Source organism: Amblyomma maculatum, chromosome 1, assembly GCF_055883805.1.
Source record: "Amblyomma maculatum isolate TAMU_Amacu chromosome 1, ASM5588380v1, whole genome shotgun sequence".
NCBI classification, from domain to species: domain Eukaryota; kingdom Metazoa; phylum Arthropoda; class Arachnida; order Ixodida; family Ixodidae; genus Amblyomma; species Amblyomma maculatum.
Window position 1 is genome coordinate 140,844,269 of NC_139344.1, and position 288,358 is coordinate 141,132,626.

At 44.4% G+C, this 288,358-nt stretch overlaps 6 protein-coding genes and 1 pseudogene across 18 annotated transcripts; 4 read left to right on the forward strand and 3 right to left on the reverse strand.

Annotated features, from left to right (window-relative positions):
- Positions 1-39,975: 39,975 nt before the first annotated feature.
- LOC146204171 (beta-catenin-like protein 1) lies at positions 39,976-86,925 on the forward strand. The gene is made up of 17 exons (XM_084589118.1): positions 39,976-40,236; positions 40,327-40,444; positions 40,523-40,599; positions 42,350-42,456; positions 43,648-43,787; positions 46,282-46,379; positions 50,565-50,658; positions 58,925-59,016; positions 59,114-59,186; positions 63,843-63,901; positions 70,663-70,811; positions 71,742-71,923; positions 72,547-72,644; positions 73,837-73,917; positions 81,429-81,566; positions 84,585-84,657; positions 86,768-86,925. The coding sequence occupies exons 1-17, from the start codon at positions 40,207-40,209 to the stop codon at positions 86,854-86,856; spliced, it is 1,698 nt and encodes a 565-aa protein (XP_084445244.1). The 5' UTR covers positions 39,976-40,206; the 3' UTR covers positions 86,857-86,925.
- A 1,475-nt stretch (positions 86,926-88,400) lies between these two features.
- LOC146204172 (uncharacterized) lies at positions 88,401-119,947 on the reverse strand. 4 transcript variants are annotated; one of them, XM_084589114.1, is made up of 8 exons: positions 119,700-119,947; positions 115,627-115,650; positions 112,267-113,934; positions 110,311-110,485; positions 104,557-104,719; positions 101,173-101,296; positions 95,017-95,194; positions 88,401-89,269 (listed from the first exon to the last, which is right to left on the reverse strand). In XM_084589114.1, exons 1-8 carry the CDS (start codon positions 119,750-119,752, stop codon positions 88,727-88,729), a joined length of 2,928 nt encoding a protein of 975 aa, XP_084445240.1. In that variant the 5' UTR covers positions 119,753-119,947; the 3' UTR covers positions 88,401-88,726. The 4 variants fall into 4 exon arrangements, with proteins under 4 accessions (XP_084445240.1, XP_084445243.1, XP_084445241.1 ...); XM_084589117.1 differs by lacking the exon at positions 119,700-119,947 and adding an exon at positions 118,845-119,069; XM_084589115.1 differs by lacking the exon at positions 115,627-115,650.
- Positions 119,948-120,339: 392 nt separating this feature from the next.
- On the forward strand, positions 120,340-140,499 carry Syx16 (syntaxin 16). The gene is made up of 9 exons (XM_084589119.1): positions 120,340-120,583; positions 120,738-120,823; positions 121,008-121,026; positions 121,127-121,160; positions 122,763-122,869; positions 125,624-125,789; positions 127,596-127,690; positions 135,142-135,288; positions 135,791-140,499. The coding sequence occupies exons 1-9, from the start codon at positions 120,503-120,505 to the stop codon at positions 135,971-135,973; spliced, it is 918 nt and encodes a 305-aa protein (XP_084445245.1). The 5' UTR covers positions 120,340-120,502; the 3' UTR covers positions 135,974-140,499.
- An 887-nt stretch (positions 140,500-141,386) lies between these two features.
- Positions 141,387-210,603, forward strand: LOC146204174 (snake venom 5'-nucleotidase). Of its 10 annotated transcripts, XR_014703953.1 has the most exons (16): positions 141,547-141,790; positions 145,187-145,427; positions 146,795-146,881; positions 154,962-155,101; positions 156,088-156,186; positions 156,433-156,558; positions 157,354-157,479; positions 160,526-160,691; positions 163,689-163,784; positions 165,728-165,895; positions 172,146-172,318; positions 177,377-177,454; positions 179,966-180,093; positions 181,091-181,277; positions 196,073-196,198; positions 208,328-210,603. XR_014703953.1 is itself a non-coding variant. In XM_084589126.1 (15 exons), the coding sequence occupies exons 2-15, from the start codon at positions 145,253-145,255 to the stop codon at positions 208,427-208,429; spliced, it is 1,854 nt and encodes a 617-aa protein (XP_084445252.1). In that variant the 5' UTR covers positions 141,387-141,540; positions 145,187-145,252; the 3' UTR covers positions 208,430-210,603. The 10 variants fall into 10 exon arrangements, 9 of the variants coding, with proteins under 9 accessions (XP_084445252.1, XP_084445247.1, XP_084445248.1 ...); XM_084589126.1 differs by lacking the exons at positions 141,547-141,790; positions 196,073-196,198 and adding an exon at positions 141,387-141,540 and having other exon boundaries at positions 208,325-210,603; XM_084589121.1 differs by lacking the exon at positions 196,073-196,198 and having other exon boundaries at positions 208,325-210,603.
- Positions 210,604-211,188: 585 nt separating this feature from the next.
- On the reverse strand, positions 211,189-213,734 carry Sys1 (Sys1 golgi trafficking protein). The gene is made up of 3 exons (XM_084589130.1): positions 213,290-213,734; positions 213,151-213,218; positions 211,189-211,531 (listed from the first exon to the last, which is right to left on the reverse strand). The coding sequence occupies exons 1-3, from the start codon at positions 213,449-213,451 to the stop codon at positions 211,291-211,293; spliced, it is 471 nt and encodes a 156-aa protein (XP_084445256.1). The 5' UTR covers positions 213,452-213,734; the 3' UTR covers positions 211,189-211,290.
- A 173-nt stretch (positions 213,735-213,907) lies between these two features.
- LOC146204176 (cytochrome c oxidase subunit 4 isoform 1, mitochondrial-like) lies at positions 213,908-228,903 on the forward strand. The gene is made up of 4 exons (XM_084589131.1): positions 213,908-214,056; positions 217,069-217,343; positions 217,598-217,729; positions 228,685-228,903. The coding sequence occupies exons 2-4, from the start codon at positions 217,070-217,072 to the stop codon at positions 228,816-228,818; spliced, it is 540 nt and encodes a 179-aa protein (XP_084445257.1). The 5' UTR covers positions 213,908-214,056; position 217,069; the 3' UTR covers positions 228,819-228,903.
- A 21,556-nt stretch (positions 228,904-250,459) lies between these two features.
- On the reverse strand, positions 250,460-253,294 carry LOC146204177 (uncharacterized; annotated as a pseudogene).
- Between the last annotated feature and the right edge of the window lie 35,064 nt (positions 253,295-288,358).

Below are 288,358 nucleotides of genomic sequence, written 5' to 3' on the forward strand. Positions count from 1 at the left end.
ACATATTACAAAGGCAGGGGAGCCGAGTTTAAGGCTGTTTTTTTACTTACAGCGTGTTTGCTGCGTTCCCGATTTTTCAGGTAAGCAACTCCAAACACTGTTATGTCACTTCCTCGTTCTTAATTTTTTTTCATTAAATGTTCCACGCCATCACAACGCAACGCGAATATATATTAACACAGTGCTCAGCTGTAATTTATGCGTGTGCATGGGCGTAAGCAGACCTTGCGAATAAATAAAATAAAACGAGTGCATAAGCTTGTATTGCAAAACGGTATCTTCTAGCTGAACTTTTGAAAGTGCAATAAATGACATGCACACATTAGTGTTTTTGAGTCAGTGAAGTAACACACCCCAAAATCATGCCTATGCGTTCAAAGCACGCGTCTCAATTTCAGGTGTTTTCTTTTTTTTCGCGCGTTTTCACGGGCCGGTTCTTGCTCTTGACCAAGAAGTGGAGGCGCAGGATAGAGTAAAACTTGACGACGCTGTTAGTGATCTCAGTCTTATGCTCCTCACAACCGATCATAGGCGGAGGTTTGAACTGCAGAAAAGAGGCGAAGTCTGCGAGACTTTCTCGCCTCAGTTCAGTGACTGTGAAGCAGTGACTGAAGGTCTCCTCGAGAGATGTCACGAGACTGTTCAAAGAATCAGATGGGAATAAGTTCCCCATGCTTACGTGGGCTGTGAGAGCGGCCACAGGCGGAAGGGGAGCTTCTGGCGATTCCAGCAAAACAGTGGCACAATCGGCACATTTAGTCTTTGAAAGAAACTTTCGCGCCACGTATCCTGCCAAATAGAAATTCAGCCGCGAATCACTTTTTCCTACCGCCAGGCTGCTGTGGTCGTTGTCAAGCTGGCAAGCGCTGAGCATTTCGTGTGCCGCCTGCACATTCTCTATGTCCAGTAAGTCGTCCACATACCTCTGCTGGGTTTCTGCTTTTGCTATGACATCATCGGTGTCAAGCAAGCTGCTTAGTAGACCGGGTGAAACATTCCCATGATCAGGTGACTTGACCAAGTTCATGAACTCCAGAGTGTTTATGGAGATCAAGAACTGAACGGGGGTTGGATGGTCGTTACTTCCTGTCATAATTGTCGCAAAACCCCAAACAGTTGCTCCAAGATGTCTTGGCTTAGTCTGGTGGTCATTAAGTGCCTGTAGCCTATTTTGGACGACAGGTAATCCAAGAGGGAAAGAGTGCTCGACAGCGTGACTCGGAGGTCTTCTGCAGTGCTCCCTGATAAGAATCCCTCCTTCTGAGCACAGCGTTGCCACTCATCAAGATAGGTGAGGAAGTCACGAAGTCGCCGAGCTTTCGCAGAGTTCGGGCGGAGGGCGGCAGCTGGAAATCTTGAAGTCATGATGCTGATGATCTCCTGCATCAATTTGACAAGTTCATCGGTCGCGTGAACTCAACCATGGTTGTGCTTAATCTGCTGTCTATACGTGAAAAGACCACGCCGGACATCATCAGAGAACAAGCTAAACGCATAATTTACGCGCATCTTCTCGAATGTGTCGGGCCTTACAACAGCTTTGTGCACCCTGGGCATTGCCTTCAAGCCGACATGGCTACGTTGATCTAGCTGCCATGGGGCATCAACGTGACTGATGGATGCCACGCCCTGAGAAGTTGTTAAAGGGTGCTGGAGCAAGCTGTTTCTTACATTCTTCACCAAATGGGGAAAATCGGAGACGAAGTGCAAGGAGCGGTTCACGTCCACAGGGTGCGGCGACTTGCAGACAATTCTTGTCCTGCTTTCCCAGAAATTCCAAAAATACGCCACATGGAACGATCCCAGCTAGCAGCGTCTGTTGTTATGAAATCCACAAAAAGTGAGGCGTTTTCTGCCATTATCACACCCTCCACCGTAATTTTTGCTAGCACGTCAGCTTTCACGTTTCCCTTCGAGGCGAAAACGCCAAGCACCTGGTGCCACTTTCCCGTGAATGGTTGGAAGAGAACAACTAGGGCGTGATCCGCCAATTCTGAGCTGGAGCTAGATGAAAATTTTTCGAGGTCCACCAAACCGTTCACTTTCCCGTAGTGACTGACCGTCAGATTCTCGGAAAGTTTAATTTCATCCATCATAATGCCGCCATGACGTTGCTGCTCCGTCATGCATATGCATTTTTCCTTCAAGGCAGCAAACACCCGTTTGTTGAAGCCGAATCCGCTTCGAAATCCGCGCAGGCACCGTTGGAGACACGTTCTGCCTGGCAGCAGCATGATCTTCTCCTTGCGCAGATGCTCATAAAGCCGTTTGCTCCTCATCCGCATTATCAAGCATTCGAGCAGCCACTCGCGCTGGTACTTAAAACCCTTCGTGCTTTTCCGCTTTGAAGCATTTAAACAGGCCATGACTTGACTGTTGTCTTACTGGCAAATTTTCTATTCTTGACATATGAGCGCGCAGCTTTTGAGTTCTTCCTCCTCATCTCTTCCAGTTTTGTCTCAAGAGTAAACATATTTCGCTTCAGTCTCTTGAACTTTGCGGTTAGAAGCTTTCTCTTCTTTTCGCGCTCCCTCGACCTCCGGTCCTTTGTTCTTTTGTACGACAGCTGATTTAGGAGCAACTTTTTTTGCGTATCGGCAATGCAAACTGGAGTCTCCTTGACTTGTGGCGATGCCGACGCATTTGGAGCTGAATGTTGTGCTTCCGTGGATTCTTATATTCTTGGATTTCGCGAGGACGGTGTCAAGTTGGTCATTTCATTTTATGCCCTGACATGGAATCATGGCATCCACGTCAGCTAAAAGGTCCCCAACCTGTTCACGAGTTTCCAAATCCAGCTTCTATGTTACGGCGCCTTGCACGGACACGGCCCAGACGGCCACTGACGTCCGACGGACAACCGAACTCGGCCGCAACTCGGCGGCCGATTTCGGACGTCCGCCGGAATTCCGGCGTACGTACGAAAGCGGATGGTCGAATCCGTTCGCCCAGCGGACAGCCGCCGTTCGTCCGCCACTGGATTTGGTTTTACACAGCTATGATATAGTTTGTAGTCGTCGTGCTCGTCTGAACTGCATATAAATCAGTAATGCCGTCAAGTCTGCATTATATGATGCCAGAGCGAATAGATGCGATAGAAAGCGTTTCCATTAAACAGTTGTTTTTTATTTTCCGCATGTTTCATCGTTGAATTCTTCCATCAAAACTTTTTTAATAAACGTTAAATGACCATTAAACATTTTTCTATCATGATGCTTCGGTGAAATTTTAATCAGTGGCTGAATAGACGCAGCAAGCAGCAAGCTCAAAAAGAACGAAACCGAACCTATCCTCAAAAATATCTGAAATGAGCCAATCCAATCCACCTGACAAGTTGAAGTTTAGTCATGGAAGATCGCTTCACGTTTCCGTGTTCTGCATTTTCTGCGCAGTTACAAATACCTACGGCTGTAATGCACTGCTAGCATTGTTTTTGCTGTGGCTTGGTGCGGCTGGCACACTTTGTTCACCCGCCGATTCCAAAGTAAGTATTTCACCGAACTTTTGTTTCTTTAGTGGAACTTTTCGATGCACCGATGGTGCTGAGCTTTTGGGTAAGGAAACAGCTCTGTACAGCAGCCGAACGGTCGAGTGTTTTAGGCGAGACTGACAGGATGGCTCCGCGCCGACTAACTAAAGTGCAGCCTCAAGTCTGAGGGCCATCTTTCTCGGCATTACTGGACGCTGCGCCAGTAAGCCGCGCAACTTCTCGTGTCTCTGATAAAGGAGTGCCTGCCTGAGCTTTAAAGGAGTTACTTTGTTAACCATGCGCTACGTGCTGAGTTGTAAAAACTATACGAGAAAACTTTTGCACTCGAGCCTATCGTGCGACATGCCTACACTTGTGAAAACGTCGCGAGCTTTTTTTTTTTTTTTTTTTTTTTTTTTTTTTTTTTTTTTTTTTTTTTGGACAGCCGCTGATCTTTCTCTCTTGAGCTTTACGGCAACTACAGTTTCTAGAGGGAACGGCTGTAGCTGCTAAACTAAAGGATTAGTACTCTCCTTCAGCTTTGACAAACCAGGACAGCACCTTGCGCATGTTGGTTATGCATGTGGGACCGAACCGCGCAGAACAACCGGACAAGGAGATGAGAGAAAAAAAAAAGTCAGCACTTGTCTTTTTCTTGCCCCTTTGTTCTGCGCTGTTCTGGCATGAATTTGACATACCGCCGCCGCGATACAGTTGGGCTGTGAGCTCTGGTGCCTGCAACGCCTTCTTTTATGCAAAACAGGCATACTGGGAGGCCATGCAAGCCGCGGGCTCTATTAAAAAAAAAATAGAAAAAAAAAAAAAAAACCCCGAGATGAGCAAAAGTGAGATGAAAACAAAATTGTTGTTGCCTTGTCCTTACAGATATTCAAAGGCTCCTCAGAACTTCACTGCATTATTGACAGCGAGATAATGCCAAAGCTACACTAGAGCCATGCAGCACCTTATAGTGCATGATACTGAGCTTGTCTCGCACTGAAAGCTCTTACCATGTTCTTAGATTATCATATTAAAGTAGCTTTAAACCCATGCTTGTTAATACAGTGATAGCCATAAATTGAATCTAGGGCATCATGCTCACATACAAGGCTTCTGATAACCGCTGGTCACATGATGTGGGCTATAGCAGAAACCTGTACCTGGTCATCTTACAAGCATTTGTGCAATTGATGCTTTTAATGTGTTGTAAAAGTTTTTGTGTTCTGTTTCTGTATGGGAATGCTTTCCTTATTCAAGGCTAACATTTGGCTTGCTACAGCAAAACCTGTACCTAGTCATCCTAAAAACAACACCGCAGTTGGTGCTTTTAGTGTGTTGTAAAAGTATTTGTGTTCTGCTTCTGTATGGCAATGCTTTTCTCGTTGAAGACTAGCATGAGGCTTCCAAAAATTTTTCAGATGCCATTTGCTGTAGCCGATTTCGTAGGCCAACAGGAAGCAGCACTTTGAGCATGGAAAACTGTCATCCACGGGGAAAAAACAGCAACATCTTTTTGCATTCTCATTTCTTTGGTATGGCTAAAAGTGAGTATTGTATCATTATCTATATTATTAATATTGAATCATGATTGTCAGTGTTGAAGTTGTTTGAGCGTGATGATTTTAAACACGCAGGACATCCCTTCGACATTAAGGTTTTAGCTTGTTTACATGTAGGATGTAGAACTGGTTTCAACAAACTTTATGCAGCAAATTCTTTTTACATTGTCCACCATGTTACTTTTTGTCATTGTCCATTGAAGTAAATAACCAGTATTTTACGTTTACACAGTCGTCCACTCTTAGCTTGAATGGGAATGTGTGGCATGCAGTTTGCAAAATAGCAATGCATCCGTCACAGCCATGCATCAAGGCTAAGTGGCTTGTGCGTAGAGGGACCAGCCGCTCCAGCTTCACGTCATCCGCCTCTTTGCTCCGGTGTGCAGACGTGCATTGAGGCAAAGTGGTTTATGTGTAGAGAAACCAGGAGCTTCTTTGTCACATCTGGCTGTTTGTTACGGTGTGCAGATGCGCATCGAGGCAAGGCTGATGTGTAGAGGGACCAGGAGCTGCTGCTTAACGTCCTTCGCCTCTTTACTACAGTGCACAGCCGTGCATTGATGCTAAGTGGCTTGTGCATGGAGGGCCCAGGAGCTGCAGCCTCACGTCTGCCTCTTCGCTCAGGTACGTAGGTGCGTATTGAGGCAAAATGGCTTATGCATAGAGGGACCAGGAGCAGCTGTGTGGCGTAGTGTGTATATTTGCTATGGTGCGTATCGAAGTACAATGGGGGGCTCATGTGTAAAGTACCATGAGCTGCTGCGTCATGTCGTCTGCCTCTTTACTATGGTGCGCAGGCATGCATCAAGGCAAAGTGGCTTATGCGTAGAAGGACCAGGAGCTGTTGCTTCACATCTGCTATGATGCGCAGCTGCGTAATGTGGGTGGTGGTGGAAAACATTTCCATCAGATACAAATACAGGAGGTTACTCACTAGCTGACCCTGAGGGGGCCTGTCCTGACAAAAACAAGGGGTCCCTAGTTTGGGACCCCAGGGGTGGTAGAGGGACTAGAGGCTGGTACTTCACGCTGTCTGCCTCTTCGCTACGGTGTGCGGCTGCGATGGATGCAGTGGCATCTCAAAAAGTGCATGCCACGCACTCGCATGTTCAGCCTGAGTGGACGACTGTGTACCTGCTATAGCTTTGTTATTCATAGAATAAACCTAGGCCAAGTTGGATAAATTATAGCTCACCTCATATGTGGTCAGCAAAGAAAAGCCACTCCAGAAAATCTGATGCATTTACTGTCATAGGATTCTTATTCATATACATGCTACTGACAAGTCAGATTCTTCACCCTCAGAAATGCCAGAAAAACAACCAAGGGTGCGTCTGTAATAGTCTAGCTTGCTCTTTCTCTGCAGACTTGAGTCAGATGTGTGTTCCATTGCTGTGGGTGGGACAGGTGTGAATCTGTGATTTTAAGCTTGCAACAAGTATGTTATTGTAGTTTAAAGGCAAAACGGTACTAATAATCGTAGCCCCCCGTGGCCTTTATCCCCTTTTAATAGTGTTGCTAGACACTGAATTATTAGTTTAACTAGACAGAAACAGTGCAGAGTAATGTGCGGAGATGTACATATATTTATATGACTTGGAGTTGTCGACTTTGCACTTAGAAACATTGTAGCGTTATCTGATGTGTTGCTTTCATTTCTTTAATGATTTCTGTAAGGGATCGGTGGGTATGCTAGGCACCATTATTAGTGTGCTCTTTTTGGGTCACCTGTTCAATGCCCAGCTGCGGCCGTCTCCCACTTGCCCTCGGACAGGAGGCGGAGAGACGCGCACAGAGAGGCAGCTACAGCAGCTACAGTGCTTAACGGAAACGTAGGCAGAGAGGGAAAGAAGTCCCCTCTTCCGAGGACTTTGCTGTCGCACTCGAAGACGCGGGGACAGGCAGTTTGTTCTCGTTGCTGTGTCATGTAGGGGGCTCATGTTTATTTAAGGAGCTTTACAAACAGTATACAACTAAGGGGTCCTTAGTACTAAGCGTACTAAGGGGTCCTTAGTACGCTGACTAGACCCATCACCCGCAGGCAGCACAGCTTTGAAACGAGTACCTCTTTTGGAAGAACTGCTTATTGTTCAAAGAAAAAACACTGTCAGGTTGAAGGGTGTAAAGGCCCTCTTCCTTGTTGGGGAGCCCATAAAAGTGACAATTATTCAGTGTAGGCGCGCTGAGTGGGGTCTCGTTGAGGATTCCAACCCTGGATGTCAACAATGGTGGGAGATGGCGGCGTTGAAAGAGGGCAAGTGTGTAACAGTGACGGTATGATGCGGAGCGGGAGGATGTGGGTTGGCTCTTCTGATGTGGTCCGCAATGGTGCTGACTCGGACGCCAATAATTGCAATAATTGCCCTGTAAAAGGAGCCGCCAAGGGTGCAAGCTTTGGGCAATGGTTGCGCACGTGGGACACCGTTTTGATGGGTTCTAATTTTTTTTTCTTTTTTTATTTCCTAGGGGAGAGAGTTTGGCATGTGACCTAGTGAGCCAATCATTTCGAGGTCCATTCTCTAAATTCCGTTTGTTGTGAAACGAATTTGTTGTCCCTTTTGCATTGCTTGTATTAGGGAGAGAGTGAAGAACCTTATGAAAGTGGAAAGACATGCCAAAATGTTTGTTAGCCAGTCATGTGTGAGTTCGTTGTCATTGGGGATAAGAAATGTGGGCGGAGTCCTGAAGTTAATGAAACAGCCCCGCGGCCTGGAGAACTCTCCGTGTGCAAGTTGTTGTGGCCAGATGCAGTAAATTCACTATTTTCATTTCTATATAACATGCCTTTCTGAAGATGGTGAGCTCTTTTGTCCAATCCTATAAGAAAGCAGCAAAGCGCTCCCAAATCTTCCACAAAACTGTGTGATATCTTTAATGCTAACTGCGGCTTGGTGTCACTCAAAGCATGTAGTTGAGGTAGATTTCTTCCCCCCCCCCCTCTTTTTGTTCGTTCAAATGAGGACCAGCGGACACTAACTCTTGCTTTTGTAATGCCCTAGGTCCCGCCTTAAGGCAGTACTCCAATGTCAATACCATTTTTATAGCTATGGCTGTCCAACAGCACTAATGTCTTTTATACACTTCTTTTACTAATCTCTTACCCAAGTGGTGGCTTATACTGCGGGGGTGAAAGTCTCTGGACAGTATGTGTAGATTTTGTACTAGAATCTCGATGTAAACGAATTGTGACCTTATTTCTCTTGCACACATGAAAGAACTAACGTTCAACTTTCACATCGACAAGTATGGTCCGAGTTTCCTGGTTGATGTGAAAGTTATGTGCTTTGATTGCAGTTTGTGTAGTCCACACACTTGTCCCCGATATTACATAGGGGCAAATTAGGCGCCTTTACAGGGGCAGTTTCTTTGGCGCCCACTACCTTCCCCATAAATAAGCTACAGTGTTTCTTGTGAACAGCTGGCTGCATTTATAAATACCATTTTTTTTTGTAATTTGTTGTGCGTAGTTGAGAAATCCATGACATACATGCACAGCTGGTTGCGAGAATTATGCAACCATATTTTAGTAACTAACATCCATGCTGCATGCTGCCGGTAATACATCAGGAGCTTGTGGTTGTCAGCTTTTTGTGTTTTGTGTAACTATAAGCCTTGCTATTGTAATGTCACATATCGCGCTGTGGGTAAACAAATAACTTTACTTTTAACTCTTGTAGAAGCATGAACACTGCGCAATCACTGCTGCGGGCTATGCTTCCACATTGGGCTTTAGCCACATGTCAAATGTCTATCTTTATTCTGGTGCAGCAGCTTGCATGTTATCAGATAAGTTACTTCGTCGCAGCTGCTCTAAGGAGACGCTTTCTAGACGCTTGTAGCCTAGATGTTGATGTCGATATACCCCTGACACGCCCAGGGAATGTCTTCGGTAGAGGGTACATGGAAACCAGCGAAATGTGCAGCTTACAGAACAAAAAGGTAACAATTTTAAATGATGTTATTGTTGATCACTTCTTTTCAGAGCAGGAACAATGACTTTAGAAATCTGCCTGTTAAACCGCTCAAAATGCAGGTTTCTGCCGCCAATGCGTACCTGTGTAATACTGCAATGCTCTGGCTGTGCTTTATACAGGGGTGTGAAACTCCCTATACCTCCCAGCGGCCACGAATTACAGACGCTAGCGCCAAACTCCCCATTATAGGATTATAGCGGGAGGGGGCGCGTAAAAAATGGACATGACGGGGGAGGCCGTATAGCGGACTGGTCCAAAAAAACGGTGCGCTGAAGGGGGTGTCGGTAGGTTGCTTCAAGCAGCGCGGATCGCGCGCTCGCGTGCGCCCGCTCCCGGGAAAACGCTCTGCCCGTGGATTTTCTACCGCATCATCGTTCTGCCTCGGCGCGACCGGCTCGTGGCAGGAACAGTGTGATGGAAAGAAAAACCACAAGCATAGCGCTCTCGAGGGCACAGGCGCTCGCGAGCAAGCGTACCCGACCGCAGCAAGAAATAGCACTTAGAACAGCAGATATTGTTTCTCTTTTTTATTAACTGCATGTGAAACAGAAAATGAAAAGATGCGACAAGGTATCCCTCACACACACGCACTTTACATAGCTAACAGTTTACAGTAGTGTTATGTGTTCTGCGCTAACATTGTAATCTTGTATGCTTGCTTTATCACTACAAAAGAACCCGGTTTGCCGGCACTGTTTCTGTCAGCATGTGTACAGTTGATATGAAATTAAATAAATGATGCAACATATTCATTCTACGCATTCCATACCATCAAAGCAATGTAGAAACATGAGCAAATAGCTGCTTTCTAGTTACCTAGTGGTTGGTATTTGATGCAAGTAATCACATGTCACTGTGCTATACATAACCAAAATGCATGATTAAAAATTTACACTACCCTTCCTGGAAGAACCGTCTTCTTCGATACGCACGTCTCTCCACAGTACATGAAGGTAACAAGTTCAACAACACGAAACACAGCAGATATCGCCGACTGTAATGGCCAGCACAATCAGCAGACGAGATGGGTCCACGCAACTGGAGGTGCACGCCGATAAGTCTCTCGTCTCACGAAGGGGCGAAGAGCCAGCAGGAATGAGATGCACAGAGTAAAAGAACCGCGACGAAAAATCGCGACTTTGGCCAACACACAGAGAATTCACAGCGCCAGGCTACGCAGACGACGGTTCTAATTCAAAACGAGCGGAGTAGTAACGGTTGCAGCGGTTCACGCGAGGACGAAGCCACGCAGCGCAGTCGGCGGCGCCGTCAGTGCGAGGGGAAAATTTAGGCGCGAGGGAGAAGTCCTCCTCCCAGCTTTTTCTTTCCTCCTTTCGCCCCCGCTTGGGAGAATTAGACGGGACGGAAGTGCCCCTGAGTTTCCGCGGCCTGCTTTATATTCATATACAGCATCCTTTATGCTTAGTTTCTTTGCATGTGCACTCCATGTCTTGGGCATTGCTGAGGGCGCATAGCAGCAAGCATAACATGCCATGTTTGGTCAGAGTGGCATGTTCAAAGAGACGACATAAAAACATTAAAATACTGAATGCCAGGTTCTGGTCAAACTACGTTTGTATCTTGTTAGTCTGTATGGGTTTTGCTGGAGTTATATGACCTTACTATATAGTATGTGACAGTTCTGAATGGAGATGCATGCATACAGTGCCATCTGGAAAAAGCAATTGAGAGAAACTGGCAGTTGCCCTTGGAGATGTGTAATCAAAGTTCAGCACAGATAACGTGAATTTCATTTTCCCTTCTATTGCAGGAGGAGCCCAACCTGCTCTTTCCATCTTAGGCCTGAAAGACCAGCAACAGCTGATCGAGCAAATGCACAGGATAGTAACTGCTCCTGGAATCCCGGCCTGCGGAGGCCGCCCACAGAGAACTCGATCATCTCCTCGCTAATTCCGAAATATTAGGTTTCAATAAATACCCTTTCCTCCACCACCTCCCCAAGAGAAGAGCTGTCACGGCCCAGGATAATTAAAAAAAATGATTCAAGTAGATTCTTAATACTCCAGTTAGCCTGCATTTTACCATGCCATTAACATTGATATTTTTTTAGTGTAGACTATTTATGCATGCAGTTTTTGCAATAAAGCCAAAAAAAAATGCTTTTTTTACAACCCCGTATGCTGGTATGCACTTCGCATGTTTTCAGGAATGATGCATTTGTGTAAAGCTCAGCTAGCATATGTGCCTCTTTGATGGAAGTTTTAATTGCACACTGCTGTTCAGTGCTTTGTGTGTGAAAGTAAAGCAGACAACAGGATACTTGAACCTGTTGCATATTGTCTGCTTTACTCTCACGACAAAGGCATTGAGCATTAGTATGTGACTGAAATTTCCATGGCACATGCTTGCTGAGCTTTACACAAATGTTATTGGCAAATTTTTACACCAATAGCGGGCCCTGCAAGCAAGTTCCGGGAAACGTCCGAATGTCCGCCTCCGGCTGTCCGTCGGCCGTCCGTGGGACGCGATCCGGATCCACGAACGATAGTCCGACGGACGTCCGCTGTACGTATATCGAACATAACCGGACTTCCGTCGGATGTCCGAAAACGGACGTCCGTCGGTCGACCGTCGGACGTCTATGGCCGTCTGGGGGTGGCTCGCAGTTTTGACGCACAGTGCTCCAGGAGTATTACTTTCACCAGAACAATGCTCTGTCCGCTTTTTCTGCAAGTCGAGAACGCAGAGGCGCCAGAATCTTCAATAGAGTGATGTGTACAGCCGCTGTGGGATACCGTGCAGGTAGTGAAGTCAATGTCAACCGGACGAGGTGACACTTCGGTTACAGACGTAGAGATACCTTCACTGGAGCTTGAAGGTACTGGATTGTCCGGCACTGTCTCAAGGTCGTGGCTGTCATTTCTGGCAGCCTTGGTTGGGCGGCAGCCTGTGGAATTCTTCGTCTTTCGTTTCGCGGTCACCTTTCTTGACAGGTAAGCAGGAGCATCGGGCAGGGCAGAAGGCACGGCATCTTTCGTCAATCGTGGGTGAGAACGTGGGAGGCTAACAACGTTGCCTTCTATCATATATTTGTAATCCCGTTCGATACACTCTTGGTCAAAATGCCGCTCACACACAACGGATTGTGGCTGCAACCTCTTGTCGTAACGATGAAGAGCAAGCTCCCACCTTTTGAACAGTTCGGGATCCCGCGGCGCCGAAAACAGCGAGACTTTCAGTCCTTTTCTCGATGACTTATAGCCGGATTTGCAGAAGGGTGCGAAACAAGTTGTGTCCTTTTTGGTCTTCATTGCGATCACTTCTCTAAAAAAGCGCAGCGCCTGCTCCGCTACGGCGCTTGCATGTGGACGATGACAGACAGTAAACAGACGAGAAAAGAGGTAGCTAGTGTCGTCTGTTTATTGTTTCAATGCCAGACCGCAAAAGTCTCAGTTTCAGCTACTATTTTGACTGATGACGCAAGTAATAAGCAATGTTTTTAAACAAAAATGAGGTTAACAAAACGCGCGATGCGATTGCGACAAGTAGCAGACGATCCGCCGGTGAGCACCGGGCGGAGAACAGCAGCGCCAGTTTTGTCGTCATGAAGCGGAGGCACGCGGAACTACGCTTTGTGCCCTGCCGGTCGGCACACCTACCCATCTAGCCACCGTACCATGCGTAGTGGAGGGCTACGGAATAATCCGCCTTTTGCGGGAGGATGTGGCGCCATCATGCGGGAGGCGGTGGGAAACACATTGGACGGCAGTGTAGCAGACGACGCAAGAGCACACCATGCGAAATGGCCACGTCAACGCAGGTTCTGCCTCCGCAGCGATTTCTGCGGAATCAACGACTGCATGGTGACGCATGCGCATCTCCTATACTCCATTTCATACATCAGGTGCAACGCAGCGAAAGCTACGCAAGTAGTCCGCAAGAAAAAAAAAATGTAGGCGTATCAATACACGCTCGTTTTGTGGTAGAGTGGTTCTTGCGGAAGCGGGCTGTATTCCGAGCATACAATTGTTTGCAATAACTTGCTTCACGTGCTCACACATCTTCGCAGTGCGGATCTTATAGAAAACATGCGCACCGAAGAACCATTTTCTCAAAAAGAAATGCGCAGCGCAGAGGGCACAGCCAGCGCCATCTTGTGGCACAGCTGGCAAGGTTGCGGGGCAGCGAAAACGCGACACGAACGCAAACGACATAAAAACATACCAATTCACCGAATCCGATCCTTTCTCCTTCAAAAAGGTGCTCTTTATGAGGTTGATGGCAAATGTAAGACTTATTAAGCTTGCAGACAAAATAACTATATGCTCTCGTCAACAGTAGGCACTATTTTTCATCGCGGATGCGGAGAGCGCAAACAAGAGCTGTTGCATTGGCAGTGTTGCACTTGATGTATGAAACGGAGCATGCACATCGGATGCGTATGTCGGTCAGGAACCAATTCGCTGTTCTACGTCCAGATCTAGAGCGCTCCACTCCGCAAGTTAAAGAGCAGGAACCCTCCAGGAGACTTACCCAGTCAAAAAAATTGAATGGGTCCAATTGGGAATTTCCCAATTGAAATGAATTGGTCCAAAACCAATTGTGTTTTCGCCACCCATTGGACCTGACCATTTGATATGAATTGGTGCTCCCAATTGGAAATAATTGGTCATCCATAAGACCAAATGGTTCACCAATTGAACTCAAATGGCATACCCATTGAGCCCAAATGGTTTGAACTCACATAGCTGAAAAAAAAAGAATGGAGATGCAATTTCAATGTTTTGTGTCCAGAAGTTATAGGGGAGCCAACTTTTATACAAGTGGAATAAAATTACATTTTTTTACAGAAATCATATATGAGAGACAAGCAAGCATTACACGCACGGAACTAACATAGATTCAATGTATATATCCACAGGTTGCAGACTCCATTCTTTGAACAGTGCTGCTGGGACCAGTGACACATCTTTGTTATTCAGAGTTAACTTATTTAATAATGCCTGCACTTACAGTTAACACGATATAATCAATTAATAAGATTAAGCGGCATTTACTCTTTATAAGAACTAAATTTTTCTCTGTTGTCTCTATATAGAGGTATGTATATCTGTGCACATCTCTGTCAAGGATATCACTGACGACTTTCCAAATTGGGAATAATTGCTTACGACCAATTAGAACCAATGTAAAGCCCAGTTGGAAGCCCAATTCGTTTCAAATGAGCGTCCCAATTGGGAGCGAAGGAATCCCAATTGTGATCGAAGTAACCCATTGGGCTTCCCATTAGCCCAATGGGTTTATTCAATCCCAATTGGGATGCCCCGTTGGTTTCTTCAGTCCCAATTGGGACGCCAAAATGGTTTCTTCATTCCCAATTGGGAGTCACGAAACCAACTGGGCTTCCCAATTGGAAGTGAAGAAACCAGTTGGGTTGGACAGTACCCATTGGACAAACCATTTGGGTTTGACAGAATCGATTCAATCTGGCTGGCCTTCCCAATTGGACTAATTGATTTTTTTTTACTGGGCATTTAATTGTGCCCGCCGGTTTTCGTGCCGTAGTAGACGTTTGGACGAAGACGACGACTTTCAAGCTCCCTAACAAAGTGCAGCTGATTTTTTTAGTAATTTACAATTTTATTCCTTTTTTCATTGCTTTCTATTACATCGCCTCAAAATTTCAAATTATTTCAGCAACACTAGCTCCTAATTATTAGGTTATCTATCATACAGTCAAATCGACATTATCAAAAATATTATGTCACCTACAACGAATTCTGGCCAATCCCCCACTGTGGGTATGTGCCATTACAACGAGGGAGAAGAAGAAGAAGCTGAATGCGTCATCGAAGGAACAAAATCCGAATGCTTTGGCGAGAACGAAGACGAGCTTGTATGGTAAAAAAAAAATAACACTGTGCGTCGTGCAAGAGTGTCAAGTGCGTCATATATGTGATCCGAGCGGCAAAAACACAGATACTATGTATGCATCTAAAGGAAATATGCATGATGAAAAGTACCTACTGGAGTTCGCACCCAGCTTGTAATGCACCAGTGATAGCTGCAATGAGGATTTGTTCAGTGCGTGTTTGCTTTATGTGCGACGAGGCCTGATGGCGATGTATTTTGTCGTAATTGTTTTCTTTATGTGCGAAAGGGCCAGATAGCGCAGATATCACAGGCGACTGTGTACGCTAAACCGTAATATTTAACATGTTTTATCGTGACTGCCGCCTCACTATCAAGAAAAAAAAATAAGGGTTCAGCGCTGCTGAACCAAATATTGAGCGAAAGCATCAGCTGCGGGGGACCGAACGTTCTTCTTCTCTTTTTCTTCTTCCTCAGCCCACATATAAAGCCCCGCATTAACCGAGCCATATGAACGCACCTTAGTGGCCTTATAGAGGTAACGGGAATGCCAGGGTCCTAGCAGGCTTATTCTGACTTGCATGGCTGACGGCGTGAGCCAGGGCCCGATTTATCTAACTGCTCCGTCTGTAGCGCTCCTCGCGGAAGGAGCGGAAGTTAGGTCGCCGTTGGTGTGCACCGCTTCGCATGGCTGATGGCGCGCGTTGGGCCCCCGGTTTTTGCGGCAGATGGCATGACGTCACACCAGGGGTGAAGCTAAAGGTCAATGGTATGTACCGCCTCGCTACGCTGAAGGCCTGAAAGTGCAAGTAGTATTGCTTTCGCAATAAAAATACTGTGTTTGTTGTGATGCACCGCCGTTCGCGAGCTTGACCAGCTCAACCAGATCGGCTTGCGAACGGCGGCGCATCATAACAAACGCCGTATTTTTTTTTCTTGATAGTCAGGCGGCAGTCGCGATAAAACATGCTAAATATTACGGTCTAGCGCACATGGCCGCCTTGCGCTGCCCGGCCCCTTCGCACATAAATAAAACAAACGACAAAATTCATCGCGATCAGACCCCGTCGCTCATAAACGAAACACGCACCTAAATCCTCATTGCGACTATCACTGTTGGGTTACAGGCTTGGTGCTAACTCCAGTAGGTACTTTTCATCATGCACATTTCCTTTGGATGCATACATACCTGTAAAGAAGTGTTTTTCGCACAGTCGAGAGTACGCAGTCGGTTGCTGAGGTCGCCCATTCACATATCTTGACGCTTGGTAGCCCTAATTCGAGCTTCACGTCGTTGGTGGTTGCGGCTCGCCGAAGGGAACCTGAAAAACCGCCTCTTGCACCACGGCACGCCTCGAGAGTGGCAACTGTACGCGGCAGATGTGGTTGGCATCGCTTTGCCAAGCCTGCGACAATCACCGTGCCGCCAGCCCCCGTGCACTGACTGTGACGAGAAACCGAGAAACGCCATCGACGCCGTCCAATGTTTCCATCAGTCGCCGCTGGGACAATTGGCGCATGCGCATAGAACTCGCGCAAAAGGCGGATTTTGACCACCTGGAGAGCGCACGTACAGATCCCCAGGTGGTCGAAATTACTCGGTAGCCCATTCACTACGCGACGGAGTAATTTCGTAGTGATTTGGGCTACGGAGTAATTTCGACCACCTGGGGATCTTTACGTGCGCTCTTTAGGTGGTCGAAATTACTCCGTAACCCTCTACTGTCTACGTGGACACCTAAACCGCGCCGTAAGGTATTTATTGATTTACGGGGGAAATGCGCGGTAACTGTCTCACTTGTTTTCTGTGGACACATCAACCATGCCGTAATGGGCGGGAGGAAGGTGAAAGTGAAAGTGGAAAGAGAGAAAGAGGATCCGTAATGGAGGGCTAGGGAGTAATTTCGACCACCTGGGGATTTTTAACGTGCGCTGACATCGCACAGCACACATGGACGCCTCTTCGTTTCGCCTCCATCGAAACGCAGCAGCCGAGGTCGGGTTCGAACCCGGGTACTCCGGCACAATAGTCGGGCATCTTACCACTGCACCACCCCGGTGTGGCGCGCCGTAAGGAAAGAGAGGATGGTGAGAGTGAAAGGGGAGAAAGAGGAGCCATAGTGGAGGGCTACGGAGTAATTTCGACCACCTGGAGAGCGCACGTAGATGGCTACGGAGTAATTTCGACCACCATGGGGATCTTTACGTGCGCTCTCCAGGTGGTCAAAAGTACTCCGTAGCCCTCCACTATGGCTCCTCTCTCTCCTTTCACTCTCACCATCCTCTCTTCCCTTACGGCGCGGTTCAGGTGTCCACAGAAACAAGTGTGACAGATACTGCGCCTTTCCTTTCTTGTGAACCAATTATTATTATTATTATTATTATTATTATTATTATTATTATTATTATTATTATTATTATTATTATTATTATTATTATTATTCGTCGCACGTACTGAGTGCCAGTGTTGCCACATTGGTCAGCTGGATTTTCCCAGGTGTCAACACAAATTAAATTTCCCTTTTTTCCCACGAAATATTTTTTCCGTGAAAGAATGACTATAGAGCTTATTCACGTGACGTCATTGCAGCTTTACTGGCAACCATGGTACGCACAACACAACATCGGAGAGGGGGGGAAAGAAATTAAGAGAGAGAGCCTAGGCGAATCATATGACACGGCGTACCCAAGCTCTGGTTGGACGGCGTTGGAAACGGCGTCTCAAGTGTGACAAATGAACGGCGCGCAGCAGGGAGAACGCCTGTAGACGGGTGCCAAACGCGTCGGAAACATTTCTTGCGTGCTTTTAGTTTCGAACCGCCCAACGTTATGGCGTCTCCACAATACGTAGGGTTGCCACAACTGTGGTCTGCTAAACCTGACAGTGAATAAGCACCTCCAAGCAAATTCATTGGAAAAGTAGCACAATAAAGTAAATGATAAATCCCACGAATAATGTTCTAGTTAATGTCGCCTTCCGGAAGCTATGTGCTGGCTGACACTAACCATAGAGTTTCCAAATATATACTACTTAGAAACTATACGACGCTAGCGGCCTGCGCTAACCCCCGCAGCCGGCCTGGACCGAGTCCAGATCGTGTCCACGCGTACATGACAAGTTGTTGGGAATGTATACGAATGCGTTCCGGATAGTACGGATACGTGAAAAGATACACACTTGACTAAGAGAAAATAAAGTCGACCTTCCTAAAAGGACCTGGAATGCCACACTCTGAGTGCAATATTGTGCTGTGTGCTCTGCGCTTTGCAACCAACGTAAGGCCAGGTAGTAATTAGTGGATGGTCCGAATTCTGCTCCCCAGAAAATGTCAACTCGGTGTTTTCACTTTGTCTCTACACATTTTCCCGAGGAAACGTATGTAACAGCTGCAGTTTCCAGCAACAGCAGAGATTTCCCACATTTTCAATGGGCTGAAAATAAATTTCCCTTTTTCCTTCAGTAGCTTGCATTTTCCATGAAATGAGAAATTTACCATGATTCGGCAACACCGCTGATCGGGCCGAGCACTTGTGCGATGTGCCATATGTGCTACACACGTCGAATGCCCGTCTGCTTCTTAATTGGGGTTCACAAAACCCTTGATGAGCTTAGCGAAGCTACTCGCACATCACAATGTCGAACGCCTCATCCACCACAACAGGAAGACATATTCTCTCGTCCTTAGGCCTCAACCCTAAGCTCCTTCTGTAGACCCATGCACTCAACCCCGAGAGAAATTCAATCTCTTTTAACAATTCATCCACTCCCGAAAAACGTCGGTCCATCACCTAGCTCGGTGAGAAGCCAGAGCCGCAGCGCTGCAAAAACAGTACTACGCTGATACCAGTGCAATCTATGTAGACGCCGCAGAATATGCTACTCACCAAAAGCCTATGCCTTGAGCATGGTTTCCAACACACTTCACCCTATAGTTTCTGGTTCGATTAAAGCTGCATCCTTGTTAGAGGAAGAAGCTTCCTAGACAACATACATACGTCCCAAGGACATCCCAGGGATTCCGATTATGGGAGATTCGGATGTCTTAGGGATGTCCGGAAAGTCCCACAAAAATCCCGAAAACATCCCAAATGAAAGAAGTGACTTCCTCAGGACGTCCCAAACAATACCGAGGGGGGACATGTTTGGGGTACTTTACAAGCTTATTGGGACATTGTTTAGGAGATTTTCCTCTGCTTGTTATTCTAGGCTCTGTCCTGCAGAGGCCTCGTAAGAAGCATGCAATTATATGAATCTCAGCTCATGTTGGGGTGTTATGAGCAGACTCAAGCTGCCATCTCTAATTTGTATTGGGACAGCTAGGGCAGGAATGATTTGGGAAGAATTGGAGGCAGAGGTGAATTTCAACGGGAAAGACCACTATGCTAGATGTGACCATTCCCAAATTTATTATAATTATTTTGTGTTGAACTAACGATTTAAAACATATACAATAATATTTGGCTAATAAAACATTTCACTTACTCGATGAACGACCACGTGCAAAGCAATATTCGGGGGCGTTGAACACTACATGCCCCAATCTGCACTATGCACGTTTTCTGCATTCGCCTATAGACCGTTTTCGCGGCGAGAAGGAAAATAGCCTCGAACCGGAACGCGCTGCGCGACTCCTCCTGTCTGGTATGTGGGGACGCGGGGATAGCAGCGGGGGCGGCAGGGCATTCTACGGAGAAAAGGCACACATTGCAGTCTTTTGCACGCAGAGTGTCTTGAATAGCCGCAAGGTATCTCAGCCGATTAGCTGATGTGAGCAATGTGCTTTCTTTCCCTGTTCTTTCTTCTTTCGCCCCTTTCTTTCCTTCACTTCCCTGATCGTTACATTTCCGCCGGCCGCAGTTTAGCTGCTAAGAGCTGCCGCGGTTAACGAAATCTTTTTTTTTGCTCAGTTGTTTGCATTAACAAAAAAATAACAACCAAAAGGAGATGATTAACAGAAGATAAAAAATTAACAGCGGTAGTATGCGCGTGTGTTGTTCTACACTGTTCCACTTGTAACTCACTCAATTGGGCGAAGACGAGCAGCTTCTGAATTTCAAGCCCCGACCGATATGTTTCGCTTTGGCAGCCTTTCGTGCGAGTTCCGAACACTGTGTTTGTAGAGTAGGGACCGGAAAAACTGAATACCCGTGCAACAACGGCAGACTTTGGGCAACAAGCGGATGATATTCCTTGGGGCAAATATTTACGAGATGCCGCCAGGTAAAGAAGAAATATTTCGATTCAGTCACCTGAGGTTAATGCAAGTATGAAAGAACCCGTCCCACTTGAAGACAACGATATACTAATAAATTGGTTGTCAACTTATTAAGTGAAACAGCGCTAAAAATGTTTTTTTTTTGAAAACACGCATCTCGTAAGATTTTGCTGCCGATAATAAATGGGAATGTGATCCTAGGAATAGCAGCGATTGCTTGCTGTAAGCAAACCTTGCGACGAAAAATGGACTATATAATTGTTGACAAAAGCAACTTTCGATGAGGTCATTATGGGACATAATTTAAGGTCCCTATTCCATAGGTATCATTTGTACATTTTATCTTGTATTTTAATGTCAGCATGACGGCAGCGTCAGACAAACGCAACTAACGTCCAGTCAGAGAAATTGCAGGATAGCAGCTTCCGCTGTTGACAAGTCATCGCCACTCCCCGCACATACCAGCAAACAGGTGGTTGAGTCATGTAGGCAATGCTGAAATCCGATTGCTTGCGTAGTGGACGCTTGAACACCCTGCCCGATTGTCACCCAACAAAGTAGCCAGGGTAGAGTAAATTGATCCGAAATGAATAGTGGATACTTAATTAAGAACAGAACGCCCAGTGGAAGAGTGGGAACTTCCGCAGTAGCCGCTCAAGCAGTAAGGAGTATATGAATGATCGGTTGACCCAACAAATCTAGCGCGATTAGCATTGCTCCTGAACGTGACATTAAAGGGGTCGTGAAACGAAAATGTAGCTGCCCAGTTGCAATTTTCCTTGCTTCAGTAAACATTAGGCATGCCGATTCCAAAATATCTCGTCGAAATATTGCTTCTGCATTTAATAATACCATTCTGAAAGCACAGCATTTTTGCGTTCCTGAAGCGACCATGCGACCCTGTAGGCCGGAATTAGAAGTACTCGCCTACGTCATATTTAGCCGTTTAGAAACTCAGATATAATCATCATTTCCCATAAAATAATAGGTTCCTGTTAAAGTTAGCAGATAAAAAAATAGTGTATCAATTATTCGCTCACGCAAACGCATTTCTTCAATCTGTACCAGGGCAATCCTGTCACGTGACGCGCGGTCGGCGGCGGCGGCGGCGGAGGAGGACGGGTGGTGTCTGCTTCTCGCTGCGCTCTGGAACAGAGCGAGAGGCGAGGCTCAAGTTGTTTTTTGGTAACGACGACTAACCTCGCTCCGCCGTGTACTCCAAATGACAATGGTTTCAATTTTTTTTTTTTTTTTTTTTTTTTTTTTTTTTTTTTTGTGAACATTCGTGATGGAGCAGAACGTCTTGAGCAGTTTCATACCACCGGTACAACTTGGTTGTGCGACCGCTGCTGTAAATTTTTTTTATTCTTGGCGTCATTATAGATACGATGTAAATACGGTTTCGGTCAAAGAAATCGACAAGTGTGTTCAATCCGAGTGGTGGCTGGAGTGTTTCAGGAGCGGACGCCGCGGCGCGTACTCGTATATTGCTCGCCTCCGCGCTGCATCGTTGAGAATAGCGTGTCGAGCTTCGCTTCCTTTATTTCGGCTGGATGACCTGAACTATGGCACTACACGGAAAGCCGGAAACAGAAAAAAAAAAAAAGGTTGGTATAATGTACTCGGGTGGCTCCTTCACCTAGCGCGTTGTCGCAGCTTTGCTCCCCCACCTTCCCGACGCCTCTTTCGTAACCTTTCTGAAAAAAAAAAAAAAAAGAGGAAGCATACTTCCTACAACGTCTACAGTGCTCAGACTTCGCCTCTTTTTCCTGACAACGTTAGGTTCTGGGTTTAGGCGTGTTGTGCGGGTTTGAGTGCTCGCTAAGCCAACCGTGTGCGTCGCGAGATTGCAGCACGGCTTCTCCGAGTGGAAGTAACGTTCGCTTTCACAAGTTTTGGCACACCGATTGGGTTGATGGGTTGATGTGTTCGTACTACTTGACTCGCAGAAGCCACCAGTTCTATTTGATTGTTTCCTGCCAGACTGCGCTCATAGCAGTAATATGCGCATTTTGGATTTTTTTAATTTTGAACGATACCGTGAGGACAGTACAACAGGTGCCCCTACCAGCATATCGTACCACCCAGAACAGGCCCCTTGGTTCCACTTTGATCACATTCTTTCCACAGCACTCATCTAGTCCCATAGAATCTGATGAAGAGGAGGATCATGTTGAGCAGGGCTCAGAATCCTTCACATCATTTAAATGACATTTCTAGGGTAAAAATGGTTCACCTCAAAAGCTCATATGCCTCATGTCCTTGCATTACGATGGTGTGATTACCAAATCAACCATCCAGGAGAAATGCATTCACGCAAGTGTTATCGATTGGAAAGGCGGATAGATGGGCTTAAAAGTTTAATATCTGACCTGCTACTCTGTGCAGGGAAAGAGAAAGAGAAGAACAAAGAGGGTCGTGACTTGATTAAAATATATACAGGAATAATAACTTGCACCACAGTCACGAGTCAAGTCCTGTGTCATGCAAGAAGCAGCAGAAAGCCTGCATTGCCTGTAGAGCTTTCCATTTCTGGCCAACCGGCCAATAAGTCCTCTGAGAGAGGCCTGTTGCCAAAACACTTCAAAGAAGTAACTCGAGTTATTGTTTTGCACGCATATACTGGGACACACCACTAGTACACGCTCCACAGTCTCCGTAATGTCACATGTGGAACATTCTGGGCAGTCCGCCTGGGCAGTTCGCCTGTCCAATTAAGTATAAATATTTGTGTGTGAAACCACATTTAGATGCAGTCTATGGAGAAAACATGCATAATGGCATATAATTGGCAAGTGGGTATGGATCCACTAAAGCACTACCTTGTGGCCTTGAGCACAAGTAGATATAAGGAACTCAGTGATATGTAGTGCCAAAGGCCAAAGGCTGGTAAGGGTGTGGTGTTGAAAACTTCCAAAAATTTGTAATGCAGGCTTTGAAACTGCGAATGAACACCACTTCTGAAGTGGTTTCCCACAGATGTGGAAGGCCTCTTACCAAGGGGCCACAAGCTCAGCAGCGGTTTGTGGAGAATTATGCCCTAAAAAAAAAAATGTCATGTTCTGAGCGGCATCACCACAGTTGTAGGTGACACTTGTGATGATACAGATCTATCTGTGTATACATGAATATAGTTCTAATATTCTCACCAGATGTATGTCAGATTAAGTTGCTTGAATCTACTAATTGGTACCATGGATTTCTTCAGTATCCCGAGAACATGCAAATGCACCAAAGGTTGGGTCATTACACACAAAGGTTGGGTGGGGTGGTATGGGAAGTCGTAGAGTGATAGCATTTGTGATTAATGGCAGCGGAGTGCACGTGAAAAACTGCTGTTCAGCTGCTCGTCATCATTGGGTGGCAACGGTGTTGTGCAAGTAGTCGTAAATACACACAAAGTGGTTCGTGTGACAATTATGTAGATATTGGGCAGGCATGTCACATTCTGAAGTAACAGCGCAAAACGTGGATGGGAGCACCAGACGAGAAGACGACATAATGTCTCGTCTTCTCGGCTTGTGCTCCCGTCCACATTTTGCGCTGTTACCTAAGGATGGAAAACCAACAAACCCAACCTGCTATTCTGGATAACATGCCATTGTTTGAGGTGCATTGCGGCCGCCAAGGTTTATCCCAAGCACCTGCACTTCTGTGTACATGTTAAAGAGTACTGGGAGTAGTGCTCATATGGGTGTGCACCATTTTCCTGGCTCGGGCGATCAGATTGCAAGCGGGCTAGCACACACAGCCCAAAGCACATGTAGCAGAAGTTTGGACTGTCGAACCGCAGTCTTTAGTTCAATTCCTTCCCTTATATTTTTCAATTTGTATGAGTATCATACAGTCTGTGCTTGTATGATTAAATTGCGAAGGCGTACATATCACCTGCTCTCCTGACCAAACTCACTCTGCATAAGTATTCACCAAGCAGTTTTCGTTCCATCAAAAGGCTTTCACAATATTCAGCAACAAGCAGCTACTCAGACAGCATCAGCGTAGCATTCTTGGAGCTTCGCAAATCTGTGGTTACATTGTTTACTAGCAAAACATGCACGGTATGTAGATATGTGCACTAGGACGCATAAGATGCAGTGACAATGTGGGCTGCCCTTACGTCTACAGCTGCCCTTTAATCCTGTTACATTCTAGCCTGCACTGAATTCAGCAGCACAAGATTTCACAATTAAATCATCCCAATTTTATATTTCCAGACTTGACCCCAGCACCGACGAAGTTCATTGTATTACCAGCATGTTGGTGGTATATTCAACCAGCAGGCCAATTAACTCGTCATGCAGGTTTTAGTGCAGATGTTTCCATGCAAACTATGAGTATGATCATAAACGAAGGAACCTTTACTGTACATACCTTTTCAGCACGCTGTTTTATGGCTGGTTAAAGTCTGGTACATTTCAAAGTATAAGGCACATATTATTGTATGCATGTCTACAGATTGCAGATTATGTTGGCTTGCTTCTGAATGAGACTGCGAAATGCTGCAAATAGTGGCCACCTTTCAAAGCAGCTTTTGCAAAAAACTGTTCGATTTTTCTACTCCCCATGAGCCACTATTTTTCGAGGCCATGTAAAGGTGAATGCGGCAACTCAAAAATCTAGGTCTGTCAATGCCACAAGGACCACCACTTTGTAGTACATTTGGGCATGCTCTAATGTTATCAAATGAGTGTTAAAGAGAGACATGTTGCTTTCAAAATAATTTATTGGTTGGCCGCATGTTCATCAGTGCATTCAAAATTTTCAGGCTAAAGGCAGTTGACCTAGAGCAAGACATCTTTTATTCATGCTTCTTCACTGTCTTCCTCTCTCCTAAATATACAAATCTGTATATACAGCTTCACAATCATGATGCGTTGAGGTCAGTGCTAAATAAAAAAAAATGCATCTGACAAAGGTATAGTCAGAGATTGAGTACACAAAATTCATTCTAAGTGAGCCTATATATGTCTTGTAGATTCCAAGGGAAGGCAAGCGTAGAAGGGGGCGGCAGAAACTCGGGCAGACAGATGAGATTAGGAAGTCTGTGGGGATCATATGGATGCAGCTGACAGAGGATCGGGTTATTTGAATGGATATGGGAGAGGCATCTATTATGATGCCTCCCCCATTATGATGTATTTGCGGTCAGTTCCATAAAAAGAAAAATTCTACCCGTCAAAGGTATAGGTGGGGAGTGAGTAGACAAAATTCATTCTAGGTGAGCCTATATATAAAAATACAAATAATTTTATTTAGCATCAACACTGATTATACAGTACTCGTGATGCTGCAGGGTGCTAGCAAAAAGCCTGCGATGGCTTGACAAAGGCTAGCACCCCGCTTACAGTGCAATACAGCAGCGGACAAAACACAACAAAACAAGAAAAAGCCATTATAAACATAACGACGGCTTTATATATTACAAAGTACATTTAGAGGATAGGACTATTATTGGGTGGTACAGAACTGCATGTGTTAACAGTATATTGATTTGAGGACATATACTGTTGTAGTATAGATTAGCTGGACTTGTTAACAGAGGAATTAAGAGCTTGTGGTAGCATGTACATCAACATTTGGCGGCCATAGTTGGTACGGGTATGGGGAATCTTCCAGACCTCACTGCTTCGTGTGCCATACGTTTTTTCAACTGGAGTCAGCGTTACAAGTGTTTCAAGGAAAGCGTCACTATTTATGCGATAAGTATGATAACGTTTTAGCAGAACTGCGTTGAACAGGCTAAATGTTCTATATATGTCTTGTAGATTCCAAGGAAAGGCAAGTGTAGCAGGGGGCGGCAGAAACTCGGGCAAGCAGATGAAATTAGGAAGTTTGCGAGAATCATGCACCTGGCACAGGATCGGGTTATTCGGATGGATATGGGAGAGGCATTTGCCCAGCAGTGGGTGCAGTCAGGCTAGTGATATCAACAAGACTAACAACTGGAAGAGTTGGCACTGATTCATCTTAAAACCAGCCAGAAGACGAAACATGTGAGAAGGGAGCACAAGACAAAGTTTGACTAACAACTGAAATGTTACTGAAGGAAAGAGGCAAAAGAAGATTCGCACAGAAATGCACGTGCACGAAAAACCCCAAAGCAGTGAAAGCGTGGAAAGCAGAAAGGGTCTAAAAAATCATCTCAAAAAAGCAAATTCCTTATGGTCAAGGACCACTCGTTACAAAAGGGAAGCCACAGATCCAAAGGCACACTATACTGCAAAGGCTAAGGACGTGTGTGTGGTTAAGAAGTCGGTCAACAGTCTTTTGGGGCCTTTTTTACATGTGCATTTCTGTGCAAGTCTTCTTTTCCCTCTATCCTTTAGTAAAATTCCAGTTATTAGTCCAGCTGTCCTGCAGTTCTCTCTTCTCATGTTTACTGGCTTGTTTCAGAATGAATAAGGTGATGACTCTACAAACCTTGTGCAAACTGGAAACCAGTGTAACTGTCAGATGGAAACCTTTCCCTTATATGGCTTGCATCACAAATAGGGAGGACTTTACTGTAATGTCTGCCGAGGCATCCCCAAAGCCAGTGCGCAAGCTGGCTGTAGCAGGTGTAGCGGTGCCTCCTGTTGACAAGAGAAAAAAACAATATTTACTTTTCAGCATAGCAAAATGAAAATGTGGTTTAGGTATTTTACAAACTTGAAAGTTATGCATGCATCTGTACAATTAATTCCCGTCTAACAGAAGCTGTACAGTGTAACTTTCACTGTCAATTTATTCTCCCTGGAAGTATGGCAAACTTTGAATTCTGCTGCAGGTGATTGAGAGAGAATGAGACCCACCCAATATTAGAACTCTAGTGCAATCATAATTTGCTACTGCAGCAAAATAATGCCTGAAGGCAATGCAGCTTTTGCCTGACAAAACCTGGTAGTCGTCTTACACCCTCTAAACTAGAGTTGAGGCGGGGTCCACGCTGATATCATCCGCATAGCACGAAGATGTTAAGTATGCGACTTATGCGTTAAGCAGCTCTGTGCATAGAGTCATTCTATTCGAAAGAGCCATAAACGACAAGTCCACTTCTGTCAACGGCTCTCAGTTGTTTTCCCACAACACGCCACGTACCAAACTTTCTGCAAGTGTCGCAAAACTGCTCTATAACTTCATTTGCTAACTGCAAAATTTCCAACACTTACTCAAGCTGTGGAAGTTTCGGTGTACTGGCCTTTGGAAGAATGTCGTTTTTTTTTTGGTTCTCACATATCAGCGCATGTAAGATGTCAGTGTCAAAGCATTTTGGAGAGGTTTACTGTGTGGAGGTATCAGTGAAGTCAGACAATTTTTTAAATTAAATTTTCACACTATGCAACACTCACCTAATGCAAGTGGGTAAAAAAAACAAAAAAACTAGCAAATAAAACTTTGAGTGCTGGTATGGTGATTGTTCTGGCAACAAGTGGGGACAGGCTATAACAAGAGTTGTCGGGCTAGTTAGTGATCGTCTGCAGAAGCCAGTCCTGCTCTGTGTGTTTTTCTCTTCTGTGTCGTTTTTTAGTGCATTTTTCCACGACTTCTGCAGGAGACAGGCTACTTCATTGCATGCAATTTCACTTAGCACAGAGTCCTCCGAAATGAGAATGCTTTTGTACTTATTTACTGCATTTCTTGTGGCATTCCTTACGTATTCATGTACTGAAGTGCTGCACTTGCTGAGGGTCATACCTGGCTAATAAAACAAGCAAATGTGTCCGGACAGTGATTTTTTTTTTTTTTTTTTTTTTTGCCGTTACTTCACATCAATGTGCATGCCCTTTCCATTTAGCAAGTTCACACTATCAGATGATGCGTGTTTTCTCATTTACTCGTGCATGGAATTAAGCAAACCAGTAATTCGCATGGTGAAACTTCATGCTCCCCCATGCGCACCTTCTACGAAAAACAAGAAAAATATGAAAACCAGCGATGTTGTGTTCGCGCTAACGTGGCGCAATATCGACACTGTAGACAGTGTAGATGACCGCGCAAGTAAGTAACGTTGAAGGGGAAGCTTTCTTTTATTAAAGGGGTCGTGAAACGAAAATGTAGCTGCCCAGTTGCAATTTTCCTTGCTTCAGTAAACATTAGGCATGCCGATTCCAAAATATCTCGTCGAAATATTGCTTCTGCATTTAATAATACCATTCTGAAAGCACAGCATTTTTGCGTTCCTGAAGCGACCATGCGACCCTGTAGGCCGGAATTAGAAGTACTCGCCTACGTCATATTTAGCCGTTTAGAAACTCAGATATAATCATCATTTCCCATAAAATAATAGGTTCCTGTTAAAGTTAGCAGATAAAAAAATAGTGTATCAATTATTCGCTCACGCAAACGCATTTCTTCAATCTGTACCAGGGCAATCCTGTCACGTGACGCGCGGTCGGCGGCGGCGGCGGCGGAGGAGGACGGGTGGTGTCTGCTTCTCGCTGCGCTCTGGAACAGAGCGAGAGGCGAGGCTCAAGTTGTTTTTTGGTAACGACGACTAACCTCGCTCCGCCGTGTACTCCAAATGACAATGGTTTCAATTTTTTTTTTTTTTTTTTTTTTTTTTTTTTTTTTTTTTTGTGAACATTCGTGATGGAGCAGAACGTCTTGAGCAGTTTCATACCACCGGTACAACTTGGTTGTGCGACCGCTGCTGTAAATTTTTTTTATTCTTGGCGTCATTATAGATACGATGTAAATACGGTTTCGGTCAAAGAAATCGACAAGTGTGTTCAATCCGAGTGGTGGCTGGAGTGTTTCAGGAGCGGACGCCGCGGCGCGTACTCGTATATTGCTCGCCTCCGCGCTGCATCGTTGAGAATAGCGTGTCGAGCTTCGCTTCCTTTATTTCGGCTGGATGACCTGAACTATGGCACTACACGGAAAGCCGGAAACAGAAAAAAAAAAAAAGGTTGGTATAATGTACTCGGGTGGCTCCTTCACCTAGCGCGTTGTCGCAGCTTTGCTCCCCCACCTTCCCGACGCCTCTTTCGTAACCTTTCTGAAAAAAAAAAAAAAAAGAGGAAGCATACTTCCTACAACGTCTACAGTGCTCAGACTTCGCCTCTTTTTCCTGACAACGTTAGGTTCTGGGTTTAGGCGTGTTGTGCGGGTTTGAGTGCTCGCTAAGCCAACCGTGTGCGTCGCGAGATTGCAGCACGGCTTCTCCGAGTGGAAGTAACGTTCGCTTTCACAAGTTTTGGCACACCGATTGGGTTGATGGGTTGATGTGTTCGTACTACTTGACTCGCAGAAGCCACCAGTTCTATTTGATTGTTTCCTGCCAGACTGCGCTCATAGCAGTAATATGCGCATTTTGGATTTTTTTAATTTTGAACGATACCGTGAGGACAGTACAACAGGTGCCCCTACCAGCATATCGTACCACCCAGAACAGGCCCCTTGGTTCCACTTTGATCACATTCTTTCCACAGCACTCATCTAGTCCCATAGAATCTGATGAAGAGGAGGATCATGTTGAGCAGGGCTCAGAATCCTTCACATCATTTAAATGACATTTCTAGGGTAAAAATGGTTCACCTCAAAAGCTCATATGCCTCATGTCCTTGCATTACGATGGTGTGATTACCAAATCAACCATCCAGGAGAAATGCATTCACGCAAGTGTTATCGATTGGAAAGGCGGATAGATGGGCTTAAAAGTTTAATATCTGACCTGCTACTCTGTGCAGGGAAAGAGAAAGAGAAGAACAAAGAGGGTCGTGACTTGATTAAAATATATACAGGAATAATAACTTGCACCACAGTCACGAGTCAAGTCCTGTGTCATGCAAGAAGCAGCAGAAAGCCTGCATTGCCTGTAGAGCTTTCCATTTCTGGCCAACCGGCCAATAAGTCCTCTGAGAGAGGCCTGTTGCCAAAACACTTCAAAGAAGTAACTCGAGTTATTGTTTTGCACGCATATACTGGGACACACCACTAGTACACGCTCCACAGTCTCCGTAATGTCACATGTGGAACATTCTGGGCAGTCCGCCTGGGCAGTTCGCCTGTCCAATTAAGTATAAATATTTGTGTGTGAAACCACATTTAGATGCAGTCTATGGAGAAAACATGCATAATGGCATATAATTGGCAAGTGGGTATGGATCCACTAAAGCACTACCTTGTGGCCTTGAGCACAAGTAGATATAAGGAACTCAGTGATATGTAGTGCCAAAGGCCAAAGGCTGGTAAGGGTGTGGTGTTGAAAACTTCCAAAAATTTGTAATGCAGGCTTTGAAACTGCGAATGAACACCACTTCTGAAGTGGTTTCCCACAGATGTGGAAGGCCTCTTACCAAGGGGCCACAAGCTCAGCAGCGGTTTGTGGAGAATTATGCCCTAAAAAAAAAAATGTCATGTTCTGAGCGGCATCACCACAGTTGTAGGTGACACTTGTGATGATACAGATCTATCTGTGTATACATGAATATAGTTCTAATATTCTCACCAGATGTATGTCAGATTAAGTTGCTTGAATCTACTAATTGGTACCATGGATTTCTTCAGTATCCCGAGAACATGCAAATGCACCAAAGGTTGGGTCATTACACACAAAGGTTGGGTGGGGTGGTATGGGAAGTCGTAGAGTGATAGCATTTGTGATTAATGGCAGCGGAGTGCACGTGAAAAACTGCTGTTCAGCTGCTCGTCATCATTGGGTGGCAACGGTGTTGTGCAAGTAGTCGTAAATACACACAAAGTGGTTCGTGTGACAATTATGTAGATATTGGGCAGGCATGTCACATTCTGAAGTAACAGCGCAAAACGTGGATGGGAGCACCAGACGAGAAGACGACATAATGTCTCGTCTTCTCGGCTTGTGCTCCCGTCCACATTTTGCGCTGTTACCTAAGGATGGAAAACCAACAAACCCAACCTGCTATTCTGGATAACATGCCATTGTTTGAGGTGCATTGCGGCCGCCAAGGTTTATCCCAAGCACCTGCACTTCTGTGTACATGTTAAAGAGTACTGGGAGTAGTGCTCATATGGGTGTGCACCATTTTCCTGGCTCGGGCGATCAGATTGCAAGCGGGCTAGCACACACAGCCCAAAGCACATGTAGCAGAAGTTTGGACTGTCGAACCGCAGTCTTTAGTTCAATTCCTTCCCTTATATTTTTCAATTTGTATGAGTATCATACAGTCTGTGCTTGTATGATTAAATTGCGAAGGCGTACATATCACCTGCTCTCCTGACCAAACTCACTCTGCATAAGTATTCACCAAGCAGTTTTCGTTCCATCAAAAGGCTTTCACAATATTCAGCAACAAGCAGCTACTCAGACAGCATCAGCGTAGCATTCTTGGAGCTTCGCAAATCTGTGGTTACATTGTTTACTAGCAAAACATGCACGGTATGTAGATATGTGCACTAGGACGCATAAGATGCAGTGACAATGTGGGCTGCCCTTACGTCTACAGCTGCCCTTTAATCCTGTTACATTCTAGCCTGCACTGAATTCAGCAGCACAAGATTTCACAATTAAATCATCCCAATTTTATATTTCCAGACTTGACCCCAGCACCGACGAAGTTCATTGTATTACCAGCATGTTGGTGGTATATTCAACCAGCAGGCCAATTAACTCGTCATGCAGGTTTTAGTGCAGATGTTTCCATGCAAACTATGAGTATGATCATAAACGAAGGAACCTTTACTGTACATACCTTTTCAGCACGCTGTTTTATGGCTGGTTAAAGTCTGGTACATTTCAAAGTATAAGGCACATATTATTGTATGCATGTCTACAGATTGCAGATTATGTTGGCTTGCTTCTGAATGAGACTGCGAAATGCTGCAAATAGTGGCCACCTTTCAAAGCAGCTTTTGCAAAAAACTGTTCGATTTTTCTACTCCCCATGAGCCACTATTTTTCGAGGCCATGTAAAGGTGAATGCGGCAACTCAAAAATCTAGGTCTGTCAATGCCACAAGGACCACCACTTTGTAGTACATTTGGGCATGCTCTAATGTTATCAAATGAGTGTTAAAGAGAGACATGTTGCTTTCAAAATAATTTATTGGTTGGCCGCATGTTCATCAGTGCATTCAAAATTTTCAGGCTAAAGGCAGTTGACCTAGAGCAAGACATCTTTTATTCATGCTTCTTCACTGTCTTCCTCTCTCCTAAATATACAAATCTGTATATACAGCTTCACAATCATGATGCGTTGAGGTCAGTGCTAAATAAAAAAAAATGCATCTGACAAAGGTATAGTCAGAGATTGAGTACACAAAATTCATTCTAAGTGAGCCTATATATGTCTTGTAGATTCCAAGGGAAGGCAAGCGTAGAAGGGGGCGGCAGAAACTCGGGCAGACAGATGAGATTAGGAAGTCTGTGGGGATCATATGGATGCAGCTGACAGAGGATCGGGTTATTTGAATGGATATGGGAGAGGCATCTATTATGATGCCTCCCCCATTATGATGTATTTGCGGTCAGTTCCATAAAAAGAAAAATTCTACCCGTCAAAGGTATAGGTGGGGAGTGAGTAGACAAAATTCATTCTAGGTGAGCCTATATATAAAAATACAAATAATTTTATTTAGCATCAACACTGATTATACAGTACTCGTGATGCTGCAGGGTGCTAGCAAAAAGCCTGCGATGGCTTGACAAAGGCTAGCACCCCGCTTACAGTGCAATACAGCAGCGGACAAAACACAACAAAACAAGAAAAAGCCATTATAAACATAACGACGGCTTTATATATTACAAAGTACATTTAGAGGATAGGACTATTATTGGGTGGTACAGAACTGCATGTGTTAACAGTATATTGATTTGAGGACATATACTGTTGTAGTATAGATTAGCTGGACTTGTTAACAGAGGAATTAAGAGCTTGTGGTAGCATGTACATCAACATTTGGCGGCCATAGTTGGTACGGGTATGGGGAATCTTCCAGACCTCACTGCTTCGTGTGCCATACGTTTTTTCAACTGGAGTCAGCGTTACAAGTGTTTCAAGGAAAGCGTCACTATTTATGCGATAAGTATGATAACGTTTTAGCAGAACTGCGTTGAACAGGCTAAATGTTCTATATATGTCTTGTAGATTCCAAGGAAAGGCAAGTGTAGCAGAGGGCGGCAGAAACTCGGGCAAGCAGATGAAATTAGGAAGTTTGCGAGAATCATGCACCTGGCACAGGATCGGGTTATTCGGATGGATATGGGAGAGGCATTTGCCCAGCAGTGGGTGCAGTCAGGCTAGTGATATCAACAAGACTAACAACTGGAAGAGTTGGCACTGATTCATCTTAAAACCAGCCAGAAGACGAAACATGTGAGAAGGGAGCACAAGACAAAGTTTGACTAACAACTGAAATGTTACTGAAGGAAAGAGGCAAAAGAAGATTCGCACAGAAATGCACGTGCACGAAAAACCCCAAAGCAGTGAAAGCGTGGAAAGCAGAAAGGGTCTAAAAAATCATCTCAAAAAAGCAAATTCCTTATGGTCAAGGACCACTCGTTACAAAAGGGAAGCCACAGATCCAAAGGCACACTATACTGCAAAGGCTAAGGACGTGTGTGTGGTTAAGAAGTCGGTCAACAGTCTTTTGGGGCCTTTTTTACATGTGCATTTCTGTGCAAGTCTTCTTTTCCCTCTATCCTTTAGTAAAATTCCAGTTATTAGTCCAGCTGTCCTGCAGTTCTCTCTTCTCATGTTTACTGGCTTGTTTCAGAATGAATAAGGTGATGACTCTACAAACCTTGTGCAAACTGGAAACCAGTGTAACTGTCAGATGGAAACCTTTCCCTTATATGGCTTGCATCACAAATAGGGAGGACTTTACTGTAATGTCTGCCGAGGCATCCCCAAAGCCAGTGCGCAAGCTGGCTGTAGCAGGTGTAGCGGTGCCTCCTGTTGACAAGAGAAAAAAACAATATTTACTTTTCAGCATAGCAAAATGAAAATGTGGTTTAGGTATTTTACAAACTTGAAAGTTATGCATGCATCTGTACAATTAATTCCCGTCTAACAGAAGCTGTACAGTGTAACTTTCACTGTCAATTTATTCTCCCTGGAAGTATGGCAAACTTTGAATTCTGCTGCAGGTGATTGAGAGAGAATGAGACCCACCCAATATTAGAACTCTAGTGCAATCATAATTTGCTACTGCAGCAAAATAATGCCTGAAGGCAATGCAGCTTTTGCCTGACAAAACCTGGTAGTCGTCTTACACCCTCTAAACTAGAGTTGAGGCGGGGTCCACGCTGATATCATCCGCATAGCACGAAGATGTTAAGTATGCGACTTATGCGTTAAGCAGCTCTGTGCATAGAGTCATTCTATTCGAAAGAGCCATAAACGACAAGTCCACTTCTGTCAACGGCTCTCAGTTGTTTTCCCACAACACGCCACGTACCAAACTTTCTGCAAGTGTCGCAAAACTGCTCTATAACTTCATTTGCTAACTGCAAAATTTCCAACACTTACTCAAGCTGTGGAAGTTTCGGTGTACTGGCCTTTGGAAGAATGTCGTTTTTTTTTTGGTTCTCACATATCAGCGCATGTAAGATGTCAGTGTCAAAGCATTTTGGAGAGGTTTACTGTGTGGAGGTATCAGTGAAGTCAGACAATTTTTTAAATTAAATTTTCACACTATGCAACACTCACCTAATGCAAGTGGGTAAAAAAAACAAAAAAACTAGCAAATAAAACTTTGAGTGCTGGTATGGTGATTGTTCTGGCAACAAGTGGGGACAGGCTATAACAAGAGTTGTCGGGCTAGTTAGTGATCGTCTGCAGAAGCCAGTCCTGCTCTGTGTGTTTTTCTCTTCTGTGTCGTTTTTTAGTGCATTTTTCCACGACTTCTGCAGGAGACAGGCTACTTCATTGCATGCAATTTCACTTAGCACAGAGTCCTCCGAAATGAGAATGCTTTTGTACTTATTTACTGCATTTCTTGTGGCATTCCTTACGTATTCATGTACTGAAGTGCTGCACTTGCTGAGGGTCATACCTGGCTAATAAAACAAGCAAATGTGTCCGGACAGTGATTTTTTTTTTTTTTTTTTTTTTTTGCCGTTACTTCACATCAATGTGCATGCCCTTTCCATTTAGCAAGTTCACACTATCAGATGATGCGTGTTTTCTCATTTACTCGTGCATGGAATTAAGCAAACCAGTAATTCGCATGGTGAAACTTCATGCTCCCCCATGCGCACCTTCTACGAAAAACAAGAAAAATATGAAAACCAGCGATGTTGTGTTCGCGCTAACGTGGCGCAATATCGACACTGTAGACAGTGTAGATGACCGCAAGTAAGTAACGTTGAAGGGGAAGCTTTCTTTTATTAACACTACCTTCCGCAATAGATTTCTTTACAGTATTTCTTGCTCGAGAAAATGAAAAACAGGTGGCCGCTTGTTCAAGTTATGTCGCCTTTCGCTCAAGGTTCTTACCTTGTGTTCTCGACTAGCAGTCCATGATCAAGAAGCATTTGGAGTAAATGCGGATGATCTGTAACACCCAGACGGCTGCTTCAACTACGTAGTCGCCGCCGGGATCTCGCCAGATGCTCTCAATAGCAGTAGGCATCGGCACGCACCGCCCGCAGCTGCACCTGTTCGAAAGCTTCGGTTAGCGATTGCGCACTCTCGCAACGGTCAAACCTAGGCTAGGCTGCAAGACTCGGACATACATACCAATCCGTAGTTCCGAAACGGCTGGGATCGGGAGGCTGACAGTCGGGGCTTCTGCAAGCCGGAGTTGTGCAGCGGTTACCGCGGCCTCTCGACACAAGTGTTACTGTACCGGTCGCAGGCTCCATCTTCGCCGACGTGGCACCCGAAAAGTTGCGTCGGCATAAGGCTCAAAGGCCACGATGTAACCACGTTCTAACAGTAGCGACTATGTTAACTATAGCAGCGAAGCTGGAATCCACGGAGGAACCTAGGCGTCGGCCATATTAAAAAACCCTGTGTGAGCGTAGAGTAGGGCACAATAGAACCTCTAAAATACACCGAGCTCAGTCAACTTTGGCTCAGCAGGCTCCGGAAACGGGAGCTTCTCATTGGCTTAGCGTTATGACGTCTCTGTTGAGTTGAGGAGGACGCGCGCTAGGAAACCGAAATTCTGTTTTTGTCGCTATTAAATCAACGCGGGCGGTGAAACGAATCGAGGTATATTATATGATGCAGGACAAGGATTACATTTAACCAAGCCGTGCAAAATTTCCGGAAAACGTTTCACGACCCCTTTAAACGGCTACATTTGCTTTCTTTCTTTCCTCAAATTGTTACGGTAAGCCGTCTCTAGAAATCATTTAAGAATAAAAAGTAGATCGAAAGCTAGCTGCCATCACTGCCAGTGGTGCGCCGCCGCCTCTGTGCCACATAGACCAGAACGGTTTCTTGGCGGGCTAGTTGGTTCATATCTAACTTGTATTGCAGCGCGAACCACAAGAAGGGACGACGACAGACAGAGTGAAAAGAGCGCTGACTTCCAACTATTTATTTCTCTAATATGCCACGCGCATTTATACACATTTGAAGCTTCAGCAGGAAAGAGCAGGAAAAGCAATCGGCATGAAAGGCATAGGCGATAGGACAAGGCCCTAATCACCATCGATCCAGAAACTTCAGCTCTTTCTTGGTTAGTGCGACTGATGGCATGCTTACACACCTTTCCTCTGTAAGAGCTATGTTTACCGCCTCAATTATCTCCCTGACACACTGATCATTGTGTCGAGCAACGATTGCGCTTTTTTGGAACGCAGTAACACAAGGTTTTCTGCGGCGACGTGTAGACTCATCGCCGCAATTACGACAGTGCGTGCTAAGATGGCCCTGGTCACCATCATTTACATTCTTGTTGTGTTCTTTCAATCTGGTATTATATACACCTGCCGGTATGTGATCGTTCTGAATGGATGGATGGAATATAGGAGCGTCCCCTTTGAAACGATGTGGTAGCATGTAGCTATCATGCTCATTTTTCTCTCTATATCTTAATTATTGATTTAGATTGGTTATCTAAACCATCATTCTATTTATTAAATTTTTGTTGCTACATTACTAACATTATGTCACTTCTCTGCTTTTGTCACCAATCTTACAGTCGTTTTTTTTGCTGGAGATGCATGCGTACAGCCATACAGTGCCATCTGGAAAAAGCAATTGAGGAAAACTGGCAGTTGCCCTTGGAGATGTGTAATCAAACTTCACCACAGATAACTTGAATTTCATTTTCCCTTCTATTGCAGGAGGAGCCCAACCTGCTCTTTCCAGCTTAGGCCTGCAAGACCAGCAACAGCTACCAGCAGGATAGTAGCGGCTCCTGGAATCCTGGCCTGCGGAGGCCGCCCACAGAGGACTCGATCATCTATTCGCTAATTCCCAAATATTAGGTTTCAAAAAATACCCTTTCCTCCTCCACCTACCCAAGGGAAGAGCTGTCACGGTCAAGGATAATTAAAAAATTGTTCACGTGGATTCTTAATACTCCAGTTGGCCTGCATTTTACCATGCCATTCCATCTAGTTTTGCATGCAGCTTTAATGTGAATATTTTTTACTGTACACTATTTATGAATCCAGTTTTTGCAATAAAGCCTAAAAAACGAAAATGCTGTTTTTGCAACCTCGCATGCTATTATACTTATGCGCATGTTTTCAGGAACGGTGCATTTGTGTAAAGCTCAGCTAACATGCGCCTCTTTGATGGAAGTTTTAATTACACACTGCTGTTCAGAGCTTTGTTGTGTGAAAGTAAAACAGGAAACTTCAACCTGTTGCATATTCTGTTGTCTGTTTTACTCTCACGACAAAGGCATTGAGCACTAGTATGCGATTGAAATTTCCATGGCACATGCTTGCTGAGCTTTACACGAATGTTTTTGGCACTAATAGCGGGTTTTTACACTAATAGCGGGACCTGCAAGCAAGTTCCGGGAAACGTCCGAATGTCCGCCTCCGGCTCTCCGTCGGACGTCCGTGGGACGCGATCCGGATCCGCGGACGATAGTCCGACGGACGTCCGCTGTACGTATATCGAACATAACCGGATTTCCGTCGGACGGACGTCCGTCGAACGTCTATCGCTGTCTGGGGTAGCAGGGACGGCGCCAATCTCCAGTTAGTGATGATGCCTTTTGTTTTTGATATTTCAAGCGATTTTGTGTGGTTCTTGTTCACTCGCTTTCGTGCGACAGGGTGCATGATCCCTTAAAACTACCCTGGAATGAATATTAGCATGGTCTTCTAAAAGGACAAGTAAATGGAACGTCCCACGGAGATCCTTCTTTTGAGGTTCGAACATAGCCCAGAAGGGAGCTCGCAGAGACGTCCTGCGGATTACCCTGTTAGGATGTGGGAGGTAGGCATTTAAACGGGACGTCCCTGGGAGTTGGTGTGTTGTCTGGGAAGCTGCAATTGCCTTGGCAATCTCCTCAACCACTGCTACACTAATCTTTAGTGACTCAACAGCAATCCGCAATTTCGCACGGCAGGATTCACACGCCTGCTTTCAAAATTCTATTCAACCCGGCCCTGACCAATCAGTTGAACAACCTGGCTCATGCGGGCAACCCTGCAGGAATGAAGCTGCCCACAACACAGCTCGAGCGCACGTCAACCGCGCAGGGCCAGCTACAGACCGAGGCAGTGCACGCGAACGCCTGGTTACCTGTAACGAAATTACTCTCCATTACAAGCAGCAGCGCCTCCAGTATCCGCTCCCACGTACACAATCACTATATATATATATATATATATATATATATATATATATATATATATATATATATATATATATATATATATATATATATATATATATATATATATATATATATATATATATATATATAAACTCGAGCAGGTCACCTGGCGCTAGCTCCTGGCCCGTACCTTCCTATCTCCAGCACACCTTGCCCATATCCACCCCGGCCTTTTCTCCCCTGAATGCACCCTCTGCGGGGCATCCAAAGCATTTCATCACATCCTCTACATGTGCTCTGAGCTCCAGCCACCCCGCAATTGGCTAGCTAACAGACATCGAGCGATTAGAGATCGCGGTGTCCAGCTCGGACCCAGCTGCACAAAAGGAGCTGGTGGGCTGGGCTCAAAGAGTCGCTGAGAGCCACAAGCTCCCGGCCACCCTACGCGATATCGAGCCGACCCACCAAAACAGACAATAAGGCTCAAGAGTCAATAAACGTTTTGTTGTTGTTGTGGCTCTATAGAAGAAGGAACAGAAAATGCACGGGCCTGCTACTGGCTCTGTAGCTGAGTCACCTCCGCTGCCTCGTGCAGACAGAAGAGAAAATAGAGAAGAAAAGGAAGAGGGAAAGAAAGACGTACGCGCGCAGCAACAGCCGTCATCCACCACTGAAGCGGCGGCGGGTGCAATGACGGCCTGCAACAGATACAAATTCGGTGGCAGGCCAGCCCCCGTAGCAAGCGGCGGCGACCCACCTACCCCAGCCCCATCAGGGGAGTACCATTCACCACCATCACCACCATCACCACCTTGCAACCAAGGTAAGGCCAGGTGGGAAAGTGAAAAGTGAAAACGGGCTGGAATTCTGCTGCCGATTGTCACGGATGAAACATATATATATATATATATATATATATATATATATATATATATACATATATATATATATATATATATATATATATATATATATATATATATATATATATATATATATAACAACAGTTTCCAGCAACAGCAGAAATTTCCCACATTTTCAATAGGTTGCAAATAAATTTCCCTTTTTTCCTCAACAGCTGCATCATGGTAGAGGAACATTTCCCACGATTCTGCGGGTCTGACATAACCCTAACAACGTTTTTAAAACAACGACTATTTGTGATCACTGTTAATTTTGTTGCAATCATTATTAAGGTGTACAGCTATTTATTTGTATTTTAACATTATAGTTCCTGCTATTTTGTTTTTGGTTTTAAGCACCTTGAGTCTTTCACGCGCGTGTCGCCTGTGTCGTCCAAGTATTTTTCGAAGATAGCAAAGAGCATCGAGCTATGATCGTAGAGGTTGTGTGATTCTCATGCAGTTGTTTAAACACCGCAGGTACGAGTGATCGTGATAATTAAAGATTTTGTGTCAGTTGAGGGTTGAATTGGAGACGTGGCTAATGTGAGTGGTTTCGTGATTTGTGCATCACGAAAGCTGTGGTTTGATATCTTCAGAAATGGACGTTGGAGAGCTGTTGAATTACAAGGTAAGCGTCTAATTATGCGTTTGATTTACCTATGTCGTTCATTGCGGCGTTCATAAAGCATTATATACGTTGTTTACCTCACGATACAAGCCTGCGAAGGAGCCAAAGCGTGGCTTGGACGATGATGAAGAAACGACAGACACGCGGCCGAGAAAGCGGCTGCAACACAATGCTCTTGCAGGTGGAACGATGCGAGTGTCGCGATTTGGTAAGCAAGTTTTTGGTTACATTAACCGATAATCCTTGCTTCTTTTTTTTTATGTGTCTGTTACTATTCTCAACGCAGCTCCTGTGCGCGAAGAGCTGGAGTCCGCCCAGACAGAGATGGTAGAAACCGCTGAGATACCGCAGCCTGACGCTGACGTATGTTCTGCTTTACCGTTCACTTATTAGTGGAGAGTTTGGGCGCCCTCTGGCCGTATTACTCAACGATCACATTACAAACCTGTCGCAGAGCTTTTACAAACCGACCAGTTAGCCCTGTGGGCATATCGACCAGTAGACGCGGGGCTAATTGACAGATTTGTGACCATTTTTTTTTTATTTTTGTGATGTGACCATGGTGTACGTGATCGTTAAGTAATTTTCCCCTGAACTGTATCACATTTGCAGCAGTGCAGCTGGGATCGCTTTTCTGTATTGAAAGTGGTATCCGATCTAATAGCCTAAAGTCGTTTATTCAAACCTGTCTGTCAGCCAGCAAATTGTGGTCGTCGTTTCTGCTTCGTTTCTGGTAAATAGCCGAGGACACCCGAGTTGTTGGTATCCCTGATTAACGCGAAACATTAAGGAGGTCGCGCCGCTGATAATCTGGCAGCCGTCAAAAGTAATGATTCCAGATTCTAAAATGAAGTTGCAACTCGTTGAGAGGGTCCATATGAAATCAGTCTTGGCGAGGAGGTTTTTGTAATGGCTATAGTTCAGTAAATATAATAAGTAAAGTGTTGCAATGCCCCGTGTTGCCGATTGAACCCAGGCTCATCGGGCTAAGTGTGTTAAGAGGAGGGCCTAGAGCAGGGGTCTCTAACTCATGGTTATGCGGGCTGCATTGGAAGAATTTTGTCCATCACGGGCCAGAAGCCTGAAAATAACAAGAAAAAAGATTAACACAAAAACCAACAAAAAGAAAACAAGGACTGCCCATAAAATAGATAAAAATCAGTCAAAGCATCTTTTCCCTAGATCACACCTTCCCATTCTTTGCTAAAAACAAAAGCGGCGCTTGCTCGATACTACCTAAATGCGGACAGTGGTAATTTCAGGATGGCTCAGAGAGACCTTCTGAAAATGTCTAATTGTTAAAAACTGCCACAGTCACTTATCACAAAAAGAAGAAACTGCAGATTTGGAGTGAAAAAGAGGACTTGTCCGTTGCCTTGTTATTAAAGGCAGCAGTTGTCCATCCAATTTTCCATCAAATTTAAGGGGTCAGTGCCTCTTTCAGTTTCATAAGAGTATGTTTGCCATCTGAAGACGAGACCTCTCAGTTAATTTTAGTTGCAAAACTATTTTGTTGGTAAAGCCAACTCGTGCAGGTTGCACATGCTTTTGTAACAAAGGCTGAAATTTTTGATGCCTGCGGGTCTCATCTTACACGTCTGTTTGAAACCACTGACCTAGAGAATTCATTGTGATTGAGTGCAGTGCTGAATTTAATAACCTAGTTGAAGGGAATCTTTCCATTGATAATATATTTTGTATAGGAAATTAGTAAGGATTGCCGGTGCACCTCTTTGCAACGGTTCGAACCCCTGGTTTGGGGCAGCCCTGTGGTTATGAAGGAAAGCTGTGTAGATTTTCCTTTGTAGCCTCATTGTTACATGCAGGTAGATGTTGACAGCGCTTATTTTCTTGGTGCAATATCTTTGGAATTGTCAGCCCTTTCTTGGCTACCAGTTTTGTGTTTACTTCTTTTAAATGCTTCCTAGTGTACATTAATTTTTGTTATAACCATCGCTGTAGTGCAATACACACAAGGACACAAGAAGAGGAGACAAACAAAGCACTCCTTTCGTTCTGTGTCCTTGTGTGTGTTGTGCTACAACGATGGTTACAAGCCTAAGCATCCGCATTCATTTGTTACTTTTCATTTGATTTATTCTTCTCTTTTTAGATTGACATTCTTGATGACACTAATCTCAAGAAGCTTATTCTCAATTTTGAGAAAAAGGTGCTTAAGAACCAAGAGCTTAGAATCAAGTACCCAGATCTTCCTGAAAAGTGAGTTTCTGCTGCTCCGTGTGTCTAGGAAGCAGTAGGTGCAATACATGCTTCATGGGCTGCCAATCTTAAGTGCCTAGCTCTGAATATGTAACTGCTATTGCTGCCTTACGGCTTGCCATTACAAAAAAAGTAATTGCATGATGAGTCTGATATTTATCAGTATTTAGTTTTTGAATAGGCAGTTAAATTAAATTTTTGATCAGGCTATTATTTTGTTGTATTAATGATGTCATGCTCAATGTTTAGCTTAAATTGTGTAATTGTCATTACTAGTCTTCTTCATTCACTATTACTTTGCTCCTGCTCCTGGTTGTGTTGATAATGACACTGGTTTAAAATGTAATGGTTTCAGGCAAACATCCGCCTTGAGGAAGCAAGTATGCTGAAGTGTTTCTTTTAATTTTTTGCTCATTATTTCTCCCAGTGATTTAAATATATAAAAATAACAACTATTTTTTTTCCTAGCTACTTTTCCAAATTGTGGAAACTTTATACTCATAGTACCTTATTTTATAAGCTGTTACATGTTTTGTTGAGCTCAAATTGCTATTCATACATTGTAGACATATGGGCAATATGAAAATGAGCTGATGCATTCACTTGCTTGGAACTTTACTGATGTTCTTTGAAAGTGTGAAATGAATGCAGTAATTGTCGTGTCACTGTTAACTGCTGTGAAGGCCGCACACTTTAAGAACAGCTTGTACTCGTGTGACTAAATCTATTTTATAAATGAGAAGTAAATTTATCTGTGAGACAGTTATAGTAAGCTTTTCCCACATTGAGCTGGCTAGACTAGAATTTAGTATAGTCAAAAAATGTGCTTTTGGCCCTGCCAGGTATAATACTGACTGTGGCTTATTATTTATAGTGTTATCGATTGCACCTCTCTCTTTTTATGTTTATTTTCACCTGAATTTAATCTCGGCCACTATGGCTTTAGTTCGATGGCAGCGAAACGAAAAAGGGCACCCCTTGTGTTGTGTAATGCTAATGAACATAAGAATGCCAGGTGTAAATTAACTTGGAGCCCTGCACTATGGTGTCCCTCATAGTACATGCGTCTCTTTGCAACGTTAAACCCCGCAGTTTACTATTTATAGTGTTTATAATTTCACTGCTGTTTTACTTCAGTGCTGTTTTGGCAGTGTATGTGAGAGTTCCTTTTTTCTTACGGTGTATTTCCAGGTTCATGGATTCTGAGGTAGAACTTAACGACATCCTGCAGGAGATGCATGTTGTGGCCACCCAGCCTGAACTCTATCCAATCTTGGTTGAATTGAATGCTGTCCAAAGCATTTTAGGCCTTTTATCCCATGAAAACACTGGTATGGTTCTTCTATTTGAATACATTTTGTCCCTTTGATTATCGACCTTTCTTGCTTGGTTTAGAAAGTGTAGTGTTTATGAATTATGCTAGTAATAAATAGTTAATTAGTGAATTATGCAAGAGAAGCACATTTAACTAGAGGAGGCTAATGAACCTTGAATGTTAATAAGTTGCATATTCCATAAACATATTTATGGGAATTATTTTGGAAACCATAAAAATTGTCTTCTTCTATGGCTTCATCATCAATTTCTTCCTTCATTTCTCTCTCTCTTTTTCTGTATGCCACTTTGTTAAAAATACTTCATGTCCATAAAGAAGATATTCGAGTGTATGGTCTTTACCAAACTGATGTTTGTGTTTGATAACTTATGTTATCGGAGGAAATGGGAGCCACATGCGTCTGACTAAGTACTATGTGGTGTAACACAGCTGCGCGAATGTATTGCGTTTGCGCACCGTGCGCGCTTTATTGTGCTCTCAATCCTGTTGTGGTGGCTTGTGTGAAGTGCTATGGAAGAATGTGACTAGAGATGCTGAATAGTGCAATGAACGGGGACTAAGGAGGTGGTAACCATTCCACGGTGCCAATTTTTATTCGCACGCACACTATAGAAATATGCCAAAGTAGCAACAGCCTTACTTCTATGTACCAACTAGCCTACATCTCCACTTTATTGTAGAATGCATTGTGCCAGATGCATCAATAGAGGCATGTAACTGGACTATGGGTACCATTTTCTGGGTGCTTTAATGCACTGATATCATGTTTATTAGATGCGCACCAACAGTGTGGGTACGTTGCTAACAACTGCTAAATGAGTTGAATAGGCAGGCAGAAAGGAGGCAGCACAGGATAAAATCTACGAGGAGCATCCAAAACATAATGCTCACTCTTTTTGTTTTTCTTAAACACTGTTTACAAAGAATATATGAAATTCACTAGTAGTACTGCTGATTATCTCTTGCACCTAATTAATTTTCAGTGCAATCTCAGTCTAATTGTTTTGGTTTGCTCCCCTGGGAAACAAGGGTGTACATTCCTTCTACATATCAGCATTTTCCCTCTTAGTGCATCCAGCCCAACCGCGGTGGCTCAGTGTTTAGGGGGCTCGACTGCTCTGTCCAAGAATGCGGGATTGAATCCCGGCCGCGGCGGCCGCTTTTTAATGGAGGCGAAAAGCAAGGCGCCCGTGTACTGTGCGATGTCGGTGTACGTTAAAGAACCCCAGGTGGTAAAAATTTCCGGAGCCCTCCACTGTGGCGTCCTTCATAGCCCAAGTTGCTTTAAACCCTAAAAGTCAGATCAAACATTTTGGTGCATCCGTGTCCTTGTGGTGTGAACGAAGGTCCCATTGTTCTGAAACGTAGATCCTTGAAGCGCAAAAATGAAAAATTCAGTGGTGCCTGTGTAAGGAGTGTGGAGAGACGCCGTGCAGTCAGATTTGGCCATCGCTTCTCTTGTTTCTTGTTTCTAATAGGAGGGAAGAGCTTCAGAGGCAAGCAGCAGCTTTGGGGATTGGTTTGGGATTTCTCTTAAATGTCTTGAAGAAGTGGTTTCGTGAAGTTTGGCGTGATGCTGGTACAAATGAAGACTGAGGCTTTTTAGGCTGTATGCTACTTTGTGTTTTATGGCGATTTCCACTGGTCAGTACGGAGCACGTTTTCTTGCTCCGGGACGACGATTTCGATTTCCACTGGTCGACCAAGATAGGTTGCGCGTATTCCGCTGGTCGTTTGGGGCAGCTCGGGACGCTCCAGCTCGATCCGCCGACCGAAGTCGGATCTCGCCGGAAGTCCTAGTCGCTGACGCGGTCACTTCCGGATGCTGCTGGATTCTTTTGGCTGTTTTTGACCGTTTCAGCGACATCGGCAGAGGACGCTGGATGTCACCGTATTTTGCGCGAATATGTCGAAGTGCGTCTATCGAAAAACGTCTGCAGCGTTAAAAAAATGAGAAAGCAAGTTGTTGAGGGCCGCGCTATCTATCAAGCGCAAACATTTTGGCGCTGGGATGCGGCTACAACTTTCGAAACCGGCTCAGCTTTACTTCCGCCGCGCGCTCTACATGTTCCGCTGGTCGACCAAGGCTGATTCGCTCTGTAGCGCTTTAGGTCGGCTCGGACGCCCAGCTCCGATCGACCAGTGGAAATCGCCATTAGTTTAGAAAGGCATTTGTATATTTCATGTGATAGTTATTTGCAGTTTCTTCGATTAAGAAACCTTGATGAGGTTGAGAAAATATGAAAAATTTTGAAAATTAGGAAAGGTAACCGTGTGTACAATTGCACTAGTTTCCATAGCGTAAATTCCTTCTTCTGGATGTTCATTTTGTGTCCCTTTCCTTTCTGGAGTCAGCTTTTGTGATTTTAACTGTTTTCCTTCTGTTGTGTAGTAGAATGCTCAGTTATGATTTAAGTCGGAAAAAGTGTGAGGATAACACAAGATGTTGTCACAGTAGCCTACATTAGACGAAATTCTCTTTCTTGCAGACATTTCTATAGCAGTTGTGGATCTTTTGCAAGAGCTGACTGATGTGGACTCTTTGCATGAAAGCCAAGAAGGAGCAGATATGCTTATTGATGCATTGGTAAGTGGTATCTCCATTTTTGCTGCAGTGAGAGGAAAATCACAACGAAGACGCACACAAGAAAAAGGACACCACGTGTGCTTACTACAACTGTTTAATGAGATGAAAGTGGTTGACGTAAGTCCTATATACATGAACTCGACAGAGTCAGGTCGAGGAAGCCTGTCGAGTAAAAAAATGACTTGTTGGGTCCAGCGATACGCAGTCAGGTCGAGTACAGTAGGAGGCAGAGCGGGTAGGCAGAGCACAATTCATGAAACGCTGGTCACGCCTCCTCTGATATCCGACCTTTTATCTTTCGCAAGTTATGCGACGGCTTAGCTGAGCAAGCTTCCAGGGGGCAGAGAATGCTACTGGGACATTAAACCAGTTTGCCGCTTTCTTCAAGCCATGAGTGACTTTGTGGATGTAAGGTACCACAACAGGGATCTCATTTCCCGGCATTTCATTCCTGCTTGCTCCAGCCTTCATCTTCTTCAGAAGCGTTCCACAGGCACCAATATCAACTCAGGGAGGCCGGCTTCCTTTGCAATTGATTATTAAAGCTAGCTTGTATCATGTATGCTCGACTTCTGGACCAAAGACTGCAATCAAGTGTGTGCATTCATTGCACTAAAACTCCCGTTATTATGTCTTAAAACTAACTAGCTCAGCAGTTCGGCAGTTAACTCTTTTTTTTTTTTTCTCCAGTAGCTTTAAAATAACTGATACTTTTGATATTGTTTAAATCAAGTATGCGTTTACTTCCTTCGGGACCATGCGTCAGCTAAGACTTTCACCTCTGTGTTATGCATATATCTTTGCGCAAAGTTTGAATAGAAACAGTTGTGCAAATAGTCATCTTGTACTATAAGATTCTATTTTTGTGACAACCTGCAGTGCCATTGAAGTTGTTTTACTAGGTGCATAAAAACTTGTGTCATCAGCTGCTTGGGACATTACAAATGTGAGGACATATTGTGAACGATTAGAGGCACTTGATTCGAGTGTAACATTGCTTGCCTAGCTTCTCTCGATATCGCTCGGCCAGCTGATGCACACCATGTGAGGTTTTGACAGAGCGTGGCAGCTCATGCCTATAGGCACCCTGCACCATCGGTTGTTGTGAAGCACTATTCTGTAGTGTTCACAGTGGGATTTGAAAAATTCCTCTTCTGCCACATTTTCCCCCTTTTCCCACCGCTTTTTGTACCCGGGTACTTCGAAAAGACATTGCTGAGCAAACTAGTCTTGATAACTCTGTCCGCCCCTCTTGTCATCTCCCGTGCTCGGTTGCTTGATCAGACAACACATCGCATGCTAGGCAGCGGAGTGGGGAATCGGCGGGACCCGCTGCAGTTTCGAGAGGCTTTCTGGAGCTCCAAAACGTTGATATTTTTCTTTCTTATTGTGTTGCAAACTTGAGAAGGCGACAGTTGCTGTTTGAAACGGTTTATCGCCAAAAAATGTATTCTGCAGAAAAGGAAAGCACACTGCCAATGATTAGTTGTCTTTGTACAACAGCACTGCTTAAGAAGCTACTTTTTTTTTTTTTCTTACCTAGTGTGCTCTTTGAGATGCAAGTGTAGCCATTTTAGATCCACGATAGCTGATGAATCAGTGCTGTTGTAGTTGCGAGTGCCGTGCTGGCATGGCTCTAACGTTCAATCACACTACGGTTGCATTCAAAACTACAGGTGTGGCGGACGTATAGGGGCAATTATATAGGGCGATAAAAAAAAAAAAAACAGACAAAGTGGTGCCTTTGTGCATGGTTTTTGTAGTGGTACTTTTACCTAGGTGGTAACAACAGGTAAAATCCTGACAACAAAAAATGCGAATGGAGCGTGTAGGCGTCGCGCTGCTCGAATTTATTTTTGTCGCAATAGTAACAGTTGCAAACGTTGAGCCTTCCATCTTGGCGCAAAGTAAATCCGATACTGCCACAGGTTTTGTGGCACACGATAAAATATTTTAGCCGTTCACATGTCTAAAGAGACTGTCAAGCGCGCAAGTTAAGTGCACTTACGGGAAGTGCACTTCTGGGACTTCGAGTGCTTCGAGTCACACTTTGGCATACGTGGTCCTAAATGGGAAAACAGAGTGCACTCGCAGTAAAAAAAAAAAAAAAAAGAGGTCGACAAACAAACAACTCGTTTTTTTAAAGATGTACATTAAAAAGAAAAAAAAATATTCCAAATTGATTGTTGTGCATTGAATTTAAATAAAAACAAACATAGCCTATTTTTGGTCAACTATCAAAACCATTTCAAGTCAAGACCGGCCAAGACGACTTCCTAGCCTACACAGACCAACTTGGCGATGTACCACGACGCAGCATCTTTCGATGGTCTAACGCCACTAAAACCAAATAATTGTATTAAATGCTGTTAAATAGCTGAAATGAACCCCTGTATCCTTTTTTTATGCATTACATTTTGTACCAATGAAAATCGCTGTCGACAGGGCTACGCACTCGGCCATAAAGTGCGTTCCCCACAACATACTTCAATCAAAGTGTACTTTGGGAGTGCACTCCACTTGCGGCGTCTAGCTCGGGCAAAGTGTACTTATAGTGAGTGACACTCTCCGTAAGTGCACTTAACTTGCGCACTTGACAGGGGTATAAGACCACCATTAGATCAGAAAGCAAGCTGCTCGTGATCGTTTACTGCCACTAATGCTCTCCATTGTTTTTCAATGCACGCAAAAGGGTTTATGTCAGTCGTGCTGATGTTTTGTGGGGACATCAAAAGTCCTGTGAGCAACACAATGCGAGCGAGAGATTGGTTCTTGTGATGAACCCAGGGGACTTACTTTGCGACGGACAGTTACAAGGCTGAGCGCATGTCTTCCGTTACTGAGTAAACTGTGTCCAATGCTTTCTTCAGATGTTGAATAACTTTATTACACTAAATGCAAAGAATCTAAATTCCATAGGACTGGCTTCAGCTAACTCGGTGCCGAGAGTTCAACCGACCACACCCAAGAACTACCATCCAACGTTCGATGTGCGGTCTCTAGCCACCACTGGCTCTAGTTGGCCGGTCCACACGGCTGCGGTCTGCTTAAAGCCCCGCGCTCTCAGTCACACACCAATCGTGGCCAGTTCCTGCCAAAACTTACTCCTAACAAACAATTCTCTCACCACAGACAATTCTCCCACCATTTTCTTCAGAATAAGACATTACCAAACACTAGCAAAGCTGCTTGCCGCTCTGGTTAACTAGTTGAAGAAATGAAGAGACACACGGTGTCAAATGCCCAAACAGTCCTGTCATTGCTTCGTGTTCGGAGCGACTGACTATGAAAAACAACACACTGCATGCTCAGCTGCTTGAGCTGAGAAACACAAAACTCGAGCCTCGGTGCCCTTTAAAGTTCTTTGAGGGCGAAGCCCCTGCTTCTCCAGTTTCTGCAATGTTTTGCATAGGCCATGTCCCTTTTGCCCCCCCCCCCCCCCCCCCCCATTTCCGTCGTATACCCTTGCTCTCCTTCAGAGGAACCCACTCTGGCTGTGTCATGACAGGACTAAGTTTATTTATTTATTTATTATATCCTAATGTGCATGGTATATTATAGAGGGGAGGGGCAAATAACAAGGCAAATTACAAGACTAAAATAAGACTAAAGTAAATATAAAAAGTGGCAATACAAAATTCAAAACAATAAAAAGGCAAACATAACAGAAATAATAATGTAAACTAGAAAATATTACTAATTGTCCCGATTTAAAAAAGTGCCTGGAAGGTTCCTGTACTGTATGTTGAACACCACAACACACCATCCTTTGTTATTTGAGTGCGGTTAATAATGACTGAGGCACACCAGAAAGCAGAAAGTTTGTTACAAGGCTGGCTACACTGAAAGCCATGGTGGGGTTGCCTGTGGGCAGCTCCACGGGACGCTCGCGCCGCCGCAGAGTTACATCTGCAGGGTGCCTATAAGTGCAGGCAAGTAGTGTAAAAAAGCACAACTGATATGACAAAAACTGCTTGCTCCTCTCACTGGGCTGTGTGTCATAGCACTGCAGTCAACATGGAAAACTACAGGGCCGGTCGCTTATAGGATTAAGATTTGTTTTCTGTGTTGAAAGCTGCATTGGCGTGGATTGAGCCCTAGTTGCAGATTGTTTGAGAAAAAGAAACGTTGAAAAAATATGCTTGCTCCTAGTGCAAATCTCAAGTGCTCTGTATTTTTTCATAGATTGATGGTCAGATTGTTGCCCAATTGGTGCAGAACCTAGACCGTCTAGATGAGACAATTAAGGAGGAAGCTGAAGGTGTTCATAATACACTCGGTGAGTTGTTCTTTCTTTTGCTGATATATGCCGATTTCAAGAAACAACGGTACGCAGGAAAGACTGGGTGCTGCAGAACCAGATTTTTTTACCTGAATCATATATGCTACTGAGCCCGTCGTACGTGATCTAAAGTAACAGCTGGCAAAGGTTTAGAGCATGCCTCGAAATTGGGGGGGGGGGGGGGGGGGGGGGGGGGGGGGGGGAAAGAAAAAAAGTTCACGAAGGTTTTCTAAATATGCGTGCTTATTTTGTGATTAGGTCGTCCCAAATGATTATCACCCGCCACTTCCAACGTGAAAATATCGTCACTGGTGGAATTGTGTGAAGGGAACTTCCTTAACGCAGCTGGAATCAGCTGTGCGTCAACTTGGAATATTTCATTTCACCTGAGCTAGATATGAATTAGCAACTGCATGCTTTCTCCATTTGCTGACTATTGTCTTTATATGTCCAACAAATCTGCCGATTAACATTTTCTATACCTGCATAACACACACAGATCTGGCTGGTTTGTGATCGAGATTTCATGTCTTGAATGAATAGTGCAGCACCTGCACCACATTCACATTATTTTAGTGCACTAGACTATACTTAAGACGGCCAAATCCAACGACGAATCTTGCGTGAAGCCCCTGCCGAGCACATGGAAAAAAGAAATGCCGTCTAAAATGAGCTGATTCGAATCCAGGCATTTCTTGTGGGAAGCAGGTACCAAATCTCATAGATATCGCTGAAGCCGATTACCCGTGCATAATGCAACCCACTCTCTTGTTGCACATAGTTTTTTTTTTTTTTTTCTTTACGTCGTCTTATATATGTCAACTTCCAGCTGTGCCGAAAAGCTTTTGACCATGCTACTCGATCAGTTTAATATGTTAAAATCATACTGTTTTGTTGTTCTTGCTGTCCTGCACTCAGCCTCAGAACATTAGGACTCGGGAATATTGTGGTGTCATCACAAAATCCTAGAACCCTCGTGCTATTAATATGCCAAAGCCTAAAACTACGACATCACGGCTTTTGAGGCCAGGTACGCGACGCAGCATAATTCCATTTTCTTAATCGGACCAACCCAGAGCTTCCCACTGAGCAGAGCCACAGTTTAGGTTGCGTTCCGAGGCAAGTTTTAGCCGAAATTACTGTTTAAAATGCTGACACACTACCATGCATAGGAATTTCGGGTACTGCACCATTGACACATTGAAATTATGCCGTGTCGCCATATGATAACTTAACTGACGCGTGCTATACGGCATTGGCCATGCAAAACACTCTAAAAGCAGATTTAATACAGATGTTTGCGGCTGGGCATTGATCATTGGAGGCGTGCAATTTGCTTTGTTTACAAAGGAGCCGGACATCGCCTCTTTTACTTCATATACGCGTCCTGCTTCAAGCAAGCGCGCCCCACTTTTAAATTGCCTCTGTAAAATAGCAGCACTGATAATTAAAACATCTAAGGCATAAATCGCTGCTGGAATAGCCATTTCGCCGCCCGCTTTCTTTTGCGATGCATTCGGTTCCACACTACGCTACCCAGCTGCAATGCTCTCCCTGCTGCTCGCAGGGGGGCGCTGGCTTGCTAGGCGATCGCAGCGACTCCTAGCAAATGCCCGTTGCTTATAGATCGAGCACTACAGTATCCAAGTAAAGAGGGTTTATAATTTTTATTTGGCAAGTCTCACCATGACTGGTGTCTCCCCTTGCGGCAAAATTCTATCACTGTAGCAACGCATGCGACCACATCTTGGGATAATGTCACTAGTTTTCACAAGCGCACAGTGTTCTCTATTCTCGGAAGTGGGCTCACATTTTATGATATTTTGCCAGCCTGCTTTCACATCGCCTATGATGTGCTTTTGGCGTGTGTCACTAGATGGCACCACAGTGTTTTGAATTGATGATGGGTACGTTCCTGTGCCGTAACACTCTTGGGTGTAGAAACTAAACTTGAGGCTACTGTGTACTAAAAAATATCTAATTACTGTCTGGCGGGTGAAATTATATTAGTTTTCGGTACATCACTTTTGCCGACGAGCGATGATGATCACAGTCACTACTCATGGTTTCCAGCATTGGACTACATAAAAAAACGGGCGAATGCTCTGATCTAAAAATTCTTGGTAAAATTTTTCTACTGCATTTCTGGCAAAACTGTTACGGCATTGACCACTCAAGACAGGAAGCTTTACATTGCAGCGAAAAAAACTGGAAGCTTAGAGTGCAGTGTTTTGTCTTTTAAGGCATCTAGTTTCCTGCGATTTCACGAAAAATAGCAGATTTAAGCATTTTTTTACTGAATTGTGTGTTAGCAGCTACGTTCCCTTCTGTGTTATTGTTATGCACATCAGTGGGAACGCCAGTGTGATGAAAAAAATAACTATTTTACCTTATTTGCACGAATATAGTGAGAGGGGAAGCTTGGGGATGTAGGACAAATTTAACTACAGTTAATTCAAACCCGGTTAATTTGGAATTATTTGAACCAGGAATGCAGTCTAGCCCACGGTGTTAGAAGTAGTTTAGGTGATACGACGACGCCTCCGGAGGTGGCAAACATTTGTACCAACTTCCGTCGTCCGCCCCGAGATGGCGCTAGCGTGAGTAGGGCCGCCCGTGCCGGTCGTCGAGCCTGCCTCTTGTCCTGCCCTATGAGTGATCATGTGAACTCTGACGATGCATTTACTCGCCTTAAGCGGATACCAATAATGTTACATGGCACTGTTAGCGCGAAACACCTTAGCGTGCATGCCAATCAAATATAGGCGGTTTTGAGCGCGAAATCGCCGTTGATCGCGATGTACCGAACTGCGGACGCAATGGTCAGGTGCTGTGGGGCGGCGCAGAGCTATTTAATATAATCTATGTTCACCATTTTAATATTTATTTTTCCCATACCTAATGCCACCCACTCGGTTCATGAGGCTAGGCAATATATATCTATACTTTTAATATCAAGCTAGTACTTGTGTGAAGCTGCAAACAAGCTGCAGATGCGATTCTGTAGCGCAGAGGAAATGAGGCAAGTAAATTGGCAGAGTCTGGGATACACATGATTTATTTTGACAAACGCCAGTGAAGCAGGCCAATAATCAGCAATGATAGCACTTGTTAAATAGGGACAAATACAGTAGTGACGATATTTTTAACAAAATATTTACATCAACAGCAGAAAAAAAAATACACGTCACATTGCAAAGCTGTACCTACTGTAAAAGTAATACACATCTTTAACCACACCTCACCAAAAAATGTGTATCTTTCGCTAAGATTTGCATGCAGGGTCATCATAATATAAGGATGATCAAGCAGGCCGAATGACATGTAACAGAAGGCAGAAGTTATTATTTTTTTTTTTTTGCAGTGAACACTTAGCTTTGTTTGTGACGTGAAAATAAGCATGTCTTGCTTTTCAATAAAATATTTTGATCCAAATGAGGGTTGTGAGGACTCTGTACTGGGAGTGGAAAAGCCGGACAGCCCAGCAACTTAAACGTTGACTGCAGGCGCTCAGCGCGCGTTAAGAAATTTTTCTTTCTCGGTTTTTAATAAATAGTTCGTATCGAACATCTCATGACCTTTTGCTTGCGTGCTGGCTGGTTTCCTAATAATGATACTTGGAGCATTCATCTTACGTTCAACTTTGATGAGGTTATCATCTCATGGGAGCCCATTACATTCAATAGAAAGTCGGACTACTGCTTATGCCAGCTTTGACAGTTTTCGAAGGTTTTGGCTTTTGTTCGGCTCATTTTTCTTGAGCTGTTTGCAGTACTAGCGCATTCGCAACTTGTGCCATTATATCGCTTTTATGTTCCGCACATGGAAAAGGTTTTCTAGCGCATAGTCTATGGCTATGTCATACACTTGTTTATCGTCAGCGTGCTTCTGAAATATTTCTTCTGTCTGCTTCATGAAGTAGAAGAGCGCAGAGTGAGGATGTTTAAGCCCTCCACGTGTTTTGCATAAAACGAGAGCTGCTTCAGGCTTTCTTGCCACATCATCTGTGGCTACTAACCCTAGTCTACACTTTGAACAACTAGTGGTTTTTGTAGCTTCCTCGTCAGAAAGCCTGTCACATAGTAAACAATGCAGTCTGTCACACTGGTTTCCACGGAGACATTCTCAAACACAGCCTCGCATTCAATTTCGCTCTCCACATAGCTATCAAGCCTTGCCTTAAGCTCTTCCAATCGAGACTTACTGGGCGCATCTTCTAAAAATGCGGCTGTCAGATCAGACAGACTTAGCAGACGTGGTTCTTCTTTAGCCTCCAACTGGCAATTTCCGTACTTAGGCGGTCTCATGAGACTGTAAATAGACAGCATATTGTAAAGCTGCAGAAAAGTTGGCAGGCAGGGGTGTTCATTTTGGCCACCTGCATGACGGATTACGCCAACAAAATTTTCCAGGGCATCCTGATTAAATTTTGCGGTCAAGACATACTTGAAGTCACATGTTTCCAGGAGGTGTGTAGAAAGCTGGATTGTTGAAAGAATTGTCACTCGCAGCCTTTAAGCAGTTGAGTCCGATAAAAAGCTACGGGGATCAATTTTTCCAGCCTTGACGTCTTTCTGCCACTCATTTAGCCACTGTAAAGAAGACTCCAGCACCTTAAGATCCTGACCACCCAACCTCAGGCCTTCGTTTGCATGTCTGCGATTTAGTGCGTCAAACAAATTATTCATTCTGATTGTGAACTCAACTGTACTTTCTACGTTTCTGAGTCCCTCGATCTCTCGCTTGGAATAAAACTGTAAGCCGTTCGCGACGCTCATACTAAATAGCTGAGTAGCTAGCTTTACTCCTATCTTTTCTGTGAAAGTTGGGTTCAAATGAGAAATGACAGAGTTTTGGACATGCCCTGAGTCTGCCTTCAAATTTTGTGTCCTCTACATACAGCTTGTCATAATGCGACCACAGCACTCGGCTCCCATTTATGCAAAACATTTTGTATTGTAACAGGTGATTGCGTACACATTTGATGAGGTGTGGTGCGTCCGAAAAAACAAAAACATTGCGGTTGTCGCATGCAGGGTTCAAGAAGCTATTTCTGGCGCCGTCTAGAGCTCCTGTTACACCGAAATGTTTCCACATTGACCGATTGGTTGCAGCACCGTCACATACAATTGCATCAACAAGTGCACCAGCATCTTCAAGTAGAAGGATAGCCTTTATTATAAGTTGTGCCGATATGGTCCCTTTTGTTGGCCCACGGCTTGCGAAGACTGCGATAGGTTGGAAATAATTTTCCCCAAAAAGCGAAACGCGAAGACTAGTTCGTGGTCTGCCAATTGGTTAGGCGCTTGTACCTCGTCTCCAAAGTCTGCGTGGCCAGTGTAAGTCATTGTTCTTGCAGCAAACAGGGACACCTTTTCAGAGCACGTCTTGTAACCGGAGTTACATCGAGGAACGAAGCACCTTCTCCCCATGCCGTCACTTTCCCATAACTTACTCAAACACTGCGAGACTGGACACAACGGTCGTTTAGAATTATCGCTTCTGCGTGTAACAATTCTCGTGAACAGGAGAGCGCCGACGACCGTCAAACACCACACAAAGGCTGGCTACCAAATGACACGACCCGCACGTGCGAACATTTCTATCTCCAGGCGCGGACGCTGCCGGCCCTTCCGGCCCGGCGGCCCGGCTCAGTGTGGCGCCACCTCTCGGCTTGCTGGGGAAGTTCGTCCCAATGTTCTCCGCGGCGGTTGCATGGCGGAGGCGCGCCGTCGTATCACCTAAAGTACTTCTAACACCGTGGTCTAGCCGATGTTCATGTGAGTCTATGGCGTTGGGCGCTTCTTAGTTCGAACATGGGCAGGATCACTCCAGTTAATTTGGACAGGTGATCACTTCAAGATACGACCCATGCAGCCATTTATCACTGAAATAGACCTCCATGAACTTTTGTTATGATTATAGGTCCGTTCGATTCACCTGCACTACGTGAACTGGTTCATGTGGTGCTGCACTTCGTTTCATTAATGCAACATGACACCCTCTGCACGACGCCGTTCGTTTCAAAAAGTGCAGATGTCGTGCTGGTCGAGTTCATGAAAAGTGCAGCAAAACTGTGCACCACTTCCGCGGTCAGTGCCGAACTGGTGCAGCTGCAGCCGCCGCATGAAAGCAGATGACAGCTTGCGCTACAATGGCTTGTGTGTTGTGATAAACAGTGAAGCGGCCCTAGTTATTCCACTTGTCAACGAGAATGGTATCCGTGTTCGCCAAAGAAACTTCGACGCTTATTTCAAACCGTGTCTCTAACAAATATGCATGCTGACTTCAATCGTGATCAGTAAAAGTTGTGTGCGCTTCGTGCCAGCTGCCGCATGGTGCACATGCATAGAGGCTGGTTCGTGTCAACGGTTCATTGCGATGTTCTGTTTGACAATTCATCTTATTCGGCACGGTGACGCCGGTTGATGTGAGTAGCAATATTCGCAGTTAGCCACGACCACATGAATGCGGTCGGCTTCTGTAATTACTTGTGCACCGAATTTATGAATGAATGAGTCCTATCGGCTGTGGCACTAATCATCCAAAACATGAAGATTTTTAAATAGCACATTGCAATAAGTATGTGTTGTGCAAGTGCATATACAGTTAAACCTAGTTATAACGAAACTGTAAAATGTCCGCAATTTTTCGCTACATCCAGGTTTTCGTTAAGGACAGTGTAGAACGAAAACCAGATTAAGAATTGATATAAGGGAAACAACCTTGAAAGTGTTTACAGTAAATCAGAATTATTTGAAGTCACAGAAGTGATGAAATCTTGCGCGATCGTGCTGATAGCGCGGCGCGACTGTAGTGGCAACCTCCACCTCCTCTGTGGCTCGCGCGACTTATCTACGAGGGAGGAGGAATCAGTCTTGGGGAGAGCGCGTGCGTTGGCACTGCCGCCGCACTCGCGCTTGCCCACCATCATTGCCCCAGGAAACTAACTCTGCCTCGCGTCACCGGCGCGCTCCGCTGTCCCCGCAACAGACGCGCTGCGCTCGGGCCCGCGAGCAACCGCGTGGCAGCGATGGGCGCGCGCTGCTCGGCCCGCGTCTTTGTTACTTTTGGCCGCTTTTAACCATCAGCTATTGTAGTGCCATGTTCTGACAGCAAAAGCAGCGGAGACTGCTGTGTCTGCCAAGGAGATGCGGCGTCGGCGCAGAATTACACGAAGCGCTGTATTAACTACGGTCGCTCGTTGCTATAGTAGATGTTCCTTTCACTTCAGTTCATGTTTTATTGTCCTGAAACTTGCGGGGCTGTGCCAAATTTCCAGTGACTTGGCACTAGCTAGGAGGCAGTCGGCGTCGCGAGTTCGTTATATCAAGGTCAACCACCGCGACATGTTCGTTACATGGAGTTTTCAAATACATGCACTTCAATCGGGGCAGTGTTGGGGAATTGAAAAACTTGTAATATTGAGGAATTCGCTACATGGAGGTTCGTTACATAGAGGTTTAACTGTATATACACCTTAATTTCGGCAGTGGGCGATTGAAACGCAGATAATCATGATTAATTAGCATGTGTCGTACACCGCATCTGTATGTTTACTTCTTGTGAGTACGCGCATCCGTTTCCTTGGCGAACTCGATCGTGTTGTTGTTGACAAGTGGAATAATTAACATCGGGTCTTTTCGTCGCTTATTACAACTCACAAGCCAAAAGCATTGCAGCTGGTTAATGACGAAACTTCGTCGTCATGTGCATTTTGTAAATTGATCAAGTTAACCGGGACATTGACGTCTGTTGGCACGAGCTGCTCACAGCCGATCGCAGCTTGTTGGCAACGTCAAGGCTATAGCTGACGACCCGGCCTGCACTCTGCCATTCGTTTAGGAAGCAGTCGGTGCCGACGGTGCACATGAACTGCTGGAATTGGTGCTGCACACTGTGGCGCTGGCGCAGAACTTTATGGCACTGGTGTAGAAAGTGCAGCTGAATCGAACGGACCTTATAATGCGATCTCAAACTGTCCAGGCTAACCACAGCTGATGGCTCACCAAGAAAGTGTGAACAGCATACTAAAGCACGGAAGGAGCATATAGGTTCACATTGTTTGAAGACTAATGCACATAGCCTCCCAGACACCGGCAGCTGCCTTAGTCCTGTGCACGTTTGCCATTCCTTCAAAATTCATCTGCAGTTCAAAATTTCAGTACCGGCTTACTCTAGTAGGTGTGGCAAATATCTATACTTGGAATGTTCTGAAGGCTCTTTTTAACTGTAGTGATTATGAATTCATTGGTTATTTCAGCTATTATTGAAAATTTGACAGAGTTCCGACCAGATTTGAGTGTTCAGGCAGCACAGCAAGGGCTTCTTGCCTGGATATTGAAACGACTCAAGGTTAGTGAATTGCAGAGTCTTGGCATTTGGGACCCATGTTTATTGTTGAGAGTGCTTATATGTTTCTTCTCTGCTTGTGCTTGATATTGACATTCAGGTCAAGATGCCATTTGATGCAAACAAGCTCTACTGCAGTGAAATTCTTTCAATCCTGCTTCAGAATCATGATGGTGAGCATTCAGTACCTTCCTTTTTTCCTATCTCACATCGATGTTTCAGTTGTGTGGACTTCATGTTGTTGAAAGTGTTGTTGTTTTTTTTAAGCTTTACCAGCCCTCTTGATCAAACGAGCCATCTGCCATTTTCATGGTACTAATCCCGAGCTGTTTGCCAGCAGCAGTGCAAAAATAGTGGGCGCATGTGGAGAGATGTGGCACTTCAAAGCATGCGTGTGAGTGCTTGTGGAGTTTCGGGTGTCCAGCATGCGAGTGGCGCATAGCAGCTGGGAGACTTGAATCTCCTTGCGGCTGGCAGACCACAACGAATGCATTGCTTCTTCCCTATGTTCTCCGCAGGCCGTGATACTTCTTTTGCGCACGGCAGTGTGTCCTCTACAGCCGCAACGCTGGGTTGACGTGTGATGTTTTGAAAAAACGTGCATTATTAGAGATTCCAGCATGCGAATGCTTGCATAACCATGGGAGTAACAAACATGCTAGCACTGTAGGGCGCAATGGGAAGAGGCTGCTGTGGCCATTGTGGTTGTGTTCATGCTTTTGTGTTATTACACCTAAGCAGTCTTACATGTATTTTTCTTTTGCTATTCTTGGTCGGTATAATATACTTTTACCATAAATTGAATAGCCAAATATGTAGTTTCGTTAGATTTAAAGGCTGGGTTAATTATGTGGGGCTGCCTGATTTTTGCCACTCCGAAGATGAGAATGTGTTTGTGCAACCTTTCCATGAGATAAGGCAATCTAGAATTGAGAAATAATGGCATTACCATATTATCTGATGCACCTTTGTATAAGATGCACCCCTCATATGTAGAGGCTTTCAACGAAAAGGTATGTAACTAAAACGCACCTCGATTTATCCAGTTAGGGCAATGCGACTTGATTACATGATGCTTGTGAGACAATTGCTCCGTGCCTGTGAGAACGCATCTTACGCGGCACCAAATGATCGAAAAGGAGAGGCAACACTCACACAAATCAAATTGGCAGTGGCTTAGCTCAGCTATGCCAGGGTATATGTAGCGAAAGCTAAGGCATAGTTTGGTTAACCTTGGTAATCTTGATTGCAAGTCCAGGTTAGTCTGGTTGCCTAGCTATGTTGTTGCATTAAAGATGAGACGTTGTTTTAGACAGACACTTTATTGCATTTTTTTCTTCTTCTTCTGGTTGCTTCTTGATTGCTATGAAAACAGCTTTATGATTTGAGAAGTAGCATGTGGCCATATTGATGGTTCCTACGGTGAATTATGAGGCCAGTGTTATCAGGCATGCGACACAGCTGGCGAAGCGAGCGGAGGCGAGCGCAACTACGAGGCACGCGGTATGACATCATACCAAATGGCGGCGCCGGTTTCGCGGTGAGTCGCACGATGTGACATAATACCAGAGGGCGTGGTGAGCACGCGGGGTCTGCCAGCTGTGGCGGCTGCTAGGCAACGGCTCACGACCGGCCTCTGTGCCTCCTCGGAGCACTGCCACAGCAAAATTGCAAGTTCGTGGCCAAAGTAGCTTTCGCTACAAAACAACTCGCACAGGCAGGTCAGCAACACTATTTTTACTTAGAGCATTCAAAAGGTTTATATTATGACACACGATCAAAAAGGTAGCTTATTTCTGGTAGCAATGCTGTAGACATCCTCTTTGCATTCTGAATCGCTGCTGTGATCGTCACCGTGCTCGGGTGCTCAGGCGTTAGCTGAACGCCCAGGCACGGTACTTGAAGTAATTGGAAAACACACATGGCTGTAGTTACCATGGACAGTCGTAACTGGCGACTGCAAAAGTGGTTCAGTTTGTCCTGGCTTATCTTGGCAGTGATGGTAAGTGAGGAGCGTAGATGCTGCGATCTTGTAACGTTTCAAATTACTAATGCTTTTGCCCTGTGAGGCGACCATAGGTTTCATAGTCGCATAAGTTGTTACTGCTGCAGTGTCACGACAAATATCACATTGGAACGTTGCACAAAAAAAAAAAAAAAATGCATATAAGACTCATTGTTGCGTAGGACGTAGCAGCAAAATTTTTGTTGGAAAAAAATGCGTCTTATACACCGAAAAATACGGCAGTTATATTTAGTGCACTGAATTCTAACTACGGAGCCATCTCAACTCACCCAATTCATTGTCCTCTGAAAATAGTAGTAGTAGTAGTAGTACTAGTAGTTTAAGACTTTTATTCAGCCAAAAATTACAGGCTGAGCATTTATGGCAGTATTATGTAAATAAAAATATAAGTTCTTCCTTGTTGCTTTTACTGCTATTTCTGCAATAAACATTATTTGTTAAACCACACGTTTTTTTTTCATTATGCTCATTTATAAAAAGTAGTGAGGAGTTCTAGAATATTTTTTGAAAATCTGGTACCCTTTTCAAAAGTTTAGTTGGAAAAGGTTATAGTATTCCTTCAGATTATAATGCAATGAATTATTTAATTAAGCTACAATAGACTCTTTTATTCTTAGTAGTATGTGAAAAAGGCTGTTCAACATTGCTTCATTAACCCTTTCGCTGTCGGGTGTTTCTGGCCGTGACGCACCGCCAGTGTCTGCTTGGTTTCACGGAACGAGCATATCAGGGAACAAGCATAACGATTTATTTTTGGTTATGATCACTATACAAATTATACAGTCAACGGAATATGCACATTTCAGTGTTCTACAGGTGTTGTTTATTAACATCATCATCATCATCATCAGCCTGACTATAAATGAGGATAAAAGAAAAAACACTGCTCGATACTTATTGAGAGTCCGAATCCGAGCTCGGGCTCGTATTCATAATCAGAAAAGCTATCGCTCCAGTCCGCAGTCGAAGGTCCCGCGGGGTCAGCCATCTGAAAGCAACCGCGCGCACGGAGGACGCACTTTTGGTGGCCTGCACAACAGAGAGAAATGGCACATTGTGAAATCAAGATGACAGAGGGAGATGGAAAGAGGCTAAAACAACCTCCTTTGCTGCTGCTAGCCGCAAGCAAGTGCGCAGCGAGAGAGAGAGAGCGAAAGCAGCGATCGAATCATGTGTCGACCTAACTTACTGGTATGTTCGTGACGGCGAAAGGATTAAATTCTTTTTACAGTGTTAACTAGGATATTCTGCACTCTTTTGGGACTTTAGCTGGTCTTATATGAGGGTGTTTCAGTGTTTCAAAACAACAGCTACTCAGTGGCCATACGGGTAAATTTAAGCGCTACTATGTTACTCCCCAGCTGAGTATGATGAATGTGCTGAAGCTACCCAGTAAAGCTTCATCGATGCATTCTTAACAAAATGCAAGGGGGGGGGGGGGGGGAAGTAGCATACATATTATCCAGGAAGACATGATCCAAACCACTTGATTTTTTGAAAATGTAACTATTGAGTGAGGTACAAATGCATTTACTGACATCTCCTAAAAATATAGGTTAGCATATCGTGGCCCAAATAAAGAACAGCTGCTTTTTTAGCTCTTGCATAATTGAGCCCGCATTTGCAATGTACTTAGTGCAGAAGCGGTTTAGCATCATACCCGGTAAATTGACAGAGTTGATGAGCCTGGATCACTTCCTGGTTGTTTCAAGATGCTTTGCCCTCTTACATTGTTCAGCAGTGGAGAAGCTGTAGCAATGGATGATTGTAGTCCCGTTCTTGCTCTTCGTAGCGCATTCACCAAACTCATGCTGCGCTCCCCAAACTGAGCCCATTTATATTTTTGTAGTTCTGAAATGCTCCTCCCCTATACCCCTAAGGCACTGCATAGAAGTCACAGTGTACTGCTCTCTTTCTTATGCTACCTCGTCTTGGATGCTTTGCCTCTTTGCACTAGGCATTACAGAGAAGCCACCATGGTGGGTGAATGCCACTACTCTCTAGCTCATGCCATTTGGCCTGCCTGTTTTGTAGAATGTGCTGTTTGTCACTAAACATAATATATGAGCATCTCTACTGCCCACAATTTGGACCGTATGAACCAGTAAATCCATAAGTGGGATCATGTTAGCATGGTTGTATAGCATTAGCATGAACTCAGATTGGTTGCTGAAATTTGGCTGGCTGTCCCCATGCTTATTGTGTGCGCGGTACACAGCAAACTTGAAAAGGGATGCCGAAGAGAACGTCATCTAACTTCTGTTTTTAGTAAAAATGGGTTCTTTAGCTCTTTGGGTATATTGATGTTTGACTGGCAACGAACGATGCATTCATTGCTCAGAAAATTACATTCAAATTTTTTTCCCGCCACTGGTTTCAAAATTGACACATACACAAAACAGGACTCTGTGATAACTATTTAGAAATAAATGGTAGGGTAACCTAGTCACGGGGATCTGCACCTAAAAATGTCAGTGCACTCAAGTTTTGTTCCACAATCAGCCAGTGATGGTGACACGTGTGTTTGGTTATGCAGCTTTTTTTGCTACTAAAAGCTTTGTTGTTAGTGAAAGTAGTTCATTTGCCATTAGGATGTAGTCATCTGTCGACGTTCACCAACTTTAATTTGTCCTGATTGTGCCTTCACGGACATAGTACCGTCCAACTTGGACCATGACGTATGGTGGTCATAGAAAAGCATGCTTTTCAACTAATGAACAGAACTGATTGTAGTAAATCATTCTTTCAATTTGCAATTGATGTTTGCTGCTATTACACATTGCCACTTTATTCCCATTTGCAGAAAACAAGAGGTTGCTTGGGGAGATCGATGGTATTGACACATTACTGCAGCAGTTATCTGTAAGTTTCTTCTTTCTAATCACCTGTATAAAAAGTTGTACAAGTCTAGTCTGTTTTAGCTGGGCTTATGGGGCTCATAAATTTTGCAACTACTTCAAAGAAACATAAATTTTTCAAATGTTTTTTTTTTTCAATTATTTGTGGTTGTTTGTGTGGAAGTACTGGTATTTTGTCATCTGGTTCGGTATGTGTTTGCATTTGGTATTGATTACTAATGGTGTGGAATTTATGGTTGGCGCATGTTGAGGGCAGAGAACTGACAGAAAAGCCTGCGCAAACAACAGTGTTTATGAGCAAATATTTTTTATTGACATTTTAAACCAGAGGTTTTTAACCCTTTAACCACCAATTTATTTTGCGAAAAAACGTACCAAAATCGCCATTTTTTTAAAGTGACTATAATTTTCTCCATGTAATTATGGTTCTGAAAATATATTACTTCGATGGTTTGTGGCTAAAATGAACACTAAAAGTAAAAAAAAAAAACTTCACGAGGGTGGCTTTCTCGCAGTGCATGCCATAGTAATGGGTAGAACGCACTGAACTACGGCGTATTTATTTTATTATCGCCAATTTTTTTAAGTGACCATAATTTTCTCCATGTATTTATGTTTCTGAAATTAGATGGTTTGTGGTTAAAATTAACACTAAAAGTTAAAAAAAAAAACTGTTTACGAAGGTGGCTTTTCCACAGTGCATACGCATTGTGAAATGACTCTTTTGAGCCTTCAATTAGGCGCCAAAGGCGCAAAATGCGTTTTTTATAGTTGACTAACTCCCTCTATACTCCGTTTCATACATCAAGTGCAACACTGCCAAAGCTACAGCTCTTGTTTGCTCCCTCCGCATCCGCGATGAAAAATAGTGCCTGCTCTTGACGAGAGCAAATAATAGTTAATTTGTCTGCAAGCCTAATACATCTTACATTTGCCATCAACTTCATAAAGAGCACCTTTTTTAGGGAGAAAGGATCAGAATTGGTGAATTTATATGTTTTTATGTCGTTTTCGTTCGTGTTGTGTTTTCGCTCCCCCGCAACTTTGCCAGCTGTGCCACTAGATGGCGCTGGCTGTGCCCTCAGCGCTGCGCATCTGTTTTTAAGAAAATGGTTGTTCGGTGCGCATTTTTTTCTAGAAGATCTACACTGCGAAGATGTCTAGGCACGTGAAGCAAGTTATTGCAAACGTTATGCTCGGAATAGAGCCCGTTTCCGCAAAAACCACTCGGCCACAAAACGAGCGTGTAGTAATACGCCTCCATTTTTTTTCTTGCGGACTACTTGTGTATCTTTCGCTGCGTTGCATGAAAAAATAGTAGGAGTATGAAACGGAGTATAGTGTTCAAAATCGCAACCAGTGCAGTTGACAACCATAACTCGTCTTTCGAGATGGCAGCACTGCAATATCGGGCCGGATGAGTGTAACTCCTCATTGGTGATTTTGGTACGATCTGCCATGACGAGTGCAGCTTGGGGTTGGCGGTTAAGGGGTTAAACAGGGTTGCATGGAACCCAGCAATTCCTTGAAGTGCTCTTTGGGGCTCCTGGAGCACCTAAACTTATACATGCCTCAACTCCCACTGTTCCTTTAATAATAATAATAATAATAATGATAATAATAATTGGTTCACAGGAAAGGAAAGGTGCAGTATCTGTCACACTTGTTCTGTGGACACCTCAACCATGCCTTAAGGGAAGGGAGGAAGGTGGGAGTGAAAGTGGAAAGACAGAAAGGGGAGCCGGTAGTGGAGGGCTACGAAGTAATTTCGATTACCTGGGGATCTTTATCGTGCACTGACATCGCACAGCACACGGACGCCTCTTCGTTTCGCCTCTATCGAAACGCAGACGCTGGCAGTCGGGATAGAACTCAAGAACTCCGGCACAGTAGCCGGGCTTCTTACCACTGTACAACCGCGGCGGGGTCACCGTCCCTTTGCCCATTTCATTTTGGACAAATAACGCTGTGCAGATGTGCAATTACATGCGCGCCGTAGAATGCTTCTCTCATCTGAAGAGCTGATCCTTACAGCTCAAATTTCGCACAAAAGTGGCATTTGGTTGTCAGTATTTTTTACACCAAATTTTGCGTACTTGCCAGAATATTCCAGAAGCAGTCGGATGTTTGCATCATCTGTAGCGGTGGCAAAGCAAAACAAACCACTGCCCTGGAGATGGCACCGGTGGTGCCACTTTGTTGCGTTCCGAACTCAAGATGATTTATTGTAATGCACAAATAAAACACTTCAAGTTTAATTCACTTTTGGCAAAACTAAGTTTCGCTGATTAGTATATTGCTAAATATCTACAAACCTTCTGCAAAACGATTCTGGCTGCCTACCTTCATTCACTGAAACTCTGTGGCAGTGTTGATTGATGTAAACAAAACGAGATGGTGTCACTAGTGTTATTGCTGGGACAGAGGCCTGTTTTGCTATGCCGCCACCACAAACGGTGCAAAAATCCAACTTATTCTGGTTGAATCAGGCAAGTACGCCTAACAAATACTGACGACCAAATGCCATTTCTTTGGAAATGTGAGCTGCAAGAACTCTGCGGTTTAGCTGGGAGAAGCATTCTACAGCATGAATGCTGAATACGCATAGCAGACTGTTTCACTGCACAGCCAGTCATTATTAATTGAATTCAAGCATTCCTTGACACGCCATGTGCCTGCTTGATCCTTTTTACACGTTGACAGGTTGGGACAAAAATCAAGATGCGCGAGGTTCCACAGTACCTTTTTAATTCCAGCTGTTGGATTTGTCCTGGGCTAAAAGATTGGCCAACAATTAAAATACTTGGTAATTCGAAATTTCAGTGCAGCTATTGAGTTATTTAACTACAGCTGAACCTTACTACAGTGAAATTGATTTGGCGCATGAAAAATTTCATTGAAGCAAAAATTTCGTTGTGACGAAATCAGCCCCAAAATTCTGGGAGGCACTTTGGACCACTAAAGTGCGATGAGGCGAAAGCGTCTGTTGCACGGTGGTCTGAAGCCTTTCATTACACCACCTCATTCTCTCTATTTTCACTCCCACCTTCCTCCTTCTCCTTATGGCTTGGTTAAGGTGTCCGCAGAAAATTGTGACAGATACTGTGCCTTTTCTTGTAAACCAATTTGAAATGCCGCTGATGCCTGCTGCACTGGGTCTGCTTCTGTATGCTGTGTGATGTGGCATTCGAGGAAGTGCCAAATGAAATGCACTGGACGGTAGCCTGGATCGGATGCTTGGTGGGGTGAGCTTCGTATATGCATGAATCGTCTGGTGATGTCATGACCAGTCGTGACGTCCTGACCTGATGTGACATCATCATGATGTCACAACTTGTCATGATGTCACCAAGTGATGATGTCATAATCAGTCATCTCTGTCATTTATCATCACTGTCACTATCACTAACTACCACTATCTAACATTGTCAGTCACTATCTACCACTAACTAGTGGCGGCGGTCTCCATGGCAACTGCGCTGGCATGACGCTAGACAAGAACAACTAAGATATGTTTGTCACGTGCCCGGCATGGCTAAGTTAGGATGATTGACAGCTATGTGACCGAATGACGCCAGTATAAGCCATTAAAGGCTTTCACCTTAAAACGCTGTCAGATTGTACTATACAGTTGAGAATGTGATTTATTTACAAAAGTGTCGGTCAGCTCCTTTTTGCTTTCTTTTTTTGCCATGAGCGCAGTGATACGATTTTTATGCTCTGAACAATTACGTCAGCTTGTCATTGTCGGGGGTACCACGAAACTGCAGATCACATCGATTGTTTCCATCACATTTAGTGAAGATAGTGGGTTTGCAAGATACAGATTGATTGCTGCTTTGGTTTGGAAGAAAACGGCTGCAGTTACACCTGCATATTGTCCCAAAGCAGCCAGTCTAAGCGTCGTCGCCATCAAGCAATGACGGCTTTCATGTGTCCCTGAATGAGTGGGTCATAGGGGCATACAGTCGTGCCCCGTTAATATGGACGACCCGAATTATGGACAGTTTTGCTGGGGACAAAACCTTTTTAATGTATTTATGCCTCGTTAATATGGAAACTCGCTGTCTGGACAATGGACAGCGAAGAATGCACATGGCCCACTTGGGCCCTTGGGCCCATGTATTTTTGTCTCGTTAATATGGACAGTGCTTGAAAAAAAGCAGAGGAGTCCGAACGTAGGTTAAAGAAGGGCGCGCTGCCCATGAACTTACGTGACAGCCGATACAGCGGGATGCCTGAACGAGCCCTGTGGGGTTGGAAAGAACCAAAGCGGGCGTGTCGCCGTTTTAACGGGGGGGGAGGGGAGCGCAAGAGCGGAGAGGAACGTACACAGCAAACCTTGGGTCAGCGTAAGAAAGACCCCGAAATGGGGAACCAGAAGATTTCTGGGTGCAGCGGAAGTGCCGCCGCAGTCGAGAAAACAGCAACATGTGGTTGCAGTGAATTCTGCTGAACGTGAACAGAGATGCCGGTAAAAGCGTAAGAAAGAAATGACAGGAAAAAAGACAAGTGCCTACAGTGACGGTGGGAACTGAAGTTTTCTTTCCCAAAGCACAATGTGTGTTCCATGAAGCCGTTAACGCTTTTTGGGGAGAGCTAAGACACACTCACAAAGTAGAGCGACGAAAGAAAGGCAACGTACGAACACGCAACCAGGACCGGCCGTCCTGTCCTGGACGCGCTTCCCCCTCATGCTGCTGGTTTTCGTCCCTGTTGTGATGCCGAACTGCTAGATTTTGCACACCAGGCGGTCCACATGTCGGCTTCGCTTTGAGTCAACGATGCGGCCTTGACAAGGTCTGAGCTCTTCGTAGTCGTCTAGCCGTCATTCTAAACTGTACTTCAGCTTGCAGTGCTTGTTTTATAAGAACACATAGAAACGGCACCAAGAAGATGGGATGTTTGATAGCCCTCTGCATAGCAGCTTGCCAACTTGACTCCCTTGTTTCCTTACGGAAACAGTACAAGGCAAAAAAAGAAAGAATCGGAAGAATGGAAAGGCAGAAAGGTTAACTATGCAAAAAAGTGCAAAGCATCAGGAGCCTGTAACCCTCAACTTAAACGCAAAAAAACAGCTGAACGCAGGCGCGAAGAAATCTGTGAATACAAGCGGCAAAAGCCAGCTCAGTCAATCCAAGCCGTGAGGGACTAGTATCGACAGCTCAGCTGTTTCCTCGCCTCAGGAGAATCTCAAGCAGCTACTTAGCGGCTACTTTGCTGAGTGACGAGACCATTTTGGAAGTGGCGGTGAGTAGAGAATCAGATGCTGATTCATCGGCCAGTGAGAAGTTTGTGCTCGAAAGTTCGACCAACACAAAGCCCTTAATCTCTTAATGTTACCCCTACTATTTTTCGTTCCATAGCCCTCTGCGTTGTCCTCAATTTAAGTAGAACCCTCTTGGTTAGCCTTCACATTTCAGCCCCATAGGTAAGGTGCAAGCAAAATTGCATCTTACCTGTACTCACCTATGGGGCTGAAACGTATAGGTTTCAGTTTTATCTAAATCTGTCATATTTTTGTGTATTATATTCATGGTAGTATATTGAACTGCTTTGAGGTCTCTTTGAATTCAGCATATCTAGGCTTGGCTGCAGTGTGGTAATGAACTTAGTGGATTGCTTTTTGTGGTATGTATTCCAGTATGTCTTGAAGGGTGAACGAGCAGCAGCCAAAACAGCGTGCTATCATGGCTAGACTTGCTTACATTAGGCACACTGATTCACAAGTGCTTTTAATCTAAAAAGCTACACACCTGCACCTTGATCCTGTGGCCTCCCATGAAGACTAAGTTCTCTTAGGGGCTAAACAGTTTGGAGACCCTTGTTTAGTTTCTTATTGATAGTGAAATCATTGATTCGGCCAGTTTAAGGGACCAGGAAAAATGTTCAAATTGTTAAATGCCTTTAAATACTGCCGAAAACCATTTGAATCACAGTATGAATCTGATGACCGTTTGAATTTGATGAATGCCTGGAATACGGCTGAAAACTAAAGAACAACAACAACATTTCAGTTTTTTTTAAGTGCTTTGCTTTGTGCATGCTGTCAAAAATTTCAGAGAATCAAATTTTGTATTCTTCTTCCTAGTTAGAAATTTCTTAAATTTGTGGACCTGCCATGGCTGCTCAGGGTTCTGACACTGAGGTCAAGGTCGCGGATGCAGGCCTTGGCCGCAGTGGCCACATTTCATTTCATTTCATTCTGCTGTGAAAATTGAGTAATGGTAAAAAAATTCACATGTCCGAAATTTTTCTGCAGCAGTCCACTACGGTGTTTCTCATAGCCCATGTCCGTCTTTGGCATGTTGAACCTCACATAGCATATAGTACTGTAATTTTAATGCATTTACTACTGTGTAAAAGCAAAATTAATAGCCGAGGTAACTGGTGCCGAGAGAGGACAAAATTGGACACAACACACTTAAGGCGCACTGACAACTGGTGGTTTATTTCCAGGAATGGAGATCATATATATATTTGCGGCCTAATAAACATGAAAGGTTCACATCATTCAGACCTCATGAGAACACGCACCGTTCATGCTCTGAAAAAATATAGAGAAGTAATGAGGCCAGAAGTATTCTTTTTTTTTTTTGTCACCATTATCTTAAAAAAATATGTTTTATTAACAAATGACCTTTAAAAAAATGTTCTAGTTTGAAGCTTGAATATGTATTAGACATAGTATTTAGTACCGTTATTGCTGTGTGGTTGATCTTTACATGAGATAGAGTCTGACATAGTCCAATCTCTGGTTTGCAGTACTTCAAGAGGCATGACCCAAATTCATCTGATGAAACAGAGATGATGGAAAACTTGTTTGGGGCCCTCTGTTCGAGCCTTATGTGTGCCCCCAATAGGGAGCGCTTCCTAAAGGGTGAAGGCTTACAGCTAATGAACCTAATGCTCAGGTATGTTTAATTTGATGTTCGAAAAAGGGCATAATTCGCATTGAAACCCATTTCAGCACAGTCATTTGAGTGCAGACGAAAGTTGTTAAGCGTCTTAAATATTCTTATTTAAAGAAAAGGTTTTTCTTCTTTAGGGCTTAAACTAAAGCCATATAATTGAGCTAAGCGGCTTCAGCGGTTAAACAGCCAAATTTATCAACAACCTGATGCAAAGATTTTGATATTCTAGTGTGTCTAAAAGGGCTGCCCCAAGATGGAATATATTTTTAACAAGGGACCAGTTACAGTTACCATCTATTTTGTTGAATCATATTTTAAAACTAAAGGCATAAAGAATTCAGTGCATTAGGTGCAACATTGTGCTGCAAAAACTGTACAGGAAATAGCCTGATGAGTTTTGGTGTTTGTAGCCCGCCTTTTGCATTTTCCTGTGCTACTACCACATGTAGTAGACAAAATTGAGATGCACATCATGCAGTTGTGCAGGTAAAAATACATGTTAGAGAAAACAGCAGACGAGGGCAACGCTAGTGTTGACTGAAAAAGGCACGTTTTGTGTGATACATGATAAAATAGCTTAAAATAAAAAAGTGAGGACAAAATTGAAGCACAAGCATGCACTAGTTATCTATTTGCTCCATGCAGGTACAATGGTGTGTTATTTGCACTCTTTGTTTTTCGCTGGGAGAAAAGGTGTTATCGACATCGTGTACAAAACACCAGCCTCTGTGGCATCTTAATGCTGGAAGTAGTGTCCACCTAATTCAGTTGACACAAGGTTAGCTGTTACTACAGAACAGCCACAACCATGCGATTGCTTCCATTTCTCTAAAACACCTTGTTTTTTTTGTTTTTTTCATCTCTGTTGCATATATCAAAGTTAAGGAAGCAGTTTCGTGTTTAAGCCATGTAACTTTTTCTTTTTGTCAGGGAAAAGAAGATGTCGCGTAGTGGTGCTTTGAAGGTACTCGACTTCGCGACATCTAATATGGAGGGTACTGACAACTGCAACAAATTCGTTGACATCTTGGGCCTTCGCACAGTATTTCCACTGTTCATGCAAACTCCACGAAAGTACAAGAAGAAGGTTGCATCTCCTGAAGAACACGAAGGTAACGTCACACAAAAATTTCATTTAGTAGTACTGAAGGTTGAGCTGCGGTTGCAGCAAAATCTGTACCACCGTTTTAGTAGAGCATGGCCTTTTTTTTTTTTTTTTTGTTACAACTTCCATTACCATTTTCCAGTGTAGTGTAATATATAGTCTGCATTGGTTCGAGAAGTCATTCTTGATATAATAATGTCATTGTGCAGTGCCACATAACCTGGAGGTGTGTTTTTGTGGCTGCAGCTGCCAAAGGACCAGGAAAACTGGAGTGTTGTGGGAAAGACCTTCGTCTTCAAGCGGGCATAGTCAGGTTAATTATGATGGCAGTGTTGATTTCTGGTTCCACGCATGCCAGCTGGAAAATTTTGGGAGATTTTGATGGGCGATTCAGTATTTCTGAGTACTTCAGCTTGTGCTACTTGTCCCTTGGTGGGCACAGTTTCAATGCTCCTTTAACTGCTTTAGGAATCTGGCAGTGCTGGCCAGGCTTGCATTTGTGATACTATTGACTGCCTTACTAAATGTTTTAATGTCATAAAATCTGTTTTCTCTCACTGTGCCTGCTATGAAAAACATTGATGGGAGTCAACACATTGCCTTAAAATTGTTTCTTTTGTTTTTGTACAGAACATGTGTGCTCAGTGATAGCATCTATGCTTAAGAATTGCAAGCCCACGCAACGACAGCGTCTTCTGAATAAATTTACAGAAAATGACCATGAAAAAGTGAGTAAAAAGTAATCTTGTGGCAAAGTGCTTAGTATGATTGGTGCTTCATAATATAAAATAGAACTCATTTGGGATGGATTTTTTGCCTGTATGTGGAGATGATTTTTTTTTTCGAGTGCCTTTTTTATTTAAGCTTCTGTGTTACATAACTGATGTAGTATAGTAGAATAACAATTTGTTTAGCCTAGACTTTACTCACTCTTTGCATTCATCCCACAGCGCCAGTTCTGCTTACCAAAAGTGGCCCACTTGGCACTCTCATCGCAGCGGGAGGCCTCAACCTAGAAGGCCTCCCGTACACCCATTGAAAGTTTGAGAATAGGTTGAGGACGTTTCGACCCCAATGCCTCTAATCATTCGCTTTACCAGGTGTGACTGCTCTCCCATCGAGCGCCAGCTATCCTGAGGGAAACTTCGGAGGGAACCAGCTACTAGATGGTTCGATTGGTCTTTCGCCCCTATACCCGGATCGGACGATCGATTTGCACGTCAGAATCGCTTCGGACCTCCACCAGAGTTTCCTCTGGCCTCGTCCTGCCCGGGCATAGTTCGCTTTTTTCAGAAAGCGGCCCTGACCTGGGGCTGCGCTCGACCTGCGAGAAGTGCGTGGCATGAGAAGAAATTTGGCAGACTGCTCGTCATTTCGGCGGCCGATCTTCGGGAGCTCCTGCTTGGCCAGCCCCAGCATAGCCTTGCTGAAGAGATCGGAGCCCAAGCGGGCCCAGCCGCCCCTTTCTGGAGAAGGTGCAGAGAACTCGACCGGCGACAAGGATGGCGAAAATAAATAAGAACTGACAGCCTCTCTCGCTTGATCTGAGGCGTTCTCAGCACCTCCCCGAGTAGATGGCGTCCAATTGTTGTCTAGGAGGAAAGGCTAGATCCAGGAATTTCTCTTCTCTAGTGTGCAAGTTGAACAGTATGCGTGTTGCTAACTACTTTCGTGACCCACATATCCTGCTTACCTTTCACTGAAAAAGCTGTAGAGTGTCTGCTTTGGGTAATATAGTATGTAGTTCACCATTCACTTTCCGGCCTTGCCATCCACAACTTGTGTGTCTCATTGTTTTGCACCAAACTTTCATTTTAAATGTGCGAACCAATTAGCTCAGAGGAATATGCTGACAGTGTTTTAGTATTATATTCACTTGAGCTTTTTGCAGAAGCTAAAAATTTGCTCAATATTTTCCAGGTTGATAGGCTCATGGAGCTTCACTTCAAATATTTGGAAAAAGTACACGCTATTGACAATTTGATTGAGCAAGAAAAGGAGGTGAGCACTTCTTTGGCATCCTATAATATGACATGCTCTCAGTTTCTATTTATTCAATTTATTGAGAACACGTAGAGTCATGTCAAGTTATTTTAGAGGTTCATGTGGGGGGCATGTTGCATCTTTGAAAGGAATTGCTCCTTGCTTGTGTCTTGCAATGCTGCATGTGCTTGGAAGCAGGCATTGTTCAGACGTTCTTGCATTGACAAGGTGCACTTTTGTAGTGTTCAGTCATCTTTTCATTCCCAAAGAGGGATACTGAGATGAAGTGCAATTCCTACCTTAGATGCATTTAACCCTTTCGTTACCACGCCTATTCAAATTGATCACCGATGATAGATGCTTTTAATCGCCGATTCCGACATGTTGGAATTGTTTGTCATGCACCTAGCGTCACTCAGTGTTAAGCCTTTCGCTGTTGCGGACGTACTGGTACGTTTTCGCGCTTTGCCCCCACAGTGTAACTGACATACCAATACGTTCTCTATCGTAACTTCACGCCTGAGCACAAAGCTGGCACGGTTGCACTGTCCGCACCATCTGTCGAATCTTTCTACAGTTCATATTTTTGCCCCACGCTGTGCTGGTACGTATACCGAAGAGTGTAGAACGACCACGACCCCCCCCCCCCCCCCCCCCCTTCTTTTTTGTCTGCTGGAGGGTGTAGTTGCTCTGCGTGCACTACTCTCTCGCGCTGAACAATCATGCGGTGTGCACTTGTGGTTACGGATTCAAGAGTTGTTCTGCCATCTGCCACAGGTTTACAGGTTCTTATTTTATTCTGTTGGCATGTCTGCTATGTGGCGTCAAGTTCAAAGGCACATGTTGTGGCCTCTTCAACAGACTGATGCCATGACTTGTGATCGTTGCTTTCACCCTCTCGCCACATCCTTGCTTGCGGGTAGCAGTCGAAAACGAGGTTGTTTTAGCCTCTTTCTCTTGTTGTCGAACTGGAATTTTTTCATGCTTGGTTCGGATTCGGGTTCATGCCTTTCGGATTCGGTTTCGGCTCCGGAGATGCATTCCGTTCCGGTTCGACCCTGCCTAAACCGGTTCAAACGGGTTCAGAAAAAAAAGCTTCTTGTGTGTTTTTTTACTCCACTTTTTTATTACTGAGTTTCTTTTCCTGTTCTAGTACATAATAAAATCTCAAATTTAGAAGTTGTCTGTCTGTTGTTTCTGCCGTGATGGGCTTCACTAAATGTAGACCTTGGCAAAATGTTTATAATGTGCGACCGACAATAAGAGCTGGATGGGGAAAAATCACGATTATTTTCATTGGCACATAACCAACTAAAGCGCCGCATGAAAAAAAAAGATTAAAAGAAAATATTGTTTTCTGGTATGCTTTTCAGATACCCAGAATTTCACATGAATTTTATTTTATAGTGAAACCCTGCATAAACAACGATGTTTCGTCCAGCTCCCAGTAAATGACTTCGAAATCAGATGAAGGTCGAACCAAGCACATCCCTCAAGACTAAAGATGTTTATACCTTAAGTGTGACTATATATCGTGCAGCACGCGGACACTTTTGCATTTCGCGTTTCTGTAAAGGAGAAACGCAAAGGCACCCGTGTGCTTTGGCCCGAAAGGCGCTGACAAAAGTCCCCTTCGCCACGTATTGGGATTGTAGACATTATCGTATGCACCCAAGAACGGGATTAATTGTCTCGCTCCTGTGACTGCAACACGATGTGACCACGTCTTGTTGCGCGTCATGGTTGCTTGCATAGGTGCACTATATACCTTCTTCTAGAACAACTTGGAGGCCAGACTGGTATGTTTATTCGCATAATTTACAACAAGTATGACATGATATCATGGCTGCTCGCATATATTTCATTATGGGCTCAGTAAATGCTGCCAACTTCGTTATTTACCAGCATAGAAAGACCGAAGGAAGAGGACAGTGTCGAGGGTTGTTGACGTTATTCGGGTTAGATGACAAGAGAGGATATGCTTTATTCCAGAAAATGCTGTCTCAACACTGACTTGTGTAGGTGGTGCAGCGAGCGGCATTGTACCTAGTGAATACAGTTCTGGATGCCACAACTTCTCTTTTCAAAATTTCAAAACACTCGAGTCTTTGCTTATTCTTAACATTTTTTCAGAGGCGTAGAGCAGGTTCTATACTTTTTCTATTTTGAGGGAATTGCCACTGGTCTCCGAGTTCTTGTAGGCAGTCTTCTCTTTCCATAAGAAACGATTCAAGTTCATATTCACCTTGTAAATTGATCGCCGCCGGTGATCCTATGAAGCCACTTCCATGTGGTGCTGTGATTCCATGTGGTGCAATGCTGTTTTACCCGGCACCTTTCCTGGCTCGTTAAATATTGTAATATCAAGTCTCAGGCTGCAGTTCTCTGATTTCACAATTATTACCATTCCGTCCTCTGTCTTTTTTTTTTTTTCTTTCCTTAGGGCCTAGTCGCAGGTTCCGTCACTTCGCTTGACCTCGTCCCTCTCCCTGCTTTTCAACATTTTTGTCTCAACCTTCCTCGTCGCCGTGTAGCCCATAGACGCAATCACATGACATGTGGGTCAGGTAGCCTGTACGTCACATACGCATATCTCGTAGTTTTTTTTTTTAGCTTTGAGAGAGGCGCGCTGCTCAGTCAAAAAAAGGAGCGATGCGTGGGAATGAAGAGTAAGTGCCGATTCTGTTCGTTCGCAATCTTTTGTTTTCGTTCTTTTTCTTCAGATGGTTTGGCGGGGTGGCTGATATTTGAAGTGATGCAGGGACTGAGTCTACTTCTTCGCAGCACTCTGCAGGGATTGTGCGTTTGTTTTCCTCATTGTAATGAAAGCATACAAGAGTGCTGACCATATAGGAACCGCAAATATATTGAGTGCCTATGCATGAGTTATTCGAACACACGCGCGCCCACACACAAGCAGTTTTATTGTGGTGGAAAAGAGATAACTGTCAAGACTAAGAGCACCATCTAAGAGTGCGTAAACTGATGTTTGGAATTAACTGTGCAATTATACAAGATGTTGCTTAGCTTATGGATAGACAATTTTTCGTCACTATTTGTTTCGCATAACGGGCGTGACTTAAGGTACAAAAGCAGCCAATGGGCCGCTTTTGTACCTTGTGCTCTATAATTCGCCGTGGACAGAAGCAGTCAGATCTTTAGCGCTTCTGCCGCTCAGGCCAAAGCAGGCCATACCTCACTGCTAGGAAAAAGGAAGGAAGCAAGCGTGCACACTGCTCTGTGCCTTGCTGAAGGCAACTCCAAGCTGTCACAGGTTTGAAACCATGCTGTCTACGTTGGCTAGCCTGCCCGCCCCTCCTGTCATCCTGTCCGCCCTGCTAAGAAAAAAAGATGAAATCATGCATGCTGCTGTGTGCTTTGCTCGCATGAAGGCTATATAGACGCTTCCCCTCCTCCAGCTCAAAGCCACGCTCCGACGGCCAAGCGCCTCCTTTCATCCTTCCCGCGTATTGGGGTTCAGACACATCTTGCAGCCACCCTCTCACTCTCTCCAGTAGAGTGAAAACAAAACAAAAAGACACCCACAGAATCGCAAGAGTGACGTAAACAGTATTGCAATTTCCGGGCACCTCGCCATGCACTGCAAAAAGTGTAAACATAACGATGATGATCCGGACAAAACCTGTTACCCACATTTCAATCGCTGCACAATTCTTGCTAGAGGACGGGATAGGATATCCAGGGAAATCGCAGAAGCGTTCGAAATCCACAGCGCAAATGAGCAATGTGTGAGTGCACCCTCCCTGTGCTTGTCGCAAAAAGAATTGGATTTTCTCAGAGGCAGGGTAAATGTTTAACTTTTTTCTTGAATGCCCCTCTCCGCTACTTTTGTTAGTCACCTTATGCCACGATTTTAGTCCAGTGTTTTTGTTTTTTTACCGCTATATTTTAATGCTTTTACTTGCCTTTTTGGCTATGTATGTATCTGTTTTACCGGTTTTACTTTCCGTCCCGGCCTCCTACACCGTGGTTTTTATCGCTTTTAGTCTTTTCGGCTTTTCACCTTTTTATCGTATTTTACTCTTGGACATGATTACACTGTTTCGGTGATTGTGCAGGATCGCATTTGGCCACACCCCTCTCTTTGTACCTTATATATGTGTCCTGCTTCGGAATAAAATTTTAGTTGTTAGTCAGCGCCTGTGTATTTGTCTCCCTTTCTTCGTGTTTCGTCCCATTCGTTGCGCTGTTTTATTTCAAAATTCACAGCAATTTTATTTTTTTGTTTTCCACCATGCTCGCACAAGCCAGAGGTACTATCTTTGACATGAAAATACAAAATGGGATGCTTTTTGTCTCTCAAAACTTCCCTCAATTGGGGGGTTTTGATTTTTCCTTGGGGGCTGATTGCATCCTTTGTTCGTGATATGATAGTTAAATCTGGATTTAACAAAACTCCAGATAGTAAAGGTGTGTGAATATTGAAATTTTCGAATACGAATAGAATATGAATACGGGCAAAAAATGCCTTCGAATATCGGAATCGAACATCTGATCAGAGAAAAAAAAAGGAGAATTATAAAATAGCAAACATTGTTCTTGTTTGCTGCAAAATTATCATGGTACGTATTTGCAAATAACATTGTGCTGAAGTGTACACCTTACCGAAAAATCCAATATGAAACTGGCTGGAGCTGTCGTATTGCTGCCGAATACAGCGACACTTATTAATTTGGCCTTCAAAGGACCGGAAGAAATGTGCTAATTAGCCAAAAGTTCTAATTATCGAATGGGTCTGCTTTTGTGATAAAACCGAAGTGAGAGCAGTTTTTTTTTTTTTTTTTTTTTTTTTTTTTTTTTTTTTTTTACGATTTCTTCAAATGCTTCGCTTTGTGCACGCTGTTGGGAAGACCTTCTTTCAAAGGGGAAGGTAGTCCCTCTTCACAAAAAGGCCCCTTCATGTTTCCAGGATGCTTCACTACACAGTCCGTGCAGTCGAGCATTGCGGTAAAACTGCGGCGAACTCGAACATTTTTGGTGTGTTTGGTAATTTCTGAAAATTCAAAACAAAAAAAATCTCGATATCAGCTTTCCGAACATAAATGCAAATTCGTATACAAAATTTTTAACATTCGCATGCCCATACCGAGTACCAAATTCCTAGTGTTACGAAGTTTTCCATTTTTCAAATTCCTCCCTCATTACGACGAATGTATCAGAGAACTTCGGTTGACCGTGATGTAATAAACTCTAGCACTGAGTTGCTGGATATCTGTCAAAACCATGCGAAAGTTTCACAACTATAAAACACTAATTTGAGAGGAATGCCTGCAGCCTTGGTTGACACAATGCGCCACACTCAAGCGCTATCGGCACATCTATGCAACAGTTGTCTCCATGGCTTATGCATTTGGAACATCACAGCACGTGGTACTACAAAAATCAATACTCAAAAGAAGCAAAAACGTAATAGAACGTAAAAAAAAATTGGTGACGGCTCAACTCTGCTAAGCCTGGATATGCGTATCAAAAGCAACCAAGCAGATTGTTCACAAAGTGTGACTTATATGTCCTCACCGCCGATGCACTGGCTGCTAACCGTATAGTGTGATCGGCGATTCGGCGCGTCTTCTCGGCGTCTTCCAAATCTTCTTGCTCCATATGGCCGGCTTCTTCTTCTCCCTCTTCTCTCTCTTCTCATCTTCTTGTTCTCCGTGGCGTCTTTCAAGTCTTGCACCATTTGACCGGCTTCTTCTCCTTCTTCTTTTTCCCTCTTCCCTTCTTCTGTGGGTCCGAGCAACTAGTTTCCATGGTTACGGCGCATGCGACTATTGACACTTACCCACACTTACCCAAAATATGCCGCTGACCAGCCTAATGTAGGTTTTGCTACAAAAAGACATGAGGTGAATAGTGCATGCCCATTGCTGCAATGCATTTTCTCGTGTGGTTCGGGCACTGATAGCTGTCGACTGTCAGGAGTGAGGATTGTGGAGATTGTCAGCGACGCGATGCGGTGGCTCCCTTAATTAGAACAATGGTGGTGGACAGACCGAGAGCAGGAACATGGCGCGTTCGAAGCTGGTGCAAAACCACGTGCTCTCTCCTCACTCGGCGCCCCTGCCTAGGTCCCAGACTCTGTCCTTGCACCACTCATACCTGTATTGTGCGAGCGCTGTCAAGGTGGTGGAAGCTACTGCTGCAGTCGCGCTCTCCGTGTTATCGCAAAACTTTTATCCGAGTGTATGACCTCAAGTAATGGAGGTTTGCTGTAAACATATATTTTCATCATTTTGTGTTAGTATCACCATTTTTTGTTGTCCTTTTGTGTCTTTGTGTGAAAACTGCACAACGGGAATTCGGACATAACAAAAAATTGCTGACCTTTTTCAGTTTCGTTATTTATTTATTTATTTATTACAGGTTCCTGCAGCGCCCGAAGGCATTATTGCAGGGGAGGAGATGACAAATAACCTTGCTAGAAACGCCAGTAGTACAATAAAAATACATAAAAATGAAGAAAATAACACGACACAAGTGATAATGCAGAATGAGAAACATGCATCTAAAGGGGGCAACTGCGCGATGAACAAAGTGATGAAAACACTCAAAAACAAAGTGATGAAGGAAACACACGCAAGAGAACTGCATGGGCGCTACGTCACACATTGATAAAAAAGCCCGAAATAAATTTTCCATGCAGCACTCAGTGATGCCTGCTGGCAGTCGGTTCCACTCATTGATCGTCAGTGGAAAGAACGAGGTTTTATATACATTTGTCTGGCATTTTATTTCTCGAATCTTTGTCTAGATAAAAAGTGAGGTTGAAGCAGGTACCGGTCTTTATCAATGCTGAGCTTTTCAAAATAATTGCGATAAATGATCTGCAATCTGAAATGTTTTCTGCGGTGAGCTAAAGATTCCCAACCAAGATGATGTTTAATAGACGTGACACTAGATGAAAAGTTGTAATTGTTAGACACAAATCTGGCAGCATTATTTTGGACGCGTTCGAGCATGTCAGATAAGTAAATAAACTGGGGATCTCATACAGGGCATGCATATTCAAGAATTGGCCTCATGTAAGTGAAATACAGGAGCTGCTTGACATTTGACTGTGCTTTCTTGAAATTATGCTTTAAAAAATTAAACATTCTGCAGGCTTTCGATGTAATATGCTCAACTGTCTCGTCCACGTAAGGTTAGATGTGAAATAACCAGGGTAAACTGTATATGGGGTTTAATGTCCCAAACCAACACTGACTATGATGAACACCATAGTGGAGGGCTCCAGATTAGTTGAGACCGGCTGGGATTCTTTGCACTTCTGTGCGCTGACGTTACACAGTGCACGGGTGCCTTGCATTTCGCCGAAATGCACTCAGTGTGGCCAGGATTGCAGCCGCTTCCTTGAGATCAAGCGTCCTAGCCACTGAGCCATCATGGTGGGGCCACACTTGTTACACACTTGACTACCAAGACTGCGGATTGAGGTGTCAGAATTCTCTGAGCAGTGCCCCACAGTGTTTATACTTAGCCTTGGTGTGATGGGTTTTCAATCTTTTCAGAATCCAAAGCTTGAAGACGAGGATGACCAGATGGATCAGGAGGAAAAGTTCTATCTTAGGCGACTTGATGCAGGCTTGTTCACTCTGCAGCTGGTGGATTACATCATGCTGGACATTTGCAGTTCAGGCCCACCATCTGTAAGTAATTTATTCTGCCAAGGTGCACATCCCTCTTTCTGAGAAAAGAAGTTGAGATTTCCAAAGAAGAAAAAGAAATTGAGGTGCTGTGGCTTTGACCTTAACAGCAGTGATAGCCTGTAACTGGTGACGTGAATTTTGACTCACTGTTATGCATCGGTGCCCCTTTTCTCAAGGAATTTAAATTCATTTTAACCTTTTGCCAGCCAGTCTCTTTTTCTGCAGTGAGTTGCGTTTACTATAGTGTAAAAAAAATTGAATTAACACCTTGCTTTTTCTGAAAGATTAAACTAACCTACTAAAATGAGCGAGGTCAAAAGTCTGCCATTGTTACACTGCTCAAAACTCGTGAAAAAGTTCTGTGACTTATGTTCACATTAATGCGAAGATACTAAATTAATAAGGTAATGCGATAAAGAGCTGTACTGACTTTGCAGTATGTGAGACGAGGATAGTTTTTTTGCAGTTTAATTCCTATTTATGCTCATCAAAAAGCACATTATTTCTATTGTTTTTGACGGAGTGAGCAAAAAACATGGAAGAGAAAAAAACAAGAAAAATGTGCAACACTGTAGTACGCGTTTTCTTTGTGGTGTTGAGTGGCGTGCAATTTCTAACGAAATATATCATATGAATTAAGTTGTTTCAGTGTCAATTATGAGGTACCGGAAGACATATCATATTCAGGGAGGGGGGGGGGGGGATGCAGTTATAATTTGTAAGAAATAGAAGCTCATTTAAAAGTCTGTTGCAAAATTAATGTGTTTGCTGCACAAGCTTTTTCTTTCTGAAGCCTCGGCTGTCATGTGTCGTGGCTAACAAGCGAGTTGTAAAACAGGTATTCGGCTCTGATATGTTCAGCGCCTGATGCTGAAGAGAACGACGACAACCATGTTCAACGCGTGATGGTCAGGAAAGAAAACGACGACGAAGCTCGCTTCGACGCTCATGCGTGTGCTGACACAAGTTCTACGACTCATTGCCGAACGTTCCATTCACTGTTGACAGCGTAGCGCCCTGTTCAAGGTCTTCTATAACAAGTGGTGGAGGTGCGGGGTGTTCCCCTCAACCTGGAGCTTCGCAGCCGAGCGTTGCCTACCACTTCTGCAATACCCAAGACCGCCAACCAACTGCCAACCCCATCGCCTGTCATCTGTCCCGGCGCAGCACGTCAGCGCAACTCAGCCATCTCCAGCGGCACCGATGACACGGATGTAGAAGACTGGTTGGCGTCTTATGAACGTGTAAGTGCATACAAGTGGGATGACACCGTGAAACTCACAAACGTCATTTTTTATTTGAGCGACGTTGCCAATCTGTGGTTTCGCAACCATGAAAGTGACATCTCCACCTGGATGACTCTCAAGACCAGCCTGACCGAAGTTTTTGGCCGTCCCGCTAAACGTAATCTTCGTGCCGAGCAATGCTCGCAATGTCGGGCACAACAAACCGACGAAAACTTCACCAGTTTCATCGTCGACCTCTGCAAGCGCGTAAACCCTACCATGAGCGACACCGATAATATCGGGCACATTATGCAAGGCATTAATGATGACGCCTTCCAGATGCTCGTCCCAAAAACCCCCAAACTGCATCCTATGTTATCAGCTTCTGCCAAAGCTTCGATGAGCTGTGCAAAAGGCGGCTTTCCACATGACGTGCTGGCCTTCAGCAGGACACCCTTTCCAACTTGGCTCTCTCTGGGGATGGTGCCCTGGACCAGCAGTCGCTCATTCAGCACATTCAACAGTTTGTTCGTGAAGAAGTCGCACGCCAGCGCCTGTGCCTGCGCTGCCGCTCACTCCCACTCTTCAGCGTGTCATACAAGAGCAGGTCGCTGAGGTTCTGCCACCTCCTCAGCAGCCCCTGGTGGTGGCTCCTCTTACGTACGCTGATGTTTTGATGCGGAAGAAAAAAAAGCTACATTACTTGTAGCTTTTTTTCCCTCAATTTGCAGGAAGATGATGCAAGTGCTTAGCATTTCTAATTCATATGAATCCCCTGATACCTGATGAGTAACTTGAGGCTCATACAGGCCCTTGAAATCCTTGATGTCTTGATTGTCAAGAAAGTTTTTTGAGGGCCCTTCAAACTTCTTAAATTTTTATGCACTCCTTTAATTGCTTGGAAAATTAGAGTGGTTATCTCTAAAAAACAAGGCTACATGGTGAATATGAGTACTGCTCAGATGGAACATTCGAGGGAGGAAAATGGGAAGATCCAAAAGTGACAGCGCAGCACACTACAACGTGCTCCTCCCATCCCTTTCCCTCATTTTTTGTGTCAATTCTCGTTACCTTAGACTGCTCTTTTCTTACGCAAGAAAACTACTGTGAATTCCTGCATGTGAACAGGAGGACGCAGTAGTAAGTCAGAAGACATGCCTGAAATGAAGGCGCTGAAGTTGTAGCTCGAGAACTTGCTTGGAAAAAAAAGGAAGTTGACAAAAAGTAAGCTACAATAGAAAATGCTCAAATTTCTTTGGCATTCAGCTGTTAGTTTCTTCGAGGATGCTGGCCATAAAAAGAAAACAGAGTAGATTGGCCTTGCTGTGAGAAATTGGAGCTGAGCAAGGGTCAAAAGATTTGTAACCCTTGTGATCCAAAAAAAGACCCCTTGCTCTCTAAATTGAAATCCTGAAATTATTGAATTTTAGGCCAGATATTCTGTGCGAACCCCGGAGTAACTATATATGCTGTGTAGTTGGTGCTAGCAAATCATGGACAAAATGTAGAAAGCTGTTTGTTTTAAAATGGTCTGGCAGTCACAAGCTTAATATTCCAGATAAATTCACTTCATGGGCTCTCATTGTTTTAAAAGGCTTGAATGTTCCAAGGCAACAAAGCTGAAATTGGCACCATGATCCACGAGCGCTTCACAACACAGTTAATGTGATAAACACTCCATTCATTCGCTCATTCCTAAAAGCTGTGAGTACCGCTTTTAGGCTTAACCCTGCGGGCATGCAGGATTTTTTTTTTTTTTTTAACCATGTGGCTTCATTGTTGTCTGTTTTAGATTAAGCAGAGGGTACTGCAGATATTGAACCTACGGGGAGGATCCATCAAAACAATTCGGAATATTATGAGAGGTATGTGGCTGCTATGTTTGTACTTCTGTAAGTAATCATATGTATTGTCTTTTTGAAACAGCGGCAGCAAGCCATTTTTGCTTGTGTGTGCAAAATCTTGTATTTGTGGTTGTCAGGCTAGGCACTGGGGCCCCTCGGAAATTTCATGTAAATATACCGTAGTCTTGTTTCCTTCTGTATTCAAAGGGTCTTGCTTCTTCATATAGCAGGAATGTTGGTTTTGACTACCTACGAGGGTCATCCCAAAATGAAGGTCTCCAATTCTTTTAGAAATCGAAAAGAAACAAAATATTTATTTTAAGCAATTTACAAATCATTTAAAAGGCAGACCATTCTTCTACTTTTTCACATAATCGCCGTTGTGGTCTATGCATTTTTGCAAATGCTGGGGCAGTTTTTGTATGCCCATGTCATACCAGCTCGCTGCCATGCTGTTGAGGAAGTGTTCGACCGCATCTTTCACTTCGTCATCGGTGAAGTGCCTTCCAGCGAGATGTTAGCTTTGTAAAAAAGTGATAGTCGCTTGGTTCCAAGTCCGGACTGTAGGGTGGGTGGCTGATGACGTCTCATCCAAACTGTTACAGGAGAGCGACGGTTTGGCAGGCAACGTGGGGGCGAGCGCTGTTGTGGAGAAGACTCATGCCCTTGCTCAGCATTCCTCTTCTGCGATTCTGAATCACCTGTCCGAGTTTTTTAAGGGTCTCACAATATCTGTCCGTGTTTACCATGTTGCCAGAAGCCATGAAGTCTACAAGCAGTACCCTTTTTCGATCCCAGAACACAGTTGCCATGACTTTGGCGGCAGACTGTGTTCGCTTGAATTTTTGCGGCTTGGGCAAAGAGGAATGCCGTCACTCACGTGATTTTTGTTTGGTCCTGGTTGTGAAGTGGAATGCCCAGGTTTCGTCACCCGTAACAGTGGATTTCAAAGAGGTCTCCTCTTTATCTCCATAACGCCGAAGAAATTCGCGGGAGGAGTCAACGCGTTGCTGTTGATGGTCATCTGCGAGCCTTCGTGGAAGCAATTTTGCAAACACCTTCCGATAGTTCAACTTTGGTGACAAAATCCTATGAAGTGTTTCTAGAAACGCCAGGAACTAAATGCAGAGTTCGTCGAGTGTCATCCTCCAGTCTTGCCGCACCATTTCTTCGACCTTCGCGATTGTCTCATCTGAAATTTACCGTCTCCCGCTTCTTTATTCGTCGCGAATTCCAGTGCCACCAGCTGCGAACACCCTACACCCTTTGGGGACGTTTTTAACATCCATGTACGATTCTCCGTGCACTTCCATCAACTGGCGATGAATTTCGATTGGTTGAACACCTTTTGTGGTCAAAAATCTAATAACTATGCGAACTTCGCACCTGGCGGTAGCGACATACGGGAGCTCCATTTCAGATGCCTGCCGTGTCAAGACTGACAGTCCCTTTCGCGCTGAGTCATGGCTTGTTTGGAAGATGGGGAACAATGAACACAGAAGTATTGGGTGGGGAGCAGCGACGCAAATAGGTTCCCTGCGGCCTTCAGGCCTGCAGCCCTTTGGAGACCTTACTTTTGGGATTACCCTCATATGTTCGAACTGCCTGCCAAAAATAACGTCACTTTTCTATGTGCAAGTCTGCATATTAATTTAGATCAGTGGCTTAGATATCTGTATGTATGCAATTCCTGCTACTCCGTGGCTTTTATAGGCATAAAATTGTGATAAGTGGGTTCTTAGTGCCAAGATAGCTCACTCTGCTTTTCAGGCCAGCAAAGCATATACTAGTATAGGAACATTGTCACATGCTTGAATTGTTTAGTAAATCCTGTAGTGAAATCATAGTAATAGTAGAATGTTGGGTACAAGTGTTTGGATTGAAACAGTTATAATAAATTATAGTTAATATGGTGCCTAGCGCTGGAGCAGAAGAATGATTGAAGAGCTGTTCTTTGCAGTGCGAATGGTTTTTAAATATTTATTAACTATTAGGGTTAATCTCCAAGGAGGCTAAGCCCAATTATCCTCCCTGCAAACAACCCTCAGCATTCGTTATGTGTCCATATTTCCTTTTGCCTACATGTCACTACCTATTCCTGTTCTCCGATTGCCATGTTATTATTGTTCAGAATATGCAGGCAACCTTGGTGATGCAAAAGATGAATCCCTGAAGGAAGTGGAACAACAGAGAATACTGCAGTTGGTTGACCGCTTTTAGTCTCACATCGACGCAGTCATGCAGCACAGACAACTTGTAAATAAACATCATTTCGTCACTGCATGGCGACATTTTGTTGTTCTTCATACTTCATTTGCAATGGAATTAGAAGTACCCAGAGTCTAAGCTCTTGTGTGCAGCAATCACAGAGTGAAAACACACATTTCGTTGCTAAGCACTTTATTGATGAACATTGGGGCACTTCACGATGAACATCATCTAAAAGCTAGCAGACTTTCACAGACTTCGTTAATGATAAAGGTAAGTAGAAAGACTGTAGGCTTGTGCCAAGCATGGTTTACTACCTACTGTAGAGGAGTTGGAACGCCTAAAGAGCCAATTCCGTGAACATAAAATCCACCGCACAGATGCAGATGTCTTTGCATGCCACGCTGAAGACTGTGCCCCAATGCAAATACAACATGCAGTCGAGCCCGCAATGTAGAGTGGAATGTTAAAATGACATCTGCAGCCAAGTAAAATAAAAATACCAAGAGGTCACACACACACACAAAAAAAAAGTCAAAGGAACAAACCAGTTATTTTTTCTCTCCTGTGTACCTGAAGCACAGCATAACGAAGACAATGCTAATATGCATTAGCAAACTTTCTAGAAGCCACCACTTGCAATAGGTCCACTGCTGTTTTTCCCACGTTGTTTATGCAAGAAAAATGTCTCCAAGGTCCACGAAAATGCTGTGCAGCGAACATGCGGCACATGCAGTCATTCCAGCGTTCAGCACGACTGCAAGCGAGGACTTGCAGCATTACTTTTCCTAAATGGCGCCCACATTAGTACTCGCAACCAAGTAGCTTGCACTCTGGCTGAACAGTCTGGTTGTCACACCCAGCTAGTGTACAGCATGCCAGTACCCATATTTTTTTAAGCCATTTCTCCAGCTAACGGTTTTAGGCTTTCTTTTTTATATATTTATTACTCTTGCTGGCCTTTTGTGTTTCTATGCGGAAATATTGGAAAGCTTAGTATGCAAGGGATAGTATGCAAGGGTATTTGGATGCAGTTTAATTGCGAATTATTGCTCTTTGTGTGTGCTGCAATACAAACACTATCAGGCACTTATGTGATGCCTCTGCAGCAGAGGGTTGAACAGCATGCCAGGAACGGTATCAAAATGTCTCCTCTTGCAGTACACTGGCTTAAGGCTCATGTTCGGAGGCTAACAGCCCAAGTCACATTCAGTTTAAACTCCCTGTTTTGCACAGCAGTCATTACAGACAGACTTGCCTGAAAGGGCAACAAAGTGCTGTGCCCAGTGCAAAAATATGTGGGTAGTGTTATGCTGTTTGTCACGGCATCATTCAAAGCTGACTATCTAGCCACAATTCTGACTGTCGTCAGTGTCTGCATTTTGTCCTGCAGAAACTTTAGATGGAAAAGCTCCTCAGTATGATTGTGGCAAGGGCGCCTGGCTCATAGCCGACAACACACCTGCCTATTCGAATATTTAGGGGAATCCCCCACGGTGGAGTAGATCTGTAATATGGTAGTGGGGCAACTATGCTGCGAAAGCCAAAATTCACTCTACCGTTTCACTTGTTTTATTACTTATTTGAAATGAACATTCTGATACCTGCTGAAACTTGTGCAGGTTCCTAATTGCACTTTTTGCTGTGGCTCCTGAGGAGCTGTAAGTGGGCTCAACTGCACTTTGTTTATTTCCTTGGACTTTCGATTTGGTTGTAACGTATCGATCATTACAAATAACATCTTCCAACCATAAATGACGCTCACAATTCAACGCAAAAAAAGAAAACTAATTGCCTGAACATAGAATGTCTGAACTAAGGCATATATCCATGACTCGCAAGCACAAAAATTGGTTATGGGCAGCCTGTATTTTATAGATTTTTACTTGGCCTGGACACCAGGGGCGGGACCAATGAGTTCATCTAATTTTGCCATAATGTTGTCCGAGCAATGCTCGCCCATGTAATCTGCACGTCCTTGCTCCCATGCCAACATTCCGGAGAAATCGTCAACAGCTGTGGCTGGATCACTGGGTTCTGGGAGTAAGTTACAATTGTCATCGACTGCTACAGGCAAATGCTTTAGAATGACCTCTTCATTTTGTGGGCTGGGCTCTGTGTGCGTCAGTGGAATGGCATCATCTTTCACATCGGCTGGTTGGGCACGCTCTTCTGGTGCGGCTTCTGAAGTCGCCGACTCCACGCATGTGGCTGCTGGACTTGGAGGAGGAGATGCCCCCCCTGCACATGGCGACTCGGGAGCAACCCGTGGTCCTGGCGGCAGGTACAGGATGGGCTTGGGGTGCGAACGAAGAGATGGTGTGGGGAGGCACACCACGGGCTCGGCTACCAGGAACGACGGGAAGTGTTGCAGGATGTCCAGAGCACACGTGTAGCGTTGCTCGTGGGTCTTTGCCTGTATGTTCTGTAGATACAGAGGAAAATGGCTTCAGCCATGTATCGCATGCCGGTATTGCCACACCACCAATGGCCGAAATTATGAACTCAGGGGAATAATGGTCGAACACTATTTCATCAAACTTAGTTTTTTAACCTCCACCCTGGTTAAATATCTGCGCTCGCAAAAGTGTGGCCCATGGGGCTTTGTGAAGCGGGGGCTTGGTGGTCCTGAAAATTTCGGCCCTTGTTCCCAAATTATCAGATCAATAACATCCTCGTTAGTTACGAAATGAAATCCATGAACTGACACACGACTGGCAAATAAAAGCATGAATGGTTGTAAAACGTCATTAGTTAGGGTTTGAAGAAATTGGAAGAAATGCTCATATTATCAGCTGGTGATTATAAAACGTTCCCCGAAAAGAAAAAAGTGCCAAAAATGCACAAAAAACAAACAAAAAGAAACGGTAAAGCCTTGAGAGGAGGTTCCACTGCAGAAACGAGGAAAAGCCTGAGCCAAGCATGCAGTTCCGGAGTGCTCAAAGAACGGCATGAACAGCAGAATGCACATTGGCACCACAACGGCAAGACTGCCACTAACAAAAAAAAAAAAAAAGACCAACAATGCGCTGGCCAGCATCCAAAAGCAGTGCATCTACTCTAAGATAGGAGATGAATGCCAGGCTAATAACTGCAGTCACTGTAAATTAGTGGCAAAGGTCGGAAACCTCTGCTGCAGCTTACTGGCTATCGATCAGGGGCAGGGTTCTCCCTACAAAATTTTGAGGTGGACATCTGAGGACTGGGGGGAGGGGGAGTGGTAGTATTAACCAAATGACGACAGCACAGACAGCTGCATAGCGCTTTTCTTTTCAAATACAGCTAAATTCAGTTAATTCGGATCTCAAGAAAAACGTTTGAATTATCTGAAAGCTAGAATTACAGAATAGCCCTAAGAAAGAGCTGAAAACCATTTGCATCACAGCAGTATTATACTTGGGAACACCTGGAATATGGTTGCGTATACATTTGAGGTGAAAGCTATGCGACGCCGGCGATTTTTCATGGATTCTTCTAGTGCTTTGTTTTGCGCACACTATCGGGAATGTCGAAGAATTGCTCCAAAATCACAAGTACCGTCGCGGCCATTTTTGCAGTGCAACACTGCAGCAGTGGTGCCTAGCTACAAACAGCCCCTTTACGTTATGGGAACACTTCATGGCACAGACAGTGACCCATGCAGTAAAGCATCTTCAAACTGCAACAGTTCAACGTACTCGAAGAGCAGAGGAAGCACATGGATGCAAGATAGAAAAATATGAGTAGGCATTAGAACGGTATGTCGCCATCCCGGAATAAAACTAAATGACCAGAGATGCGCATTGCAACATCTGAAACGGCGTGACTATCGTAACATATTTAGAAGAAAACAATCTACTATTCCCCAGACAACATGGCTTTCGAAAAAAATTGTCAACAGTTACTAAACTGCTTGAAATCACACATGACATGGCATCAATCATTTTCGACTACAGGCTGATATAATTCTCACAGATTTCGCTAGGGCTTTTGATCGTGTTCACCATAAAAAATTAATTTTCAAGCTAAAATCAATAGGTATAGACCTGAAAGTTGTAGCATGAATAGAAGCCTACCTTCCCAACCGTAAACAGTTCGTGTCAATAAATGGTTTAGACTCAGATTACCTTGAAGTTATCTCGGGGGTCCCACAGGGCTCAGTTCTTGGGCCTCTGCTGTTTATCATATATGTGAATGATATTTTTTTGTGTGCAGAACCTGGTGTGACAATGAGACTTTTTGCAGATGACTGCATGATTTATACAGCCATGAACAGCTCTGGTGACCAAATGAAACTTCAATCTTCTTTACAAAACATTTCTGACTAGTGTGCAGCATGGGACATGCAAATTAACATCTCAAAAACAACGTATATAAACATAACAAGAAAAAAAATTCCTTTCTCTTACAACTACACATTATCTGGTTACCCCATACCACACGTAGCAAAAGCAAAGTACCTGGGGACCACACTAACCCAAGACTTTAAGTGGAACACACATCAACAATATATGTAGCAGCACATTCAAACAGCTTGGTTTTCTTTGCCGCAGACTAGCAATGGCTCCATTGCATGTGAGGTTAACAGCATACAAAACATTAGTCTGACCTATCCTCGAGTATGCGAACATAATCTGGGATCCCCATCAAGCGTACCTGATTGAAAAGTTAGAAAAAATTTAGTCGAAAGCACTACGGTTCACATATTCAAAATACTCAGTCATGAAAGCGTAACAGCCGTGCGCATCGCTGCAGAGATACAGACCTTGTTTTGTTGTCAGAAAACGGCCGCAGTGAAGTTTCTTTTCAATCTCATCATCATAGATTAAACATAAATAAGGAGGACTACCTGAAAACACCCCAGCGTCACTCCACCCGAGGTAACCGTAACTATTGTATTAGACCACTCTGGGCGCGTTGTGACACATTTAAATACTCATTTTTTTCTTAAGGCAATCGAAATGTGGAATGCGTTACCAAGTGAAATTGCTAACCTTGACGTCTTTTTCCAAAAAGTTGAACATTTTTTCCACCAATAAAAATGATGTCATTTGACTGTCAGGAATTTTCAGTTCCATTGTGTTCCTTTTTGTTTGTACTGTTGCTATGTACGACTGACTTGACCCACTCCTGTATGAGCCTGAAGAAGGCTTACAGTATTATTATTAAAAAAAAAAAAATCAGTCACAGAAAGTTGTCCCCGAGTATACCAAACTTGAAGCCCAAGAAGTGGGCAATAAAACCACTGCTGCCCACTGTGGGGAGAACCCAGATTAGGAGCTAGTGATCAGTCAAAGGAGAAAATTCCCAAAACAGTGGGATCCTGGGGTGCGACGAGATTATGTATAATTTATGTTTATGTTTTGAAGAATAACTTTATTACCTTAAAGGAACACTAAAGAGAGAAAGGAAGTGGGTTTGCATCGATAGAATGCCAGTTCCTGATTACAAAAAGACCACTCTTACTGAAAACAGAGCTGTTATAAGGTAGTAAAGAAGAATAACAGAAATACAGGTATCGCCACCACAGCCAAACGGCCGAGGCTCGCAACTACAAATCACGTGACGCGCTGGGGATCCCGGAGGCTGACAAATGCGAATTACGTTGCATGTTTGAATGTGGTAGTACGTTTTTTCTCACACATGATAACACGCTTTTATCATACGTAAACGACGGCGAAAAGACAACGTAAACGTTGCAAGGCAAATACAAAAATATACTTGGAGGCGCCACAGGCGCACACTTCAGTTTTGGTTATGTTTCGGCTCAGGCATTTCGTGCGCACTCGGATAGTTTGTTTGAACCTGCAGCGCCTGAATTACGAGCTTGGAGCAGCAGATGCGCCTTGATGGTTCCCATTTGAGCATTCGGAGGCACGAGCGAGCGAAATCCGCTACCGCCGACACACTCCTTCGTTCACACTTCTGCGCCAACATATCGCCGCCGTTGCCACTTCGACTGCGACCTGACCGCTTGACTGCAGCTACGTACGCCATGAAAAGCATACATATGCTAAGTACCGAAGGAAAAACGCATTATCATTCAATTGTTCACTAAATCATGGCACATCTGACCAACATATACTGCGTCAACAAGACCTTCAACGGGCTATTTGCAGGCGTCGTAAACCAAAGGGGCATACTTGCCGCTCATACCAAGGAGAGCGTCGATATATTGCGCTCGTCGCCCGGCGAAAGAAAGGGGCTCGGGTAAAAAAAAAAAGTAAAAACTAAAAATAACGAAGCACCAGAAATACATTACAAGAGGTTATAAAAAAAAAGAAAAAAAAAAAAACACGTCAGAAGCTGTAAGAACTCGCTACTGCTTGCTCCGTAACGTTCGGCGCTAACCGCTCGGCTACGCCTCGCCACAAGAACCTTGGAAATATTTCTAGTTTTTATGTCATAGCCCTATTTACAATAAAGTGTTTCTGCTGTCGGTCTAAAAATTACAACTGCTTGATCATCGGCGCATGCTGCCTGCTCTCACGTCTTGCAACTTATGTTCTGGATGCTTATGCGCGCTATATTGTGCACTGGATCCATTTTAACATGTGGAATTTCACAGCGCTGGCAAATGTAGTGACGCCGGCACTTCGGTCATGTTCTGCTACCGTGGACGTAATTTTCGCTGAACACTGAGCTGTAGCACAAACCTTGAAGGAAAAAAGTGCGACGAAGCTTCAAAACTGACAAGCGCAGCAGCGAGGACACTATTTTGCTGGTAACTAAATCTTATTTGTATGTAAACATGTCAGGAAGCGTTGCGATGACTGAGGGCTCAGTTTGTTTATACACAGTGCAAGAAGGAGCGCAAAAGCTTGAGAAACATGTAAAGTATTGTGCATTACAAGCGCTCTATGTTTTTTTTTCTTCCTTTATGGGCCCATCGCTCGGTAAATTACTCTTTTCATCGTTTTATTTATTTCGGCTGAGGCCGTCATTGCGAGTACGCTGTTGCCAAGTTGGCCCTTGAGGGATGCGACGCCGCGGGTCGCGCCGGCTCGCTAGCTATCACGGAGTCTCTGCTTACGTCATAGTGTGCGTCACTCAACTCCAACTACGTAGTTGGAGGCCACAGTTTGAATTCGACCGGCGAGAACAAGAAAAAACCTCAACTTCTTATCGCAATATCTCAGCAATTATTCGATTTTTTGCTGCCGGATATGCGGCGACAGTGTCACCAAATGTAGTTTATTAGATTTTCATACCATCTTTGGCTGTCTTTAGTGTCCCTTTAAATGCCTCTGCAGGCCAGGAGGTTCTACATTGCTGCCATGTGTGTTCTGATAGCACGAGTCATCACTTGTTTAATGCAGTTACTTTGTGAAGTGGGTGTCGCCGCTCAAAGTAAGGGCACTCGAAAGTATGCACAGGTATTGTGACCACATGATGCTCTACCCACCTGATCAAGATGCATAGCAACCCAATTGATGCGTCAACATCCACTTTCGGTTTTGTTCCTACAGTTCCGCAATTTACCTTCAGCCACTTCTTTATTATTCAAGATAGCATTTCGTTCCCAAGCACAGCTTTGATCGCTATACCAGTTATGAACAATCATTGCTTGTTTACTAGAAGTAAACTGAATGCTGAAGCTGAAAGAAAGCCAAGATAAGCGACACTGCACTGCATTTATATGCCACTTCATATGTAAAAAACAATCAATCTGTAAAAATAGTATTAGATGAAAATAAAATCTGAGTTCTGAACAATTTTACAAACATAAATAAAGCCCAATCTCTGCCATATCTTAAACATTGAGACAAAAGCTTTTACACGTAATGAAGTTGCAAAGCGACTGCAGAGTGGTTCAATGGAGGCCAACCACAAGATAATCACAGCAGCTATTGCAATAAATAGGAACAAAACTGAACAAAAGGATGGAACTCACAAAAGAGCATTGAGCTGCGCTGCGAGTGCCATGTTTTTTTGTTCCCAGCTTAGCTTCTCTGCAAATGAATTCATACCAGTGGCCAGGCAGCTAATCTTACACAGTGCTGTTGTAATGTACATGAGTGTAGATTTGGCAAGTTAGTGGCTGTCCAGCCTTAAAATACCCTAACAAGACAAGAGTACAGGAACACATGTCCCTGTGCAAGTCTTTTCCTGTAACCTTGTCCTGATTGCGGTGCTTTAATAATGAATAATATAGTTAACAATCTGAGACTGGAAAGAGAATGTGCTACTAACCGCAGAAAAAAGTGGAAGAACCCTCTTGACAAATATCTGCACCCAGAACTGAACGAATTGAACATAAGTTGGGTGTACATCAGCAGCTGGTGACAAGGTGCCAGTGGAAGGGTGAAACTTGACATTCCAGGGCTTGTATCCACCGAGAAACTGCACCACTTTGACATTATGGCCAAACCTATAATTTAAAAAAAAAACACGAATATTGTATCAAGAACTGCACAGTCTTTTACAAAGGCAAAGCTACACATTACTGAGTAAGCAAAGAGCAGATAAGTGCCGTATGAGAAATGAAAAGCTCGTAGTGTGGTTAATGGCCACAGTACAACAGCATGTACCTGAATGTGAAAAAGAAGCTGTACTAACTCTCCCTTCACGTGGCAAGAGAGCAAGCAGAATTGCACATTCTCGAACAAGACAGTGAAGTGCCAGCAACAAAGAGCATCACAAAGCTGCAGAAGTAAATGGACATTGAAGCAGACTGTGTCTCAGAGTCATTTTTTCTCTTTTCATATTTGACGATATGATGTAACTTTCTACACAATTCTAAAAGTTTTTTTTTTTTTTTTTAACAGTTGCTGGTAAATAAAACATCAAAATAAATGCCCACTGTCTGGGAGCGCCTCTACTGAATGTAAATGACACATGAGCATGTTCTAAGAAGCATGAATGCAATGCTAGATTGCACTTTTTAACAAGACAACTTTCAAGTCATTTTAACAGTACACTAGAAATGCATTTAAGTGGCAAAACCAAGAGTTTTACAGCACCAACTACTAAACCCAAACCTCAACACTGCACACTGTGCATGTTTAGCTACGCTCTCAAAGTGGAAATTATGCTTCTACAACTCCTAATTTAGTATGTTGGGTTTTACGGTGCATAAATAAGGCTCTTCGTTTTAAGGTTTTACATTTTTTGTTCTCTGGAATTTTGTGGGGAAGTGAAATACTGGGTGATATTTTTCAGCTCACATCCAAGTAAAAATCAGGTTATTCCACAACTCCCATGAGTGAAGGTTTTTTGAGCAATTTTTTGCAACAAAATAAAATTTAGTACTACAAGCGCTTGTTTTTGTGCGCGATATAAAGTACATAAACAGTATGGAAATAGGAGACTGCACTAAAAACTCTTAAATCAGTTTTTGAACCAAACGCTTCACTACGCCATGTAAAGCCAAGGTCGTCGTGTGTGGCGCAAGCCGGTACTGCGCATACGTCATAACCATGGCAACCAGCTGGACTGTTCCACAGGTGTTCCGCCGCTATGCTCGCTACAGAGAGGAGGAGAAGGGCAGCTTCCGCACTGAGCATATGTGTGCCGCCACAGAAAGCTGACCGAGTGGAGCAGGAAAGTGTCTGCCGGCATCGCATGCACAGGGCATGAAAGTGGATTCTGCCTATAATGGAGTAATGTCGACCACCTGGGGATCTTTAACGTGCACTGACATCGCACAGCACATAGATGCTTCTCCATTTCGCCTCAATCGAACCACAGCTGCTGGCGGTCGGCTTTGCAGCCAGGTACTCTGGTTCCGCAGCCACTTTCGCTCCACATTCGGTTCAGCACCTCTGATATTTTATTGCGAAAGCAATACTGCTCTAGGTTTCAAGCCCTCAGCGTAGCGCGGCCGTAGCCACGTCTTACCCACGTGACGCTGTGACGTCACACCCCACGTGACACTAGGGTGAGAGCTGGGCTACCAACTCAAGCGGTCGGCAGGAGCTGCCAACTTTGGTCTCTCTTTTCACATAGGACGGTTATGTCAGAATCAGCGTGCTAAGACCCTGGCATTCACGTTACCCCTATAGGCCACTAAGGCACGTTCATACGGCTTGGTTAAACTGGGCTTTATATGTGGGCTGGGGAAGAAGAAGACGAAGAAGAAGAACGCTCGGACACCCGCAGCTAATGCTTTCGCTCAATATTTGATTCAGCAGCGTTGAACCCTTGTAATTTTTTTCTTCTCTCTCTCATTTACTGCGATTATTTTGTGCTGCACATCAAACATGCATCTCCTGCATCACATTTCTGCATCCATGCAAGATCTGCCTGCCTTACATACATAGCAAAAATATCCATTCAACATCACAAGGACTATTACAAATGTGTCAAAGGCCTTGAAGCACAACATCGCTAGATGGTTAGCGCTTTGTACATTTGTGCTAGTAAGACAACCGATTGGTGCCAATGTTTCAGCCTGCCACTTATAAACTGCACCATTTAACTGGTCTTCAAATAAGTCATGTCATGAACAGCAAAGAAGATTAAAGAAAGGTCTAAAATCATTCTCGTGCTCAGCAGTCCCTAACTGTTGCTCCACCATGGTGGGGCAAACTCACTTCTCTGGCAGAAAGAAAATGATCTATGACCCAGTTCCAGAAAGCGGGAAATTCTAGGAACTAAAAGCCCAAGGGTAGATTCTTTGCATTTTTTTTTTTGCTACTAAACAGCAAACGGTGTTGCATCATGAAACTGTGGCTTCTTGAATTCAAGAACCAATGAACCCTTTTCTAAATATTTGATTTTATTGCTAATGAACTACAAGTCACATATTTCCAAGTGAAAAATGTGCCTCGAAAACACGGTTTTTTGGTGCCGCTTTGGTGTATAGGATCCAATGTCCAAAAGTGGCATCAGCTATGGAGGATGCTGTAATAGAGGGCTGCAGAAATGGTGACCACTTGGAATTCTGTGTTTATGTGTAGTGACGCTGCACCGTACATGGGCTTCTTGTGTTTCGCCTCCATTAAAGAACAGCTGACAAGTCGGGAACGGAACGTCCTTGGAATTAGCAGTTGGGTGTCCCAACTACTAAGCCACCGTGGTGAGTCTTGGAAATGCCAATTTTTGCAAGTGCACTTAATTTGGGGTGACAAAATCCTTACAAGGTAGAGTTGTGCATAATTGATTACTTGTAATTACATTTTTGTGTAATTTTGCAATCAATTGATTACTTTCTTCAAACAGTAAAGTTTTGGGTAATGCAACTACTTTTTCCTGTACTTGATCGCCAGTAATCAATTACTGCTTTGCAAAAAGAAAAAGGCTACAGGGGTGTAGCACCTGTGATGATGCAACTGCGTCAAATTGTTCAGCCACACGATAGTACGCATGACCGTCTGGCATGCTGAGCTCCCCATGGTTCTTGTACTAGGCATAGCTGACTATCTATTGGTGCTTCTTGCAATAAGTAACGGCTAACAAATTCATTGTAATCTTTTCCTTGACTTTAAATGTGTCTTGCTCGCAGCTGTGTTCAAAATTCACCCGAAATTATGAATACTGAAAATATTGTGCGTTTTGGACTAAAACTATTAAGTGCATGCGGGAACCACATTCTCATGCGCAAAAAGAGGGGGCGTGTGCTTTGGCCTCATAGCTTCGCTATAATAGTGGCAGTTCCTTGATATAAGGCCAAATGGGTGTCTAGTGAAAGATAGTGTCAGGCGCTCGACCAGCCTTGGGCCTAAGAATCGAACAGGTCTTGTTACAGTTCGCACCAGAGGCCACATCTGAAGTTCCCAAGAAAACATCTATACACATTTTTAATCTTGTCAGCAGCCTTACCTGTAGTGCCTTTTCACAGTACCAACGGCGAAGCGCGATGCTTAATAGAGGATGTACAAACTGGCACCAAAGCACCGCGCAACTACGGATGGGTGCGCAAGGAATTCTTATGGTGTAACACCACCATAGCCTGTAGCGCTTACATTGAGAGAGTGTTCAGTCTAGTGGCTGATGTATTCCCAAGGAAACCTCACAACAATCGGCAACGACAACCATTAAAAACAACTCCTACTGAAAATTAACAATGTGTAAAGAAACTGCAAAAAAAAACAAAACAACACTAGTTAACTGCAGTAAGGCAATAGTAATCAATTAATGCTCCGTAACTATTCAGTTATTTTTTGGGGGGCTGTTATTGACCACTCACTGGAATTGAGAAGAGCATATGGGAATGCTTTTATTTAGTTTTGCTTATAAATACAAAATTAGTAGTTTTAAAGGGACACTAAAGAGAAAACTGAAGTGGGCTTGCATCGATAGAATGTCAATTTCTAATTACAAAAATCCACTCTTACTGAAAACAGAGCTGTTATAAGGTAGTAAAGAGGAAGACCAGAAATACAGGTATCGCCGCCACAGCCGAAACTCGCAACTACAAATCACGTGATGCGCTAGGGATCCCGGAGGCTGGCAAATGCGAATTATGTTGCCCGTTCGAATGCGGTCCGTAGGTTTTGTCTTGAATATGATAACACGCTTTTATCATCCGTAAACGACGGTGAAAAGACAACGTAAACGTTGCAAGGCAAATACAAAAATATACTTGGAGGCGCCACAGGCGCCCACTTCAGTTTCGGTTATGTGTGCCTGCTCGGATAGTTTCAAGTTTGGACCTGCAGCGCCTGAATTACGAGCTTGGAGCAGCAGATGCACCTGACTCGTTCACATTTGAGCATTCGGAAGCACGAGCGAGCGAAATCCGCTGTCGCCGACACGCTCCTTTGTTTACACTTCTGCGCCAACATATCGCCACTGTCGCTGCACGAAAAGCATACATATGCTAAGTGCCGAAGGAAAAACGCATTATCATTCAATTGTTCACTAAATCATGGCACATCTGACCCACATACTTCAGCAACAAGGCCTTCAACGTGCTATTTGCAGGCATCATAAACAAAAGGGGCATACTTGCCGCTCATACCAAGGAGAGCGTCGATCTAGTGCGCTGGTCGCCCGGTGGAAAAAAAAGGGCATCGGGTAAAAAGTAAAAACTAAAAATAACGAAGTACCACAAATACGTTAAAAATGCAAAAAAAAATTGATTTGTAGAAAAAAAAAGCCGCTACGAGATTCAGATTCAAACTCACCACTGCTTGCTCCGTAACGTTCAGCTCTAACCACTCAGCTACGCCGCACTCACGAAACTGAGAAATATTTCTCCATATTATGTCATGGCCGCATTTATAATGGAACATGTTTCGAGGTGTACAGGCCATTGCTGACTGTCTAAAAATTACAACTTCTTGACCATCGGAGCATGCTGCCTGCTCTCATAACTTGCAACCAATGTTCTGGATGCCTATGCGCACTATATTGTGCACTGGAACCATTTTAACATGTGGAATTTTACAGCGCTGGCAAATTTAGGGGCGCCAACTCTTCGGTGATGCTCTGCTACCGTGGACGTAATTTTCGCTGAACACGGAGCTGTAGTACAAACCTTGAAGGAAAAAAGTATGACGGAGCTTCAAAACTGGCAAGCGCAGCAGCGAGGACACTATTTTGTTGGTAACTAAATCTAATTTTGCGATGACCGAGGGCTCGGTTTGTTTATACGCAGTGCAAGAAGGAGCGCAAAGGCTTGAGAAACATGTAAAGTATTGTGCATTACAAGCGCTCTATGTTTTTTTTTTCTACCTCTATGGGCCCATCGCTCGGTAAATTACTCTCTTCATTGTTTTATTTCAGCTGTGGCCGTCACTTATTGTGAGCAGATGGTCGATTGCGAGCACGCTGTTGCCATGTTGGCCCCTGAGGGATGCGACGGCGCGGGCCGCGCCGGCTCGCTAGCAATCACGGAGTCTCCGCCTACGTTATAGTGTGCGTCACTCTACCCCGACTACGTAGTCGGAGGAAACAGTTTGAATTCAACCGGCGGGAACAAGAAAAAAACCAACTTCTTATCGCAATATCTCAGCATTTATTCGATTTTTTGCTGCCGGATATGCGGCGACAGTGTCACCAAATGTAGTTTATTAGATTTTCATAGCATAGCATAGCATAGAGGAGTTGCTGGAGAAAAATTTGATGTTGGGAAAGGTTGAGGGTCACCGGAGAAGAAGTAGACAGCGAACGCGATGGTTAGATGGCATCCTCGAGGCGCTGCAGATGAAGTTATGTGATGTTAGGAAGATAGTGAGAGACCGGAAAGCGTGGCGTGATAAGGTCCATAGGGTCACGAAGAGTCGGACATGACTGAACTGAACTGAACTGAACGTCCCTTTAAAATGCTTCAGAGAAAAAGCGATGACACTACTAACTTTTTAATGACAAACACAAATGAATAAATATTCCCCTTTGTTTTCCTTGGTTTCGATGACTGTTTGCTTCCCTAATAGGTAGTGAAGAAATAACAAGGCAACTTACTGCTTAAATGCTGGCTTGTAGGTATAGCACACATTTGCCATCAGGTTGTAGATAAATGGCAGTCTACGGTTAATGTCCGAAGACCAGTTGCGAAAGTATGTATTGAGTAAGCCCTGATCACCTCCTGAAAGGGAAGCAGGTAATTGCTTTCAGTTTTATGGAGCGCTCACCTCAGATGCTCTAAACACACACATACACATGCATGTACACACACACATGCATGTACATGCATGGGCTGGTAACCACTTTGTAATAAGAGATTCAGCCAGGAAAGAGGCCTAATTATATATATATATATATATATATATATATATATATATATATATATAAAATGGTAAAGTGATAGCAGCTTTCCATGATACAAAGCAGCAAGGCATTGGAAGCACAGGCAACCATGACATAAAGAAAACACCTAACAGCAAAGTAGTCACTACATTCTGCCCCTGAATGTATTAAAGATTAGTGGATCTATACATGAGAAAATGAGATTGTGGGCTCATTCATGCAAGTTTATGAGCATTTTTTGCAATTTGCTTACGTTGAAACACAGCTCCCATGAGGAGTACAGAAGCTGTGACCTCAATGCACTGTAGCAGAGCACCACAGCCCATGGGCCACTGCAGCAAGCGGCCCTTCTAAACTCCACACTCCTTCCTTAACATTTTGTAGCGTTAGTGTAGTAAACTCTTAATGCTTGAAATCATTTCCACCACTAGGCTAAATTGTACAAAGCACTCTTTTTAGCAAATATAAGTTTCAGGTTCAGTTGACCAAATGGGGGAATATTTTGTGCCAAGCAATCTGGCTCACCACAATGCCTAATGTCCCAAATCCAATCCATGCTTCATGAGTAGTCTACGACCGTAACCCCTTCTTTTTTTTATCTCTAATGGCGTATTTGCAACTGGTGGTCTAGAGCAAGTTCACCTGCTCTGTAAAATTGGACAGCCTGTTTAGTGAGACGAGCCAAGTTGCTGGACAAGATGGCAACAACATTCTGATGAGACAGAGAAGAAGAAAGGACAAAATGCTGTGTTGTGTCCTTCCTTCTATGTCTTGTCAGTCACGCTGTTAGCTATGTCAGTTTTGATTAGATGACAAATATTGTGCTTCTTTGTGAACTCATGACGACATTTCGAATCGCAGACTAGAATGTGCTATCAGAAATGCTTGTCGCAGCCACGGTCATATTGCTTGTCCTATGACTGTCACAGTCTTGGTGTGCACGGCGAGTCACCAAGGGTGCTTGACACTTACAAAATGTGCATCTATCCTAACTTATGAATATAGACTGATTTATTTATTTATTTATTCAAATACCCTAAAGGCCTGTGGGGAGGGGCACACACACAGGAGGGACACACAAAGCACTTTGATAACACTTAGTTCAAAACAGACAATACACACAAATTACAAACACCATTTTAAAAGTACAGTTGAACAACACTAGATCGCAAATGAAAAAGAGTAAAATTTCAAACAGTTACGATTAATGACAGAAGAAAAAACTGCTTACAGCGCGGATTAAGAATACAAAGACATCTGAAAGAAGGTAGCGGTATTCGAGAGAGCACAAAAGAAGGATTATTTACTCTATGTAATATAAATAAATCATATAAATCATATAAATCATATAAATCATATAAATAAATATAAATCAGTGGTATAGAGGGACATCACATTCTGATGTGAGTATGTAGCATTTTGTGAAATTTGTCTGGGTGAATCTCGGTGGCAATATTTGATGGTAGGTTATTGCAGTCACTTATGGTTCTAGATATGAGTGATTGTGCGTAAAAAGATGAATGGCACACCGGGCGATTCACTTTGTAGGGATGATCACAGCGAGGGAAAATGAGGCCAGGTGGTTAAAAGAAGTCGTCATGCAAAACGTCGTGGTGATAGAGCTTGTGAAATAGAGATAAGCGAGCGTGTTTTCGTCGTAGTGATAGTGGATCTAATTCGGCACAATTTTTATGTATGTAACACTGGTGTACAAGGAATAGTCCTAAAAAATGAAGCGAACAGCATGGCTTTGCAGGGATTCAATGTTTTGTGTGATGTAATCCTGGCTCGGGTCCCAGATTGCACATGCATATTCAATTCTAGGTCTGATTATATTGAAATTTGAAATTTACAGTCCCTTTGACCCCCAGGACACCAATCTGCACATGTCACATGAGGTTGTATCAGTCCACAAATCTGAGTGCTTTCATGTTCCAAAAAAATAAGGCTCAAGTGGTTTCAGTATGTTCTCTCAGAAACCACAAAGCAGGCATCACAAAGAAGCTTTTAAGGTTACAGCATGAATTTCACCAGGCATGCTATAATCTTAAGAATACTAGTGAGAATGGCACAATTTGAACAAAGCTTTTCCACAACAGCTAACAAAATTCTCACAATGTCAGGCTTGTATTCGAAAGTCAGGATGGCCTAATTTTTATACACCATAAAGAATTCAACAATGCATATATAGACAGAGTGATAATAGTAAAAAAAAAAATGGTTATGTATTGCACGTGCACCTGATCATAGAGAATTCGCAACCCAGTTTTCTGCACTGCCTGGCATTCAGCAGCAGTCACCGATGAGAAAGATGTTCTCTGCTCATAGTAAGAATTTTTCTTCAAATTGAATTTTAGTCGTTTTTGTGTGAGAGCCGTTCAGAATTCTGCTTGATGTGGTTCACAAATACACATTGGTGAAAATGAATGGAACACGATTATAGTTGTGCTCACAATTCTGGGAAGTACCGTGAATGAAAGACTGATGAGATGTAATAGTAACGAATACAAACCTTATGTGCTAAAGTCAAGGAAAAGGGAGCAGCTGATGCACGTTATAGTGGAGGCAACTACATATATATATATTTATTTAACGTGTGGAGTTTCTCCAAGTACACAGCATTATTATTGCACAGCACCACCACCACCTCAGTGTGGCAGCCTAAGCTGGGAACCAAGCTTGCGAGCTTGTGCTCAGTTTCAAAATGCTCTACCTACTGGGTCACAACGGTGGTTATAGACTGAGATGAACTGATCCACAAAGGTCTTGACAATGCCGACGTTTGGAGGGACATCCGCACAAGACGTGGCCAACTTCGAGTTTTATAACGGCAAGGTTTCACTAGGACCAGATGGTATCTGACCGCTTGCCGTTTTGTCGTGGTGTATATGTCACGTATGTGTGTTAGCCACACTGATCCTCGGCTCCTCTCTCTCCCTGTGCATGCGGCTTATATTGGAGCAACTTTTGCCTGGCACATTTTACAGTGGGTGCACCTCTGAGCATTAGCCAAATGCTGCCTGCCATAACTTCACCAAGGGCCAGAACAGGCTTCATGTAACAGCTTTCGCTGTAAGATTATTATTAAAAAATTCTTACCATCAAAACTGCCCTGCCGTTCTGCAAAGCTGATGAGATCCCAGAACGTTTCCATAGATGGCACATAAACAAAGAGCCCACTGTTAAAGCAATCTGGCCAGCCAATGTCAGGCACTGCTGACAGCTCATCACGTTCAAACAGCTCATCACAATTTTGAACAACCTAGAAGAAAAAGAAAAAAAAAAAAAGAAAAGTTCATTGAAAATCACTAACCTACAAGTGCTCTGCAGTAAGAACATGAAATATTTTAACTTTATCACCTGCACCATAAAATGCTTTAAGTTTTTACCAAAAGGTGCATTAGAGGTTTTTTCATGCACAGGGTTCATCAAAAATTCCCAAGACATAGGGTACACCTTTGAGCAGCACAGTCAACCACTTTCGATGTACACTGAAATCCATTTTCACCCAAAATTTAGTGTACCGAATGACACGTTGTGCTCCACCACGTGGCGCTTCTGTAATGGTGCACTTTGACAATTTTTCATGTGCAGACAGCGGTCAGCTAAGCAGCCCTCTGTGAAGCATCGTGATGAGGTGAGCATGTGGTGTGCTCAAGAGTGGCCCTTTATCTCTTGCACTCATTTCTCATACATACAACATTGCTGTGGTGCGGTGCAGTCAACCTAATTAAAGCCTAGCAACAGCCCTTGACCAGCATGCTTCGCTGCTAAAGATGTTGTGGAAATCAACTGTACCACAATTTTAATGAGATCTTTCTATTTGTGATGTACTAATAATAAGGTCACACCTCTTATGATATGCAATGGTTAGTTCCGAAGCACCATCTGCTAGGACTTGATGCACCTAGAAAATGACGCACTGCCGGCATATTGACGTGCAGCCAGTCATTGCAAGAAAAGCATCACAAGCACGGGTGCGCTGAATTCTTGCTTCTAGGTTACAGATAAGCTTGTCTATTACCATTTTTTTATATACCGAAACATCAACATATTATACTGTTTAGCAATCCACTTCAGAGTTTGACATGTCCTGGTTTGACTATATTAGTGAAACTACACTAGTATACATTACTATTAGTACTATAAATACTATTTTGATGCTTCTGCTGTGCCCATACCAGTGCACGAAATAATTTATTCTGAAAAGTAAAACTTGAGACTGGGATGGCCTAAGTAATTAAATTGGCAACTCACATATATTGAAATGCTTCGAGAGGACCATAAAAAATAGACAATATTTTTTTTTGTTTCTAGTGCTGTTTCCATGCCCATCTTTCAAGTAGTGTCATATATTGTCACCTTGGACTGGACCTGGTATTAGAAAGTGGATCTGGCAAAATACTGTAATCCCTGTATGCTAACCGCTAAACATCTTGCTAGCTTTCAGGCTTTGCAAGGAGGCTTCAACAGTAAGCTAACCATAAAAGTATCTTCAAGGTAGTAAAAGCCGTAAGCAAAGTGAAGCATTTCCAAGTTCACAACATCAAACTTTGTTAAGTTATGCTCACTGGCACTCAGTGACATTAAAACGTGACAGTTAAATGACAATAGCCAGTCAAAATATTTAGCTTTAGAAGCACCAACAACTGGTCAAAATGAGTTTTAAGAGCATAGAAGAAATATTTTTCTCATATTAACAGACCTGGCCATTGCAGTACCCGAAAAAATTTATTTTTAATTCGGTATTAAAAGTCACATAAAGCAAGTTAAAGTAGCATTTTATGGGGAAACCTTCATATTAAAGGTTTACCCCACCTTCTTCCACGTCTATAAGAAATTTACAGGTGCAATTTCTTTCAGAAGTGCTTGCAGAAGTTGCAGGGTGGTCCCCTACTAGTCCAGGAGTCCACGGGCTTGTGCTTCACATACAGACTGATCCATCAGCCATTTCCGGCCAGCGAGCTGACCAGTCCGCAAAGTAGCCTCATTTGATTGTGATTAAGACACTCCAGTATAATTTGAAGTAAAAATTACAGGATTGCACTTAGCATCGCTCAAGAGCTTAATGGCAAAAGCCTTGCCTTCTTTCCTTTATCTTGCGTAATTGTGTAATCATTATAATTGCATTACTTTTTCTTTGGCTTCATCGTCAGAACCTACTGCGACGTCCCTACCGGGGAAATTATGTTGATACTATTAGACGTCTCGCTAACACATCTCGCGGACGTGAGATATTCACCATGAGCCTAGAATGGCTTTCACCTTATAAAAAGTTAAAAGTCAATGCTCCCGACTCATTGCCGATGGTGTGCTTCCAGGTGTCACTGTATATATGTCGCAGCGGTGTCATCGGCCAACTGTAGTATATCAGTGTACAATTAATGGCCTTGCATTTGGAAATGCAAGTGGATGCTATGATATAGTACCAAAATGGTCCCACTGTTCTCTGATAATTGGGGCCACGTTATCATCAGTTCCTCACTTTTGCCAACTTCCATCTACTAGCATGCACACTGATAACTTCCAGTATCACAGTGAAAAACAGAGTGCATTCAACGATAAAAAAACTCTTTAAATGAACCATTCAGAATTGGGCGCCATTCATACTAAGCTTTCCATTGCATATGCACAAAAAAAATATGAGCTCTTACTAAGGTCAAGCTGTCAGACCCTTTAATGATTCTCAAAGGCAGCATATATGAAGGTGAGCAGCACACTTCTAAGTGAAATCGGCTTAACTATGCCCCACTTACGCTGAATTTGGTGTTTTGCACATGTTATTCCGAGGCATACAGTGCAATTTCTCTGCAAGCAAGGGCAGCCTTTCACCAATCAGTGCTGAAATATTATTACAAATTCCTACGTTCTCACGGTAAAATATAGGCTTTTAAATGCTGCATAGTACAATAAGATAGAAAATGTAAAATGTCTTATCAAAATGGCACAATTTAAGAAAATGGGCTTTCATCGGTGCTGGTCCTGTCACAAAGTTTGTCATTAGCCTGTTCGACCTCAGCACAAGCTTACGAAAGTTTCCTATTACAGTCGTGCCTCGTTAATATGGACACTTTGGTTCCCGACCAAAACTGTCCATAAAGCGAGTCATCCATAATAACGAGTCATGAATAAAAACAAAAAGGATTTTATTGAGAAAAGAGAATTGTAATTAACGACTGCTTTTGTACATAACGGTGTGCACTGGACTCAAAATTTCACAGAACACCGGCACATTTGAGTGCATTATCCTTGTCATTGTTGTCTTCGAAAAATTGTAGTGCAGCCTGAAGCGACTCGCTTACCATGACACCCGTGATGTTGGGCTTTGTGTTGGTCGAACTTTCGAGCACGAACTCCCCACTGGGCGATGAATCAGCGTCTGATTCTCTACTCACCGCCACTTCCAAAATGTGCTCTTCACTGAGCTAAGTAGCCGCTAAGTAGCTGCTTGAGATTCTCCTGAGGCGAGGAAACAGCTGAGCTGTCGATACTAGTCCCTCGCAGCTTGGATTCACTGAGATGGCTTTTGCCGCTTGTATTCACAGATTTCTTCGCGCCTACGTTCATCTCTGTTCTTTTGCGTTTAACTCCCGCCATGCCAAAAGCCAGACTCAAGTTCAGGGCTACAGGCTCCTGATGCTGTGCACTTTTTTGCCTAGTTAACCTTTCTGCCTTTCCGTGCTTCTGATTCTTTCTTTTTTTGCCTTGTACTGTTTCTGTAAGAAAGCGAAGGAGTCAAGCTGACAAGCTGCTATGCAGAGGGCTATCGAACATCCCATCTTCTTGACGCCGTTTTTATGTGTTCCCATAAAACGAACACTGCAAGCTGAAGTACAGTTTAGAGCGACGGCTAGCCGATTACGAAGAGCTCAGACCTTGTCAAGGCCGCATCGTTGACTCAAAGCGGAGCCGACATACGGACCGCCTAGTGTGCAAAGTTTGGCCGTTCGACAGCGCAACAAGGACGAAAACCAGGAGCATGAGAGGGAAGCGTGTCCAGGACGGGACGCCCGGTCCGTGTTGCGTGTTCGTATGTCGCCTCTTTTGTCGCTGTACTTTGTGAGCGTGTCTTCGAACTCTCACCGAAAAGCGTTAACGGCTTCATGGAACACACATTGCGCTTTGGGAAAGAAAACTTCAGTTCCCACCGCCCCTGCAGGCACTCGTCTTTCTTCCTGTCATTTCTTTTTTACACTTTTATCGGCCTCTCTGTTCACGTTCAGCAGAATTTATTGCAACCACATGTTGCTGTTTTCCCGACTGCGGCGGCACTTCCGCTGCACCCAGAAGCCTCCTGGTTCCCCTTTTCGGGGTCTTTCTTACGCTGGCCCTCGGTTTGCTGTGTACGCTCCTCTCCGCTCTTGCGCTCCCCCCCCCCCCCCCACCTCCCCCCTTCCTTAAAACGGCGACACGCCGGCTTTGGTTCTTTCCAACCCCACAGGACTCGTTCAGGCATCCCGCTGTATCGGCTGTCGCGTAGGTTCGCGGGCGGCACGCCCTTCTTTAACTTGCGTTCGGACTACTCTGCTTTTTTTCAAGCACTGTCCATATTAACAAGACAAAAATACATGGGCCCAAGTGGGGCACGTGCATTCTTCCCCTGTCCATTGTCCGGACAGCGAGTTTCCATATTAACGAGGCATAAATACATTGAAAAGGTTTTGTCCCCAAAAAAACTGTCCATAATTCGGGTCGTCCATATAAACGGGGGTCATATTAACGGGGCACAACTGTATAGTAGATGCATTTTTTATGGCAGAAGTATAAAAAAAAATAAAAGTACACCATTATAACTGCTGCTTCTCCTGACATGGTAACGCAAGTTCATATTTTGCAAGATGACTCCATTCAAAACATAGTGTAAGACATATATATTATGGAAACAACGCTTGAAATGCATTGGATGCCAGCAGCCAGAAGAATTACCATTCACATACCCTCAAGATCACAAGAAGATCACAGTGTCTTCTATCAGCCAAACAGTGAAACATCACTGGCAGAAACAAAAACATGCATGGATTGTCCTGCTGCCATGGAAATTTGATGCTATCACACTGCGCTCGTTTTTTAGAGTTTAGCTAGCCAGTGAGTGCTCACACATGGCAAGCACTTTATTGTTTGGAACGTGAGCACTACATCAGGCGCACTTTGATCAACACAAGGGGCAGCGACAAGTAAACAAGCCAATCACTGAGAGAACAAATGAAAGAACAAGAGAACACCAGGCGAAAGCGACTGTTTTGTCACCAAGGCACCAGTTCTTACCTATATAACAGGTTCAAACAATGCATGCCACTGAATCAGTTAGCAAAAAGTAGCCTCGTGGTGCAGTGAAGAATTCGGGGCTTTAGGTATTTGCCAATGTCACTGTGTCCCTATCAATGCATCTTACACTCTGGTTCGGAGGCAAAAGGAGACATAACCAGAAGCAAAGGATATTTCTCAAAAGCAATAGTGAGCCTCGATATGATGCGAAACCGAACTGTCAAGCCACTTTCCTTCCATCCATGCGTGTGTGTGTGTGTGTGTGTGTATGTGTGTGTGCGTGCACACACACACACACACACACACACACACACACACACACACACACACACACACACACACACACACACACACACACACACACACACACACACACACACACACACACACACACACACACAAAACATTATGCAGTAAGAATCACTATTATGAACTTATCCAAAAGGAGTCGTGACATTATAGAATAATTTTGGAGACTTTTGGCATATTGGGATTGTGCCAATATTTCAAAAGCTTCTTCAAGAGATGCCTGATGAGCCAAATTTCGCACAGATAAAACACCCGACAATGAATCAAAAGTTGACTTACCAACATGCCAGCATCCATGAAAACGCACTTTGAGAATTGTGTCAGCCGCCAGGCATGGAGTTTGGTGAAGGAAACGCCAATGTCTGGTTGTTCCAGAAGGGCAAGCTTTGTGGTGCCTTGGGTCCCAAGAGACCGAACTGAGAGCACCACATTGAAGACGCACGATAGCAGATGCCTGTAAATAAGTTCACAATGTACTCAGCTACAGCATGACATATTCCCTACATGTGTGAAGCTACTTGCCCTGCAATCGGGTCTCGTAATATAGGTTAAAAAGTGTATGCCAGCTTTTATGTGAAACACTAGCATGCAAATTCTGTCAGCTCCGAGTGTGTGGAGACACTATTTTTTTGTAGCAACTTATTTTCTTGGAAAGATATGCAAGGCCACTAGCATTTCTTTAAAATATACCGACATCCTGTAATACATTGCCTCTTCTGGATTTATCCAATGAAATGCAGCTGCCATAGTCAGTGCATTGCAGTGGTTAAATGACAAAGAGGCAAAATTTTTCACTGTTCTTTCTTTTTTGGAATGGCGTGCAAGGCATTAGCAAATACTGATCACCACGTGAAATTGACCTCCACCCAGTGAACACTATGCAATTTTTTTCGTCCAGACATTTTCAGTTTGTTTCAGCAGCTATGTGGTGGTCGTAGTGTCACAAGTAGGTACGAGATTATGTGAGGTGTAAAGAAATAAATAGAACTGTTGCTCCATCGTTTTAATTTGATCCAACTCTTACACTAGCCTGCCCCAGATGCAAGAACAATGGCTGAACAACCAGCTATTATAAGTAGCTGTTCTTGTGGGCCATATGTGACAGAAAAGCTATCTTTGACATCCTAACCACCTTTTGGCTGCCAAAATAGAAACAAAATAATCAGATGGTAATGGTTCATGGGGTTTAACATCCCAAAGTGACTCAGGCTACGAGAGGCACCTTAGTGGAGGGCTCTGGAAATTTCGACCACCTGGGGTTCTTTTGTGCACCGAGATTGCACAGTACACGGACACCTTGCTTTTCGTCTCCATTGAAAAGCGGCTGCCGTGGCCGGGATTCGATCCCGCATCCTTGGGCACAGTTGTCGAGCTCGAAAAACTGCACCATCCCAGCGGGGTAAAAAATAATCATATCAAGAATATAATTACATATTGCTTACTGAGTGCAAATTGATGACCGGCATTCACTTTCACTAATGTCTTGTGCATGAAAAAAAAAAAAAGGGTGTTTGCACATTTCAGCTGCAATTCACCCCCATAGTGGCCATGGTCTTGTACTGCTGAGCACAATATCACAGAATCACATTGTGGCCTTGACAGCTGCATTTCGTGGCTGACTCAAAAAAGCCCCTGTTTTGTCTGATGCCAGTGCATGCTGAAGAACACCTGGTGGTCAAAATTAATCAATTAACCACAGTATGCGTCGTAGCTTAGGTGCACCTCTGGTGTGCTGAACCCCATATACCAAACTGCTGCTACATATCTGTTCTAGAATTTGCTTTCATACTTTGTGTCCTGAAGATATGTGATGCTATGAAATTGAAGCTTTAAATCCTGCACCTTTTGGAATTAATTTTAACGTAGAAAGGTGTGAATGAAAGGTATGTTACCATAAATACCTTTCTGATCTATATGAGCTTCAATCAAACTGATTCGGTATGTAGATGTGCCATGCGTTCATGCACTCGCACCTATGGCCGAAAAGTTTTTTACCAATCGCTCAACACCGAGAAAATATTGCGGTACCTATATGTCACTGAAGCATTTTAAAAGCTAATTTCAACAACGGTGTTCATAAACGAACGAAAATATGTGTACCATGAAGAGTATGAAATGTCTTCACATGAGCTTTTTCTGATGCATACAATTAAAGCAAAAACGAACAACCAAAGAAGAGCCAAATTTACAATCTGACAAATTAAGAAAGATGAGTCCACATCTGCAACTACCAACCTGAAGGCATGAGACACACCATCAGTCACCAAGATAACAAGGGACCGAGAGGTCTTGGAAAGCCAAAGTGAGTTTCCCAGTACAAGACACAGCATAGCACTGAGGTCGTTGTTCGCCATGGTAACGTAAGCTTGGTCTCGCACACTTGGTACTGCTGGTTCTGGGATGAGTGGCTGAACCAGGTCAGTCATCCAGTCAGAACTGAGAGATTGCTTTCGCTTGGCTCCGCCATGCTGCCCTTGAGACACTGTACTTTCTGCTGGCTTGTCTTGAAGGCCTGAGCCAAGGTTATAAAGCTGAAGCTCTGAAGGTCTCTTCACAGAGGCTTGGAGGTCTCCACTTTCAGTGTAATGGGGGTTAATTATACCTTCATCATCTTTCAGACCTTTGGCAATTACTTCATTGGGTTCACAAGCAACAGGTGACAAGCCCCTTTTAGAGAAAACAGCATCTTGTCCTTCTGGGAGTACAGGTAAGGAGGGGCTCAGCTCATCTCGTTTTGGACTGTTTTGCTGCTCATCAGTACTCAGAATGAAGGCAGTGTCATGAGGCCTTGCAGTGAACGGAAGGCCACGCTCAGCAATTTCAAGTGCCTGGCCAGCAGGCACATTTGATTTCAGAGGCATGGACTGAAAAGCTGCAGGGTCCTCACTCTGGTGGACTCCATTCCCAGCAACATTTTGCACATTTACAACTGAATACAAATGGTCATGCTCTGTGCTTGAGGACTGAGCAGTGTGTGGCACCTGCGCTTGAAAAGAAGACGCCGGCCACCGCTGTGCCTGTGGTCTGGACAGAGCTTCATGAAACTGTTCTTTCTGCAAGGTTGAATAAGGATGCTGTGTACTTTTTGGGTTCAGACTTTCAGACAAAGTGGTGGAATTGCTTTTAAGAATACTTGAAGGCCAGGAACTTTGGAATGCTGCAAGCTTCTCTCTTGCACACCAGCTGCAATTTGGAGGATCTTTCCCCTTCACAATTATGTCTACAGTGAGCTGCTGGATGAGCGTTTGGATGGCAGAAACATACTGCATCATTGACTGTGAACAGGAACTACATAAAGGTGGTTCCTGTGAATGAACAAGCTGCTGCTTCTGAGCGTCGAGCATTTTAATGTAGTAGTCATCAAAATCATCAGATGCAAGCTGAGAGTGCCGACTGCAGCACATCTTGCCCTCTTTGCATTCACCCAGGGGTCCATTTTGGGAATCGCTAAGCCGCCTGTACGCATTTGACTTACTGGCAATTAAAGCTCGAGATATATCTGCTTGTAGGTCAGGAACATTGGGAAATGTTGGGTAAGGGTAAGTTGGTTTTGCAGTATGCGATGCTTGGGGTGCACTTTTAGCCATGTCATTTGCCACAAGCCCATTGCTTACGCTCTCTTCAAAGGAGAAACTTTCAAGCTCCAAGCCATCAGTGGACTTTGGATCTGTGCTGGCATAAGTGAATGACATGGTACTGGGCATTGCTTGGTCTTCATTATTCCTCGCTGCTGCAACAGCTGGTGCTGCCTCCGAGAACTGCTGAGCTGTACTACTCAAGTTGTCACAGTGTGGATGGGAAGCTGGATCTTCAGTAAGGGAGTGAAGGTCATCTTCAATTACAAAAGAAGCCGGGAGGTCTGCCTGGTTGATTTCCTTGTACGGAGGCAGGCACCGGTCAAATCTGGAACAAACATTAATAATGATGTGATCTTTCACAGTACCACTACGCGTAAAAAACATCAGATAACAAACAAAATGGCCTTTAGCAACTACTCTCCATCATCAAAGATGCACAGCATCTGCTGCTTCAAAAATTGCGATAAATATTTTTGAAATAGTGAAATCTTAATTTCTCACCACAAGCTTCAGAAATAGCAAAATAGCATCATTTATAACAAACTGAACTTTTTCTTAAGCCCCCAATACTCATCAAATGTTTAATGAGCAATGTTGTTTACTTCATTTTGCGATCAAGTTTACCCATTCTGCCCTCAGTTTACTCTGCCCAAACTTCACGCAATCCTTATTAGGTATATTGCATTTTTAAGTTCACTATTTTGGGCACACGTGCAACATATGCATCAGCTCTCCTGTTCCTGCAGATTCCCACATGACCATGGATCCCGCATAAGTAACTTTATTACTAATCCTTGTGTTTTGGCTGCTGTTATAGTAAGTATGACCTCTCCTTTTAAGGGTTCTCCGGCTGTTTTGGAGTGCAGAGCCATGATTATGCTTACAGTCAGTGTAGATAATGCTGTATTCGATATCCTTTATATTTTTCCTATAACCACAGCAATTGCGTAACAATGAGCTGAGAAAACGGATGAGCACTGAGGCAGCCTTACTATATTATCCTATTCGTCTTTTACAACTGCAATTCATATGTATAGTGCTGTTCTAAAACCACCTGTAGTAAATGCTGTTCAATCTTTGTATTTTTTGTTCTGCACCAAGTATTTTTGCGTCTAATGCTATGTCATAAGGAGCCTCATTTCACTACATTTGTACAGCCTTTGTTATTTGTAAAATTTTGTTAATGTGAAATCGCATACACGGGGTAGGCTGAACCAAGGTGGCAATGGATCAGGCATTTAGGAAGTATTGCGAAGCATATCCAATATGTCTAATTCTTGACATTTCTTTTCAAAGCAGAGAAGGAGTTGTCTGAATACTTGAGGTTGGTAGTAAGTGTTCTACGTGTGTGCTTTGTAATTACAGAATAACAGACATTGTGGCAGCAAACAAGTTATTCACATGTAAGCAACATTTTTCTGCCCACAAGAGACAGTTCACTGGTTTTCACATAACGAATATACATGGGTGACATCCAGTAAATGCCCGTCGAAAGGCGCAGCTCTAAATTGTATACTGGGTACAGTCGTTTCAAGAAATATGCACCATGCATATATAACCTAGGCAAGAGTATACAAGAAAGCAATAAACGTGCAAAACAGGTGTTCTACCAAAACCTCACAGTTCCTGTGACAGCAGCTTCAGGGATTGAAATGCTTTTTCCTTTAATTAAGTCAACTATGCGAGGCAGGAATGAAAGCTTGTCAAAAGCTAAGCATAAAAATTTGTTCTACCGACAGCAAGGTATCATTCAGATAAAGGATGGGGCGGCTCTGTAATCCTAGTCTGAGTAAGAACAGAACAGCTATTGATTTTTGTGGAGAAAGTTTGAACTCATTTATATCTGGCAGATTATCCACTTTATTTACTGTTGTCTGTATCTGTCCGTCGCATGTTGATATGTTAAAGGATGTGTGCGCAGGTTATCTAAATAAACTCAGTACACGATGTACTTGGATTATTTTTTTCCTTAAAGTTCAGTTCATTTTTACTATAAAAGTGCAGTAATTAAACGCACCTCCGGGGCACACCATTCTTCTGGCTGAAATGGACAGAAAAAGTTGCATCTTTCAGAGCGTTCGAAACTCCGGGTGGTGTCTACACCTTTTCAACGTCCTAGAAAATCACAAGCCAGTGCTAGTGCTGCCTGTACAAAAATACCTCCTGAACTCTATTAACACGAAAATGTATTTAATAGCCTCTTCTCCAGAAAATCTTGTGTTGACATTGTGAGCAAAAAATTGCAAGCACACCTCTGGCAGCTGTTAGTAGGCAGATGATATGAAACTAAATGGTTGGCGAGCTATGCACTGCCATGAATTATATGACATGGTCAAGTTGACAGGAGCTGCCAACCCGGGCCAATCTTATCCTCCTTTATCCAGGAGGATAAGATGGGAACTGAACCCTCAGGGACATTTGCATCCCTAAGAATGTGAGCCCAGGTCACTCAAGAACTTTCATACAGCTTGAATAAAGTGGGTGTTTATATCTGATAACGATGAATTGATTTTAATGGCACAGGGTATCTTAGGCCAAAGAGCGCCAAACACAAGAAGCTTTATATCTATGTCGGGTGGTGTTCCAAACAATGTGGTAGCTTATGACTGCACGCTAATGAGTGTGGGAGAAAAGAGGCACAAATTAGGCGAGTAGCAAAGCGCTTGTATGAAAGCAAGGATTTGTAAGGGGAGCCACAGACTGGAGCCATTAATCCTATTATGTCATACCCTTAAAGGCGAAGCTTGAGTGTGTGTCCCCCCCCCCCCACGTTTTTTTTTTCAAGACTATCTTTGGTTGAGTACGATTTTAACATGACAGCCGATCCTCAAAAACATATGAGGTGGCCGGCACTTTGGCGAAAAGTCGCCAGCATGCCTTTGACAGGTGACATGGCCAGGCACTTGTACGTTTGTGGGTTGCGCAACGTCACAAGACCACATGACATGGCAAAGCTGGGAGGAGCTACCAACTCGGGCAGCTCCTTGATAGGAGAGAGATGGGAATCGAAACCTCCAGGACTCTCAGATCCAGAGTCAGACACGCTACTCCTGTGAGTACCATATTTCTCTGTTTTAAAACTGCCCATTGCAGCATATATGTCTGTGCAGGATGGACGATCCACTTCCACTTTTTACTTCAATACTTTCAAGACCCTCGTCAGAAGGTATTACGTGAGGAGTGAGATACAGAGAAATTAAAAAGAAAGTATAGGATAATTCTAAGGAAAAAAAAAAATTTTACATAAAGATTTTCATTATTCCAAGCACACGTGCAATGCAACTCCTTCACCAAACGTCATCAGCTAACATAATGCTGTTTTCACAACCATCGTCGGCTTAGGGTAGTTACGTGGGTAACTAGGTTTTATAACTGCATGCAACAACGACGACTCGAAACTATGAACGTTTGCAATGAAAAAATTAGAGGGTCTCTTAGATGTCTCAGAGAATGGTGAAAGCTTACCCTTCCTCTCCTATCATTTGCCTCGTATTGGCATTCGTTGCAGTGCTACATATTATATTGGTTTACAGGAAAGGTATCTATCACACTTTTTCCGGCAATTGTGAATTTGGACGGTGCACCATCGCTCCTGTTGCGTGGCATTCCTTGGCGCGCGTTCAAGTGTGGGATTGCAGATGGCAGGAACACTAAACAAGAACACATCTTGCGGAATCTGACAGATCTCGCACACAACTCTCGCACACAGGTTTTCGCTCCATGACCCTAGAAAGGCTTTCGCTTTAAAAAACCATATCCACGCTACTACAGTGACCTTGTGACAGTTACATATTTTAGCGACAGTACAAAAACTACGGGTGCCGACCCTATTCTCATCTAACACATTTCCTTTAACATTTCTGTAAAACTCTTACTATAATATAAGTTCAGCTCTGTTACTTTGTTTAATGGCAATAGCATTTCCTTGTGCAACAGCTGAAATATGATGGCTTATGCATTGGTTAATGGCAAATAGACAGTTTGTACTACGAAGACAAACAAGACAATTGGAAACAAGTTTCAATAGCACAGGGACACCGATTACATCGCTGAAAAAGAGAAAAAAAAGCTATTTACCAATGAAAATCAAATATCGCGTGCTGGTATAAACACCAAAACAAAAGCCTGCTCAAACCTCAATAACCCCAAAACATTAGCCAGAAAACATTTACTGTGCACCCTCCCAGTCTCCACTTACAAGAAAAAAATGTGTGACGTGCACAAAAGAATGCGCTGCACACGGTAAGAAGCAACATAATTATGCCCACATTGTACAACTGTAAAGTGGGAGCACACAAGCACGTGACACTGAGTGACAACAGGGAGTAGGGTGGAGTGCAAAATTCGAAAAGTGATCACTGGTGCACAACTGCTCATCCGATATATCAGCTCCAGACTTCCATGGCACCGAGCAAAAAATCAAACTACCTCTATAACTGTTTTACGCACCTTTCTTCAGGTGGCATACTAAACTTGAACCAAGAGTACTAACAGTTTCCTGCACGTCTTCTTTCAGTACCTTGTTAAAGTTTACGTGCCAATTTCAAGCACTTAAAGCAATAAGAAAGCATTCTTTGTCCCAACAAAATGTACGCAGAAAGGCATGTCGGCAGTTACACCTTGTGCAAAGTTAACAACACTTGATGCCTTGAAAGTTCTTCACCAAAGTAAGAGAGCAGTACTTTTCGAGGATGCTGGATGCAGACAAGGTCAGAGCAGCATATAAATCTGCATATTTAGGATTTTCAGTAGTGAACAACATATTAGCAAATCAAAACACACAACTTGATGGCAAGAGTGAGAGAATGATGAATTTGACATTTGCACAAACATATTGGGAACACAAAAAAAAATTTTTTTTTTCCTTCCGAGGTTAGCGCACAGTGTTAACAGAAAACCCAGACAAGCATTCCTGTGTGCTTAAAGTAGACCACTTGTGCGCTTAAGTGGCTGTAACCCGAAGAAAAGAATTCAGACTGAAAGAGAGTGATAAATCTCTAAAATGCAAGCATTGACAGACTTTTTCTTTTTTTTTTCGGTCCATTTCGAAGGCATAAACTTACAATACTGCTACGGCATTCGCGTTTTGTAGAGGAAGCGAGACACCTCCCTTCCCTGGCGTGACAGTCTGCCCACTGCGCGTACTGTAAGTTACGAACGACACGATGTGTTTACGACTACCAGCCGACAAGATAAACGTAATCGCTCTACGCGCCGGACGCCAAGGCAACAAACCTCCATAAGGATGACCTCGAAGAATCCACACAAAAAAAGTTGAAAATGGACGACGCGGAGCGCAATCTACACGCCAGTTCAAGCAAGCGCTAACTAATCAGCACTGCTGCACCCATCCGTAAATCTGTCATGGCTTGCAATACACGCGCACAGTGCGTAATGAGAATTTTGCAATGCCCCCGCAGTGCAGCGCACTGCAGTCGCGAGTGGGCGGCGAGGACTGCCGCGCTGCCGGCGACCCCTCGCTGTCTGGGCGGGCGCTTCAAACAGGTTTCTTGCGCCTCCGAGCAAGCGAACTTGTTCCATCATCTTTCGAACAAAAGAAACATCGGTAAAGAAAGAACGGCGCCAAGATGCTTTACGAACTCCCGCGTGACGTGCGATGTTTGGCCTTTATTACGATCAAAAGCACTGAGAAATCCTTGCGTTGATAGAACAAGTAGATCATAGGAGTTGACATCGGCGGATAAGATTGCTGCCACTCGTGAAACAATCGAAAGTTAGCATCTTGAGAGCACATAAACGGAGTGCCAGCGGCGCGATGGCAACCGCCCACTTTCTGGACATCTTAGAAGTGTGCGAGAAAAATTCACATTTGATTGTGCGCGTTAAATAAAGACGCCTGTGGCATCACGTCCTGACAAAATGAAAGCACTGAAAACAAGCTACAGCAAAGCAGTACGCCAGAAGTGGTAAAGTGCAATCGGTAAACAAATGCAGCTCTATCCTCGAAATAATAAGTTATTTACTTGATAGTTTTTGTGGCAAGCTAAAAATCAGATACCGTAAACTTGGCCGATTATGCATTTTTGCACTAAGAAACAAGAAAAAAAAAATTGTAATACCGAGACTTACTCTGTGGACTCCGAAAATTCAATGTTCAGTGGTTCTCTCTGTGCAGAGCTCATGCTTGATCAGACGTTGACAAGGATGCGTGATGCACTTGTGCTTAATTAATAATCCATACGGCTAAAAATTTTAGCACCGACGGCGTGACACTCATAGCTCCCGCGTCAAGCTCGAATGTAAACAGCTACAACACCGCTGCAGCCGCCCGCCGCCCGACTCTAGCACATCTTGGATCTTCGGCTGACTGCGTGAGATTAGTGCGCCCCACATCTCGCACCTGCTCACATTTTGGCACTTTAAAAATTACAAGCACTTAAACCACGTATGTAAGGTTATTCAACTTTAATTAGCATGGTGATGTATGATCGCTCACACAGTTTAATGTCAAGGGGGACAGAATAGTGACTATCTGAGCGAATTTGAGTGAACTACATGTTTTTGCGGAAGTATAACACAACTAACGCAGCCAATAACGAAAAAAAAAAATAACTTACGCAACTAAAATACTTTTATATAATAATAAAGTTGCCGTAAAGTGAACAATCAAAACAATATAACTTTGTTACAATAAAGTTTATTTTTTTATTAAGCAGTTTAGCAAAATTGTGGTTGAGAGTAACTTCACATGGTTTAGCCGTGGAGCGGCGACACCAGCTCGACGTCGTCTGTTATAAAAATGGCGGATAGAGTTTGCATATGTAAGAAATGCTTAGCTTGAAATGTTCGTTTCTGACTTGTTGAGCTATCTACTAGCACTCTATGTACTATTATTGTTTATCCAGAGCACGCAGCTGTAAATTTACGCCAAAATGGTAACCCGAAGCCTTACAGAAGCGTTTGTGCTAATGCGCAACAACGCCCTTCAAAGCAGGCATATCTTCGGCGACCATGTAAGTCAGTTGTTTAGTATGCACCAAGGACAAGTAAAAGGTTCTGTATGACAAAAATAGTGTAATCTGACCTTGCACAGGCTATCGTGCGCAAGGTTTCACCAAAACAGCTGTTCACAGTAACTGACATGAATATTGTATATTGTACGCACAGGTTCATGAAGACACCGTGGCGTTGGTAGGACGGGATGTTGAGAGCGGCATCGGCGTTTACAGAGACGACGCAGAGCCTCCACGGTGGTAAGCCTGCTTTAATGCCCCCTGTTTCTTTTTTTTTTCTTTTTGTTGTTGTTGTTATTGTGATGCGCGCGCGATTGTGTGTGTGTGTGTGCGCACGCGTGCGTGTGTGTGTAAATTTTACTGATCCTAACAAACTTCTTTCGACCCCCCCCCCCCCCTTTTTTTTTCTGTATGCTTCATGCAGGATTGACGCCTTGGAAGAGGTAAGTGTCTTTGATGTGGTGCGTGACAGCATGTTGAGATTACAGTATTTGTGCTGACACTCACCGTGTGCTTTCGCCACATCGGCTTCTCTTGATGCAGGTGAATTACCAGATGATGAAGATCAGAGAAAAACGTGGGTATTTATCTCCTCGGAGTTTGGTTACGTGGCTTGAAACTATTACTTTATTGTTATGCAAATTGCCTTTGTTTAGAACACAACACAGCTTCTTCGAGCTTATGAAAATGCTTGATTAAAGATAATAGCTCACAGGAAGACACACACACGGGAAGAAGACACAGGACACGTGTCTTCTTCACTTGTGTGTGTCTTCCTGTGCGCTATTATCTTCCGTCAAGTTGCAATGCACTATCTAGCCCATTTTCAGTTTTATGAAAATGCTATCCCATCCATCTTCTTTGGCAAAGAGTTATGTGCATAATGCTCTTCTGTATGAAACAATATTTTTGAAAACTTCGATCTGGTTGTTCTTTTTACTGCAATCTCCATTGCCTATACGTTGAAACATAGACCATTGATGGCAAGCACAAATCGTTTCTGCCACCATATCAGCCAAAACCAGATTACAGGCCTGTGAGGTCTGTAAGGAACGTTGGGCAGTGAATGCCGGATGAGAAGCATTCACGCGCGATTTTATTGTTTTGCCAAAGCACAAAAGATCCGTGCATGTCTGTACAATAAAACTGTGAATAAAACCATTGAGCATTCATGAGGTTATGATGCAGCTGAGGCGTCAGCTGTAAGGGGAATTTCTAAAATATTCTTGTACATTAACACGTATTGGATGTATAGAGAGAATTATACTATGTTCTGCTAATCAGCTGGGAAAAAGTGTAGTGCTTGAGCAAATAGTATCATATATTAAGGTTGAATTATATTCATATATTACAGTACTGATCAGGATCAATATAGGAAGTAGCTCTAAAATCATTACAGGATTGGGTTTGTGCACATGGCAATCTGTCCTTCAGCGCTGCTTACATCTTTTTAATAGAGTTTGAACTACAAGTATTCACAGTGCTAATTTCATCTTGGTAGCTATCTCATCTAGGGGATTCAGTGATCCTAGTTAGACCATTAATATATATATATATTGGTGCTGAACGTGTCTGATTGAATATTGCTGTATGCCTTAAATTTTTCTAGATATTCTGGCTTTTATTGAAATATCTTAGGATGTGAAAAGATTGGTGTGCCATTCTGATTGCACCTTCTGCCACTTTATTTCTTTTCAACATTTTTTTCATTGGTGCATATAGCTTACATCATGTCACAGTTTAAAGCTTTTGCTTTCAATGCAATTGAAATTTTAGGCATGCTTTTCATGCCTTGTCTAGGCTTTCATTTGCTTTATCATGAACTGAAATGCTAACATTGGTACTTAAGGTGTATATTTTACTCATAGGTGCGGAGGCCTGGCCAAATCTGCGTAGCACGTAGGACATGGGTTGCAGAAAATTAGATTCCTGATGTGTTTCAAATAAGAATGTTCGACAAAGCATTTTGCATCTTGTGTTTTGTAGGATGTTTGAAACAAAGCTAAATTACGTTGTCTGCAACTGAAGTTTGTGCAGTTGAAATTTTTTGACCTGTTACTGCAAGGTCTAAAATATTTCGAATCATTTGCACACTTGTTACTTCTTCTTTGGGTTGGTACAGTGTTATAAGGTATATGATTTGTTGTCATGAAGTCATCAGAGATCATTTAAACTGCAGTGAAAGAACTGTCAGCTCTGCATGATCGCCATCTGAACCGGCCAACTTTTGATGAGAGCTCGCTTGAAGAGGATGAGATTGAGCAGACAACGCACCAGCTGACGCAGGTCTGGATGCTTTCTTACTTTGTGCCATTGTGCTGCCCTGTTTTGAGGAATATTTACAAATCGCCATGTAGTTACCACTTTTTTTTTTTTTTTTTTGCATACTTTTTCGTGGGGTTAAATTCCTTATTGCCCCGCCAGTGCTTCAGTGGTTAGGACGCTCGATTATTGAACTCAAGGATGCAGGATCAAATCCAGGCCACGGCGGCTGCTTTTCAATGGAGGCGAAAAACAAAGCGCCCATGTGCTGTGTGATGTCGGTGCACATTTAAGAACCCCAGGTGGTCGAAATTTCTGGAGCTTTCCACTGTGGTGTCTTTCATAGCCCAAGTCGCTTTGGGATGTTTAACCCTCCAAACCAAACCAGTGTTTTTATTACTTAATTTGAGCAAATGGAATAGGTAAAATTGAGCAATAAAAGGAGAAAAAGATTTAAAACTGTATGTTAACTGCAGCATCACTCAAAACCGAAAAATGTTGAGCTGTTCTTTCCTGAATATTAATCCTGGTGGAATGACATTCCACTTTCCTCATGCGAAAGCTAGCTATCCTTCTCTTGTTCAGGCTCGTAATTGGTACATGATCCGGGTTGGAAGAGGCGTCGTCACTGCTAGAAGAAAAGACTGAGCGTATGACCATAATGCAGCTTTACCAGACATCCGAAGAACTTTTGAGTATCTGAAAGTTTCTCAGAAGAAAGTTGAATAAACAAAGCAGGAAGTAATGGCAATTGGTAATAAAGAACCAAGGACAGTAGCAATCAAGTTAAAAATTAATTTTCACATGCTGCCATGAAACTAGGGGACTTAAGTGCAGAAACTGAAACCCTACCAGCACGTCATTGTAAACAGTTTTAAGTGCTGAAGGTCAAAATCAGTGCTTTTTTACTCAAGCAGCGCAGACACTTGCAGCACTTATTGTAGGCCTTAGGAAGTGGGAGCACCTCCCTGTGAACGTGTATGTTCAATGTAGCGAAAAATTTCAAACAGAAGATTGTCACAGTACATTATGGCAAAAACCCGGCTGAACAAATACACTGCAGTGCATCTACGGCGAAAACTCTTCAAGGGATAAAAAAAATTCTAGAGGGAACTTTGGACTACTACAGTGCGGTGAGGTGAAAGCCATTATAGCATGGTGGATTGTAGCCCTCCACTACGGCACCTCTATCTCCCTCTCTTCTTTCACTCCCACCTTCCTCCATTCTGTTACGGCGTGGTACATGTGTCCGCGGAGAATTGTGACAGATACTGTGCCTTTTTTATCCTGTAAATCACTTTCAAACGCCGCTGATGCCTGCTGTATTAACACCTCCTAGACATCTTGTCTGCTTCTGTTTGCTGTGTGGTGCGGCGTTTGAGGAAGCGGCAAATGAAAGGTGCCGTAGGGATACCTGGATCGGACGCCCGGCGGGGTCAGCTTTATATATGCATGAATTGCCTGGTGACGTCATGACCTGTCGTGACGGTACATCGCGCGCCCCTTGTCAAACACAGCCAGCATTTTATTGAACACGTCAAAGTTCACCGGCGTTCTATAATTTTACAGGAAAGGAAAGGTGCAGTATCTGTTATTCGCAGAATCCCGCTATCATCCTCAAGGAGAACTATGAAGAGTGTTTCACGATCCGGGGCATGGCACAGTTAGTAAAGCGCTGGGCTGGGGATCTAAGGGATGTTGTTTCGATTCCCGGTGGAGACAAGGTTTATTAATTTATTTTTACCTCTTGCTCTTGAAAGCATGACACCTCTGCTGACAACGATGAGGCATTAAAGGCTTTCGCCTTAAAAAAAAAAAAAAAAAAAAGGTTTGCCTTGGGTGTTCTTCAAGGAGGAGAGAAAGAGGCACTGTGGGGGAGTGCTGAGAATAATTTCAACCACCTGATGATACAGGACTTCAGATGGTCAAAATTGCTCCCAGAGCTCTCCATGTAGCACTTCATTCTCTTCCTTCTTTCACTCCCTTCCTCCTCCTACCCTTCCCCCTGATTGTGGTTGAGGTCGTCACGAAGAGGTGAAACAGTAACTGTCTTCTCTTTCCTCGTTACCGACCAATGTCGTAGTTGGAGAAAAAGGTGGAAGTTATGCTTCTAGTGTTCAAATGGGAGCGTGGAAAGGACAAAGAAAAAAAAAAATATTGCATAAGACATCTGGAAGCATGACAGCACTACCCTTATGATTTGGATAGTGTTCGCATTTTGTGGAAATGCATTAATCATTATATGGCTAGAAAGTGGTCAGCTGCGTAAGAAATGGAGCTTTTGTCATAATCCGATCAACGTAAGCCATGGTATAGCGGTGAGGGCTGGCCAGGCTTTAATCCTTCTGCTCCCTTTCCTTAATTCTGGCCCAGCTGTATATGCTCTCCAGTTTTGTTTTGTTTATATTTGTTACTCTACTGAACTTTTAGTTTTATTCTAATGAACTGTGTTCCGTCAGTTTCACGACAGCAGCTGTAATTGCAGCTTTGCCATGAACATCCCCTTCAATACTGCTCAGTGTTACCCATGTTTCAGGGTGTTTAATGTTGTTGCAGTTGGTCCTTTTCTGTAAATATGTAGCGCCAATCAGCCTACTAGTTAACCTACACTCACTACTCCTGCGGTTAATTCTGTTTTTTGTGGCAATAGGGAGCATGATTATCACTTCTTTTTACGTTTCTTATCTTCAGCCTTGGTGTTTGGTTTTGAGGGGCCATTGTACTTGTTATGTGGTGGTTGATACTCACAGCCCTGCTGCTTGTGCACTGCCTTTGCAGCTTTTCAGCCACTGCCAGCAGCTGCTATCTATGATCCAACAGGGAGTCCGGCATGGCTCTAACCCTAAGGAAACTAACTTGGCACAGAATGTGGTGCGCTCTGTAGCCAGCTCTCTTCAGGCACTCAGTACCAGCTTCCGTTCTTCACAGACAACATATTGCAAGAGTAAGTCCTCAACTGATGCCGTATGAGTTGTCACTTGACTACATGCCTGTGCTGTCCACTGTGTTCAATTCTTTGTGGAAGTCTGAGTTGAGTAAAGTATTGCACTTGTGCAGAGCACTTAGCTTTGAAAGTACTACAAGGCATTTGCAGTCGCTTCCTTTTTTTTTTATAAATGTCATTCAGCTCGTCACTTCTTCATGGGTAAATATGCTTGTTCATCCTAGTAAATAAAGATGGCAAATTTGAAACCAACCAACTGGTACTAGACAGATAATCTGGCCAACACTAGCTCATGCTGAAACGCAGTGAAAATAAAAAATAATGCAAATAATGGGGTGTACAATGGACAGGTGCTGCCTCATGACCTAAAAACTGAAAATTTCTTATACAACTAAATGTGTGTGTGTGTGTGTGTGTGTGTGTGTGTGTGTGTGTGTGTGTGTGTGTGTGTGTGTGTGTGTGTGTGTGTGTGTGTGTGTGTGTGCGCGCGCGCATATGTTTGTGTGTTTCAGTAAACTCTGATAAATTCCTGAAAATAGTTCAAAATAAAAAAGAAGCATTTGTAGCAACAAACTCTTAGCTGTGGCAGACACAGTATGCTGCAAAACTCTTCTAATTATCTGTGTGATTAAAAAGTTGCTAATTAGCTAAGTTATCACACTTGTATGGCTATTGCTAAGGAGTTTGAAGCTGTGAACAAAACGATGCCATATCAGTCTTTGAAATGAAGAAAACTCATTCTCTAAACACCCGCAGCATAAAGAAATTCGATGCTAGTTTCAGTACGAAACCAGAACTGAGTGCAAGAGATGCACTGGAAAATCGATGCAAACGTGACACCTAGCGATGACATATGAAGATGGATAATTGAACAAACTCATAGCACCAGCGGTGTGTTAGAGGGGCTCCCAGTGAACAAGTTGCTGTGCGCACAATGAAAAAAAATATATATATATAAAGATGGAAGGTGACAGAATAAGGGGAAAAACACCTTCGCTATATTGTCAACTCATGCGTGGAGCATAAGCATCTCGTAAGTTTTTTGGGATGGGTGGGGCTGGTTAAGTGAACATGATATCCATAGCTAGGTTAACCCATATAGGTATATCCTAATGTCTGGTAATTGGAAACATTAAAATATTTTGTATATAAAGTGTTTATTGCTTCAGAATTCAAAATCATACTTTAATTGATTGATGTTCTTGGTTTAATAAAGCTGAAAGCCTTCATGCCTTACTGCTCTAGTAGGACAATAAATTTCCAAAAGGCCCTTTCTTACGTTCATGGAATCTTGTCTTTGATGCTTGTTTTACTGGAAGTTTCTGTGTACCCTTTTACATGGTCATAGTAGATAGTAGAAGGAGAAACTGTTGGCATGATTTGGTGAGTACTGTGGAGAATTACTTTTTAACGAAGAATGGCTATGGGTCATGTAAGAGGGATAAATGGCCACATTCTTACATGCAGAGCACCAGTGTGGAGCTGTGTCTTACCATCTGATGCTTGCAGCTTCTCATTATAAATGAGAGCATGCTGCTGTGTGTTGCATGAATTGTAAATTGAACCAGCGAAAATGATACAGGTTATTTGGTTTGTTGATTTCAGTTCGTTCCTCAGGGTGTGTAAGCTTGTAAAGGTTGAATCTGTCACAAATGTTTCTCGGGAAGTTTCTCTACACGGGGCCAAAAGTACCTTGTGCATAGTGAGAACTAACCTTGTGCAAAACAGCACTGAGTGCTCAGAGTAGCAAAAGTTGCGTTCTTTCATATTTGCAACTTTGCTTTGGCTCTCTTATTTGTTTTTCAGGGCTTCAGTCCAGAGAGGAGCACTCGAACAAATTTTTTCATGTTCCATTTTATGCAGAAGACGCTCAAGTTTCCCCGGATAGTTTTGGAGGAGATGTACGTATATCGTGCACTTTCACCCAATAGCTACTTTTTCAGTGTACTGTACATATAGTGGAATGTCTCTGCTCTTCAGCCAGGCTGCAATGACTGTTCACATACATGGCATTTCCAGTGTCCATTTAACTACATGAAAACTCCAGCCTCACTTGTGTTGAGATGACTTGCTAACAAACCGGAGAAACCTTACTTCTCATGCATGATCAGCTATTCTTTCATGAGGCTCGTGCTCAGCAGTGTGGTGCTAACTACCAAGTGGATAAGTTGGTGTCTGTTGCATTCACAGTGCTGAATTACCTTGCATGATGTTTCAGATCAAGTTCCGGCATTGGCTTTGATATCTGTTGCAAAGGTTAGATATACGTATAAGTCACGCTACAATGAATGTCTCAAGCAATGGCTTCAAAGATGCTGGAGATTGTTTCCAAATTACACCCATTCTGAAAAAGGTTTTCTGATAGTCGGGATTTCATAACTTTGGTTTACAGGCTCTTGTAATAAAATTTTGCTCAAAATAGGAGGAAGAAGTTATTCTGCAGCTTCTGCCTTTTTGGGTGCATTGTTTTTCACTGCTCTTCACGAGGGGTTTGATCGAAGTCTTTTTTATGATTGGTTCATTTGGAAGCATATATGGTATGTGCTGTCAGGCTGAATTTGAATGCGAACATGCATGCATTGTAGTTTTCTACTGTGCAGGGAAATATTTTTTTGTGACTTTGTGACTGGTTCACAAATACACTAATAGCCCACTTAGGAGTTATTCCTGAACTTAGGATGTATTTACATGACATCCTTGGCTTAGCTTCCATTAAACCTCGTGTACCATGACCCTCCGCGGTAATGCAGTGGCTAGGGGGCTAGACTTCAGTTCCCAAGGATGCGGGATCGAATCTCGACTGCAGCGGCCGCTTTTCGATGGAGGCGAAAAGCCAGGTGCCCGTGTGCTGTGCGATGTCAGTGCACGTTAAAGAACCCCAGGTGGTCGGAATTTTTGGAGCCCTCCACTACGCCGTCTCTCATAGCCATAGTCACTTTGGGAAGTTAAACCCAACAAACCAAATCATCGTGTATCATGTACAACCAGTAACGAGGCTCGTAAACACCTCTAGCACTCGAAATTTCGTAGATGACAAATCTCGCCTTCATTTTTCTCTAGCTTGCATTCATATTCCAGTATTGCTGTCAGCAGCCGCATTACAGTGCTTAGAAGCGTATCTCTTGGGCCTTATACTTTTGACAAAGACTGTACCTATCATCACGTATGAGGTTGATGGGGTATCTCGTAAAGCTTCCTTGAACTGCTCCTAACATTACTAGGTTAACTTTACCAATGGTTCTAACATTTTATATTTCAGCTACACGTCCTTATCGATACAGTGCAGTATGATATGAACTCAGTGGAAGCTGCCAACATGCCTGCAGAGGGTACTCTCCTCATTTTTCACCAGGTTGTCAATGTGCCTTTACCACCATGCTGTTTTGCAGCTTCTGGTATCTGAAGGGTTTCATTCGTTTTCATCCATGTGCTGCAGCTGCTATTGCTTCATTGCTCATTGACCGGTATAGCTGGTATTGACTGGCCCCATCCCAATGTGTTGCCACATTATTGGCATTGTTACCGATCATGTGCTTCCTGCATTTGGTGCTTCAAAGTTCTGAGTGTTGACCACCGCTTGCAGTATGGAACTCTCCTTTTGTATCTTTAAAGACTTAGACACTGTAGGCTGGACTGCTCGAGTATGGTCCGATAATGTCATTGTCGTTTCTATATCACTAGTGAAATGTCGTTCAGTGCTGGAAACACCAACAAGATACCTCAAAGCAACTAGGGCCTAAACTTTGGAGAAACTGCATGTGGTCTAGATGAGCCTTGCCTGGGTAAACAGAATGGTTAATATGGGGCCCTGATATGGGGCCTAGTTGAGCAGTTACATCCCTTAAGTGGCTTCAAGGTTGTACTAGTAGCTGGGATGCTGCCTTGTCATCAGACATGTAAGTGATTGCGGTGGTCCTTTGTGAATAAAAGCTTCTGCGCAGGCACTCTTTCACAGAATGCATCAGATAGTAACCTTTACCAGATCAGTGGATATATTTAAAATTGTTTTTGATTAAGGTGCACTGCTGCTTTGTGTGCAGCTTTTCTACCGTCTCACGAGTCACATGTTGATGAGGTTTCACAGTCATAACCTCGCTGGCACCATTATAGGCAAACATGACTCTCACTAGTTGCATGCTGTAACCAAACGTAGAAAGGCGGAATATCCTATTTTGTTCATAGGTGTGCGGGTTTTGTTCCAACCCGATTGTGCATGTGATTGTGGGACTAATGCAACAAGTTGGCAAGGCTGCTGAGTTCCCAGATCTTTTTATTTTCTTGTAATGAAGCTTTTCAGCATGCACATTATGAAAGTGAAGCATATGCCGAACGAATTGTAGCTTTACCAGAATACTGTACTAGTTCAAGAATTTGATGAAAGAAGACGTGCATATGGGGCAGGTGGTGACTGGCTGCTACCTGCTATTCAGGCCTTAATAATTTTCCAGCAAGAAGCCTCGTCACACTTATAGTAGTTGCTGTTGGCTCCTGGCACCTTGAGTTTTCTTGCAGTTGATGCTACCTCTAAGACAAGCTAAAGTGTACACATTTTTAATTGAGCTGATCAAGAACCTGGGCTTTGTGTACTTTTTTTCAAGAGCGGAGAAAACTGCTGAAATGCACATCGGGTGACGAGTGGTGCATTTTGTGGGAGGCTAGCGTGTCGCTTCTTCATTGCCTTGGACTTTGTTGAACATGTTATTAGGCTACATAAAATGCGTAGATACTATGCAGAGTGAAATGTGTTAGATTTTTTGCAGAGAGGCATTGGTATGGGTAAAATAAAGGTTGCTTGAACTGATTTCGTGTATCACCTATTGCATTGTGCTGGAAGATGGGTATGAAAACTCCTGCCCACTTAACCATGGTCCATTTCTGCTCAAATTTTCAGAGAGGTTGCCTTTGATTGATAGTGGGCTTTATTATTTTTTTTTTTTCGTGTCTTATTTTGAGGAACAGCAGATATATTCTTTCAAAGAAAAAAAATGCAGAGGTTTAATGTGGCTGAACCTAGTATAATGTGCAAAAGCACTAGTTTGGCATAGTTTATCTTGGTTAGGTTTATTAGCGAACACAAAGGCAAGTAACATTTAAGTGGTCAGAGGTCAACGCTTCCCACATGCACACCTTCTGGTTTTCCGATTTACCTCAAGTTTTGCTCTCTAATTAAAATAAGCAAATAAGCGTGCTGAGCTGTCAGGGCAAAGGAGCAAAGTTTTGCAGTGGGATAAACAATTCCCGCTGTCATTGCCAGGAAAGTAAGAACTGCAGGGGCTTTCCGCATTCTCCAGTTCATATTGTACTGTAAAGCCCTAATTTTCTTTGTCCATCACTGCAGTAAACAGGACAGACTCTGTGTGAGCATTTAGTGCAAACGATCCAGTGGCTTTGCTGGGAGAAGCATTTATGCCTATCTTCTGGGCTGACACTACAGGTTATACTGCACAAAGTGCGAATGGCTGCTTTCTTTTTTTGTGCATGCCTTGTGCTAGAAACACATTCTCATCTGCCAGCAAACTGGTGCTAGTGAGAAATGTGCCTTTAGTGCTTATTTGATTATGATTTTTATGAAGAGGGATTGCATGAAATGAAGTTTCTTTAATGTGGCAACTGGTATATTAGAAAAAATATTTTGAGTTGGCCACTTACAGCCGAAAATAACATTGGACTTGTCACACTGGGGCTGGTGATGTTAATCTGTGGGGCACGTCATCTGTTTTTCAGTTTTCAAGGCCTGTAAAATCTTGAATACTCTGATTTTTCACAGTGACTGTTAAGATCTCTTGAAAGCTCTTGCAATTTAGACACCATACTCAAGCCCCCTGAAAAATTTTTAGTGGTCGATCCTAGCTATCGTGGAAGTGTGTTTGGGGATAAATACATTTTCCCTGCTTATCTACGGCTGACTGTTCAAACTGCCATCTCCACCCTGTGATCTCATGTGCTACCAAGCACATGCTGACAGTGGTGAGCTGTGCTCTTAGGAACAAAGAAACAATGCATGCTGACGCTAACAGGCATCTATTGCTGTAACAGCAATAGCACTGGAAGTGCTTAAAGTCCGGTTTCATTGAAGGGGGTTCTCTAGTGGTTCAAGCACATGTGGAAAGGGAAATGAAGAGAGAAAGAAGCTAGTGGCATGCTTCGCACATCATTTTGTACAAAGGGGAGAAATTAGCTTTCTCCATCTCGGGTACTAGAAATATGTTATGGCTCTATTAAAACTCACTGCAGAATTGCAGAAACAGTAGAGGAGAAATGTTCTGAAAACCACTGATAATAACAAACTGCAGCCTGCTTCATATTCATGTAGTTCTTATACAATTGAGCACGGAGGATTTCAGATCCCTCTTAAATACTGATGGGGGGTCTAAGACCACCCGAGACCCCCCTGACTGTAAGCTCTGAACGCTGGCTAGCAGTAACATCAAGCTCGGTTGACTCACCAGCAGGGAGAGGGGCAAATGCTTGCTTTTGGTAGGGCAGGGCACATACACCAAGGCCAAATGAGGCGAGTTGGCAGGACAAGTTCCCGCGAGTCTTGGGCCTGCTTGCGGATGGCAGATCCTGCGGTGGAACATCCACATGTGTTGAGTTCTTAGTGCCCAAGTATCACAAGTGCCCTCTCTTGATAGCTAAGGTAACTAATGCGCCCTTGTGGGGAAGATGATGTTAGCCCTTTGACTGTTGAATATTCCTAAAAAAGATTCACCCCCAATGTCAAATTTTCTTAAATGCTATGCGCTCAGTGCAGTACCCGTATGGCAAAAACACTCAAAGGGTTAAGAGAATGGAGGGACTCACATTCATGAAAGGAAATTTCAGCAGGGACCAAAAGTTAAGAAACAAAAAATCTTTTAAAACAATTAGCACTCTGCAACAGGAGGTTGAGCGCCAACTATTGAGGCTTTTTCATTTCATGATGTATTGAAGTAATTAATTTGTTTGTGTGTGTGTGGGGGGGGTCATAGAGTGCTCTTTTTAGTTTTCCACACATAATCGTTCTTAGGCTAGCAGGCATCGTCCACCCGTCAACGCGCATATCCATCACAACCACTGAACCTCTCTCTCTTCAGGCAACTCGACTTACAGCAATCACCATAAATGGACCATACTATGTTTCTCGGCCCCTATTATACTTTTCCTCCTCCTGCTGTGGCATCCACCCTCCGATTGTGCTTTTTTTGGCCTTGCTGTACTCCCCTTTCTACGTTAACCATCTGCTGATTGGTTCCAATGGCAGCTACCCTCCAGTACTTCACACTTTTGATTCATTCCGAGCTGTTGAAGCAGATCAAGGCAAAGCAGCTTTGCTCCTCCATTTTTCTTTCTTCTTCAAGTGCGTGCTTAAGTACCATGCCTTGTGAAAAGCCTAATTTAGAGCCTTTCTGGCTTAAAATACTTGTGTTGACCACAGTAGTTTACCAAAAGGCATTGATGTTGCTACATTGGTCAAATCAGCCTGGAAGGGCACCCGAAAAGCTCCAAGTGCTTCAAGCACATTGCCAGATCATATGCATGTAGGAGCACAGCAAGGAGTTTCCTGTGTGCATTGGAAAATAACTCAGAAAGGCCTTCACATAAGCGTACGAATGGTCTAAATTGTTCTCAGCAGAAGTAATGGGTTCGACTTTAACGAGCAGATTAATTTGGAACACATGAAAGAACTATAATATGCTTCTCATTGAACCACCTGTAATGCTGTCAAAAGCAATAGCAGCCTGCTTACTGTATTGATACCTATAAAGTTGATAGCTTTTTCTATTTTGTTAGTCAAGATTTAGTCAAGTGCTCTTAAGTAACCGAAACGAAAAGGAAGTGGTGAGAGAGCGGGAAAGTTGAAAATGAAAGGTACTGTTGCTGGAGCTCGATGGTATTTGCGAAAGGATGGAACTGCGCCGAAAGTTCACTTTCACTGGAGGGATCAAATGGCCTCCCTGAAGATATTAAAAATGACAGTCGTCCTAACAGGCCAGGGACAAAGAGCAGAGAATTTGCCGATAAAAAGTAGGTCAGGCAAACTCTGAAAGGGCCCTGGCCAAATGATTTCTATTCACTGATTTCTATTCTCTGTGGTCAAATAAAATTCTTTTTTTTTTTCCCCTCTATTATTGCTTTGTTTCGTCCTTGAAATCCTTAAATTCTCCTAGAATATTAGGTTAAATATTTTGTATGAACACTGAATGAAGATATTCACATTTGCTTTCTGTGGATTTTTAAACTTTCAGATCTCTTCTTTAGGATGTTACTAACCTCTTTTTGGAACACTATAGTTTATTGTCGGTTCACTACTGCTATTTTACTTAGTGTATCGGGAACTGATTACATGTGCACAACACAAATATTGAGCTAATATTTGGCAGTGGCAGTAATAATCATAATTATGAACTGAAATGGTACACTGAAGCTCTTCAACACCTTTAGATGCACATTATATTCTACTGTCCTGAAACCTAAAAATTTATGCTTATTCCTAAACCATATTTAAAAAAATAACATGAGTAGCTAAAAAATTTCAGGTCTAAATGCACGCAGTGCTTCCACGCTGGCAGCCTTATTTAAAAATTAAAAAAATACACATATGCCCAGTTATTTTTTTATGATGCGAATCCTTTGCACTGAAGTTTCCACTGTAGTGTCCTTTATAGTAAAGCATTCTACCACGCGAGAGGAAAGAAGTGACAGCGTTTCCTAGTGCACGATGCAACTTGGGGATGCCAATCTGCATTTCTTAGTTTGTGAAAGGGATTCTTTTATCTAGGCACAAAATGTAAGCGGCCCTGCCATACTGTGGCAGGGATTGAAAATGTAGCTGACATCTCTGCCTTCCTCGAAACTGTTTTAGGTGCTTCAAGAAAATTTAAGAAAGTAGCGCAAAAGACTAGACAAAAAAGGCGAAAGACACGAGTGCTCATGTTGTCCGTCTTTTTTGTCCCATCTTTTGAGCTGTTTCTCAAGATGAATTCACCTCAACTAAGTGAACCGTCTATGCTTCCGAGAAAAATTCTAAAAAGTGGGTTTCATCCATGCAGCGAAGGGTTTTTGCACTCGTTGGTCCAAATGTTGAAAATCTTGTTTACTAAAAACTGATTTTGTGACATTTATTTCTTGCATTTCAAGCCCATTTGCGCATGGTTGACTTGCCCACAAAACAAAGTTGCCTAGCTTGTGCATCAAGTTGGATCTGTTTTGAGTTGTGAAGAAGCTATGGTAGTGTTTAATAAAAGAACGCACCTTCACAACGAAAATTCACTGCTCACTCTCTTCCTAATTGCACGTCATAGCTGGCGTGAATTACTTTAGCCATCATATCATATCGCTATGTTTTTCTTTTTTTTCTTTTATACTGCAGCATCAATTTCAGATGGAAGACCAACTTTTCCTGGAAGACAACACAGAAATGGTGCAAGTGCGGGAACGAGAGATCAACAATATCTTGCGATCCATTACAGAACTTAACACCATTTTCAAGGACATCGCCAGTATGGTGGCTGAACAGGTGCAAACTTGTTTTCAGTTTTGTTGCTGGCAGTTGCAGGGCAAGCTTTGTATAGGTCTTGTACTTATGTAAAAATGGCAGGTGCCATAATTTTACCAAGCTTTCTTTTTTGTTATTCTTTCAGTAGCCTTGTTTAACGACCCCGCCGGGGTGGCGCAGTGGTTACGGCGCTCGACTACTGTTCCCAAGGACGCGGGATCGAATCCCGGCCTCGGTGGCAGCTTTTCGATGGAGGCGAAAAGCAAGGCGCCCGTGTGCTGTGCGATGTCAGTGCACGTTAAAGAACCCCAGGTGGTCGAAATTTCCGGAGTCCTCCACTACGGTGTCTCTCATAGCCTGAGTTGCTTTGGGACGTTAAACCCCACAAACCACAAACCACCACTTGTTTAACGGGCAGCAGACTTTCCAACCCCGTGCTCACCGATTGCAGCTGTGCGATGTTTGCACGACTGGCATACCGTGTGGTGCATGGTGAAGCATTTTTCTACTTTGCTGCTCGCAGGGGACAGTGCTGGATCGGATTGATTATAATCTGGATGCAGTGCAGTCACGAGTACAGCAAGGCCTTCAGCAGCTGCAGAAGGCCGACACTTATCAGAAGAAGAACCACAAAATGATGTGCATCCTTGTCATGGCAGCCTCCACCATCGTTCTGATTATTCTCCTGTTTGCATTCAAGTTGTAGGCTAAAATATCACAACTTCACTCGCATCCTGCAAGATGATATGCTCTGGCACCAGCCAGGCCTTCTTGCAGCACATTGAAGGTTGCATTGCTCGGCAGGAAAGATGTGACCTGGTTCATAATTACACTTGTGCTTTATTTTTTTAAGCATTTAGTGTGTCATAACTTGTGTAAATAACATTCATTTAAAGCTGAAAAGAATATGTCTCATTATGGTGATGGCATGTCCCGTCTTCATTGCTTGTAGTGGATGAAGAAAAAAAAAAAGTGCCTGTGATACAGGACACCTCTATGCAGGTGTGGACACTTCCATTTGAGCATGGCATTGCTAAATTTTTGCCTGTCACCAATGTTTTTAGTGAGCCCTTTGGTAGCAGTCTTGAATGGCTATTAACGAAATGTATGAGTAATGCATGTGTATATGCCGGTATAGAGGTTGTCTTTTCTGTGTGTTTCTGGGGCATGCATGTTTGTTCACTTAAATTCTGTGAAAGGTGATTGCTGACATGTTTAAATATTGATGCCTAAGTTTACTTGAGATGTATTCTAATTAGGAAGCCTTGTGTGCTATACTTGTGTATTGCCAGTGTTTACTTGCAAAATACTTGTTCCTTTTGTGGTAATATTTTTACCGAGATAGTGGACTAGAAGGGTAAGCAATTTTGGCAACAGACCAAACTCCTGCAAAGTGAGAGGCAGCGATTGACAAAGGTGTCATTTCACTGTGCCGTCCTAGGAAGTTAAGTAGGAAGAGTGTGATGGCATATAGCTGCTAATCCTACAGGTTTCATTTTTTTTAATTATTTGTGCTAATACGAGTGTCAGTACTATTTTGGTATTGTTCTCAGTAATTCAGACTTATTGTTGGTGGAGCAGAGTAATTTTTTATATCTGGATGCAAATGCATGATTGCCAGCTTCGACAGACAGTGCCTCCCACATTGTTTTTCTCTCTAGTTCATAGCTTCCAGAGATTAGCTTTTGTCACAAGCTCATTTGTTTGACTACTTTCTCTTGTTGCACTAAGAACAGTTAACAAGGGAAGCTCTTTGCATTGGAGTTTGGGAACCATACCAGTAGTACTCCAGATCGCAGCATAAGCTAAAGTCATGAACCTGTCTTTGTTTATTTGTCGAGCTGTCGTACAGGTCAGCGCATATAAATGGCCGGGGCACAAAAAGACATGGGCTCATGGAACCCAAGACTTCTATGGTTCAAGTTCCTTGTTCTTATGCTTTTATTCTTTGCATCTGCAATGTCACTTATCAAGCCTTTTTAAGTCCTCCTTCCATGCATTTTGTTGCTCATGGACAGCAATGAGAGAGTGCCTGAGTAAAATGAATTGTGCTGGTGAAAGCCCTAGAGTACAGACAGTTATTGTAGTCTTTTACATTAAATTAGTATGCATCAATGCAACGAATTTAGTAATTGCTTCTCTTGCCTTTCCCTTTTAAGCCGCTGCAGTACAGGCCATGTGCAAATACTGTTCCGAAGGCGTTGGCTTTGGTAGTGGGTTGCAGATTATTCTGTGTGGAATCATGTTTTGCTTTCAGCTATTCTTTATACTTCAGGCTACTGAATTTATTATTTACTCTGTTTTTAGTTGTGTTTAGTTTCCTCTATGGCCATATTAATCTGTCATATTGTGAAATTTTAAGATACCAAGACAGATAATTTGAAAATGGATTTCTCAATGAATGAGTAAAATTTGTGTGGAGTTTTACTCATCCTGCACCCTTTACCTTCATTCTTGGGAATAATTTCAGAAAAAAAATGTACACAATGGCTTGTGTGCAGCACTCCAGAAGAAAATGGTCTATTTGTGGCATTCAAGTTTTTTGCAGAGTTTCAGTTAAAGGGGTCCTTATGAGGAATTTTTCTTAGGGTGGGCCGCTGCTGGTGCAAGCAGGCATGATGGCAATCTCTGGGAGAGAGGGCCGTGCAATGGCTAATCATCATAGATGGCGTACAAGCTCTTTTTTGTTTCTTGCTGCCACTTGTCTGACCTTATGTAGTAACAGGATAGCAGTCATGTGACGATATTGCCTGCAGTCCTGCTTACTGGAGCAGGCACCTCTTGCATGGTAGTGGCAACAGCAATGTTATCGAAGGCAGTGGTGACTGGATGCCATTTTGATAGTTGGGCATCAGTTTCAGAGACATCAGTGTCGAAAAAAGGAACGAGAGGATACGAGTTGGGGGAAACCACAGAAACCAGATGTTACACTGTTGCATTCTCCACATATATCCTGTGCTTAGTAAGAGGAGTGGTAGAATCTTGTTCATTTGAACACTATAAATTCAGACTTTTGGCTTATTTCAATAATTAGGTCTGGTCAACATCAAGTGAATTAAAAAGGCTGCCATTAATCACAACTCTGCATCATTTGAGCAAAGTTTCGGTCTTTGAGCTGAAATTATTAAGTGTCGACTGTACATTGCGACTTAAGATTGCCTGCTGATTCAGTTTTTAAAATATGGGCACAATGGCCTCCACTGATGAAATGTACCCCAGAAGAGAATGGTCTATTTGTTGCGTTGAAGTTTTAGCCTTTTTTTTTTCCATGCAGTCTCGGCACCCTCATGAGCGATTTTTCTCTGGTAGGGCGGTGTAGGAGTCACATATTTCAGGGCCCTTCAAGACTAAGGGACATTTTTGAAGAATGCAGCAAAAATCAAAAGGCTGATTGTTGGGCGTGATGGCTGTTTTGCCGGTGTTGGTTTTTTACATAGGGCATGTTATACCATCTTTGCCACATGTTTTCGGGGAAGAGCTTGGTATATTGTCTTTGTTCTTGTCTAGTCCTCATTTGTGTCAGATTAGAAGAACTGAAAGTGCAAGACCTGTAGTGCACATATGTAATTTTTTTTTTCTTTAAGGGAAGGCTGACTGGGCAGAGGTGATTATTTTTTGTCATGAATGAGCCAATTTATTTGCAAGTACCTCCTGGTGTCCTCATGTTGCAATTGTTGGCACCCTTAGTTGGGCCTCAGTTTTGATGACTTGTTTTTGTAGCTAAGCCTTTCACTCTGTGAATGAGGTTCATGCAGGGGTGGAATAATAATGGTGCCAAAATCGATTTCATTCCATCAGTGATGTCAAAATTGCATACCTTGACATCAAGGCATGACTTTTTACAAAAAGAGCCAATGAGATAGTAACAGGCACGCCCAAATGCTTTGCCTTGTTTTTTTTTTTTTCTTAACAAATGGCCATAAAATGAGTTTATTGATGAAAAAAATTCATTTTCTAAGAAGTTACCAACAGAAAGATCTATAATAAATTCCTGCGACGACGTGCAACGCAACCTCATTATACACATATTCAAAATTTGGCCGACCAATCCCAGAGAGTGTGAAGGCATGGAATCGTTTTCGATGGAATAGAATCACTATATTATTCCACCCCAAAAGAATGTTGTTCAAAATGTTTTAATATTCATTAGTTCTCTACTTTTAAAATCACCCGTCAGGCAGATTTGGTGTGGTTATGTAGGTTAAAATAGGCATGTCATTCAGCATGCTTTGCTACTCCAGGTATGAGTAAATGTCTGTTAAATTCTATCTGTGTTTTTGCATGGAAGGTGCAGAAGTTTAGCTGAGTTTATTAATGCAGTTGAAAAAAAGAAATTTATGCATTTTCTGAAGTGCAGTGCTTGACTTGGAAACGAGAAACAGCCAGTGTGCTTTTTGCTCACTTTATCTGTTCCTGGATTTGTACCATTTGGGGGAAAGGTGAAGAAACAGTGGCTATACTGCGTTTTCTTTGGTACTATGTTAATGTTTTTTGAACAGATTGTAAAGTGTACAAATGCAGCGAAGCTTTACAAGTGCAAGTCTTGAAAATAATGAACGGGCCAAATGTCATGGCTGCCTCCATGTATCCTTTTTTGTTTTGTATACACTGTCACTTGACCTGTAGTAGTATACAGAATTAAATTGCAGCTATAGCAATCATTACTTTGGTTTCTTGAGCTTTCATTAGTTTCAGTCTGACCTCTGCTTTTTGAGTAAATCACTTAGATATGTAAATGGGTTTAGTATATATGAGACAGCTGTCAAGCTGAGAAATTGCTTTTGTTCAGGGGTGGTTGTGTGTTCAGTATCCTGAAGTTACTTTCTATTTTTAGCTAAAACATTCAATATTATCTTATTTTGAATTGGTTAAGTCTACGTATTTAATTATTTCCTTTCAACTGCTTGGTAATCAAGTTGATGAACTGAAAATAATGTGTTTACTTTGTCCATGCATGATTAGTGTTGTTCGAAAAAAGTGCAGTATGTATTTCATGTCATCCACTCCTCCAGGGCCGAGTTACGTAACGATCATATCAAAGAAACTATCGCATACCTGTTAGCCCTGTTCCAATCGGTCGACATGTCTAGTTGATCTAATTTGTCACCTATTTGTCACCTATTTATGACAGGTTCTTGATGTGATTGTTAGGTAACACAGCATCTGCTGTATATGTAATGTCATTGTATCATAAGTGCTGGAAAAGTTGACATAAAAGGTATATATATAATATATATATATATGTTGTGCTTGCTTGCCTGTGCAGTGTTTTTCTTTTTCACCTATTTCATTTTAATGGCTCAAGTGCTTTATGTGCACTTATTCTGCAGGCTAAGGCTTTTCAGATCTTTTCGAAGTCTTCATGGGAACCCACATATAATTCGTATTTTACGCAAGGAGCAGCTCTGTCGAAAAGCCTTTGGTGTAGTACTAGTCAGCGCCACGTGTCAGAAATAATTGAGAGCTGTGTAAAAAAAAATCATGTCATGGTAATTTGTGGTTCTAGTGATTCGTGACTGATGTGTGACAGGCAATAATGAGTTAATGGAATAATTGTAATTCACGAATTTAAAAAATTGAGAAAGGGGGGTTCACAAAGGGTTAAAATGCTTAGAATCAAAAGGCAATGCTTGATATCCTAATTAGGGAAATTTAGTGTGTATAATTTAATATTATCTGGAATAATTGAAAAAAAAGAAAAATGCATTCAAAGGTTTGAAACTGCTCAGAATAAAAAGAAAATATTTGCTGATGCAGTGTCCGTCTATAAAAAAAACAAAATTAGAATAGGAAAAAAAAATTGTGTATGTGAAAAGCTATCACACCATATCCTTTCTTTTTTCTTTTTTTTCTTTAGAAATTTGAGGCGCACACATTGTAGCCATTTCAAAAGGAATCATGACGTGCAACTTTGAAGGCACATGATAACACAAAACCATCGTTGGTCGAGCGGTGTGCCCCTTTCGCATCTTCATACCTTGGGTGCTTTGAGCTTTGTGTCTGTTTGGGTCGCTTGGGAGACAAAACAAAAATCAGTTGTGTGCGCATCCGTTTCGGTTTCGTTTTAAAATAACGCTGTTTTTTTAAATATGCTGATATCTAAGTTTAATAGTTCAAGCTTTAATTTATAGCATAAAGTAAAATTTTTGAGCTCCTCCATATACGAAATATGTTTGCTGTTTTCCAGCAAAGTTACGAAGTGCACGCAAGAAAGTAAAACAAACGAAACGACGATTGTCGACATTCTTGACAGCCAGCCGCGCTTGGCAGTTGGTAAGTGGAAGGAAGTGCAAATCCAAGTATCTTAATGAATATCGCTATAAGCGATGCTTTTGGACAGTGATAGTTGAGTGTGCTGCCTTTAAGCATAATGATGTACTCATTTTCGCGACATAATTTGCGGCTTTCGTTGATTTTGCCTCTAATCACAGGTAACGCATCCGTCACACACTGTCATTGCGCAACCTCGATTCTTGAGCGGCTTAGTCGGTGCAGTAATATACTGGTCTTCGTGAAGTATCAGGTGCTTATGCTTGTGTTTTGGCTCTGATTATAGCTTAGTCTGCCCATAATGCCGAGGCTACGGCAAGGTCATTCCTATGCCGTAACTGTTGGCAGTCGTTCAAACGTGAAGGTCTAAAAACACTTATGCTTTTAGCAGGGAAGCCGTAGCATGTTGTTTTTGCAGCGCAGCTTTGGCTTGTTGCATCATTTGTTGTGAGCTTGCAGTTGCGCCCTGCTAAGGTAGATTCTGAACAGTTTTACATTTACACCCACCGTGACAGAGGGAAGTTACCGCACAGCATTGCTGATTCATAGGGGACGTCCTGAAATGGTGTGCTATTGTGTTAATCTGATGCGTTTCCGTTACTCATCGCATTTCATAATCGTGTAATATGCAACGTTCTATTTGCACTCTGCTCTTGACTCACTCGTGCCAGTTCATTCATTCGCTGTGTGCTTTCCCACAAAGGCCTCCTCAGTTTCGGTTTGTTTTCGTTTCGGGTATGGGGTTTTCAGTTTGTGGTTTTTATAGTAACGGAGCTGGTCAGGTGTGTACTATCGGCGTCAATTAAAACCCGAGTGGGGCCATTGAAACGTGAACGTCGAGACGAAGATAGCTAGAGGGGGAAAAAAAATAAAAAGTATATAGTCCAGGGTCACTGTTCTCGAAGAGCACGCAAGCATAAAGTTAAAGTGTCCCGTTCATTTGACGCCATTAGAACGTATGCATACAGAACACTATATTCATACGAAGAGGTAGTTGCGTCCGTGTGCTGTGTGGTGTCGGTGCACGTTAAAGAACCCCAGGTGGTCGAAGTTTCCGGAGTCCTCCACTACGGCGTGTCTCATAGTGTGAGTCGCTTTGGGACAAACCCCACAAACCAAACCAAATCAAACCAGTTGCCTCTATTTCTTGCGCACACAATGCATGCGCCTTCTGTTTGCATACTGATAAGGTATTGGCCATAAGCATTGTCAAGCAGTGTTTGCAACGTTATCGCGAGTATCTTTTTTTTTTTTTTTTTTGTTGTTGTTCAAAGCTGCAGGTGTGAGTACCTGGTGTTGAGAAGGGAAAGAGGTTACTGGCCTTTTGGGAGGGTGGTAGATGCATTTATTCAATAAAGTGACTCATTTGAAGCATTTGCTTAGACAACACAACTACATCCCGAGTATGACCTAATAATGTTTATTAGAACTTTGCATCATACTGAAAATGTCATGTAATGGTCATCAACAAGCCCTCACCTGGTCTTGTCCAGTTTGAATATGTACTTGGGAAGTCCCCATATTTACCCAGGAAGACCTTTTTGGCCTGTTTTCAGGAGTGATAATTTGGCACACTTATTTTCTTAATTGTTATGGGCAGCATTGACAAAAATTGTCAAACAACTTTTTTATTTCTGGATTCTGGCAAACAAGTTAGGAAAAAGATTCGCAGTGCTTATCAAGAAGGACTAGTTTGATCACTACCATTGTGCCCAGCTTGTGTTAGCACAGCCTTTTCACAGAACGATATTGGCTATTGCTCTCTCTGGGCTTCAGTTTTACCCACCTCTGTGGCTGAGTCACTGAGGCAAGTTTGAAAATTGTAACTTTCCAATCACACTGGAAACATGCAGGGGATAAGTCCTGGGTAACGAGCAGGTGTATTTGAATATATGCACCAAAAGCACATTATCTCGTGTTGTAATAGTTCTCTTTAGCATGTCACTATTGCACACGAGTTTATTGTAATTATAACCCGCCCAGTTATCTAATGATAACCACCGTGCACAAGGTAGAAATTGTAGAGGCTCATCTATTCTTGAACCAAGTTTCACGAGCGTAGGCCATTGTGTGTAGCTACAGTCGCTGAGGCCGCTTTAATCTTAGTGTGCTTCCGCACTTGGTAAGCTTCTCGGCAACGGGCTAGTCTGGCTTCTCATTGGTTGGGGGTCCCAGCAGCCTGGCCGCATTCTCTATCTTTAGTGAGAATGGCTTCTCCTACGCCGTGCCACGTGCATTTTTCACATTGCCAGTCACCCGACACTATATTTGCAGACCTCGTCTACGCTCGCTCAGATGGCCTATGTGTACGGCGCATTTACCTGGGTTAAAAAAAGGAACAATGGAGATGGAACTTTATAAAGACGAGGATTTTCACTGCTCAGAGCGAGAGTGTGTTGCAGTTGGAACTAGATGAAGACGACGATGTTTGCTGCACAGTACAAGAGTTCAAGGTCAAATGTTTAGCATGAACCTTGAAGATTGTCATGGGAGAAGTAGAGCCTCTGCTCTAAGATAGCTTCATTTCATTATAATGCCTTGCTCGAGAACGTTTGTAGGACATCCAAGAAATTTTCTTTTCTTGCCATCCAGTAGCATACAAACCGAGGACATTATGCTGCACACTAAAGGTCGTGAGGATGTTCTCTTTGAGATGAGGACGTTTGTACTTGAGGATGCCCTTGGAAATATTGGTGGTGTTTGTAACATGCCAATGGGCCACTGAAAAGCTAATCCTGTTTCTTCATGAATACCACCACCAAGACATCCCGGAAGGTTCTGCTTATACCTTTTAGAAGCTGTTTAATTATGAGCACTTTGAACATTTGAATAATGTTCTTGTTTAAATCTGAGGCAAACAAATTAGTAAGATGTCGGAAAAATGAGCATCAGTAAGACATCACTTGGAAGCAAAACAAACTGCTCAGGCTCTTCTTAAGTGGCAGCTTACAATATTTTGTTAATGTTATACAAATTGCAATTCATGCAAGCACAGTGCATGAATAATTCATTTGTCTTCTTTTGTTAGAATCGTAAGATACTTCGATAGTGGTACTAACAGTGGAAGTGGTATTAACAGAAGTATTTCTTCCAAAGCTAGCACACTTTCATGTAAGTAGATTTTGCACAGTTCTGTGCACATCAGTCATCTCCGTAGACATTTATTGGTGTTCAGACTTTGCAAAATAATAAGACCAAGTGGTTAACTCTAATAATTGTTTCTTGTGTGTGAAAATGACTAGAAAGTGCCTGATGTTTAGACAGTAGGGTGGAGATTTTCGTGTTTTGACTATGAAAGAGAGGTTTAGAGCTTGCCACCTTATATACAGCTGCAGCTATTAGTAGTGGAGTGTGTCATGATGTCTTGTAATTGAGCTAAAAGGGGAAAGGTAATAAACGTAATTACTGAGCATTTTTTTCTCCAAAGCCCTGAAGCATTTCAGTATTAATGAAGAGCTGCTCGACTTTTTGCAGTTAAATGCATTATTCCTGCTTACATTAAATGAAGAGGTGAGCATGCTTTAAATATAATTTTTCTTAGCAGTGCTCATCTGTGGTAGGGGACAGAGTTTATATGTTACTGGTTTGGACATTGCTGGCTTTGTTGGCAACCGCAAGGCTGGTAGCCAATTCCGAGTTTATGCTTCAGGTATTCGAGTGGCGATGGCATCCGGTTGGTGCTAGCTGCTCAGGCAGCTGTCAACAGAGGGACAGGATGCCGGAGGAAGGTGAAGTTGTCACTGTGCTGCACTTCAATGACTGCTATAATGTTGAAGAGCAGCATGGTGAGCCTGTTGGAGGGGCCACCCGCTTTTGCACTGCCCTCAAAAGCTTTGCCCACCTGAATCCTTTGATCCTCTTCAGCGGGGATGTGCTGGCTCCGTCCATCAGTAAGTAGGCCCATCTTGGAGGAAGCTGAAATAGCAGTATCAGTTAATGGAAACACATTCACATAGCCTAACTGAAAGGGTGTGTGCAGAATTTTTGATAGAGTGAAATCTGTTGTACATAGAGGGCTGGGGGTATTTGTGTCTAAACTATGCAGATTAATGAAAATTTTGCTTTCGGTTTCTTTTAGCTGGGACCAACATGACTATGGTGTGTTGTCTTAGTTCTGTTAAAATGGCTCGCATATATTATCTGCTACTACTATAGTGGCCTTACATTGGCTTTAGTGCATTACAAACAAGCTTTTTGAGGGGCGGATTTATGTGTCATGCTTAGGGGATGGGGTGATCGAAATTTCATCAGAGGAAGGGAAACAAGAGGCAGTGGCGTCGCTCAGGGGGTGCAGCTGGGCAGTGAGAGGGAGGAAGGGGTGGGGAGTAAAACGAATTATTGTGTAAAGACGAGAAAAGGCACACATTGGTGCCGCTGAGACACTGACCGGTAAGTGTGATCTTCTCGGAACAAATTATTTTTTTTGTGAGAAGTGCTTGAAAACACATGCCTTAGTTTATGCCAGAGACTCCACGCCATTTTAACGTTGGGCTGGTAGGTGCGTGTACCCTTGGAAACACCAGCATTAATCCGTTACCCATTCGAAACCCCTGCGCGGGAGCGTGTTAGATGACACCCGTTGGCAGCCGCGCCTGCATCGCCTCTTTTTGTGTGTGCGTAGTTCACTCTCCTTTCCCAAGTGACGACCACTGGCAGTCTTTTGTCTTGTTCATTTATCCTCCGCATCGGGTGCAGGTGACCCTAGTGACACCACTGACAAGACGGTTTACATGGAGATGTGATACCAAGGGAGTCAGTCTGTTGGACTTTCCTTACTAAGTGTCTGCTAAATGTAGCTGGCAATTTGTACAAAAACTGAACATCTTGCAGTAAGATTGCACAAATCTCTTTGACTTCAGAAAAATAAAGCATCATAATTATGTCTGAGAATTGTTTGCAATCTTCAACAGTCAGTTTAGCCAGTCTTTCTTTCACTTCTGTGACATAATCGGCAAGATTATTCATAGTGTGTAAAGTTCACTCGCAGTCCTGAAGGGCGTTTCATAGTTGACGAAACTAACTTTTTGCTAGTGTGTACAAGAAAATGTACATTATCCAAAATTCTACGGGGGTGGCGAAGCCTCCGTCCTCCCCCCACTCTTTGCCACCCCAGTCTGGGTGCCTGTACCTAACTAGGTGCTTTGCATGTATGCCCAATAGAATTCATATAGGGGAAACGGCCGCTTTTTAATTTATCAACAGTTAAGCCTTTTAGTGCACAGCACTGAGAACTTAGTATGTTTGCTTTTACTTGCAGTGAGCACATTCACCAAAGGAGAGCAAATGATACCCGTCCTTAATTGCTGCAAAGTTGACTGTGCTGTATATGGGAACCACGACTTTGGTGAGTTTTATACTTTTTAAGCATAAATTGCTATGTAAAGTTTAAATTGTGTTGCTATGTTTTACACTTTTTAAGCAGTAATAAAGACAATGTGTAAAGGTATTTTAATATAATGTTACGTGTATGCCACCGAAGAGGACGACGATAGAAAATAGAGTGAAAGACGACGAAGCTGAAGAAACCGTTGGGGCTTGCCTGAACACTAGCTGTGTTCTGCTCTGCTGTGCTGTGAACACTTGCTCATCACCTGCTGTGTTTCCTGTGCTAGCCTTCTGCCCCGTATCAATATGTATGAACTGTCGCTGATTTGAGGCAGTTATATGGGTGAAAAGTAATGTTATTGTTTCTTGAGCTGGAAAATTCTTCTTCAAATGAGTTGTAAGTAAAAAAGCAGAATTTTCGAGTTTTATAGAACCCAAAAACCTTTTATTGAAGGTAATGTGGATTTGGGTTTTCCAGAAATTTTTAATTTTCTACATCACAAGTCACTTTTAGTTGGGCGCACGCAGTGATGATGCGGGTAATGAATGTGCATGCGCAGTTTTGTACGTAATTCAGCCTGTCTTGCGGGTGCATGCATGCATCAAATCCCAGCGTATGCCCGTTGCTGCGTGCGTTGCGGGATGAGTTGACAATATGGTGCCACGCTGGCCACCCGCTTCGGAAAGTATACACCTCACCGCTGCTTTCTCCGATGTGACAGCTCGCTCTAAATGGTGGCATTCTCTTCTGTTACACTCACTCTTGCCCACATGACAAGGTATAAGCTACAAATATCCCTGGTGTTGTAGATAGCTTTGCGAATTTCAAGCTGCTAAGCCTATTTGGAAGCTGTGTACGTGGTCATCATAGCAACGACATCCATTCTCAAACTTCTTGTCACTTTGGCTTGTGGCTTTTATTTTGCTTCACTTTGTGTAGTTTTTCTCTTTGTAGTAAAAAAAGTTTGATATTGCGACTATTCTTCACATCAGTAATTACAGTTTAGTTTTTTTTTTTTTTTCAAAACAGTGCGCATGTGCTTTGACCTATTGTCATTAAATGGCACCACCGTGTACACTGCTTGTGGCGGGTGCTGCGGCACAGCCAACTAAAGGTGCCGTCTTCGTGACGTTTGCAGCGCATGCAATGCAGGGAGCGATATGTACACACATTTACTGCATGCGCCCAACTAAAAGTGTGTATGTAGCACGAAACGACAGGACGAACACGGGCGCCCATGTTTGTCCTGTCTTTCTGTCATCCTGTCGTTTTGCCCTAATTATATTCCGTGATGTCAGAACACCAACTAGCCCAACATGTAACTCTTTTAAAGGACTATAGGCAACAAACTTTGGTGGCATTTCTCTTCTTGTTAAAGATGCGTAAGTCCTGCCTGTATATCGGTCCGCATGCAGTTTTCGCCTACGACCACTAAATAATTTATAATTAAATTTTCTTTTCTCACCAGTTTCAGTTTCAGCAGCAGAGAGATAATTGGGACGTCAAAATCATGTCTTGATGCGTGGCATGCAAAAACAGTGATATAATCGCTGATTCTTTAGTAATTCCTGTTCTTGAGGCAGGCTGGCTTTACCGTCGTAGGGAATTGAAGTGACACAAAAATGATTATATCGCTGCATTTTTATCCCTCACATGACCTAAACTTGACTGTGACGTCACAGCCATCGCTCGGCTGTTGAAACTGAAACAGGTGAGAAAAAAAATTCGATTATAAATTATTCAGCACTCATAGGCGAAAATGACATGGTGATCTGTATACAGTAAAGTCTTAGGCATCGTTACAAAAAATAAAACATGAACCAAAAAATTGTGTCTACTCTCCATTAAAGTTCAATTTTATAGTTTGTGATGTACATGTATGAATTATTACTCTTTCTCTTTGAAGTTCAAAGTTTATTCCTTGCAAATAAAAACAAAATTTTGAGGGGTTAGAAGGAAATTACAACGCTGAAATTCTGTTGCCTTCATTTTTGAAACGGGTCATGTGGTCACATTTTTGAGACAGCCATTTCGAAAGCATTGAATTTGGAGAAGGTTGGCTGAATTTTCCAAATTTTTATCAGCATGGCAGCTTTTTTGATTTGGAGCAGTTTAGATATGGTGCAAGAGTGGCGTCATTGCAATATGAGACCTTGGCTGCAACAGCAGCATACCAGTAGGGTTACCTGCCATTGTGCGTAATGAGGGCATCAAAGCCAGCATTTAGTGCGTCAGCAGCGTGTGTTGTGGGCCCCGTAGACCTCTGGCACTGCATCATCATCATCAGCCTGATTATACCCACTGCAGGGCGAAGGCCTCTCCCATATTTTTCCACTTAACCCGGTTCTGTGCTAGCTGCATCCACTTGACCCCTGCGAACTTCTTAATCTCATCTGCCCACCTAACTTTCTGCCGCCCCCTGCTACGCTTTCCTTCCCTTGGATTCCAGTTTGTTACCCTCAGTGACCATCGGTTATCCTCTCTTCGCACTACATGTCCTGCCCATGTCCATTTCTTCTAGTTATACACAAACACAACACACACACACACACAAGAGATTAAAGTAAGACGTTCACACCGATGATGCGCTCGCTAACAACTGGCTGTTATTTGTGATACGAAGAAGAATAATGCATCACAAAAACGTAGGGTTACAATAAGAAGACGACAAAAGATTTTGAAAGAAATGCGAAAATAAAACAAAAATAATGACAAATTGAGTCTATCTTTTTGTCATGTTGTTCGAATGAAGCAGTATCACCTCCCTCCTGCTGAGTGCCACTGACGGAACACTCACGCATTCCCCTTCTTCCCCCGAAATCATCTTGAATGCTTTGATAATCTGTGTCTTTTGCGCCAGCCAGCACCTTGGTTTCGGTGAACCTTGGTACACAAGGGGTACCCCTCGAGTCATGTTGATCATCCTCAGTTTTACAACGAGAGCAATGGGTCGCCAGGTGTCCTGGAGCGGACAATGTGGCACACGAATTTCTATGTTCCCTTAGCCTTTCATTGATGCATCGGCCTGTCTGCCCCACATAGGCCTTCCCACATGTCAGGGGGATCTTGTACACTACACCTATGTGGCATTTGACGAAGCGTTCCCTCTAGTCCGCTCGCAAGTACTACTGAGCGTTGCAGGCACCTTCAAAGCGCATGCCAACTGTCCACATCATGACTGAATATATGTGCACCAACTGAACATGTCAGCCCTGCCAGTACACACCTTCATTTTTCCTTGTCCGCATGAGTTTCAGAGCCCAGAGCAGAGGTCTTCAGTACGTCCTGGCTGCGAACCGCATCTCCGCATACGGTGCGTGGAGATAGGTGATGCTGCTTACCAGCTCCAAATATTTCAGTCTCCGTTGCGAAAGCACGCACCAGCTTCAAGAGTCTGCCCTACCACTAGGCCCATTTCACAACTAAGATCAACTCAAAGGTCTCATCCCCAGATGGTGTATATATTTGTTGTGGAAACAGGAGGCTTTGGCTCCTTCATCTGCATGAACTTCATATGGACGTCGGCTGCCTTCAAGAGCAAGGAGCCAGACAACCTGCCTTCTCTTTCATCTTCCAAGGCTGCATTCTTCTCTTTTGAAGATATATATGACTGATAATTATTAACTGCAGTACCCCTTCAGTCGCTGTCTTCAAGCCATCCTGAAGTAGTGCTGGTCCGGTATTTAGGCAGAATCGAGCATGCGCCGCTTTTATTTTCTATGAAGAATGGGATGATGTGGTCTGGGAACAAGGAGTTTTAATTTATTTTTATTTATTCTTTTTATCGACGTCATTTTTTTTGTCCAATGAATGATGAAATTTTCTCGATCTGGCCCGCATAGCACTGTGAGTTTGAGACCGTTGGCCTTGAGAATGGGTCTTGGAGGAACAGGGCCTTCAGAGGTAGTGAGAGACCTAGTCCAAAGATTTATGCCTGATTCTTATTATTATTATTTTTCAGTGCTGAACTTATTATGGGCGGCCACTGTTACGTTTGCTGGCTTTGCTACGGTTCACACGTGCACATAGGCTACAATGCTTCTCTGCATTACAAAAACAGACACCTTGTAAAGAATGCACGTCAGACCAAGGGATTTGATGATGGCCGTATCTAGTCAGCGGAAATTATTTTACAGCCTAGTTTTTTGGCTGCTTGACTTTCTGAAACTAGCGGAACTTCGATACCATCAAGCACACCAAATCCACTGAAAAAGAATTCCAGCCATGCTATGTTTCTGTAAAAGTAATAACTAAAGGGCATATGCAATGGGAGAAGTAGACCACGCTGGTAATGAGAAGTTGGACCGCAGAAGAACTGTTGTTTGCCACATCAAATTTACATGGAAGTGCTGTGCACCATTACAGATTGACATGCTCGGTGCTTAGTAGCCAGTGGCTTTCTCTGGGCTTTCATTATGCCTTGGTTTAGGAAAATTTCACTTCATAAGAATCAGTATCAAAAACATAGGCTTCTGTGGGAACTAAGAGGGAGTCCTGTTTCTTTGTTGTATCCATTATTTCATTCTAGACCATTTTGTTACAACACTACTGTATATCTGTTTGGAAGCGTTTTAACATCTGTGAGTTCAGAAGTCAGTGTTGGAGTAGGCCTAAAAAATTCCCGACGTTTTTTGTTCCATTGGTGAAAAGTTTAAAAAGTGTGTTTTATTAGATAAAGTTTCAAGGAACACCTTTCAGCTTCCTTAAGAAAAACAAACAAAAATGCTGGAGGTCTGTAGAATGTTTTTTGTTTCTTTTGTTTTCCTTGAAAACAGTTTTATATCCCATGTTTAACTTCTTTAGATCTGTGGTTAGCAAGGCAGAGGAAAAAGATAACAGTGTGCATATGCATAAGTGGTGAATTTGTCATTTGGCTTTCACTAGTTAAAAAAACCTTTCTTCTCTGTTATGGGTTTCCAAACCAGGCTGTGCAAAAGTGCAATGGTTTGCAGACTGCTTATTTTGGTTACCTTAGTACAGTCATCAGCATGGGTCTGTCTAGAGTGCTTGAACGGGCTGCTTTTGGCAGCATGTGCGATGCCTGCCAATAACAGCGTGTGCCACCTCACTGATTACACTGCCTGCTGCTCGATCACCGGTGAAGGAGCTGCAGGCAGAGAAAACACAATCGAGATAGCACGTCGTGACAAGATAAGGTCACATGCAGTCACCGAATTCGCCGATTGGTCAAGAGACGATGATGGTATCACTGGTCATTTGACATCCCCAAGTTACATTAAACAAGTGCTAAATAAACAAATAACAATTTATGGCCGCTAGTGGGTTTGAGTCTACGGTGGCACAAACAGATCAGCTTCACTGGCCACAGTGTTGCACCTATACACCATTGCTCCAGCCTAACATCCCACATGTTAAAATTTGTGGTTGCCGCGCTTTAAATTTAATCGTCTTGATTAACTTTCATCCTTAGGCAAATCTTTCTAAAAGCAAGAGCACACAGGCACTTGCTGTTGCATTTTAAACAGATAAGGGTAATTATGTGGTCATGAGTTTTTCATTGCATTCTTTTCTTGTGCAAGGACAGCTGTTTTTGTTGCCCCTCTGGTCGGGTTTCTTTATGCTAGAACATTTGAAAACCCATGCCCTAGTGGTAGACGTTAATGCTTTTTACCCACATAATTATTTATTCCCATCTCAGCTTGTAACTGGTGGATCACTACCTAAAAACACCTCATGGCGTTGGTCTTGTCAACATGCTAGAATAATGGCTGTTTTAGAAGTTTTGTAGCCTTACAGTTTCTGTGCTAAAAAATGGCTTTGCAAAGTGGATTATTCTCCATTTTCTTGTAGTTTTCAGAACCTATTATGGTTGGTTCAGTATCGATGCGTTTTGTTAGTGTGGTGAGAACATAATTGGAGGCGCTAGTTGTGCATTAAATTAAAATTGGGCACTGAAGGTTCAGCAAAGCAGCTGTGAGTGCAGGTAACATGGACAGGGATACCACACTTGCATCAAATGGGCCAAACCAGAAATGTTGCGCTATCTTGATAAAGATTGCTTCAAACTGTTCCAAACTCACCGTTGTCGAAATAAGTGACGCCAGACGATGGAAGTTCAGGGAGATGTGACCTTGGTTGTCGCTGCTGTTTTCAAATGTTAACATTCGTTGAAGCCCACTTGCAGCTGCGCGGACTTGCATAATGTAGTTTTTGTTCTGATACAGAAGGCACCATTGGTCCAGTGAAGCTTCACCGCGCATTACAAGCTGCTGCCATTTCCTCTTTAATTTAAAGAACACGAGCAGTGCACGCATCGAGATGAAGGCCATTTGATGTCCTCTGCCACTCTGGCTTGCGTGTCTGAATCTGACTGGACAATTACACCTTGCATAAGTCGACCGATTCAAAGTTACGTTTAATTGCGTGCAACATGATGATACCAGCTCTCCACCGTTTGTATAAAAATATTGAAGATTTGAAGGGTTAGTACTGGCTTTGTACGCACTTCATACAGAATTGGTGCAGCCAGCACAAGGGCGCGATCAATACTTGATCGGCTTGCAAGGATCGTGAAGGCGATGGATCTGATTAAAAATTTGATAATTCATGCTTTTAGTTAATTTGGACAAATTAAATAATTTTGTTTGAGCAGGTGTATTCTCCTGTGTATTTTAGACTTGCTTAATTTGTGCCGCGGCTTCCCTTTAAGTCACACGATTCAAACTTTTTCGTCTTGCTGCAGCGCTTCCTGTGCGCAGAAGAGTGGCAGCTGAGGAAGTCGCACATGCCAGGTTTGCAGCGCTCCCAATTGATTTAGCCTTCACTGCATAGTTTAGATTTCTGATCTTCTCTGTACTAGACCATGGCAGTGGTGGCTGTGGGTAGCGCATCAGCGAGCCAAGCCTAGCCGTGCACACTACCTTGGGCTCCGAATTGCGTGTTCAGTTGTCTTTTTTCTTTTTTTTTTTTTCTTTAATGGATTTTGTTGCTCGGTTTGATATTCTTAACAGTTGGCATGCAGTTGACAGAATTTTGAAAAAACATTATTTTTGTACTGTTTTCACTTAGAAGGCGGCCACCATATCCTATTTTTTTTTCATCGATTAGATTTGCTGTGGTGCAGAACTTCTTAAAATTTGTTATTATTATTTTTTTTTAAAAATCATTCAGTGATTCGGCCTTCATATATTATTTTGACTTTTTTTTCGCCCCAGTCTCATGAGGCCTTATTAAATGTAGTTTTACTCTTTCGGGCTGCTAGTGCTGTGTGGATAACTTTTTTAATCGCACGTCCAGTTAGGAATGGCTAGTTGAAGAAACATCAGTGTTTTCTATGATTATTTTATATATGTTGTGCTCATTTGTAGCATTTGAATAGAAGAAAGGTTCTAAAATCTTTGTGTGTACAGCTATATCTATAAAGTAGACTGCATTGGTCTTGCATCATGTTTAGGGGCACATATGGTGATTCAGACAAAAGCCTCTGGCCCCTTGAAGTTTGAATTAGAGTCCTAGAATTTCCTAGAGGTATCTTTTTAATTATACAGTGTGAAATTTAGCACTGAAGGCCTCGCGTGTTATTCTGTTGCAGTAAATGACAAACTAAATGGTGTAGCTCTCTTCTCATTACACTCCTTTTCCATCATTGTTTGCCAGCCTGAGAGATTTGGAAAATAGAAAGCCTCTTGCTCCAGAGTGCATTGTTGCTTCGAAGGGCTCTTGAATGGAATTTAAGTGCCTTAGACTGCTCCTAAATTAGCGTTTCCAGGCTGGAAAAATGCTTCAAGTAGGACATTTTTGAGCTAAAATAACATAGCTCCAAATTGTATTTTGAAATTAGCATCACTGTTTTTATAATATTTGTATTTATTGCTAATTCCCAAAGGTGAAAGTAAGTATGCTCAGAGTCAAAAGGCAGCAACACTGAAATTTTGGCTACCTTCTTTGTTGATATAATATGTGCATTCATTTAAAGAACAGTGTGAACGAGTGCTATTTATGACAGCAAATTTGGGTATTAGAGAAGTATATTGCTGACCTTGTTGTCTGTTTTGTTTTTTATATATACTTTTTGAGGCTTACATTACATTTTATGGTATTGTACGAGCCTTTAAGTGAGATTGGAACTTTGTTTCAGATTTTGGTGTTGACAACTTGACAGAGTTTGCAAAACAGACAAAGTTTCCATGGCTGATTTCCAATGTAATAGACAATGAAACTGGAAAACTACTGGCTGATGGCGAGGAATTTCAAATTTTGGAACGGTCTGGCAAGAAGGTGTGTCATTTGTTCTGCCATTTTTCTGGTCCTCAGAATTTGCCAAAAAAGAATTTTTAATCGCCCAACTTACACCTCTACTTCCCGTGGCAGCTTTATCAATGTTCAGCCTGTGCTCTGATAAAGCTTCACATCTTTTTTTTGGCTATGCAAAATATATATTTTAACCAGTATATATTATTACTATATTGAGATGCACGTGATGCTTGTGTTATTGTTGTACATATATTTTTTGTGCTGCTCTTTTTTTTTGCTTCCTCTTGAAGCCATATAAGTTTTTTTAACATGGTACGTTTTTAATCAATAATGCTTCTGTTTAGACGAACTTGAATGGACCAGAAAATTTGTTTATCTTATCAAAGTTCATCTAACAGAAATGCCTCAGCCCTGCTGCGGTGGCTCGGTGATTAGGGCACTCGACTATTGAGTGATGGAGAACTCTGAATCGGTCCTGGCTGCATTTTAGCAGAGGTGAAATGCAAGGTGCCATGTAGTACTATGTAGTGTCAATGAATTAAAAATCCCCAGTGACAGAAATTGTCTGGAGCCCTGCACTACAGTTTTATATATAGTATAGCTTGATTTGCTTTTGTACATTAAACCCCATAAACCAAACCAAACCACAAGTGTTCCTTTATAAAGAAGTCTGTATAAACTAAAATTACACATACTTTCAATGAGATTTATCAATTTGTGGCATCTTTTCAATGGATTATCTCCAAGTGGTCACACTGAACTTTCCTGTGATATTGAATTCCCGCACACTTCACTGCATTGCTGTATTTTTAATCAGGACCATGGTTTGGTTTGGTTTATAGGTTTAATGTGCGAAAGCTTCTCAGGCTATGAGGCACATAGTAGTGAAGGGCTCCAGAAATTTTGACCACCTGGGACATCACTAGTGCACGGGCACCTTGCTTTTTTGCCTCCATCAAAAAGTGGCAGCCACAGCCGGGATTGAAACTGCATTCTTGTTCTCACTTCAGGAGTTCAGCACCTTAACCAATAAGCTACCACAGCAAGACATTCAGTGCCACATCTCAAGTTACGTTGATAATAAAATACAGATACTTATAGTGCCAGTGGTAAGTGATATTGGTATTGATATTGGTATCTTAACATGTTAGACTAGGGATGGTACACGGATGAAGTTTTTACGCTGCGATCAATTAACAGTTCTTAAAAATCCGTCTTATCGATTTGAGCACAACACGCATTATGGAGATGAGTTCCACATGTTCATCCTGTTGTTCCAATCTGTACTTTAGATGAATCCAGTGCCAGTTATTGATGTGTATATTGGGTCTAGTCAGTCTATTTTTCTCCTGCAGATCGGCCTAATCGGACTTGTTGAAGAAGAGTGGCTGGCAACACTTGCAACTATTGACCCCGAGGATGTTGAGTATAAAGACTTTGTAACCGAAGGCCGAAGGCTAGCAAGGCTCCTAAAACAAAAGGCATGCTATCTTTCTGCTTTCAGGTTTTGTTTGTTTTAATTTCATTGTTTAATTGAAGATAATGGTGCCATTGTTTTTAGTCACAGACCCACCACAGTTCAGGCTAGTTCATGGCAAAATATCACAAGTTGTCAGTAGATGTCGGTCACGGATGTGCCAGATATGATAAGCTAGGCTCGGGGTTTGTTAGTGTTGAAGTTTTTCTTCTTCATTTTTTTTAGTTTAGTTGGCCTTTAAGACGAGCATGGCCAAGTGTTTGAGAAAACCCTTGTGTGTGCTCATCTGCATGCTGCGTGGGAAAGTGCCTGGAAGTTTTGGCAGTGAATCGTTAGGTTATATTTTATTTTTGGTTTGCAGTGACGTAATAAGATATCCCCATTTACAGTTCTCATTGAGAGCCATAATGGGCAATTAGCAGGCTTTTTCTCTTGCTTGAATGTTGTATTAATGCACATCATTACAGTGTTTATGAAACCCTTTGTCAAAGAAGCATGTAGGCTGCTTTGTGACTGGCCACCAGTTGTGACTGACCACCTTCATAGCACTTTTGTACTCAGAACTGCAACCTAGTAAGAATAAGCGTTCTTCTTGCTTACTGCAGCTTTTGAGCAGGAACAAGCCTTACAGGAGCACAGTAGCTAGGCTTTGATGTCTGCTGTGAACATGCACAGAGCAGCCTGCATACTTTTGGCAAGGACTGACACATTGCAATAATTCCTTTGCCAGAAGAATCGATGTAACATACATTAATTTTGGGGTGTGTCTTTTTTCTTCCTTGCGACTTTCTGCCCACAGAAAGGCGTAGACTATGTTATAGCGTTAACCCACATGAGAACCCCTAATGATTGTCGCTTAGCTGCCAATGTAGATGAAGTGGACCTTATCTTGGGAGGCCACGACCACGTGTATGAAGTGAAAAAGGTGAGCCATTTGTAGCATCCTTTGTTGTTGTCGCTTAGGCATTCTTTTTTAATAGTATTTGTAGCTGCTAATCCCCACGAATCTAATTCTTAGTGTGGCAATATGTAGATAGCTGTATGGGTAGCAAAACTGCTGCAGTCATTATAGCCAGTAACTTATTCATCGAGAGGCTATCACGGAGCGCCATGGAATGAGGCTATAGTCATGTAAGGTGGGAAAACTTCTTTTCTTTTGATTCCCCTGAGTGGCAATGGTAAGCCTATTTATATTCCTGTAATAGCTGTCTTATTTTATTTGCTTATTATGGAGAATAAGATATGTTTTTCAGACATGCACATTGCACCCATTTTTGCCCTAAAGCTTGCATGTCCTGGGAATATCCTGCGCTCGGAGGACATTCAGTACACAGGAAAATTTTTTGTTGAAGGCGATACACCATTTTGTCCCCAGCTTCTCATAAGTGACGCTCTCAAGCTGGCCCACCATCGCAGTATTTATTGATTGGTAAGCATTGATTGGTAATCAAGATGTAAGCATGTTTATAACAAGCTGTCAAAATGCACATTATTGGAAGGCTAATCACAGTAACTAAATCCTTAGTGGTCAGCAATGTGCTCCATCGTTTCTGATGAAGTCTTTTTGCATTTCAGTGAATCGGAATATTTAGTCGGAGCAGGCTTTCATTTCTGTGCAATGAATCGGGATTTAAGAGGTGATGGATTTTTGTGCCAAGCATTCAGAAAGGCAGGGCACATAAAACACATGTCACACTTCTCATAGTGTGCCTTGACTGATGCTTCAAATGCCAGAAACATGTGCCAGGCATGGTCTTCAAGATCATGTCCTGCTGAAAATTCAGGACTGCCACTCTCTGCATGGAGGGCATCCAACTTAGCATTATAAGTCATGTTCAAAAGGGCATAGCAAATGCAGTGGTGCGCATCTTTTTAATGAGAAGCGTAAAAGCAGCTGTTTTTCTGACACATTTACCGATTATGATGTGTCAAGGATCAGTGCCACAATGGTCTCCACAGTTCTTGTGGGTCATATATTATGAGTCTGCAGCTGAGCTCTCCACAGCTTCTGGTGAAGCAGCCAGCACGGCTTCGTTGTCTGCAAGGATACGCAGTAGAATCGTAATAATATGAGCGTGGATGATACTGCGCCTTTCAGAGTGATACAAATTTGTGAAACTCCCTGGCCGATGTGCATTGCATGCTGTGTGCAATCTTTTGGACATTTCAAACACTCTATTGCGCTGCTACGGAAGCACTGCTTATGCATCACTGATCATGTGGCATGCACCGCGAGTGGCTGCGTGTAGCCTGCATATCCCTTATGTTAAGAGTGGGCTCGTCCAGCGCATTGCCGATGTCGCTATTGGCAGTTGCAGTACACACCGCGAGTTGTCAGCTGTGGCCACGCAGCTGTAAATACACCCCCCTTTGTGTTAAATAGATCGGCGCTAATGCATTCCTGATGCATGAATTTGGTTCGTTTTGGATATGGAATTTCCGATAATAGGACTGCTCTCGTGACTACGTGAGATTCGTCTCGTAGAGATTGTACTGGATTCATAATTGTAGAGTTAGGTTTTAGGGCTGCAGTCTACATAAGAGCAGTGGTTGGGAGGAATGTTTTGACTCCTGGACCAATAGTGAAACGCACATGAGAGAATAGGTATGAAAGTATGGTGACAGCAAAGTATAGGGTATATACATTTTTGTGCTTCAGTCCATCATTAGGCTATTACAGTAAAATCGCTAATTGGACTCTCATTAATACGGATGTGCAGATAATTCGAACTAAGAGTGCGGTCCCGGCCGACTTTCATTTGTCTCTGGCATCGAATGCGATCAGACATCAGCGGCCTGATACCGATTAATTCAAACGGAAGGCCACGTCGAAGCTCTACGCATGAAGCCAGCGATCGCCCAAATAGACCTCCCTCAACCCGAATTGTGTGGAGCAGTGTTGCTGCGCACTTTGAGCGTGCGCGCTATAGCAGGCGCAACGTTGACCAGAAGGTCCCCATTGCCAAAATACGTTCAGCTGCATAGTTTGTTTCGCTTCTTCACGTCATACTGCTACTGGCGTCCAGCGTGTATATCAGTCAGTCGCGCCATTCCAGATACTTCTTTGTGCGTCACTGGTCTTTTAGTTTAATTTTTGGAGGGTATCATGCTGTTCTAATGCCTACGTATATTTCAGTAACATCCACGTGCTTTTGCCATGCATCCATGTGCATACGCTGACCCTTCGCGTTTTGAGCATAGCTTCCCTGCACGGGTTTCACCACACAACCTCACTGGGAAGAGCTACAACTGTAACTGCGTTGCACTGCGAAAGGAGCCATGGAGGCACTTACGATTCTGGAACAGTTCTTCGACATTCCAGACAGTGTGCGCAAACCAAAGCACATGACAGAACTGTGGAAAATTCTCATTGTTGTTTGGTTTTGATCTCAAATCTAGACAATTTTAGTCCAGGCTTTCATTAAATGAAATTACCGTAATGCAAATTGTTTGCGGCAGTTTTCTGAAGCCATTCAATAATTCTAATTTTTGGATAATACTATGAACATTGCTTTTGTTCCCAAGAAGGCCGAATTATCGAGATTCCACTTGCACTGAACACTGAAAAATGTTTGTAAGGCATTACACTGAGGGCAGGTGTATGTTAACCCGATTCATCCCAGGACCACAGTTGGAGCTTGTTACTAGCCAGTTGTTTTCTTTTTCTTTTTTTTTTTTTTGAGCTTTATTTGAAAGCAAGAGATTCTGGAGCTGTCCAAAGCAGTCGTAGAGACATTTGACCCTGCAAAGCGAAGCAGATGCTTTACTAACTGTTATTTTAATTGTGAGAAAGCTGTGGGGGGGGGCATTATGTTGTAGTCGTATGGCAGGAAGAATCCTCAAATGTTGTAAAGAGCAGCTCACATCTTTCATTCACGCTGTGAGTATAGCATATTACACATGTATTTTGCTTCAACAGCAAGCCACCACTCAGTTCCATTTTCTTGTTTCTTCTTCCTCCTATAACTCAGGTGAATGGAAAACACATCATCAAAAGTGGAACAGACTTTCGTCAGTTCTCACGCATTACCCTCACATTTACTGCATCAGGGGTTGTAGTAGATGTTGCGGAGGTGAATGTCACTTCGGACTTTGCTGAAGATCCAGAGCTGAGAGAGCTGCTCTCTAAATATAAAGGTAAAGTTTTCCCCTTGCATTTTATTGTAAAAACTGACTTTTTGTATTTCTTTGTTCATTGGTGAGAAATATGTAGCTCAAGGTATATTTTTCTTTCGCAGTAATTATGCGTTATCATACAGAGATCAGGAAAAGAAAAAGCAATAGAATTTATTGGCTACCTAAAACCACAGACTGAACCGAATTTTCACAAGCTAAACTTAATGTACAGTTTGTTAGATGTGGGGTCCAGGTGCAGCATTTGGTGCCCATTCCATCCAGGAGACGAGTGAGGACGGTACGGGGTTGAAGAACAAAGACTTCGTTTATTTACATTTTTGAAGTCTTAAGTAAGAACAGTGATAAGGAACGAAGTACGAGAACTGAGAACAAGAACCTCCCTAGGCTCCCTAGGTGAAGGGCGGACTCGTAGTTGAGGGAGTGTCTTGGTCATTGCACTATCACGCACTTGCATCCACTCTCACTCCTGGTGACGCACTCTCACGAAAGCGTTCCTTCTGGTGGCTAGGAGGAAGCCACTGTGGCGTTAATGATGGTGGCACAAGAAGTGCTCTGTCTGCCGGGGCTCGTGTTCTGGGCGCACGCCTGTGTCAAAGAGGCAGACAAGCGCAGTTGGCAAGAGGAGAGAGAAACATAGTCTGAAGCGATCCTTTTCTCCCTTCGCTCGGCTACCCTGAAGGAGAATGCCCACGCAGGTGCCTTGAGGGTACCGACCCGTGTGGAACCACTTGAACCTTTTTGTTTCTGATATTCTGCTCATTGACCACTGTCAATGACGGCCGAACAATCCAGTGTTCCTTTCCGGCTCTTGTGTGATGACTGCTTCAAGTCGCGTCTTACCGTCCCCATTCTTGAACGCTCCACCTTTTTCGGTCAGGATTTCTTGCCTCGAGGGTCCTAAGTAGCAGCTGCCATGCCTGGCTCGTTGTCGCCTTTCTTAACAATTCGCAGGCAAAAGAATATAAACCGTGCTTTGACGCTCAGAGTCCTCTGATGGTCAGAATCTTCTCACGGTCAGTTTTGTGACACGTTAATTAGTGAAAAATTATGCATTCTTGTTGCATATGCTTGTAATGTTTACTTTTGTCTTTGCACGTGAGTACGGCAAACCTATTTATTTTCATTAGACGACGGGACAGAATTGAATGAGCAAGTGCGGTCTGTTTTATTCTGTCCGCAACTGTACATATGCGAGCAATATGAAATGGGACACTTATTTTTACTTCAGAAATGATTTTATTTTCATTTTTGCATTGAACGTTAAAACACGTTAAAAGACCATATGTATTCACTGACCTATCACTTAGAAAGGTATACCTTTTGCTTTTGACGCTAGGACGGTCATTAGCTTCAGGTTGGTAAAGGGGTTCTTTTTCATTATTTGTACCCGATCTTATTTTGGGGGCCTTTGATCAAAATTCTTTATGGGAAATTTCGTGATTGTTTATGCTGAATTCACAGTGCAAAACAAGCAAGGACAAAAGCCATAAAAATGACAGAGATGGATGTCTATGGTTTCTTGAAAAAAAAGCTAGCTTCTCTGTGCAGTAGCTGCTGTCAGAATGGCCAGGAAAAATGATGTTATGATTTATGAAAACTGTCCCATTAAGGAAGAACAGTTGCAGTTAGTAGGCTTCTGAGCAAAAGCACCCTTTATGGTGATTAGCAGTTCACTTTAGTCTTTATGAATCTTATGGCCACAGATTGTTTCAAAACGCATTAGGATGATGTCACACTTAGGAGTTGCTAGGCGAAATGCTTCACAGCTCTAAGCGCATTAGTGTGAGCAGAAGCATTTTGCTTCATGGTTTTGTGTGACTACAGATGCAGGATGTTTTCAACAACAGTCCCTTGTGATTATATGTCGTGTGTCCCCATATAAATTGCATGTACAGCCTCGTCCACTTTTAGCTATAACACGGTCACTGCTTTCAAAGCACCATTACATACAACCCGGACACGCAATAACGCTAAGTGACAAGCCATGTGAACCGCCACCTCGGGGTCCCTTTCAGCTTTTATCCCTTTGCTTCAATAAGCACCTGCATCGAATGCAATGTTGATTTTAAAGTAGTGATCGTGTTATGGCTAGAAGTGGATGACCCTGTACTTTTATGGTGCTGCATCGCAACACAAAGGTCTAGGACTGAAAGGTCATGCGTGTCCAAAGCAGTTGGGAAGCTAGAGAATTGTGTCGTCATTGATACGCTTGCAACGACACATGAGCTTCGGGGCACCTGAATGCAGTCTGAGGTTTATGGGATGCAGATGTTTTGCCTCGGGTATACCCTGTATCAAGAGAGCCTCCTGATACTAGTAGGGCCACAAGGAATGATTGCTATTGCCCCTGAGCTATAGTACAGCTTCAGTGCAGTGTTTGGTTGCACTTCTGCTGCATCTAAGAGTGTGGACAAGTAGCTCCAACAGTGTAGTTTTCTTCTAATATATGAACATTCTGTGTTAGCTTTTGTTAGAAAATGTAGTCTTGTTAGTTGTAAAATGTTACTTTTAACCTCTGAGAAAGCAGTTCGAAAGAGCTAGTTTGCAGCATTGTTGTGCATGTACAGCAAAAAGAAAATAAGTTGTAAGGTCAAAGTGATTTGTTTAGGTGTGGTTAAGTATAGCAGTTACATGTTACCTAAAGACCTAGCATTTTGGATATTTGTTGCGCTCATACTTTGTGTTTAGTGGCATGTAAGTTATCCTGAAGTACTTCTCTTAGAAAAATTTTTAGCACATCTTAACCAAGTACCATATTTCAGTGCATCATGCTGCTGTTAAAATTCTGTAATTTCAAAATTTGTACATTTGTAGGAGGGCTTGCTACCAAGCCTACTTGCTTTGTAGCACAATTTATGCTACTCTGTCTTATCTTCATTAGCTTGAGCGCACCTATGCACACCAGGGAGCAAAACGGGCATAAAAACGTAACTTCCGTTTTTTTTTTTCTTTTCTTTTTCTTTTCCAACTTGTGGAACGTGGCTGAAATTCTTTCAGATGTTGTTCAAGGAAAAATGGAAGAAGTCATTGGGCATTTTGCTGTTGATCTGGATGGTCGGTTCAGTAGCATAAGGACTTCAGAGACAAATTTAGGTGAGTGATGTTTATTCTTTCCCTGCTAATGATGGTCAGTGGCGACGAAGAGCATGTTTGCGCTGTGCAGCATGTGGTTGGTACTACATCAGTGTTTGTTGATCAGTTGACACTGCACAGAAGGCTCCAGAGTCCGTTGGCGAATTGCGGTGGGCCTATTCACCTACCCAGGGTTTTCACAGCGCAATATTTACAGTTTGTTGATAGTCATTTTATCTGCTATGCGCAAACACTGAGCTGAGCTGACTAGAATGCTGTCCAACAAGAAATTTTATAAGCTCCAACCAAGGACCAGAGTATTAAACTTAATGTATCTAAACTGAAAAATCTACCGGGGACGCAGTCAAGGGGGATCCAGCCCGCTGTTGGAGCTTGAAAAAAGGAATCAAATCACGCATGTTCCAGTGCCTCAGAGGAAAATAGCTAACCTCTGGGACATGCTGCTGTTGAAATTGTCAACCACCAGGTACTGCAGTTAAGGTGTGCTTTTATTTATTTATTTATTTACTTCCTCCATTATGTGGCCAGGATTTGATGTGAAAACTTGGGCTCGACTGTCGAACACCATTGCCATTCAGCCACCACAGTGGATCTGCACATGCGGTTCCAGGAGGGAGAAGTGTGGTTTGCCTGGGGGTCACTTTGGCGCAAGCAAACTGCCGATAAGGGTGATAGAAAGCACCTCTATTCTCCCCGTGTTTTTCCACGCAAAAAACAAAGTGCACTGAATGTTTGTGCCGATTGGGTGATTTGTGTGAGGGGGTCATTGATTTACCGGGAGGGCAAAGTGCGAACCTCAGGGGATGAGTCACCCTAGATGTGCTGCTAATCATATTGAGCGTGATAGCACATCTGAATCGCATACCTAAATGCCAAGCAATGGCTATCACGATAGGCAGCTTTCAGAGCTGCCATCTGAACAGGGAAGCAGTGGAAGCATTATTTGACAATAACTGCGCTATATTTGTAGAATCATGGCTCATAAATGATATCCTAAACTGCAGACTGCTTCAGAACATGTTATCTGATGTTTACCATCTGCAGATTTAATGGCTGTGAGTTGTGTTACATTTTATTCGGAACATTAATTGGTTATAGTTATAACGCAAAAGTTATTACGCAATTTCTTTTTTCTTGCTGCTACAGAGATAGCTACAGAGAGCTTCGTCACCATGCTGATGAGTAGCTTGGAGGAGCCAGCTTTTCAGTGGCCTCGGGGTTATGTGCCGTGCATGGGTAAAAATGGTGGTTATGAATGTCGAAAGGTGACTGGGCTAACCCAAAGAAAGTGAAGGCACTAAAACAGTTCATTAGAACAGGGAAAAAGCATAAAGCTAAACAGGTGCAGTACTGGGTAGCAAATATGAAATGGAATGGCAGTGACATAGGGCTGATTGCGGCCATTTCTACATGGTAAACTGCATGTATTAATGCGTCGGAGGCTGTGTTTTGGTCAGTGATGTCATGGATTCCTCTAAGAGCTGCCTCTCAGGAAAATTGCATGATTGCATGCTAGATATATATTTTTTTTTTTCCTAAGCCCTCAGCAGTAGTTTCCTTGAACTGGCTGACGTCATGGTATAATTGTAGCGTGTAGTTCCTGTGTGTTTGTGTTTATTTTGTGTGGCCTCAGCCTTCACTCCCGTGTTATGTAATTATGGTCGTGTTATGTATGGATAAATATCATATAATTGTTGAATGTTATTTTTCTCCTGACATGGGGTGTAGCTCTTTTAATATTGAATTGTACTCTACTCTGCTCAATTTGAGTGCTCCTTTTCCTTGTGCTAATTACATCTTCAATGAGGACTAGCTTTCCAGGCACTGACTGAATAACATGTGTGCACATCTCACCTGTGCATCGATTTTCTCGCTGCTGTCTTGCAAGTGACCATAATTTTTTTTTCTTTTTTTTTTTCTTTTTTTTTTTTTCTTTTTTTCAGGAAACTTTATTTGTGATGTCATGCTATCATCCACTCATTCTGATCTGGCTATCCTCAATTCGGGTACACTGCGGTCGGACAGAATTCATCGAAGAGGTCCCTTCACAATGCGTGATTTGGTCACCATCCTGCCCATGATGGATTCACTGATTGTGCTCAGTGCTACTGGTATGAATTGATGTATGAATTTATACACAGCCAAGCATCATTTATCCTTCATTCATCAAATGGGAAAAATTGTGGTTTCAATCATTTGTGCAATAGTTACGACATGATGTGGACAGGGTTTAAAAGTACAAGCAAAAGTAACAGGCTATTTCTCGGGTGTCCTGTCTTTGGCTAGCTTTAGTCTTTCATCCTTTCTAACCAAGCAGCCTTCCTTTCTCATAAGCTTATCTTTGTTGTACAAATTACCATGCTAAAACCAAGGATCTTGTTTGGACAGCTGCTAAAGGGGTAGGGACACCAAATTTTTGTGTTGTACTTTTGTGCTGTAAATAGTGTGTAGCAATTCTGTAAGCATAGAGCACAGTGTTAGAAGCCCAAAATCGCATTACATAATTTATTATCGTATTATTAGTATGCAGCAGTTTCGGTTTGAGTTCGTAATTTCCAGGTTTTACTTGATGTCAATAAAACAGTAGACTCAACGTTGAAATGTCACATGGGCCAAAATCTCGGTGACGTCAATGTGTAGGCACGTCGTCTGCTCTGTTTGCAGTGTGACTCCGCCATATGCTCTCATGGCGGAGTCACACTGCAGAAACAGTTGGTCAGCTGCATTTGTAGACATTATGTTTGTGTCGTTTTGGCGGTCCTGTCACGCCGCACCAACACAAACTATTCGGAAACATGCCGTTGTCACCTGCAAACAGCTCTCGCTTTCCGGCAACTTATTGCTCGTAGCAGTGCCGATGTCGGCCTCTTCGCTACAATTTTGCCCAAAATCCTACGCTATGCGAGTGGCTGGAAAATAAAAATTGGCTGCAGTTTAGCTTGTGGTTAAACACGCGAAAGCAATCTTCATGGCTAAGTTTAGGTTCGGCTTCAAAGTAAAGACATGGCTTTTGCGCTTAGTAATTTACTTGTGGTTTCAGCTTTATTTATGCCATAGGGGAATCACTTCACGTATGAGCACCCCTTGCCTCTCGTCGTTGATCATTTTCATTCGGGTGTAGAAGATTTTTAGTGGTATGACATTGTCTCTACGTCGAACTCCGGGGCACACCCTTTCCTTCTGTCCTTCTGTCCCTACCTCTGTCCTAGCAATTCACTGTTGTTGTTTGCCTCTGCCAACTACTGAGTTACCTGTCTTCTTCGTATTTTACTTCTTTTTCTTTGCCTTTTGCTTCTTCTCCATCACTTTCTTCTTTTTCTTCTCCTTTTTCTTCTTTTTTGTGTTGTTCTTCTTGTTTTTCTTCTTGCTCTTCTTCTTCTTTCCCTTCTTTTTCTTCTTCTTTTACTTCCTCTTCTTATTTATCCTCTTCTTGTTATCCTTGTTCTTTTTCTTCTTCTTTTACTGCTTCTTCTTTGTCTTCCACGGTGCCACGCTGACGGCTTGAAAACCTACCGCAGTGTAGCTTTCACTACAAAATAAAATGCAGGACAAGCTTTGACTATCAAGGAGCGTGCGTAAATGCTCGCAAGTAGAGTCGAGCCCATTTATAATGGCCGCAGTTATAAAAAACGCTCTGTTACGAACAAAGGTGGAGCTACCCTCACAATATGTATTGCAGCAATGGTGCTGCGTCTCAGATAAAACGAACAACCGCGGCCGCAGAACTCTATTAAAGTGAACGCGAAGGCGCAGTAAAATCGACCCTGCTGTCGAAAAATTTGCGCTTACCGCCGGTGCGGTAGGCATGGCGAACCCCCTCCCCCTTTCCCCTCGTTCTTTCACTCTCCAGCCAACCTCTTTATTTCGAGAGGGGGGGGGGGGGAGGTTCTCCAAAAAGCAATAAAAACGAACCAGTGGAATAGACTGCAGGCCTACCAGGCGCCGGCAAGTGTTGTCACATGGTATGGCGAGATTGCCTAGATGATTATGTGGCATGCTTCGATTCCCCAATCAGCGCTCCGCCTTGTGTGCTGCTACTGTGAGTGGGCAGCACGCAGTTGACGCATTGCTCCTTTGTACAGTTGTTACGCTTTCAGTGCACATAGTGCAAACAATCAGATGCTTTCGTCATCAGATTGCGAGGACTGCAAATCCACCGAGTGTGATGGCAGACTGTGCTTTAGGTTCAACATCAACTGCGAAAAGAAAAGCTGTCGATGTCGCAGCAAAGAAAGCTATTCTTATTGAATTTGGTCAAGGAGCGAAGAACTGCGACTTGTTAAAGAAATACGCTGTGTCAAAGTTGACCATTTCGACAATTGCCAACGACAAAGACAAGATTTTTAAGTGCAAGTGTAAATGCTGACCCGACGACGAGAATGCGCCTCCAAAATGCGACCTACTCAGATGTTGAAGATGCGTTGTTTAAATGGTTTGTTGATGCCCGGTCCCGCAACATTCTCGTTAGTGGTCCGCTGATGCTTTCCAAGGCAAGAGACTTTGTTTCCCTGTTGGACTTCCTCGATTTCAGCCTGGGCAGTGGGTGGCTGCACCGGTTTAAAGCTCGCGATGGAATAATTTTCAAGACTATTGCCAGTGAAGCAGCCTCAGCGAACATGAAAGACGTTAGTGCTTGGCTCAGTGAGAACATTTTAATGATAGCAAGCTACACTCAGCGAGATGTTTACAATGTAGATGAAACTGCACTTTTTTATCAGATGCTGCCGTCAAAAACCTATGCCTTAAAGGAGACACATGTGCTGGTGAAAAGCACAGTAAGCTTCGCGTGACCATCCTGTTGTGCACGAACATGGGTGGTAGTGACAGATGGCTGCCATTTGTCATTGGGAAGTCTCACAAGCCGCAGTACTTTGGGACTTACGTTCAAGTCCGCAAGGAAAACCGGAAGGTCCTACTTATGCTTGACAACTGCTCAGCGCACCACGGGCAGCCTTCTTTGACTGCAGTGACCACACTTTTTCTGCCACTGAATGCAACGTGCAAGATTCAGCCACTGGACATGGGCATCATTCACGCACTCAAGGTTTCTTATCGGCAGCGCGTAATCCAGCGTATGCTGATTGCAATTGAGAGAACAGGTGTCGTCGCTCCATTTCTGATCTGTTTGTTTGACACTGTGGGAATGCTTCAGGCCTTTTGGATCGAGCTAACTGCGGAGAGCATCGCGAATTGTTTCCGTAAGGCAGGGTTTATGGGCCCAGGAACGACAGAGGAGGTTGTCAAACAGTCTTGCGATCTTACACAAATGGATTTGTGGCAGTGCATCATGGGTGCGGACGATGACGCTGAGATAGCAGAGCCATACACTGACGAAGCCATAGCGCGTGAAGTGCGAGCAACCGAAGGCGAAGACTCCGACGAAGGCTTCGAGGATTATGACTTGCCGCTAGTTGCCGTGAGTGCTTCCACAGTGGTTGGTTACATTGCATCCCTGAATCAGTTTGTTGCCAACAAGGGCCTTCGAGAGGAGCACGTGGCCGCTCTGGACAGGCTAGGAAACGCCGTAATAGGGTGTGCTTTGAAAAGGCAGACACAGATCACAGGCGTTTTTAAGAAATAAACGCTGTCTTTGATTTCGTATTTTCGGCTGTATAATATGAGAAGTCCACTTGCTAGGAACTTCGGATATAATGAACAAAATCAGCGTGAGCGTCGGACTCGTTATAAGTGGGCTCGACTGTATATAGTTTGAATTGCACTGATCGAAGCACCGCTTTCATGCGTCATTTTGAGCGCCGCTTCATGTGTATGAATCTGGTGATTGTTGCCAGAAAATTCAGAAATTTTAGCAAATGAAAGTGGTCATTGAGTATAGTTTTGACAACAGTGAACTGAAATCGACAATTGCTTACATTACAGAATGCTCGTATAATCACCATGAAGCACTGGTGTGACCCCAGTGCGACAAGGAATGCTGCGAGCGGCCCGGAACAATCGTTGGTACTATTTGTAGAGAGCGAATTAGGTCGATTGAGAACATTCGCCTTACATGTTTTTTGGCCGGCGTCACGATGCATTAAACCATCGTTTGCCGGTATCTTAATGAAGGTATACATACATACATACATTGAGCTTATTTTATTATGAGATAGGCTTCATAGTAAAGTGTCGATGGGTGGCAAACTTTTATTACAGTGTTGAGTTGCTGACCCGTTCCAAAGTGCCGTCTGACAAAAATGACTGGGCCTAGCGATGAGTAGGGCAAGCAGAGAGCAGCGCAGTTGGTTGCCTGGCGCACCTGTGGGAGGTGCCTTTGCTGAAGGCTGCGCACTTGGACAGGCGTGCTGCTGTTGCACGAGTATATTGGCAGTCCTGATAACATTTGCCTTTTCTGGTACAAAGCCAAGGAGTGCTACGCTGCCTCACTGTTGTGCCGCCGGCCACTCCAGTCTCGGCTACAGCGACCAATAACAACACCGTCCGCCAACCATTGCCATGCCGTTGGCGGCAGCCTTCGCAAATTTTAATCGATGAGTATTGCCATCAAGTATAATTTTAGCTCCAGTGAACCGTCGTGCTGTCTATGCGTTAGAACTGTTATAACACTGCCACGCTTGTATGCATACGGGTGCAATAGAAAAGCTGATTTGAGCTGACCAGCAGCATAGTCTCTTACGTCAGAAAACTGTGCAATGGCGTCACAAATATTTGATTATGGTTTTTTCACTGAACCTACATTCTATGTTCAAAACCTACATTCTGATACGGAATGCGAGAGCGAGCATTTCCACAAATTTCAAAAAAGAATCAAGTATTTTCTATGCCTCCCTTGAGTCTAATACTACTTGACTGTGATGGTCTTCAAACACAAAGGAAGCACGTGACAAGATTTGCACACAACCTTGTAATTTGGTGTCTCTACCCCTTAAGTAATTACATTTATTCATGTGATGAATGTGCTTTTTTTTTTTCTTCTTTGCAAGGTATCTGAAAATTTCGAATATGCATTCTTTGCACAAGGCATGAAATAAATATGGCAGAAAAAAGATGTTAAATATTAAAAAGAAATAATGAAGCAAGCTTGTCAAATAAAAATTGCATCTAGTACAATTCACTATTGAAAATGCATAATTTCATTTAAATGAGAGGAGCTTGTGCAGCGACTGAGTGGAAAGGTTTGGTCAACAGCTTAGAGTGATGTGTGCATGGAACTCATGGCTGCCAATGGGAGGTGGTTTTAGTCTGGTGAAACTTTCTGTCATATCAGGGCCATCTTGCACCTGACATGGAACAGCACATTGCTGACATGGTTGTACCATGTTTAGGAGCATAATGACGTGTTATAGTAGCCATAATTTTGGTATGTGTCAGCCTTTGCAGCTCATAATGACACGATTGATGTTCTCAAAAACGAAATTTAATAAAGATTGAAGAATGGTTACATAATGGAGTTTCCGACGTTACGTCCGTTCATCACGAACCTCCCTCGTTTCGCCTCTCTCCGATACCCTCTCCATTGTCATTTCGTCCGTTTGTCAGTAGATGCCGCTAGTCTCTCAGCTAACACCACCGCTAACATGTGTCATCTGATGAATCGGAAGGTATAGCAGCGTATGTGTCACCCACCTAATGTCCTATGACTTGATTGTGTATAAACCCTGCTGACACTATGCGATTGCTCAGAGGATAAAAATAGAGGTGTATCTATGCAAGCGGACAGAGGGTTGGTTGCTTTAAAGTGACCCTGAAAAGATATTTCTGATCGCATTCTAATGCAACAAATCTGTACCGATGGTCTTTGTGAGTATTTGAGTCAAATTTAAAAGCTCTGCATGAACCCTATAATTTAAAAACTTTTTTTTTTAAATTGCTCGTGTCGATCAGTTGCAACCAATTAGGGCAACACTCATAGGCGTTCTGGGGTTGCCCTTTCGACGGGCACACCCAAGTGATGGGGGAGAGGGGAGGAGTGTCATTTTTTATCGTCAATGCCTAGCTCAAATGTTTTTGCATTGCGGAGTCAACTGATGAAATACCTTTTGTGCGCTTTTTTTAGATTTAGTGAATAGCTTTTCACTGTCCCTTTAACAGGCCAAGTAGTGGCTGCTTCTCCATGTGAGTGTGTATATTATAAAAGCAAATGAAGTGTGTTCTGTGAGGTTAATTGAGCAGCAGCGCTTGTTAAGTTTTGGTAATTCACAACTGGTAGTCGTGAACTAGCTCTTATGTAAAGTACCATGAAATTTTGAACGAGTGAATGGTAGCTGCCATAGCTGCCAAGCTTGGACTTGAGCTGAATTTGTTTTACTTAGTTGCCCCTCAGCTTGTACCATCCTTTTATTATGAACTAAGGAATTTCAGTCTGTCAGTGTATTAAGCACATAAATTACCGCTTTTTAGGGGACCAAGTTCTGCAAGCTCTGGAAAATGGCGTGTCTCAGTACCCCAAGTTGGAAGGTCGCTTTCCTCAGGTTTCAGGGGTCAGTTTTGCTTTTGACCCCAAGAAACCACCTGGTCAAAGAATAGACCCTCAGTTTGTGCGAATCGGCGATGAGCCTTTGGAGAGAAACCAGGTATTCACTGATACGAAAATTTTATTGTTTGCCTAAACATGTTTGTTCTCAGGGTGACAGAAGTGCCTGATGTGTCCTTGGTTTAGTTCTTTTGAAATAAATTGTGATTGTGATCTCTTCAAAATTTAATATGTGTTTCCAAGCAAGAAGTGCAAGGAGACCTCCTATAAAAAGTTATTATTAAAGAATATCTGCAGAAAAAAGATGCTGGCTTTTTAAAAACCTTTGTTGAAAAACTAGTTTTTTGGTATATGCTTGCAGTTCTTAAAGAAAATTGCAGTTATCACAGCTGTGTGAAGGTGGCTACAAATTTGCTGATATGGATACTTGGGTGAGTTGGTGTTCCATAGTTCTTGATACAGCGCAACGTACGCGGACAAGAAGGGGACACAAAACAAAACACACACTGGCAAGACACACAGCACCCTTGTGTGCTTTGTTTGTGTCCCCTTCTTGACCGCATTTGTTGCGCTGTATCAAGAACTGTGGTTACAAAGACAACTCTTTAATGCAACTAATTTTGGTTTCAGTGGAGTGACAACTTCCATTCCGTAAGAGAGATTTACGGTGTTTTTGGTAATAAGGTGGGCAGGAAAACTTTACATATGAAATGTTTATGAAACATGCGAAAGAGATAGAAATATATATTTTAATGGCAACAGGAGATGTCTGCCTAGTGGTAAGCCTAGCATGCTACTCCTGATGAGGGTTGAGGGATGAGGGTGACAGATTGTGGGAGGGGAAGGGGAAATAAATGAGAAAAAAAGAGAATCGGTGTCGCACACTTTCACACGCACATAAGCACACACAGATGAGTTTTAAAGGGTATTGATCAACCCTGTGTCCTTAAGAAAAGTTAACTTTCACACGCACATAATCACACACAGATGAGTTTTAAAGGGTATTAATCAACCCTGTGTCCTTCAGAAAAGTTAGTAAGGCCTTGGTAGCCCTCGCAGCAGACGATCCGTCGCACCAAGGACCCAGGACATGTTCAAGGCGCAAGGTTGTTTCTTTAGGTAAGCTTAAATTATCGCGCAGTGTCCTGCGATGTGCAGTAAACCGTTGACAGGAGGTTACCAAATGTTCAAAATTTTCACACACATCACATGTAGAGCACAGAGGCCTGCTCGCTATGCCTATTTTATGTAGGAAGTAGTTTGTGTATGACACATTTAAGCGGATTCTGTGTAGACAGTTTCGATGCCACCTGTTCAAATTGTGAGGAATTCGAAAGACGCAAGTGGGATCTATTCGGTGTAGAGGTCGATATTGATGGCTCGGGTCACACCACAGAGAGCGTTGCAATCGCCACGATTCAGTTGCTACAAGTCTTGCTGCATCTCTTCGTGAGAATGGTATTGAAATTGTCCTTGTGGAATCTTTTAGTTCTTTTGCAGCGGCGTCTGCGAGGTCGTTGCCCGCGATGCCGCAGTGAGCAGGTAACCACTGTAGCACAATGCTGTGACTCAGGTCATAGGCCTCTGTGTGTAGCTTATTTATGTCAATGACGAGCTCTTCCTGAATTCTTGATGATTTAAGCAATTGTAGTGCAGCGCGACAATCGCTGAAGATAACCCATGCTGCAGGGCGTTGTTGTAGAATATATATAATTGCTTCTCTCAGAGCTGTTAACTCAGTAGCCACAGCTGAAGTGCGATGACTGAGTGTTGCCGAGATTGTGGTGTGCATTGATGGTATCCACACGCCGATGGATGAAGAAATAGCTGTGACAGAGCCATCAGTATAGATGTGGCAATGATGACTGTAGCGTGCACAGATGTGCTCAAGGGCGAAGTATTTAAGTGCGGGTCCTGGGGTGTGGGCTTTTCTTTTGATGCCAGGTATAGTTGTCGAAATTTGCCATGAAGCAAACCTCCATGGTGGGAAAGATGACAGTACTGCACGTTGATATTGCGCAGGCAGTAGATTGGAGAGTGATGTCATGCTTTGCTCTGAAAACGGGTGGGTAGGTTCACGTGCAAAGCGCAGCTGGGCGCGAAGCAGCTCCTGCGGTATCAGCACGGTTACAGATAGACGTCTGCTCTCCGCCAGAGTGCCCACTGTGGAAGTGTTTTTTGGAAGACCAAGGCACACTTTCAAAGCTTTGGCCTGCATGGCTTCAAGTAGTTTAATGCTTGACTGCGAGAGGCCTTGAAGAACAGGGAGGCTATAACGCAGAAGACCTTCACAAAGTGCTCCATAAAGCCGTAATAAGACGAAAGAGAGTAGACATATATACTTATTGGCAAGAATTGTGCTTTGAGGAGAGTGGTTATGAGACAGGCTTGAAATAGAAAGAGTATTCTGAAACATTTTTTTAAACTTGAATTTGCAAATTCACTAAAAGTTCAGTCAACTCCATGATGAGATACATTACCATAAAAATGCGCATATAATACAAGGTTTTTTCCGAATTTTATCATGTCAGATTTCCACCTCGTATTGTATTCCTTTCAGGCGCTGCGTCCATGACGCAAGTTTCACTATATCTTTGCATGGATTGCAAATTTCCATCTTTGAATTGACACCCATAACATTTGGACCTGTCCTGTCGAGTACATGGCGCCATTTCTTGTCGCTACAGCGAAATGTGTTCGTAAACAGCAAGTAAAGATGGACGTCACAGTGTTTTATGACAGAACGAATCAGTAGCTCTTAATTTTTCATGCCTCTTTCTAAACCGATGGCTAATAATACTATTTATTGTAATGAATGTGTCAATAAGGAAATGTAGATGTTGCATGCCAGATTTCATTAACTTACATAGAAAAAGGGCTTCAGCGGAGTTCCAGAGTTTCGCGTCCAAATATGTGGATACGGCGTCTTGATGCCGAAATTGGTAAAGTGTCCGCGGTGCTTCCATATTTCATGCAAGAGCAGTACGTAATACGCTGATTTGCATGCAGGTGTCCCAATCTTGAAGGCATCAAGGTATTCTCAAAGGAAAACATTTATTCATGCTTAATAATTAGTTAGAAAATGCAGAAGTTGTTGTAAAGTTTTCATTTAGGTAGCAGGTTTGAGGCGCCATGTCCACGTGTGGACGCGAATAAAATAGAAATATTTTTGCATAATCTTTTATATTTGAATTCTGCTTCGCCTACTGATCGTGCATGGTGCAATTTTCTTTCAGAACATTTAATTGCTGCCTGAATGGGGATATGCGGGTCCGAACAAATTTCAGCCTAAATTTACAGTTCCGGTCTCATTATTCAGCGGTATTGGCACCAGGCTTTCAGTGAGAGGAGGTGCCAGCTAGCTTTGGCGTCGGTCGACTGTTTCGATGGTTTCAGTTTTCTCATGCTAACCCTGCTTCACTCGCGACACAGACACGACCAAAAGCAGTCCGATCGCACCTCATACGATGTAGGAATGGTGAAAGTAGCACTCGGCATTTTGCACTCGTCTCTCTTGTCATGCTGGCCACGCCCTACAGCCGAATTGCGGATGTTTGACTAACATTCCTTGGGGTTTACTTTCGAGACATGCTGGATAACGAGCGCGTTTAGAGGTACTAAAGGAGCGTTTCTGTGGAAAGATGTCTCTAGGGACTTTCTGTCGGCATGAGAAGGGGAGTAAACCTGCATCGGCCCATGAAGGTGCACAGCACTTTTCGATGCCTGGTGCGGAACGGTCCTGGATGCAAAAGCGCGGTGCAAATGAATATGTTTGTTAATCTTTCTTTGCTTGCGTTATGCGGGGATGAAAACATTTTTTCCTGTTTTTGCTATCCTGAAATTGCACCTCATATTATTTGCGGGTTTTTATGGTAGCCTGAATGCTCAAATCACTGGACAAACCAACACTGTGAATTTTGCATTGCTTTTAATAAAGATACTAGGAGTGCACGAATATTCAGAATTTCAAATATAGTTTGAATATATTTTTTTTTATTCGATTTGTGTTTGAAAAACTGATATTTAGAATTTTCTGTATATCAGAAGTTTTGCCAAATGCACCGGATATTTTCAAATTCACTGCACTTTCGCTGCTCTGCGCACTTCAACCCAATGCTTATTGGCTGTGTGGACTGTGCAGTAAAGCTTCCTCAAAACGCGATGGGGCTGTTTGTGAAGAGGGATGTTCCTTTTTGTGAAAAGGGCCTCCTTGACATTGTGTGCAAAGCGGAGCACTTCAAATGGGGAAGAAGCGTTGTTCTCACTTCAGTTTTCAGTCAACCAGGTGGTGATCAGATAAAATTCGGATAAAAATGGAAGGGGGGGGATTATCCTCTATAAAAGTTATACTCTATTTTTCAGTGGGGTATAAACTTTTCTGAAATTTTAGTTTACTGTTGTTTGCAAATACCATGTAAATTATGTAATGAGATGAACAATGTTTGTTGTTCTTTTATTTTCAGTTTATTTTTTTCACTGATAAGATATTCAGTATTTGATTCCATTATCGAAAGTATCCTTAATTTTTTCTTTTTTTCAGAGTCCATATTCGATTCCTATTCGAATGTTTCATTATTCGCACACCCTTGGTAGATACAGTCAAACCCGTATGTAGTGAACTCTCAGGTGATTGTGAAATAGTTCGATGTAGCGATAATTCGATATGTAAAATGTGCCAACAAATTGGCTTCTCTACAACCCAAAAGCGTGAATAAAATGCACCCATACTAGCTGCTCATTTCCTGCAGCAATGTGCTGCTCGCCAGCATACTGGCAACAGACCACTCACTGCAAGTGTACCAACCCGCGAGGTTCACGGTCGGGCTTAGTTTGTTTATTTGTTGTTGTTTTTTTTCAGCACCACATACTGTTTGAGAGTGACTTAGCTGAAACATTCACAGTAGCATGGTCTGCTCATCAAATGTAATAGCTTTCTAGGCTCAGTGGGGGATTCAGGGCCTGCAGTGAACTTGCAATAAAAAAAAAAATTGTGAAGGTTATGTCTACAAAGTCGCTACCCTTCATATTTGTTTTCGTTAAATTTTGTTCTCTTTGATTTTTCTTTTCTCTTTGTGTAAGGTTACTTGTTCTTTTTTATTCTTGTAATCATTATCAGTCTAGTGGATAAAGCTACTTCTCATTCTTTCCTTTTTTACAGAAATATAGACTTGTCACCAAGAACTACCTTGCTCAGGGAAAAGATGGCTATGATGTCTTCAAGGAGTGTGAAGTGTTGGTGTGTATGCACGTAGTGTCTTCCGTCTTTGTGCTTTATGCTTCTGAAAGGGGCGGTCTGCAGGGTATGAGAGCAAGCCACTTAGATTCTTCCATACACATATCTTATCAGATGATCATTTTGACATGAGAGCACGAAACCCTGCGTGTTAAAACAAGGCAGGTGCTTCAAACTTGCTTGATGCTGCGGCATTTATTGGTCCTTTTTTTTTTTTTTTTTTCTTTTTTTTCTGTCTAGGCTCATGATGGCTTGATTTTGGTCCCTTCAGTTTCTTCAAGTGCTCACCAGCTGCAGAGTTAATGAGATGCATGTCACTGCTGAAACGCGGCTAGATTTGTTGTCTCAATTATTCGCTGCATGGCCCCCAACACAGGAAATTAGGGCTACAATGTCTGTGGTCTCAAAGGCATGTGTCTAGAACAATTTCTCATGGCATCTATGCAGTCTGAACGTCACCTACAGTTTCATAGCAGCTGCATTCAAAGCCAATGGGCAGAAGTTTGATTATTTTTGCTAATAAGCAAAGAAATAACATTTCTCTATGCCTTTGGTCAGGATGATGATGGAGTTTGCACAAAAAAAAAAAAATTTTTTTACTGTGTGCATTTTTATTTTCTCTTAGTTCATAAAGTTTTTCAAAAAACTGCAGTGCTGTTCATGCTTTTTAATCCGTGGGTCACCACTGCACTTTTTATCATAGTCAAAAGTCATAATTTGACGGTTTCTACCCACCAGTCGGTGAGCGCTTCGGTTATGGCCTTGGTCATCACTCAGTTGTGTAGTTTGTGGGACTTTATGATGCTTTGTGGGTGTTCTGATTGGAAAATGTAGTTGATATTTTTTGGTACCATATTTATACTCGACAAGTCACCTTTGCATCAGTTGCTCTTCCCTACGTCAGGGCACGGTATAACCGTAAACATGCAGAAATGATTGTTTGCAACACACGATTAAGACATTGAACAAGATAGCACACAAAGCTCCATGATCCTCAGAGTTGAGTGGGCTTCCAAGTTCGTTGTTTACTTTCTACTGTGCTGCGGCCTGACAAGAGTTGTTGTGGCAGAAAAGGCGAATGTGTTGCAGCAGCTGCTGGACGTGCATGGACCAATGCACATAAAGCAGTCTGAGGAAAAAATTGGCGGTCTAATCCGTACTTTGCCTAGATTATTCCACTGCAGGAATGCATTTCTGCTAATCCATGTTTTCTTGTCTTAAACGAAGTACAGTTTTTGAGGAAACTTTCAATCACGCAAGTGCTCTTTGCTGTCGTGCAGGACAGCAAGTAACAGCATGTGGTAGCTGAAGTTTGATGCACTTTTGATGCTTCCTTGGGCAATCGCGATGTCTGTCCGTGGTCAGTATTCTTGCCTGTCGCTTCTGAAGGCGATCGCGTGCTCAGCAATCTGCAGCAGTAGCCGTGAAAGGTTCTGCCAATGACGGCGCCATTATGTGAGGTCACAGCATCTTAGCAACACAGTTGGCAGTTGACAAGTGAGGCCTTGCCACCTTTCAGACAAGTGGCGCCATCTGGCGCCACTTGTTTGATAGGTGGTTGAATACTCGGCTAACCCAGCGCTCATGCTTGAATGACTATTTTCGTTTTGCAAAAAACGCCTGTGTATCGTGCGCCAGCAGCAATCCTTGGCGCTGGGGCATACACAGTAGAAACTCTCCCAGGCTTAACAATCTTGTGCCTTCACAATGTCGTTATTGTAGGTAGTAAATAGAAAGACTGTTTTGAGGTAATACTTATCACAACAACACACTCCTCTGAGCATCACTAGGGCACCATCGATGTCCTGTAGCCTTTGCAGATGGAACCATGGCTGACAATGGGAGTTAAAAATGCTGCCATTAAATGCATTCCTGACCCTGGCTGAGTTGGCCCGGAGGCAGTCTGAAGTAGACAATGGGAGAAGCCTGATGTTGTTTCTTATAGCCTGAGTTGCTTTGGGACGTTGAACCTCATAAACCAAACGAGAAACCTGATGCATTGTTTGTGGTCGTGTGGTTCTCGTGGACTTTAGAGTGGGGAGACAGAGGCAGTGTGACGCAGCTACCATAATCATTTCTCTGCCCTTAAAGAGGGCAAAAAAGCTTGAAATTGATATTTCCCTACCATATGGCATTTTGGTTACGTCAGAGCACATAATAATAACTGGTGGCTGTGAATGCATAAATTTGCCTCCTGTATAATTATTTACCCCATCTCTTTGATATTCCTCTTCGTAATGTTCTCACGCATAGCACCGTTAACAGAATTCACAGAACGCTGGTTCTTCCTCTATCTCTCTCTCCTCTTCTGCTTCTAGAAAAAGAAAAAGTTGTGGTGTATGTGGTATATGTGGCAGCCTTCACGATATTACACCCATATTTTTACAGCTAATCCCGGCTTCTGCGAAATGAAAGCTGGTTCACATGCCAGTGAAACACTAGCATTCACCAGGTTGCCATGGCTGCAATTACCTTTTAATAGTGTTATCTTTTCTTTTTTTTTTCCTTTGCCAGCTGAGAGAGGATGAAAGCCCTGAACTATGCACAGCAGTACAGAATCACTTCCAAGCTGTCCGTATCCTTACTGGGGTTGCCCACCCTCGTACCCACCACCGCCAGAGCTTGGTCTGCTTGTCTAGACGGTATGCTCTTCCTTGGCACATCCTTCACAAGTTTCTTTTTCGTGGAAAATTCTCAGAAAAGGGAAAGTGTGTTTTTCTCATTGCATTTTGTATGTTAACATGCCAGCTTGAAATTGTAATGTTTCACATTGCACATATATTGCTTTTGATATGGCATATGAGAGATATGCTACTAGAGTTGGTCAAATAGTTCACATTTTTTGCTGCATTATGCTGCCATTGATTTGAAGTGAAGGAAAGTTGAATGTTTTCATTTCTCAATGGTGGCGGCCGCTTTACGATGGAGGTGAAAAGCAAACCTCCTGTGTGCTGTACGACGTCAGTGCAATTTAGAGGACCACAGGTGGTCAGCACCTCCGGTGCCCTACACTGCGGCATCCTTCATAGCCTGAGGTGCTTTGGAACATTAAACACTATAAACCAATAAACCAGCCAATCATATCTTAGTGGCTTTTGCTATCTTTAGTGCAGTGCAGTCCTTTAATATTCCCCCCCCCCCCCTTTTTTTTTGTTTGTTTGTACATATGGCATTGTAATATTTCTCTGAGTTTGTGATGGTAACTAAAGCATGGGGTGCATGTGTCTAGCTTCATGAACTGTTCACACCATTTATCTAGTTTGTTTAAGTAGGGTCAGTTCTCTGTGTTGGATTGAATGTGCATAGTGTAGTCGTATGTTAAACATAATAGGTAGTCATTGAGGCTAGCAAGAAGGGCTTTGCTTACCTTGCTGGGGTAATGAAATCCAACTGTTTTAACACCAGTTTGTTGAGTGCTGTTACGCATAGCATGTGTTCCTGTTGCTAACTTGAAACCCATTAGAAATAAGGAATAATAGACAGAAATAAAAAATAAAGCTGCTCTCAGAGTGCCCTGTTGAGGTTCTTCTTGGATGTCCGATATGTTCTGCATCTCTGGCCATTGTGATGGAAAAGGCAGGCAGTTGCAGTGTTGTGAGGGCAGTTTGCATGTAGTCATTCTTCATTGTTCCCCTGAAGGCACAGCCTGGTGCGAACTTGTGAGGACGTCACAACGAAGCCGCCGTTGAAGCGAGGCTACAGCCTTGATGCTTCAGCACGAAGAGGGCTGTTCCGCCAGCGGCAAACTTCGCTTGAGGACGTTGAACACGAGACATGCAAAATGGAGCCAAAGGTGGAGAACCGCATAGTCATCTTAACGGAAGAAGTAAGCATCTCTTTCTTATAATGCTGACATATCCATGGAAGTGCTTGCTGTTGGCTGTCATAATAGCATCAGTTTTCACTGATTTTGCGGAGTTGCAAACTTGGCTCTACTTTTGCTGGGCTGTCTTGATGTGTCACTTACCCTTATGCTGCTTCAATGTCAAAGTTTCTGCTACTTATGTGTGGCATTTAAAGCCCAGTTTGCACATAACTGCCTGATGTCTAGTTAGCACTAGGCAACGCATAGAAACTGCAGTTCCTACCAAGAACGCTGCGGAATCAAAGCCGTTGGCTAATAGGTTTTAAGAAGATGTGCGCTATAGTCAGCACCCTCACCTGTTGACCTTGATTACTACAGCTGTAATTGTGCAACATTCTCCTTGGCCTTTTTACCCGTATGCAAACAGTATGTTGACGAAACCATTCATATTTGGTTATAAAATCAAACTGTGGTTTGTGTTCCTCATTAACTGAAGCTTGTCAGAAGTGCAGATTTTATCTTTTTTTTTTGTTTGGTAAACATTGTTTCGAAAAACATATCTCTATATTGTTCTATATTTTGTATTGTTGAAGTACATAGGCTTAGTCAGTTTCTTTTTTTTTTGTGTGTGTGTGTGTGCATGCATGTGTGTGTGTAAATTCTTTTGGTTTCTGAAAACAGGCTGGCATTAACAGAGCAGTCTACAAGATGAAGGCAAGGTCAAATTTATTACAAGCATTTATATATGACCCAAGATTTTCATAGCTGCTATAGGAACTTGAATACTGTGGGAATTGTGGAACTGCACATGGAATGATGCTGCTACCGGTGCTTTGATTTCTTCATGATATATTTCATAAATGACTGCTCCTATTGAAAACACCAGTGGCACACTACATTGGTGCCCTTTTCATTCGACACAAAATTCTTCAGATGCTATTGTATTGGTTCAGTTGAAAAAGTTCATATAATCGTGTTTGGAACCAGTGGGGTCCCAGTGTGTTCAGTTGACTTTCTTTTTCTTTTTTTGAAGGCGAGAGCCTTCAATGCCTCATACTGTCGTTAGCAAATCTGTCTGCGTTTCGGATGCATGCCTTATATGGGCATATGCCAATCACCATTGAATCGATACTTAATCAGTAGCAATTGGATGATGTCGGAACATGATTTAAGACATTTTCAAGATAATTTTATGATAATTTATGACTAATAATAACATAGTTAAGCAGATGCCCATAGGAACCCATGCATTTGGAGGTCATCGTAACTATCACTAACCATCACTTACTACTAGTTAAGGGGCACATGTTTAACGAACACTAATCAGACATTAACTGGTACTCAGAAAGTGCTAGTCATGGTTAACTATCACTAACCAATAGTAATGGTTAGACGTTTCGAGACGTCCATAGCCATCACATGGTGACGTCCTTGGCCGTGACGCCACGACAGGATGTGACGTCATGTCTAATAACAGGAAGGGATAATGACGTCACATCCGTTCATGACGTCATGACTGGTGATGGCGTCATCAGGAGATTCACGCATATGCGAAGCTGACCTCGCCGAGTGTTTGATCTTTCATTTGGTGCTTCCTCGAACACCGCACCACAGACCATATATAGAAATAGACGCAGTACAGTAGGCATCAGCGGCGTTTAAAATTGCTTGACAGCAAAGAAAAGGCACAGTATCTGTCACAATTCTAGTCAGTCACAAACGCCTTGCAGTCAATGCCTAAGCAGTGCGGTAGGGAAGACTTCCGCCTTGAAGCACATTAGTGAGCCGAAGTGCCCTCCTGAATTTTTTTTTAATGCAAAAGCTTTACTTGTGTCTCATTGTGAGAAAAGCCAGTGGTGTTGTTCGTTCATGCCTGTGAAGTGGTTGTAAAAATCTCAGCAATGGCGAGAAAAATAAGGTGATGTCATTAAGGGGAGATGCTACTCGAAGGCACTTTTTCTTTAATATTTGACTTAAAGCTATGAAACTCTGGCTATTAATTCAGTTTTTTATGCTGATTTCAAATCTGCAATTAGTTTTATTCTGAGTTTCATAGTTTTCTTTCTGTTCAGTGGCAATGTGCAAAATATGCACCCTGGCTCATTTTGATCTATATAAAGTGTAGAGCACCAAAAACTACTAATAACATACTTATAAAGTATGCTAATGACGTGAAAAATTTGAACTTGGCAAGTTTGTATAATCAAGGCACCACCATGTGGTAATTAATTTTTTTTTGTAAATATTTGATCAGTATTTATTCTTGAAAGAGATAACGGCACTCCTCATACCTCAGAGAAAGTATGTCCAAAATTTCAGTCAGATATGAGCATCAGAAGTACCAAATACAAGAAGGGCAAACTCGGAAAATTGCCCAAAATTGCATTTTGAGAAAAGCCCATTTGAATTTAAAATTGCATGTTTATTTAAAAAATAGGGCTTCAATTCCTATCAGACTTTGGAAGAAAAGAAGAAAATTGCCCATAAAGCAGCCACTGGTACTAGAAACTTCCTGCAGCATATGTCGCTCCCTCACGACCCTTGCGAGTGGACTCCGACACTTGCTTTTTTCTTCAGTGTGCGGTGCTTTGCTCTCGCTTCCGCAGTCAGCTTCAAAGACATTTGTTTCTTCCTTATTTCTCTGGATGTGCCAAGCTATGATGCACTGGCTTGTGGAGTCCAATAATTGAGTAAAATCTCACTAGCTACTCGTATTCAATTCCTATAGAAGGGGCCGCTACAGCAGCTTTGACGTTGACGGTGAAGCCTTCACGCGAGCTCCTGCTGTCATAATCTCAGCTCGCGTCCCTGTACTCCGCAACTCACCATGATGAGTATGTTGTGGAAAGGACACCTTGCGGGCAGGCAGAGTTCTTGCAGAGTAGTTCAAGGAACGAATAGAGTCTACGCTTTGCAGCCGGTTCGGGAAGTCCTGAACACTGGCAAGTTGGGCGAATTGCGTCGCTTGCAAGAACGTTCAGTGCTGTCAAGTTGGTAATGACAGATGACGCCTCATCGCAGGCTCTTTCCTCACTTTAGAAATGCCCAATCTTTTTTTCCGAGGCACTCACATACTCTAACGCCGCTTCAAATTCCCCGGAGGCATCTGAAACGCTAGAGAGATCGGTCAGGGGTGTGAAACTCCCTATACCTCCCAGCGGCCACGAATTACAGACGCTAGCGCCAAACTCCCCATTATAGGATTATAGCGGGAGGGGGCGCGTAAAAAATGGACTTGACGGGGGAGGCCGTATAGCGGACTGGTCCAAATAAACGGTGCGCTGAAGGGAGTGTCAGTAGGTTGCTTCAAGCAGCGCGGGTCGCGCGCACGCGCCCGGGAAAACACTCTGTCCGTGGATTTTCTACCGCATCATCGTTCTGCTGCGGCGCGACCGGCTCGCGGCAGGAACAGTGTGATGGGAAGAAAAACCACAAGCATAGCGCTCTCGAGGGCGCAGGTGCTCGCGAGCAAGCGTACCCGACCGCAGCAAGAAATAGCACAGAGAACAGCAGATATCGTTTCCCTTTTTTATTAAGTGCACGTGAAACAGAAAATGAAAAGATGCGAGAGGTATCCCTCACACACACGCACTTTACATAGCCAACAGTTTACAGTAGTGTTCTGAGTTCTGCGCTAACATTGCAATCTTGCATGCTTGCTTTATCGCTACAAAAGAACCCAGTTTGCCGGCACTGCTTCTGTCAGCATGTGTACGGTTGATATGAAATTAAATAAATGATGCACATATTCATTCTACGCATTCCATACCATCAAAGCAATGTAGAAACATGAGCAAATACCTGCGTTCTAGTTACCTAGTGGTTGATATTTGATGCAAGTAATCACATATGTCACTGTGCTATACATAACCAAAATGCACGATTAAAAATTTACACTACCCTTCCTGGAAGAACCGTCTTCTTCGAAACGCACTTACGTCTCTCCACAGTGCATGAAGGTAACAAGTTCTACAACACGAAACACAGCAGATATCACCGACTGTAATGGCCAGCACAATCATCAGACGAGATGGGTCCACGGAACTGGAGGTGCACGCAGACAATACTCGTCTCAACAAGGGCGAAGAGCCAGCAGGAATAAGATGCACAGAGTAAAAGAACCGCGACGAAAAATCGCGACTTTGGCCTATAAGCCAACACGCAGAGAATTTGCAGCGCTAGGCTACGCAGACGACGGTTCTAATTCAAAACGAGCGGAGTCGTAACGGTTGCAGCGGTTCACGCGAGGACGAAGCAAGCCACGCAGCGGAGTCGGCGGCGCCGTCAGTGCGAGGGAGAAGTCCTCCTCCCAGCTTTTTCTTTCCTCCTTTCGCCCCCGCTTGAGAGAATTAGACGAGACGGAAGTGCCTCTGACTTTCCGCTGCCTGGATCGGTGTCGGTTCAGCTAGGCTTAACTGCCGCAGGTCGAGTTGTCACTGGACGTCCTCTACATTTGTGAAAAGAACGGTATTTCACTCCTCGATGACTGCGCTGGTTCGATTGTGCTTCATCCATGACGAAGGTAAAGTTGCCGAACGATTGTCAGTCTGAAACACACCTCTCCTTAGCATGGAGCCAGCAAGTGGGCTTCGCCACATGCGTGCGCACGACAGCTAATGGCGATGCCCGATTCATACCACGTGATTTAAAAGCCAGTCGCAGCGCTGGTAAAACGTGGCGAAGATAGAGTGTACTAGAACTTTTTGAGTGGCGCGACCAGCCACCACGGGGGGGGGCCTGTGTGGAAATTTGGAGGTGACGTTGCAATCAGCCGCACTGGAACGAGTCTTCACCACTCCTCCGTGTTTGCTTGCGCCCTGCCGCGTATCGCGCAGTCGGCATGCGTGGAAATTTGGGTCATACTCATACGGTGCGAAATGAATCGTTGCTTCTGAGTGGGTAAAAAGTCCAAAGGAATGAACAGTGGTGTGTCAGGGGCTTACAAATTTGCAGACTCTGGTACGAAACACCAGTTCCTGTGCCAGTGGTCGTAACAAGTAATTACATAAACGCAAGTAACGTGCAATGATTTCTGTTTTGCTCTGCAACGCGAGCTGCGATCGCCTGCGTACGCATTCGTTAATTCGCGTCGTTTAGCGCAGCTTATTTGCAAAAACGTGACAGTTATGGTTCCCTAAGAGCACGTCTCCTATAAGGAGTGCACTGCTGATTCACGTATCCAATAATCATTTCATATAGACTAGATGCGTGTCTATAGTTCAGGCGAACTTGGAGCGCTCCTACCCAGTCTTAAAGCAGCAATGCCCCTTTTGTTCTAAAACTCTGAAAATAACAATACAAAAAACAAATAAATGTTTAAGAAAGCCCGCACCGAACTAGAGGTTATCGCAGGCAAAACCAATTGAAAATAAAATAAAATAATGCAGTTAAACCTCAGTATAACGAACTTCAGTATAACGAAATCCTCGATATAACAAAGTTTCAAGGAATACATCACATAATGCCCATTGGAAACCATGTATATTTTACCTCATTATAATGAAGTAAATGTTTCTGTGATTTTATTAAAACGAAATCTTCAGGCAAATAAATTTTACCCGGGAGGACAAAAATTTGGCCAAAGGGAAAGCATTGCCAGTGCGCGAGACTTGGGTAACTCACGCAGACAGGCCTCCTGGGACGCGCAGCTCTCGCTTCCTACAAGCAAGAGGTAAGCGATAAGCCGCTACAGTATCCACGCACCCGCCTCCTGCTTTGTTTTTTTCTCTACCTCTGTCTTTGCTTCGTCACAAATGGTAACCCCCCCCCCCCCCCCTCCCCCCCATTCCTGCTCTGCTCACTCCTTTCCTACGATCCAAAGAAACTCCTCCCCGTGCACGCCCGTTTGTCATCCCTTTCGTGCACAGTTCTCGCGTGGTCGCTGCTTCCACAGTTGTTTGTGCGCTGCTTGCCTCTCGGTTTGCCGATTCTGACTCTCCTCCGCTTTGGTTTTCCGCGTTCGTTGCCGCAGCAGCTGCTTGTACACTTCTTTCTGCTCTATTCATTGATTCTCTTCTATGACTCTCCTTCGCTTTGTCACTACCTGGGTCACTGCCTGGGTCCTTTGCAGGAGGACCCAGGCAGTGACACAGACGCCGAAGACGGCGAAGCCCCAAGTAACCATGAAGTGCTTGACACAATAGACGTACCGCGGTACTGCGCGGATTTCACAGGACAGCAAGAAGCGATGCAATCCCTGTGGAATTATGAACGCAGCGCGAGGCCACCTCTGATAGCTAAGCAGGCGCAAAAGGAGCTCACGGATTACTTTCAGGGGAAATAAAAACGAAGTCCTTACAACTGGCAAGTGCTTAGGTAATGTTTCTGCATGCTAGGCACGGAATTTCGATACAACAAAATTTCATTATAACGAAGTAAAATGCCTATTTTTATGACTTCATTATATCGAGGTTTAACTGTAGAGGCAAACGCCCAAAAGAAAATTTAAGAAAAGCCAATGCAAAGAAGCTAGAAGAAAAAAGAAAGCAGTGCCCAAACGCAAATGGAGAGGAAGCAGCCAACGCATTTTATTTTCAAGTACTGTGCGCCCACACTCTTCCCCAGCATAGTCTTGCAGCGCAGGTTTTCGATACTCGGCTCAACTTTAAATGCTCCTGTGCTTTTCTGCGTGCATAGTCACGATACTTGTTGACGCCTTTTACAAAAAATAAAATGCATTCTTGTTACTAGATAAAATCCAGTTAGATTTAATGACAGCTCCTTGCAGTGTACATCGCATCCAATGCGAAAAGTTGGGAAATTCGCACGGTGCCCAAGACTTGGATGAAAGCGCTAAGTTTCGAAGGTCGGCAAGGCCAATGCAGTGATCAATCTACTTGGTTTTCCATGTCTTCTATCGCAGTGCGATCAACTTCGCCTGGGGAATTAAGGGAATTAGTAGTCTGAGCGATGGTGCTAATTATTCTCCTTTCCTGCAGCCACCATTTGCTGGCGTTTCCTTTCTGGCCTCTGTGTCAGCGTTTTCACACTCAAATATAATGGCAAGTTCAACAAGATAGTCTGCACCGCATCGGAAAAAAACGTGCGATCCTCTAGGTATTAGAAATTCAGCCCCGTTCACAATATGCACATAATCCTTTAACACAAAACAAGGCTCAAAATGCAGCTCGCAAACTGCACAGTCTGCATCCAATGGCTTGTCAAGCCTTCGCAGGTGTCTCTGCCAAAGCAGTCGCCGTTCTTCATCTGTGGAGGCTTTGAAAAGGGACAATTCACGATCCTGTTCAGTCCGCGCCTAACCAGTCTTGCATCCTGTGCGTGTAGCAGTGACTCAGCCATCGCTTTGGAGGCATCACACGCAAAGGGCAGATCAGAAGAAATTTTTAACACCAATCAGATCAGGCACTAACCACAAGGAAAAATAAACGCACCGACCATGACAACCATGCGGTGTAAACGGGTCGAGGCGAGGTGCAGCTGGCAGAGCGGGAGCAGGCAAATCGTCAAGTGTGGGCGACGACAGCGCCGCCGCAACTTTCGACCCGATTGAGCGCCGCGGCCAACAGTAGAACCGGTATCCGCTCGTTCCACTCAAAAGTTCTAGTACACTCTAGCAAAGGCATGCTTTTTTTAATTATTTCTTGCGCTGTAGACGCCGGGCAACTGTGGTGATTGGGAGAATGCGGCTTGGCTGATAGCCTCACGCGATCCGCAGTGGCGAGCAACCTCGCCATGCCGGCCGCGGGACGCTCAGAGATATGTACTTTCGGTCATTTAACAGCCACTGCGTGCTCTCTAAATGCAATTTCAGCCCAATTTTCATTTAAATTGAACTTTGATTTTTTATTTCATGAAAGTAGAGATATCAAACTTGACAACACAAAGAAAAACAAAAAAAATGAGTCATTTAAAAAAAAAAATGCGTTTTTCAACCCACATCTCCCCTTAAGTAGCCGTATGATAAACACAGCAAGCCAAGCATCCACGATGCATAACTGGATGCTTTGAGACCCATCTGCAGCTGGGGTCATTTTGCAAATTTGCAATGCAGTCTGAGTCCGTGAATATACACCATTTTTGAGGGGGTTCCCCACATATGTAGCGAATAGATTCCCGAATGGCTACAAGTTCAGTAGCGGTTGACGTAGAAGTATGTCCCAAAAGGAAATGTAGAGTCGTTTTCTGCACAGGTATGACCATAGCTGCAGTGAATGCCTGTGCTGCCACAGATCCGTCGGTGTACATATGGATATAATTAGGATATTCTGACCAGATGTGCACCAGAGTAAGTTGTTTGAGACCACTAAGTGACACTATTGATTTCTTTAGTATCCCAGGAGCATGAAGGTGCACCAAAGGTTTACCCATCACCCATGGTGGTTGGGCGGGACGATATGGGAGGGCATATCCTGTTGGTACTTGCGACTGATGGCAGCGGAGTGCACTTGTAAAACTGCAGTCCGGCCACTCGTCCAGAATCTTGCTCAGGGATGAAAACAATGTCGTGTAAGTGCTCGTAAATATACACGAAGTGGTTCGTGTGACAAGTGTATGGATATTGGGCGAGCATGCGCCTCTTCAATTGTGCCTTTGTTAGAGGTGCATCTGGGCAGTCCAAGGCATAATTTCAGTGCTTGTGCTTGCACGCTCTCTGGCATGGCAGTCTACGTGAATAGGCAGACACGCGCCCTTATACAATTCTACAGCAGAAAGAACTTCAATATGTGTCTAAAACATTTCAACCATGGGACTTTGATGCATATAATGCTATGCATCAATGCACGTAAGCAGTCTTAAAGGCCTCTGCTGAATGTTTTTTTTTGGTTTGGTGGGAAACGGTTGTCACTTCGGTGGTGTAAGGGCAGGGCTCTTACTGGAGTTTTGGAGGTCACTCTGGGTGCGGCTGGCAAGGAACTGGGTTCCCCAGCAGTCGATGGAGAGAGACTTCTTCACACGCAGTCGGCGCGTTTAACCCTTCCGCTGTCTGGCATTTCTTGCCATGACGCACCCCCAGTGTTTGCTTAATTTCAGAGAACGGCATATTAGGGAACGAGCATAGCGATTTATTTTTGATTATGATTGCTATCCAAATAACATAGTCAACGGAATATGCACATTCCATCATTCTGCAGGTGTTGTTAATTAACATCATCATCATTATCAGCCTGATTATAAAGTAGATAAATGAGGATAATATAAGAAAAAGAAACTGCTCGATACTTCTTGAGGGACCGAATCTGAGCTTGACTTGTATTTATATTCAAAAGAGCCATCGCTCCAGTCCGCAGTCGAAGGTCCCACGCGTTCAGCCATCCAAAAGTAACCGCGAGCATGGAGGGCGCACTTTCGGGGACCCGCACAACGGAGATAAATGGCACGTTGTGAAATCAAGATGACAGAGGGAGATGGAAAGAGGTTAAAACAACCTCCTTTGCTGCTGCTAGCCGCAAGCAAGGGCGCAGCAAAAGAGAGTGAACGCAGAGATCGAGTCGTGTGTCGACCTATTGGGGAGGCAACGGCGCGAGCCCCTGAACGTGACGTGTCGTCACAGACACGCCAACAGAATAAAAATAAAAACCTGCAAACCTGCGGCAGATTGTAGAACAGCCCTTGAACCCGTAACTGCACGCACGCTCTGCAAATGGGTGCGGAGCGACCGCACCCCCCAGCAAAGAAGGTGGCGGGGGTAGGCTCCATACTCTTCAGTATATACGTACCAACACAATGCGGCGCGAAAATACGAACTTGTAGAAAGATTTGACAGATGGCACAGCCTGTCCAAGCATGCCAGCAGCACCAGAAGTTTTGAATGTATGAAAGCGAACATACCGGTACATGGGGGACACTGGGGGATTGAAGCGCGAAAATGTACCTGTACGTTTGTGACAGCGAAAGGGTTAATGCCTTGACTTTATTACTGTAAGCAAGCAGTGTTTGCCGCCTCTCCTCTCCCTATGTGAGTAGCAGGGCTCTTACTGGAGTTTTGAAAATCACAATGGGTGCGGCTGGCAGGGAACTGTTTCCCAGCAGTCGATGGAGAGAGACTTCTTCCAACTCAATCGGCTCGCTTAATGCCTCAACTGTATTACTGTTCGGAGTAGCAGTCACTCTCTATCTGCAGGAGCAGGGTTTGCCCCCTTTTTCTCACCCTGTGAGAGTCGCTAGTTTGCCACTCAAGGGGCCGCATCCAGTGGAGATACCTTTCTGGAACCGTTCTCTTTCAAGACGATGTCAACTTGACGTTAGCAAGACAGTGGGTGCCACCTCGTGGGGAGGATGGGAAAGGCAGCGGCCAATCAGCAATGGCGCCAAATCGTAGGCGTGTCCGCCATGAGCATGTGGCTATTTCTGGGACCAAATCCTTATATCGAAGTGGTGTTAAGCAAGAAATAAATCTAATAATTACATAGTAGTGCAAACTAGTGAATAACAGACGAAAATATTGTTGGAAACTTTCTGTTAACAACTGTCGAGCAATTTTCTTGGCTCATTAGTACCTTTTTCAATGCTAGGTGGTGTCGCACGCGCGCGGCGTCGACTGCTTCCTCGTTTGCAGTCAAGTTTTGTAAGTTCTGTCTTTCACACAGAATGGCAGATATCCTAAGAATGAGGTCTATAACGCCCATAGTGATGCAGTTCGAATCACGCTAGCTCTATGACCGAGGAGTTGCTGCCGCCATTGCGAGTAAGAGCAAGCTGCTTGATACGGGCACAGCACCGGCGTGTCTGCCTGCCTATGTAGGGGTGCAGCATCTTTAGCCTTATCGGCAGCTCAAGCATCGTCAGTGTGTGCAAACTTTCCGCGAATAGTTGTCAATGTAGGACGCAGCCGATGACAGTCAGCCACCATCTGCTCCCTTTTCACTGATGTAGAAAGTGGGGAAAACCCTGCCTGTACACTTACGGACGCAAATTATTGTCTCTACCTCTGCGGGATTCAAATGGTCGCACTGCTGTTGACCAAGAGCTCCCGATTGCAAAGTTGCGATCAAAGCGCATAGAGCATCTTCATTTTTGACGGCAGCCTTGCCTTCCCCTTTGTCCCCACTTCTCTTTGCGATCGGCACACAGTCTTAGCCATACTCAGAGGAGTTGACGGGTTATTTTTTTTCTGCGATGTATTTTTAGATCTGTTAAATCCTGGCAATAAATATATAAAACATACAGTCTGCCCTAGTGTCTTAATTCGTCAGCCTAAAGTGTCGCCGCAAAACCTCCTCAGACATGTAGAAAGCGTCGTTTCGTGATTTTTTTTTTTTTTGCCACGTCAGTTTACTAAAACTGTAAAGCGCAGCAAATATATATATATATATATATATATATATATATATATATATATATATATACCACGATCGTACTCAAACAGCTGCAGCGCGCGCAGTCTCTTAAGTACGGCCATGAGGCGTCACAGCAAGCTCAGAGCAGTTCCCTCTCAAAGTGAACCAACTCGTCGAGGCTCCTGCGCTAGCCGGCTAACAGTTCCTTCTTTCGGAGTGGTGGCCACGCCCCGTGACATAGGCGAAAAATGCGGAGCCATTTCCGGAAGTTTTGGGTCACGCCGGATGTGATGACAGGCAACCAATTAAGAGGGGCGAAAGGAACCAGTTTCCCGAATGGAAGTGTCGTTGGATCTAGCCCCAGCATTGCAGTGGCATCCCGAAATGAGAGTAGTTACAGGAGCGCCCTCTTCTGCTCAAGGAAGGGTTTGTGCTTATTGCCTTGGGGGTGTTCACGTGCTTGCCAATGGAAATGGGTTACATGGATACCCTACAGACTGTGCAGTTAGCATCATCAGTAGCAACCACAATTTTTCTTTGACAAGGTAGATAGATCGGTTTATTGAAAGGAAAGGCAGAGATGTTGGCAGGAAGGATGAATATTCCTTCTACTCTGCACTGGGAAGGGGAAGGGGAGAAGAAAAAGGATCATTGAGAGCTAAACATTTCGACAGATTTGCCTGTCTGGTTGGGTTGATAACTAAGGGAAACTTGAAATTTCTCCACAGATCTCTCAGTGTATACATGAACATAATTATGATATTCTGACCAGATGTGCACCAGAGTAAGTTGTTTTAGCCCAGTAAGTGGCATCAATGATTTCTTCAGTATCCTGAGAACACGTAGGTTCTCTGAAGGTTATCCATTACCCATGGTGGTTGGGCGGGACGATATGGGAGGGCATATTCTGTCGGTACTTGCGACTGATGGCAGCGGAGTGCACTTGTAAAACTGCAATCTGGCCACTCATCCAGAATCTTGCTTAGTGGGTGATAACGGCGTCGTGTAAGTGCACATAAATATGCACGAAGTGGTTCGTGTGACAAGTGTATGGATATTGGGCGAGCATGTGCCTCTTCAATTGTTCCTTTGTTAGAGGTGCATCTGGGCAGTCCAAGGCATATCTTCAGTGCCTGCGCTTGCACGCTGTCTGCAGTCCGCAAGCAGGAAATGCTCATATTAGAGAGTACTGGGAGACTGTACCGGATGTAGCCAACAAACAGAGTCTCATAAAGCCGTAGTAAGGAGTGCTCAGTTAGACTCCATTTGATGCCTGCTATGAAACAAAGAACATGACAAAAATTTATTGCCCTTTTCTTCACCATATTAATATGTTTCGACCAGGATAGTCTGCAGTCAATAATTACTTCAAGAATCTGTGATTGGAGACATGCGGTATCATTACTCCATGAAGAGTAATCGGGTAGTGGCCGACACATTTTCCCATAAATGCAATCACTGCACGCTTTTCTGGCGCTAAAAGCAAACCTTGACGCCGTGTGTACGTCGATGTTGGCTCGTTGCAATCTCGCACATAGTTGTGGGCACGTTGGACCAGAAGCCCAGACGCAGATGTTGTGAGCATATGCACTGATGTGGATGTTAGTTTGCAGCTCACTTGCCAGGCCAATTAGTGCAATGACAAGGCCTGGCTAGTAGCGTGCCGATGGCATCAGTACTGTAGGGATTGTGAGTCAGGCTTGCCATGTTGAAGTAGACAGTACCGCCATGTCATGGCCTCCCAGTGCCATGGTCACTGAGGGGGCACTGTTTTATCTGCAGGCATGGCAGTTTTCTCATTTCGGGGGAAAAAAAAAAAGGGGAAAAAAAAATTTGTGTTATGACGAATTTTAGTTGAAGCTATTGTGATACACACCAACTCTGCTTTTGACAGTTTATACTGGTCCTATTTCCTGAGCTTGAAATTACTTTTTCTTTTTTTTGGCAACACATTGTGGTGCAGTGCGAATATGTGGGGATGCCCTGTGAATAGAGCCATCCATACTATGCCACTAATTGGACGTTGCCATGCTTGGTCAAAGAAGACAGCAGCTAGCATTATTGGATTTGGTCTGCAGAATTAGTAGCACACAGATAAACTTCATTGATTTGTAGCCGTGTGGCTGCGCTTGGGTGGATGTTAATGTGTAATTACTCCCTTATTACAGATAAACTTCGTAGTGGCTGTCTTAAACAGCTTGGTACTTGCCTCTACAGAAAGCAGGGCATAGAAATTGTTAGTGCAGTCAACACAGCTGAGTTTCAATCAGTGTTTCACACAGCTGTATTGAGGTGGAAGAAATGCCAGGCTCGGGTGCGACTTGTGCACCTTGAAATGAAGACCCGTTTTCCTTTTCCTTTCTCATAGCTAACTGGTGACCGCATGATCGTAACCTCGGCTGATCTTACTATTGCTTTGTGTGACAGGAAGAGTTGGTGGCACTTTTGCCAGCCTTGTGAATTACTGAAATCCTCCACATGGTTTTCAAACCATCCGTTTTTTCCGCAGTTTATACATACAACAACATTCTTATCCCCAGCACTAGGGTACTAGTGACGGCCTGCATCCTAGCAGGCAGGATTTCGTTCCTTGGTGACAAACTGGGAAGTGAGGAAAAGCACTCTGAGTACCCTGTCTAGCATGTGTGATATGATACATATTTAGTATTCATTGTGTCGGTGATAGCGGGGAAAAGAGCGGCGCAGTGCTCAAGCAGAAAGAGGTGCGGGACACCGGCAAATCAGTTCTGGCAGAGCCTTGCTGCTCCCACAAGACTCTACGTCAGTGTAATTTTTTTTTTTTGCGTGAAGAGAAAAAAAAAAAAAAGACAGTGGCAGTGGTGGCTATCTCTGCCTGTGTGAGCGGTGTAAGTCGTGTGCTGCGCGTGTTGGTTATGAAAAAAAAAAAGAAGAAAAAAAGATGCTGTCCCGCAAGTTCTCTCTGAGGTCATGCTTAATTGGAACAACTGATTTTTCCAATGTGTTGTCAGTTGGCAACAGGTGCTTTTCAAGGTACTAGACAGGCACACAATTTTTTTTTTTTTTTTTTGCTTCGTGCTCGCGCATTGCCGTCTACAAACGGACTCGTAACTTGTGCCACCGCGACCCCTCTTGCAGCTGCGCGATTTGCTCTCTTGCTCGCAGCTTCACGCAAGCTGTGACATATTTATTTATTTATTACAACCTCAGAAGCATTATTGAAGGGGTATTACATTACCCTATATGGTCACGTGATGGAAGCATAGTCGCACTTACTGGTCCGTCCTCCGTTGGGTGGAGCTCCATCACCGCCGCTCAACGGAACAGAGGAGCAGGGGTCCACAATCATGTCCACGGCACAGATTTAGGGGATTAGCGGGTCCATTAACTTGCCGCAGTAGCAGTGCCTGTTATCGAGAGAACTACAGGTACGCAGGATACATGCAACGCATGTAGAGCTGGTTTATGCAGATTTAACTTGTGGTAGGCACATGTTTCTAGTTGGCCATACTCTTCCAAATCTGGTATTGTGTGGAGTTATAATTCCACTCTGCATGTAAAGGAAGAAAAATCTGAGTTTTTTTTTCTTCTTTTTTTCAGATCTGTAAATTTAACTAATGAAATCAATCATTCTTCATATCATGGGACCTTGTAAATGTTCAATTTAGAACCACCATCTTTAATTAAAAAGGAAGCACTTGGCACACGTGGCAGCCAGCAAAAAAGGTAGCCTCCTAACTGTGTAATTCATATTTTCAGGATTTAGGGGCACAGTGTCTCTACCCTGAGTAGCTGAGAGCAGTCTTTGCTTCCATTGAGCCAGTCCGCTTTTTGCGGGAGGATGTGGCGCCATCATGCGGGAGCGGGTGAGAAACACATTGGACGGCAGTGTAGCAGACGACGCGAGAGTGCACCATACGAAATGGCCACGCCAACGCAGGTAGAAAGCGAAAGCTTCCCCCTTTTTTGGCCTCGGGGCGGAAAGTAGTGACAGTGATTGCAGTATATCATGTTCACGCAGTATGGGGGAATGTAGAGCGTTTTCACAATCCACTCATAACGCACGTACACATATGCTATCTTCGTATTGTAAGAGCGTGTAGCGCGGGCCGTGTTCAACGTGACAGAATGAGACACTCTCAGTGTGCAGGTTTTCGGCAGACAGGAGAGCGCGGGGGCAGAGAGAGAGAGAGGGAGAGGGATCTCAAAGGGCAAAGCAGCCAGGGGTTTGTTGATGCTGCAGAGCTAGGTGGAATCGTCTCCTGTGACTTCGAGCGGCACATATGCGCGGGGTGTCTTCAGTTACCGAGCACAATGCGGGCACCGTGGCGCCGGCATGGTGCAATGGGCGTCACTTCCTCCCCGCGTCATCTACAAGCGTGCAGCTGTGGTATTTCATCTACGAAGCTCAGCAGAGAGGCACATATACACACCCACTGAAAAGGGCATTGTCCCTGCCGGAATGCACACCTGCAGGAAACGCGCGGCATTTTTATGGCAACAGATGATTCAGCGCTGTAGCCGGTTTCGGCCCTCAGGAGTCAGAATGGATGTGGTCGCAGTGGTGAAAAGGTTCTCGCTGCACAGAGAATGGTCATTCTGTTGTGAAAGGATCCACAACGTTCCTTTCTGCCTCCCCGCGATTTCTGCGGAATCAACAACTTGGTGACACATGTGCATCTCCTACATATCGGATGCGCATCTCGGTCAGGAACCAACCCTGTTCTACGTCCAGAGTGATCCACTCTGCAAGTGAACGAGCATGAACCCTTGTGCCGGGCGGTTTCCTTGCCGTTGCAAACGGTTGGACAAAGACTACGATTATCAAGCTCCCTAACGAAGTGCATCTGATTGCGTACACCAAAGGAACAAAATCCGGATGCTTTGGCGTGCACGAAGGCGAGCCTTTAATTAAAAAGAAAAAAAACTGTGCGTCGTGCAGTGCGTCATATGCTCCGAGTGGCAAAAACAGAGATACTACAGGTATGTATGCATCTAAACGAGATATGCATGATGAAAAGTACCTACTGGAGTTTTCACCCAGGCTGTAACGCACCAGTGATAGCTGCAATGAGGATTTCTTCGGTGCGTGATTGCTTTAGTTGCGCCGGGGCCGGAAGGCAATGTATTTTGTCGTTTCTTTTCTTTATGTGCGAAAGGGCTAGGTAGCTTAGATATCACAGGTGGCTGTGTGCGCTAGGCCGTAATATTTAGTATGTTTTATCGTGACTGCCACCTCACTAACAAGAAAAAAAATACAGCGTTTTAATGCACTGCCGTTCGCGAGCCTCATGACCAGCTCAACCACTCGGCTCACGAACGGCGGTGCATTGCAACAAACGCCCAAAATTTTTTTTCTTTTTAGTCAGGCGGCAGTCGCGATAAAACATGCTAAATATTTCGGTCTTGCTCACACAGCCACCTGTGATATCTGTGCTACCCGGCCCCTTCGCACATCAAGAAAACAAACGACAAAATACATCGCCATCAGACGCGCCGAACAAATGCACATTGCGGCTATCACTGGTGGGTTACAGGCTTGCATGGTGCAAACTTCGGTAGATACTTTTCATCATGCACATTTCCTTTAGATGCATACATACCTGTAATGAAGTGTTTTTCGCACAGTCGAGAGTATGCAGTCGGTTGCTAAGGTCGGCCATTCACATCTTAACGCTTGGTGGCCCTAATTCAAGCTTCACATAGTTATTGGTCGCGGCTCGCCGAAGGAAACCTGAAAAACCGCGTCTTGCATCTTGGCACGCTTAGAGAGTGGCAACCGTACGCGGCAGATGTGGTTGGCATCGCTTTGCCAAGCCTGTGACGGCCACCGCGCCGTCCGATGCCACCAGCCCCCGTGCACTGGCGGCTCCGAGAAACGCCGTCGACGCCGTCCAATGTGTTTCCATCGGTCGCCGCTACGACTTCGCGCATGCGTAGAAAATTCGCGCAAAAGGTGGATTGTGCTCTCACATTGTGCTGTAAAGCAGAGACAAAATATGATAGTGCCGATGGTGCTGAGTTTGAAGCATTATGCTCGTCACAGTGTGCATTGTGTGTTTTAGACTGCAGTTATGCACAAGCATTTTCCCTGAAACCTGGAAAATGCATGGTCAAATGATACCTCTTTTTTTTTTTGTTACTTCTTGGTACACTGCTCAAATACTCTAGAATAACTTGATTTCTTTATATTGTGAATGTGTTGCAAAATGCAAATGATGGAGCTCGTGATGCTCATGAGAAGGGTCATGTTGGCTTCTGACTAGTCCTGAATGTTGCTGATTATGTTTATTACAGTAGCTCACAGTGCAACGTATACCAAAAATGTCTTTGTTCCATTTGGATTTTAGTACATTGCTATGAGGATGCTAATTCCGTGCTTTAATTTAGACATTTGTTCACAGATACCTGTGAATTAAAGGTTCGGATATTGTGTGCCATTTTCAGTTATATGTTCATGCCCTCCTTTACTTTATCAACATTCATATTTTATGGCTTCTTTGCATTTCCCTCCTTTGCCCCGGCCACCTCCTGTGTTTATCTTGGGCAACACCTTAGTGGTTCCGGTCAGGTGCATTACCATGGACTCTGAGTTGTGACTATCCACTGTGCGAGTAGGCTGGTTGCAGCTGTGAATCACCGAGGTGAATTCTAGCTTTTGGCATGAAAGTTATGGTTGAAACTTAACAACTTTTGTTTCTTGTATTTATGTACTTGGGCAATTTATGATATGATAGCATGATAAAACACTAGGTAACATGGCTTTGAGCATGCATGCGAAAAGTTTAACAGCAGCTCTTGGGTAGCCAGTAGCAGTCAGTATATGTCAGTCGAATGTAAGTATTTTCAAAGGCTTGGAAAGAAAAATTCTCCACATATATGTGTATATACATTTGTTTCTTGCCTTACAAGCCAGATTCCATCTCTGCCTTGGTGGCTGCTTTTCGAAGGAGGCGAAAAGCAAGGCGCCCGTGTGCTGTGCGATGTCAGTGCACGTTAAAGAACCCCAGGTGGTCGAAATTTCCGGATTCCTCCACTACAGTGTCTCTCATAGCTTGATTTGCTTTTGGACGTTCAACCCCACAAACCACAAACCACAACACCCACAAACCACAAACCACAACACCCACAAACCACAACAACAAGCCAGATTTCCCCTTCTTCAGCTGCAGTTTATTGACAGTTGGAGGGAACCTGTAGTATGTCAGTTTTGTGCTTTCATCTCTGTTACTGAGTTGTACGTCGGAGAATTTAGCAGCGTTTGTTGTCAACATTCTGTTTATTTAATTTTTGCATGCACAATAGAGCGTACAAAGGAGGCCAATTCAGTTTAGGTCATCTGTAATTTTCATTGGAACTCTTTCACAGACGAGCCTTTTTCCATGCAGGCAATGAGGTATTTTTCAGTTATTCTATTTAGAAATTTTTGAGCAGTTCTGTTTCATAAAGACATATATTAAACTGAAATATAACCAGTGAAAAGTTTGCTTCCCACACTTGTCTAGCCATCTATAGGATGGCAAAAAAAAAGATTATTACTAATAGTGTATGTTTTAAAAAGTTGAGAGGACAAAGCAGTTATACTGGAATACAATAGAAGAAAGTCAGAGTCACGCTTGCCTTAATACCAGCGTATGCATCAACATTCAAACCATGCTTTGCTACAGAGCCAAAATTAGCTTTTTTTTTTTTTTATGTATTACAGTTCCATAACAATGAGAAACAGTCGTTCTGCAGTGCCACTGCAATATTTTCATTAGATTAAAAAATCTAGCTGCATAGAACACTGTTTTTATTTCACAAGATGATACCCTAGCATTTTTTAAAACTTCTTCTGTAAGATGGTTGCATGTTTAAAAAAAAGAAGGCTAACTTCCTGCCATCGAAGCTGCATCATAAAGTTTACAGGAACTATATCTTTACAGCTTGTGCAAGGATTAAGATACCATTGTGAGCTGCCAGAGGAAGGAATGGAACATACTCAAAAGAAGCCTGCCTTGTTCAGCTGGAAGTTCAAACAAGAATGTATTAACTGGCTCCTAATCACATGGCAATGCTTCTTGCTGTTGAAATTTGTTTAAGTTTTCTCCAGCATTTGCACTCGGCTCTCTTAAATGTGGTGCTTGAAACACAGTGATAACCTGTTTTAGAGTGCAGCTGTTCTGCGCCCATTTAGCAGTTGAGCCGCACCGCCGTTGGTGCCATTGCCGGTGTAACTGGGCGAAACATAGGCACGAGCCAAAGAGAATTTCGCAGAAGAAAAGAAGGAAGAGTTAGGAGCGAACTCCTGGCCCTTCTTGCTCTTCTTGTGAGAAATTCTCTTTGGCTCGGGCAAAAAATAAAGAGTGCTTTGTAACTGCACATACTTGCATACAATCTTCTCTCAAATTCTTTGCCTCAGTATATTGCAAGAATGCTTTAATAGCTGCACTCAGGTTTCACATTAGGGAGTGTCGTAATTGTCCTTGGAATTTTTTTTGTTTACAGGTGCTTTTGAACGTGTGCATTTGCTGAAGTTGCGTAGGATACTAAAAAGCTCATCCATTGATAATTCAGCTGGCATCACCTGTTCCTCAGCTTCGACCACTACTAATAACAAAATTGTTAAGGCAGTATTCAACCGGTTTGGGACATTTCCCATTCTTTAAAGATATGAGCAAAGCAGCGATGGGGGCTAGTTGGTTTAACATTTCAAGAATTTTCGCGCTACGCTATACAGACACGCAAGAAAGCAGAAACCACGTACACAGAACAAGCGCGCACTGACAGCTATGGTTTATTCATAACAGGGTTACATTTAAAACAGTCCACGCCTTTAAAGATAAGATATCCTGGAACCAAGAAAAACACTGCCTATTGAATAGTCAACTACAGAAGAGAGTTTGCATTGTGAGATCAACGCCGGTATAATTAACCAATGGCACACATTATTCTCATGAGGCTTGTGCCCTGCAAACCTGATTTAAAATATTATTTAGGCATATCTGTATGCTAGCTGAAGCGTAATGCCCTTTGATTTTTCAAATAATTTTAATGTCTTCTTTTATTTGCACCCCATTAAAGTAACCAGCAGCCTCCAAAACTATAGAAGCATACAGGAATGTTCCTCTTATCTTAATTTGTAGTGTAATTGATAGTGCAGTAATTTTACAGCATAAGCATAATTGGTCAGGCAGGGTTTTGTTCATTCAAATTGGTTATGAAGATAGCATAGCTTCCTCATGAGAGTGTGTGGAAACATTCAACAAATGAAGTCATTATCATTCCAGGCTCAGTTGCAGGGATATTCCCTGCTGCTTATGAATTACAAAATTGTTTCATTTTCATTGCTGTCAGTGTGTTTACTGAAACCAATTTTCATAAACACAGCTATTGTCTGAATGGTCTATCCCAGGGGTCTTAAACTTTTATTGCTATGCATGCCACATAAAATTTCATCTCTCACGAGCCAGGAGCCAGAGGATAGCAAAAGATAACTGTAGAAACAATAAATAAAATCATTAAGAAGATAAAAATAAATATTTGTCGAATAAATAAAATTGAAACAAAATGTGTCGCTCCCAGGGCACTCTTTCATTTTTCATAGAAAAGAAGAGTGGAACATACTCCCGCTAACCTGAAACACTGGACTGTCTCCGCTTCCAGATTGCTCAGAGAAAGCTACTGAAACAGTACAGAAGTTAATATCAAAGCCAGTTATTCTCAGAAGTAAAAAATGTCAACTAGAAGATAACAGCCTTGGCATGGCTTTTGGAACAGGGACTGAAATTTTTGGAGTTGGTGGGCCACGTGTACGAGAACCTTGGTCTATCTACTGCGTTAGACTAGCTTGCAAAATGCTGTGTGGACACTGTTGTGCTTCTGACATGGAAGCTGCATTGGAGAAATACTCAATGACATATGCTCAGATGTATTGCATATCTGAAGAGAGTACAGGGCATTAAAGTAGCTTGTTAAAAAATTGTTAGTATAAGACACAGTTTTTCTATTTTTTATGTTCTTTCATTTGTCTCCACATATAAACTTGTTCTAAATGAAGAACTAATTGTATGCAGTGTTAGTTTTCAAGATATAAGTAGCCTGAAGAATATTGAACTTCTTTGGTGCATTTTTTTTTATATTTGCTGCTATCAGTTTCATATTGCAATGCTTGTAAATTATATGGCAGAAAGGTTGATGCAGATGTGGTAAATTAAAATATCCTGCTGTGAATAAAAAAAAGAACTGAATTGCAGCCAGGTCAAAAATATATAAGAAATGTATAAACTTATCCTGGGGAATATTTAAAGATGGTTCCAAATGAAGCTTAAACAGGCGCTGTTCTGGGGCTTTTTACTTTCTGTAGTTGAGGAAATTGCTGTACTAATAGGGCAAGTGTTATATGAAAGCACATTGTGCAGTGCTCTTTGAAGTATGATATGATAGCACATTATGCTGTGCTTCTTGAAGTGTGAACTTGCATTGTGGCCTGTTGTGGGTGCTAATTGTTTTTTTTTTTCTGCATGTGTACACCTGCATGCATATGCATGCGTGCTTTCAGAGAGAATAGCTTTTCTTGCCTTCTCATTTAAGGCTGTACTAAAGAGAATTTTGAGCTTGTCTTTTTGTGGTGGAAACTCGATCTACACTCTCTCATTCTTATAACCTTCAAATTATTGTCCTGCGTGGCCAACTTTTTTGTTAATTCTTTTATTTCTTAATTCACTGTAGAGGTTAGGAGGAGTCTGCCAACGCGTGAAGTGTCTTTCAGGCAATTGCGTGGCGGCTTCCATCACCTTAGTAATATGCGGTGTGGTCTTTTGAACACAGCCCGCATGCCCCAGCTGTTTTCTCGACCACAGCTGTGTTGCGGTTTTTACAAAAATATTATTTACGTTATGTCTCATCATCATCATCATTTATTGACCCTTAAAGACCCCTACGAGGAGTATTACATAAGGGGGGAGGGGGTGGGAGGCATTGGAATAAGATATGACTTTTTAGGTCAAAGCAAACAAAATAGGTGAAATAATTGATGTAAGGCAGGCTTCAGTGCTGAAAACATTAGTAGAGATTGCCTTGGATGTCATCACATATTACAGTATTTTCATTGGCCACTGCAGAGTGATGAAGTTGAGGCCCGTGAAAGCAAAGAGTGCGGGAGTATTATCTTTTTTTTTTTTTTTTTTCTGCCATGGGCTTAATTTATGACTGTGTTGTTTGTGACAAACTTTTTATTCACAGAACCCTAGAAGACAATTGAAAAGGGGCAATGAAATTTTACAGAATGCTGTTTAATGCACCTTTAAGTATTATACAGTACAATTGCATTCAGTAACATTTCATAGGTGCAGTGATTCTTTTAATGGAATGTCTTTTATTGTGGTAAGTGGGGTCGGGATGTTAACTGTGTTTTATTGCAGTAATGTAAAAAAATATTTGCTAGAAAGATTAGTGTGATATCGAGGAGGATGAAATATAGTAAACTGGAATCTTTGCCTTCTGCGCATTCATAAAATTATTGCTAATAATGTTTTTCAAGGAGCGTGTCAGAAATGAAACATGGGCTTTGTAACATAAATTGGGCGCATGTATTTTTTGTTGTTATGCTTTTTCAGTACTGGTATGATGCACCTTACCACTAAGCATAGGGGTGTGCTAAGGGGTGGAGAGCAGTGCCCATCCCCCTCCCAATAGGCATGGAAAATTGGGGGAGGCGGTGCATATTTTGTCCCATATTGTTCCTTGCTATCTAGGTGAGATGGACAAGGGCTACATTTTGTTAGCAGAGTGACCATTTGCGGCATGAGTAAAAACTATGGTGAATTGAGTGATGCGAAAGCACTGGCAGAGGCGTCACCTGTCCCTCTACTCCAGACGTTCCCAATCCTGGTTCGTGCATTTAAGGACCTCCTATAGCTGCCTTTTACAAATCTATATTCTGCTGTATGACATTTGTTGGTTGCAAGCAATGACTGCTTCAGTGTGATGCACTGCTAGCAAGCTGCACTTTTGCACCTGCTAAGGAGACCTGCAGCCTCCAGACAGCCATTGATTTTATTGGCACGCCTAAAATTTGACTGCAGCCAAAGTGCAGCCTTGCATTTCATTCTGAGCCATATCCTAATGCAGAGCGCTGCTGAGAGTACTATATCAAAGAAAGCGCCCTTTTAACTTGGAAAGCATGTCTAAAAATTATATGTACTCTTACATAAAATGCTTTGTACATATTAGACAGCCACTGCTGTAGCTCAGCTCAGTAGCTCAGACAGCCACTGCTGTAGCTCTCTCTCAAGCATGTGCATGCTTGAGAGAGAGAGAGAAACCACTCAGAGATAGGAATATCAATGTGGGATGCTCCTGAAAACCAAAAATGGTAGGTTGCATCTTCAAAAAATAAAGTAATAGCAAGCAAAAAATAAGAAAGACCAGGGGTGACATCTTGGTGACAAAGCTCATAAAAATAAAAAGAAAAGGAAGAAAATTCTGCTGTTCAGTTCAGAAAGGGTACTTCCAGAGCAGCAGCCCACCCTAAGGAATCTGCAGCATGTCATTTTCTTTTATCTTTTTTTTATCACAAACCTTTTTAGGCTTTGATAAAATAATGTGGTATTGTCATGTGTGCTGTCATGATTTGCTATTTAATTCACAACAGCATAGCCAGGGCGACAGTTATTTGCGAACCCTTGAGCCATTTTACATCATCTAATTGTCCCACATGCATTGAAAACTTTGTTTGCAATGTTGCAAGGAGATTAGAAAATTTAAAGCTAGTGCAATGTGCTAAATGTTTACAGATCTCCATGGCTGCCCATTTCACTGTGCCAGTGCAGTTGTTTTGTTTATGCGCACTGCCATCCACTTACAGCTTGAACACAGCTCCAAGCTGCTGGTGCTGTGCAGAGCCCCTGTCACAGACGCCTTGAAAACTGTTGCGCAGGTGTAGTGACAGCCATGGGTAGGGGCTCCAGCTTGCTCATCTGCCACACCCTCTACAGGCATAGGCAAGTGCAGACGAGCAGGCAACAAGCTGGAAGATCTACCTATGGCTTTCACTGCGCCTTTGCATTAGTTTTCTAGATGCCCGTGAGAAAGACATTGTGGAGCATCAGTGGCACAGAGTCGCATTCAAGCTAAGGACGGACGCCTGCGTGCATAAAACCTCAGGACTAAAAGTGCAGGTCAGGTGCCACAGGTAGCACTTTAAGCTGTCTCTAATAAGATATGTACAAAACATTTCTAAAAACATCTTAATATACAGTATTTTTTGTTTTTATTGTGAAGACTTCAAAAAATTTTCCCGCTTCAACTGTTAACTAGTTTACGGTGAAACCGTGCATCGAGCTTTCATATTGTGGTAACTTTTGTGTGGTGGCAAGTTTCAAAACAATACTTGCCTGGTAGAGCCATTTATGACGTAAAAGCGCAATCCTCTGTGCAAACAGTTTTCCAGCTGAAAGGCGGCAGTAGCACTATCTCTCAGTTAGCCACACCACTGGCACCGCTTTTTCTTTTGCACTGTAAATCAGCATATCACAGCTCCACACACCGTAGCACAGTGAAACAATGACGTCAGAGCATCATAGAAGCACCGGACCACATAATAAAATAATCTAGAAATCGCAGCTCAGGATTTCGCAATATCGTCCTCCGATGCTTTGAAAAGAGCCACGAAAGCAGACGATATTAGCTGCATTGGATACACCGACAGAAAAAGAGATGAAACAGTGCCTTTTTATTGGTAAAGCCTCGTTAAACCAGTTGCTTCTGATGTTATTTTCATTAAGTTGGGTGCAAATGTTCGAAGCGTCTCAGTTGAAGCAGACGAAACTGCAGCAACAGCATATTGAAAGGGCCCATGCACCTTGCAATGCTCCCCTCAGCGCCTTGTTGTGGCGCTTTCCATTGCAGAAAAGAGATGGCGCCACCGCTTCCTTCAGTGAGAAAACGGCATTTGGCGGTTTCCGTATGTCAATCTCAACATAGACGATGGTGCTTTTGCATTATGCACGGCTCAACTATGTAAGCATTGTTGTGAAAATTGCTGTGATACACGCTATCGAAATATGGAAGCTCTGTGCACAGTTTCTCTGTAAACAAGCCAGTGGTTGCAGGAGGAAATTTTTTGAAGTTCTCAGGACAAAAACGCAAAATACTGTACATACTTGCTTAAATTAAAACTTAATGGTAAAGACAATGGTGGCTGCAATAAAAGGATACTATGTTCGTTTGAACATAGCTTCATAACAAAGGGCATACAGCTTTACCACAGTTGCTTTCTTTACATTGCCTTTGTAGGTACAGCCAGCATAGCGTAAGTAAAATTTTGTTTTGTCAGACTGTTAACCCATAAGATTTTTTTTCTGATTTGGGGGGGGGGGGGGGGTTACCAAAATGGTCGTTCTTTTTATTTCAATAAATTGGTAATACACTTTATCAAAACTACAAAAATACCATAAAAGCTTTCTTCGTTAGAGTAATCTTTATTTTGTACATTTATATTCCTTGCAAACACATACATTGTGAATTAAAACAGAAAGGGGGGCTTCTTCCTGCATGTACTGTGACAACAAACATTCAAATCTCGCTGCTCTAAATTGTCACAAAATGTGTCACAACAGCAAACTGAATGCAGGGATTTCTGACGCCACTTGCACCAGGTGTGCGTTTTCTTCCAGACATGCTTCTCATTACTCTCTCTCTTCAGGCAGCATCCATCTTCAGATTCTAATGTACTGTCAAGAAGTTGATCACTATAGTTGTATCCATCATGTGGAGAACAAACGACACCAGAATATTCATTGCTGTCATTGCAGTCTGAGGCATCACTACTATGTGTCACTGCATTCGCATGTGCAGTGAAACTTGAAGTTTAGGGGGTGGGGGGAACAGCCTTTCCTATCAGCACCCATGCCACCATCTGTTGGCAAAATTAAAGAAAAAAAAAACTGCGCTGAATGAGCCAGAAATGACACGACGAGCTGAACTTTACTGTAATGCAAAAATGGCCATAGACCTATGATGGGTATGACTTGTCAAAGTCCACTAAGGTGTTAAGTTCAGAATGTGAGTGTCATGTTATTGTATGTGCATATTCATAGCACCTCATTGTCGCTAGGAGGGTAAGACACTTGTAGTATGCTGGATTCATACCTTTTACTTTTTTTTTTTAAAGAGTTTCGTGTTTTACTCCTTGTAATGATGGTGATTGTAATACATCTCTTAGTATTTTAGTATTTGCTTACGAGCGTTAAATGGTTTATTATCGGTTTCCTTTTTTTACCTGTTTCATTTTCAGCAGCCAAGCAATGGCTATGATGCAGAAGTTTCATATACGCATGAGGGATGAAAAAACGGAAATATAATCGTTGCTTTTTCGCTTGTGATTCCAGCTCTTGAGGCTGGCTAGCTTTAGCGTTGTAATGAATCTAAACAATGAAGGAGCAATTACATCCCAGTTTTTTTACATCCCTCGAATGACCTTTATGCAGGTTTGATGTTATAGACATTGTGTGGCTGTTAAAAAACCAAAGCAAAAAAAGGGGAAAAAAATTCAGTTATAAATTATTTAGTAGTTGTAGGTGAATACCGCAACATGATCCATGGACAGCAGTAGCAAAGCCTTATGCATCATTAACAAGAAAATGTGCAACCAAAATTTGCTCTGATCTGTCTATACTTTAACCTGTAACGGGTAATGTGGGCAGCTTGTATGTTCTCAGGCGAGCGAATTTTTGCAAGACTTGCTTGTTGGTTTGTTTGTGACTGTTTACCCTATCGTGCAGTTGATTGCACTCAGGCTCCAGCCAGTTGCACATGCTCAGCATGCTTGCTGCTGTTGCCCTTTTAAATTCTTTGTTTTTATTGCACCAGCAGGTCGTCAAGAAATTTTGGGAAGACAGTGACTCACATCCTCTACGGCTTGTTGAGGAAGTCATCGAAGAAGAGCCTTCAACAGGAAGTTTTGAGAAGAATTAATCCATGTTGCTTCGGGATCACCTGCTTGTTCCCTCCGGTCCAAAGTTCACCTTTTGTCCAAATGGCCAGATATCATAGAATTTTAAAAGTTTCAACAGTAGCTTATGTCCACATAGTATTTACCTTATTTTCTTTCACATGAAGATGGCTGTGGTAATCTAAAGCCTGTGCATTGCCTTTTTGAAGCTTGTGCATTGCTAGCCACGAATTTGCAGTAGATGGGATATTAGTTTCTGTATCAACGTAAGGAATGCAGACATTGGAAACTGGCTCTCTGGCACTGCTTTTGTTGACTTCATCCTACTTTGCAGTGTGTTGTAAGGGGTGACTTGCACAAAGCAATGGACTTTTCCACATTTGGTGTCTGACACGGTTCTCGCAGTCCTCGTATTTCAAGTGTCACCATTGGCATATCTATTCATTCAAAATATTTGCCATTAGTGATATAGACATTTCTTTAAAAAAATGCAAAAACATAATATTAAGTTTGGAACTTCGCAATGTATGGTTTCCTGAAAAGGAGCCAGATTTATTATTTCACATCTCAGTTATGCAAGTGATGCAGTATGTTAGTCACTGCAAGGATTGCATGCTGACCTTTATTTTGTCGACTTCCTCCCCTTTTTATTTACATTTGTTGTGAATTGTGTTCATGTACTTGGAAACCCAATTATATCCTGTGGTGCACCTTGAATCTCTGAATTATTGAATAATATGTATTGCTCTGAGTTGTCTTTCTCACCACTCCCATCATATTTTCACAATTTCCATGTAAAACCTATCCGAGAGTTTCAGCAAGAAAATAATGCACGAAAGACATTATTTGAGCAGAAATTAGCAGTGTCTGTTTAAGTGAATGGGGCTACTCCTATTATAAACACTGCCCCAAAATATATATGCATTTCTTGCCCTTGGATCATATAATCTATGCTGGGCCTTGAAATCACATTGTGCTGCACATAACTTTTTTACATTAAGCTGAAGAAAAAGATGAGCACGAAATAAAGACCAACAGAACATATGAATAAGCTGCAAGTAGAGCTGCACAGACCTTTGGTTGTGAAACAGCAAGAATGTTTTTAATGTTTTGCTCACTTGCGCAGTTCTGACAAAATTGTTTTAAGGTTGTGCAATGCAGGGTACATCTATGTTTTGCACTGCAGTGGTGGTGTTACATACAGCAGTTGCTATTGTAGCGTGAAAGACATGAGCAGCATAGCTGTTGGCAAACGCCGTTTAGCAGGAGAGATGTGATCAGATACAAGGCTGAATGTGAACTCCACATTGATATGGAGTTGGCATACCATTTGCACAGAGCTTGTTCTAGTTTTCTAAAAAGGTGCATCTTGTAAGATGACTGTCATAGATTTTTAGTTTCCCGAAAGTATGCAAGCTTACCAGAAATCTATAACAGAGAGCCTAGTTTGCTATACCATCATGCATATTCGGCACATGTTAATATTCATGACTCCTACCATTGCATGTCATCACTGTTTTAGTAGCAGCCAGCAGTAAAGAAAGGAAGGAAAAAAATTTCCTGCATCTTCTAATGGCATGGCTATCTGCACTTGGTAGAAGTTGAATTTAGGTTGCTGGTATTCCTGGCGAGTTCTATCGTATCTAATGTTTCAGGGGGAGCCTCCCCAGGCTACACTACTTAGGTTTAATTTTTTTAAACAAATATAATGAACAACCTCAGTGTGCATATAATTGAAAACTTCACAGTCCTCCAGAAAATGCTCTCTCGATCAAGAGTGATGCGTGGAGAATATGCAAAGCAAATTACGAGTGAGATGTGATGGCAATACCTTTTTTTTGGGATTTTAACTTGTTCACTTAAATGATGTTACTGTATACGCTCCAAGTCTGTAACCTTCATGTTTTTTAGATCTTTAACTTTGAAGTTTTAGAGCGTACACATTGTTCTTAAGGTGGCATTATTTCACATTCCCGGAAGTTGACTTTAGTCAGTTTTCACTAGTCTGGAGTTGCATTTTGTTAACGGCATGTTGTTCATGAGTATTTTGTTTTTTCTTTGTTTGCATGTTACCGATCTGTCCACCCACTTTATGATCCTAAGCATTTCAGTAGCTTTTGTAGCCCTTTTCAAGATAGAGCTCAAAAATGTCTTTCATGTGAAATTGCTTTTGCAAGAATAAATGTGTTGAAAGTCATTTTTCTGTACTTCACTGTTTTTTAGTGTCCATAGAATTAGCCTCGCAATAAAGCTAGTGCTGTCATAATGACTTAGGTGCATTTGCAGGTTGCATTGAGAGGAGGAGAAAGCCACTGTATACAATGTTAAACTAGTAGAAACTTTTTCTAGTACTAAAACCAAATTCTGGCCCCACTGATACTATGGTTGGTCTGGCGTTCCCATAGGAGGCCATGCATGGTACGCAAGAGCCTGCAATGAAGGCGTCCAGATAATCTCATCTGCTAGGCAGCAAACGGTAGAGGTAATTGTGTTGTGGCGTGCTGCGAAGCTTCATTAATTGTATTACTACTTTGAATGAAAGCACACTATGCCTCTGCACATGTAGAAGAGAGCCAACAGGCATTGACACAAAGGAAACCATAGGTGCCTTGATGTTGATCAGTAATAATGTAATCGTGAACATAATTGATCACAACCAAGAAAAAACAGTGGCTATTTGAAGTCAAACGTCAAAGGAAAAAGTGCATGCCTCACGTTGACATTAGTTTGAGCCACTTCCTTTCTGCTTTCAATGTCAAGCAACACTAGTAAAAAGCACAAATAAGGTCTACAGCACCTGCTTTTATTTTCCTAGAATCAAGAACGTGACCAGTGACTCTTAAATAAATAGGGCACCTCTAGACAGACATGAATCACTGTATTCTTAGAGGTCAGCCTTAGGAGATAGGCTCAGAGGGATTGCTTTCATTTCAGTCCGGATGCAGAGGAATTCACCACAAACGCAGGTGACTGTCACACACGCTGTGTTGAGCAGCCACCATGACAGAGTATGTGGGAAGGCTGAATTGTAGATCCAGCAAGCAATGAGGTGGAAGAGATGCACCGTGCATGTGAAGTCAAGGCATTGCTTTGTCCTTTGAACAAAGTACCACAGCAGCAGGGACCTGTGCAGAGCCAGAAAAAAAAAAAAAAAATGGTAGCTCAGGGACTAAAAAAAAGGAAAGATGAAGCATGACTAAGAACATCTTCAGGAAATCCAATGAGATACAAACCACTATCATTAGCTACACAAACCAGTACATTTTAGTAAAACGCCCTATTCAGTGAGGCTCTATGCTTGAAATAATGGACCTTAGTTGTGAACACGTGCAAATTGCGTGCTAACACAGGCCGGTAGAAGAGATCCACCCATTATATTTTGAATCAGTCCAATTAATTATAAACGGCTATCTACATATAACCAGTAATTTTCGTTCTTATAATGAAAATTGACTGTTTTCATGCACCCAGGATGCCTACACTTGTGTACACACACACAGTTTTTTTTTTCTTTCTGCAATGCTCTTCACAGAATTTTTACTCTCAAATTTTTCCATTTGCCATAGTTAGCGAAGTAGGCTGTGTTCCATGAAAATTGTACAACAAATATAACCAACTTACTAGTGACTATAACCTGATAAGAAACACACTCCATCTATATTTCCCAATTTACAATCCCACAAACACCTTTTTTTTTTATTTACTTGACGCACGTGCTTGTAGCACCTTTTGCACCTGCATGAAACGAGCTTCAAGGCAAGCACGAGCAACATACTTTGGTGCGTGCCTTGTCAAGAACCAAAAAAACAAGTAGCAGCAACATTCTCTAATATGCATAAGAATGTTTAAGAACGCTGCACTGAAATACTCCGCACAGGTTTTCCTTCATTGCATCCAAATTTGAAGGCCCACGAGCTGCAACATTTGTCTGCATTTTTAATGCACATGCTGCTTTCTGCTTTTGTAACTGGAGTATTGGTCGATTTGGTTAATGGGGTTTTTTGTCTCAAAGCAACTCAGGCTATGAGAGAGGCCATAGTAGAGTATCAAATGCCACTTATGTTTTAAGAGATCCAAGGAGTGGCCAGGGTCAGCAAGCCGTCCTGGTATAGGCAGTATACTGCCTTTTGCTACGCACGCATGCCTGGGCCACCCGCCATGAATGGTAAATAAAGTATTATTAGTACTGAAAGGTCGCGGACCACTGTCCACGCAAAATGACCACCGCTACTCCTTTCTTCAAGTAGAAGTCTAGTCTGCTGTTTCGCACAGACTCTGCTCTCGCATGCCGTTAACACTATTTACAGGCAAGCATTGTAAGTACAGTCGTGCCCGAAAGTGGAGAGACCACATGATGTGACAAAACTGCATGCCAGCGTTGTGTGACGATGCAGCAGCTGGAGAAATGCAGAGAGTATCTCCCTTAACATGCTTGTCTGCTTTCCCGAGCACTTTCGTCCCGCGCGCCTGTAATTAGAAAAATAGCAATCGCACTGGTTCGCGTGGTCTCTCCACTTTTGCGCACAATTGTAGTACCTTTAGCTTGCAAGCTCTATCATTGCGACTGACTTCATTGCAGTGCATAAATCGCGAATTAATTTAGGTGATCTCCCCCGACACTGACCCTTCTGCTCAATAAAGAGACAACAAACTGCCTAAGCGCTTGCAGCGGTGCAAGGGTTGTGGCATGAAGTATCAGAGCAACAGAAATGTAGTGCACCAGAGGAAGTAAATGCATACTTACGCGAAGAGTGAATTGATGATATACGAGCCTATTACGCACCGCCCTCGCATGTCCTTTATGTGCACCGCCTGCGATTGGTGACAGCACATATAACACCACAATACTGAAAATCACTGCAGTTACCAAGACACGCGCTCACCTCATAGGAAAACAGCTGATCAAGCGACAAAACTTGGCCAGTGACAATGTCGAGAAAGCATATCCAAAAGCCTAGGCCAACATAGTACATGCACTGGAGCGTAATCATTTGGGATATGATGAGAAATGGGTCCCAGACTGAGTAGCGGAAGTGGCCAGCCATTATACGGAATGATTTGTCTCCGTCTCTTATTTTTACTAAGCGAAGTGCGTGAGATTTCAGGCGGGGCAGCCGTTCACCCTATCCATCCGATAACCCAGTCTCCAACCATGGCTCAGACAAGCCGTCCAGCCTGTCTCTTCATCGGGGCAATGCAAGACGCCGGTTGGGATCTCACGATTTCTCAAATAAAACTAGTTTGATCATCGTAAGTGTGGCGGCTCACAACAATACTACGCAAAGTAACATTGATTGCTACTGACTAATCGTGGCATTTGCGGATTTGGATTTGGATATAGCGTCGTTGTTCAATCCGCAAAAATCCAATTAGATCCAACCGTCAATCAGCCTTAAAATTTTAAGCTGCTTACACATCTTTATCAAAAAACTTGTCTACTTGACATCGTTTAATCCTAGTTACAATTTTATTTTGTGATGTCTGCTTTTTGTACTGCGTTTTTTCACAAGTACTGTATTAGCTTTATGGATAGCAAGCATGGCAAGGCTCCACCGTGATGGCTGCACTCACGCCATCTGTAATTTCAGCGATAGTTTTCGTGTTTTTTTTGGGCCTCGGCCGCATCCAGAGCGTACTCGCACAGCTGCAGGTAAGTGTATGCTACACGTCGTTACTGCACTGACGTTTACTGTTTTCGGAAAACTTGCCTTGCCTAGTATTCTTAAAGTGAAACAATAGATTCGTATAATTCACTAAATTAAAACACATTTGCTATAGTTTTAGTATGGCTGCCCCATGCGGAAGGAGATGTTTTCCCTTTTGCGACTAAGCCTAACCTTTCCGAAGGTGGTGGAGGTCAAAAAGATATTTTAAGGTTACTGGTAATATGAACAAATGGCTGTGTCATCCCTTTTGTCTTTACGCTACTTTAAAGATGTGCTTGCTTTCATTATCTGGAACCAGCTTTTTTGTACGTGTTTGAGTATTAAAAGCGAAATCGGCGGCATGTGCCGGTATTTCAATCGATTTCTGCGACGAGTTCTCTGAGCAGCAAATGTCATTGAATGCCCTACCGTGGGAGATCTTTGTTGTCTGTGTGATGTCTGCTGAATGTGGCCAGTCGGTAAAGAATGGTTAAGCTATTCTGTTGCGTAGTCGCGGTAGCATATTTTCTTCCTTTTTTGTAAAGGTGTTGCTGATAAATAACATTGCCGAAGGGAGAGTGCGGGCAAGTGTGGGGCGTGTTCGCTCATTTGCCGCTTTCTACTGGAGTGTGGGGCCTTCGATATTTTCTCGGCGGGCACTCTACTGAACGGGGGAGGAAGGGGGGGGGGGGGGGGCAATAGATGCATGCGCAGCCGTAACCACCAGGTATGGCCTGCCACTCCTGTATCAGCTGTGTACACTGCGTGTGGAACCAGGCTTAGGTGTAATGAGGCAGCATGATAGGCATGTGTTTAGTCTCATTCAATCGCCAACACAGCGCTTGATTTAAAGCCTTGTGTGCCCATTCTATTTGGATAGGGCAATCAGGCTAGTCATCATTTTTGCAGGAAGTTATGGCATCTGATGCTCACATGCAAAGTGATTTCCATTACTTTTTTTGAAGTGGACATCTAAAGCAACTCCTTAGGTCTGCACAGCCATGTAGCCCTTGTGATCTGTTAAACTGACCTTTAAAGGATGAAAGTGTAGACAGTAGGAAGGTCTGTGCAGCTGGGCCATTTTGATAACCTGACCATATAGCTCTGTGACTACTGGCAAGCATTGCTGCGCTCTAGCATTCTGTGGCACTGACTGGAGGAGCCTGGTTGCTTATAGCAAAGCGGCATTATAATAGACTAAGGAAAGAAGCCAACTGTCGGTGAGGCCAAGAAAGTGTAGGGGATTTGAAAAAAAAATGTTTACTCTGTTATTGACCAAAATTAGTACTGTAATCAGTTTAGAGTGAAAGATAAATTCAAATTAGAAAAAAAAAAAACAATGCGACGATGGTGGGAACCGAACCCACTACCTCCAAATATCACGTCAGATGCTCTTGCCAATTAAGCTACATCGACGGCTGTGCAACCTTCTTAGTTTCGGTATTAACGTTGCCTGGTACCGACCTTGAGGGTGTTCACCAGCGCCACCCTCTTTCATAGGGTCATAGGGCTTACGTGAAATGTCCTATATTACTGCGAGAGTCTCGTGGAATATGATCAACATGAGAGGGTGGAAGCTCTGCAAAAACCCTCTTGCACTATACCTATGGCTTCAGTCAAGACTGCCAGAACAGAGGCCCTCACAAGCTAATAAGCAGAAAATTGTAACACAAGGTTTTTGTTAGGAGCTGACATTGGAAAACGGGATAAGAAAAACATCACACATTGCTTTGTGGTGCATTTCTTGTCCTAAAATCATTTTTTGCACTGTAATGATGTTGGCTCACATCAGATGTTGAATTATTGTAATAATTAAGATTTTGCTCTTTAACAGCCTCATTTTGGTAGAGCATGCCGAAGACTGTAAACCACGGTGGCTCACTGGTTAGGTGCTCAGCTATTGAGTTCATGCCCAGCTGTGGTGGCCGCATTTTGGATAGAGGCACACCACACAAAGAGGCCATGTGTACAATGTCTGATCATACTTAAGATGTCCAAGTGGTCTAAATCAGTCTTGAGCCCTCCACTATGATGCCTCCATAGCCTGGGTCACTACAGGATGCTAAACCGCTATTACATAGACCTAAGGTGTCCAGGGGCTGTGTAACGCACCTGGAGATTTTATGTTGAGCTCTTGGGCAGCATTCACCTGCTGTGATGGCTTAGTTTCTTTAATGTTTGGCAGCTGATTGCGGGGCCTCAATATCAGGTTGAATCCCATCCGTGGTGGGCACACCTTAATGGAGAGGGCAAAATGCCTCTTTGACCTTGGCTAAATTAATCCAATGTCCTAGTGCATCCCTCATAGCTTATGTGTCACTTCTGTATGCTGAACTCCACATATCATACCTAGGCAGGGTCCTGAAACTGTGTACTTGCGTTTGAAATGCAGTAAAGCTATCTCTTGCGTTGGCCAAAGCTGCTTGTTGCAGACATGCAAATATGCTCATGTAGAGTAATTCGAATACATAGTGCTGCTGATGCATTGGTTAATGGGCTAGCTTCCTGGTGTATTCAGTCTTATTTTACAAAAACTGATGCAGACGTAGTTACTAGTAAAAGTAGTAATTTGCTTCAAATCACCTCCATGAATATGTATCTTTATTGGAAATATTGTGTAGATGTGGCCATGCCGAAGCAGTTCACTTGGCTGTTTCAAGTCTGATTTCACTTGGTCAACATGCTAAGCCTCATTTTGCACCACATGGCTAATGCTGGTTAGACATTTCCAGTCTTGTGTAAAAAATTCTAGAAGGATACAGTTGCTGCCATAAACCTTCACTGGCATTCTGAGCTAGCTGCTTGGGCTTCCTTGTTTAACATTTTGCATGGCCATTTCAGAACTTGCACTTTAAAAAGGTTTTGTGCCATTTTGAAGCTTCGTAGAGCCTTGTTTCTTCAGCATTTTTGGCATTTTGTTGTTGCGACATTGAAGCAGTTAGTGCGACTTGGCTGCTTGCCGTGAAATGAGCCTTTTGTGCAAGTGAAAATTATAGAGAGGTTGCTTTCTTGTGCAGCATGGCGAGCCGACTGCTACAAATCGGTGAGCGTGCAGTCAAGCTGGCACCTGTGGTGGCGCGGGCTCAGCCAGCTGCTGCATACCACGGCCGGGCAATGATTGGCAAGCGAGAAGTTGTTGGCTTTGGCTTAAATGGCGAGTATGCCTACCATGACACCCCCGACTTTCCCATGCCGGCCATTCGTTACAAAGAGCCCACTCCGGAGATAGAGAAGTTGCGTGAAAAAGAGAAGGGCGACTGGAAAAACCTTACCCTGGAGGAGAAGAAAGCATGTAAGTTGACCTTGTCACCTTGTGGCATGTAGTACATTTTCTGTTAAATATCTTTTCGAATTCTTGTTAGGAAAGGTCTTGCGCAAGAACATTTTCAAAGGAGTATTTTTGAAGTACCTAGATCATTTTGAGGCCATACTGTGTAGATTGTTATAATGGGGTAGATATCCTTGAATATAGTTTTTGTACAGACTCAAAAGCAGAGAACAATAAATGTGCTCAGTAATTTGCTTTCATACTTTTCTCGTTTGCAGTATATCGGTACAGCTTTTTCCAGACATTTGCTGAAATGAATGCATCTCGAAATGAATGGAAGCCCATTGCGGGGAACGTGTTTTTGTTGCTGGGTGTTACCCTCTGGGTATGGATTTTCCTTAAAAAGTTTGGTGAGTATATTTTGATACTCATAGTAGAGGAGAGTGGCACGTGTGTGTAGTACCATGAAGTCATGCTGTAATGGCTTCTTAATTTAGCTGTGCTTTTAATTGTTCCCATATAGACCAACACCGATGTGTGACGTAGGCATGATGCGGTGGCGCTTCTGTCGCCGGGCTGGGCCATCTGGGGGTGGAAAGAAGGCTTAGTGCCCCATAAGAATACATGGAATCAAAAAATTTCAAAGCAGTTATTCGATTTCACAGTGTGCCTATGGCTCTTTAAATGCAGAGTAATTATGAATATCGTCGAACACATTAAGAGGCGGAGTATTTTTTAAACACTGCATAACTTATGGGGACGCAACTTGGGAGTACGGCTCATAGAAACACATGCAAAAAAAACTTGGCAAAAAAATTTTCATTTGGAGAGTGCTAATAAACACGGCAGATGGTTAAGTTTGGTAATGTTTTGAAGGAAAAGTGGCAAAAGTGGGCTACGTCATTTTAAAGCCAATCAATTTTTAAAGTGCATGTGCATTGTAAAGACCTACATACATCTGACAAAATAGCTATCCAATGGGTGAATCTCTCAATCACGACAGCTTGTTGTGTTTTCAGACTTACGGCTCATAGAAACACATGCAAAGAAAACTTGGCAAAAAAAATTTTCGGTTTTGGAGAGTGTTAATAAACACTGCAGATGGTTAAGTTTGGTAATGTTTTGAAGGAAAATTGACAAAATGGGCTACGTCATTTTAAAGCCAATCAATTTTTAAAGTGCATGTGCATTGTAAAGACCTACATATATCTGACAAAATAGCTATCCAATGGGTGAATCTCTAATCGCGACAGCTTGTTGTGTTTTCAGACTTTCTGCTACGCAGACTACATTACCTCTTAAACAGTGCCACTCAAACCATACAAATATTTAAGCTGACGGCAGTCCTCGCACAGCATGATAAACAAACTGCGCGCAGTACAGTGAAATCTCTTTACTACGAACACCACATTAACAAACTTTTCAAATTAATGAGTTTTTTAAGAATCCCCGGCTGATTTGCCATGTTTTCAATGTAAAACTATTTCAGAATTACGAATTTCAAAATAGCGTATATTTCAGAATAACAAGCATATTTTGTTTCTTGTTCTATAATTGTGGAACATCAGTATTACAAATTTGGCTAAAATTAACAGCACCGCAGCTTGCAACTCTCGCGTGAAACGAAACAGAAACCGCCGTTTCTGTGTGTATGGTCCGTGGGCTGTAGCTATCATCATCAGGACATCTAGGACCAGCTCCTAACGCCACCATGAAGCTATGGTTTATTACGCAGTAGCCACAGGCCTAGCTGCCTGCATTTTTTTCTTCCTGTGTTGTGTGCCGTACACGACTCGGTCGTTCACGTGTGCGGGACGATATGTTTTTTTTTTTTTTTTTTTTTTTTTGCCGCTGATTGTCTTATTGCGAAGTTTGTGCGTGATTGGCGATGATATTAGCCGGCTAAGTGCCAAGAAGATATGAACGCAGCTGCTTTCACTGCAAGAAATCGACGCAGGGAAAAAGCGATTTGGCCTCTACAGACAGCTAGCATTGCCCCATCGACTGCCGCGATCATTATGAAAGACCGAGACAAGATTTTCAAAGCTTAGGGAGCATTGAAGATGGGGTCATAAAAAACTTTTTTCTTTTTTTTGCACATGGACAAAATCCGTACTTATATCGCTCGGTGCAATCACGCACGTGATGAGGTGTTCCGGAAAGCGGAAGGTGTATGTGCTGTAGTGGCGTAATGTAGTGCGCGGCCGTGTTTGCTGTACGCGGCAGAAGAAAATAATGGATTTCTTCAACTGAATCAGCTTTGGAGTTAGTGCAACCTTTTCACTTCAGGTTTTGCTTGTTTACACACGTGCCTACTGCCAAGGTACATACCTAGGTTTGACCACTGGCTTATAATCGCAGATTTTTTTTGCAACGATATTTCAAAATAACGGATGATTTTTCGCGGTCCCGCGGGATTCGTTATATTGTGGTTTGACTGTACAGACTTCCAGAATGCCCAGTCTTCTCACACAAGTCGCGATTGCGAATGCTGGCGCCTTTCGCGCTCAAGTAGAGTCATCTGCGCCGTTGGCTGCTACAGTGGGTCGTTCTCCTTCATTCACTAGTCATGATGTTGAGAAGTGCATTTTGAATGCAGTTTTCCTTAGGCTGCACACCGTGAAGGACCATTATTAGTGAGCAAATTCGGTGCATATGGCAGCATATCAGGCTACAGGAGAAGCTTAGAGGATCCAGATAGACACCCAGCAGATCTTCACAGCACATATTTTTAGCAGAATTTTAAAAATGGGTTGCCTCCGGAATGACATACAGTCGAACCTCACTATAACGAACGCGGATATAGCGAATTATCGGATAAAATTAACTAAAATCAGTTTGGTTGGTCTATGGTTTATTTGTATGAGTTTTCTTTATGTATAACGAAAGAAAATTTTCAAAATTTGATGCTAGATTGGTTATAACGAAGCAGTTTCTTTTGAAAGCGCCAAAAAAATGTGTAAAGGAGTCGGAAAAAACTTCAAGGAAAGCAACTTTTCAACCAATCGAATCGCCCGCCGCAGAAATGTGTTTAAATCGGCCGCGCCTTTGCGTGCGGCGTGATTTAGCGTCTGAAAAGAGCTAGCACCAACGGCTTATGGCTTCCGAGATCACACCTCTGCACGCGGTGGCCTCTGAGGTCATGAACGGCCATGGCTGGATTCAAGCGGCACTGCCATGGCTGGACTTAAGCGTCGCCACTCCTCGAGTCCGCCATTGCAACGGCTGACAGGCATGGGACTGGCATGTCATCACCATTGTCTCGTGGCGTGAGCCCTTGCCGTGCCTCTGCCTCTACAGCCGACCCATGCATGCGCTACGCTCAGGGGTGTGAAACCCCGTATACCTCCCAGCGGCCACGAATTACAGACGCTAGCGCCAAACTCCCCATTATAGCGAGAGGGGGGGGGGGGGGGGCATAAAAAATAAACTTGATGGGGAAGGCCGTATAGCGGAGCGGTCCAAAAAAACTGCGCGCTGAAGGGGGAGACCGCTCTGCCCGTGGATTTTCTACCGCATCATCGTTCTGCCGCGGCGCGACCGGCTCGCGGCAGGGACTTTGTGATGGAAAGGAAAACCACAAGCATAGCGCTCTTGAGGGCGCAGGCACTCACGATCAAGCGTACCCGACCGAAGCAAGAAATAGCAGATATCCTTTCCCTTTCTTTACTAACTGCACGTGAAACAGAAAATGAAAAGATGCTACAAGGTATCCCTCACACACACATACTTTACATAGTTTACAGTAGTGTCCTGTGTTCTGCGCTAACATTGTAATCTTGCATGCTTGCTTTACCTCTACAAAAGAACCCAGTCTGCCGGCACTGCTGTCAGCATGTGTACAGTTGATATGAAATTAAATAAATGATGCACATATTTATCCTATGCATTCCATGGAGCAAATACATACATTCTAGTTACCTAGTAGTTGGTATTTGGTGCAAGTAATCACATGTCACCGTGCTATACATAACCAAAATGTATAATTAAAAATTTACACTGCCCTTCCTGGAAAAACCGCAGTCTTTAAAACACACTTACATCTCTCCATAGCACATGAAGGTAACAAGTTCAACAACACGAACCACAGCGGGTATCGCCGGCTGTAATGGCCAGCACAATCAGCAGAAGAGATGGGTTTATGAAACTGGAGCTGCATGCAGACAAGTCTCTCGTCTTATGAAGGAGCGGAGAGCCAGCAGGAATGAGATGCAGAGTAAAAAAGCCAGACAAAAAGTCACGGTCGCGACTTTGGCTGATAAGCCAACACGCAGAGAATTCACAGCGCTAGGCTACGCAGACAACCGATGCAGAAGACTGTTCGAATTCAAAACGAGCCGAGTCGTAACTGTTGCAGCGGTTCACGCGAGGACGAAGCAAGCCACGCAGCGATGTCGGCGGCACCGTCGGTGCGAGGGGAAATTTTAAGCGCGAAGGAGAAGTCCTCCTCCCAGCTTTTTCTTTCCTCCTTTCGCCCCCGCGTGTTAAAGGGTCAAGCGAATGAAGCAGGACAGAAGTGCTGCTGACTTTTCGCGGCCTGCTACGCTCCCCAAGACCATTGGCTCCGTCGCGCAAATTGTTCTCGGAGGTAACATTCCTTCTTAGTATTAATTTTGGCTCTCCAACACTGAACGAAAAGCTAGATTTCATGCTTATAGCAAGATTTTAATTTAAAAATTGTGCGTTCTTGCACCTTTGCATTCACCATATTAGTGCACATTTTGTTTCGTTTTATTAGCAAAGTTATTTACAGGAATTTGGGAGCGCACTTTTATAATGAATATCGAATATAACGAACAAATTTTCGCGCTCCGTAGTACTTCGTTGTAACGAGGTTCGACTGTAGCATATACTTCTACCGGTATATTTAAAGAGGCTAAAGGGAGGGAACCCTGAAGAGTTCTGTGATTATTACAAACCCATAATATTCAAGCAATTAGTTGCACTTTATGTATCGCAAACTTGCCATTTGTATGTATTCTGCATTCGTTTTCTGTTTAAGGTTATACAGTCACACTTTACAATACTGCATAGAAGATTATATAAGAACATGCCCTATTTACTGTCGTAATGGTCAGTTTTATTGGGTTTTTTTTTTTTTTTTTCAGAAAATAGATGCAAAGTTGGGGGATACAATAATTATGCGGGGAACATTTTCGAGCGAATGTTTTGGAGTGCTAAAAACAAATAGGTGGGAATTGGGATTCTTAGGCCAGCTATTTTAAATGTAAGCCAAACATTACTTTCAAGCAGAACTTACCTTTTTTATAAAAGTACAGTCAAATCTCGATATAACGAATCCCACAGGACCGCAAAAAAAAAAAAACGTTTTGAAATATCGTTGCAATGAAAAGTGCGATTAAGCCAGTGGTCAAACCTGGGTATGAAAATGACGTACTTTGGCAATAGGCACGTGTGTAGACAAGCAAAACCTCAAATGAAAATGTTGCACTACTTCGAAGCTGATTTATTTAAAGAAATCAGTTTTCTTCTGCTACGTGCAGCAAAAACTACCACGCACTACATTGCACCACTACAGCACATACACCTTCCACTTTGCACAGCACCTCAAGGGTGAGTGATTGCTCCGAGTGATGAAAGTACAGACTTGGTCCATGTGCAAAAAACATCAGAGTTCTATATGGCCTTATCTTCTGTGCTCCCTGAAGTTTGAAAGTCTTGGGTCTTTCAAAATGATCACGGCGGTCGATGGAGCAATGCTAGCTGTCTGCAGAGGTCGATTTCTAGTAGTGAAAGCTGCGTTCCTATCTTGGCACTTCGCAGGCTGTAATCATCGTCGAATCTCACACAAACTACGAATTTCTGCTGGAGATTCTTAAAAAATTATTAATGTGGTGTTCGTAGTAACGAGATTTCACTGTACAGGGTCGCCAAAAGCATGTGCCAAAGCACTATTTGCCGCACTTTCATGGTACAGTCAAATCCACTTATAACAATATTGAAGTGCCATGAATTGCAAATATCATTGTATAATCGGATTAGGCCGGAAAAAAAGAACAAACAAAATACAGTACAACCTCGATAATTCGAACTCGGTTAATTCGAAATCCCGGATAATTCGAAGGTTTTCTGCGGTCCCGTATTTTCCAATGTAAATTTGGCCGGATAATTCGAACAGGCGGCCTGCGCCAGCCCGGTTAATTCGAAAATTTGGACTGCTATGCGGCAATGCCTGATCCATGTTTAGCCGCAAACCCGGCGAAACGACGGCCCTACGGAGCCGCGAGGCAAAGCCACATAGTAATGGTGATTTATAGGCGAAGCGCCCCAGCCGGAGTACTCTCTGCACAAAAATCGGTCCACAGTGCGCCTCGCGCACCGCCGAAACACGCGCCTGCAGAGGAGAAGACGTGCTTCACTGCAACACGGCGGGCATACCGGTTTTTATCATGTGACCTCGCCCCCACTCCATCCCTTGGTGTGCTTCGCCCACTCTTCCCCGTGCCTCCGACGCTGCAAGTACGCCACCACCACCGCCGCGCCGGTCTCGCCTGCGCCATTTCTTTGTGTTGTGCGCTGTGGTTAGGGGTTGGCTACTGTGCCGTTTTTTTGGGTTGGACTGTGCAGAAGTGCTAGCTTTGTAACCGTAGCAGTGCAGAAATGCCAAAGTACAAGACTTTAACGCTGCAGCAGAAGTTCTGCTTGATCCAGGAAGCAGGCAAGAGCGCTTGTTCGAAGACCGAGTTGGCCAAAAGGCATGGCGTGCCCCTCTCGACGTTGTCCTTAATATTGAGCAACAAGTCAAAAATACTAGAGGCTTACGGCAAGACCTATTCTTCGAAGCGGTCATGAGTGCGGGCTCCCACGTATCAAGATGTGGAAGCTGCTCTGCTTCGCTGGCTGCAGAAAGCAAACGCTGCCCACCTTCCCGTCAATGGAACGCTACTGCGGGAGAAGGCCAACAACCTAGCTCTACAACTTGGGCACGAGGAATTTAAGTGCAGCAATGGATGGTTTTGCCGTTTTAAAGAACGCAATAATTTAACCTTTCTCACCGTCTGTGGTGAGAGCGGCAGCACTAACGGGAGCGTTGTCGAGGATTGGAGAAACCACACATTGGCGCCGCTGCTTAGCGAGTACGATGCAGACGACGTTTACAACCTTGACGAGGCTGCACTTTTTTATAAGATGCTGCCAACAAAAACATTCGCAGTGAAGAACACCGCCATCAAGGGTAGGAAACAGGCCATGGACAGGATTACTGTGCTGTTCAGGATTACTGTGATGACCTTAGGAGCCGCAAACTACCGGACGCGGCAAACCAGCATCTCTGATTACTTTCAGTAGTAATTCAAAATATGCCGAATAAAGGTAACACGTTCCTGCAACAAATTTTTTTGCCTAAGTCTTATTTCTTGGTGTGTTCGGTTAATTCGAAAACCCGCTTAATTTGAAGATTTCTCGCGGTCCCGATGACTTCGAATTAACGAGGTTGTACTGTATTATAAACTACACATTTAATGAGGACGAGATACCTTGCATGTGTTTCGTAGCTGTAAGAAACTCATCCGTAAGCGTTGTCTGTTTCACGGCAATCTGGCCGACATCTTTTTGCAGGGCATCCAACTGCTGAGCATAGTGCAGTGGAAGGTTCTTAGCAAAAACAAAATCTCGTAAGGAATATCATTCTCAAAGCCTCCTGGTGAGACTCAACCTGCAAAGGTTCCGGTCTGTCGTTGTCGCTGCTGTCACTGTCGTCCGCGCCAGTGACTGCTGCGACGATAGCCTCGTCTGTCAGCTCTTCCTATCGCAACTGTATCGTCAGCATGTAAAATTCCTCAAACATTTACGGATGCCGGAACATTGAAATACTGTAAAGTCTGCTCTATGTGTGAAATATATAGCCTAATATCCTGAGTCATTGCCCACCTAAACCCACAGTCATCGCCAGCCCCTAGAAGGTATATATCACCAACCGAGGACATGCTCGCTCATCACTTTTTTTTTTGCTTACGACTTGCTTTCGTATCTGCTTTTGGCATTTGCCCTTTCGCCTTCTGGTCGCAATTTTTCGTTTTTTTTCTATTCCTGATATTTTTTTTACTGTGCTTGCTTTTAAGCACAGGCTGATAGCAGTCACGGCTTTGAATTGGGCTCTATCAGAGCTGCCGTCGTGCGACGCAAGCTGTGGATTTCGCAGACAATAAAACATTGTTTTAAGAGTCCTGCGAGCAAGAACCCCTGATTGAGATTGTTAAACTGCGCTAGATGAAAAGACACATTCTCTAGCCTTTTTTATGCCGGGAAGTTTGAAAAATTAACCTCCTTGGTTGTATGGCTCACATTCTTTTTCTTCGTGTTTTTGATACCACGCCTTGCGGTACAAAATGTTATTTGCAGAAAGAGGTGCACGCTGGATTCCTGAACGAAAAATGCCAAGCACCTGTGATAGGTGGCCCTTGCTAGATTTCCTTTGGATCACATCCATACGGTCCGATATTCACATTTTTTTTCTTGCACCCCTGCTTCAGCCATCCATTCTGCCTACAACCTCAACATTACCTTGTTGTTGTGCCTTTAAACGACTTGTGTCACGCCAAGACACGCCAAGAGGTGCATTGACGTGAGGCCACCTGGAATAACAGCCAGGTCCGTGTGCAGTTTTTTCAGCTTGGCCCGAACAGTTCCCTAGAGTTGACCATGAAAGCTGCCCACAAGGAGCGACGGAAAATGAAACGCTCCCGGGAGCCGTCCCCACAGTCTTGATCCAGTCGACCATTAAATCTGCAGTCATTCACCCTCTCTTGCACCTACCTGCGTGTGCATACAAGGGGGAACTTTCCTTTCCGGAAGGTCTTGCGCATGACTTAAGGTGGTAGCTTCCGGCAGTCTGCCATTGTGCCCAGCGTGACTGTGCACCTCTGCCTTTTGGTGCCTGTTGTCCTGATGTATACAGTCCGCATACGTGTCTGCTCTACTGTTCTGCTACTTGGCATGCCAAAATTAAGAGGAGTTTGGTCCATGTTGCCTATCTGCATACCTGCCAACTCTTCCGAATTTTCCGTAAGATGTACGATTTTCGACTAGTCTTACGATTTTACGAATCTTGCGTGAAATTTTGCGGAAAAATGGTTTATTTTCGAAAAAAAACAGTGCGGACGTCTATAACACTATTATGGTACCTTTCGCGGCCACGAGAGGGCAAACACATATTCGTGATATCATCCGCAGCTGCAAACGTTGTAGTGACTTCTGTCGTTTACTCACGGGGACACGAATTCATATCCAAAACTTGATACCGCCTCCGTCAGGCTAGTGGCTGTAGTATTTGTAGTCAGACTGGTCAGGTCTCCATGTGGCCTCCGCAAACCTTTGTTCAAGTGTTTGGACAACTTGGGTGTTGGCCTCTGTTTTAGCAGTAGCGGTTTTTGCGGTGCAATGGCGGGCTCAAAGCTGCAACAAAGTATTTTTGAAGTCGTACACATCAGGATTTCCATGCTTCGTGCCGTCTAAGAAAGGAGTGAAGTTCGGATTATGCACTGCGTGTGCTTTTTATGTTAGCATTTCACATGGTGTCAAGTCCGACATCAAGATCCACATCATTATGCACCGCGTGTGCTTTTTATGTTAACATTTCACATGGTGTCAAGTCCGACATCAAGATCCACATCTCTTCGTAAAAGGGGGGAGGGGTCGTGACTCTGTTCTCATTCCCCTATGTGCCTCGTGTGTATCTGCATTCTGCTTCCACCTGGTCGCTCGCAATTTCACTGCTTTGCCGCAGGGCTTCAATGTTTGACTGGGCAGTGAAGCATCCAAAAAAAAGTGACTGGGCTTTTTGTGTATAAGCATCAATACTACTGAGTCATACTATGCAAAGGGTTGGAAGGATGGGTTGGAAGGATTTTACTACGATTCTGGGCTGTGCCTTCAACCTTCCCAGCAGAGTACGAAGAGTTGTGTAGCTGTGAACAGAAATATGCGCTTTGTAGCATTTAACGCTGCCAGCCTGCTCCAAAGTGCTATGAGTAGCCCACAAATTGCTCCATGCTCCGAAAACTTACTTTAGCTGCTCTAAAGCTGCTCCGAAATAAAGCTTTTGCTGCTTCCTTATCTGCTTCAAAAAGCTAGAGCCTGCTTCCATTCCTGGATTTCCTGTCAAGAATTGCTTCTAGAAAGCAGGCTTCACTATGAATGCCAGTGACACAAAAGGTTGGCACCTTGCAGGGAGATTGGCACGAAACCAGTTAAAACTTACTGATAACATTTTTTCCTGCAAAGAAATCAACATTGTAAGCAACTCTCCTGCTGTTAATGCTGTGAGGTTTGTCTTTTTATATATATATATAAACTGCTGTAACAGTTATTGGTTATAACAATATTTCTTTGGCACTTCGATATTGTCACAAGTTAGTTTGACTTCTATGCAGTCTGTCACGTGTTTTTCTTTCACAAAGCTCAATACTAAAGCTACACCTCCCAAAGAATTAAGGAACTGTTTCCTGAAAGCTGTTTTCTTAATATTAGTGCTAGGTTGATGAAAAAATGGCACCATTATATAGCTTGATGATCTCTTTCCAAATTTGTCTTTAGTTTTTGGATGGCTTGATGCTTTCCTGATCTAAATGCCATGCATAATGAAAAAAATGCATGCTTGAGCAGCTGCTGGACATGGCTATCGCCATGCCAGAGCAGCGTAAAGATTTTCCTTGTTTTAAACCCTCCACAGTGTACAAAAAAATTAATAAAAAAAGCCGTTTTAGTTGCGGAAACTTTCTTGTCAGGAGCGTGAGGGGGTCAAGCTGACCTTGAGAAGAAAAGACGTAAGCCTAAGCCTACCAGCTTGCACAAGCCTGACTGGCATAGTGAACTAGCCATTGTTATTCCTAGCTCTCATTAAAGTTTTTGATTTCATGTGGTACAATGATTTGATCTATTGGGCACTTGAAAATGGTTTTACGTTGCACCTTCAGAATTCTTTGAACAAGGTATTACAATTTCCCAATCATTGCTCTTCTCACACTCCTGTTCCTTTATTAGGGTGAGGCTGGGGCTTCTGCTGAACACGCCAGTGCTTCAGCATTCATTGTCTTTTTTTATTCTGGCAATCCTTGGAGTGAATTTTTTGCAAATTGTAAAAATTATGTGCTGCTCACACGTCACTTGAAGGGCTACAAGAGCAGTTTGTTTGCTCATTGCTACATTACAAGTAGGCATTGAAATGGGTGAGAAAATATATATTGGTTGTATTGTTAGAGCTGCAAGTAGCAATTGCATGCATTTTTGGGCACTATACCTGGCTCTATATACAAGGCTTCCATTCCTCATTCCTTCTCATTTTGTGCTTGCTTTCATTGTTGGCTGCAAAAGGGGTCATTTTTCTTGTATGTGCCTTGTTTTGTAGTGTATGGCCCTTTGCCAGAATCTACAACTTTGGAGGCGAGGCAGGCACAGCTGCAAAGGATCATCGACCTCAGGGTGAATCCCGTGGAAGGCATTTCTTCAAAGTGGGACTACGAAAACAACAGATGGAAGTGAAGATTTCCAGTGCACTCCACACTGGTACTGAAACTAGGTTTCTTAGGTCTTCACTTTTTCTGAAATAAAGTATACATCCGAGTGAGGCAGTGTTTTTTCTTTGCATCGATGGCACAGTGACTTGCTGTCTTGCACTGTCTTTGCTAAAAGTAATCATGCAGCAGTTCACTTATCGCCACTCCTTAAGCCCTGAATCACTATGAGGTCATCACCTTTTGAGACCTTTTGTCTTTAGGGATACCATAAAGGCATCGCTGTATGGCTAGGGAAAAAAACCTCAATTACTCTGAACAGAAACAGTCTGGTGGGATAGCTGCACATTGTGGCATTTTTGCACAAATTAGGTTTTCTTCACCATGTCGCGCATCAATATCCGATTTTTTTTTTTTTATATGTATAGTTCGCTAATGGTATTTGCTAGTTCGATTTGCATTGTATGTAGTTGTCCCGTCGCAATATTCGAACATTCTGAAATATCTTGTTCATCAGAACTCGCGGTCAGCCTTCGCGGCATTTCCAAATGGCGCTCGATCGCGGCAGCATCTGGCACTTGCGACGTGTGCTTTGTCTTCTCAGAATAACTCGCGGACGTGCAGCAATATATCCACGACACTTTCGTCGGGCGGACGGCAGATCCTTGGCGCGCAGTCACGTGACACAAGTGACAGTTACGTCACTCCTGCGAGCCCTGTGGGTGTTTTTTGTTTCATTTTACTGGAGGGAGTGAGAGGGTGGCTACAAGATGTCTCTCGCGTCCAATGCGCGGGAAGCATGGATAAAGTGCTCTAGAATATTGGGTAGTGGGCTGACTGAGCGCCGTTCAGTGTCGCAGTTTGTCTCACCCGCGAGGTGGCGCCACCATCATCTTCAATTTAAGCGGCCGCTTCAGATTTGGTCTCTGGCTGCGCGAAAGGTGGACAGTCACCGATCCAATTAGTGGAATGCTCTTTTGTCAAAATTATTTTTTTGATAAGGGAAGACTTTTGCTTACATTGTCGTTGTGGCGACGCAGCTAGATCAGCTAGGTTTCTCTCAGCTTGTGCCCGTTATCAGCGGAAACTCGCCAGGATGGCATTGAGGGAAAAAGCTCTCATTAGAAGCAAACTAAAGCTCTCCTAGTTTTCATACATTCGGAAGGGTCAGGTATATTTTCACGGGCGTATATCAATAATAGACTTACGTGTTTAGAACAAATCTCTTATCTTTTTGCCAAAACCAGCAATTATATTGAACAGGCTCTGGTGCGCGGCCCTAACCTTTTTACAGCAGTTGCATATAATTAAACACGTTTATTGTTACATTTTAAATTTCATACTCTCGCTGCGTATCATGTGGAAGAAAAAAAAAAAGGAGGGGGATTTGAAAAGAAGGCTAAGGCTCATACATTATTTAAGATGGACAGAAATCTTAAATTTAGGGGTTTGGCTCGGTTCACAAAGCGACTCGGGCTGCGAGATACGCCGTAGTTGAGGGATCCGGAAATTTTGACAACCTGGGGTTCTTTAAAGCGCGTGGACACCGCACTATAGTGAACTAGAATAACCGCACAGAACACGGGCACCTTGCTAGTCGCCTCCATAAAAAACTGTCTTTGCGGCCAGGATTCGATTCTGCATCCTTGAGTTCAGCCGTCGGGGGCAATATACCCACTAGCCACTGCGACAGGGTTAAGTAAACTAAAGAGTCTTAAGGATTCCAACTTACCACATCTGTGCTAGAAATCATGCATCTCTACATCAATGGTTGCTTAATCTAATAATGCTCCAATGTGAAAAGGATCGTTAATTCTGCTGGCACTACTATGTATATCAGATGTTTTCTTTTTCTGCCTTTCCACAGACTGACGTTGGTGCATTTACTTTTATTTTTTGAAGGAACATTTCATGAAAATAAAAGTGTGAAGAAAACGGCGGAGACCTAATATTGGTTGTAAAATCTCCAAGAAAAGTTTATTTTGTGAGCAGTGCAATGCAAAAAGCAGACTTCACAAACATATTTCAAGCATATTTCAAGAGCAGCGGCTCAGCTTCAATTAAATGCTTTGCCTTTTGGCGCTTCCCTGCCTTGTCACGATTTATCCCTTTAATGTAGAAGTGCAGTCGTGTGACAATATAGAATTTGATTATATTTGCAGAGAGAGTCGAACCATGGCTTGAACAGCCAACCTCTTGACCATTTCTGCCTTTCACAATTGTCAGCACATCTAAAACGCTGTCTGAGTGCAGCTGTTCACGGGAGAAGCAGCCTGTGAACAAGTCGTCAAGCTTCTTTACAAAGCGAAATAAGCAACCAGTCGGATAAAGGAGCCCTCCATTGTCACAGAACTGTATCAGTCGTGCAAGCTGGAAAGTTTCACCTGGGGCAGGCATAGTCAGAAGTGTCAAAGAGTCTTGACAATTGGTCTTTACAATGCACTTTCTTGCGACATAGCCAGCAATGCTAAATATTATTCTTGAATCACTCCTAGCAATGTGCTGGTAGTGATCTTGGGAGGATGGAACTAGGTGCAGTGCGTTTGTTTGCAGCAGCAGTCAGTGCCAAATGCATGCTTGTTTCATTCTGCACATTGTCGTGTATAGTATCAACTTCCAGGAGGGAGCCCAGCATGCCCTACTATACTTACTACAAAGACATTAATATTTTCTATAAACGCAAAAAGTGGCTCATATCGAAGGCACAGCTGAAACACAGCGGAGCGCGAAGCCTGCACACTATCGGCTGAGGCAGCGGAGGCTGGCGGAGGCTTCCATAGACGACGACGGCAGCGCCTCAGCGCGGGCCCCTTTGAAAACAAAAACCTGTTGCCGTTTTCGGAGACAGGGCAACAGGGCAGCGCGTACCGTCGCCGGAGAGTGAGCTCACTACCCAATATTCTAGAGCACTTTAGCATGGACGAAGTTTTTTTCCTCCATTGCGGTACAGATTCTTAAAGGGCCACTGTCCAGGGAAGGCCCTTTTAAGCAAAGGAGCCCAGTGTTTCGATCAGGTACCGGAGATAGTCTGTGCAAAACGCTACAGTGACACGCACGCCGCAAAGCATCGAAAATAGAATTCAAAGCTCTCTCATGCTCTCCTTTGGGAAGCCAGCTTCCCCTTTTCCTGCGCTGGCCCGACGGGCCACAGTAATGACGTACGTACCGCGAACGACGTCCATTGGTCCGTCGCGCAGACTGACGGGAGAAGGATGGGTGTCTAACGCTCGCTGCAGGCAGCCGCACGTGCTCGCGGAGCGGGAGAAGGAGAGTGAGGACGAGGGGGGATGGTCGTGCGTCTGTGCGCGCAAAGCCGGCGCTCTTTGCCAGTGGTGTTTCTTATTTTTGCTTTTTTTCTGTGCCCCGGCTGACATAGAGGCTGGCTGGAGGCACGCTTTTTATCGGTGCTTTCGAAAGTGAGAAATTATGATTAATTGATCGCCGCGGACATTGTTTTCAAAGAGCGCTTGTTGGCAGGCTCAGACAAAAAAAAAAAAAAAAAAAACATGAACGCGAATTCGGTACTCCAAGGCAGAGGCAAGCGACAGGTATTTTGAAGGACTTGAGGCGGCACCTCTTGATGTCTCTTCCCTGTTGTTCAGAGAATAAAGGGTCCAGCCTTCTCGTTGAGAATTGATTCGCGTGTACACAGCGACGAGTGTTCCGGGCGCTGGTTGGGGAGCTTCCTTTCCATTTGTGACTGCTCACTTGAAAGGGGCCTATTCAACTCTTTGGGGACAGACGTTTTAGGCGATGCTGCCGGCGCCGTGGTGCCTGCTTTCGGCGCGTTTAGGACGCGTTCCCTAGAAAGGCACAAAGCATGCCGCCTTACCCTTTGGTTCCTGCTGACAGCGGTCAGGGGGAGTTCGCTGCTGTGGCGCTGCCATCCGAAATCAATGACTTATCTACCTTTAACGATGAAAGGTTTCTTAACGACCTGGATCACTGACGAGAAGCCGAGGCATGCCATTCTTTCGGCAGTTTTCTCTCTCCGTGAGACGAAGAGCGAGGAAATGCCTGACGACTTTTCATGCAGGCGGGGACATCTCTCCAAGTAAACCTTTGTCTTCTTAATTCCACAGCTACACTGTGCAATCCCTAGTTCAGTTATCTCCTCTAGCGAATGCGCAGTTTTGAGCTTCCGAAGCAGGATCGCGTATGAGGATAGAACGATTAACGTATGTGTTTTCCCTTTATAAGCGCCGAGTGATGGCATTAATGACATATATCTGTTTCTTGAGGCCGACTTGGTTCTGCGATGGCTGCTGCGGCACTGCCAGTTACAAACAGAGGTGCGAGATACGAGTGGTACGAGATACCTAAAAAAAAAACGACAACCATCGTTTCAACACGAAAGAAAGAAGAGAGAAAAACTTTCACGAGTTTTGCGAAAAAGCGCGCCGTCACTTTTTCATTCCAGTTTTTTTTTTCTTGCCCCCTTTGTTGGAGCGCGACGGCGGCCAGAATGTGGCCGGAGGAGGAGAGAAACAACCGAGCTCGCGCGCGCAAACACGTGCTGGAGAGCAGCGCGGAGCAGACGACAGCATGCTTTTCTATGCGGCGGCTAGCAGACGACGCGGCCGGGCTGCGCGTAGATTTTGACGGGGTCTCCATGGAGGGCGCTGACGCACAGAGCGGCGCAGCGCCCCCTGGCCCAGGTATCCAGCGGCGCGCGCTCCCTCGGCCGTTTTTATTTTCGCGCTCGCGGAGTGCCACGCCCCACCTCCCGCCAAACGCGGAGGAGGAAGGGGAATTTGTCTTGCGGAGGCTAGACGACCTCGGGCAGGAGAGTGAAAAACCTTTGCGAGGGAACGGAAGGAGAGAAGCATGACAGAATCGGGTGATTGCGGTGGCTGTAACTGCGTTATTGTTACTCTTTTCAAAAACATTTTGCGGCCTTGCGTTCTAGAGGCGAAGTCGCACAGTCACCGGGGAAGATTTATCGCAAGATGAGCCCGCACAAAGTGAGGAAGCGATGCTCTGTGGCACGTTGCGACAGCGTGGGCTCAACCGTCGGTGTCTTACCGCTTTCTGGCTAACTTTCACCGATGAGCAGATCTGGAGGTTGCCCACAGACTCAATGTATGCTCTAATGCTCCTGTGTTAAGCACGTTTGTTGATGCTAAAGCTGTCTGGACTGGTGCAACCTTGAAATAGCCTTGAAAACTGCTGTATACTTTCTGCCGAAGCATTTAAATGTGCAGAGTGATCCCAGTGCTCTATGCTCCACGTATGTTTTGATGCACCTACTCATTCATGACATTTTTATTTCAGCTGCAGCTGTCATAGCTTTGTTTTCTGTACATGCATGTTTCTTATCTGGTGATGTTTTGTGGCAGGTACGTCAAGCCTTTTCCATGCCTCGGCTGTGATCACATTGATATGATAGCCCGCTTAAACAGCGCTACTGTTTGTGCTGTCTGCGACATGTATTTTTATTGTTGTGATTTGTTGCTGTGTTTTATTGGTTGATGCAATAAACTATGGATATGAAAACCATAATTGTTCACTTGGTACACTCTGTTGCGAACTGGGCACGACCGCCCCGTTGCACCAGTGTTTCTGGACCGCACCTTACTGTGCTGAGGGACAAAGTAAATGGCCAAATTACTTGCATGACTTGCAGCAGTGTTTGTGTTATGAATTTGCATGCGTGGTCTCTATTTGGAAGTGTTGCTGCCTTTCTATGCCGCTACCTTTGCCAACCACTTTCATTGTGCCTGGAGCAACTGCTTATAAGCAAGGGCGTAAACAACAGAAACTCGAGTTCTTTTAGATGGCAAAGGTTGGTGCGCGCTGAAAGGCAACAACCTTCAAAAGATGCAGGCTGGTCAATGCAACGCGACGTTTTTTTTTTTAAATTAACTTGTTTATAATTCGCGCCAAAGTGATCGTATGCGTGACGTCATTTGACGTCACGGCCCCCAATTTTCATTGGTCGCTGGAGCCCATGAGCCGCCACGTTTTGTACGTATGGGCGTCTATGGAGCCTTCGCTACCATAGTACATATACCTTGGCCATCCATAGTAAGTCCATAGCGCGTACTTTTTTTTTCCCCTAGAAGTGCGTAAAAGATGGGAGGAGAAGCGGGCAAGTTGGCTAACATAGCGCGGTTACAAACCAGTGACTGCTTGGAGCTGTCCTCGGCAAAGCACACGAAATATGCACGCTTGCTTCCGTTCTTTTTTTTTTTCTTTTTTTTTTTTTTTGTAGCAGTTAGGTATATGGGCTGCTTTGGCTGAGCGGCCGCGGAGGTAGCGCTAAAGATAAGACTGCTTCTGTGCGCGTGTACTTGGCTCAGTGGGCCGCTTTTGCATCTTAGATTACGCCTCTTATGTTGAAACAACTATAGTGACGAAAAATTGTCCATAGCCTTTAGAACATTTTGTATAATTTCACAGCATAACTCCAAACGTCATCTACGCGCCCTTGGAAGATGCTCTCAGTTTTGACAGTTTTCCGCCACTGCAAGATGCATTATTGGGTGCGCGTGTGTTCAAATAACTCAAGCGCACGTACTCGCAGTATGTGCCGTCCCGCATACGGGATCATGTTTTCATTACAATGAGGGAAGCAAACACGATCCCTGCAGCGCGCCGCGAAGAAGCAGACTCACGACTCTTGAGTCGACCAAAGTACCGGAAGAAAAAGAACGGAAGCAAAAGATTGCGAAAGTAGACTGTGTACCGGGCTTGGGTACACAGCCATGGAACCATGGAAGAATGCAAACATTATCCTCATTCACAAGAAAGGGGACTCTAAGGACCTTAAAAATTACAAACCAATCAACTTACTGTCTGTTACGTATAAGGTATTTACTAAGGTAATCGCTAATAGAATCAGGACAACCTTAGACTGCAATCAAGCAAAGGATCAAGCAGGGTTTCGGAAACGGTACTCTACTATCGATCATATCCATACCATCAATCAGGTGATAGAAAAATGCTCGGAATATAACCAGCCCTTATACATGGCATTTGACTCAGTTGAAACCTCGGCGGGGGTAGACGAGCCGTACGTGAAAGTGCTGGAAGATATATATAGTGGCTGCACAGCAACCATAGTTCTGCATAAAGAAAGCAACAAAATTCCCATAAAGAAAGGTGTTAGGCAAGGAGACACAATCTCCCCAGAACTATTCACAGCTTGTTTAGAGGAAGTATTCAGAAACTTGGAATGGGAGCAGTTAGGGATAAGGGTAGATGGAGAATACCTCAGTAATCTGCGATTTGCTGATGACATTGCCTTGCTAAGCAACTCGGGGGATGAACTGCAAATAATGATTGACGATCTAGACAGAAAAAGTAGAAAAGTAGGCTTGAAAATCAATATGCAGAAGACTAAGGTAATGTTCAACAGCCTCGGGAAGGAACAGCAGTTTACATTAGGTAGCGAAATACTGGAAGTAGTAGGCGAATATGTCTACTTAGGACAGGTAGTAACCGCAGATCCGGACCACGAAAAGGAAATAACAAGAAGAATACGATTGGGATGGAGCGCATTTGGCAAGCACTCGCAGATTATGACTAGCAGCTTACCGGTATCGCTCAAGAGGAAAGTATACAACAGTTGCATCTTGCCTGTACTCACCTATGGGGCTGAAACGTGGAGGCTAACCAAGAGAGTTCTACTTAAGTTGAGGACAACCCAGAGGGCTATGGAACGACAAATGGTAGGGGTAACATTAAGAGATAGAAAGCGTGCAGAGTGGGTCAGAGAAATAACTCAAGTTACCGACATTCTAGTGGAAATTAAGAAGAAGAAATGGACATGGGCAGGACATGTAGTGCGAAGAGAGGATAACCGATGGTCGCTGAGGGTAACAAACTGGATTCCAAGGGAGGGAAAGCGTAGCAGGGGGCGGCAGAAAGTTAGGTGGGCGGATGAGATTAAGAAGTTCGCAGGGGTCAAGTGGATGCAGCTAGCACAGAACCGGGTTAAGTGGATTTGGACAAATACCGATGTACAACCTAATTCGACTGTGGCAAACATGATAATTGGCTCCAAGTTTGACCTGGGCCACCCAGAATTTTGGCGCACCCACACCCAAATCTGAGCTCGGCTGATTTGGATCAGAATTGATATCCAGCCTAATTCGTCGGCGGCGAGCACATTTGTGATCTCCAAATTTGGCCCACCCACCTACAAAATTTGATTTTGGCCTATTTGCACCAAATCAATGTCAAACCATAATTGACTATGCCCAACATGATGGTGGCCTCCAAACTTGGCCATGGCCGTTTGCAAAATTTGGCTCGGGCTACCCCTAAAATTTGACCTGGCCAATTTGCACCAAAATCGATGACCAGCCATTATTGTCTGTGTCGGACACCAGGGTGACCTCGACATTTGGTAATGGTGATTTCCAAAATTTTGTCTGGGCCATTACCAAAAAAGCCCATGCTTTTGAAAATAAGATATGGCTAACAGAGGTAATCCCCTGCCAATGTTTTCAGTTTGCTCAGTGCAGAGTGTTCTTTCTGGTCCTCCAAATCTTAATTCCACTCAAGGGAGCTGGCTTCTCAAACGCAGTTGCTAACAAAACGATGAAACAACTTCTGGTTATGGTTCTCCCAAACTACTTTACTGTACCTTCATTGTTTGTGATTCTGTGACTGGATTCATGTGATTTAGAACCCTGCACCCTACTGTAGTCTTGTTATTGTGTCTGAAATGTAACTATTCAACGAATTGAATTGACAGTATGATGGCAGCCCACTCTGAGTGGAAAACTATACCAGCCCACCTAGCCGTGCTTCTTCCCTTGAGGCCCTTTGCTGGGAGGCTGATCAATGAACTGCGTATGCTTAGCTCCCCATTCACCAAGACCCGTGTTGTACTGCCACTTCACTGCATTGTGGTAAGGCAATGTTACGAAATTTTCCTATGCAGGCCTTTGTCAAAAATGTAGACCCCAGAGGGTGTGCTTCTGAGCCCTGTAGCGGCACTTATTTAGCATTAGGGGAGGTCCTTCCCATTGGACAGGGTGGGACAAAAAATTGTCTTATCAAAAAGAGATTCAGAGCTCTGGAAATGCATTACAAGTCACACGAAGCGGCTCACAAGCAGACCCCCTGGGCTCTACACTTTTGACAAAGACTGTACTTACACATTTGCCTACCCAAAACCATGGGAGATTTTTTTCTAATGATCTTGGTCTGGGCTAGTTGGTTCATAACTATCACAAAATACACACATCGAGAAGAAACAGGACACAGGAAGAAGACACATACAGTGCCAGTCCCGTCTTGTATGTGTCTTCTTCCTGTGTCCTGTTTCTTTGCGCTGTGTTTACTTCGTGATATTTTTCTTGGCACACAGTTTGCCCCGCATTTAAATTTTGATTCCACAGCAGCCCCAGGTTCAGTGTTAGGGTAGGCAGTGCATAATCTATTCACAGTTCATTTTTGTAGTGATATGAGATGTGACTTGACCACTTCCTTGCCACATTTGCCTCAGCAGCACACGGCTTTTCAATCCACCAATTTTTTAGTTTTTTTGTGTGTTGGAGTAAATAACAGATACCATTCAGAAACTGCATTTTCACTCGCTGTTCTGCACACAAAACAGGAAAGTATTGGGAGCAAGTTGCCTTGCGTTGCAATCTCTTAGAAAGCCATGTAGCAAGAACAGCCTGTAGTTCCCTTTTCATTTATCGAAAATAAACCAAAAAGGCAGTTACTCATGAGGGGATAGCACCCTTGTACCCCTTCAACAACTGCCCTCTTCATTTGATCGCGAAGGCAAATGGAAGCTGTTTTGGGTTCAGGTTGATACCGGTCAAGGGCTGGGCATCATTCCCCCTCATCTCTTTCCAAGAAGAATATACAATGCAGTGTGCTTGGTGCACCTGTAGTCATGCTAACCCCTTTAATCTGCAGAGCAGGGAGTGCAGATTCAGTCTGTGGGCACGAGTTATTCTTGGAGAACTGTGCGGGAAAGTTGTCCTGAAGAATTTTGCAAGCTATTTTTAGATGTGAATGCTCTATGTAAACATAAGGACACGAAAAGTATGAAGTGCTTGTTAAAGAGCCCCAGGTGGTTGAAATTTCCGGATCCCTCCACTACGGCATCTCTCATGGCCAGAGTAGTTTTGGGATGTTAAGCCATAAACCAAACTAAAAGCGTTTTTGGCATGTGTGATCATGCAAGTGTTAGTCACAAACTGTAAAAAGATACATATTGGCAGAAGCTGACAAATTGGTGCATGGAGTTGCCATTTGCTTGGTACAAAAGAAGTGAGTACCATTCGAGGAAGATAATGGGTCAGTGTTACCTGCTCTGCTTATTGCTTTGGAATAGAGTGCAAGACCCCCTGAAGCACTCTGTGATTTGCCGAAGCAGCGGAAGTAGACATGCCGCTTAGCCCTGACGTGCCATAGGTCCAGGCGTAAAGTTATTGAAGTGCTGGTTGCTACCTGGATGTGCTTGGTTCTGTATTAAGTTTTGCTGCATGGCCTTTTGGTAGTGCAGATGAGGCTGCAGTTTTGATAGTCCAGGGGTGTGCCTGTCCAGAAACAATGGCTCATTGCATTTAAGTAACTAATATGTCACTGCAGTTTTGTAGCAGATGTGATTAAAGTATTGGCCAAGAAGTTTATTTTTGCTGATCAGCATAGTGATGTTTTCAGAAATATCAAAGCGCTCGTCATTTTAAGAAACTTTTTTTCCAAAGTGCATTGTTCCTTTAGCTGCCAAAGCGGTCTAGGAAACTGCAGCGCTAGTCAGGCTTTTCACTCCACGGACGCAGTCGTTGCATTATTTGTCACAGCAAGAAGCTGCGACCATTTGTGTTGCTTCTTTTTTTTTTTTGTGCGATTGCTTCCTCGAGGGCCAAAGTTACACCCTTGTCGTATGGCCACTTTCAAAGGCTGCTGAGTCTAGAGCCTTCGATATTCTCACTCGTAATTAGACTCCAACGAGTTATGCCGCTGCTACACAACAAACTCGGTCACTGTTGAGAAAGTGCCGTCATCTCGCACTGAGATGATGTGATGCCACTGTTGCCCCTAATAATTTTGCAGGCATGCAGGCAATGAGCCTAGAAGTTTAACTTACATAAGGTTGAAAATAAAAATAATATTTGTTAGAATAATATTTTGTTCTTGAAATAAGTTTGTTTTAGAGAAGCTGATGGCATTCATGCACTTTTCAGGGAGCTGGTATTGGTTGTTTTTGTGTCGCTGCAACAATAGTTTTGCCTTTGCTGCAATGTTTCAAAGCCAGGACTGACTATGTTTTTTGAAAATAAGCCGTATAATCTAAAGTTGTTCAATTTTCAGCAATTATTGATTTCATTCCCAAGTGCATTGCTACGTGAGCTCCGCTTCCGAGAATACACGCGCAGCTGCCGCTTGAAAGCCTGCATGATTTTAATACACCACTGAAATCACGCTGGCTTTCAAGAGGCTTTCAAGTGGCCATTGGAACAGCCTGTGTAGCAGTGCTGAAAGGCCTTTGATTCGATACTGTCCGTTGTTCGAGGGCCTTTGAAATGCCCGTGTGATGGGGGGAGGATCACATTTCCAGAGCTGTGTTTTGAGGCTGCTGTTACTGATAGGGTCAGCTCAAGCAGTCCTTTCTATTACATTGCTCTGCTTGCTGAGTGAATTAAACTTGCAGCATTAATGAACCGAGAGAACAGCTCCACAGTATTCATCCTGGAGGCACGTGCAAGACCTACGTAAGCAAAGTGTTAGCTTCAGAGATGTGAAGAATGCTTCTCTTGGCTCAACTGCTGCCTAGTTATGCTCAAATTTTGCTCAGAGATATGGACGGCACTTGGTGGTCACAACTGTCAGTCATGAGATTTGGGAATATTTTTTTTTGTTATTTGGATATATAACAGTTCGTCAGTGATTGTACAGAGCAGTTGTGGCATTCCAAAGTCTTTATGGTGTTAAGGGCAATGGTTTTGAAAGTTTCATTGAGCTGCTCATTAGCGTACAAACGAAGGTGATACAGCACTACTTATTTTCATTCTGAACAAAGGGCACAGGTGTGCACAGTGTTGGGTGACAGGGTAGTTTTAACACTGTCAGCAGCACACGAAACACATACAAGATTGCTTAAATGGGAACAGTGAATTGAGAAGGTTTTAGGTGAGGGATACTGAGCACTAACAGAGCTGATTTTCAATTTGTTGGTGTGACGGTTGTTTCATGCAAGTTTTAATGTACCCGGCCTGTCTGTCTTCCAGCAGCTAATATTTTTGTATTCTTGTGTTTGTATTTAATTTGTTGGTTTTAGTGCACCCACACTGTTTGCAGCTGTGGCATAACCTGTACGAGCGCCACTTAACATCATTATTGTGGTACGGCTACTCTTGGGCTCCTGCATAGCTCTTATGCCGTACACTGCTGTTGCTGTGAAGTGCTTGCCATATTCGTTTCTTCTTCATCTTTCTTGTTTTGCTTTTGTTACACTTTTTGTCTGCCAGTGATCATTGTGCGTCATTTGTCTTGGCACTTGGGAAAAAATGTTTAGTATATTGAAGGAAGTGAAGCATGGAGTGGTAGTAGTTCTAACCCTTTGGGTGCCATCATGGTAGTACCATCAAAGCTACTTTTACGAAAAGAAATGTGACGTCAGTGACCTACTGCCTCGGTGTTGGGATGTTTTGCAGGATATCCTCATACTGCTCAATGCTTTAATTGCCGAAATACGGCTTTTAATGTTCCTCATGGTATTGGTTAAAATTGTGCAAGCACCATGAATTGACACTGTCAGATTATTTTTCCAAGCATTTGATTCCACTAAACAAAATGAAAGGCTGCCAAGAAGCATTGCTGTAATGGCTGGCATTGTAGTTAGCATGTTGGAAGGAATACATTTGAACCATGCCACAGCGAACGCTGCTTCAACAAAATATTCCCAATCCCTTCCCATAGAGGAACAAATTTCTCGCCACAACGAACCCATTTTCAGAGCATGTTTCCAGTTAACAATTTTTTTGCTTAATGGAGCCGCATGGTTTTAAAAATGTATTTGAGAGTAAAGTGAGCATATTGCCACCTATTTGTGTACTTCCGTAAGCCCATGCTGCTAAAAGCATTTGCTGGAATCTATACTACTGCCCCACTCATTCACTCAAACGTGAAGGCCGCCATTTCTTGGTGGTGGTGACGGTTGGGGTCGCGGCCTTGGGACAAAGCGCATGTGTAAACGTCCATTTTCTTCAGAGCTAGAGCTTCAGTCAATCCGTATTCTACATCACGTCATAGTGTAAAAAAATGCAGCTTGTTTGCCCCAGTCCTTTTGCACTTGTGTTTGTGCACTGCACCTGATGTTAGCGTGGCTACTGTGCCTAGGAAGTGAAAGTTTCTTTAAAAGACAAGGCATGTCTGTGATGCAAAAGAAACTGAGATGCTGCAGCCGATTTCGGCATCTTGCAGAGCACACTCTCAAGGATTCTGAAATCAAAAGTTGTGATCGTCTTTTTACGCGTACTTATAGTATTATTATTTCTGCAGAATTAATGAATAACAGTCTTTTACATTTGCTCCGACAAAAATCCCTGGAGGACGAACGCTGGCTGGCATTTTCTCTCTCTCTCTCTTTTATTTTTTTTTTCACTGTGTTTCGGCACACGCCTTCTCAGCGCCTCGCCTTGTTCGCGCGCCGTCAGCAAGGAGGCATTGGATGGCAGAACGGCAACTGTAGTGTTTCTGCCGGTGCGATGCGCCTTTGTTTGGCGCGAACGGCATTTGTGCGACGAGCGCGCCGAGCATATGGTCATTATTTCCCTCTTCTTACCTCCCACGCACTTCTTTCACTTCTCTTCCGATCAGATGTATAATAGTTGTAGTCAGTGCTCTCTGTTTCCCCTTCTATCTTCGTCCTCGGCCTACGCGCTATTCCATCAAAAGAGTAAACTGCATGTTCGATTGTCTTTTGAGAAAAGAAAGGCTTTGTCCTCAAATGGTGTTGTTGCAGCAGCGAACAATGCACGATCGATGAGTGTCGTGAGACATCGTTCTAACAGCAGCATGACAATGAACGGCGCCATTCTTTGCCAATCAAGACTTCTTTACTCCCTCCTTCAGTGGCATCGGGAGTCACACTATATTACGCACACAGAGCCAAAGGGATTGCCGCGCACCACTTTACACAGCGGACGAGTACGAGCACCGGTCCCCACTCGTCGGCATGGAACGAAACCACAAAACTGCAAGACAAAAAAAGTGCGGGCACCAGCAGCAGTGCGCCCGTGGTACCCGCGGGAAGATCCGAAGGCAATAGGTTGTGACTGATAAGGAAGGGCGGTATAGTTGCTTGCTCGCTTTGCGTTTTGGAAAATCTCACCCGGCTTCGACAGACAAGGCTCACTGAACGAGAGAACCGGCTTTTCAAAAGAACCTCCATTCCAGTCATCTAGCAGACCATCCATAGAACAAAAACAAAATAATCGCCTCATTCGCTCTCCAAAAGAACGCCGCACTCCGCTCAAAAGACAGCCGAAGGCGAGGACATTGGGTGCGTTCCAATACCCCCTAGTAGACGTCTACTTAAACGGCTACGCTGGCAGTCGCCATCTTGGGACGCGTTCCAATTCTCGCGAAGCAGTCTCGCGAAGACGGCTTCGCCGAAGTCAACATCGATGCAGACTACTTTGCTGTCTAAACATGGCGGACAGTGCGCGGTTCGGGCTGAGCATGGCGCTGAGCGAGTCGTGCGTGCGGTGGTTGCAGTAGTTGTACGGTGGTCGTGCTCTTTGCGAACGCCGGAGTATGCATATGAACGATCTTTCAAACGTGAGTTGTTACGTCAATGTGTGCGCTAGATAGAGGCTAATTTAGCTGTCTTTATAGTCGTGAGATTCATAGTACTGCAGATTCTTGTATCGCGCTCTAAGAGGAAAGCGTGCGTTGGATGCTGTTGGTCTTCTTTTATTGCGAAAGCAATACTACTTTCACTTTCAAGCCTTCGCGGTGCGACGGCGGTGCACATGAAATGACCTTTCGCATGACCTCTGTGTGACGTCACGCCTCAAAGCTGGGCGACCAACTCGCGCCGTCCGTGAGAGATGGCGGTGCGCATGAACGGCGGCCTAACTCCCTCTCTCTCCGCCAAGAGCGCCACAGGTGTTATGACGTCACGCCTCAAAGCTGGCCGACCAACTCGCGCCGTCCGTAAGAGACTGCGGTGCGCATGAATGGCGGCCTAACTCCCGCTCTCTCCGTCAGGAGCGCCACAGGTGTTGTGACGTTATACAGCTGTATGACAGTGGCATTGATAATGGCGGTGCATTTAGTTGATAATAATGATGAGAGCAAACATAATGCACCGTATGCAGCACCAAAACTCCAGTTTTCGCATTTCTGCGGTGTAGATTCCACAGTGCTCTCATTTTTTAATTTGACGAGTTTCTGCAGTCTTGATGCTATCGAGGAACTCTTCCCTTTCTGGGCACCTTGCCGGGAGTCAGGACGGCTGCTGTACGGCGCACGTAGGTGTCTCTATCTTGCTGCAGTAGCCGTGGCAAACTCTTCTGCGGATTTTCAGTTAATCTCGGAAGAACACACTTGCCTGACGATGCCGGCTTGTTGCGCATTGATTTTTTGTGCTTGTATATTATTAAAACGAGTTGCTGTCTTTTGGTTTCCTCGTCTATAGTGACTATACAGACGACAGGTGTAACGGCACAAAGGCTTTCGTTTGCTGTAGCCGGTAATCACCTTTCGTCCGTAATCCTCTCAAGTTAACAGTATTTTGCATGTTTTCATTCTTACAGCTGTGTGAATGAGACATCTGAAAAGCATGTACACTTCAGCATCAGTAATAAAAAAGTAAAAACGGACTAACATTCTCTTCCGTCATTTCGATAGCGGGCCCATTGCGTGAGAAGTCGGTCTGCTACAAGTTAACCGATTAATAGTCTGTCTGCGTTGTGGCAATTACACATGCCCCTTCATGGATCACTGCCTTGTCATGGCGGAGGGGCTTGCGAAACTCGATGAAGTCGTGAGCTGTGCTTTGAAGGGCCACCCAAGATAGACAGGTCACGGCAGAGAGTTCTGACAAAATGTGATTCACTGGAGAAGGTAATCGCAACCCACTCCAGTATTTCCTGCCAAGAAAACCCTATGACCAGTCACAATAGCATTAATGATATGGCGCCGGAAGATGAGCCCCCCAGGTTGGAAGGCGTCCCACATGTTACTGGAGATGAACAAAGGGCGATTCCTAGTAGCTCCAGGACGAATGAAGCGGCTGGGCTAAAGCCAAAAGGACGCGCAGTTGTGGATGTGTCGGGAGGCGACCGGGAAGTCTGTTGTTGCAAGGAGGTATATCACATAGCAACATGGAATGTATGATCTATGACGCAAGGTAAACTGGATGTCGTCAAGCGAGAAATGGACAGATTGAACATTGATATCTTGGGTATCAGCGAGCTCAAGTGGACCGGAATGGGAGAATTTAATTCCGGCGACCATTATGTCTTTTATTGTGGGCACGAATCCAGGAGAAGGAATGGGGTCGCTCGCATAGTAAACAGAAGAATGGGCGAAGCAGTGCTAGGGTACAACCCCAAAAACGACCGAATGATTTCACTTCGGATCCAAGGTCAGCCTTTCAACACAACAGTTATCAAAGTCTATGCACCAACCACTTGCTGAAGAAGCTGACGTTGAGAGATGTTATGCTGACCTGCAATGCCTTTTAGACCACACTCCCTCATCAGACGTCCTTTTTCTCATTGGAGACTGGAATGCTAAGGTGGGGAGTGAAGAAATATCCGGAATTACAGGTAAGTTCGGTCTCATTGAGGCAAATGAAGCTGGGCAGAGGCTAGTAGAGTTTTGTCAAGAAAACAACCTGACCATAGCGAATACTCATTTTCAACAGCACAAGATGCGCCTGTACACATGGACTTCACCGGACGGTCTGTACAGGGATCAGATTGATTATATTCTGTGCCGGCAGAGATGGAGAAGCGTTATACAAGCAGTAAAAACAAGGCCTGGGGCCGATTGTGGCACCGATCATCAGCTTCTTGTTGCCAAATTTAAGCTTCGATTGAGGAAAACGCAGAAAACTAGAATTCAGGTATGATCTGGATCAAATTCCATCAGAATATGCTGTTGAAGTGAGGAATCGATTTCAAGAATTAGATCTAGAAGACAGCCTGAAGAGATGTGGACTGATGTGCGTGATATAATACAAGGAGTTGCTACCAAGGTAGTTCCAAAGCAAAAGAAATGCAAGAAAGCGAACTGGTTGTCTGAAGAGGCTTTGCAAATAGCTGAGGAAAGGAGGATGGCAAAAGTTATGGGGGAGAAAGATACAAGGCTCTCAATGCGGATTTTCAGAAAATCGCAAGAAGAGATAAGAATGCCTTCCTGAACATACAGTGCCAAGCAGTTGAGGACAACAGTGAATTGAGGAACACAGGAGCTCTGTATAAGACAATCAAAGATATCAAATTAAGCTTCTGTGCTAAGCTGGGCGTGATAAAGGACAAACGAGGCAGGGACCTCACGGAAGCCTCAGAGATAGAGAAGAGGTGGCAGGAATACACAAAAGAACTCTACAAGAAGGACCCGGATGTGCAAACCCAACATAAGACGGCTGGGATTACTGATCTCGAGCCGGGCATCCCGAAGAGAGAAGTTGAATGGGCCTTAGCCAGCCTTGCTAAGAACAAAGCTAGCGGAATTGATGGCATTCCAGCTGAGTTGCTTCAAAACCTCAACCATGACGACGCTGTTAACGTTCTGTATACATTATGTCAGCAAATTTGGACAACCCTGCAGTGGCCACAGGATTGGAGGAGGTCAGTTTACATCCCTATTCCAAAGAAAAGCAGTGCCAAAGATTGTTCCAACTGCCGCACGATCGCGCTTATTTCGCATGCTAGCAAGGTGATGTTGAAAATCCTCCTAGGTAGGCTGCAGCAGTATGTGGATCGGGAGCTTTCGGACGTGCAAGCTGGGTTTCGCAAGGGCAGAGAAACTAGAGACCAGATTGCCAACCTTCGCTGAATCATGGAAAAAGCAAGAGAGTTCCAAAAACCCATCTACTTCTGCTTTATTGATTATGCGAAAGCGTTTGAATAGATCACAGCAGATTGTGACAAGCTCTCCAAGAGATGGGAGTTCCAAATCACCTCATCTATCTCCTCAGGAACCTGTATGAAGGGCAAGAGGCCACAGTCAGAACTGGGCATGGTCTTACTGATTGATTTCCGATTGAGAAAGGAGTGAGACAAGGCTGCCTATTTAACCTATATGCAGAGTGCATCATGAGGAAGGCCGGTCTGGACGAGTCTTCAGCTGGAGTGAAGATTGCTGGGAAACGTATCAACAAACTTAGATATGTGGATGATACCACTTCAATGGCAGAAAGTGAAGTGGAACTCAAGAGACTTCTGATGCGCGTACAAGAAGAGAGTGAGAAGTTTGGGCTTAAACTGAACATTAAAAAGACAAAGATCGTGGCGTCTTGCCCCATCAAGTCCTGGAGCATCAAGAGACAAGAAGTGGAAGCTGTGACAGATTTTCTCTTCTTGGGAGACTGCAGCCATGAAATTAGGAGACGCCTACTTCTGGGAAAGAGAGGCATGGCTAGGCTTGACCGCCTAGTAAAGAGCAGCGACATTAGTCTGCCAACCAAGATCCGTATAACTCGTGCTCTGGTATTTCCAGTTGTGATGTATGAGTGCGACAGTTGGACTGTGAAGAAGTCTGACCGCCGAAGAATTGACGCGTTTGAATTGTGGTGCTGGCGGAGAATCTTGAGAGTTCATTGGACGGCGAGACGATCAAATCAGTCGATATTGTCGACCATAAACCCTGACTGCTCATTGGGGGGTCAAATTCTAAAGTTAAAGCTCAGCTACTTTGGTCATCTGATGAGAAGAGAGGAGTTGCTGGAGAAAGATTTGATGTTGGGAAAGGTTGAGGGTCTCCGGAGAAGGGGTAGGCAGCGAACGCGATGGTTAGATGGCAGCCTCGAGGCGCTGCAGATGAAGTTATGTGATGTTAGGAAAATAGTGAGAGACCGGAAAGCGTGGCGTGATATGGTCCATAGGGTCACGAAGAGCCGAACATGACTGAACTGAACTTAACTGAATTACACATGCAATATTGTTGCTGCAAAAAATCGGCGAACCGTTAAAAACGTGATTTTCACCTGTATTGTAAAGCTTTAAAGAAAACAGCGTTATAATAGTTATTCAAACGTTTTAGTTCAACCTTTATGCCGCGAGTTGACGCCGGGCGTAGACAGGTAGACGCGTTTCAATACGCGAACCTGTAGACGTCTATGAAGCAGTCTTGCTACACGTCGAAGAATTGAAACGCACCCGTTATTCCGATTCTTGCGAGAAAGGGCAGGAGGTTGCTTTCTCGCATAGCTAATAGATAGCACGGAAGTCGCATCCGCCTGTGACGGAGAGAGAGTAAACTTTAATTGGTTAAATGAATAGCGTGGGTGGTTTCCTTGTCCAGGATACCATTGGGCGGGTTATGTTATCCTGCTCCGAGCTCCGAGGGGGAGTACTCGAGCGCGACACCTAGGAGCTCAGTCGGAGCGCAACTTGACGACCATTTGATTCCCGTGCACGTATGAGCGCGCCACCTGACGTTTCTGCCATTTCCGTTTCCGGAATTAATTCGCGCGCATTTTGATCATGGCAGCAGACGAGAGCAAGTTGCTGCAATTCCTGCTAGACGATGACGAACTCGACGAGCTTGACGCCCGTAGGCGCAGGCAGCAGCAGCTATTTACCTTCATGCTGCAAGCTGCCCATGTTGCCATTCAAGGTACGATTACACTGCTTTATCGCATTACAGAATATTAACTTTCTGCTCTCTCCGTATGAGGACCACAGCATCGCTGAGAGGAGCATCCGTGGCATTGAAGGCTATGTACTCAACGTAGTACCTCGGTACACAGACATGCAGTTCAAGGAGCATTTCCAGATGACCCGAAGCACCTTCGAGGTAAATGACGCGGTCAGTTTTGTTGTGCAGCGCTAAAGAACGACACACAAATAAGCACAGGATGGCGCTGTGCCTCACTGTGTGCCATCCTTGAGCGCTGCAAGAGCTTTTATTAACTATAAACCAAAAAGCCCAGCTGGCAGTTTTGCTACATTTTTGTTCACCATGGCGAATACGAGTGCTATTAAGAATGCTGTACGATTTTGGTGACCGGCGTCACGGCCAACCAAAAGGAGTGAAGCAGCCAGTTGTTTTTTTTATTTTGGACTGCGAGCGATCCGTAATTCGGCCCCAGAGGCTCCCTAAGCACAAGCAAGCACTAAACACACCTGTGAGCACACTTTATGTCGGTAAAAAGGCAACACTTCCTATACAATTTGTAACTGCAGTGAGCTAGTAGCTTAAAATGCACTGGCGCATTTTGTTGCTGATTAAATTCATTATATTTATGCTCATATCTTGAGCTGGAGCAGAAACCACTGGACATTCAAAACTTTATGGTTGCCATGCAGGTGCTGCTGAGAATCACACAAGAGTGGCTCATTATGGAGAGGGCACCTCGAATACCTTTGCAAACAGGTGCTGATGACATTGTGGTTGCTGGGCAACCAGGAATCGTTTCGTGGAGTTGCAGATAGATTTGGCATCAACAAGGGCTTGCTGTTTTATCTAACAAATCGCATTATAGAGGTCTGGGCACGAGCTGCAAAAGAACTCATCCGTTGGCCTGCAAACCTACAAGACGTTGCTCGGGAATATGCCCGAAAATGGCGCTTTCCAGGAGTTGTTGGAGCTGTGGACGGATGCCACATTGCAATCAAGGCCCCCGAAAAAGAGCAAGATGCATACTACAATAGGAAAGAGTTCCACTCAGTCATCTTGCAGGGTTGCTGCGACAGCAACATGATATTCACTATAATGTACACGCAGGCAGCCCGGGACGAATGCACGATGCCAGTTTTCGCCACATTTGGCATTGAAGAGGTAGTACGCAACTTGCCGCAAAATTTTCATATCTTAGGTGACTGCTTATTCCCTGTCAGTGGGTCTCATGCGGCCGTACAGAAACAGTGGCCACTTGACAACGCAGGAGGTCAAGTTCAATGAAACGCTAGGAGCAGCAAGGTCAGTAATTGAGCGAGGTTTTGCTCAGCTGAAAGGAAAATTCAGAAGGCTGAGGTACCTTGACATGAAACCCACTGAAAATGAGCAACTATATTGTGGCATCGTGCCTCGTTCACAACATAATCCTTCAATGCAAAGACACATTCGGTGACGACGACTACACCATGGAGGAAGAGTGTGATGCAGATCCACTTCTTGATGAGGACACGGGGCCTGCGGACAGCCACGCTGCAATGAAGAGGATTTCAATAACACGCTTCCTGTGCAGAAAGTAGTGTTAAAGTTTAAGACAGGCAGGGTACTTCCAGTCCCGAAGTACTATTCATGCAAGATGCATCACACGCAGAAGCCCTATGCGGTGAAATTATTTGTTGTATACATGAGTTGATCATTTTCGGCCAGAACTCACTGGCAATGAAATGTTGAACACCGTGTCTGGATGTTTTTTTCTGAATAAAAACTAAAGTGGGCGGTACTGGCTTGTGCCACAATCACAGACTAGAATATAAACAGAAATTGCACAGTATTCAAACAGCAAACTCATACAAAATTAACGAAGTTTTTGCCCCAACGTGACACACAAAAAGAACACAAAGTTCACTGCTGCTTATCCAGTGCTGCGAGGCGTTTCAGCTTACCCAGTTTAAGCCTCTGCATCTTTAATTGCTGCTGGTAGCGTCTTCTTCATCCTGCTATGAGTGCAAGTTCAGCAGAATTTCTTCCAACACAGCTGCCGGTGTTCGACGAAGCTTTGCATTTGGTTTGCTTTTCTGGTGCGGAGCATCATCATTTCTTTAGTTCTTATCGCAGTGCACATTTTCTTCTGTTGTCGGTGGTTCATTGATGCTGCATGGGGTGGCCACAGCTAATGCGCAGTCAGCTGAGGTGGAGTAGTAGTAGTAAAAACATTTATTTTAAAAGGATTTCGGGGCGCGCAGGCCCCTGGGTCCCCGCACGGCCCCACTACACTCAAACGTTAATGTTCCTACGGTTCATGACATCGGCAGCTCGGTCTGTGGCGGTATTTTGCCGGACCGGGTCCTCAGAGCATAGCAGGGTCTCCCATTCCTCCCAGGTGGTGAAGTGCTCCAGACCCCAAGGGGGAGGATCCGCCGGGCATTGGAATAGAATGTGGGCGAGGGTGCCAGTGGAGTGGTTGCAAAGGGTGCAGGAGGGGTCGGCGAGATTTGGGTGGTAACGGGACCTAATGTAAGGGGATGGGAGGGTTCATGTCTGGAAGCGGCGCCATAGTGTTTGGTGGTGATTGCTGAGGGAGGAGTGAGGTGGGGGTAGATCTGTCTCTCGACCTGGTAGGCCTAAGTCATCTCTAAACGTGTGCATGCGCTCCCGGGAGAACTCCGACGTGGGGACCGCCTGTGCCCGGCGTATTAGACCTCGGGTTAAGCTGTTGGCGGCCTCGTTGCCAGGGTTCCCCGAGTGCGCAGGCACCCAGATAAGCTCCACGTGGCGGGGCGGGTTGGCAGTGGGCGAGGTCAGTATGCAAAAAGCAGAAACATGAACTCGCCCACGTGCGAAATTTAGTAGTGCAGTTTTTGAGTCTGTTAGTATATATCTAGCTTCCGTGTGGGCAAGGGCGATCGCTGCCTCCTCGGCCACTTCCGAGTAGGTAACAGAGGGGAGGGGGAGAGTTGCAATGGACTGAAGGGTATTGTTCACCGCGGCTGCAGCCGCCACATCGCCCGAGCATGCGGCGTCCACCCATACGGCATCCGTCTCGGAGCCGTAATATTTGTGGATCGCCTTTTCTCGGGCTCGGCGGCGGGGCTCGTGGTGTTGTGGATGGGAGCTTCGGGGAGGGGTTTGACAAGAAGGCTGGAGTGGACAGGGCGTGGGATGGAGAGGAGTGTGGGGTCGTTAGCTGGGATGTGAACATCGAGAGTTCTGAGGATGTGACGTCCGGTGCCAGTCTGTGTCAATCGGATATACTGGGTCTGTCTGTGGGCCTCCACAAGCTCCCCAACAGTATTGTGAAGACCCAGCTGAAGTAATTTCTCTGTTGAAGTGTTGATGGGTAGGTGGAGGGCGGTTTAGAACGCTGTACGAAGCATCACGTCCAAGGTGGAGATCTCGTCTCCTCTAAGTCTTAGGTAAGACGGCTGTGGGAGCTGTCTTGACGCCACCGGAGCCTGGTACTCTATGTTAGTTGCAAGCAAGTCATCCATCACCTGAAAAAATGGCCACTTCTTTCCCTCCCACTCTTCTTGTGCTGGCGGTGCTTGTCATACGTGCGTTTGAGACCTTTGAACTTCGTTTCACAGTCCGCAGCAGTTCGCGTGTACCCGTGCTTGCACATTTCTTCACTAATTTGTTTCCAAATGTCCTTCCTCTTTCTCTTTCTATCCCTGAATTCTTGTTTATGATTCTCATAAGATGAAATCAGGAGAAGTACCTCGGCATATCCCGAGCTTGAACTTTCTTTTAGGAGACCTACAGCAAAAGGATAACTACAGCTTAAGCCCCCGCATACGAGATTAGTAACAGCATGAAAACCATTTCAATTAAAAGAAAAGAGGCATTACTCACTGTTGTAGTTATGGTCGTAGTCATCACTTTCAGCAGTCCAGACGGAAAGCTGGTCATCTGTAAAAGTCATTCAGTCATGGTGCACATCAGCCTACAACAGGACTCATTTAAGAATTATATTCGACGCTAAAAAAGTTACAAAAAAGAAGAGGTCTTCGTCACCCTGTGCGTCAGAAATAGTGGCAGTGAATACCTCCAATAACCGCCCGTGTCGCGAGTACAGCGGAAAATTAACCCGGCAAAAAGTGAAAATTCATATCATGTCACAATTTCTATCATAGTGAGAATGCAATTCATGAAATAAATAGCTTTCATATATTATAATATTCCCTCAAGAACCGTACTCTTGCAAGCACTTTGGCAAGAACGAGCGATTGCGTGCACCAGATACGTTTGAGTAGGCGAGTAGGAAGAACCGATTTCACGAATTTCCGAATGCGCTTTGTACTGATTTTCGCTAAGTGCGGCGACGCGCTCGACAATGTGCCATAAACATAGCTACAGCCTTACAATAAAGCTCGATGCGCTACGCCAACAACGCAAGGCAAAAGCAAGAATTTAGATTTTTAACGCAAGATTCCCGCAGCTGTCGCTCGTAACTGCTCTTGCTTTGGAAACAAACACAGCATTCTTGATAGCCCAAGAACGAAACAAGGCATTAAAAACTCATACACAGCTGGGTCGTCGCACTGAACGCTTTCCGCGTAGACATCCGACCCTGTGCCCGCCACACCTTCGCACAGCTCAAGTCAGGCCCTACAGTCACAGCAGCCGTATCAAGTCTGAACCCTGAAAATGCACCAACGATTAAAACGAGGTCCCCGACGAACTAGCAACAGTTTACGCACCTGCGTTCGTGTTCACGACGAGAACAGACCGCGCAGCCATAACTGCCGTCCCGTAACCGCTAAAGGCGCCAAAAAGGAAGTAGCTCCATAGTATCCGGAAATACGTCACGTCGTCAGACGCAAAACCAGACCCGCGCTCCCGCACACCGTCGTCGAAGACGGAGCGCGTAGAGCGCACTCTGCAAACACACTGGAAGTCAGTTGTGGTCGTTTAGCTTACTTGGAGCGCACTCTGACGACTCGAGTGCGCTCGAGTCCTTTAACTTAACGCGCCCATTGGCTTGAGCTGCCTCCCGAGCCCTGGTGAGCAGGCTGCGTTGCTTAGAGAGACCCGTGTGGGCCAGCTCTGCCTTCCACTCCGCTTGACTGACTGCTCGAGCTTTATATTTCTCTAATTGCTCTTTGCAGTTCCATATCATGTGAAGGATGTCCGAGACTTCACCGCATGCAGTGCATGTGTTATTTTTGAATCTTTCGGGCCAGATGTAGTGGTACTTTGCTAGGTTTGGGAATGTCCTAGCTTGTATGTTTCTCCTGGTTACTGCCTCTGCCAGCTGAGGTCTTTGTGGGGTTCTGCGTATCGTTTTCTTTCTAACTTGAAGTATTGTATTAGTTCCCCGTATGTGAGAGGGGTTGAAGGCTCTGGGGCAGCTGGCGGTTCATTGAACGAGAGAACCAGCAACCAGCTCTCCGAAAGATCCGACCGCTCCGGATCCGATGGTCGGCTCCGACTTTGCGGAGCCAAATGACTCATCCGCTCTTTGAAAGAAGCGGCTCCGAAGATCCGGTTCGCTCTGGAGCGACCCATCCCTAGTGCCATCCTTTGAAGGGGCACTTGCCGCCGCCCACTAAAGACCAGTGTTGCCAGTTGAGCTACGGCGCCATTTCGGTCCCTAGCTGAACCGGCACGGCCGGGCGCTCTGCATGAAGCAGAGTTTGCGCTCGTACATTGTGGTGGTCAGATTGTTATTGTATAAGCAATACTACGTCAGGTTTCAGCCCGTCGCGTAAACCCGACCGGTAGCCACGTTTGACCTTTAAGGCCGGAATACATACGACGTTTTTTCCCACGATTTTCGCGTGTCAAAAACTGCCGGACCGACGCGACGCTCAGTTTGAGACACATGGAACAACGAGGCGGCGCCGCGGATCCCTAGGTACGAAAGCAAATGCATCAACGAGCGCAAATAACCGCAGAACGAGGTACGTGAGAGAAGCGATGCTGTCCATTGTGTTAAAATTGCGAAAGGGCTCATTCCAACTCTATTGTGCTAAAAGTAGAAAGCGTACATAAGTCGACAAGTATTTGGCTCACTCGAATGAACGAAGACACCTCTGAATGCCTGCTCGGATACCAGCAGCACGTTTTTTTTTTCTTTTTTTTTTACAAATTTCGCTTCAGGGAGAAAACAAATACATTACGATCCGAGAGTAGGTCGTATACTCACAAAAAAGCGACATTCCGTGCTTGATTAGGCGTTTATTTTTACGATAATCACATTTCTGCGGCCGAACTGCCGCACACCTCGTCGGCTATGGTGGCCATGTTGACAGCGGCCGCTCAAACCGTAAATGCCAGCTTTCCGCGCTCCTATTGGCTCGCGTCCGCAGTAGCTTGTGGTTCGAGAGGATGCCGCGCCGCCCGCGCGTCAAATCTGGCAGGGCCAGATCGGCGGCGGCGGGCGTTTTTTCTGACGCCGTGCGTCGAGTGCGCGCCGTCGGGCGTAAAACGCCGGCTTGACGCGGCAAAAACGCTCCATGTATTCCAGCCTTTGGAGCTACCGCAGATGGGGCCCCTCTTCAAGCCGTCGGGTAAACCCGGCCGGTAGCCACGCCGCGCCGCAGATGACGTGTCGTTGCCATAGCAACAAGAGCGACCGCAGATGGGCCCCCTCTTCAAGCCATCGGGTAAATCCGGTCGGTAGCCACACCGCGCTGCAGATGCCGCGTCGTTGCCGTAGCAACAAGAACGACCGCAGATGGGCCCCCTCTTCACGCCGTCAGGTAAACCCGGTCGGTAGCCGCGCTGCGCCGCATCCTAAACATATCGCACCACACTTGGCTACACCACATGCTGAACCTGAGCGTAGCCATGCAGTATTGCTTACGCAACCTACCGGATTTAACTAAAGCTAAAACCCCAACTAAGTTTTGCTGCTAACTGCACGAAACATTTGCTAGTTCGGTAGAAAAGCCATAGGTGTAGTAGTAATAGTAGTAGTAGTCATCTGAACCGCGGGCTGGAAATAACTGGTGGCTGCGTAAAAATCATATCATGGTAATTTGTGGTTGTAGTGATTGACGAGGGATTAGTGTATGAGAGGCGATGACGAGTTAAGGAAGTGTTATTAATGAATGAATTAAAAATGAAAAAAAAAAAGAAAAATGAATAACAGGGTTCAGATGTGGCAAAATGCACATGTAAAGCCAATGCTTTATAACGCTAAATTAAAAAATTTAGAACGCGTAATTAGTTAGCTTATTAATTAATTTAAGGAATGAAACTGAAAAAGGGTGTTTAAAGGTGTGAAAAGCTCAGAATGAAAAGCCAATGCTTGATGAGGCTAATTAAGACAGTTTAGGGCGTGTAATTGAGCAATTAAGTAATTGAAACAATTGAAAAAATGAAAGCTTGGAATAAAGGGTTCTGGTGTGGAAATGCTCCAAATGAAGTCAGTGCTTCATGGGTCTAATTAAGAAAATGCAGTGTGCAGTTGATCAATTAGGTAATTGAAATAATTGAAAAACATGGAACAGGGAGATAAAGGTGTGGAAAGGCTCCGAATGTAAAACCAGAGGTTGATATTGCTAATTAAGAAAATTGGAGTGTGTAATCAATCAAGAAATTGAAATAATTGAAAAAATGAAAATTGCTAAATGGGATTTAAAAGGTGTCAAAGCATGAAGGAGCACTTTAGCATGTTGTGAGGGGTTGAGTCTGTAGAACATTACCTAGTCATGACTCTGTCATAAGCAGTAACAATGCAACATAGCAATAATGCAATAATCGATAATGAGGACCGCAGTAATAATGCAGCGTAACATGGAGCCAGCACTTTACAATGTAGCGTGCTGTAATATGTCAAGCATGTGTAAATATAGTCATGATTCAATCATAATGCTCGGCAGTATGGCTAAGCATTTTACAAAGCATTCTGCAATGTGTGGAGTCTGGAAAACTATTACCTGTAATCATGACTGATAGTCATAATCATGATTCAGGACTCTTAGTAACATGCAACATAGCATGACTCAGTACTTAATATAGCGTGCTGTAACAACTAGAATCTAAAACATGTGTAATCATGGTTAATATTCACAAGCACGACAATTTTGTTACAATTAACTGATTGGTGGATATAGACAAAGGCCGATAGTGTTCTGCAGTTGTACTCGATATAAGCAATACCGTGATATCATCTGACGTAGCCTAAAGTTCAAATGTTAATCACAATTAACTAATTAACGGCTATAAACTAAGACCCGCAATTAGTGTACTGGAAAAGTACCACATAAAAGCTCTTCCGGGATATATAACGATGTGTAAGCCCATCCTTCACCCGTCAGTCAGCGAGACGGACCAATGGACGTCGTTTTCTAGTCCGACGTTAGCCTTGCGGCTCGACGGGCCAGCGTAGAGAATGGGGAAGCTGGTTTCCCGAAGGGCAGGCTGAGAGAGCTTTGACTGGTATTTTTGCTGCCTTGCGGCGCGCGTATCGCTGTAGCATTTTGCACGGACTATATCCGGTACCTGATTGAAGCATTGGGCTCCTTTGCTTAAAATGTCATACCCTGGACAGTGGCCCTTTAAGGCGATTGTGTCACCCACCTACCAATCAAGTGCATCATAATTGAATTTAATTTACCAGCTTCATGGATACAAATCACCCAGAGATAGGAAACTGGAATAATGTGATGCTTATCTTGTGTATCAACTCACTGCGTAACAAAAAAAATTCTTTTGGCGTTCAAGCAATGGTGGCTAGATACAGACGTGGTTTACTTTTAAGATTCTAGTAAGCAATAGATGGGGGGGGGGGGGGGGGTCTGATCAGAACTTTGCATGAAGTGTGTTTGCACAGACTGCAGATGCATAGTTTATAAAAATTGATAAAGCATCAAAGTTTATTCCTTAGTCATGCAATACAGCACCATGCTACCTCCAAGCTCTAAACTTATACAAGAGCACCCTTTTCCTCGAATTATAAGATGTTCTAGTCTTTGGGAGTGTTATTTGGCATACACTAAGTGGCTGAGAAGCAAGCCTTGTTACCTGGTAAAGTGGTGTGTGCAATAATCGCAGGGATGCAATCCTTTGATATTTGAACCACTCAAGCGAATGTTCAGTGTCATTGACTCGACTGTTTTCCTGTCGCCCTCTGCACCGCATGTTCCGCACACATGCGTCCGCCAGTCCTCTCGCAGCTTTCTGCAGACACACTTTAGCCTTGGAAGCTTCAGTGAAGTAGGTTGATGTGGACGGCAGGCCTTTTCAGCTGCAGTGTTAAAAAACACAATTAGAACAAGGAAAAATACTAGCAGTAAATGAAACGAGCACTATAGCTCATATGTATAAACGTAACAATTCGGTGAAGAAAGCCTCTGCAAACTTAGTACAAATAGAATAACTTTACAAAAGAGTTAACAACTGAAGTTGGAGAAAAAATTACTCAGTTCCTTTGCCAAAGATATTGTTACGGACGATCAACAAAGAAGAAGCGGGCAGTGATGCGGACAGGAGCGCTCGCGCTGGGCCCGGCAACATTTCATTAAACGTCATCTAACTGTCATCGAACATCTCTCTGTCCTCTGTTCTGTTTTCATCGGCTTGCCGCTTCGTAACATTTGGAGGTGCGAGGTACTTCATCATCACCCCCTCATCCTGGTCCAGAGCGTCGGTGCCATGCGACTTGCTCTGTCAGCTGAAAGTTAGGAGGCATCGCATGGCTGTTCCCCAGCCTGCCGGACACAGCAAGACCTTGCCGTTCCTCAGCCCCGTCCCCCCGCCCCGAACACAAGACACGACGGAGACTGACCCGAGACGGGCCACACATGACCACAAGACATAAGAAGGGACCCCAACGACCATATGCGACACCACTGACCAGATGTACCGACCAAAGACCCCACGACCCAAGACACCGCTACATTTCAAGACATCCTCTCCTGCCTATGCCATGCGGTGCGTGCCTTGGCCTCCGCCATCGAGCCGTGGGAACAAGTGGCCCGAGAGTGTCCTGATCCAAGGTTCATCGGGAATCGTCGTGCCGCTAGCCGCTCTATTCTTCCTCTTCTTCTTCAAGCATGCAGGCACGCCCATCATCATGCCATGGAATCAACATCGGTAAACTTCCTCGTCGACGATCGGGACGGCCGCTCAGTGGCCCCGGGTCATGTTACGGACGATCAAGAAAGAAGAAACGGACAGTGCCGCGGACAGGAGCGCTCGCGTTAGGTCCGGTAAAATTTCATTAAACGTCATCTCACTGTCATCGAACATCTCTCTGTCCTCTGTTCTCCAGTTTTCATTGGCTTGCCGCTTCGTAACAATATGTAACATCTTAAGAAACATGTTTAAAACAACAGATTAAAAATAACGGTCATATGCGGTTCCACAGTCTAAAAAAAGGTCTACCACATTAAAGGAAGGACAAGTGGCTCTTCTTATAGGGAGCTTGCATGAAGCGATGCATGCTGGGTAATCCGCCATGATGTTGTCGCTGGAAGCAAACGGCGGGCAGCGCAGCCAGGCTGAATTGAGCAAGTCGTTTTCGACGGTCCAGCGAGTAAATGCGCGGCTTTTTTGTGCGCTGCCCTTACGTGCCTGCAATTGTCAGTAGATTCCTGAAGAACGTACGCGTCGAAGCTGTGCCCGAAAAATCAGGCGCGCTATGAAGACATACAAAACAGTGCGACGGGGATCTGTTCAAGCTACGCGAGAACGAATTACTGCACTATGTGTCTGGACCTGGCCGCCCGTCGACATCGCCGTCATTTGAGATTTCTAGTTCTGGAGAGTAGTTTGATACTTGCCCGGATTGGCGTCGATCTCACGTGTGTTGGCCCGTGCGAGCCATTCGCGTCGGCGTCGCTAGAGGAATCCCTCCTGCCTTCTCGCCCTCGTGCAGACGTATTTTAGGAATCGTGAAGAACCCATGGCCTATCCGATCGCGCCAGCATCGTCTGCGCGCACTATGCGACCATGTAGACGAGGCTGTGTGGCAATGCCGTGCTGCGTCGTCTGCTGCCAGCGACAACATCATGGCGGATTACCCAGCATGCATCGCTTCATGCAAGCTTCCTATACCATGCTCCTGTTGTTAGCACCGAAAATGCATAGAAGCATATTCTTCCTCAAGCAGAACTTTTTATCTCCTGAAATATCTTGATAGTGGTACCTGCAGCCTATAGAGAACAGGTTATATATCACGTACCCAGAAAAGTTCCAGTCTCACAAGCTGATGCCAAAAAAAAGCTCTCTTGCCACCCATCCTAGCTACACCTGTGGTGCCATGCTCCGTTAAGCTGAAACTAGGCCAGTGGCAAAATAATGGGTAAGATACCATGTGTTAAGTTTGGGGGTTTGCGCGCCCCTCGGTGGCGTTGGCCTGGCGGCTCCGTGGACGGCGGACGGCATCAACGGTCCCAGCAAAGACGAGGCATCTTTTAACGAAACAACCTTTACTGTAACATCAGGAAGAAACGGGCAGTGAAGCTGACCCGGAGAGATTACAGACACTCTCACACAGCTGGTGTCTAGCGTCGTGCCAACGGCGCGTCAAAGTAGTCTCTATCTCAGCGGAGTCGGCCGCTGCTTTTTATAGTTTTTCCAGTTCACAGGGAAAGGGTAAACCCTCACAGGAAAGGGAGAGCCAAACATGTTGGTTCACGACGAATGACTCAATCGCAGGTGTTCCGACCTCATCTCCTCCACCTCCTGCAGACAGGAGAGGGCGACGCACTTTCCCTCGAGCTCCAGGCTTGGCCAGCTTTTGCACACACACGCACGCACACACATTTGGCGCGTGGCAGGAACACGCCGAGACTTGTCAGCGGGAGGAAGCGTTGCGCGGCCGATGAACGGCGTCGAAATGGCCGATCCGCTCGCGGTTCTGCCTGTTGCTATGCGGTGGTCGCGTCAGCTGTCCCACTTCTCGGTGGAGAAACGTAACACATGTAACACATGTTATGGTCCAAATGATTTAGGCACACAGATTTAGGCATCCGAATGAGAAAGGCACACACATCCAGGGTGTGTGCCTTGCAACAACTGGTAACTACTGTGTAGAGCAGTAGGGGAGCCAAAGGTGCCATAATAATTTCACTTTCACTTCAGTTGTTCAATCACTTTGCTGGCACAAGCATCAAAGGAGCCAGACAAAATTGATTGTTACGAACCGTGCAGGCCAACTGAAAGCACAGGTTTATGGTCTACTTTCTTGTCGGCCCTTTTAGCATTTTTTTTTTAACACTGCAACTGGGCTGGAAGTACTTCGTCGAAAGATAGACATAAGCCAGGCGGGCCAAGCAGCGCGTGAATAAGACACAATACGGAATTTATACTAACAAGCTTCTCAGTCACAGACTGCTTGCGGCAGCGATAATTCCCGAGGGCCTCGCTAGAGAACGAGTTTATAGTATCCGATAGTGTAGATGTAAATACACACGCGAAAGAGGCGGCGCAGCACGCAGGATTTTCGAAGGCACCACTTATCACGCTCGCACTCTCGAGGAAAGCAAATGTATATCTACACGTCACACAGACAGACGGCGTAGCGACATGACACGAAAACGCAAGACACCTGCGTGCTCAAATTGACACCGAGCAATGCAAGCGGCACCATCAATCACGAAAGAATTGTTGCATTAGTTCAGTGAAATGCGCTGCTAATTTAAACTGCACTATCGTGCACAAGCCAGATCTCATCAAAAACCACATTCATTTAAAATAATTGTAATGACCCTTCTCGCCATGAATAGCTTCATATTATCCTTGGAACGAAAACATACCGCAGACTGAAAAAAAAAAAAAAAAAGGTTATACTGCTGATCGCTATCAAACAGCGGCAAGCTAGATGACCGGAGGTTCGTACGGAGGTTCGCCATTCACGCTAAATAATTGCGAAATCGTTGAGGTCCTTACCTGTAGTAATATGTAAACACAGTACAGTGCCAAAGTGCTTCCGTTTCTCAGAAGCATCGGCCACGCAGTAACACGTCGCTTTTCTCCATGGTAGATTTCATAAACACGTTCGTCAGCTGATCACTATTTGTTGAGGATCTCCAGCGACGCCGACACCTGAACTTGGTCTGATACGCCTTGGTGCACTTGAGGCATGTCATAATGAAGCGTGAACTGTCACAAATGCGACCACTCTTCACAAAATACTACAAATTTTGTCACAATGAACAGCAATACATTTTAAAGGGACGAGTTGCGCGCAGATCTCAATACTGCCGCCATCTTGCCCAGGGTGGATGGATGGGTGAGTGAATCAACTTTATCATCCCACAGAAAAGGCTCTTTTCTACCCATGTCCTCCCCTCTACAATAGAGGTGCCTTGGGGCAGGTGAGAATCCGGTTCAGATGCTGGGCAAAATCTCCTGGATCTCGGCGGCCTCTTCAGCCAGTCGAACCGCTAGTAGCTGGTGTATCGGGGTTTGGGCTTTCCAGCAAAGCCTCCCAGGCTTCTTTACTATCAACTTTGTTTGCTCTGCCTGGGGAATGCAAACACTCGTATATGGTTCAGGGTGCCCCTCTGCCGCAAATCCTGCAGCTCTCATCAAAATCTGGGAATATATATTTTTTAAGACCGGATTTGGATAAACATCTGCTTGCAGACGCCTCCATGCCGTCGTCTGTTTCCAGTCTAGAGTCTTGTCTGGAGGGAGTAGTTTTCAAACGCTGCCTACTGCGTCTCATCACAATACGACAGCAGACGCCCTTGTCTGTTGTAGCCTTCCTCAGCTTGCTCACTCCGACCTGCTCGGCAGTAGAGATCTCGAGCCAAGTTGTGAGCAGCCTCGTTACCACTAACAGATTCGTGTGCTGGGGTCCAGATTAATTGTTCTATCCAATTCTTTTTGTCTTAGAATTTTGAGTGCCATGGGAGATATCCTTCCACTGCCAAAATTTAGAATTGCAGTTTTACTGTCGCTCAACACATACGTGGCCTTTGTGCCGACACAAGCAAGAGCTATTGCAACTTCCTCTGCTACATCAATATCATCACTCTTTATCGATAGTGCCGAGATCGAGCTCCCTCCCCCGTAACCACTACCGCTAAGGTACCTTCCCCCCTTTATCCGACAGCCATATCTACAAATGTGACCTGCTCCTTTGGCTTCCTTGAATATATGCGTTCCAGAGCCTCAGCCCTTTTCTGCCTTCTCTCTTTATTTTATTCCGCGTGCATGTTTCTTGGCAATGAGGGGATTCGAATACACTCGTGCCTTCCACCCTATGGTGATCTGCATGCCCCTTCCCCTAACCGGATTCAGCCCAGCTTTTTCCAAAATTACCCTCTCCACCCTTGCGGTGCTGAGCCTTTCTAGCCGCGAGACATTTACCGCCTCAATCAGTCCGCCAAAGTATTATGCATTCCCATAGCCAACAATCTCTTTGTGAATAGGCAGCCCCAAAGCCCTCTTGATACACTTTATCGTAAGCGCATCAATTTTGCTCATTTCTGCCACCTTTGAGTTCAAGGTGTCGCATAGCTCACTCTACTCGTAATAAAGGCTTGAACCAATTTAATCAAATTTTTCTCTCTAAGACACCCTTTCTTATTCTCCTAAAGAGACCCAAAGTTTGCATGACATAGCCTTCCAGCCTTTTGATTTTGATGGTAACAGCATTATGGCCATTCGCCTGCAGATGTAAGCCCATAATCCTAATAGTCTTCACCTCCGAAACTTGCACCCCATCAACCAGAATTTGAATTTTTGAAGGCGGTTTATTTCTAAGCGCCCTGTCCTTGTGTAGGAATAATTCCGATTTTTCCGGAGAGCACTCCAGGCCCCTTTTCGCCGCGTATACTACAATGCAAGAGGCTGCCGCCTGGAGCGTTTGCTCAATCTCTCCATCACTGCCCTTGTCTATCCATAAATTAATGTCATCTGCATACATGCTGAATTTACATGCTGGGTTATCAAGCGCCTTTAGCTGCCCTGGCAACTTCCTCATGGCCTTATTAAACAGTAGGGGCGACAGGACCGCCCCCTGCGATGTCCCCCTACTTCCTAGCTGAATCACTTCCGAAGAGTTCTCCTGAAACACTATCTCGGATCTCCTTTCTCTAAAAAAATATCCCTGATGTAGTTATAGGTTCTTACTCCTACTCCTATCTCATTCAGCCCCTATAGGACCGCCGAGTGTTTTACATTATCGAAGACCTTCTTTAGATCCAGCCCTAATATCACCTTCGCATCCTTCGTCTTAGATTCCACAATGTCATGCTTCAGGAGCAGCTAACATCTTGCGTGCTAAGGCGCGGTTTAAACCGAACATTTCAACCAGCCATAGCTCATTCCCCTCCATAAATCTAGATAACCTAGTCTGTACTACATGTTCCATCAATTTCTCGATGCACGAGGTCAATGAGATTGGCCGAAGATTTCCTATTCCAGGTTTCTTTCCTGGCTTCGCCATTTCCCACTGATCAGGGGTCCAGCATAAGTTAATAAATCTAGTGATATTCCTAATAGAGCTATCATGAACCAACGTGACTAGTAGCATCCTCGATCACCCGCACCAGTGCGCACCGGGGCGGCCATGGTGCGCACCATCTATCCTCGATCAACCACACCGGTGCTCATCCGCGGTCCTCGATCACCGGTAGCGCCCCATGCCGGGGCAGTTTTTCGTTGACCCGTCCATGGAGCCGTCACTATAGGGTGCGTTCCAGTTAGACGTCTAGCAAGACTGCTTCGTACACGTCATCGTAGACGTCTACACGTTCGCGTAATGGAACGCGTCTACCTGTCTACGCCTGGCATCACCTCGTGGCATAAAGGTTGAACTAAAATGTTTGAATAACTATTATAACGTTACTTTCTTTAAAAATTACAATACAGGTGACAATCACGTTTTTAACAATGGCCAATCACTCCTTTTCTGTTACAGAGTAGTTCGCTTCGGCTTTCGTGAGAGTACGGCTGTCGTAGGCGGCTACTTAATCACCGAAGCCAGAGGGGCGCTGAGCAAGCACAGCGCTGAGGCCGACACCACTGGCGTCTGCGTGCACATCGGTAGGCGCCTGAGGGTCAAAATGTCGCAGGATGGGCGGGGCTCCGAGGAGGCGGCGCAAGGTGTTGTAGGCGTCGTCGCATGCTGGTGACCACAGCAAAATATCTGAGTTATTGCCGAGGAGCTGAGTCAGCGGGACGACAATAGAAGCGAAGTTCCATATAAAACGCCGGAAGTATGAGCACAGGCCCAAAAACCTCCTTAGTTGCTTGATGGTAGTAGGCTTCGGAAACTGTCACAGCTCGAAGTTTGGCGGGATCAGGACGTATACTCTCCTTGAACACAATGTGGCCTAAAATGGTCAGCTCACGAGCAGCGAAACAACACTTCTTCAAGTTGAGCTTGTGGGGCCGCGCCAGCCACATTTAAAGGAAGCGCTTTTCCCGTGGCTACCAATGCGCCGCCGCTTTACCCCTTCCCTCTCCCCGCTCATTCTGGTATAACTGGTCCCGCGCGAGGGCTATAAAGGAAGGCGCACGCATGCCGTCGCCTCTCTCTTGGCTCCTGGCTCCCTGCTGGATACTGCCTGGTTGCTCCCAACGACGACCCCGCTGACCTCCCGCCCCACCATGGACGGACCCTTTCTGAAGTGAGCTAGATAAAAGATGTTTCTACCATGGCCCGCTGTGTGTGTTTGTCTTGCTTCTCCATCGGGCAGAAGAATCACCCACAAAATGGCCCAACGTGGGGCTGAATTAACACTCGCGTGGACGATTTCTCTGCTGACGTGGGAGAGCACGGCAAGGCTCATGACGGGCCGGTCCTTTGTGTGATAGGCGCGACGCCATTTTGACTTTATGACTATCGTGTGTGCAGATGAAGCAGAGTGTGGTATAATGGTGCTTGTACAGTGTTTTAACCTTGTTTGGGTTATATGTGTGTTTTTAGTGTCGGGCGGTCTGTGTTTGAATTTTTTTTTTTTTTTTGCATGTATTAGTTTTACAAAGTGTTGTCGCCGCGATTAGCCTTTGCGACCGGCCTGCTGACGCGGAGTAGTATTTGTGCGCGGGCAGTTCTGTCTTTTCGGCTAGCCACAGGTTGAATGAGGCATGCCGCCGAAGAAAGACGTGGCAGATAGGACCGCCGCTTCGGATGCCGGTGAATCCAGGAGTGGGACAAGGGACGGAGCAGAGCCCGCACAGGTTCGCGACGCAGCCGGTTTTATGCAACACATGACCGCAATGTTGTCTGCGTTAACCCATCAGCTCGGTTAGGTGGCTAGCGCCAACCAAGTCGCAGTTGCAGCGACAGTCTTGTGTCCGCGGATAAATGTTGAGGTTCCCTCCTTTTTTAGCTACACGGACGTGAAGTCTGAGGAATAACAGCGCGGATACGAAGGACAAGGAAGAAGACAACACCTGCGCTGGTCCTTCGTCTCCGCGCTGTTATTCCTTAAACATGTACCAACTAGCTCAACTCTCTGTTTTATTGGACGTGAAGTCAGTCCACGAGTTCTTACAAGAACTCGAGGATTATCAGGCGGCACTGGGTTCCCCAGACGACGTGGTGCTAGCGCAGGTAATTCCCGTAGCACTTGTTGAGAGCGCGGCGCGATGGAGACGCTGCCAGCCGGCCTTCCAGTCGATGGCAGACTTCACAGGTCTCTTCCGCGTCGAAGTCTTGCCGCCCGATTACGAGCGCTGCATGCTTGAGGAGCTCGCGTTGCGCACACAGCACCCAGAGGAGAGCCTCCTTGAGTATGTACGCGCAATGCAGGAGCTCTACAAGAGGGCAGATCCGACGGCAACCGATCTTGAACAGGTCCCACGCGTGATCAGGCAGTGCCATCCGCGCTTCAAGCCGTATTTGCGGGGACGTGGTTTTGCAAACCTCGAGGCCATAGCACAGGAAGCGAAGGTAGTGCAGGCGGATATACTCGCTGAATTGCGCTCCACCCCCAGGCCAGCCGAATCGCTAGAGCCGCGATGCGCCTGCGCCAGATGCGCAGATGTAACGACGGTAGGGCAGAAAAGGCCAGCGGAAGGCTCCGCTAGTCCTCGCGCTCTTGACCCCTACGCGTTCGAGCAGCGGCGTCGAGCTGGGCTCGTCAGCGACGTCCGCATAGGCGCAGAAAGAGGGGAAAGACGTCCCCAACCGCTTCGTGGAACGCGGTCCCCCGACCGCGCGGCAGGTGAACGATCGGCTTGGCTGGAATTGCAACCAACCGGGCCATGTGGCACGAGAGTGTCAAGCAAGGTGTATGCAGGGAAACGCGGACCGCCGGCGGCGATAATTGGTAACTCCAGCCTGTCGTCATCGGCGGGAGAATTTTGCGGTAGCCACGGCGGAAAATGGGAAATGTACTCCCACGCCGCGTCATCGGGCGACCGCATCGGCGGCGCAGAGGCTTTTGTCTCCCTCGCCTGTAGAGCGCAAGGAGGGTTCTTGCGCTGAAGCCCTTTTATGCTAGTGCGGTTAGTTGGTCAAAGCTACTCTGCACGCATTGACACGGGCTTAACGCTGTCACTAGTTGGTGACGACGTGTTCGAGGCCTGCCGTAGATGTAACATCCGTGTCAGGCCAGCCGAAATCCCTTTGAGCTTAGCAGCCGGGACGGCAAAAGCGGAGGGAGCAGTGCGTCTCGTGGTGCGCTTTTACGGCAGGAAGCGGAGGCATCGCCTCGTCTATCTGCCCGGCTTAGCCATACCAGTTATTCTGGGAAGAGATGTTTTTCGAGCGAAGGCATTATGCTTAACATGGGGGAGAGCAGCTATCGCTACAGCCCCTTCACCCACCTTATTCCCTTTGTTAGCGCACTCAGGAAGGAATGCACCGCCCAGCGGGCGAGCGTCCACGCTTGTGTGGCAGACGGCTCCTCCGCGACGCTGAAAGGTAGCCCATTAGAAGGAATTATCGCGTCTTTCTCAGGACACGGTAGTCAGCGCCGAAGGCTTGTGGAAACTTTACTCCCGTTTTCGGATTGCTTCACAGAGAAACCAGACAGAACCGACATGCTTCAGCACGAGATCGAAACTGGTGATTCGCGTCCTTTCAGGTGTAATCCGCGGCCGTTAAGCGCCCATAAGAGACAGCTTCTCGACAGTGCTCTTGACGAGATGATTGAGACCGGCGCGGTGAGACCCTCACAAAGTCCCTGGGTGTCCCCAGTGGTTCTAGCGCCAAAGAAAGATGGTTCAGTCAGGCTGTGTGTTGATTATCGAAAGCTCAACTCACTGACGCCTATGGTGGAGTACCCTTTCCAGTCGATCGAGGCTGTGATGTACGCGTTAGGGAACGCAAGGTTCTTCACAGTCCTGGATGCAAGCAGAGAGTTCCTGCAGATTGAGGTGGCGGAAGGTGACATTCAGAACACCGCATTCACCTGCCACCGCGGGCTCTTCGAATTTACTCGACTCCCGTTTGGTTTGTCTAATGCACCGAGCACATTCATGCAATTGATGGACATCGTGCTGGACGATGCAAGGTTCAACTGCGCGATGGCGTACCTCGACGACGTCGTGATATCCTCACAGTCATTCGAAGAGTATCTCATTCACCTGAATTCCGTTCTTGAAAGAATGAGACGTGCGGGTATAACGATCAACCCAAAGAAAGTGTAATTCGCATCAAAGAGAGTGAACCTCTTGGGATTTGTGGTTGATGATGGAACTTTGAGACCAAACAATGACAAACTGCCGGCAATTCTGAACTACCCCTGCCCGACGGACGTGAAAAGCTTTGAGATGTTTTTGGGAATGGTTGCTTTCTACAGGCAATTCATCCCTCGTTGTTCAGAGCTAGCAAGGCCGTTGAACCAGCTGTTGCGGAAAGGCTCGAAGTGGGTCTGGGGCAAGGAACAGAACGACGCATTTGTTGCCTTGGCTCACGCGATAGCTAATACCGCTAGTTTGCGCCTCCCCGACCTGAACAAGCAGTTTGTCTTGCAGACAGACGCTAGTGATGCCTGTGTAGCAGCTGTTTGTTGCAGGAACACGAGGACAAGCTGCGCCCTGTCGCGTTCGCTAGCCGCACGCTCACATCGGCGGAGCGGAATTACTCCGTGACCAAAAAGGAATGACTGGCGATAAGGTTCGCATTGTCAAAGTTCGGCATGTACCTAGACGAAGCGGGTTCCACCGTGTAGACAGATCACCAGGCACTTTGGAGGTTAAAGAGGCTGAAAAACCCTGCAGGCAGACTCGCGAGATGGGCACTTACGTTGCAACGTTACGCGTACGCCATTCAGTACAGCCGGGGCAGTATGAATAAGGTGGGCGATGCTTTATTGTGCACACCGTGGAAACCTGGCGGAAGCGCTGCAGAGGCGCAGTCCAGCATTGCTGAAAGCGGTGTCGCCGCTATTGGAGAGGAGGAGAGGGCGGACGCGGCGCAAGGTAAAAGAGTAGATTGCCCTGTGTAGTTAAAGAGAGAGAGAGGAGGCGGACAGAAGTGCCGCTGTGCTGCGAGACAGAGAGAAGGCGCGGCAGCCATGAAGCGAGGCAGAGAGAAATATGTCTTGGGGAGCAACGGTCAGTAGGGAAGAGCTTATTGAGGCCAGGTCTATGCCAGCGGGTGTTAAAAGAGCTTGCGAGTAGTGCAGCTTCCATTGGGAATGCTGAGGGCAAGTACGACGCGTATCTGCTGGGTGATGATGGCTTACTGCTCCGCTACATTCCCCAACTTGACGAGGAAGAGGCGATTGCATCCCCCTTCCGAGTCATGGTCCCGAGAAAGTTGCGGAAACGATTCCTCCGGTACTTTCATGACTCAGCGCTGGCAGGCCATGTGTAAGACGACAAGTTATGCCGTGCCGCGACCTGGCCAGGTATGAGAAAGGATGTGCTGGGTTACGCCCGTACATGTCCTGTTTGCCAGGTAGCCAAGCCTCAGACGGGAAAGCCCGCTGGCATGGTGAAGCTGGTAGTTAGCAACTATCCGTAGCAAGTGGTTGCGTGCGTATCATGGGACCCCTCCCTCTCTCCGCGCTCGGAAACCAATATATCCTGGTAATAACGGACCACTATTCCAAGTGGGTTGAGGCATTCCCCCTTAGGAAGCTTGTGTCGGAGAGAATTTGGGAGAAACTGTTGGAGACATTCACTCGTTTCGGTTTCCGACCTGATTACAGACAATGCTTCGTATTTCACAAGCAGACTTTGTTGATTCCTATCGGGCGCTTGAAATCCGCCACAGGAAATTGAGCCTCTACCACGCTCAGAGCAACATAACCGAGAGGGTGAATCGGAATGTTAAGAGCATGCTGGTCGCGTCGACAGAGCAGCACAGGGATTGGGACGCACGGCTGTCCGAACTGGCGTTCGCCACTAGAACAACCGTGAACAGGTTGGTGGTATGACACCCGCTTACTTGAATTTTGGGAAAGAGATCGCTTTTCCGCTAGAGAACACCCTACTTGACGCGGCGGTGCCCGCGCCCCCTCCGCTTACGCAGTACGCGGCAAAACTCCGCGAGCGCCTTGAGGCAGCGCAGCCCGCGGCTCGTGAAAACCTCAATGTCGCGCGCATGGAGCAAGCGGATCAAAACAACAAAGGTCATCGTCACGTCGTTTTCAACACGGGCGACTTGGTACTGAAAAGAACGCACCCGCTTAGTAACGCAGCCCGTCGCTAGTAACGCCGCGTCGCTAGCGCAGAAGTGGGTTGGACCGTTCGAAGTTACGGCACGGACTACGCCACTCGCCTACCAGCTGCGGTTGTTGATGAGCGGTGAAACCGCCGGTCCGGTACACGTCGCACACTTTAAAGCTTACCACCTTCGCAAGAACAATAACTGCGAAGCGGTGGAAGCTCAAGGCGATGCTGCGATCTTCCCCAAAGTAAGGCGTATAGGTATACAACCCGGTTCGCAACCTGCGCTATAACCTTAGACCAAGGTAGCGCACTACTTCGTCTAACGTCTTTGCTTCTTTCAGAATGCATTCTGATAAGATATTGCAGCAGCCAGAGGAACACCTTCGCTGGGGCGGGAAACCACTTAAACAGGGGGCACCCCCCTAGTTTGTAGTGGTTTGTGGCCCATCATCGTGACCAGCGCGGCCATGCTGGCCGTCTTCAAAGAGTCTCGGTTTGGAGCCCACTGTCCAGGCCTAGAGTACGGGTCTCAGGGAGCCGGGTGTGCCCGGGGCTGAAACGCCTGCTTTACAGGGGTCCCGGTGCATCCAGCACGGCGCCACGTGGAAAGGGGTCGACAGCGATGTGGAGTAGCAGCTCAGGGCCGCTGCAAGGCATATCCGTGGCCGAGCCCAGCTGCGCTTTGACCCCGAGGATGTGGCCGCTGCCGGAGAGGGACCAGCCGGAACAGTCCCGCCATGCCTACTGCCTTTTTCCCGCCATACACACCAGCTGAGATGGCATCCCGCCAAAGCCAGGCGACAAGCCTCCATATTGTACACCGACCCAGGCTCGAACATGGACGTGGCCCGGCTGTTGCCGGACGCCGGGTCGGACGCTGAGGAGGGGGAGATGTGGGGACCGCGCCAGCCACATTTAAAGGGAGCGCTTTTACCGCGGCTACCGATACGCCGCCGCTTTACCCCTTTCATCTCCCCGCTCATTCTGGGATAACCGGTCCCGCGCGAGGGCTATAAACTAAGGCGCACGCCATCGCCTCTTTTTCTTGGCTCCTGGTTCCCTGCTGGATACTGCCTGGCTGCTCTCAACGACGACCCCGCTGACCTCCCGCACCGCCATGGACGGACCCTTTCTGAAGTGAGCTAGATAAAAGACGTTTCTACCACAGCCCCCTGTGTGTGTTTGTCTTGCTTTTTCCTCGGGCAGAGGAATCACCCACAAGCTGTAGACCGGCGTTCGCACGACATGTCAAGACCTGCTTCAGGCGAGAGATGTGGGTCGCAAAGTCAGGCGAGAACACCACGATGTCGTCAAGGTAACAGGGGCATGTTTTCCACTTCAGGCCATGCAGTATAGTATCCATCATATGCTCGATTGTAGCAGGGGCATTCCAGTTCAGTTCAGTCGTTCAGTCCTGTCCGACTCTTCGTGACCCTGTGGACCATATCACGCCACGCTTTCCGGTCTCACTATCTTCCTAACATCACATAACTTCATCTGCAGCGCCTCGAGGATGCCATCTAACCATCGCATTCGCTGCCTACCCATTCTCCGGTGACCCTCAACCTTTCCCAACATCAAATCTTTCTCCAGCGACGCCTCTCTTCTCATCAGATAACCAAAGTAGCTGAGCTTTGACTTTAGAATTTGACCCTGCAATGAGCAGTCAGGGTTTATGGTCGACAATATCGACTGATTTGATCTTCTGGCAGTCTAAGGAACTCTCAAGAGTCTCCGCCAGCACCACAATTCAAACGCGTCAATTCTTTGGCGGTCAGCCTTCTTCACAGTCCAACTCTCGCATCCATACATCACAACTGGAAATACCAGATCATGAGTTATACAGATCTTGGTTGGCAGACTAATGTCGCTGCTCTTTACTAGGCGGTCAAGGCTAGCCATGACTCTCTTTCCCAGAAGCAGGCGTCTCCTAATTTCATGGCTGCAGTCTCCTTCCGGGGTAATCTTGGAGCCCAGGAAGAGAAAATCTGTCACAGCTTCCACTGATGGGGCTGAAACGTGGAGGCTAACCAAGAGAGTTCTACTTAAGTTGAGGACAACCCAGAGGGCTATGGAACGAAAAATCGTGGTGGTAACATTAAGAGATTGGAAGCGTGCACAGCGGGTCAGAGAAATAACTCAAGTTACTGACATTCTAGTGGAAGTTAAGAAGAAATGGACATGGGCAGGACATGTAGTGCGAAGAGAGGATAACCGATGGTCGATTAGGGTAACAAACTGGATTCCAAGGGAAGGAAAGCGTAGCAGGGGGCGGCAGAAGGTTAGGTGGGCGGATGAGATTAAGAAGTTCGCAGGGGTCAAGTGGATGCAGCTAGCACAGAACCGGGTTAAGTGGAGAAATATGGGAGAGGCCTTCGCCCTGCAGTGGATATAGTCAGGCTGCTGATGATGATGATGCTTCCACTTCTTGTCCCTTGATGCTCCAGGACTTGATAGGGCAAGACGCCATGATCTTTGTCTTTTTAATGTTCAGTTTAAGCCCAAACCTCTCACTCTTGTACGCGCATCAGATGTCTCCTGAGTTCCACTTCACTTTCTGCCATTAAAGTGGTATCATCCGCATTACAGAGACCTAAAGGCATGACGGTAAATTCGAAGAGGCCATTGGGGGTGACAAATGCAATTTTAGGGCGATCTTCCACAGCCATGGTCACCTGACAGTAACCGGATCGTAAATCGAGCGAAGAAAAGAGTTCAGCACCTTGTGAACAGTCCAATGCATCATCTGTACGTGGAAGGGGATAGACGTCTTTCCTCGTGATTTTGTTTAGGTGACGGTAGCCAACGCAAAAGCGAATAGAACTGTCTTTCGTCCTCACCAGAACAGCGGAGGACCAGGGACTGTTAGAAGGCTCAATCACTTTATTTTGAAGCATAGTGTTTACTTGGGCTTCAATAACTCGGCGCTCGGTGGCAGACACTTGATAAGGGCGCTGACGCAGAGGAGAATTGGAACCGGTGTCGATGTCGTGAGCAACAGTTGATGTGCGGCTGAAAGTAGGCTGGTGAGATTCAAATGAAGAACGGAACTGATGAAGCAGTGCGAGAGGTTCAGGGCGTTCAGGCCCAGGAAGACTGGCATCGATGAAGCGGAAGAAACCATCGGCAGAAGACTCGTCCAGCGCAAGAAGAGGCGGTGTGAGTGCAGCCAAGTCAGCGGGCTGCGAAGCGGGTGTTGCGTCACCGATGAGAATAGAATCAATGAGCTGAATGGTGCCGAAGAATTCTACGCGACGCAGGGATACGGGAAATGAGAGCGGGTTATAAATTCAGAGCCCGGTGAGGTCAACAGATATAGTAAGTACGGCATAAGGCAGAGGAAGATTTTTGCGATTTAGAAAGGTAGGCGATGGGGTGAAAAGTACATCGGTACTGCGGGAAAAAGCACGAGCGGCGGGCACAAGAACGAAAGAACACGCAGGGAGATCAGTATCTTCGGCAACGACGACTTTGGAAAAAGGAACGTCCGATGACGGTTCGTCTTGCGCAAAAACTCCAGTTCGGCACGAGCACAGTTGATCACCGCAATATGGCGCGATAGAAAATCCCAACCCAAGATAAGATCATGAGAGCAGAAAGGCAAAACGACGAACTCTATTGCGTATACAACTTCTTGAATGATGACTCTAGCTGTGCACATCGCTATAGGCTCTACAGGCTGGGCACTTGCCGTGCATAATGAGACTCCTGAAATAGGTCTCGTCACTTTGCGCAATGAACGGCAAATACTTGCAGCCATGGCAGAACATCAGCGCCGGTGTCGACCAGAGCTAGCACTAATACGCCCTCAATAGAAACTTCAAGAAGATTTGCGGGAGATTCGTGAGGCCTTTGACAGTTCGCTCGTTGCGCATTTCTCGCCTCAGGAACTGTGGCATTCAGTTTTGCTCTTGAGCAAGGTTGGGACGCCGTCGCAGAGGAGATAGGGAGTGGCGACGCGGCGAATTTTAGCGGCGAGAAGAATAGGTGGCATGGTCATTTGCGACAGACATGCATATGGTTCGGCGGCTGCGTACTGATTTCGGGGCAGCTGAAGCTGACATTCGGCGCGGCAGAAAATCGTCGGGAGCTCGATTTCGGCAGTACCTGGCAATATGGCCAGCCAATCCACAGGAGTAACAAATTAGATGGTCATCGCTCGTTCGCCAAGGGTTGCGGATCTGTGTACGAGGTGGAACCAATGGCTGTGGAGCATGAACAAATTGCTGAGCAGGCCCTGGAGGCGTAGCGTATACCAAAAGGTAGCTAGGTGGCCTTGGTCGGGCAGCGACGGCAGCGTACATCAGTGGTGCGACAGGAGCGGTTGCGCATGTCATTGGTGTAGCGACAGGGACGTCGGAATATGCGAGGGACTCCACAGCCAGCGCGGTCTAAGGCATGGGCGCTGGCAGAGGGACAGATGAAAGGGTCTCCGCCACACGGTCGGCGATGACTTGTAGAAGGGGCGCCAAATTGCGGGGCAGCTCGCAGTTTGTGGGCAGCAGAGATATTTGGCGAACAACTTCCTCCTGGAGGAAGTTTGAGCTGCTGCAGCAGCGAGAAGGTCTCAGACGTAGCGGAGAGGCCAGAAAGTGACTCCCCAGGCGCGAAAGGCTGTCGAGGGAGGATGCGCTGCTTGCGCAACTCATCGTAGCTCTGGCAAATGTTGACAACTTGAGCAACAGTAGTCAAATCCCGGGACTTTAACATCTGAAAGGTGTCATATTCGATGCCGTTCAGAATGTGCTTTATCTTTTGTGGCTCGGACATCTGAGCGTTTACGTGACTGCACGGGTGGAGCACATCTTCAATGTAGCCGGTAAATGTCTCGCCGAGGCGCTGTGATTGATCCTGCAGGCATTGTTCGGCGCGCAGCTTGCGTACAGCAGCACGACCAAACACGGTGGTAAGGTTCGCCTTGAACGAGTCTCAAGTTGAGACATCAGCTTCGTGGTTACGATACCACAGGTTGGCAACTCCGGTCAAATAAAAGATAACGTTCGTTACGTTTGTGGCGTCGTCCCACTTATTGTACGAACTCACTCGCTCGTATGAAGCAAGCCAGTCGTCACAGTCGGTGTCGTCAGTCCCACTGAAGAGCACGTGGTCTCGCTGGCGTAAGGAGCCAGAGCAAACGACCGGCGGGGTCATCGGGGCGGTTGGTGTTCGTCTTCGGCCATGAGAATTGCCGGTAGTGTGCGGGTGCGAAGGCAATAATATCAAGCCGCACCTCCACCAAATCTAGGTTTATTTTACACGTCGAGGATGGCGTCGAGGTCGGCGAGGAAGCGGAGCAATTTAGATCGGCACGATGCTCTGCGCGACAATTCCACAGACTGCTTCCTCTTCGTCAATGTCCAGCGGAGTTCATCTTCTTCACAGTATGCATACTCCGGCGTTAGCAAAGAGCACGACCACCGTACAGACTGCACCACCGCAAGCACGACCCGTTCAGCGAGAACTGCGCACTGGCCGCCATGTTGTTTAGACAGCAAAGTATGTTTGCACTGGGATTGTGGGCAGTGATCCAATTTTTTGTCGCAGGGTCTTCAAAAGCAGGCCTTGCAAGGCCTAAACAGAGGAAGTGCATCTATTCAAATAAATATAAGCTCATACAAACAAATGTTTCAGTCTGAACATACTTCCTTCGAACATCCACCAAATATCCTATAGTCATCATTCCTTCGAACTTCCTTTGAACCAATAATTGGCCGCTGCCTGTGAACTCAACTCAAACTGACAACGGTCTGTTCACTGGGAGCTCAAAGGAAATTCACCGGAAATTCACAGGATGGTCAGAGAAAGTTAATTCACTGTGAATTCAAAGTCAGTGGCCAATTATAAGTTCAGAGGAAGTTGCTTCCTTCTGACGTTTTTGAGTCCACGTTGAACTCAAAGGATGTTCCCATTTTTATAAAAGCCTACGATGTTGACTTCGGCAAAGCAGTCTTCGCGAGACTGCCCAGCTAGCCGTCTAAGTAGACGTCTACTAGGGGGTATTGGAACGCACCCATAGTGTCCCCGTCACGTACCCAGAAAATTGGTGGCTCGGAGGGGTGCAATCCCGGCAAGCACTGCAGGAGGCGCGCTGCAAAGAAGGAAGCCGCTTTGCTCTGCTCGATGTGCTCGCTTCTGCATGCAGACTGACGCGATGGAGAAAACTAGTACGGATGGTTGCCGCTGTCAAGATCACCTAGATACGAAGACGGTATGACAATCGACCTCACAGAGTAAACACGGTGAATGCCCGAAAGTCGACCAGCTTTTCATCGGGCCGATCCTCTGGCGCCTCAACGGTAGCGAGCGGCTGTTTACAATTTCCTGTTTAACATAGCAGTGTGCAGAGCCTTTGACACGTACGTCAAGCTTTTAACGTACGACATGTGCCTTTGAAACGTGAATTTTGTGATTTATATTCCGTTGCGAAAGCATTTCTGGGTGAGCAGGAACGTCTGCTACAATGTGATCAGCACGTCTATGAGAACTTGAGAAGTCGTGCTTTTAAGCTCAGTGGGGCCCTTACCCATAGAAGACGGCTGAAGAACACGTCCTTTCATTTCTTGTTTTTGAGTAATCACGACTGCGTGCGTAATGACTGGATTTAACTCACTTATGGTATGCGGGGAACAAAAGTAGCGAACAAGCCGTCACCGTAATATTTGTCATATCAGAAAGTACACTGTATGTCATAATCGACCGTGTAGCCGCCTCCATGACATCATTCAGTTCTCTTACAGACATTGCCGAATGATGCCTCGTACCGTTGATGTTGTTGCTTTCTGCAACGGTGTGTGTTGCACAACGGTGTGTGTTCTATAATGGCACGGAGTTTGGCGATATTGTAGCAGACAATCAAATTCACGCTCCAGAAGAAAGGTGTCGCTGCATACACGCACCCGCGGGGTGCATCTTGTCCTCGATGTTGATCCTCAGGGTGCCACCTCCGCGGAGTACAGAGCATCGCGCCGGTTTTGGGGCGCACCCTGTGCGCGGTGATCGAGGATGCTATAGAACAAACTCATGGTGTCTTCGGCTGAGGCGCACTGCCCCGCGCCGGTGCGCAGGAACTGACGTCAAACATGGCACGAGTAGATCATTCCTGTGTGCTCCAGCTGAACGTATGAAGCACACGGAGATTTCCGTCGTTGTTTCTACCGTCTATTATGCATAGCCTCCGAGACTCTTGACTGTTTCGGAGGCCATCCTAAGTCCCTAAAAATGGTGTGTATACCAGTGCTAACGAGCGACGCCGGCGCATGCTGCGAAATGTTGCGAGATTGGCGGTGTTGGTTTGTCAGGCCAATGCCTCCTGAAGAACATGCCTGAAGCGTCCACTCGATTTCAATAGGTAGTGTCCAATCTGAACAAACCGCAAAGCACGCTGCGTATCCGACTTCCGGGTCTTTCTGCGAGACGCCCGTCTGCTGCGCTGTGCTTAAAACTCGGCATCGATAAGCTTAAATTCGACTCTTCACGTGTTTTATAAGCGCGAATGAAGTGGTAGAAAAGGTCATAATGATCTGCATACATGTTATGACCCTATTTAACGTTTCGCATTGGAAGAAAACGGGTGAAGAATCGCTACAAGTGCCACCATTACGACGTGTGTCGTCTGTTCGCGCTGAAGTTTGCATGCATCAATCATTCGGTCAAAGTTCGTTTTTCGTTGATGTTATATCATGCAATCGTTACATATATCTCTAGATTATACTAGAGTAAGCATTTTTTAGAGGCATTTTGCTAGCAAAAGCCGGTTAATTAGACTGCCGGCAGCCGCAGTTTAGCGATACCTAGGAGTTGACTGTCGCGCAAGTCGTAGCTGCGACGGCTGGAGCTGAAAGCATGCAAGTACCAGCGGACATTATGCACTTTTTTTGCAGCCTTTACAAAGCTTTATCGGTTTATGCTGCACTGCCCCAGATATTCAAAGCAGCTAGGGTTTCTTGCCTTGCGGTGTACTGAGGCTATCTGCAAGCACGACCGGTACACCGCGTTTTAGTTGCTCAGCTAAAATTGTGACATGCTGTTCTAACAGTGTATTGTGCTATTCTTCCAAAAGATCTAGATTTACTTACCAGTGCTTAGAAACCTTAGAAGTGAGAAAATCTTCGCTATTTTAAGCTACATGCTCTTGACAGCTCAACTGATTTTGTTTACATATGTGCTTTTTTTCTGAAAACTGTAGGAGGCAGAATGCCAAAGAACTGTATCATGGTTAACATCATACTTTCAGTCAATGAAAACATTAGAAGGTGAAATAAATAGATAGAAATCTCTCTCAAGCATTTGATTTTTACTATTATGAAAATGCAACTGCATGATATGTATGAGTTGCATTTTTAGCACTGCTGTATTTTTTTTGCATGCCTCATACCCCAAACTGCATGTAGCCAAGAGTGTACAGCCAAAACCCTCTACTAATGTGTGTTGAGGGCCTGGGTCGGCTGCTATTCCGGCAGTCAGAGAGACATATCCACTTGCCGAGGCTGCAGTGCATGCGAGAAAACCCTACTCATAAACAAAATTAACCAATCACAGTGTGTGGGACATTTTATTCCATTCACACATAACTGTGGAAGATCTTCATGCTTGATTCCCTAATACTGACTGCTGCATTATGTCGGCCAAAAGTAGGGAAGTACTAAAACAAAAGCTTTGTTTAATTGACATCTCTTGAAACCTCCAGAAACTTCAGAATCAGAATGCGAAACCATTATTTCTTCCAATTAAGCTGGGAAGAGCCTATAACTATTCTGCTGTTGTGTACTTTGTGCTGGAGACTGACAGAAAAACTAGATTGTGTACATTTAGATGTTTCCAGCAGGCACATAGGCTGCTTAATGCATACATACTGAAATTTATATGCAATGTGTTCAAGATAAATCAGTCAAGCATGAAAAGCCAGGCATAAAGTCTGGTTATTCATAATGAAAACATCAATTGAAAGCAAGGTATCACGCTTAGCGCAGCTTTGCTGCGGGCACCAAGAGAAACAGTCAGGTACAAGAAAATAGCCAAAGATTGAACTGACTAGTCTTTATTATACAGCCATGAAAGAGCAAAGATTCTTGGAAATGGGAAACCGTTCTTGTTCTTGTATTTACACCTCATATTACTTTCTCCAGCAGAACTTTTGCAGCACATTTTTTTACAGCATGTGATTAATCGACCTCCAAGCAAGGCTCATGCAGAGTAAGGAATAGTAAATTGTGACAAAATGCCTAGTACATGCTGTAGAAATGAGCTTCAATAGACCTGTGGGCAAGTAACAGCAAACTGTAAGAAAATGCATAGTACAGAGCACAGAAATCTTGCCTCGGCAAGATTCATACTTCTTATCCTTACAGACATAAAAGCTGCTAGCTAGGCCAGCCCCTGCCTACCTTGCAAAATTTTGCACTTCTTGAGATAGCCAATGACCCCCAGCGCCTTGTTTCCCACCTGAAGGCCACACAGCAAATGAAAATAACACATAAACTTCACGTAAGCAGCACCTTGCATTGCATCACAAGTTGCTTATAGATAGATATTCATTTAATTTTCGCATGCACGTTTAGCAGCCCTTAGGCCATTATAAAACTGCTTTGCTGAACAGCAAAATTTGGTTTTATACCATGTATCTTGGCTGTCAGCTTTTCTATGTGCCATACAATGAAGGATGAAAAATAGCTGGACAATGTTAGTGCTGTTCTGAAGTGAATATTTTCATGACTCTGACCCAGAGCATATAAAAATACTGTTAATTTTTATCCCTGAAACAGCCTATAACTGTCTCTCCACACAGAACAAGAATAAACACTACAGCAACATGTAGTAGGTCTGCACAAGTGTAGATGCATGCTCGTATTTCTCCGCAATTTTGTGCGTGCTCACGCTGATTGCTTGACTAGTGAAATCATGCTTCGTTGTCTGGAGTAAATAAGCAAATCATTGCTTATACAACAATGTATACAAAACAATGTATAAATCTTATACTAACGGTGACACACTGGCCCAATCAGGCAACGAGACCAACCAACGAGACAGCTGGTTGCACAAGCCGTGGTTGTAGAAACTTGCATTTAGCAGAAATGGCCGGGGAGAAAATTGCTCAGTACTTATAATATCATAAAACGCTGTACTGATGGAGGCCAAGCAACACAATTTGCGAACCTTTTGAAGATGTGGAACGACCGCTCGCTGCTACCGTCATCATGCGAAAACAGCTGTAGCGCATAGCCGAAGTCGCCCGAGCGATAACTTGTTGCTCCTGAACGAGAGAAAACAACCTATTTCACAAACTTTCCTTGCGTTCCCAACGCTATCCAATACTTGCCATTGACAAAATACTCGAAATAAAGCCTCGTGTTCCTTGAGCAACTCGCCGTCGACAGCCAGCGGAACGCAGCGGCCAGCGGTTTTCGCCGTTCACAACTCGACGGCGCTCGGAACGTCTTGTATCGCGTTCTAGTTAAGTTGCCGTAGTTGGAAGCCGAGCACAACATCACATTCCCAGCAAACTGGGCGCAAATATCAAGAGAATGAAGGTCGCAACCACCCGCCTGCAAGCAATGCCAGCAGAATCCAAACGTGTCCAAACCACAAAAACGACCCGGAAGTCAAAATTCACGTGACAAAGCCTGGGCGTGACGCAATGTCCGCCAAAACTTGGACACTACCTATGGGCTCACCGATCGCCGCGATGTTGCACGGGTTGACCGCTTCCCGGCGCTCAAAGATGACTTTCAACTCTCAGCTTCGGTTGTAATGGCTGGAAGTCTATGGTGCGTGGCGCTCAAGCCTACTGTTTTATCCCTTTTTGGGGATTTTGAGGCTGAAAGTTTTGGTTTTTGATGACGGAAAACGTATTTTGAATATCTCAGTCTGTAGAAAGTGCATTTACACCATGCTAAAAGTGCCCATTAGTTTTGGTTTCGGAGTTCAAAAACGTGTAGTATGCGATCTTTGACTGGTGCGATCGACCATGTCGTTGGCACCTTTTGCCTGCAGCCTGAACAGAATTGTATGGGCAGTTTACGAAAGGGACACGTTAGAAACATCTTATATCGTAGGAAGTGCTTTAAAAGGCTAGATATGTCTCAAAATAGGTATCTAAATTGCATGCATGGATCATGAATGCGTTGTAATTTTGTCAATTACTAGAAATCAGTTAATGCGGAGAAGCAATTAAAAAAGGAAAAAAATCCATGACACAATACGAAATTCGAAAAATCTATGCTATAATCTGGAATTTCCTGAGCTCTAAAGTTCAGCTAGGTGACCCATGGAAAAGAAGGGCTGTACGGCGCGCAATCGATGGAAGGACGCCGCGACAAGTATGCTGACTGCATTGAGAGTGCACGGTCGGCTCGCAAGGCGCACAACATGTTCTTATAAGTTCTTGAAACTGGTGTACGTCTATTACAACCACGCGGCGGAGCGTTGTGAAAGGTGTTTCTATTGGGTGAAGATCTTGGAGAGCAACTAGCCTGTGGCGCACGCTACAGGTCTTTTTTCGCCGGACGGTGCCTCCTCAATAAATAGAACGTTTACATAACTAAAATAAAGCCATTTGCCCGTTCTCTATTATTTTCGTGAGAAACACAGCTCACGAGGTACCTGCGAGACGCACACTCGATCGTACAACGACGTTAGGACACACAGGTATTGATCTAGTTTCTCCCCTTAACAATTCAAGAAGCTTGCAAGCAAGCAAGCGCTTTGATAGGTAACAAACAAGACGAGCAACTTGTAATGTTTCTGACCTAATTGTACTCGGAGTGGGCCACAATTCGAGGTGTAGGTTGCAGCTCTCTGTATATATTCTTTTTTTTTTTTATACGCGTAGGTGCCATGCAGGTGCGCTTCAGCCTTAATTCATATTCGTGAATTCAAAGCTCATAATTCCTCATCACACCACATTTTTGGCCAAGGAAAGCTGCTAACGATCTTAATTTTGTCTGCCGCACGAGAGTAAGGCAGACGCGGTTTGAGGGACGGAAACATGATTTACATGGTCGGCTGCCTCATGTATTTGATAGCAAGCCATCCATGCAAAGGTCTAGGGCCTTTCGTTCGCGCCCGATGGCCCAGGTTGAGGAATATATAGACGGTGCCCACCGGTGAATCACCAATCTGCATGTTTTCCCTTCTTTATGTTGCTGTCGTAAAGATATTTTGATGGTGCCGGCCTTAGGTATGAATTGATTGGCAGGATCCTTTTATACATCGGCCTTATTCAAGTCATTTCGCTAGAAATGTAAGCTACAAACTACAGAAAAACTTGATGTAGTGTTTGACTGCCAGTTTCTTCTTCGGATAATCTTCAGCCATTTTTCCGGAGGCCTAAGCAGGCAGGAACGCCGTGAAATGAAGTGCCGCGGGCTTCAATTCGCTCACCGGACATCCGAAACGGAACGCAACAGCCACGCTTTTTATTCACTCAGTATTCGTTCCAGCAAGTACACTCATCGGTGCGCCAGTAGTTAAATGATTACGCTAAACATAACACACGAACAATAGGAAAAACAGCGCACCACAAGGCTTACTTTTCGCTGCAACGACAGTCACAAGAGTATTCTGCGCCACCAGCGTGTCGTCTGCTAGAGGGTCATCTGACAGCGCAGCCACACGGCGGACGCGCGCTCTTCTGCGGGCAGAAAAAAAACCCTGACGCTGCAGGCATTTTCTTCAGGAGGCATTGCTCAGGCACTACAACAGTGTTATTCTTACCGGTTTCTATCTGTACGTTGCACAAGGCGCACATTGTAGACCTTCAGCTCCGCACGAGTCGACAGCCGGTGGCTGCGTAATGGCAGTGTACATTGCAGTTGCTGATATGTTCATCATTTCCTTACTGTACGCCCACCTGAAATGCTTCCTCTCATTTTTTTCTTCGTTGAATCTCGCTATCAGCCGCTGTAGAGCAAATACGGATACGATGACAGCGTCGTCTGCGCGCAGCGTCTGCTAGCGCGCGCTGCCCCCCCCCCCCCCCAATGTTTTTGCAGATTCTCAATGCGCAATCACGTGACACATGAGTGACGTAGCCTACACGTCACGTACGCGTATCTCGCGGAGTCATTTTTTTTCCTGGTAAGACCACGCTCGCGGCAGTTTGTTTTGTCCACGCCATGGCTGCTCCTCCAACACAGTCTTCTCCCCCCCCCCCCCCCTATGGCTCCAAACAGTGCTGACATGACTATTAAGTAAAAAATTTAGGGCAAAAATAGAACACAAAGGACAAAGAAGAACACATAAGACGTTTGACAAGTGCTAACTACCAACTCTATTTAAGCCCAAGTACACAGCTTATATATGAAAAAATCGAATATGCGCAGAAGGGGACAGATAAAGCAGTAGTAGTCAACGCAAAAACATGTCTAGAAAGGTACACTCCGCCAAGTACGTGTGTACAGACGTATCGCTAACACAACGATCAGATAGCTTATCTATATGATATGCCTCTAATAGAATTCATGCCTTATAATTCCCACTTTTCTTCCTGAATCCTGCCCTACACTTACAAAAAGCAATGTGCCGCACAAGGTAGGCGTTTTCGTCTTTAATTTCATGCTCCGTAACCGGTCATTGACACAGCGGCCAGTTTGGCCAACATATATGAGGCACCAGAAGATAGGGGGATTCGGTAAACCTCTCCCCCTGCACAGTTCGCATAGGGCAACGCGTATTTTTTGCTGCAACCCCATGACTATGGGCAGCAGAAAAACAGAATTTTCCTGCCCCGGAGGAATGAATGAGCGCAGATTCTGTGCGTTCGCAGACTTTCGCTTTCGTTCTTTTTCTTCCGATGGTCTGGCGGGGTTAGAGCTGGTATTCGAAGTGACGCAGGGACTTCGAGTCGCGAGTCTGCTTCTTCGCAGCGCGCTGCAGAGATTGCTCACTACAATGGAAACGTGCAAGAGTACTGACCTTATGCGGGGCCGCAGATATATTGAGTACCAGTGCATGAGTTCTTTGCACACACGCGCGCCCACATACATGCAGTTTTCTAGTGGCAAAAAGCAAATAACTTTAACTGCATGAGAGCATCTAGCGCGTAAACAATTAAGCTGTGGAATTATACAATGTGTTACTTCGCTTATTGGCAACTTTACGTCACTAAATATACATATATATATATATATATATATATATATATATTGTTACTTAGCTGTATTCGCTGTTCGTGATGAGGATGAAGAAGTGCAACAGACTCCGAGAAGACGACGACGCTGAGTGTTGTGAAATCGGTGCCCTCATCAACGTTAGTTGTGCGGACAGCTTTGGGACTGTAAATCTTCCACGTAACATCTCTTGGTGGAGGTGAATCTATTCGATCCCCTGTCACAAGCTGGATCTCCGCAGCGGCCGCCACATTGGAACCACCACGATGACTACCGACGCCTCTACCTCTACAGCCGCCGCCCCTGCTGTTGTAATGGCTCACCCCCGTGACCCCGGAACCTTCTGCGGGACCGACGACGTCGACGTAGACGACTGGCTAGCCCTATACGAGCGCGTGAGCAAGCACAACAGGTGGGATGCAACACTCATGCTCGCGAATGTAATATTTTACTTGGCTGGGACCGCGCGGGTGTGGTTTGAAACCCACGAAGACGAGCTAACATCTTGGGATATTTGCAAACAGAAGCTGCACGACCTATTCGGAAAGCCTATTGGCCGCCACATTGCCGCCAAAAAAGCGCTCGCCTCTCGGGCCCAAACGTCTACGGAGTCTTATCTCACTTACATCGAAGACGTCCTGTCTCTATGCCGCAAAGTCGACCAAGGCATGCCTGAGGAGGATAAAGTCGGCCATATAGTAAAAGGCATTGCCGACGATGCCTTCAACCTCCTGTTGTGCAGGGATTGCTCCACCGTGGACTCTGTGCTACAGGTGTGCCGACGTTTCGAGCAGGCGAAACAGAGGCGCATATATCACTGTTTCGACCGGCTGCCGAACACGGCTGCTAGCTCCTCCTGTATCGATATCCCGACTCCTCGACCGCCTGCGAACGACAGCACTTTGACACGCATTGTCCGCCAAGAGCTTGAGGCAATGACTCCCGCGGCCTCGCTGTCGCATACACCCGACAACACCCTGGCTACCATATCACTTGTTAAGGCTGTTGTTCGCCAAGAGGTTGCGAATATGGGCCTCCCTTCTACCAGCACCACCGACACCACGGATTCAGGACCTGCCCCTCCAGTAATTGCTGCCACCTCAACCAACGCCGGTTTCTCGCCCCGATATCGTTACCGCAATCCAAATGAATGGCGTACCCACGACAATCGCCCCATCTGTTTTACTTGTTCTCGCGTTGGCCACATTTCCCGCCACTGCCGTAGTCGCTGATACACGCCATCTCGTCAGTACACCTACGTTGACCGCCGCGGAGACTATGCCCCTCGCTATTCCCCACCTCGCACCGACCAGACCCTTGCTGACCCCGGTTCCACTGTCCGTGCTGCCAACCGTTCACCATCCCCGCAAGCGCGACGTTCGCGTTCTCCTCTTCTTCGCCGCAATTCGCCACCGTCATATTCTGGCCACGTACCGGAAAACTAGCCAATGCAGCTCCCGGAGGTGACGCTGCATTTATGACCCGGACTGAAAAACCTCTGTTGACCCCTGCCCTACAAAATAACCATATCGACGTCCTTGTGGATGGAGTTCCCGTTTCTGCTCTAATTGATACAGGCGCCCAACTGTCCGTTCTCAGCTCCTCATTTCGCCGTCGCCTCAAGAAAGTCCTTACGCCAGCCGTCTCGTCCACAGTTCGCGTCGCCAATGGCAGCCCTGCTGCCGTGGTTGGCATGTGTACGGCGCGAGTTACAATTGCTGACCGTCATGCCCCAGTGTTGTTCACCGTCCTACATGAATGCCCCCACGACGTTATCCTTGGCATTGATTTCTTAACAGCCCACTCTGCCCTTATTGACTGCTCTAGCGGCTACTTCGCTTGGACCTTCCGCTCTGCTCTGAAGACCCCTCCTGCTCACCCCGACTTCTATCAGCACAGTTTAGCCGCCTTCCTCCTGAAACTGCCGTTTACATCACTATGTCGCCAGTTCCACCCGTCCCAGATGGCGACTATATCGCTTGTCCCATTATCGATGTCATGCTGCAGCGGCACGTCACCCTTCCTCATCTAATTGTGCACATCTCCCAGAACCGCACCACTCTCCCAGTCCTTAACTTCAGCTTTTCAACTCAAGTACTGCCCGAGGGAATTTCATTAGCTTCGCTGTCACCGATGACCGATTGTGCCATTTCAGCTCTGTCTACAGATCATACAACTGCCGTCCCTGCCAACACCCCCTCGTCGTCCACATCGCGCCCTGATCCGCTTAACAGCATGATATCAGCTGATCTGCAACCTGAATTCGCCGCTGATTTACACAAGCTTTTGTTTACCGACAGTGACCTTTTTGACTTCGGCACCCGCCCATTGGGTCCAACGACAGTTGTAACCCACCGCATTGACACCGGGGACGCCAGTCCTATCCACAGGCGGCCCTATCGTGTTTCGCTTGCCGAGCGCCGCGTCATTCAAACGGAGGCCGAAAAGATGTTAACGAACGACATAATCGAGCCTTCCAGTAGCCCCTGGGCATCCCCTGTCGTGTTGGTCAAGAAGAAGAAGGATAACAGTTGGAGATTCTGCATTGACTACCGTCATTTGAATAAGATAACCAAAAAAGATGTATATCCTCTTCCGCGCATCGACGACGCGCTTGATAGTTTGCACAGAGCCAGCTACTTTTCATCCATCGACCTTCGTTCCGGCTACTGGCAGATTTCTGTCGACGAGAGAGACCGTGAAAAGACAGCGTTCATCACCCCTGACGGCCTCTATCAATTTAAAGTCATGCCTTTTGGCCTATGTAACGCCCCTGCAACTTTCGAACGGATGATGGACTCATTGCTGCGCGGCTTCAAGTGGACGACTTGCCTTTGTTACTTAGACGACGTCATTGTTTTCTCGTCTACTTTTGACAGCCACCTCTCTCGCCTTTCTACCATTCTCGAGCTATTCCGCCGCGCCGGCCTTCAACTCAACTCAAAGAAATGCAGTTTCGGCCATCGGGAAATCAAAGTGCTTGGTCATTTGGTTCCGGTGTTCAGCCTGACCCTGACAAGATACGTGCCGTCAGAGATTTTCCCACTCCGTGTTCATCCAGCGATGTCCGAAGCTTCATTGGCCTATGTTCCTATTTCCGACGATTCGTCCCGAATTTCGCAGTCCTTGCTCGTCCGCTCACCCATCTCCTCAAGAAAGACGTTTCATTCTATTGGGGGCCTGAACAAGTTGCAGCTTTCTCAGAGCTTATTGCTGCTCTAACTACTCCACCAGTCTTGGCCCACTTCAACCCTTCCGCCAATACTGAACTCCGTACCGACGCAAGTGGCCATGGAATAGGAGCTATTCTCGCTCAGCAACAACACGGCCGTACAAGGGTGATTGCGTATGCCAGCCGCCTCCTCTCAACACCCGAACAAAATTATTCTATTACAGAGCGAGAGTGCCTGGCGCTTGTCTGGGCTATTACAAATTCGGCCCTTATTTGTTTGGCCGCCATTTTACTGTGATAACAGACCATCATGCCTTGTGCTGGCTTTCCTCTCTCAAAGATCCTACTGGCCGTTTGGGGCGCTGGGCGCTACGATTACAAGAATACACCTTTTCCGTCGTCTACAAGTCCGACCGGCTTCACCAAGATGCAGACTACGTCATCCCGTCGACTCCCCTAGTCCTACAGACTCTGACGATGATGCATATGTCTTATCTGTCTCCGCCTTTGCCAACATTGCCAAGGAACAGCGCCTAGACCCTTCTCTGAATTCCATTATCCTCCATCTTACCGCCGACCGCCCTGACCCATCCCTCGCATTATTTGTGCTCCACGAGAACACCCTACACCGACGTAATATGCGACCAGATGGCACAAACCTTTTGCTCGTCGTTCCACAACACCTGCGTTCCACCATCCTTGAACAGTTCCATGATGCTCCCACGGCTGGACACTTGTGTCTCTCGCACATACGACATCCTGCGCCGACGTTTCTACTGGCCGGGGCTCTACCGCTCTGTCCAGCAGTACATTGCCGCGTGTGAACTGTGTTGGCGTCGGAAGGAGCCCACAATTTTGCCTTCAGGTCATATGCAGCCGATACCCATACCAACTGACCCATTTTCCCGTATAGGCGTTGACCTCCTTGGCCCCTTTCCAGTTTCCACCTCGGGGAACAAATGGATCGCCGTCGCCACCAATTACGCCACTCGGTACGCTATTACCCGAGCCATCCCGACCAGCTGCGCCACAGACGTCGCTGACTTC

Excerpts from the sequence above, each read along its gene's own strand:
- LOC146204171 (XM_084589118.1), top strand. The coding sequence starts at position 40,207 with ATGGACGTTGGAGAGCTGTTGAATTACAAG. Across the intron at positions 40,237-40,326 it reads GAGAGCTGTTGAATTACAAG|CCTGCGAAGGAGCCAAAGCG; the intron begins GTAAGCGTCTAA and ends TCACGATACAAG. Across the intron at positions 42,457-43,647 it reads TACCCAGATCTTCCTGAAAA|GTTCATGGATTCTGAGGTAG; the intron begins GTGAGTTTCTGC and ends GTGTATTTCCAG.
- LOC146204172 (XM_084589114.1), bottom strand. The coding sequence starts at position 119,752 with ATGAGCTCTGCACAGAGAGAACCACTGAACATTGAATTTTCGGAGTCC. Across the intron at positions 115,651-119,699 it reads GAATTTTCGGAGTCCACAGA|CCAGAAGAATGGTGTGCCCC; the intron begins GTAAGTCTCGGT and ends TGTCCATTTCAG. Across the intron at positions 113,935-115,626 it reads AAGAATGGTGTGCCCCGGAG|ATTTGACCGGTGCCTGCCTC; the intron begins GTGCGTTTAATT and ends TGTTTGTTCCAG.
- Syx16 (XM_084589119.1), top strand. The coding sequence starts at position 120,503 with ATGGTAACCCGAAGCCTTACAGAAGCGTTTGTGCTAATGCGCAACAAC. Across the intron at positions 121,161-122,762 it reads GATGAAGATCAGAGAAAAAC|TGAAAGAACTGTCAGCTCTG; the intron begins GTGGGTATTTAT and ends TTTAAACTGCAG. Across the intron at positions 122,870-125,623 it reads CAACGCACCAGCTGACGCAG|CTTTTCAGCCACTGCCAGCA; the intron begins GTCTGGATGCTT and ends CTGCCTTTGCAG.
- LOC146204174 (XM_084589121.1), top strand. The coding sequence starts at position 141,638 with ATGATGTACTCATTTTCGCGACATAATTTGCGGCTTTCGTTGATTTTG. Across the intron at positions 155,102-156,087 it reads TGGAACGGTCTGGCAAGAAG|GAGTTCAGCACCTTAACCAA; the intron begins GTGTGTCATTTG and ends TTCTCACTTCAG. Across the intron at positions 180,094-181,090 it reads TTGGTCTGCTTGTCTAGACG|GCACAGCCTGGTGCGAACTT; the intron begins GTATGCTCTTCC and ends GTTCCCCTGAAG.
- Sys1 (XM_084589130.1), bottom strand. The coding sequence starts at position 213,451 with ATGGCTGGCCACTTCCGCTACTCAGTCTGGGACCCATTTCTCATCATA. Across the intron at positions 213,219-213,289 it reads ATCAGCTGTTTTCCTATGAG|GCGGTGCACATAAAGGACAT; the intron begins GTGAGCGCGTGT and ends CACCAATCGCAG. Across the intron at positions 211,532-213,150 it reads ATCATCAATTCACTCTTCGC|GTCCCTGCTGCTGTGGTACT; the intron begins GTAAGTATGCAT and ends GGCTCTGCACAG.
- LOC146204176 (XM_084589131.1), top strand. The coding sequence starts at position 217,070 with ATGGCGAGCCGACTGCTACAAATCGGTGAGCGTGCAGTCAAGCTGGCA. Across the intron at positions 217,344-217,597 it reads CCTGGAGGAGAAGAAAGCAT|TATATCGGTACAGCTTTTTC; the intron begins GTAAGTTGACCT and ends TCTCGTTTGCAG. Across the intron at positions 217,730-228,684 it reads GATTTTCCTTAAAAAGTTTG|TGTATGGCCCTTTGCCAGAA; the intron begins GTGAGTATATTT and ends CTTGTTTTGTAG.